A 288,358-nucleotide genomic window follows, 5' to 3' on the forward strand; every position below is an offset into this window, starting at 1 on the left:
GTGGAATTGTAACTGTGGAAATGGGGGATCCCCTGCCCCTGTGCTGTGGCATGCACAGAGTGCTGGTGCCCTCATGGAGGGCTTTACTGCTGCCGTCTGCCTTCCACCAGTTTAGAGGAGGGAAAAGAGAAGCTTGATGCTTTGAGGTTGGGGCTGCTTGTGTGGCACAAGTCAAGGCACTGTATCAGGCCAGGAGACATTTGTCCTAATTTGGAATTGCAATACAGGGCTATTCTGTCTCTCTTCATCCTTGCTCCATTATGACTTGCACAGAAATCCCAGTGTACCCATGGCAGTGAGTGGGCTAGGACATGGCCTGTTCTAAAATGTGCAGTGAAACATCATCACAAGGCCTGAATTGTCCTAAAATACTCAAGACTGGACAAGCTTTTGCCCAGGGCTTCTCCCATGTGGTGGCAAAAAGGGCACACAAAAATTTGCCTGCGCCTCTCTCACTGGGAATGCTACTTGTTGCTGTGAGCAAAACTGCCAGACTAGGGGTGAAATGTAGTCTTTGCTGCTTTTCATGACATGGTGGTTTCACTTAGAGCACTGGGACCTGGATGGCCTGGGCATACTGGGAATGTGCTGCACCATGAATGCCATGGGGCAGGTCATGAAGCAAATGAGGCCCTTTCTCTCCAAATGTCAAAGCCCAGACTCTGCCTGGAGCTGGTTCATGCTTGTGAAATTAATTTTACCAATCCGAGCTGACTCCGGAATATCCTCACTGCTTAGTTTCTGGTTACGGAGTTCAGGGAGAAGCGAATCAAGCCAGAAGGGTGACCCAGCCCTCTGCCTGCTAACTCTGAGCCTGGAAGATGATACTACCAAGTGGTGGCTATTTACAGGAGGTCATGACTTTGTGCAACACCTGTGAAGTCCCCTGAAGCTCGGGGGTGAGGATAGGGGGGTTTTGCTCTGTGAGTAGCTCCTTAGCTCAGCAGAATAGGCGAGGCAGTAAAATAATGCTAAATGAAAAATTACAGGGTGAATTTGGCCTCATAATCACACGCAGATAATTTGGTGCTTGAACGGAGTCAGCTGAATATAAACAAGTCTACAATGTGCCTCATTAATTGGAGCTATTTTTCTAGCAAACCCCATGGAAATATGAAGTGGCTTCACTCTGCAATTTGCAATGGAGTTTGCTATTAAACACGTTCAGTTTAATTGTGGCAATGTGTCTCATTTTGGAAGCTTTCACAGCCACCATGTAAAAATAGCAGAAGATGGCAGAAGCCAATTCCCTGGCACAGATGTCCTGCTCCATTTGCTGCGTGCTCTCAGAGCAGACAGGTGTGCTGGGTGAACCTGAGCTGTGAAGCACAATGATGCTGATGGCAGTGGGAGGCATTTCGGGACAAGCAGCTTTCCTCTACCAGTAGCACCACATAGGGTAGGATGTCAGAGGTTTTTGGCTGTCCAAGCAGCCTGACCTTCATCCAGCTTTGGCTTTCTATCTGTAAGCACAGTGACAGACCCCTACAGCTTCACACAGATATAGTACCTAACGTTGATTGTATCTGACTGTTTTATGCTCTGATCCCATGACTCGCCAAGGATGAGATCATGCTGGGCTGCCATATATCAAATGCTCACATCAGCCTCTTGTTGACTTTGGCCATATGTTGTCAGGGCAATGAAACAAGAACATTTCTAACCTTGACATGCCAGGGCTTAAGATACCAACATAAAACATTTCTCCCTAATTGGGGTTATAAAGCCTACTCTTTAAATGTGTAGTTTACTTTAATCTGTGTGCTTTAGGTTGAACAGAAACCTGTGAGTAAGTGAAGGCCAAAGCTGATTAGGAGCCAGGTGAGCATGCCAAGCCCAGAGCTCTTTGTTTCAATGGCAGAATACAGCCACCCCATCCACAGCCATAGAAGTCTATTGCCTGACACAACAAAAACAGACTATTCCACTGGTTTGGTTTGTCAATCACACTGCACAGAGCTGGGCTTTCATCAGTGTGAATATGACCAAGAAGGGATCATCCAATCTGTTCGAAGAGCTCTGGACTTGCTGCTGGTAGGTGACACATGGCCAAAAAGAATTAATGGTAACATGGTTTTGAGAGAATGAAAATAGCTGTCAAATATTTATCCAGCATCTCTTTCATCCTTGCAGCCACTGCTAGTGGTGCACAATCGCTGTGCTGTGCCTGATGCAGCTTCTGGTTATTATGCAGCCTGTGGCAGATGATGAAGTTGTGGCTTTACTCACTGCCATGAGGAGGACAGGTCTCGTGCATGGGGGAAGCAGCAGTACAGAGCTGTCTGAAGCAGAAGGTGCCCAGAAGCCTTATCTGTACAAGTAGAGGTCAGTGATGACCCATGAACTCAGTGCCAGGTGCAGCAGGAATCTTGCCCAGCCCACTGTTCAGTTTTGCCAGAATGGGACAGACTCTTCACCAAGACCTGACTCCTGTCCCTGCACATGTGAGCAGCCTGTCTTGGAGAATGTCAGAGCAATTTCACAGTGCCTCTTTCTCAGGGGCACGTACAGCGATGACACGTGTCACCCAGTGTAATCTGTGGCTGAAAAAATATAGCATTCAGGAGTAAACACTTGGCAGAAACAACAGCCCAGGCTCAAATTTAGACAGCAATAATTTATGCTGTGCAGACCCTGGCTTGCTGGAAGGGGGCATGCTCTCTGGAAGGCAGGCAGGAAAATGTGTTACTAATTTTACTAGACAACTTCTGCCCTCCCCTCCTTTTCCTTTTGTAGTTGCCAGCCTTCCTGGTTATTCTTAAAATAGAAACATCTGATGCCTTGTTTAACTTATTCTGGGGCCTGCAGGGAGGAGGAGGAGGGGATAAATCCCCTCTCCACACTGTGTCCGTCAGACTCTTCTCTGCTGGGAATTGCATCCCGGTTTGCCACCTGCTGCCAGTTTCACACTTCCTCCCCGCTCTCCTTTTCCTGCCCCAACTTTGTGATGGTTTGGGGACTCCTCTGCCATTTTCCCACTGTCTCACATCACTCTGTGACTCCTCTTGTGTGGCAGCGTGCCGTGTAGGCACGATGCAGGTGACAACTGGCTCGTAACAGGGGCACTGGTCTGTGCCATACAGGCAGGACACCACTCCTGCAGCAGGCAGAGAAGCTCCAAATAGAGAAGGAGTATTTCAGTGTGGTTCAAATGGAGCTCTCCTTGAATTTCAATGAGCCCATTATTTTTGCTTGCTTGCTTGCAGTTAATCCCTCCATGTGGTATTAGCTTCAAGAGGGCTGGCTCGGTCATGTTGTGCTACTGAACACACTGAGCTAGCTGTGAGAGGGGCAGATTGTGCCTCCAAACAGTCTGAGTGCTTCCCAACCCTCATATGATGATCCCTGTGTAAGATTGCAGTTCTCCTTGTTTCTCCCTCCCATGGGGGATTGCTTTTCTCCCAGCTACAGATGAGAAATCCAGTTTGAACTGTGGGCTTTTTTTCTGAAGGACATACATGGAGCAAACCTGCAGGAGGCTCCATGAAACATCCTCACAGGGCAGAATTTTTTGGCCCCTTTCTCTGAGGAAGATGTATACACTGCTCAGAGGCAATGGAGCCTTCAGTGGTGAAGAGCCTGTGTGCTCTTTATGGGCTCAGTGCAGCAGAGCCCCCCTCCCCGGAGGAGGCAGGAGTACAGCTGAGCACAGCCAAGGAGCTCCAGCCATATGACTGAGAGTCCATGCTCACCTCCCCTATAATCATGCTGTAGCTGCATCTGCCCCACACCATTTGTCCCAGGACAGCCACAGGACAGTTCTCCAGAGATGCCTTTTTTTTTTTTTTTTTTTTTTTTTTTAAAAAAGGGGTTGTAATGAAGCCAGGATGTCATTGGGCTAAATTCCATCTAAGCCATGTCTTATAAAATTATCTAGTCCTTGTTACCCTGCCAGCTCAAATGTTGTCCCATCCTTTATAAACCTCAATTACAAAGCAATAAGAAATGTAATGGAGCATGGAAAATATCAGTAAGAAATACATTCAGATAAAAAAATAAGAAAATTTTCCTGGGAGAAACCTTTATGAACCCTGGAGGCATGAGAATTTTCTCTCCTTGACTTCTCTCTCTTTTTGTTGTTTAAAGAGCAGTCCTCACCCTCATGGTTGGTCTCAAGCTGCTCAGAACTTGGAAATGTAGTGTCTTTTTGTATGCTGAGTGTCTGTTTGTTTTCTCATGGATTTGCAGTGGAACAAGATACAAATATTAGGGTGCAGTGCAATATACAAATTAATATTAATATAGAAATATTAATGGTATCTCCATTGGGCTAAGGACAACCTCAGTTTTTGCTAGAAGTAAGCAAGACCTCTACAATCTCAGGAATGTTTGTGCACTGTGATGGAGACCCATAAAGCATTTGTATGTGCTAAAGCTGAAATGACCAACAGGCTTCCAACAATTTAAAAACCAAAGTAACATTAGAAATTTCTGTTTAGATAGATGTGACAATGGCAGAGGCATGTGAGAGGCCCATCCTAGCTTTCCTCCAGGACTGCAAACATAGTTTGGCCATCTGGCACCTGAGACTAGGAAGTTTAAATTGGGTTTTAATAATACATTGCACTGTCTGATACCAAAGGAAACTCACTCTACTTAGGTCTTGAAAGCTGCAACGTGTGCTGCAGTTTTCCTCCAAAGCACGGAGGAAATCTGCTGTTTCTTTTCAAAAGGGTGTTGAGCACTTCGCTATGAAGAAAAAAACCAAACAACCCTACAGTAAAAGTAAATGACTTGAGCTTGTAATTTCTGTTTTCCAAAGGAAGTGGCAATTGGGTGACAGGTGTGTAAATTCCTCAGCAATACTGCTGAACACAAAGCACACACAGATTTGAGTCTGTTCTTGGAAATCCTTTAGCAACCTACCTCCTAGAGGGAAATGATCACACTAAACCCCAAATCACACTAAATCATTTCCTCGTGAGCTCTGAAAAGTTGGGGTTTCTTTCCTTGTTTGTTTCTCCAGAGAAACTGAAAGGTTTGGAGATTGAAAAGCTAATGATAGCTCTTCAAACAAACTGACTTTTAAAATTAGAGATTAACGCAAGAGACAGAAGAGATGAATGATGGTAGTTATCAAGGTTTGACACTCCTTCCAAACTTTAAACAGCTGTAAATCATTTCCCCCTCTGACCTAGGCAAGGCATTATTGGTGGGTCTCAGTGCAGCTTGCATAGCTCCCTTTCACTCCTTCCTGCTATCACCTGTGTCAAGGCTCCAGTTCCTAAATAGCTGGGGTAAATTATTAATCACATGTGCTCTTCAACTAGCTACCACATGGTTTTCACCTTCCAAAGTGGAACCAGCTCAATTTTTTTCCTTCAGGATGAAAAATATGTTGGGATGCCGGCATGTGGGTTTCCCTGGATCTTTCCTGATGTGTTTGCTAAAGAAGGCTAAAAAAAATGTTTCTGTCCATCTCTGCCCACCTGTGTTCTCTGCACTTATTACAGCTGCAATTGCAAAGACCATAATGCTGCACATTTTTTTAGGAAGTTTCACCAGAGCTCCCTGCAAGGAGCTCTGCCAGGGCCACCACCACCTCGTGTGACAAGTGATTCTCAAAGACTGTTTTGGAACAAGACTCTGAAATCTGAGTCAAAAAATGTATCTGCATAACAAGAGGGATGGAGGTGGATGGGCTCTGAGACAAGGGCCATGTTGTCTGAGCACAGAGGTGGCTGCAGGTGATCAGCCCCAATCCAAATGTAGAGCCAATCCCATCTTCACTGGCCTGCAGGCATTGCCCCTGGATGTGTGCTGAGGAATGGTGAAATGCAGTGATTAGCTGCACAATAAAAATTTGTAATGGCATAAATCATTGCCCAAAATGTCTACAGCTGAGTTGGAGACACATCAACCCTTGTTTTATCCGTGCCAGAGGAGCCTCAGTCCTACTCTGCACTGTCAGGTTTGACATCATCAAACTCTTGGTGCATCTGGTCTGTAGCTGAATCAGTCAGCCTTTGTGCTGCCAGGCAAGAACTTCAGACTCATTGTTGCCACAGCTCTGTGTGACATTACAATCCTCCCCAGCTTTACATTCCAGGAGAGGTGAACAAATTTTCTGCTTCCCTGGAGATTACCCACTGCTTTTCTTTGTCCTGTTAACATTCCTCTCCCTTCCTCTCCATCAGCAGTTATCTTCTGGAGGTGGTCCATCTGCTCTCTATCAAGCACGCAGCTGCAGCAAGCTGCATCTGCAGCACATCTGAAGGAAGGGATGGAGTGCTTCTACCACATTTCTTAGACTGGCATTCTGGTTCCCTTGAACCCAGACTGCGGCTTCATGCAGTGACCTCTCTGAAATGTGCCTTTCCCAGGACATGTGCCTGCTCTGCAGGGGAAGGGTCTCTGCTCCATCTTCTGCACAAGGGCGACATGATTCCTGACAGGTGTCTGCCCCTCTGTCATCAGTGGGGACCTTCAGTGATGGAGAAACCACAGCTTTCTTGGTCTTCTCCAGTGTTTCCTTATATTCACCTTTAAAAGCCTTCCATTCCCTTTGGTCTAATTTCTCACTTTTGCTATTAAATAATTTCCTACTAGACCTGACCACCCTTCTCTGACTGCCCTCTTGGTCCATCCATCTTACAGCTTGTCTTTGCAGTACTCTTGCCCACATTGTGCAGTTCAGCCCCTCTGATGGCTTTGAGAGAAGACCATCAAGTGGAGCAGTGCAGAACTACCTTGTGTTTCCATACTGGGACACTTGTACATACTTCCAGTACAAGGCTTAAGTTTTTTGCAGAAAGGAGATATTCTTGAGTTGTGTTCAGCCCGTAGCCCACTTCCCCAAAATGCCTGCTGACCTGATAATTCCCTGGAGTGATTGTGCAAAGGTGGTTTTTGCTGGGCAATGCAGAATTTTGTATTTGACCAGTGAAATGTGAGTCAGGATACTACTTAAATTGTTATTATTTTTAAATTCTTAGTCTATGCATTAACCTACACTCAACCTCTTCTAGGTTCACATGTCACTAGCAGAAGTCCCTTCTTCTCTATTTCCCAGATTGTTACTGAAAATGTGAAATGCCATCAGACTTGGCACAGACCACAGGCCACTGCCTGAGCATCCTTACAGCCTGTGAGATGAGACCATGGCACTGAGAACTGCTCTCCAGCTATGATTTCCCAGGCACCTTCACAACCATCCTAATGATTTAATCTACACAATACTTCCCCAAATGTGAAAAGTTAAGATATATGACATTTACTGATCCTCCCACTAACTTGTCATGAAAAACACATTTAGATTGGTCTGACAGAATTTGATACAATTAGCTCTGTTTGATGCATGCCGGCTGTTAATAATCTCCTTGTTTTCTCCCAAGCAGCTAAAAAATTGTGTGTGATTTGTTCCAGGAGGTCTTATGGAAATGACATTGAGCAGTTGTTAGCTACCAGAGTTAATGCTGGAGTCCTGAAGTCCACGGCACCCTGCCTCTGTCAGGGGTGCTATGGGCAAAGATGTGTTTTAGGTCCTGTTTGAATTTTCTGTGCATTGCAAAATTATAGGATCTTTGATATTTAATTAAATCAAGTATCTTTCCTATCCATGCAGAAATGTGTCAAAAGTATTTTGCAGGCAGAATAGGAGTGTTCAATAGGAAATGCTAGAGCAGCCCTGGAAGCTGTGGCAAAGCTGGACTCACCTCCTGCTTAGGTGGAATTAAGCCCTGACTTGCTCACAGCCCCAAGGATTGGGGCTCCTTGGAGTCACAAGCAAGAGGAAGAAGATGCCAGGCTTATTGGAAGGCAAACAGGAACATGTTGGGTGCTCTGGGGGTTAGACAGCAACTGGAAGTTTTTGTTCAGTCTGATGGATTCTGGGGGTCCAGGGCCACAGGTCTGGGGTCAGGCTCAGACCTTTTCTTGCCTACCTTGCACACAATTGTCATGTACTCTTAAGGGACTGCAGTTGTTCACAAAAAAGGAGGGCAGATATGGGCCTTGAGAGGGAAAAAACCCATTTATGTCTGAGTAATTATTGAAAATGGAGGATGCATGAGTTGTTTCAGGTGTGCTGAAAAGGAGGAATCTCATGGCTGCCTCCATCACAACTGGATGCCCTGAGAGGCATCCCAACTTTGCCCCAACAGCTTGGCCTGGGCAAAAAATTGTCCTCCTATAAGTACTACCTCCACTATTTCCCTTATTGCCGACCTAAGAATGTGTTTCAGGTCCTTAAATGTGGCAGGAAATACCCTGGATGAGTAAACTGCTCCCCAGCTCTGATGAACACGTTGCTCCTTCTACAGCACTCACAAACACTCAGTGTGGTTCAGCTTTCATTCCTGATGTTTTCCCACACCAAGCCTAGACACCCTTACTTTTTTTTAAATTTCACTTTATAGCATGGTGTGTTTGTTCCTATCTATTTTTCTCAGGGGATCACTGCATCAATACCATGAAAGAGCCTGTTCAATCCAGCCATGACAGGTGCCTTCAGCTGCTGCTGAAACTACATAAGGCATCCAAAAATAAGTCAAACTTCCAAGTTCCAGGGCAAATCTGGTTTATTGGGATTTATTAAAGCCATGAAAGAGGAGCAGGCTGGCTGGAGCTGAACCCCCAGCCGGCTGCTGTCTTGTGGCAGGAGGCACTGAGCTCTGCCCTTCCCACATGAGCACAAGAGGAGCTGCCTCCTGCAGTGGGAACCCTGTGGCTGGTGATTTCAGAGGAAGATCTGGTTTCTGCTGTGCCAGATGCCAGGTTGTGACAAGCCAGGCAAGGTCCTCAGCATATGCCTTATGCTTAGGATCTGGGGGACATGGAGAAGTCATGCCTGAACTATGAACACAGTTCTGTTCTCACCTCAGAAGTTCCAGTGCTCCAGCATGTAGGAGAGCTCATTCCCTTTAAACAGAGCAGGTCTTTATCAAAATTAAAAAATCAATAAAGAAAAAGAGGAAAAGAGGAGAAAAAAAGAATGGCAGTGAGCCACAATTTTGCTTCTATGATTGTTTAAACCTCTCAATCTGGAGCCAAGGTGCTGAATTTCCAAACACTCTTTATAGGTAATTCCCCAACACTCTTTATAGGTAATTTCCCTTCCCCTTCTCACATCCTCAAGAAAAATTTGATTTTCATAACCACTGTATTTTGGGGGTTTTCTTACTCTCTCTCTAACTTTTTTTTTATCATAGAAGATATTTTAGGTCAGACTTATAAAAAACATTAAGGAATATGACTGGGATCATCCAAAAGTTATTATTCTTATGGGATAATTTGACTAATGAAAGTTTAATTGCATTTCAGAGAACTGTATGCCATTGTGGTGCATTATTTTTGTACCTCATAGCTTATGCTATTAAAAAATTGCAGCTGATTCAGAGTGATATGAGAGGATGCCAGCTGGATGCAGATAGTTTAATCAGATTACTTTGGCTTTGAAATCTCTTCATTGGTTGGTTATAAAATTTCCTATTAATTTCAGGGCATTCCTGCTTACTTTTGAGGGCTCTAACAGCATTATCTTGAAACCTCAGTAGTTAAATGAGAGAGAAGGGATATTTTGTGTTCTCATTCTTACTCTGTTTTCCTCTAGTCATTTTTTTCTGACATTTCAGCTTGTCTAACTTTGGGATGGGTGTTGAACAGTTCCTAAATGTATGTGGATGCACTTTACTTTAAAGGCTGTTGTCCGCATATCCAAAATCTCCTGCCTTCACAGGTTTGAAAGTCTGAACTCCATTCTCATACACAGTGCTTTCTACAGTTTTGAAATTTGGAAGTTACTTATGTGAATAAAAGGCATGCATCTGCAAAAGCCTGTAAAACACCATTTACAAATTCAGTTTTCCCCCTCACATTTATACCCTGGGCTGGATCATAACAACTATTGGGTGGGCAACACTTGAGTGCAAGAAAAAGGCAACTTGTAATGCTGGACACCACAAGCAGAAAGAGGAATAAATAACTGATGCCCAACTGACTTCACATTGCATGGGACAAATGCCCACCAGAAGGACATCAGATAACAGAGCACTCTGCCCGGCGAGGTAATTATGATTCAAACAGGAGATGCCTTCAAGGCAAGATGAGACAAACTCTCCTGAAGTACAGGGTTGGCAGCAGGGTGGCACGGGAAGAAGGTGAGGGTCTGAGGGCCCCAGCGTGGTGTCTGGTGATCTGCTTCCCTTTCCAGCACTTCTGCTTTGCCTTCAGCCTCTCCTGTTCCCAGGGGACACACGGGCAGGAGGCTGGCAGGGCGCCCGCTGCATTTCACAGGAAGGAGCCAGGGCCAAGATAACCACCCAATAAACCCCAAATCAACCCTGGATTGGACATGGGACAGGCGGATGCGCCAAATAAGGACAACCAGGGTCTGATTTCCAGGGGTTTGAGCTTATCTGAGCCTGCTTGCTGGCTTCTTATCGAGAGGGGATGTATCTGGTGCCTGTGCTGGTGCCAGTCCTGGCTGGTTTTTTTTCAGCTTCTCACTTCAGAAAAAAGGGAACTTCTGCTGTGTTTAAAGAGCAGGGGTAGAAAGAAAACCCCAGTGACAGCATATGCCTTATGACAGGACTAGCACATTCATTGTGAAAGTGATGGGCAGCTAATGATGTCAGCATAGGAAAAAACCCAAAGCATGTTTGTTTACTTTTTTCTCTCAAAAGCTCTGGCCTGAGAAGGGGCTGCAGAAACAATCACTGCCTGGGAAATCAGGGCAGTATTCAAAAAAAAAAAAAAAAAAAGAAAAAGAAAAAAAATAGGTGGGGGAGGAAGGAGGATATATAAGTAGTGCCAGCTGGATGTGAAATCAATCTGGCATTTCAAAATAATGAAAATATTTCTTTCCCATTCATTTGGTCTGGCATGTAACATCAGCGCTGTTGCCACATCATTATTCAGAGTCAGCATGCCGGAAAGGAGACACCAGCAGAGACCCAGTTGCTGCTCAGCCCCCCCAGAACAGAACACTTGTGGGACAGGGAAGGATGCTCCATGCAGGAACATTCCTCAGATCCAGTGCAGCAGATGCAAAGGGGTCCTCAGAAAAACCAAAACCAAAATCAAACCAAAACCTTTGCAAATTGCAGGAGCAGCCACTGAAAAAAAGGGAGGGGCAGCTGTAGCTGAGATAGAAGAGGGCTAATGGCAATGGCACAAGCTTTTCTATGTAAAATCTTGCATTGTTAGAGTCAGGCCTCATTCATCTGGTAGGTATTTTGGGTCTGAGCTTCCCATACACAGAAGATGAGAAAAATCTCCCCAAAATGTATGGTACAGCCTTGTCTCAGGCTCTGTTGGCTGTTCTGAACAATCCAATTTGCAACAGGAGGATTCAACTTCTTCAGTCTTCTCTAGCTGACCCTTGTTCCTAGCCACTTCTCTCAGAGTTATGCTGCCACTGGTAAATGCTGTCAAAACAACAAGGAAAAGCAACTTCCACTTCTCTGTGCTGCGGACACACACACCTGCTCCCCTTTTCTTCAGCCAAGTCTGGGAACTGTGGGAACAAAGAGCCATTCCACTGAAGGTTGCACCTTATTGAGCAAGTAAACCTGGAAGAGTTGAGCAGGGAGATACACTTCACACTTTGCTTTAATGCCTGCTTGGGTGTTTCTCTGTGCTTCAGATGAGCCAGAGAGGCTGGAGAGCCAGAAAAGCCAGAAAATGGGAAGAGCACAGGGATGCAGGCTGTTGCCACGCAAGGAGAGGTGTCACAGAGCTGTTCAGGAGGAGGTGGCACCTCCCTGTCTGGGGAGAGGCCATGTGCTCAGCCTCTTGGACCCTCGCTCCACACCTGGTCTGGGGCTGATGTTGTCACTGCTTTTTGTAAGAGAAGACATGCCAAAAGCTGTGTGTCACACATTCCAGTTTTCAACTGGAATGGACTTTGCAAGGGAAGACTTCAGACCTACCTGGACAAGCGACAGAGGGACACTGACGAAGAAGGACCAAAACTAAATTGGGAAAAGCAAAGGAGTCACCATGGGTTGATTTAAATGGGAAGTTGCTATGAATCGAGCTGAGTTAGACCCCACAAGCAAAGCAAGAAACTGTGGTATAGCTGTGGCAAGAACTTCTTTCTGTGGTATAAACAGAAAGCAGACAAGAGGGTGAGCAATGAGGCAGTGAGGAAAAAGGCAGGAGATGTTCAGATAGTGCATCAAGTTAAGAACCCACCATCATTCATTTTCTATAAGTAGAGGTTAAATACTTGGAGTAAAACCAGGGAAGCTCTTAGGAATTAGGGCCTGAAAATTCAAGAAGTGACACTACGTGTAAAAACAAAGCCAGTCAGTGCACCTTACCACAGAGATAAGATCAGCTCCCTGCCAGAACTCCTAAAGCCTCATTCAATAGTTTGCACGAAATCTTTAATCAAACAACTTAGTTAACAACTTTTTCTTTTAACCTACTCAGTCAGAGGTGTTAACCCAGATTTGCAAAAATGGGAAATTATTCCTAGCTGGTTGGCCACTGTGGCCTGGATGTTAGGAAAAGCCCAGAACAAAATTTGACGGGCAAATAAAAATTAAGAGGGTGTTCAGGGTGAAAAATCCCTCCACCCATGAAATTCAGACTAGGTTTAGCAGGGGTAGCTCAAGCCAGACTAGTCTGAATGATAAACAAAAGATGGGTAGATAATTGATAGATAATTCATTTTCTACACAAGAGAGATTAAATAGATCCAATACAGCTGAATTTCAAGAGATTATTTTGATGTAGATGCCTGGAAAATTATCAGGGAAGCTAAAGAAGATGGGGATTAGTGTAAGAATGATGAGATAGGTAAAGCTATGGCTCACAGTGAGAAACAGCTTTCGTGTTTTAGAGGAGCATCAAGCTGGAGGGAACTTGCCAGTGGCGTTCCTTACACATTGGTCCTGGATTTGCTTTTCTGAAGTACTTACAGCACTGCTTCTGGCACAGACAGCTGGGAGCACTCTGGTGAACCCTTCTTTATTGTGCTGTCGTGACAGAGCAGGATCAGGGCAGTTTTAGTGAATAACTGTCTGAGTGTGCAGAGCAGGTTAGTATATGCAGGATGGGATAGGGTAAGAGAGAACTGCAAAGTGATGCACAAAGGAAATTTTGTCCATTGAAAGGCATGTGGCTTGGAGAGACCTGAGCACTGGACTTGACTACGGAGAACAAATGCAAGGTGGCTGTGAAAATGCAAAGCAGACCTAATAGGCACAAAAGCTAGCATGGAGGAAGGACAGAATGGGCCCTAACAAAGGTGCTGGCAAGCCTTGACTTACACAACTCACTTGCAGGAGAGATATTTACAGAAATCAAGTGCAGATAAGGGTATAAACCTGGGCTAATGGGAGAAAAATGACCTAATTGATGAAAGGTAAATAAAAAACTGGACCTGTGAATAGTTACTGTGGCTGTCTATTGAAATAATGTAGGTAACCCCACAGGAAGGACACAAATTATTTGAGCTGGGTAGATGGTCGACACAAAAGCAGATGTGTCTGAAGTGTCTGCTATTAGCTAAGGCTGGAAATAAGAGGATATCTCCAGCTTGAGAGCAGTGAGGCCCTGGGAGAGCCTCAGCCTTCAGAAAGAGGCAAATGCCCAGCGGTCCTGAAGACGGATTTTGAGGAGGGTGAGAAAGAACTGTAAGCAAGGGGGCAAGACTTGAAGTTACACATTTAATTCCCACCCTATCTTCTTCTATTTGAGTAGCAAGCAATCCCTTGATGAGCCTCACAGCAGACTGTTTGCTCTGCGCTATATCAATGTTTATCTCATTCGCAGCAGAAAATGCAAACCTGGGAAATGGGAATTTCAGTAGGAGTCAGAACGCTGCTGTGCCCTCACTCACAAGCTTTGAAGGGCAGAACTGCCTCTGGGTTTCAGCAGACTATTCTTCAGTCATCTTCCATTCATCTTTTGGAATGAGAGCTAAGTAACTCCTGGCCCTTTCCATAATGGAGAGACTAGCCTCTCTACGAGGTAAAAAACGTTTCCTTTCTTCGCTTGAAACATCATGAACTTTCAAACTTGGCAAGGCTCTTTTGTGTTCGATCTAATAATAAACCCAAACCATCCATTGCATGAAAGTAATGAGTCTGAACTTGCCTGAACTTGCCTCGGGCAGCTGAGATCCAAAGCTCTGTCATTCCCTCAAAAGGCTTTCTCTTTTTTGCAAGGACAGGATGTTGTTGTGACAAGGCATCCTTGCTGTTTGCTCAGCCTCTCTCCCTCGTGATGAAATCCCTCTATAGCGACTCTGGAGGTCCTACTTCAGCTCTGGTTTTTGGGCATACAAATTGCTGTCCAACTAATCTCTGTTCTTTTCTATGAGTGATTTATGGAGGCTTGAAGGACATTGAGACTCGGCACATTCTCTGTTTTCCAAATGTTGGTGCAATGAGAGGGGCACTTTTCCTGCCAGTGGGAACCTGAAAGACCTGATGGGCTTTTCTGGCAGGACTCGATGTCAGTGAAAGAGGGGCCAAGGCGCCTGCGGAGCAAGCGGAAGTACAAGTGTGTGTCAGCTTTGACTTCCACTGGGAATGACAGAAAAAAATATTTTTACTTGATTTTACAGTTCAGTTTCTTGTTAGCACTAAGTGAATGCCCAGCCAGTGATCAGAAATGCCCTTGCTTAATTTGCATCGGTTCCCGTCCAGTTATTAGGCACAATTGACATGAGAAGAACAAACAAACAACCTCCACATTGAAGAGCGAGTGAAATACTTCTTTTCTCATCAACTTTTTTGTTGTGGTACCAGTTCCTTTTTGAGAAGAGAATGGTTCTTGTGTCATTGTGAAGAGTTTGCTCTGGGAGGGGAGGAGGGGAGTCTGCAATGTTTGTTCTGGGTATCTAAATTTAAATTACTAACTTAAGCACATAATCTCCCTAGGCTGCCTCTAAAAACCAGTGGAGAGGGAAGGGCTTCTCTAATAAGCAGTTCAAAGGCTCTTGCTTTAGTGAGCAATATTTTATTACCATGCCATAGAGTGTTATAGGTGTTTTATTTTGCCTTCTTGTGTGCTTCTGTTCTCCAGAACAGGATGTGAAAAGCAAAACCAAGAAGTTCTTTATATATCTATATTTGCTACCATATCTTCCTAGGTTTCATTATGCAAATCAAAAAAATTACTGGAGCACAAGGGAATGAATTAGGTGACTTCCTTTCCCCTTGTATAAAAGAAACATTCCACTCTGATGGGGAGTTTGAAGCTCAGCAACTTTTACCTATGTGGGAATGGAGATCACTGGTGGAATCCCTTATACCTGATTCTGGAAAGTGAATTTGGACTCATGGAGGCCTGATCCAAATCTCATGGAAATTAGGAAGCCCATAGTTTTACAACTGTTAGACTAAATTATTCCTAAATCCATTTAGTCCATCATCCTATTTAGTGCAGAGGAGATAACCAGCAGATGCTTTTGGTGAATGCTGGGATGGGTTTGCAACTGGCAGGCTGGGACATTTGGTCACATCCTAATCCTCCAGAAGCCAGATGAATCAGCTCTGACACATGGATGTTAGTTTCCCTTCTACATGTTTTCTTAGATTTAACCATTAAAAAAATATTTTCTTACTGCCCATATAATAGAGAGAAGGTGTAGCTACAATATCTTGCTTTTAGAAATGCAGAATTCTTATGCAAAAATCAAAGAGAAAAGGTTTAGATGAAATCACTGAGAGTACTCAGAGAGAAGTTACCTGGTGAACATTGTCAAATGGGAAAGATTTACTGAGCTGGATCCCATGGGATATCCCTAGGCCTGGGTTCAGGCCTATTCAGTATTTTCATTAATAATTTGGATGAAGGGGTAAAGAGCCCTTTTGTCAGGGTTTCAGCTAAGAGTGAGAGACACCAGGGAGGAGGGGATTAGTGCTTGGGAGATCTCACTAATTAGAGGGATGGTCTGGAAAGAAACAGGATGCAATTTAGTGAAGACAAGTACAAATCTGCACCTATGTGGAAATAATCAGCTCCACAGGCACACGGTGGGCGAGGATAGCCAGATAAAGCTCTGCTGCAAAGGAGGTTCTGAAGGAACAATGACTCAGCTGTGGAAGGAAGGAACACTGGGCTGGGTTGGACAGATGGGGATGTCGCACGTTACACACGGGGGATAAGCCTTTCAGCTGGATCACTGGGACTGGTTCCTGGCATTACACCTTGGGAAAGGCGTGACTGCAAGCCCCAAGGAGAGCAAGGCTCCAGAGAGGAGAGTGAAAGGCTTCGTTCTTAGCCTAGGGTAAGCAAAGCTGAAAAGAGACACAATAACCGTCTTCGAGAGCAGTCGGTCTGCCAAAAAGAGGAAGGTGGTGAACTGTTCTGTGTCCAGAAATTATCCCCTGTGGTTTAACCATAGTTTTCTGTGGTTAGAAAAAAAGAGAGAGTGAGAGAGAAATTGAGATGGTAGATAAGTTGACTTTACTGCTTTACTTATGAAGCGCCTTGGGGCATAAAGCACATGATCAAACACAGTTGAGTTACTGTAGCTTAATGAGTTATTGCCTGCTGGCTGAACCATACCAATTAACCATGTGTGTGCTCAGCCTGCCTCAACTGCCAGATTAAATGGTCCCACTTAAATAGTTGGGTTTTATTTTGCAGGAGGCAGCCCAAATGCTTCTGTAGGGTCAATGACTACAGCTCAGCTGATGCAGGGATGACTTCTAGGGGACGGAAACTTATTATTTAGTATTCAACAATAACACTGCCACTGTTACATCAGGGAATAATAAAATGGGGCTGGCAAGGGAAGAGGGAGCAGAAAAGAGACCTAAATGCATAAATATGTTCATAGGCTTATGCTAATAGAAAGGGCCTCTATACAACTGTATTGAAAATGTAATAACACTGAATTTTATAAAAGTTCTCAGTGGGTTTTTGTTTGGGAAGGCTTGTAATATGGCGACTTTAAAAATATAGCATTACGAACTCTATAGGCCACTACACACTTACAGCAGCACACACACTTGCTTTAAGAGTATCCCTTTTTTTAGCATTTTACAGTAAATTATTCTTTTTGGCCCACATCCACACAGTCCTCTCCAATTGTTGCTCTTTTTCATCAGTAATGCCTGTTGTAGTTTTTGCATCCAATGAGCTGCCTTCTTCCTCTTATTCTGATAGTAGTTGCTGTTGGAGTGGAGCCTTCCTGGTTCTGCTAAGTGTGGGGTGTGCTCCACGCTCCTGCTTTCCCTGCCTTCTCTGACACCTTCTCCCTCCCTTCCTCTTTTTTCTCCTTTCTGGTTGCTTTTCCACTGTTACCACAGTTTTACGTGGCTGAGGATCAACGTTTGGATGTTGCAATCGTTGGGAAGTTTCTTGTTCACAGCAGTGCTCCTGTCTGTGTTGTCCTATTGAAGCAACTTCTCCCTTTGCTTCCAGCATGCCATCTAGGCAGGCGGCAGGCTCGGCAAGTTTGCTTCGCAGACAAGTTACGCTTGACGTGTACTGCCTGAAAAGGAAGCAGAGACTTCTACTTTGTTAGTTTATTGCTATTTTATGTCATCACACAAATTCTCCCGGAAGGGGACCTAAGGAATTTACCTGGTTCCTTTCTGTGCTCAGGGCAGGATCAAATACATCGCTGCCCTTTTTGGCTGATGTTTTGGAACGTGAAACCACTACATTTGTTTAAGTTGTTTTTAAAGTCCTGCATTGCTGCAAACTCCCAGCTCCCCAGACAACCTTTCTCTGTACTTTCCTGCATTTGACCACTCCATCTGATCCAAAATGCATAGCTGAGGACAAGTTAACACACAATTAAGCCTCAACCAGCCAAACGACATTCATTTGCTGCTGTGATCCTTTCAATTTTCTGTAGGAAAGAGAAATGCTAGAAATCTTCACAGAGATTATTTGATAACATAACTGTCCTGTAATATAATTTAATCTAAAGATGATTGTTTTCTCTTCAGGAAACAGATTTTTGCATTGAGAGAAAAACTACAACCAAGAGCTATTACAATAGTAATGCATACACTGCATTTCTTTAATGCCTGCAACAAGGAAACAACTTTTCATGGCTGTGTTTTATATGTGAATAAGGAGGGATATTATGTAGCTATTTGGTGTAAGGCTTTCTTCCTTTCCCAGATGAGGACGTGCGATTTGGTTGGAGATGAAACTGAGTCCAGGTCTGGGGAGCCTGTCCACTGTAGCACAGAAATAATTAGCATCTGCATGAAGTTCTTACCCACATGTGGAAAGCCTGATTCGAGCTGGGGTTTGTCTTATCTCTAGTTTTACTGCAAAGAAATTTTATCTTAAAACATTGCTTTTGCAGGGTCCCTTCAGTACTGCTAATCCCCCTTGGTATTACCAAGGAAGTATCAGACCATAACTCTTCATGGAGATCTGAAGTGAAATCGTCATGCAAGAAGAACGTGAGAACTGCTGAGCAGACTGTATTTCCTGTTATCTGAGAACAACTGTGCATCCAAAAGTAGCTGAAAATTGTGATGCTTCTATGATCCTGTCTCGTTCTTCAGCAGATATATTTTGCACAGATCCTTGTACAAAGATAGAGATAAAAGAACAAGTGAAACATTTTCTCCCCTCCCTGTAGAAGAAAATATATGCTGCTTAAAATGAGGGGTGATTCTGGAAAAGCAATGCTTGAACGAGGAGGTCATCTTAAAACAGATGAAAGAATGTCTACTTCTTACACAATGAACCATGGACTTCTGGGATTTATTAATGTAGAGGGTGGTGGTACAACCAGATGGTTCAAGAAGCTGTTGGATAAATTCATGGACAACAGGTCTGTAAAGGGAAAAAGCAGGGTTGTACACACTCAAGTCCCTATGCAGCATGCCCTGCCACTGTCAAGAGAGGCAGGGTGTGGGGTAAGGTGGGCCATGCATCTTGCTCTAGCAGCATGAGTTTGAGACTCATATGCCTCTCCTCCCCATCCCTTTTTACTGTCACGATGGTAAAAAGGCCCTTTGCTGGGCTTCCATTGTTCTACAAAACTGGGAAATGAATAATTTGGGTTCTTGGCATAAGGGATACTAGATCTGTATCCATGTTAGATACTAACCACCCTTGTCCAACAACAGTTCTAGAAGAAGGTTGGTGATAGCAAAACAGCCTACGAACACCTAGTTATTCCTCAAAATGTGCTGAGGTTTACATCTGGATTTCTCAAGCCCTCTGCTTCAGGAAAGGAGAGGAGGGGCAGCCTATTGGACATACAAATTGCCTATTTTTGCTTTCACTGCATTTGATGAGGGTTGGAGATGTGATGTATTTTCCACAGCATCAAATAATCTCAGTAGTGTCACAAATAGCAATGTCTCAGCTCTCTGAGGGATTTCGGACAAGAGTGAAAGACCCTTGAAATTGGTATCAATAATTCCGCTGCTCAGGCTGAAGGCTCCAGCAGCTGTCGGGGGTTTGTGTGGCTTTTTACACCCGGTCTAGCCTCAAGGAGGCAAGACCATCATAATTAGCTGCTAATTGAGAAGCACGCATCAGAAAAGCACAATTTCAGAGAACAAAGAGCCGGAGAGACCCATTTCCAGGGCTAATTAGAATTAATTCATTACTGCAAGTAGAAGGTCTCCCACAGTCCTGGGACTCTCTCTTGCCCTCTCCTGAAACACTAGTCTAAACACACGCATACCAATCATAGAAGGCTCAGCATGACTTGTGCAGCTCTTGTGCAACACAGAAATAGAACTGCTCGTTAAAAATTAGTCTATTTTTTTTCTTTAGCCCTGGGCTATGTCTCCCCTCTGCTTTGCTACCTGCCCTTCCTTCCGTTTTTGAATCTGCACACCAGCGAACAAAGTGACAATGTCAGCATTTTTTCCGCTGCTGCATGAACAGGGCTTTTATAGAAAGAAAAGTTGGCAAAGCTGGGCCTCACTGTTTTTGGCACCCTCCCGAAGATGCTCCCAAAGGACTATCTTCATGCACCTCCCTGAGCTGCTGGAGTCCTTTTGTTTCTCCCCCAACAAGTCCACAGCAGCTGGTTTTGCCCTTGATCTGGAGCTCCAGGAATAGCCCTTCAGGTGCTGTGGATATGGGCTGCAGTTTCCAGTCTTCATGTGATCTCTTAAAAGCCTTCAAGAGCTGATCTTTGTCTTTAGGTGCCGAAGGTTTTTTAAGAAAACACCTGCACAGTAAACATCTCATAGCAGGTCAGCCTACAATATTTCTATCTCACTTGAAATCATCTCTCTTATATGTACTTAGTGCCAGCATCTCATTGCTGAGGACTGAGTCACTGCAAGGGCACTCCAGTGAGAAAATGAACGAGGCCATTCCCTTATGGCAGCCAGTTTTGACTGTCCAATACAAGGTCCTTTTAAAATAAGTTTGGGGGTTTTTTTTAAGGTGTTGAACACCTCTCTTTAGAAGACAGAAATTACTTCAAATTGCTTCAAGTTATGGACACAAAAAAGAGCAAGAAAATAACTAGGAGAAATGCAAGGTAAGTCATTGTCATTAGTGATCTTGTTATAGAGGAGGTGGCCTGCTGAATTTTGCTATGCTGCCCTCCCTGTGTAAGAATGACTAACAAACCTTAGAAACCCCACAGTTTATTCATGGGTGTTGGGAGCTGATGCTCCTAAAGCAGACAAACAGCTTAATTTGCAGGAAAGAGGAGTTTGTACGACTTAGTAGGTGTGAGGTGCCTCATTTATGATCCAAATATAGATGCATTTCTATATCTTTACTTAGCCACAACTGAAAATCTGGTGTGGGATAGCTCAGCAAGCCTGTGCTGAGGCAAATGTGAACAGCTGACTGCTGAGATTGAGAGACTCTGAGCTCTTTGAATACCTTTAAATTTCCTATTGAACGAAACTGATCTAAAAAAAAAATTTGAAAGGATTTTCTTCCCACCAGTGTTCATCTGAACCACTACAGTGCAAGAACAACCTTTCAATTCTTTTTTCTGTGTAGTTTAGGGATGCTGTCCTTTCAGTGTGGTGTATCTTGTGTGTTATTACACATTTCCCACATGCTCATTTTGGTGAGGGGCAGTATCTACTGCTGTCATGATGAGGCCAGAAGCCTTACCTTGGCTTTGTATCCCACTGCTGAGAGGAGATGCAGCTGCTGCTGTCTGTGCCCTCATTGAGGCTCCACTGGAACCAAACCCAAACCATAATCCCTGTGCTCTCCTTCCCATGTCACCAGGGCCATGGGCATCTTCTGCACAGGAACATCAACCTAAGAGCTGGCACTTCAGGTTCCCATCTGAGCCAGAGGACCAGACCTGCCCCCTCAAACCCCCCCATGGCTCAGGGCCCTTCTTTGCCAGGAGCTCACCAGAAGTTTGTAGGTAGCTTGAGGTTTCTGGTGCCTTATGCTGGGTAAAAGTGACTTGGTAGGAAGAGAGTAGGTTTATAGAGGGTTGCCTCACACAGCAATGCTCCTCAAAAGACAAAATAACCCATTCACAGCTCCTGCCCTGCCACCCCACGCTGGCATGGGCAGTCTCCTCACACTTCTTTCGCTGCCACTAACCCAGATGCTCCTCACCACTGCAGCCTCCTCGCACTTTCTGGGAGCCTTGGAAGCTTTCACCAATTTCCTCTGGCAAACATCTGGATTTCCTATGGGGTCGTCAGCAACTTTACACTGCTCCAGTCCTGCAGGCAGACAGGATGCCTTGACAAGTGCCCAAGTATCTCACTTTTGCTGAAAACCAGAATTTCCTTCCCTTACACATCTGATTCCAGCTGCATTGCCTGCAATTGTACTTTCAGCTGCTGTTTGCAACACTAAGAAGCAGTGACAGCAGGACTAGTGGTTTTCCATTAGATCCCAGTGGCTCATATTTGCTGAATTTGTTTGTATCTGCAGTGGCTCACATTTCTTATGTCAGGTCAGCAGAGCTGGGGAAGGTTGTATAGAAGTCTAATTGTAAAGACTTCAAAGCTATTTTTATTTGACATCTCACTGATCTAGCCTGTAGCAGAGCAATCAGATGACTACAGAGCCAACTGCTTTTCGGGCACTGTTCTCCTCCTGACCTTAGGTCTCTTTCTCTTGCAGGCATGAGGCATGATATCAGATGAAAACACCTTTCATGGGTCATAAAAACTTCTTTAACACCTTGTCCCCCTGTTCCCCCTGATTTTGAGTTTAAATGGGCTGATTTGGCTTAGAAAAGGAACCAGAGATACTGAAACACCTTTACAATAGTGCTGGGAATGCTCTGTACCTAAATAATACCATATGTTGGCCTGCTTCTAGTGATGTTTATTGTGTAACCACATTGGCTCAGTAGGAATGTGCCTGGAAAAACAGTCAGGGTGTAAATGAATATCTGAAAAGAGCCTCTCTGAGTAAACTAAGGGGCAATGCTGAGACTTGTTTCATGACTTTGTTTCCAAACTATCTAACCTGCAGAATTGGTTATGACCAGTAAAGGAGGAAGATTGTCCCAAATTGTGCTCAAGAGATGTTTTTGCCCATCATTCTTTGGTCTCTGCACAAAAATGATTATTAATCCTGGGGACAGTGCCCACACAGAATTCCAGATAGCACTTTCCATGTATGACATTGTATGGAAGGGAACTACGAGCTGCAACCAGAGAGAAACTGAAATTTGGCAAATGGCTCTAAGCCTTGTATCTAAACTCCACCTGTGATATTTAGAAGTGCCCATAGATTTTAATGCTTGCATGATTGTACTTTCCTGTCAGACAGTCAAAGTCCTTACACCCAGTCTGGAAAGCTGAGGTGGCAATGACAAAACCCCTGTTGCCCATTTTGGATAGAAGCATAAATCCCATAAAGTCCTTATAGTCACACACATGGGAAGCATGGCTGGTACCCCGCTTATATTTTATCTCATAACTACTATCATTTTAAAATGTCTAAGTTTAAACAGAACTTTTCTTGTACTGTTCCTAAACATTTCTTCTTGAAGCCTCTCATTGTGAGGCTCAAAATGTCGCAGAATCTGAAAGATATTTGATTCAATCCCACAGCTGCCATCTCAACAAACATGTAAATAAAACAAAGATCCTGTGAATGGGGAACTCAAGCAATTGTGGAGAGGAATAGGGATTAGTGAAAGACGATTCTGCCATTGTTCACCTAATTGAGAAAAGACTGACCACTGCTATTTTGAATAATGTCATTACCACACAAGCCTCAAGCAACTTAACAGATCCTGTGTAATTGAGAAGAGCCACTTCTGGATGTTGAAAATATTTCTATGATGTTACTCCATTTCAAGTGCTTAAAAATAAGCACCAAAGTGAGTGAAGCAGTATCTCTCCTTCCTCTATTTAAATGGGAAAAAAAAAAAAAAAAAGCTTTCAGATGAATTAATTTTATTTGAATTCTGAAAATGTCCTTTCATCCAGGCATCTCTTATGTGCCTGAGCTCCTTCCCAGCTCTGGCACAGACCCATGGTGTGCTTTGATGCTACATCACTCCTGTCTGGTCAGTCACTCCTACCCTCCCAAGCTCAACAGAGCAGGAGAAAATGCAAAAGCAGCCCTGCTCTCCCTCCCACAGCAGATTTCCATCCAATGCTTGTTCATGACCTGAACCTGGCATCCAGGCTGATTCATGTTTGTAACAACAAAAGCAGCCAAGCAAATCGGTTGCGGTCACGAAAATCTCAAGATGGTTTTACGAGGTGTATTTAGAAATGTCCACGTATTTTACTCTGAAAACCAGCTCCTCTGTCGAGTATCACTGCATCTTCAGAAAGAATTCAAAAGGAAACACGTGAAAAGGAGTGGCACACTTGCACAATGTGTGAGTGTCCTCCTAATGCAGAGGTCGTATCTCAGAGGGTGAAAAGAAGGTGCCTGGTGACTCAAAACTATCCCCTGTAAATCCAAAGGGCATTTAAACTTGAGGTTTTAAAGCAGCTCATCTCTGTGGGATATCTGAACAAATCTTAACACAAACTTTACTAACTAGAATTTTCAGGAGTTCCTAAGCCCCAGCTGCAGAGCCCCAAAGCCTCTTGCAGGATTGTGTCAGGGTCATGTGTGCAGCACAGTCTGAGTAGGGCTGGTCCCACACGAGCTCTGACCAAACACTGCTGCAGAAGCCTCAAGGATGAACGTGCAGGGTGAGCACAGTCCATCCCTCTGAGGTGAGGTGGTGGCTCCTGGTTTAGAGCTGTAGCAGCCTCTGTCTGGGTGGTGGCCACTGATCTCAGGTGGGAGAGAAGGAAGAAACATATACTCAATTCAGCTGGAGCAATGAAGGGTGAGAGACAGCAAAGGGCTTATGAGGTTGTGCTGCACTGTGTACAACACCCTGGCAAGTTAGACATTGCACTGAGAGAGTTCTCATGAAGATGCCCCATCTCCTTCCCAGCTTCATCATGTGATTATGGCCTCCCAGGGCTGCTTTAAACATCAAATAGGCCTTTAAAACCATTGTGTGGACCCCATACCATGTCACACACAGTGTGAGTTGCCCTCTGGGGGAAAGACTCCAGGGAATTTTTAGGTCCATTCATGTCAGATGAAAAATGGTCATCTTCAGACATAATTTATTTTCCTTTTCTCCCTCCCAAAAAAGCAAGTGTTTAAGCAAGCCAGCCATAGGCAACGACTGTGATTTTCCTTGTGTTCTTCTATCTAGGACCTCCTGTCCTTTCCCTCATGTCATTCAGAAAAAAAAAAAAAAAAAGAAAACTGCTTCTGGTTGTTTGGCAGCTGCTCACAAGCTTACATGAGAAGTAAAGAGCGATGTGCTGGGGAAATCTGATTCCCAGCATGACAAGGACCTGAAAGCAAAAAAAGAACTGCTGAATATGTACAGAAGAGCTAAACAGTCACCAATGGTTCCCTAAAATACCAAGGAGAGCATTTGTTATCCTTTAAGTAGACAGTATGGGTAGTTGGGTGAAATTAAGGAAGGGAAGATACAGACTCAGAAATCAGGAAGCTTTTATTAGAATATACTTCCTAGTAGCACCTTGGGAGAAGAGCAAAAGCTGTGTAACTTCAAAAATTTAAAACTGGCTAAGAAAAAAACCATGAAGATGAAGCAGAGTTAATAAATAAAGCAAAGTCAATAATCTTGCTTGGGGATAGGGTGAACTGTTGGCCTCATGTCATGTGTGTTTTCCATTCCCCACTTCTGGGATACTAAAAAAAAGTCTGACCCAATCCAGGGATTACACAAAGAATGTGCTCCAACAAAGGGAAATGCATGGCCTTTCTACTCACCCTCCAGTGGCATTTGGGACCAGAAGAGGGCTTGGTCTGAATAGTCAGGATTACATTCCTTGCTGTGTCTAGCAAATGCTATGTGGATGGAGAGGGGAAAAAATTATATATATATATATATATATATATATGCTCTCTCACTGGAGTATTTCCTCTGTGTTCTCTTGTGAGGCAGATGTCAAAAAGAGAAAATGATGGCCACCGAAGCCATTCCTGCCTAACAGTGTGTCTGAGATGTTGTTTCTTCCTTTGTCTGCCTGAGAATGGGCTAGTCCCAAACTCAACTCAGCAATTAGGATATTAATAGTCCTATTACTCTGAGCCATCCAGTTTGCTTTAAAATTCATGGTGCAGTTAGCTGAGGTTTGTTCATAACAGGAAAAGTACAGAGATGCAGGAAGACTGAGTCAGAACAGAGCTTTGAAATGCATCAAGCAACCATTTAATTAAAGAGGGGAGCTCTAATATTGTGTTCCAAATGATTACTTATTTATGTACTCCTCAAATAGTGCTATTTTTAAACGAGGATTTTGAAGGGAAGACAATTTATATTTTTATATGCAGACAGTCTTAAAATTAAATGAGCTGCCAGTACAGCACTGCCCTGGAGGAGTAGGAGAAGAAAAAAAATCTCTGTGTCAGTCCTTCTGGTTCTCCTGCTGCCTCTCAGCACCATGACTGCTAGAGATCAAAACAGGCATCTCAAGATATACAGGCATGTCTGCCCCTCTCAACAGTTCTCCTGGGCAGGTCACTGCCTGGCATTGTTGAGACAAGGGTTTGGAGGTGCCTGGAGGCAGGAGCCAGTAATCCCAGGCAGAAATGTAGGGAGGACAGAGGACTGTGCCTGCTGGTGAGAAAGAAGGGTTCTAAACTTTTAAATTGTGAACTTCCTGGAGTGACACAGGACTTTCATTTTACAAAACTGGAATTAAATAGGCAAACCCTGGGTTCAGGCAATGACCTTCCTCCTTCACTAATCTGATATTTGCCTATTGCCCCAGAGTGGAGTGGGAAGTTCAGCAGGGCACTATTTTATGACCATTTTTCACTGATCTGAACAACCATGCAAAGTTGCAAGGAAAAAAAATGTTGGCTCCAACAGATGTTTGAAAACTTTAAGTTTTTCTTAGCACTGGAACTGAGAAAGGCCTGTGTGGGAAGGAATGAATGTTTGCTGAGTTCCTAAATAAATCTGAGCCCAGCTTGAGCGACTGAAAGCCCAGTGGCTTCTTTGAGTTCTGTAACAAAGGGTTGCACCCAAGTGCACTGAAGGCAGAGAGGGATTCTCACTGACATCAAAGGACATTGAATTGGACCCCATGAAGGACTGTCTCTGCTAGAGACCAGCAGAAATAATAGCATGTGATGTACGTGACCAACTGCCCCTGACCAACCGCTTGGATTCCAGGCATTAAACACTGCAAACAGTAAACTCCCAAACAATTCATGAAAAAGTGCCAAAAAATTCAAAGAAAAATATGTACGGAAACTGCAATGTGTTTGTGGGTATTTTGTGAGAAGAAAAATAATGTATTTGTGGAATAAATTAGTCTCTGAGAAGTGTTCTCTCAGCTCAGAGTTGTGTGCAGTCTAGTCAGCTAACCGAGCTCAAACTTCTTTTCTCTTGCCAAAGGAACTGGGCAAGTACAGAGATATGGATGAAATTAGTTTGGGTTTGCTTTCAAAATGTAAGGTGCTAATCACACCTTATTTTAATAGTTCTTATTGTTTGAAAGATCATTTTTTGCTCCTATCCAAATGCTTTAGCTTATTTTCTTGTGAATGCTGACAAGCTTTGGTCTGGTGTTTATCCATATCAGACACTGCAAAACTCATCCAGTCCTTTCTCTTCTTTTGATTAGATTTCTGTAATGTCCTGGCTTGAGATTCCTCTGGCAGGGGATGCCACCACCCCTGTGAGGGCATTAAACACAGGAGGAAATCCAGTGCTTTTTATTCCAACTGCATCGTGCCTATCACTGGCTATAATCAAATAGGATTAACTAAAAATGGGAATATCTGCAGCTGGGATCCAGATCAATTAGAAAATAGGGTTACACCAAGAGAAGGCAGGTCTCTGACGTGCTGAGAAATAGGTGTGCTGAGGCAGCACGATAAAGGAAGAAGGCTTGGGCTCAAACCTTTGGCTCACCTCTGGTTCTTTCCAAACAAAAGCATTTAAGCCGCTGGGGGACTGGCCTGTGCCTCACTTTTGGGCTGTCTCAGGGAATCAGAAGAACCCTGATTTATCTCTTCCCTGAGAGCATTTGCTCTTGGTGACAAGGAGGTGGGATTGTCCATGCCCTACAACGCAGGATGGTGGTTTCTGATGGTGACTGAAGAGTCTCTAAGGAGCTCTAGAGGTACTTAAAATTATCTGCACACCAGCAGTCCACACCTCCACTGAGTCATGCAGGATCAGAGACAAAGAGGCAAAGTGGTTTTGGCTACACAGTTCTGGAGAGATCCCTCGAGGTTTTTCAGATAAGGGATCAGACACTTAGACACAAGAAGCATTGAGAAAGACAGGATTCAAGGATAAATTCCTCAGTTGTCTGTGAATGTTGGCAACAGCTGCAGGTGCTTCGTTGCAGGCTCGGTATGAGGGTTACTTCTGTGTTCATTTAAAACTGAATTTTAGTTTGGCTTCTAAGGTGGGAGAGGAACAAGAGAGAGCCACACTATTCCCAGCATTGTTCCATGACAGACTGAGTTCTGAAAGCTGCAGCTTTCTTTTCTGGAGGGTGGTTATAAATACAGACGGTCATAAATACCCTCAGATGCCAACCAACCCTCAGTCCCAAGAAGCAAGAGCCTCTTTCTATCTGGGTATCACAAAGTGTTCTACAGACCTTCCCAGATATACTCTCATTAAAACTATTTTGTGTCAGGGCACTGAAACATGCTGAGTGACTTCTCCAAGGTCACACAGGACACCAGAGTGGCACCGACGGCAGGTTGTTTAAATCCCCAAAGATAACTCTTCTCCTTGCTTCCCCAGAGAGTCCCTGTCACTGAGCATCAGTCTTTGGCCCTCTTTGTCTTTCAGCTGCTCAACTGACTGCTGTTGCCCTCTGCAAGATCAAAATCCTGTTTGATATGTCTCTCTTGCTGCTGGTGTTTTTTATAGCTGTTCTTACCTTCCACCAAAGTGGGCATCTATTTTTTAGTTAAGCATCTTCAGCTCCCGATGTTGCTTCAAGTGCTGTGAGTGTCTTTTGTGCATCAGGTGCTGCTCAAAATTAATTGTTTGTCTTGATATTATATTATCACTCATCTATGGATTTTCAAGTGTGTCAGTTGTTCCATTAGGGCTGTCACTTCCAAAATCCTTTTGGTGAACACCATATTTTACTTTTACTTCTGTCACAGCCAGGGTTTCTTCACTCTTTGCTGCCCACAACACAAAATGTTTTCTGAATGTCTTACAGAGCAATACCTCACCTTTTTTTTTTTTTTTTTTTTTTTTTTTTTTTTTTTTTTTTTTTTTTTTTTTTTTTTTTTCTGTCACAGACAACAGGCTACTGAGTGGGGCTCTGAGGCTCATTAGAGTTCATAACATCACTTGTTTAAGTGTTTGGGGTTTTTTTAACTTACCATGTCAAATGTGCTTAGTGTGTGGAGCTGGCTTGCTACAGTGGTGGGTGTCTGCAAGCTTTGCCATGCTTCTGCTGATGACAGGCAAAAAACTGCCTGGAAGGGCCTCTGGAAGGGAATAGCTGGCCTGCCTGCAGTGCTGGTGGCTTTCACATCTCCACTGAGCCTGGGGATGGCCACTGCACAGCAAGGCGAGCACCCCTTTCCCACCTCTCTGGAGATGCTGCAGAGAAATGGGGAGGCAGCCCAGTCTGGCTGTGACCCCACTGAGGGTATTTCTGCACAAGGCAGAACTGCTGCAGCCAACATTTGGCCTGAGACCTTGGCTTGGCAGCATTACAGGAGCAGATTTACTGGTGGGGATTAAGTGAGCCTTTGTCATTCCTCTTCATTAACACCATCCAGCACATGGGTGGTGTCACAGGATGACATGTGAAGCTCTGCAGCTGCCCCTCTGCAGCTGTATCCAGCTTTGAAATCCTGCTCATGTAGTTCTCCAGAAGCCACCCTGGCCACTCAGTCATGAATTCAAGTTCTTTGATCCAGTCTGACTGGGAATGGTGTAGATACAGACAGAAGAAACTGCATGTCTTCTCAAAAGAGCTCTAAACCTGACAAAGGTTTGGTTAGTCTGCCCTGCAAGGACTGTCCTGTAAATCATGGTCTCCCACTTCCAGCTGACACTTGGTATAATGTTGTCTCAACTTTCTTCCCTCAGGTCCCTGATCTTCCAGTGCAGTGGGAAGCACTTTTAGTCCTGCATTGGTGACAAGGCCTGCTTTGTACACTTGCTAAGTCCTTTGCTGAGACAGAGTATTCTCTATCCTCTGCCAAACAGAGAACACTGCCCACTACCAAGGGTAGATTATCTAGTTCAGCAGTGTATTTACCATTTTCTTCCTGCCTTTCCTTTGTTTTACCTGAGGGAAAAAGGCTCATTAGCTTTCTAAGAGCCCAAACAAGACATGTCTCACACACAGGCAGCAGGTGAGAACTATTTGGTGAGCAGAGCTCTGGCCCTATGCTTAAAGACTGCAGCAGCACTTGCAGGTGGGTTCCTCAACTGTGCTGTCATCTCTGGCCCATGATGGACTTGTGAGAGAGGAGAAATAATTCAGTCCCAGTGACAAAAACCATCAAACAATGCATGTCAGGAGTACCTAATGCTGTTGTTCTGGAGGGCAGTCAGTTCTTCCCCTGAAGCCAACCGCTCTTCTCAACCTGTCACCTGCATAGGTGAGCTGGAAACTGAGAGGGCTGTGACCCTGCTCAGCAGCAGCATTTTCACACAGCTGTAACTGGGATGACCAGGTAGGAATTCTGGATTCTAGCTCTGTGAACAGAGAATCTGCTAATCTGCTCTACAGCAGGCGTGGGAGCTGGTTAGGTTTTGCGGGGGGCGGAAAGGGTGGTCTGGTTTTTTGTTGTTGTTGGGGTTTTTTTTAATCTCCATCAGAAGAAAATGCCTTGAGTTCTGGGAAGGCTTTTTGTGGGCTTTTTTATTAAATCCAGAGGTTTCTGGGCTGTTGGGTTTTTTTTGGGGGGGGGGGGGGTTTGGTCATTATAGGCCACAAAGTTGCGTTTTCTCCACTTTAATGAAGCAAGTAGGAAATCCAAAGGCAGCTACTGATGTGCAAATAGTGCAGCTAATGGCAGACAGGCAAACAAGCTGAGCTGGTGGAAAGTAAACACTGGGGAAAAAAAGGAAGGGAAAAAGCTAAATGAATGAGATAATGGTGACACACACAACAAACCCCCCCTCAAATTACAAAAACCTGAGAAGGAGAGCTTCCCCCTTTTTGTTGAGTTTTGGTACTAAGTATCTCCTCACTATCTGCTGAGGTAACAATATAATATAAAGTATATTTATTGTAGATACATTATATAGGTATATGAAGCATAAACCATTGGATTTTTTCTAATAACATTCACAGTTTTTGGTTTTATAGTGATTTAGCGGAGGGAAGCTGAAGTTAACAAGACTAAGACTTTAACTTACTCAGGTCACATCAGAAGCCAGAGAAGAGAGATTTCCCACGTCTTGGACTGGTTTAATAATCTCTCTCAGTTGCAGAGCTCCAAGTTTCAGAAATCTGGACAGAGAGTTTTCAGGTTTTGTATAAGAAAACACTTGTGCAAATTGTAAGTGCTCCGAGAGACTTTGAATCTTAGCTCCTATGTTAGTGACATTGGAGGAGAGAGAGGGGTGGCCAAAGAGCAAGTGGGATATTAAGAAGTCAAAGGTGTAGTTTTGGACTCTGCCAAGCTCTTGCCCTGAGCGTCTGGACAAACCTTGATCACCTTTTGGTTTAGTGTTTTTCATCTGCTAAAACACATGAAGCAACTTACCTTGTTCTTCTGGAGTGTTCAGAAAATTGATCAGTACCTATTTTAGTGTGCTTGGAACAGTTGATGCTGAGTTTTGTTAAAAGGCTACCAGAGATGAAAAATTGAGATAGGAATCGCATAAACTGTAGCCACACATTTGTATTTTTATCGATTTCATTTTTCATTTCTACAGTAATTTATTCTAAAAGGTCTTGGAACAGAAACAAACCTTTACATGGTTTTATCCCAGGAGATTACAGACCAGAATCCCTGCCTCTGGCTCCACAGTGGAGTTATATATAGAGATTGCACAGTATTACCTCTCCTGGTACCTATTACCTACCTTTGCCTGGCTCATGTCTTTAGACCTCCAGTGCTACAACCAATTCACTGCTGCTGCCTCTGCACAGAGCCAATTGTCTGCCATCATCCTGTCAGGCACTTACACTAATTTCTCCTAATATAATTTATATTAAGCCAATTTATATTACACAGTGAGTGCTTGATGGAGAAGGTACCCACAGGAGGCTTATGTGCTGCTTTCCCTCAATGATATTTAGCTGATCTACTGACAGGTATTATCTCTCCCCACAGGCTTTTCCTCATTTACCTCCTTAGGGCATCCAAGCTGCAAGAACACAGTTACTCCAAGGAAAAGCCCTGTTTTTCAGGCATTACCTTGCTGTCCCCTCTGTGGGATACAGGATCAGTGCCTCTCACCAGGCCCTCTGGGAGCCCCAGGTGGTGCACTTCGATTTTCTCATTCGGTCTCAGATCAGCCCCTGCCCAGATACATTTGTGTTTCTATTTACTTTAGATCCGGTTTGTTTGCTTCTCCTTGTTTATTGAAGTATTCTCCAGGAAACATGCAAATTGCCTTGCTTCTGAAAGTGCCCTCCTTCCACCACCTTCAATGGACTCAGCTTCAATCAGCATCTTTTCCTATGTGAGTTAGTTGCTCTTTGCATCACTGGAATTATACCAGTGGAAAATTAATCTGATGACAGCTTCACCAAATCCTGTTAAGTTACTTCTGCTGTAATTCAGCTTCCTCAGCTATTTTTCATGTCTTTTCATCTTACAGATCCGTATAGTGCTCTGCTTGTTGGGTGCTCTGGGAGTACCAGGAAATGAGCTAGCAGACAACCCAAAAATAGGTATCAGCAGCTTCAGCTCATCTGAAGGGGTTGGGAAGGAATATATAACATGTCCATTTCTTTTACTTGAGAGAGAAGCAGGGACAGGTGTTGATATCTGGTGTCTAACAGGGAGGGGCAGAGGAGGCATTAAACCCCTCTTTCTCTTTTTGTCCCCTGTTAAATCTATGCCAGGCTTTGATACAAACTCCCGTTCACAGAAATATTTCGCCAGGTAAACCTGCAATACCCGTATAGAGCGAAGGTGATGAATAATTGTTCCTTCTTTGCTGTTTGGGAGATGAACCCTCTTCTTCTGCCCTGCCCCTCTGCAGAGGGGTCAGTAAAAGTGTCCACTGAAAGGCACTACCCATCAAACTATCTGTGAGAAGTCTGAAGGCCAAAGACACCTGGATGGCATATCCTCACTTGCTGCAGGCAGCAGTGTGCATCAGGCAGCCCAGGCAGAAGGTTCACCCATTTCTCTCTCTTTTTACCTATTGTATGAGTAACATTTTGTGCTTCCCTTTATTGTTCTCTGCTTGGTCAGTAGCAGGACAGCCCCAGAGCGCTGTGCACTCAGATCACAGGCAGGCACAAGCCCACCAGTGCTGGACTCTGCTGGATCCCATGGCACTTCACTGGTTTCCACAGCCATCAGACTAAATCCTCCTGTTTGCAAATCTGCTTTCCAGAAGACAGCTTGCACTGCACAGTGAGGAGTAGAGAATGCCCTACGAGGTCTAGGGTAGCACTTAAGCCAGAGATGTGACCTTTATTTTTCTTTTTTTTTTTTTCGCCAGTGGCTTTGATTTTTCGCTCTGTAGAGTTTTCCAGGCTTTGGCTCCCATCCTTACTTAAGTAATTATGTGACTTTGTACGAACAATTTATTTTTCAGCACTTCCCCAGCACTGCCAACTTTTCGGTGGCTTTGTAGAAAATCTTGTGCTGTTTGGTGCTTTGCCTGAACTTTCATGTGCTTAATCAAAGAAGCTCATCCCTCGCTGTAGAATAAATCCCCAGCACCACCCCTCAGCCTGAAACTTTGTACACACGGAGCCCCGCCTGCGCCTCTCACCAGCTCCATCCCTGCAAGGTGTAGCCCCCACAACATGATCCAAGCCAGGGACGCAGCCTGAGCCGTGGCATTACACAACAATTTTCATTGTCGTTGTCCGCAGGACTCCCTCGAGTCAGCACAATGAGACATTTAGCAGCACAATGCGACATTTACTGGAGGGGCCGTGGGGTGTGAGCAGTCCCCCCTCCAAGCACGTTAGCTCCAGCTGGCAAGGCACGTGCTCCCCTATCACAAAACACGGTCTTGTAGCTGCTCATGCCACTTAGGAGCTTAAAAAAAATTAATACAATTTAAAAATAAAGGTTTAGCGAAGGAAAAATTAAGCCTTTTAAAAGGAAGCAAATAATTTGAATGAAAGTATTTCAAGGAAATTATTTTATCTCTCGGAAATTTTATCCATCCTTTAAAAAAAAATAAACAACAACCTCAGTAACTACTTTTTCAGGCTACGTTTTGCAGGCAGTTTTTATCTGCAGAAAGGATTAGCTTGTCTGTGGATGGAACGTGCTGCACACACCCTGTTCCCATGCAGATTCATGCGGCAGGGAGCTGTATTTCCAGCTCAGCTCTAGGACGTTTCTTCTGTTGCTAAATCAGATGACTGCAAAGACCATTAGAGCAGTTTATCATTGGAATCTGCAGGAACGTACTGTACCCAAAAGGAAAATGTTCATTGACAGGGAAAGTGCAAGATCTGTGATCCTTGTAATTATGCAGATGATCCTCTCCAGAGGTCTGTGGTATGTGAGCAGGTCCACAATGATGGCTTTCGGCTGCAGCACTTTAACAGCCCACCGAAATCCAGCTGTTCCTGCTCTCCAGTCCACTTGGCTGCAGCCCTGACTGGCACATCAGCACGAATGGTTTTGTCTCTCACTGGGGAACATGCAAAACACTGTCATCCAAGGGGTTCCTTGTAATTAAAGTGCTGCTTTTCCAGGCAGTTTGCGTTGTTGCTCTGCTGGGTCCTAGCAGAAGTTTGCACCTTGCAGTTCACTGGAAGTGGAGACACCGGACACACAGAGATGGGTGACTTTTTGAGTTAAATGCCAGCACAGGCTGGCAGTTTGCAAGTCAGTCACTTCCTCCAAAAATCTCCAGTCAAAGCCTGGTTTAAGGAAGGATCTCTTGAAATTATTGCCTTGGTAAAAAGAAAACCTCCTCATCCTATGGTAATGCTTCTCCTCGGTGTGCAACCTGGTGTAAGAGCTTCACGTTTCCCAGCATGGAGCCAAACGCATTCAGGTGCTGAAACCTCGGAAGGCAGCATGCAAGAAAGTCACTTGGTGGAATTTACATTTTTAATTTCTTGAAAGGCATTGCAGAAAGCAAAAAGATTTGGGAAACCAAAGAGGTTCCCCTCAAGGGTTTGAAATCTGTAGTGCTGACGAGCAAAACAGATTGTGCAAAATTGTGTGTGCAAAATTGTGAAAGCCATCCTCCTCCCAAAACACACTCTATTCCCATAAAACCATGGGCTCACCAGAGAAGGCAAAGCATCTTAAGGTTGGAGGGCTGTAAACTTGTGGTGACCCCAGGGAGGCTTTTCAGTGGGGAATATGATCCCTGTTGATCTTGAGGAAACTGTAGCTATTTCTAACCTCTGATGGTGTATCAAGGAGTTTAAAGAAACATCCAGCTGGGTTATGCCTCTCTGCATTCAGAAAATGATCCTGCCATCCCCCATTCCTCCCGGGGCAGGACCTGGTTGTGCTGGATCCATTTGAAGCAAGACTCAGCTCCTTCACTGTAAAACTTTACCCTTTGGTGGCCAGAACAGGTTGGGAGTAAGGAAATGCTGTTCCAGCTTTCCTGATAAGGACCCAGAGGAAGCAGAGAAGTGTTTTTGCACAAGGCCATAAAGGACAACTGTTTCCAGTCTGGGAAACAAGCCTGAATCTCTTGACTCTTAGTGCTCTCTCCTTTTTGGCAGTAACCTAACACAGTTTTTGGTCTCTGGGACTGCCTATCTCCAGGGCAGAGGACAGCCAAGCTGACGCAGAAGGAAGCTTTGGTGGCTGCATCTTGGAAGAGCTCATCAGATTTTTTATATGACTTACTGCAGCTGGCTGCAGTGCGGAAACTGCAATGACTCTTAGGCCTGAAGTTTTGATAGTGAAATGGCCTGAACTAACGTTTGGTAAAAAACTGTGTACCTAAAGCCTTTATTATTTTCGGTGCAGGTTGTCTGAGCCTGATGTGAGTTCACCTGTGCAGCTCACTCCAGAAAAAGAGATTATAGTGAATGAAAATGAGAATTTCAATAGTCAGGCGCAGACAAGGAATGGCACATCAAATGCTACTTGCCTACTGTCAGGTAGCATTAAAGGGAGTCGGAAAATAGCGAGAAAAAGCTTTCTACACTTCTGCGTTCCAGAGAAAGAGCTAGATATGTCCAATTCCCACAGAATTTTATAAAATTGCAACAGGCAGCTTTGAAGCGGGACTGAAGGCTGTTCTGCAAAAGCATGGCTGGAAGATGAATTGCTGAAGGGTTAGGTGAATATTCAGAGCAGAAACCAAGATTTATTGGCAGGACACAGCCTCTGCATATTTTATCTTCCAACAGTCTCTTGACACAGGGAAAGGCTTAGCTGAGCTAAATTGGTGCTGGAAGCCTATGAGATGAAGCGTTGTCCATCCAGGAGCATCCCAGAGAGAGGTAATCCTATAGAAATGCATTTTATGGGGATGATAGGTTTTCTCATATGGGAGCAAGTGGCAGGGAGTGCTTCCACAGGCACGCCATAAAACAGAGGATGTTGCAGCAGCACATCCTGGGTGAGTTGGCAGCACCCATGTTTCCCTGCTCACCCAACCCATCTGCAAAGCTGTGGGGCTGGGGAGAGTGCCTGGGGGAGCTGCATGCTGGAGCCAGTGGGGGCACCTCAGGTAAGGGAGAGGAATGTTCTCAGTGGTTACTACCATGCTTTGGGGAAGGGGGAACATGTCATTGTGAGGATCATCAGAAAAGCAGCTTTACATCTCTTGCCTGGTTGCCACCTTTAGTGGGAAACCAATGCTGGCTGCTATAAGCATTTAATATTTGTGAATTGGATTTTTGGCTGCTCCAAGCTCCCCTCCAAGTCCGGTGACAGCTGGTCATCCACCCTTCCAGCTGTCTCAGCTGGGGGCCAGGACACTCCTTGAATTTCTCTCCTACCTGTGCAATACCCACATTTTCCCTACTTTTGGAGCAGCAGCACAAGTGTCTCCTGAGCTGTGGCACATGGCAGAGGAAGTGTTGATCCTGCCAGGGAAATGGGGAGGTGCAGCCAGAGCTCCAGCTCCCACTCCCGGGGATTCCAGCCTAGCAAGAGTCAGTCGCTGCATCAGAGGACATTTTTCTGATGGATCTGCAGCCTCTCATCAACATGGGAGCTCCACTTTGCTTGTGGAGCAAGTGCACACAGTGGTGGAAGCACTGACACTCACGCATTTGTCTCTGCACGTATATATGCACAAACAGATTGGAAGTCAAACAAAGCATTATAAATGTGCAGCAAAGAAATAACAACCTGGCTTCTTTGGTTAAACAGTTTGATTTACTGGGCTAAACAATAGGTTTTTTCCTCTGTGCTATGTAATTGTTATTGGGAGGACACATCTGGTCTCTGAGTAGAAATGCACTTTCATGATGTCAAGGCATTCAAAACTGTGAGGGAACAGCAACTGTCAAACAGGATCTACATATAAAAAAAATCAGCCAGAAAGCTCAAATAAATTTTGAATGATATATACTTCAAAAGGTTGTGGGAGAGCATGGCTCTTTAGTATTATTGTGGCCAATCTATGACATTTATAGCTCTTCTCCTGTTTGGCCACCAGGAACTTGTCTGTTCCTGTTGAGAAATGATGCCTCAGAGACAGCAGGCACTTGAGATGGAGATCTCAGGTCATACTGGAGATCACATGGAAAAATAACAAATTAATCTAAATAAAGAGGTAACTGCACAGAGTAGAAAGCCAGCCTCCTACCAGGCAAACCTGGAGGGAGGAGCACCTCCTGCTCTTCAGTCCTTACTGCTGACTGCAAAGCCAGGGACTCAGGAATGTTGTCTCATGGCTGTCAGGACTTATCACCATCAGAAGCTGGGGGAAAAACCCAAACAAACTCACAACAGAGCTAAGGAGATTAGAAGGACTGAGCAGTGAGACCTCACTTGGGTCTCTTCCAGTTTTTTAATGAGGTATAAAAAGGGTCTTCAAAAGTAGACTTATTTTTGATTCCCTGCTTGTTTTGCTACACTAGAAATTTAAATTTCTTTTGCTTTCCCAGGAAGATTCAACTGAGGAAGGACTTCCTGCAGCACAGGGGCACTACCATGAACCTCCTTTCTTCAGCCACCCAGGGCAGGGCCTCAGCTTGCTGCCTTCCTGGTCATCCCCACACACAGACAATGCAGAAGAGCCATGCTTTCAAAGCTGACCAGCAATTTCCATTGAAATTGCCAGTGACATCCAAAAAGAAGGTGAGGTTTCTGAAAGCAGCAAGCAAGCTGTGGAAGAAGCCAAGTAATCTGAAATTTCTTCAGTGTGGCAGCCAGAAATGAACGCTTTCCAACAAAAAACCCTAAATAAAGTTCAGACTGAGTACAGAATTCACCTTTTCCTTTGAAAGAAATTATTCGTAACACACTTTCCATGGGAGAAATATGGGATCTACTTGAGCTGTAGGGCCATTGTATGTGTGGAAATTGATTAATTGGGGGAAGTTTGTGCTACCTTTAAAAATACACACTCACATACCCCACACATGTCCAGATACCTCATGCAGCAGCTGGCCACATCACAGAGATAAAAAACATCTGTTAGAACTGATTTTCTCTTACATGAACTGGAGTTCTCAAGCTGCCACACTTGTGTCTCTGTGCTACCATGCAGTATTGTGACACTCAAGCATGCAAGAAAGCATGAGTCACGACCCTCCGAAATTAGGAAATAAGCTTTAGAAAGTACCCATTTTCTCAAGAAAAAAGACCTCAAACCTGTTGAGAACTTGGTTTTCACTTCGTATACATAGGAGTCTCAGCATTAGAATCAAAACAAAAATTTAAAGTAAATTTTTAAATTTTTATTAAAAATGCCAAATGTAATACTTTCATGCAATCCAGTGATTCCAGACAATGATGCCTTGTGGGATCCATCAAGCAATACCTGCACTTAATTTGTGAGCCTTAGTGACTGGAAACTGGACACATGATTATCTTACAGAAATGCAAACAAATCACAAAGACCCTCAGCTTTTCTTCACAGCAGTGGAGAGCTTAATAAAGACAAGATGTTAATACTAAAAATTCTGTGGTTTTTTGTTTGGTTTTTTTTTGTTTGTTTGTTTTTTGGTTTTTTGTTTGTTTGTTTTTGCTTTGCTTCTTATACCAGACTCCATAGCCTTCTAGCTTCCCCTAATGAAATAAAAAAGCATAAGGGGCGCCTTTTTATCTTCCTTCCTGAAGTCCCCTTTTACTATGTAAAAAACTTTAAAACAACAACAACAACAAAATCAGTTCCTTGTGACAAAAGGTCTGGCCTTATTTTGAGCTCAGCCTGCCATATCAACAGCTTTTGTTGTGGCAGTAAAGGAAGGTGCTGTCACCTTGACATTTCCAGAGTTAGGGTGTCAACACTGCCCATGAAAGGGTGTCCAGCAAGGCTCCAAGGGGCAGTGTCCCAGAGCAAAGAGGCTGGGATTTTCAGGATTACAAAGGTGCCAAACACAGGAGATGAAGCTTTTATCTTCAGATTAGCAAACGGACCTCTCTCTGCATTTTCTTGTGAAGGTGCATCAGTTCAAGGAAATTGATACGTGCCTTCTTGTCATCTGGTTCTAGCAGATGGTGGGTATTAAGGGAAAAAGTGTGATTGTTTTAGTTTCCACTCTGTTAGAGTTTATCATTCATTACCTTTAGAATTACAAATGTATATGTAGTGCTATGCCAAAAATTTGTATGGAGAAATACACTGAGATACTCTAAAATATGCAAAATAAAGGAGAAGTAAACACTGAACTACTTTTTCTGAAGTGAACAGAGCTGCTTGCTCCCTGGTGCTGCATTCAGCATGGCCAAACTGCTCCCCAAAGACCTGAAAAGACAGAATATGAGGAAACCAGAGGGTGGAAATATAGAGACTGATTCTACAAACCTCACATTCCAGATTGCTTAACTTGGAGCATGAGAGAAGCCTACAGGAGCCAAGGGCATCACACAGGAGTTCCATGCAAAGCCCAGGGTGTGGCTCCATGGCTGTTTGAGCCCTGCTCCATCGGCAGTGCAGGAGTGGGACAAGCCACTGAGCCACTGAACCAGACTGGCAGAAAGCCATTACCCATCCCTTGCAGGGATGTTCCTTGGTGGTGGAAGGGCTGGAGGGGCACACCACGGGCCCAGGCACACACTGGTGCTGGCCTGTGGAGGAGATGGGATCCAGGGGATGGAGGGGGAAGCAGGACTGAGGCAGCCCTGGCTCAAACCAAGGGAAGTTTCACACAGTGGAAAGCAAAATTCATGGGGCTGGAGCTGCATCCCCACCTACATAATGGATTGCCCTGAGCACTGCACTAAATACATTAAGCAATGATGAATATACATACTTTAAGATTAAATCTACTTCCTAATGGAACTTTTCACTGGCAACCATTTCTTATTGGGCCTTTGAACTCCATGTATCTGAACAACTGCTGCTGGGTGAAAACGGATTCCCAAGTCAAAATAACAACATCAAAAGATTGAAGAAAATTCACAATGTCCAAAAATATTTTGAGGGTTTTTTTTTTTGTATGGTTAAAATCAATGAAACAATAAAACTGCCTCAGATTTTCTCTTGATCTGAGAAATTTGTTTTAAATGGATGAATTTTCACAGAATCACTGTATCGGTATGGTTGGAAGAGACCACTGGAGGTCATCTGATCCAAACTCCCTAATCAGCAGGGTCCCCTAGAGCACATTATTCAGGACTGTGTCCAACTGGCTTTTGAGCACTTCCAGAAAAGATTCTGCCACCTCCCTGGGCGATCTGCTCCAGTGCTCAGGCATCTTTGCAGTAAAGAAGTTCTTGCTCCTGTTCAGGTGGAAATTCCTGTGTTCCAATTACTGCCCATTACCTCTCATCCTATTGCTCAGCACCACTGAGAAGAGCCTGGCTCCATCCTCTTGGCAGCCTCCCTTCAGACACTTAGACACTGATAGGGTCCCTCTCAGTCATCTCTTCTTGAAGCTGAGCAGCCCCAGCTCCCTCAGCCTTTCCTCATAGGAAAGGTGCTCCAGTTCCTTATTCATCTCTGTAGCTCTCCACTGAACTTGCTCCAGGAGCTCCCTGAGGAGCCCAGAACTGGGCACAGCACTCCAGAGGTGGCCTCAGCAGGGCTGAGCAGGATCACCCCCCTCAACCAGCTGGCAATGCTCTTCCTAATGTATTTCATGATACCACTCATCTTCCTGGCTCAAATGGCACAATGCTGGCTCATGGACACCTTCACAGAACATCCTTAGTTGGTCCATCCATCCATCCAGCCATCCAGCCAGCCAGCCATCCGTTTATCCAGAGTCCAGGATGAGCTGTTATGTCACCTTTCCAGGAACTGATGTGAGTCTGACAGGCCAGTAGTTCCCGAGGTTTTCCTTCTTGCCCTTTTTGAATACTAGAGTGATGTTTGCTTTCCTCCAGTGGCCAGGCACTTCTCTTGATTGCCATTCCAAGGGTGACTGAGAGTGGCCTGGCAATGACATCTGCCAGCTCCCTCAGTGTTCATGGATGCATCATATCAGGACCCATGGACTTGGGGATATTGAGTTTGACTAAATGGTCTCTGATCCAATCCTTCTCAACCAAGGGGAAATCTTCCTTCGTCTGGACCTTCTCCCTGGTCTCCTGGGTCAGAGATTCCTGAGGGCTGGCCTTGGCAGTGAAGATTGAAGCAAGAAGACATGCAATACCTCAGTCTTTTCTACAGCCTGTGTTGCAATAGTCCCTTTTCCATTCAGTAGTGGGCCTACATTTTCCCTATTAATAATTCTTTTGTTGATGTGTTTGAAGAAACCCTTTTCATTATCCTTGACAACCTTAGCCAGATTTAATTCCAGATGGGTCTTGGCCTATTTCATTGAATTTCTGCATACTCTGACACTATTCCTATAATCTTCCCAGGTGGCCTGTCCCTGCTTTCACCTCATGTATCTCCTGCTTATGTCTTATTTTCTTTCCGGGAATCCTGTTACAAGTGGGGGACTTCATGGAGGGGAAAATAGCCACAGCAAAAGACTATCTCCTTTTCCTTGATGTTTCAAAATGCTTTTGAATTCTATTCTCAGTCTGACTAAAGACTTCAGAATTGGTCTTTAGCTGCTGCAGGGGCCAAATCCAGCACTTTTTTCCCAATCTGCTTTCAGATGTAAAATAAATTCTATTGACAAAAGGCAGCAGCTTCAAGATGTGGCGGTACAGAGGTATTTCCCCACCTCCAAATCTGACAGCATATTGAGGTCCCCATCTGAAGACAACCATCCTGGTGCCATCCAGCAGTGTGGTAGTGCAGGGTCACCAAAACAAGACTCTCCATACAGGCTGCAGCCCTCTGGTCCCCTCGGAGGTGTGGTGCCACCCCCACACTTCTCTCTAGCCCCAGGCAGGGCCAGAGTCAGTGGTGGGTCCTCGAAGAAGTCAAGCCTGGCTCCTGTTTCCAGTAGATGGCACTGACTGATGAAGGTGGGGTAAAGGGTGCAAGGACAACCATGCCATGGTCCCAGTGATGCAGGGTGGCTGCTCTGGCCTCCTGCCCCTGTGATGTAAAGCAGAGGGAAAACAGAGGAATTACATTCAGGGATAAAATAGAAGGTCTAAAGGCTGGGAAAAACGCCACTTTGGAACTCCACTGTGATGCTGGGCACAGTGAAGCTGGTTGGTCCATCCCTGTATGCAAGGGAGGATGTATTGCCACAACCATATCTAAGGATTTCACAATGAAGATCAGGAAAACCATCGAAAGGAACAATTCCTTTGGCAACTCTCTCATCTATATGGACTTTGTCTTTTTCCCTGGAACAGGGCTAGCAGAAAGGGATGGTCCTACAGCTTTTCCCAGGCCATTTCAGAGAGCATTAGCTGCATCTCACTGGACCTGTTGACCAGGGACTAATTCTATGGGTCCTTTGCAGTGCCTGCTTGGACATACATTCCACTGGAGACAGCAGTAGCTTTGCTGCAGAAAGCTGGAAACAAGGAAAACAGAACAGGATTTTTTCAGAGGCAGTAAAACTTTTTCTTAAAATATGTCAATAAATAAGAGAACTGTGGGGTTTTAAAAGCAGGAAGATGAGAGGCTGAGTCACACAGTGTTGCTGACCACAGCTCTGCCTGCAAACTGGGAAATGAAAAGTAAATAATTTCTGCGCTATAGAAATATCTAATTATCATCTGCCATCTCAAATGCCTCCAAAGAGAAACTCCTGCAGAGACCTTTAAAGCTCTTTTAGCACAGAAAGTAGGAAAATATTCTGTCAGACTGAACCAAGATGCAGAGTGTGATCATATAAATCCCATGTCTTGGAGCACAGCCCAGATGCTTCTGACTTTGTTGTTTTTTGCTGCAGTTTAGCAATTCAGCAGAATCATGTTTGAAGTCCTAAATCTACTGGTTTTGGTATAGTGGTGGTCCTTGAACTAATTGCTTGTGTAAATAAACATTTTAAAACATAGACGAGGAGGACTAAGACAGTTGCGAAGAAAAAAAAAAAAAAAGTGATTACTATCAACTTCCAGCAAGATATCTGGGGGTTAGAAATTATCATTCTTTATTGAATTCACAGAGGCTTTATTTTTAGAGAGGATAAAACCTGCTAAGCCTTCAGTTCCTGACACATCTCTTTGGGACAAGGAGAGAGTGATAGCAATTACCAGGGAGGTCTCTGGCAGTGCCGATGGACAGGGGATTTCTCTGAGTTTGAATCTTGGAGCCCCCCTAAGAGAGAAGAATCGGTGAGGTCGGCACAGCTCAGCAAAGGTAATTATTGGTAATGAAAACAAGCGCACAACCACCACTCCAGCGAAACGATCCCAGCCAGCGTGGGAGGCTCTGGGTTTGGTATCGACCTTGCAGAACCCCCGGGTGACGGTCACCAGGAGTGGGCAGCTGTGACTCCCACGGGACTGTCACCTGTCCCGCTGGCAGCAGCGCCAGGGAGGTGAGGCCAGAGGCGCGGATCAACCGCGCCGGGAACACCTCTGGTAGGCCAGACCTCCGATTTCCCCCCTTGGAACAGCTTTTAAATGAAGAAACTCCGGCGAAAAGAAGAGGGCGAGCAAACATCTAGAGCTGTTTATTGAACAAAACAAGGTTTTTAAAGCCGTATTATTGTCCCGGGACACAATGGCCCTTACTGTTTTTGTTGGTAAGAACCCGTGTGATTTAAAGCTGCTGACAGCACCAGACGCTCACAATGAAATCATCTCTCCCTCCCCTGCCCGCGGTTCAGGCAGACACTCATTTGTATGTATGGGTTCAGCCTGTCTGCTGCGGCTGGCCGAAGCGACAGATACTAATGGCATATGTTAATTACAACCCAACAACTTCCTTTCATTCGGGTGTTTATTAACATTCTCACTCCTGCCCGTGCGGGCAGCTGGCGGGAGATGCTGAGGCTGCCGGCGATCACACGCCATCTCCGACCTGGGACCGCGCTGGATTTCTCCTGGCAGCCTGACCGAGAGCCCGGCATCCCAGCGCAGATTTTTTTTTGCCCTCTCTGCTTATCAGGCTGCCGAGGGGTGGAAAGAAGATGGGAGCTCAGGAGCAAACTCCCAGCCACAGCTGCTGGACGGCTCCAGGCGCGGCTGCGCTCGGAACCCCGCATTTCGCTGGGAACGCCACTGTGTAACAGCCCCAAATAGCGGGAAAACAGCTCCGTGACTTGGAGTTTAGGGGGATCATAAAGTATCTGGTGTAAGCAGCGAATGCAGCCAAACGGGTTTTGCTGGAAATAAGGGGAATTGTTATCTCACGTGGAGGCAGAATCCATCTACTTTCCTGTCCAACAGCTGAGTGTAACTGGAGACAAATACTTCAAAGGCAAATGCGAGAAACGTTTAAAGGGACAATTCAGGTGATGCTCCCTTACCTCCCTCCTCACAACTGGTTTGTGACATTGGAAAAATGAGATAAAAGCTTACTTTGTAAGGAAGAAAGGATATCAGATTTTCATTTCTGAACCCCTTATCCTTATTAAGAGCCATCTTTCTCAGTGATTTCTTATGGGCATGGTGATGCAAGATGATCTGGTAATTCTGTAATATATTTTTTAAAATTCCTCAAATATAGTTTCAAGTTGTTGTGCTTCAATTTCATGCAACTTTATTCATAATCACTGTGCTGGCCTGGCATCATGGCCAGTGGAGCAGGACTGGATGCAGCCAAGTTTTGCAGTTGTATAGAGCAAACCCACCAGCTCACGGTATAAAACAAGCAGAGTGAGACACGGGACCATAAAGGAGAGCAGTGTGAGCAGGCTATTCTCTGGCACCTTTGAAAAAAATTGTGTTAATCAAAGGACATTTTCAGGAGCAGTTTCTAGGAGGCAGCTGTGTGGCTGATGGGAAGCTTTGAGGCAGCATGAAAGAAAAACAGGAGAGTTTCTTTGCTTTTGTTTTCAGACTGGGTTTGATGCACGTCAAACCCTGTGTGAGATAAGTCTGAGTATTCCTGGCATTCCTCTCAGCAGGAATCAGGCTGCATTTGGCATCTGGGGACTTCAGATGGCATTATGCTGCCCTGGTGACCATGAGTTGTTAAGTCCCCACATAATTCCCTACAGCCTTCACTCATCTGGAAGTAAAGCATAATTAGCAATTTTTGTTATCTCGCTATTTAACCCTTCTATGTAGTTTGTGTTTTGTACTCTTCGTTTACAAATATCCAAGCCAAGACGATACATCTGCTTTTATTTGTTGAGATGTGCAAAGAATTATAGTAGATTAGTAAGACGCAACTGTCCTTTACAGTTGGCTCTTTTCTTTCTGTATCCTGTTTATCTTCCTGAGGTTAATTACTTAAGTTAGTGGTTTGGCCAATTTTGCTGCACAACATAAATAAAAATGAATTAAATAAAATGAAATAAATAAATAAAATAAAATAAAATAAAATAAAATGCCTCACACCATGCAGGTCATAATGTAAAAGGCCACTTGAGGAAATTTGATTTTTGTGTGTAGTTCATGCTCAAATTCCTGCATTTGTTCCTAGAGGCTGTTCTTGAGCAATTCAGAGTGGTCATGTGGAGGATCTGTAGGGTGAAGTCGGGCAAGGGGGTGTCTGTGGCCTACAGCACTTTTTTGCCTACAGGAGGCAAAGAATAGTTCCTCTCCTTCCCTCCTTTGTGGGACACAAAGACATAAATACCTCTGCCTCCAAGGAGCTGCTTGTGTGGTTTTTCTTCTTTATGCTGACCCAGGGCAAGGCTCAGAGGCCTCTGAAGTCTCAACAGGACTGAAGAAGTCATATCTGGGATGAGTAAGCCAGAGCAGTGGAATGAACACCTTTTTTTTTTTTTTTTTTCCCACTGTTTACATGCAGCAAAATCCCCACACAATCAGTCGTCACAGAATACCAAGCACAGCCTCAAAATCATATCAGAAGAGCAAGGGCTCTTGGTTTAGCAGCCTCTATTGAAAACTACTTTCTTTCTTGTTTAAAGAGAAGACATTTAATTATCTGGCCGTACATTGTTCTCACTCTGGACTGATGGGACATTTCAGTTATTTATTGACATTAAGCAGAGCCAAAACCTTTGGATACTACAGCGAGGAGTTTGCATGCATTGTCCCAATCCTCTGTAGCAACTGTCCACCAGACAGAGAGAATTCAATTTCTTTCTTACAGTGAAAAACAATCCTGTACTGCAACAACCACATAACCAGGAGGTGTCCATGGGGCTGGGTTTTAATAACAGCTCACAAATGAAAGCTAAATTGTCCATCATTATCCCAGGGCAAGGGCAGTCATGCCACCTGCATACATCCATGGGCAATCTCACTGTGAAGGGATTATTTCAATGCTCTGTGTCTGACTTTTGTATTAACAGAAATGATAAAATTAGAGCAGGAATGTCCTTGGATGGCTTCTGCTGTGTTCTGTTTTCACAGGATCAACTGCCCTGCATGAGAATCTCTGGCTGGTAAATCCCAGCTACCATACAGAAGTTCTAGCTTGTTCTCTGGCTTGTGCCTCTTGCTCCCATGTACACAGCCCCAAACCACACTGAAGAGCCCCCTTCCTTGTGAAGTTGTGCCCTCAGTGTGCATCCACTGTGAAACCATGATGCAGGGTTTTTCCAGCCATGAGTTTTCCACTGTTTGTGGTGTATCCCGTATCCAGTTGAATATGTTCGAATTCGTCAGGAGAAACAGATAAAACTGGTAGGCTGATAAAAGCAGTACAAGAGGAATTGATAAGAGTTTGTCATTCACCATGGGGGATGGGATACATTGGGTGAAGCAATCTTTGCAGCTAAGCCTGGTGACACCTGCCAGTCCTTTTCTCACCTCTGTGTTGGCCCATGTCCTCACTGGTCCTAGGTGAAGTCAAGCACTCTGATCACCAGGAGCCTTCTGGGCAGCTGCTTCTTCCTCCAGATGCACTCTTCATCACAACCCCAAGCTCCCTGGGGATGACTTGTGAGGCAGGATCACAGATTTAACTTTCTAGCCTGAAAACCCAAACACTTTGGAGGATAAGGCCTCTTCTTTCCTCTTTCCGGCACCACATATCAGAGAACCAAGGACAGGAACCAATACAATATTGAGTTGCCAGTAAAAACATCCCCCCTAGATCCTAAGGGAATCTGAGATTTTTTTTTTCTGGACTGCTAAGGCCCTCCAAAGCACAGTAATTTCACCAGTCTGGAAAATAAAAGCTGTGGGTCTGAAGTCTTGAACAGGAACAGGAAGCACTGGCTGAACTGATAACTGGGACATTGCTTTAAAACAACCTGGTGAATCCAGCAGGCCAGCAAGGCTTCGGCAAGGGTGGGCTGTGCCTCTCCCATCATCTATTAGCTCCCCTGCACTAAAGAGTAGAACTGATTCAAAACCAGACTTACATTCTTAGTAGCATTTTAAAAATGGTCCTCAGAATACTGGACCAGCACGTGAGTGAAATTCAGTCATGGATAAAAATTGCCAGTGAGAGTGTAAAGCTGGAGCTCACTTGCAATGTGGCAAAGGCAGCACATGGCTACCTTTGGTCATCCTGATGGGCAAAGCAGGAGGAGGGGAAGAGAAAAGGAAATATGCTGAAGACATCAATTTGTCCAGGTTAATTGAAACTAGAAAAACCTGGGGAGCACTTCAGAGATGAGGTCAAAGTAGTCTGAGGAAGACTAGAAAGAGCAATAAAAAGGTTTGAGGAGCGGAAGAGACTGAAAGATGAAAAGGCTCAGGTGAGAGTGATGGTAGATATGAAGGAACCTGACAGAATGACTTGAGATAATATAGAATATGTCAGCTGAAGTAACACAGAGAATTTCAGCTGAACACAGTATTTCCTTTTATTTAACACAAGAGAAAAGTGACATCAGACAAAAATGAAAGATGACGGGTATAAATACCCAAAAAAGAAACACTGCTTTTCAGAACATGCACCTCCACTGCCATAACTAAACAGGTGGGCTTTTTTCATTCTGCCTAAATACAGGGCAATGCCCATAGGTGTGTGACTTCATTTTTCTCTCACAATCCTAACAGAAAATGCTTCAAGCATGGGAAAGGTCTTCATAAGGTAGTGTTAAAAGAGATAACTCATCTGAATTCCAGGAACAGCTTGCATTTACATGACTAATAGGCCCAGCAGGTATGTCAAGAGAAAAAGTCCTATAAAAGCCACCCTACTTTGAGGTGTTACATAACCAGTAATTGCCTAAGATTACAGGAAAATAAATCCCATGAATTGTGTACTCCAAATGTACCTGATTCTAGGATCCTTTCACTTTCTATTAGCATCAAATTTTTCTGGAAGCAAATACATCAACTGAGTTAGTTAGCAGGCTAGGACCTATGTCCTTAGCAACCTCTGAAGTCAAGTGGAATGCAGTGCATGTGCTAAATAAAATCCCATTTTATATGACTTCTGTTAGGACAGTGAAAATACATGCAAACCTGGTGGACGAGATCCCACTGAAAGCCTTCCCAAATATTTCCACAGGCCAACAGACCCAAACCCAGTGGAGCTCTGTTTCCCTCGGGAGAAATGAGAAACCCAGTGTCCAGAGTGGAAGAGTTGGGTCCCTCAACCCAGTCCAGCTCCACTACTTTCAGCATCTGAGCTGCAAAGGGAGGACACTGCAGCACCTTTGACCGAGCAGCCAGCAGCCACAGCCACAGGGCAGAGCACAGACTCCCAGCTGAGTAAGTCCTTGCTACCCTGCAAGGCTAACTCTGAAACCACCTGGGAAGGTTACACATGGGTGGGAAAGCTGCCAAGCAGTTATATCCCAGAGTAAGAGAAAGTGTCACAGTTTAGACATCTGTTCTTACAGTGCTGTTCATCTATCTCACTCAAATTTCCTCTTTTGCCGTTTAATAAGTGCATTGTTTGTTACCCACCTGACTCCCATTTGAGAAGGTTTCAAGAGTGACTGCCCCTCAGGCAGCATAACCTGGTATTTCCCAGGTTGCTGGTTCTGAGCTCAAGCTGGAGTGTTTGTAGTGACACCCTCACACTTGAATGCAGCCCTGGCTACTGCCCATCAAGTCCTGCGGAAGGGTTACGTCCACATGACTCTTATTCACTCCTTTGGAAAAGCTGAACAAGTTTTGTCTCCATGAGCGGATACAGTATCTCATTATGATCTGGAAGGATCATTCGCAGAGATTCAGCACTGGGATGACAAATCTGTAAACTCCTTAGGGATCTGTTTCTTTGTAAATTCACAGACATGACTCATTACACTAATGTAGTTATGTGTGAAAATTCGAGGGGAAAATATAACCCCAAACCACCTTCATAAGAAAATAAGCTGCAAAGCCAAACATTACTGCATGATTTTTTTTTTTTTTTTTTTTTTTTTTTTTTTTTTTTTTTTTTGCCTGGCTATCAGCAGTTTACAAGTTCTCTCTTGTTGGCGCTTGGGAAACAGCACATCCTGAGACTACGAGCACCAGGCAGTTCGAGCAATGCCAATGCCCTTCAGTGTGATTGATAAAGCAAGTTTACTGAAATTTGTTGGGATTGTCCACTGGTCTAGACAGTCCATGAATTCCTTCCTGTATGCCATGCTGTCTGATCCTCACAGGCCGAAGTGTTTATCCCCTGGGATGCCTGTGGCTCTTGGGCTTGCTAAGGGCTCCCAGGCCTCATCCTGCGCCCCAGTAAGCCTTTGGAGGTTTGATGTTGTAAGTCCTCTGCTAATGGGCTGTGCACTGGTGCTAATGAGGTTCAGAGCACTGACCACAGAGAGGATGGGCCACTTGTTATTTTTCTAATTAATTCAAGAACTAATCACACAGCAGCGTGCTCCAGAAGACAGCCCATCTAACAACCGCATTAAGAAGTCTGCACAAATCTGTCCCCTCTGTATTTGCCCCTGAGTTTTTTCCCTGCTTTTTGCAACTCATTTGAACAAAAGATGGCAAAAAAATCTTGTTCTACCTGCTGCTTGTGTTCTCCCCCATGGCAGCTTATCCTGTACATTAGCTCCTTCTGCTGTTTTAAATCATTTGGCATTCCTTTTTGGGCCCACCCATACTGCATACCCTGAGCTTAAATTCTTGACCCCTACTGGGAGATGACATTAGCTCTCCACTTCACTGCCTCTCCCATTTTACTCAAAGCTTATCTAAACCCACAGTTGCTCGTATCTCTGATTCCTCTTTTTCTTTTGGTCATAACACTCTAATTAGAGCCTTAAAGCATACGGAAATGTGATTTGCATGAAAGGCACTATTCAAAACGAAACTGGTTCCCAACCCATGGAGCTTTGCAGCAACATTTGAAGGTGATAAGTTATTTAGAGCCTTTGCTTCTCACCATTATTTTTTAAAGCACTCAAAACCCATTCATCTGCTCTTTTCTAAAGGATTGGAGCTAGTTTCTCTAGTTTTTCTGGATGGGTAGTACCCTCATAGCTCTGTACCGTGTTAAATAAACCCTAGAAGAGTTTCCACATTCCTCTTCAGTGTGTATATATTTACTTGAATGTGTATCACCTGTTCCCCAGCCCACACAGTGGAGTCTATCCTGTGTGTTACAACACAGAAAATAAGGCCATTATGATAAACATCTGGGCTCACCACTTTCTTGCTCCTCCAAAGCTGCTTATTTTTTAAAAAAAAAAGGCAGAAAAAGTCATATCAGGGTGGTAGGTAACTTTAAAGTGAAGTATTAACAGTAAAGATGAAGACATCTTATTATAGTTACTGGTTATTATTAAATATTAACTAAAATTAAATCTGGAAAGTTTGTAAACACCCTATTTACATACCCAAGTGGTTGTCTTATGCTTGAAGCCTCCCATCAGAAGAAAAGTAGCTCCCAGTGCCATTTGGCACGAAGGGGACATAAGTTACAGAAGACCTGACACAAGGAATTTGTGCTGTGGCTATTCATGGTGCCAATGCTTTCCACGTAACTCTCCATTCGTGGCCTGCTTGGGGAACGGGATGTGTCCCAGGCACTGGAGCAAAGCCAGAAAAGGGCCATTTATTGGTAGCATATTCAAAGCAACATTTGCAAAACAAATTCAGCACAAATGAAATCTGGCCCAAGCAATGTTGACAAATCCTTGCTTGTGCTGTCCACAGAGAGCAAGTCATGTCCTTGCTGGGGCACTCTGGCTGGGTGCTGCAAATGTCCCATTGCCTGTAAGGATGCTTTCCCCATCCTAAAACTGTGAGAACTCCCGGCACGCTGAATGCATGGCTAATCCCATGGGAAGCTTTCTGCACTGTGCTGTTTCAGCAGCCAGCCAGGCAACGGCAAATTGGTTGTGCAGACCCAAGCGTTTCCCCGTCCCCCTGCCTTTGAACAGGCAAGGATGAAGAACAAACTTCTAATGAATGGACTCGAGTGCACTGAATGTGCCCCTGGCTGGAGTGGTACAGCCCGGCTGACCTCGGGCAGAAATGCTGCAGGAACAATGCGAGGAGCAAAGCACTCAAGCACCAGAGCTGAATTTGGCCCTGTAATTTCATGTAAAACTGTGGCATTAGCTGCAGTATGCAGCACTACATGCAAAGTTGAATGTTGTTACTCCAAGGATCAGGGACAGAGGCCAGTCCAAGGCTGAATGCAGTGACAAGGTTTAAAAATCAATAAGAGGTGTAGTTGGAGAGCTGAGAGTGTTACATCTGCCTGTAGAGCATGAGTGCTGAGCACAGAAAATCCTGCTGCCGTGGGAGGCTGCACCCTTGCTCATTGCTACATCCCAACCCCTCCTCCAGCAACATCAGTAGCAGTGTCTTTGGTTTCCAGGGCTCTGACACAGACTAAATGAAGAGCAGGGTCCCAGACCTTGAGCTAGTCCCTTTCCTCCACCCTCTTCAAGACACCCCTCCCCTGCGGATATCCATCCACTTCATCTGTGCCTTCAGCTGGCCTTGCTCTGTGGGGCTGCATTTATTGTTTTATATAAAAGATAATTCTGAGAAGAGCAAGCCAGAGAATGTGTCAGAGAAGGGGGAGAAATGACTTTGTAACTCCAAATAAGTGCATGCAAACAGGGATGACTGCCAGTGATTACTCCCAGAGTTGTGCCTCCTGAACCCACCACATTCCCCTCCCATGATGTTTGTTCTCTCCAGGCTGACTGCAATCATTATCCAACAGATATTGTGGAATTTCACTGTCAACTAGTAAAACTAGGGCCTAGGAATGAGTTTCCTCTATAATTACTCCAGAGCACTCAGAGGACCAGATGTTGAGGCATGTGGGACACACCACAGCATAACAGGATGGTTGTGGTTGGGCAGGATCTCTGGGGATCATCTAGTTCAAGCCCCCTGCTGAAATAGGGCTGGTTGCCCAGGTCCATGTCCAGACTGCAGTCCCAAACTGCAGCAGCAGGAAAAGTTCCTGAGGCAAGCTGGTTTCTCAGAGCAAAGAAGAGAAATTCTCAGAAGATCCTCCATCCAGATGGCAAAAGATGCCTTCATGGCTTCTGCAGGATAAAGCAGAAAGCTTGAGGGGAGACTGGGGTTTAAGTGGAAATGGGTTTTGGCCACGAAGAAATATCAGATGGATACCAGAGAAGGGGGGCTGTCCCAAGTTAGAATAATGATAGTCCAAACTCCCCATCAGTGCAGTTTCATTCTTGTCTATGGAGCTGAGTTAAGAGCAGCGCTTTTAAAGAAAACAAACCAGTGTTGGGAAGACAGTACAGCTGTTATGGTTAGAGGGAGAGCCAGCACTCAGGGACCTGGTGGGTGGGAGAGCCAAGTTCGAGTTTCTTCATTGCATCAGGCTTCCTATGCCATCTTGGGCAAATCCTGCCTAACGGTGCCTCAGTTTCCCACAGGAACAAGAGGTAGTTAAGAGCTTTTCTCAGTCCCACAGCATTACACATGCTTGGATGGGATAAACCTTAAGTAGTGAGGTGCTGGTGCCAGGCAAAAGTGGTGGGTATTTAGGTAGACAGGCAGAACTTTAAGGAGGTGGTGCCAGGTCACCCTTTCTGAAGACGTCTCTAGTAGCCTCAGAAAAGAGGTGATTTTAAGACCTCCCTGAAGTGTTTCACCAAATAAATCCCGATTATTTGGGCTTTGTGAAGACAAAGTGATTGTTACTCTAACTTCTTAAGGCACATAAGCATTTAAGCTGCCTTAAATCTTTAAGGTAGCACAATGTAAGCATTAGAGCCAACTTAAATCCTTATTAAGTCTTCTAGGTGCTTAAAGCATTTAAGCCATTTTTAAGTCTTTTTAGAATGACTCCTGATTCCATGGGAGGGATGCAATGTTGAAAGACACTTTGTACATGATGTCGCATTAAAGTTCATGCTGTCAGGCAAGCTGGTCTGTCATATGCAGCCTTTTCAGGAAAGATGTGAAAAATATCTGGACTTTAATTTCCCTGGCATTTCAGGTTTGGTCCCAGGTTGACAATAATGCTTATAAATGTGACAGGGTTTTGAGAACATAATGATTGATCCATCAGCTCATCCTGGTGGTTCATGTTATCCCATATCAGGGCTTTATCACACTGGTCTGTGGTATGTGCTTCAAAGGACAGTAGAGGATGTTGAAAATGAGTGTGTTCCTTGCATGTGCAGAGCCAATCACAGCTTCCAACTAAGCAAATCCTTTTGCTCTGACTTTTCAGCAGCGACCTTTGGATTGCAATCAACCTTGGAACGCCCAATCTGAAAAGGCAACATTTCTGGCATGCTGTGAAAGCAAGACTTTATAATAGAAGCTACTTTTGCAACTTTTACTGTATGACTTGCACTCAAGAGGATGCCATAACAAACTGCTGAGCACAGCCTTTCTACAAGAAGAGATGCAATCCAGCTAGCCCTGTCCTGTGTGCAAAGAAACCACTTAACCCCTTGAATAAGGAGCTGCATATGTGGCAAAAGCTCTAAAGGACTGCGTTATCAGTGGACAGAGGGTTTTTCCAATAACTCCAGTGATAATTCTGACTTGTTATGGTTCTTAATTTGTCTTGCTGGATCATATCCCTTATACAATTATGACTCTGAATGGCTGATAAAGCTCTCCTTTTAGCTTGATTTTTCACTGGCAGTGGCTGGGAAGCAGCCTGCCTCCTTCAGACCCCTAGCTGGTGATGATACTGCAGGCATTCACTGAAGCAGCCCTCCAAAGTCAACAGAAGACGACTCACAGCAAGCACAAGTCAGAGAGACATCTCACCTGAGTGTACACCACTGTGCTGGGACGTGGGCTCTCCTTCTGAAACCCTTTAAGGACTGACAATACAGGATGGTCAAGGGACTATGATATGATTTGTCTCTCCTCATGTTCTAATAAAATCTGTTTTCTGGGTGGGTCATCTGGTCAGACCTAGTCACTTTCTTAGTCAAAGGGAAGGGACAGGCACTTTTAGGAAGCCATTCTCATTACCTGTTTAGCACAACTCTCTTAGTAAAGGACAGCCATACCTTAAAATAAGTTCATTGCTCTCCTCTATCAGTCCAGGTAATGTCAGACATAGGCAGCCACAGTGTGCATTTGAACAGACAAAACTGTGCATCTTACACCTAGGTACAAACTAAGTGCTTAAATTGGCCAGACTGGATCTTACCAAGTGTGCTCTGGTGTGTGTGCAAAAGTGAATGACTTTCTCACTCACCTCTTGAGGTCAGTTTTGAAGACCCCCTTTACTCCATAAAATGCCATTGCTATTGAATCATGGGGCCAGTCTAGATTCTTCTCCTTTTGCTTAATTGCAAACTGTTAGTGTGTACCATAAAAGGTTTATGCAAGCATACCCAAGCGGGTTTGAATGCTTTCCACTTCCCTGCTTTTGCACGTGAGAACTCGCTCACTCCCATTTGCAGATTCTCAGCAGATCCGGGGGTTATGACTGAATGCCTCCAAGCTGGGGGATGCAGGCAGACAGCAGTGTTTGGAATCAGTGACCACACTCATACCCACGATAATCATGAGCATGTACAAGCCACAGGGAATTGTTAACATTGAGACTGATTTGGCCACAACAAAAGTCTCAACTGGGTTTTGTTATAAAGTGCCTCATTAGTCTGATATTCCTTGTGACATCTCATTGGCAGTAGATATGAATAGAGAGGTTTTTCCTGTCTCACACATGAGCAATAGGCACAAATTCCCACGTCAGCCAAAACCAGGCCTGCTCTCCCCACCAGAGATGTGTAATCAGTGGAACAGATTGCCCAGGGATGCTGTCAAGTCTCCCTCACTGAAGATATTCAAGAACTGTTTGGACACAGTCCTGTGCCATGTGCTGTGGAATGACCCTGCTTGAGCAGGGAGCTTGGAGCAGATGACCCACTGTGGTCCCTTCCAACCCGACCCACTCTGTGAATCTGTGACTGTGTTTCTAAAGGACTGAGTCTGCAAGATGCTGAACATCCCCCACTGATGAAAGGAGCCAGGTAGTTACTTGCCTCAGTCTCTGGGATAATCTAGCCCAAAAAGGGAATGGAAAGTTCAAGAGCTTATTTAAGAGCTCTGTGCCCAAACTTAGCTCGTGCAAAAGGAATCTGCAGGCTGAGCGAGTGCAGCCTGCGGCACAGCTCTCTCTCCTCGTCAGCCCCTGCGATGAGCTGAGGAGAATCGCAACCCGAGCAGACACTGCACCTGCTGAAACTGAAAGGCATTGCCACGCACAGGGCAGCATCTGCTGGAATGTGTAAATATGCAACACGCTTGGGTATGCAGACCAGCCGTGGACAGCAGGACTACTAATCTGACATGGAGCACAAGGAGCAAAAGAGGGCTAGCTGTGCTCCTGCTCATGCAGGGTGAGGCTCATCTCCTCTGCTGCCATAAGCTGCAGCCGGCTCACGGTCACCTTGTTGGCCACCAGGACAGCCAGATCCTTCTTTGCAGATCTGCTTTCCACCTGGATGCTCCCAGCCTCCACTGGTGCACATGGTTATTCCCCTAGGGGCACAGCATTGCATTTCCCCAGCTTGACTTCATAATGTTCCTGTTGGACCACTTCTCCAGCCTCCTTACGCCCCTGTGCATGACTTAGTTCCACTGGTGACCTCACTGATGAGGCAAGCTGTCCTCATCAAATCCTGAATCAAAACCTGAATCAAACTCCTGCAGCTGGACTTTGAACCACTGCCCAGCACTCTGGCAATACAGCCAACTTTCCATTCACCTTATATCCAAACCACAATAATTAGGGCATACTCTATCAAGCATTAACTTTACAGATGAAGCCACCATGGTTAGGAATTGAAAATGTATCAGCTTTTCCTTTTGAATGCAACTATGCCTGTTTCAAAGAGAGTCATCCCTCTTCTCCACTGCTATCTAGACATGCAAAATGATTCAAACTGCTGATCCCATGAGAAACAGCAAATGTCATCACAAACATCACAGAAATAATCTATTTGGCTCTGTAACAATATTTCTCACTAGTGAGGAGGAATAAATTTTATTTAATGAATTACAGATCAAAGGCCCTGAACCAATCCTTGGTATCACCTCACTTACTACTTGGCCAGAGGAAAGACAATATCCCTGATACACTCAGACACCTCTGTTTATCTGAATGATCTGAAGGAGAGATTTGTAGTTGTTCCAATTAGATTCATAAAGAATATACTGCATGCTTGGCTGTCTCTGAGATGAAAACCATGTGCAATGCACTGTTGTTAAATTGCTGATCACCTGCAGAGACAACGACCTCGATTCCATAGCACCCTCTTAATAGCTAAGGCGAGAGATCCTCTGCAATTGCAGTCAAGAGTTCATTCTGTTTGCTAAGCCATTACAGTCATTATTCTAATTACCTATCAAGGCCTACTCTTGTGTGTGGTGCTGCACAAAGACAAAGGGAATATTGTTTTTGTCTCTGAAAGTTTGCACTCTTAATCAAAGCAGAAGAGCATTCAGGCACCTAACAAATTGAGTGAGTTAGGGAGGGGAAGGAATTACCCCATGAATTAGCTAGGAAATATTTGTGAGGAAAATGTCCGGGTGAAAAACTGATGTATTCCCGTCAAATGCCAGCCCCTATATTCTTGCAAAGTGGAGTGCAGGAAAGCTGAGTGTCTAATAGCCTGCTTCACAGGCAGTAATTCCTCTGGAATATGGTGACTGATTTGCTTGACATTTCCTCTGGCGTCAGTGGTATTAGAACCATCAGGCAATTTCTGGGAAGCTAATTTGTTCCTTTCTACTATATGTTGATAAGGAACAAAGAGATGTTAAGTGCTAAAATCTCTCAAAATTCCAGTATGATTTGGATGCAAATCTCAGGAATCTTTTCTTTAGTGTAGTCTAAGAATTTATACAATTCCCTTTTCTATTTCATTGAAGTTTCCTGCTGGCAGTATTCAAAATAAATATGAGGTCTGGCATAACCTATAGACATGACTGTAGAGCAAAATTATTTTGTTAATTTAATCAATAATATGCCCTTATATGGAAACCTTGTCAGAATGTAATTATGTATCCAAGCAAAGGTATTGCTACATTGCTCCTTAGTAAGACTACTGCAGAGCAAAACTGGAACTTAAAAGGAACAGAGAGGCTTCAAAAGCCCAAAATATTCTACAGTGTCTGTGCAGATGAAATTCCCAGTGCTAGTGTGTTAGGGTTAGGAGGGCACTATAACCCTCTTGTTTACCAAAACCAGCTATTTGGGATTTTTTTTTTTTTTACTCTTTTTTGGGGGTAGTGGCTGAGATTATGACGGTCCCTGCTGATAAATCAGGTTTGCTAGACAGAAAGTCCCTTGGCTTGGGTTCAGATGAGTTTGCACTGTATTACTCCCCAAACATCTAGGTCTTGGGAACAGAGAAAATATTTCCTGTTGTTTTATCCAAGGTGCAGGTTAGACACACAGAAGCATGAGCTCCTTCCCATGCAGGAGCCAGTTAGGCTAATTAGCTGATGTGAACACGAGCTGAATGACTTTCAAGGTCACCTCATATCTGAGAATTGCTTTTGTGCTACATAAAGCTAAAACCTCCCAGCAGAGTCTCTCGCTCTATCCTTATTTTCTGATTTTTTTTTTTTTTTTGTTTGGCAAACCCAACTCCCTTGTTACCCTGGATCATGGACAGTTGAATTCACACATTCTTCAAGCTCAATGGAATGAAACATTTGGGCCCGGAGTGCCGAGGTATCACCAAAACGCACGTAACAGGGGTGATGAGCATGTTGCCTGCTCTGCTGTTTGCTGCAGGCTGAAGATCAGTGTTCCCTGTGTGTGTGATCAGCTCCTGGAAGCTCAGACAAGAATTCAGGTCTAACAGCTTTTAAAAGCTACTTGCTATTTACCAGTACAAGCGTTTAACAGCATGCTGCTTCCTAAAACATGAATTTTTTCCCCCTCTTGATTAGTTTAAGAAGAGGAAATACCCTTATTTATTGGAATTAATCAGTAAGAAAAGACTGAGCCCCAGGTGTAGTCTTATCTCAGACTAGGACTTTGCATACACTTATGGAGGTGCAAACCACTGCACTCAAAGGAGTGTACTATCTCGGAGTGGCACAACCTGGAGGATGTTTAAAGGCAAGCACTGAGTGCTAACAAAATCAGCTGTTTACTGATGGTGGTTCTGCTAATATGTTTATGCAAAACTTGTCCTTTGATTCTCCCAAGGCATGGCTAAATGCATGCAAGCAGTGTAAATGATGAGCTACAGAAGGTGTCGATGACTCTGAGTTCTGATTTTACTGACAGTGCTGCACGCATAGGCAGGCACCAAGCTCAGCTATCTTTTTGGGGAAGGCCAAAGGGCTGGGATCCATACTTGTGTTTAGGTTCTTACATCCCACACAGGTGCTGGCAGCCAGACTCTCCCCACCTAACATTATGCCTGCTATAAATGTCCATGGAGTCAGTAAGAAAATTCAATGTTTTCGGGAGTGATTCAGACTTGAGGCACCTCTCAGAGTCACACATCTCCATGCAGGAAACCTACTTCAGATGGGCTCCCAGTTGCGCTGCCACAGGTGCCCGAGGGCAGCAAGTGCAGCTTTGGTGCTTCGTAAGACTGCAAGGGAAGATGACAGGTATGGTCTGTAAACAAGCCCAGAGAGGAGCCTTGTGTGAGAGATTGAAGAGCACTTCTGTTAGCAGCAGAAACATGAAAGAAAGATGGTGCTTTACCCCCCAGTAGTGGGGAATAGAGACATTGGTGTAACTGTTCTATGATTTCCAACCCAAACCTGCAAGCTGGATGGTTGTTGAACCTTAATTTCTGCCTTTCCGACTATTGCATTCCAGACTATTCTATTTCATTCCATCCCAAGGATGCTGGAGATTTTTATGCTGTGAAGAAGGTTATGCTTGTTTCTTAAAAGAGCACTGACTCCCATGTGTCGTGTGTTCAGTTTTCCTTTCTTCAAACCACCTAACATGGGAGAGGAGGGAAAAATGCAGAAAAAGAGTTACCTATAGGTAATATAAAGGAATCACTGCAAGGCTTAACCCTTAAGAGAGTGTGTTTGTCCTATATCCACAGTTTAATTAATTTATTTCTGGAACTGTGCTATCCTGTTTTACAGCAAACCAAAGCAAATATTTATCTGCAGCTGCCTGCAATAAGGTTACAAGTAAACTAATGATATAATATTTTCTCTTGGAATTTAGTCTATGATGATGACTCATACTGGACAGCTAAATGCCATCAGTGTTGTGTCAGCTTTTACTGACTAAAGTGTTTTTCCATATGTGATAGTGGACTGTTCTTATTAATGGCTGAGCTGTAAAATCTTGCTTTCCCTCTTATTTATGATACTGGAAAAAATCCAGTGTAGCACAGTACATATGTAAGTCATTACCCTCCCTCTAAGCTCCCCCCAAGTATGGAATGTTACTGTATTTTAATATATTACAGAAATAAACAAATGTTTTACATGTGGGGGATGAGTATAAATCAGAGATGACTCAAAGGGCAAAGGGGTTTAGCAGAGTTTGCTGTGCCTGAAAATCTCTGGAGCCCAAGCTGTACTGTGAGGGGGTGTGGCTGTGCTGCTGCACTCTGCTTCCCCTCACTGGTTTGGCCACATCCAGTTATACACAGTGCCAGGCTTAGAGTTCAAGCAAGTTTTCAGGGCTGGTCTTTAAAGGGTTCAGGATATCTGATGGGTTTTTGTATCATGTGGTCTGTGTTCCTTACTGCTGCATCCCAAAGCCCAGTGTGTGGGGGGGGAGGTTTTCCTTCCAGACAGGAGATGCTACAGCACCTCCTGAGAGAGCTCTCATCCTTGGAGCCTCCTGAGGGCCACATGCAGACCCTGAGTACTCCTGTTCCATCCTCAGTGGCTTCAGTCGGCCACTGCTGTGGTGTCCACATTTCTTCTCACTGAGACAAGTAAAGGACGGTGGAGTTTAAATACAGAGACACTCCTGAGAATAGGGACCTCCTGAGTCCTGAGGGACCTCCTAAATTTTAGCTCTCTTCCCTTCTGGCCCCCCATATTCCACATCCCCCTTTCCATTAGTGGCCCAGTTTGCAGAGGAGAATTGTAGAGATTTCCTCTCCTGAGGAGCTGTGACTCAAATGCCCTCACCCTGGGGAGTGAGCTGTCCCTCGGCTGTTGGCTCCCACCACTGGCAGTGTCACCACCAAAAGGTCTGGAGTCTTTTAGAGAGCTCTTTTAGCCCCACTAGGTGCAGGACCGTGGCCTGTGCATCAGTGGGTGCCATTTGTACAGGTGGGAAGGAGGGCTGCTGAAAACTGATGGCACACACGATTTCCGTCCTTCTGCCTGAACTCTTTCTCCACACCTTCCTCTACCTGTGGACAATCCCAAGGCTGTTTCCTGGGCTCATCAGCATAGCTGTAGGCACTGAATCCCTGCCTAAACATGCTGTGGGTAAGGCTAACTTGGGCCATCAGAGATAGCTGGTAGGTGGCCACTCAAGTGTTGGGTATCACATCTCCTGCCCAGGAGGTTCCCAAGTGCCCCTTTGCAATCAGGACTTGATTTTGCCACGCCAAACTCCTCAGCTAAAGCATTTATCCTTGGATCAATTCTCTGTCACACAGGGAGCGAGGAAAAGAAATCTTCCTCCTTCAAGAGCATTTTCTTCCCCCTGGATCAATGCATACAACTTCATTTGACATCCGTGGGAGCTCTGTCAGAGATCAAGAGCAGTAAAAGGCCTAATGGAACAAATAATAATGCTATCATGTGTACATACCCCTTCTCATCCATCTTGTGGGTTTAAAGATCTTCCTCTTGGTGAGCTCACTGGTCATAATGCTCACCCTCAGCTAATTCATACATTTTAATTATCTTTTCAAAGACACTATCCAAAATCAGGAGGAAAATGGAAAAGCACAGAATATGCCGATGGCAAACTGAAATGAGATGCTCTAGAAGTTGCGTCTTCCCTTCTTATAAATATAATAGGCCATATTATTTAAAAAAAAAACCCAGTAACTTTTATTAGAAGCTTCATAATATAAAAACTATGATCCTGAGATTTAATTTCATCCAGCTGTAAAGTAATACTTTATTGACCTCAAGCTGGTTTATACAGGTTTTTTTTTTCTACCTCTTAATTATAACAGGCACATCTTTATAAGCCACTGGATTATTTACTAATGCAACACTTTCATTGTATTTCCAGTGGGAAGAAAATCTATTTGTTGTGGGATTTTATTTTTCATAGTGCTTTTTTCCTCTGGATGTTGCATCTTTGTGGGCACCTTTATCTAATACAATATTAGCCTTCATGATGGGGCTGACTGCTTCCTTGATATTCACTTGAAGTCGGATATTAAAGTAGTGAAGAATAAGAGAAGGACAATAGAAATAGAAAAATCTGCATGTATGTGGCAGTTAATTTTCTAGCACCAGCATCATTATGTTCCCCCAAAACTGCTTCTCTGTTTGAGATTTCACTCTCATTTTGATGTGTTGTGGCTCAACGGACACTTAAAATAATTATTGTTCTTTTTTCCTTTTCCTTGAATAGCAAAAATATTCTGGCACTCTCACAGATTCCGTGGACTCTTTCACTTACAATTCACTCAGAAGGGATGCAAGGAAAGCTAAATTATTCTTTATATTTATTTTGGCATCCAGCAAAACAGAAAACATGATCTTGTTACTGTAATTGGTCTTTAAGAAGAAATTATGAGTTTCTTGATGGCATAATTTATAAATTCTTTAAAAAGAGGTTGTCAAAAGTGTGTGATTGTGCAAAAATTTTCAAAGAATATTCTGTCAATGTCAGGGATCACCATATACTCACATTGTGGAAGACCTCCTGCACAATGAATTAATCACACCCTGTATCAAGAAGTCACAATAAAAGTATTTGTGTCTTGTTTCAAAATATACTTACGAGTTAAAATTAAACATGTGCTTCCCCTCCCTCAGCTGATTCACCTCAGTCTTCAATGAGGAAACAGAAGCACTTCTGTACGTGACACAGTAAAACAGAAACTGAGACTATTGATAGAAAATTATTTTAGGGTAATTGCTGCTTGCATTCAGTCTGCTCCTTGGAGATGAATGAGTTGTTATTAACCATATGCTCAAATCTGTGATGAGTAAATCCGCCTTGTTTGCCTGGATGAAGAGATGAGTCTCAGACAATGTGAAGGGTTATGAAGAGGAAAGAGACATTTTAACATGAAACCTACATCAATGTGCTATGATCCTCAAATAGAAGAGATATTATCTTCTGTGATAGGGAGAGTTTCATGCAGAAATTTTGAAAAATTTTAAAGTAGTCCACTGAGGCTTAATCCATGTTATGAAGCACAGAACACACCACACCAGAAGATGTTGTTCCACCAGAACAGTTAGAAAAAACTTAGCTTGTCCAGCAAAGTCTCAAGACAAAGGAAAACATGTGAAAACGTTCAATATTTTCCCCATTGGAAAACATTTGGATGTTGGACAACACAGGACAAAAAGCTCAAATGCCTTGTGAGCAGCTGCCTGCTGTGGTGGGGGAATGTGTGGCTCCATCAGATTCTTCATTAAGGGCCAGAAAAGATGCATGTCAGGTAGCAGGCACCACTCCTTGGTAGTTTGGAATGATTCAGAAACCAGGAAGAATTATCGAGACCATAGGCCATTTTAACTCCTGCATTTTAACTTCTTTGGGCTCCCATTAATGAGCAAAACCAGCTCATTTCCAGTTTCCAGAGCACTCCTCCTTTTGCAGAGGTCAGGGTTGAATCTCACAGAGGTTAAGTGCCTTTCCCAGGACTGGAGTGTGACAGCAATAAGGGCTGTGAGGGCTGATGACAAAGATAGGTCACGCAGCAAAACAATTGCAAGTCAGGAAAGGAATCTGGGCCATGGGGATGGGATGTTCAGAGCCCCACACAGCCAGACAGACTGCTAACCATGGTGGGAATAAGAAAGAGAACATTGTTCCTTCAAACATCTTGGGACTGAATGCTTATCAACACGGAATTATCTTCAGATTTTTTCAAAACGTGGTTCAGCCCAAGGCTTTCCTGGATATCAGTGAAGGAGTTAATAAAAAGCAGTGAAGAGTAATGAGCCTTCAGTAGACTTGAACTCTTTATTTCAGAGTTACAGGATAGATGCCTGCAAATCAAAATAATTTGAAAAAAATAATGGATTCCATCTTTATCTGGAAAATAAAATCATATAAGAAAAAATTCAAAGATCTCAGAAAACATTCACCAGAAAGACATCCTTATCCAGACTCCTCTAGGAAAGTATGAAAAAAGATAAGATCAAAGGTAGATGCACCAACTGCCTTGAACCATGTTTATACATAACATCTTCCATGTGTTCTGCTTTTGAAAGTAGATTAGCATTGGAAATTATTAAAAAGCTTCCTCAAAATGAGCAATGCAGCTTCAGGAATACCAACATGAGGATGAGAAAATGCACAGAAAGAGGTTGAGATGTAGATTCAGGGCTGTAAGGGAAACTGTTGTAAAGTCCTTGCAAGTTAAAGATGTCGAGGAAGATGTCGAGGAAGATGTCCACACATCTGGACACAGGGAGTTGCTTGTGTCACATGAGAACCTCAGCTGTGAACAGAAGGAATTGATAAGGGCAGACCAAGCAGAAGGAGAATTATCCTGAACTCGTGGAAAAGAGAAATGAAAAGAATCCTAATCTAAAATCTCCTAATTATTTTATATTATGTTTTGGGTGTGTGAGAGGGATGGAATATGCATGTGACTTAGCTTTTAGTACAATTTTCCTTTTTTGTTCCTCTCATGTCACAAAAATGCCCTTGTTTAATGGGCTACGATAAGCCTGGTAAATGAGGGTACTTACCTTCTGTCTGGAACCCAGATGTAGTGATGGAAGCAAAGTGAACCTGCCAACAGCTCCTTGAGACCAGGATTCACTGGAGTTTTCTAACTTCTGCAGGTGTCACAGTGGTTCATCAGTGACCTAACTTCACTAGAAGATTCCAATGTGCTAGATTATGAAAAGGGAGTGTGTGAGAGCCTCTCTGCTGACCTCATGCACACAGTTTGGTTTCTTTGTAGAGCAGGAAAGAGAAGGAGGTGACAGAGGAAGATGTCAGCTTGCATGAGGCCAACACTTCCCCAGGTGATTTTGACCAGCAAAGTTGTCTTTGTTCCATTTGAGAAGGCTGGAGGGAACGTGTCCCTGCACAGAGCAGATCCTAAGGAATGGTAAATATGTTGGCATTCAAAATTCACTTGCAATACAACACGCCAGACCTACTCTTCAAAGAAGTTACATGTCCTCCCTCAGCCCACCCCAAGTACACACTTTGCTTTGAGTCCCACTGAAATCAATGCCCCTTTGAAGTGTACTTTCCAACACTTTCAAGGGAGATAGCAAAAGGTTAACCTAAAGTAATGGCACTGTGAGCTATATAATTTTTACTCTTGGATCTATAGCCTTTCCATCTGCAGCTGTACAGATGGGCAAATTTCTTTTAATGCCTGAAACAGTGTTGCAGCCCACCAACATTTAGAAATTGCACCTCCTGTTTATTGCTTGAGTGAATTTCTCTTGTTGCTACAGAAAGCACAAAGGAGCCTCTGTGGATCTGGCCAGTCTGAGGACTCGTCTGGTTGAACTTCTGCTGCTGTCAGTGCTGGGAGAGCTGCCAGTGACGGGAGGTGGGAAGACCCCAGGGTGAAGACAGAATTACTTGGACTTCTGTAGGTGTATAATGCTGAAACGCTTCAGGGGAAAGCAAATTGCAGCCTGGCTCGGGCATGGGGATGCCTCACCCTGCTGTGCCTTCAGCTGTATGGTCTGGCACCTTGTGCGAGTGACTGGGCAGCCGGCTCCAGCACGTTCCACCAACACTGGCCTGTCTGCCCAGGGTCATGTAACATTGGGTCAAAATCGTCCCCAGCATTTCCTTTCACGTGTCCCTGCAAAGATCATTCTTCGCATTCTGCCGGTCCCAGATCACCTCCAGAGCTCTGACTTTCTAGGTTTCTCATCCCCTCCAACATCTGCCTTTAATATGGTTTCCCCCTAGATGTATCATGTTTCATTTTCTCAGTGACTGTCACTTTGTTATTTTTCAGCTGGTATGTTACTACTCCATCTATCCCCACTGGTGTTTGCAACAGTAATGTCTGGGAATCTCGATAAACCAGAGTATCAAACACAACTACTTCGGCTCCTAGGAACCTCTGAGCTAAGGAAAAGGGAAGGCAAACACTCGGCCCGCAGACACAAAGGTGGGTTCAGACTCTGTTGGCACAGAGAGCATTTGAGCTGATACCTGATCTGTAAAGATAAAGTTTTTCATCTATTTGCAAAGAAAATAATGACAGTACAGCCCCCAGCCCTGATGGTTTGTGTAAATGTGCATCCGTAAAGATGAAAAGCAATACAGATAGAAGAAGAAAAAGCATCCTTGTGAAATACAATTGGCATTTCAGAGGCTGCTTTTGCTTTTAATCTGTGGTTTTTTGAGAAGAATGCACCACAGTTGATGTAACAAGAGATGACTTGTGCTGAGTGGGCAAGTTTGGTGGCGTGTGGAGGAGCTGAGCAAGAAACAAGCCCTGCCCAGAGGAGGTATACGTTTAACCTGACATCACTCTGGGCACCACAGGTGACCTTTAAACCAAACATGAGCCCTAGGCTCTCCCTGAGGTCACCAGAACTTTTCTAATGTGTGCTGGGATTTTTAGTGGGGACGCTCAGAAATTGGTTGAGGCATATTTATAGAGTACTGGTTCAAACTGCTCCACAATTAACTTGTCTGTCCACACATCAAGGAGTTGCCCACTGAAATAGCCTGGGTCTGCCATTTCCTCTGCATGGGAATCCTCTTTTCCTCTTGCAAAGGACCATTTTTCCCAACTCCATTCCAGGGTGCATCTTCATGTCCTCACCATTCCCCTAACCATTACAAACAGCGTGTAAAGGGTGGATTTTAAAACAGCACTGGTGTATCTCTTTTAAAAATACTTCTTCTCTTCTCTCTTCACCTTTCCCATCACTTTCTTTGCTGACATCATACTGAACGGTCAAGGGCAAACCAAATTTCACAGTCTTGGTATTATGCATGGTAGGCTGGAGAGCAACAGCTTTCTGAAGCAAGTCTAAATATGGAAGTTATCATGGGAAAGGAAGGGAGAATGCATCTGTAGCAAAAAGGAAAGCTAAGATGAATGAAAAATGAAACACCGTGATTTCGTTATGGCAAGTAAGTACTTGCTTCATTTAGGACAAAAGGAATTATTGTAAAATCCATTAGCTAGTGTGTTCTACCTGCTACCTCTTAACATTATTATGTGAAGAATATATTTTATTTTATATTTATATTAAATTTATATTATCACGTACTTGAAGGTACAGCTCAGACTGAAATGAAGGCTAATGAGGAGATAACTTTGCTCTAGCTGGCTAATCTGTACTAAAATAGTTTCCCTTGTCTAGATTAAGGTCACAGGTCCATGACTGCAAGCAGTTGTAGTAGCTGATTGAGTTTCCCTCATCAGCTGACCTGCAGTACTGGTTGCGTATCTGCTCTGAACTCACCATGACACCGGATTCACATAATTTCCCAAAGGGGACCCTTGTGCAAAATCTGAGTCACAGTTTATGCTAAGACGTACAAAACGAGTAGTTGCTGTGGCCTTGGTTGGCATTTTCAGCAGAAGATCTGCCTAAGTTTTGTGCCACAAGTATGTCTCTTGATGCCATGACGTCTGAGTTTTGGATCACTCATCGGTCCTTTGATCCTTTAAGAGTCACAGAATCTACGTGAGGCGCTGCTGATAGGCAGTCTGAATAAAGCCCCTTTCTCTATCTAATCTGACTGGGCTGATGTAATGCACGATAGGAGCCAGCATCTTCACAAGATAGGAATCTAGGAGCGGCTTATGTGGCTAAGCCTTATACCAGACACTGCCCGGTAATGCCAACTGGATGGGGGAATTAACTAGAGGAACAGTCAATGCTCTTTGATTAAGGGATTGCATCAATTGTTATAAGATATATTTGCAATAAAGATCTGTGGTTCCTGCTAGTAGGTCGGTATCAGCTGTGGCTAAGAACACTATCTTGCCATCTGTTCTTGGCAAGAATTGTACAATCCTTTCTTTCAAGTCGCAGATATTATTACACTTACTCAGCCTTTGTCAGCTCAGGACTTGACCATTATAATGCTCCCTGCAGGATGCTGCTCGCTGCGACCATCTGGGAAAAGAAGCTAGATAAGTATACAGCTGCTTGCTTATTCAGTAGCATTCCATACCACAAATGTCTAACACATCTGCCTTGTTGTCTGCCCCAGCTATTCATTTGAGGGTGTGGTGGGAGGTGCTGCTTTGAATCTATACAATGCTGTGCATGCAGACAGAGCTATGCTAAAGGAACACTAGAATGCAAAGTGGTGCAAAAATTTCTAGTTTGGGAGCTTTGCAAGAAGCCTTTGGACTTCATTAAATATGGGGTAAAGGAGTATTTACATCTCCTATCTTAGGCTGCACAGACACAACCCGTCCCTACCAACCAAATTTCTTAACCTCTTCCTCTAAATTGCCTTGATGTCAGATTACTGTGACATTCTCCAGTCACTGTGATGAGTGGCACAGAGAGGATGGTGTCCATTAGGTGAACAGCTGTTCTGTGTTTTGTTTCCCATTATCCAGTGCATGGCCCACTGACCACACACTATCCAAGCCTTTCTCAGACAGATTTGTTCTTTTCCTCATGGTCCCTTTTGTGTCACTCATCACTGCAATGAAGTTATTAATCAATTTATTCTCACAGACTCGTTTGTGGGGGAGATGGTGCTTATGTCTTCAACTTGCCTGAACGTGGTTGTTATATCCTCCTGGGGTCTCGCCTGCTTTGAGTATGTTTCACCTCTCATACCAAACCTTTTTTCTGTTGGTGGCAAGTGTGGCTCTCGGTGCACAAATTGAGGGCATGGTGCCTGTGTCTCCTGGATTTTTGATATTTTCCTGCCTGATGCCCAGGCTCAGATGGCAGCTCTTGTGAAAACATCTGAGAACTAGGAGCCTTGCAAGACGAGCAAGGGAAAGAGGAACAAAGACTATGAGTGAAGTAAGGCCACTGGCTCTGTCCCCTGTGGTGCTGCAGAGACTGAACCACAGACTAGGAGAGAAGGCTGAGTGAAGGATAAAGAGCTCAAAGGCTGGCAAACAGTTAGGGTCAGAATGGTTAGGAAACCAGGAGAAGGAGGCACGGATGAGAAAAGAAACAGCAGAGGCTGGGAGAGGCTGGAGCATGTTTTCAACCATGGTCTTGGACAAAAGCCACCTTGGCACTCCTCCTTTGGCAAGAAACAGCCTTGAAACTCACCCACAAACTGTGCTATCACCCTCATCTTCTCACTGGTCCAAAGATTGGATGGCAACCTATCGCTACTATCAATTACTCCCTCAGATCAAGTGTCTGAGTCACTTCAAGTCCCAGGGGATCAATCTACCACAGACCACATCTAACTTGCTGGCTTTCCAAGGCAGATCCTACCTGTGGAGGCAAGGTAGAAGTCAGAATTCAATTCACAGTTGAAAATCTTTGGAGCTGTTGCCATACTGTGAGTCGTGTTTTCCCGGGTAGCGTTCCTGTAAGGCACAGCTCCTCCATACGTAGCTACAACTGCACGAGGACACCACAGTCTATTTGCACAGCCCGTTAGCTGCATAACTGGTCTTTTGTACACAAAATCTCTGATTCAGCAAGTTCTTTAATCATGTGTTCCGCTTTAAGCACATCTCTGAAAATCAGGTCTTATGTCACGTACCTCTGAAAAATCAATTTTTGTCGCAATTTGTGGCTTTTTCTGTTATTTGAGCTCTCTTGCTGGATTTGTCTGGAATTCTGTGCTTGAAGCAGAACATCAAGGAAACATACAAGTTCTTATAAATGACTACATTTGTCAAACAGTTATTTTCCTACGGCTTAAAGTGATATTATCACCATTTTCCATTTTTTCTGGATTATTACCCCACAAGAAAGGATCACCTGTGTAAAGTATAAAAATCTGCTCCTAAAACTACTCACAGTCTGAGGGTTTTTTCTCTTTTTTGGTTAATGAGAATAAAACAGGACATAAGAAAAAGCCACATTTGACAGGATGTATTTACTCCTATGTCTTCCCTTAAACTTCATAAATTGTATGGGCACATAAATCAGCTTCACAAGTCTGTTTGCAAATCACAAACACCCTAAATTGGCATGATCCCACAAAGACTACCACGCACTACATCCAAACACATGGCAAGAAATTTGTCCAAATAACAATTTTATATCTAGTTTATATCTGGTTCTAGTATATACCCAAACTTCTACATGTGCCCAGATCAAGATTAGCGATTTAATAATGCCTGCTGAAAAAAGGGAAAAATTACCTGTATTATTAAAATCTAGAAGTTTTCCTATGCATTTAGGGACAATGTTTTTTGGCTGGAGTTATCTGAACTGCACCTTGCCCTTCTACTCCTAGTAATGTGCATGACAGATTTCACTGCTGGCTTTCACAGAGATGGTTGATTGCATCTGGATATCAGAGAGTGTGTTCCTGGGTCTCAGGAAGTTTGTGAAGGCAGAGAGCACACGGCTCCCCTGGTGACTTGCAAAGGTTGTATACACCAGTTGTGATGGAAAGAAACAATGACCTCTCTTTTAGTCTTCAGAAATTTTACAGATCTGTCCACAGAAAGCCAATTTGGGAATCAAGCAACCTTTGTGTTTTCTAGGTTGCAGTCTGAATAGGCAGAGAAGGAGGAAACCACTGTCAATAAATGCAAAGCTAAAAATAGGAAGACCAAAAGCCTCAGCAGGGCTCTGGAAAAAATCCTTAAGGTGGAAGTAAGAGTTATTTATAAGGTTGGGAGCTGAGAGGGGAGAGAGAGGTCAGTAGAAGACATTACATTACTTACATAGTCTGGGTTCCAGAAATTACTTTCTGGTGCACACAATATCATTAGGTTGTGTTTCTGCTCAAGTCCTGGGTCCTAGAGACTTTTTGTGCCAATGCCATGCCATGCCATGCCAGGAAGCAGGTTTCTGGGCATTCCCGGGATGTAAGAGGGACAGCACTCGTGAGCTGAGACTCCAATTTAGAGAGCAGAGATTCTTACTTGCAGATACATGTTTTGCAAAAGCACTTTTTGGAGCCTAAAAGCAGGTCAAGCTGCCTCCACAGGCACAGTCCTAACTGGTAGATAGTTTGACGGAACTGTAGACAGATGCAAGCCTGGGGTGGAGTCATCTTCTCCAAACTGAACAGCAAAGGACTGAGTTTCCTAAGTTTGTTACCTAGGATGTATCCTGACATCTCCACAATGGAAGGTGAGCTTTGAGGATGGGTACTGACTTAGGCCATGGACAATTAAGCAGATAGTTCAGTGCAATAGGATGAGATTCTGGAAACGTGACATTTACATGACATATATTGGTCTCAATCCAGTCTAATCCCATTAACACACCAGATGTGTCCCTAGGGAACAGTTTTTCATGGAGTTTTATCAGCAAGGGATCCAGCTGATGTCTCTGAGACTACTCCATGATGTGAACCCTAGCAGGAAAAGTGGACGTGCCTAGGGGATGCACTTCAGAAATACTTCCCTAGTCCAAACTCTGTTGTATACACATCCTTAGATTAATAATTTTTATACAGCTGAAATAGCTACCACAATGCTGATCCTTCAGTCTATTCAAAGTAGCCCACTGAAAATGTGAGGTATGAGACAAAACTAAGATGACTGACCTAATTTACTGTTCAAAATTTCAAAAAAATGTATAGGTTTTCACCTCACATTTTCAAAAAAAAAAAAAAAATAGAGGGAATATTTCTTTCACAAGAGATCACTTTTTTTTTTTAATCTTTACTCTTAAAGGTAATAAAATATTTAGCTATTAACCAACAAATTTTGCATTATAACAACTGTTACAATTTTATTTAATGAAAAGTCTTGGGCAAGCTAAATAGCAGATGGATATTCCAGCCTAATGTAATGTAACAGAATATAAATGACCAGTAAATGTGTATTTAAATATCTCCTCTTGGGCATATTTTAAACTGGCTATTTACATTAATTCTGAGTTAAATTGCTAGCGAATTTCATGAAGAATTTAATCTAGTTCGCCACATATGAGAAAAAACAGCAACAGTTATGCAGGAGGTGTGTCTTGCCTGGTGGTTCAAATGCACCTCCTTGGCTGTGGAAGGACACCTCTGAAAAGTTGCCTGTGCAGAGGAACACCAGAAGGAAATGTTGGGACAGTCAGCTCCCAGATGAAATAATTGACAGCATCCCATGGAGGAGCACTAGTACCTCAGAGGCCTGATTTACTTCTTGCCCACACAAAACAGCTCCACCGGCACAAGATGCGGGACAGTGAAATGCAGGGTGGAGGTGGAAGGCGCACCCGGAGCCGTAATCACATAAATGGGTTTTGCTGCATGAGGAAATGAGTGAGATAAGGAGCAATGAGCTGGAAATGTCTCTCGCTGAGGCTGAAGCTTGAAAAGCAGCGGCAGTCCTTCAGCAGCTAATTTAACAGTCATATTGCATATCAAAGGGACCCACTGACTTTTGGAGTGCACAGAATAAATAATTGATACCTCACCAGGGGGACTATCACGTCTCAGCCGTCAAGCTGATGGGAATTAGCCTCATTGGAAGGGATGTTTGCAAGGCCAGACCATAGGCAATACTGTTGATAAGCAATTTGACTGTGACATAATGCAGAAGTTAACGACATGTCACTATTTTGTTATACCATTTTACTCCCTGCTCCTCATTAAACCCTTCCAGTGTCTGAAAAGTAATTTCTTCCCAGTCACTACTGCAGGGTTGGAGCCCTCTGACCCCAGCAGCCTGGTCACAAGGGTGTCATGACATTCCTGCTTGAACAAAACAGCTCTCTAAAGAGCGTGTAAGCCAGAGAGAGAGATAGTGCACAGGCTATTTCCACTGCAAAGCTTCTTGGATGTTTCTGCATTTGGGAATGAAAATACTAAAATTATTTTTTAAAACAAAGGCTTAGGGTCAGGATCCTGCCAATGGCACCTCGGAAACAGGACAGTTCAGTGTCACCCACTAGTTTGTACATAAGGACATGACTTTGGATGGGAAAACTGGCTGTTCAGCCAGCAAGAAAGCCTGTAACCAGAGGTTTCATTTGTATTGGCCTGGAGACAAACACTTCACCAAGAGAAAATCCCGTGGCAAAGCATTTGGTCAGAGCCAGTGCCTTGCCATCGAGTTAATCTAGATGAGGAATGTGAAAATAATCAGGGAGTGCAACAAAAACTGCAGGGAATAGCTGTGGACCGGGAAGGCAGTGAGTGAGGCTACTCTATGACATGGCTACATATCTTGGTCTGATTCTACACTCCCATGCTCTGGATCTGTCTGCATGCACCTAAAATTTAGAAGAGATATTTTGGCAGACACCGGAGACAGCAGAAAAACAGACTCAGGTGGAAGTAAATCCACCCCACATCTTTATCAGCTATCTCTGCCACAGGAAGAGCAGACATAACAAAGCTTTTATATCTCAGGGACAGGCTGTTAGACCTGAAAACTCCCGAATATCACAGTGATGACTGCTGAGACCTTTTAGGGACACAGAGCAAAAGTACCCTCTATCACCATATCAGGGGGCTGAAAGATTGTAGCACGCCTTGCTCACATCTCAGCAGTGCAAGCCCGTGGAACACAGCGTGCTGCTGCAGCCGGCTCCAGCCCCAGCCTGCAGCTGTTCCTTGAAAAACCCAGCCCAGGTCCTTGGTTCCACCTGGGACCGGACAAGGGCATGCCCCCAGGCTGGCCCCGCATGCCATGCATGCCTCCAGCCCCCTGCCATCCACAGCGGGGGCAGCTGCGGGGGAAGCGGGGTCAAGCCTTTCCCATTAAGTGAATGAAGCTAATGAACAAGCTGGCAAGAGAGGTGATTGTTTTTTTGGCTTCCTCCTGAGAGGGAGCCTAACGTAACTAAATACGAAGACAAAAGTGAGCGGGTCATTCCTGCTTTTGGTGGCCCCAGGTCACAGCTCTATCCGCTGGCACCGGGTCACAGCCCTGTGCCGAGCAGGGAGCTGGGTGAAGCTGCTGCACTTGCCCAATGTCAATCAGGGATGGGGCAGGGAAAGGCCATGAACTCGTTCATGTTGAGAACATGAACGGCCAGAAGACTGGTTGTGCTGTGCTGCACATCACCTTCAGTAACATTGGAGCTGTGCCTTAAGCTTTCGAGGCCTTAAGCCTCCTTAAGGAGGTTGGTGTTTTAGAGGTCTACTTCAAAAATGGTATTATGGCTGGAATCTGGGTATATTCCATGATGATGGTCCATGGAAATCACCGCTTTGCAGTCTGTACTGCTTTCAGAATCCTGGAGCTGGGGTCAGAGGTAGTAGCAGTGATGCAGATTACCTGACATCATGTTGTAATAAAAAAAAAAAAAATTACTGGCAAATTATCAGCTTATTAATGAGCAAAATCATTTTACTAAAGTTTCCAGGAACCTAAATGCCATTACTGAATATATCCTCCCCAATCCTCTCTGTATTTACCTCTGTACAGGTGAAGAACTAAATAAAAATGGGCATTGGGAAATAAAATGACTTAGTCAAGGTCATGCAAAAGAACCTGCTGCCTTGCTTTCTGTATTCAAACCAGGTACACTGAGAGCAGTCTCACCCCACATTCCTTCTCTTTTCTGAGATTAATATCCCCAGAAGCTGGAGGTGCTCGTGTCTTCCCTTTTATGGCAGATGGAGCCTCATCTGGGTACATGGGAGGCACTAGAGACAACTCAGCCTTTTCTGAGAAACTGTCCAATACCTTTATAATGATATTAATTGCCATTCCCAACTGTGCTATTCTGTCTCAGATCAGGATTTAGCTTGCATTTCAGAATCTGCCTCTGAATTCTAAAATAATCCACCACAACCACTGTAGTAGACTCTTCAAATTAAAATGCTGTTTAACAGGAAAATGAAGTTCTAGAAATGTATTGCAAAATTAGAATTACCCATAAAATAAAATAATTTTGATGTGACATATCTGGCTGCAAATTTGCCTTGCAACAGAAATATTCATAATTACAGTAATTTGCAGCTCAGCCTCTTACTGTAGTTACATGATCCTGTAATTGCTGAGTTGTCTGCAAAGCGCTGGTTGTGCTAGCTAAACCAGTTTGCTGCTTTAAAGGAACAGACTCTGAGCCAGCTCCAGTGAGTCCTGAAGCCATGGAAAACTTCCTAGAGACTGCAGAGAGTGGTGGGCTGGACCTTCAGCTGGAAGGGAAGATATTCAGTCTCCTGCAGAATTGTGTCAGCAACATTTGTTCAGAAGTGTGGAATACTGGGATGGAGATAGATATTGGTTAAAATTGTGTAAAGCAACCTCTGTTGTAGATCACTACATCTTAACTGAGCAGTTCTGGGTTTATGCCAACACAAAATACTCTGGTCAACATTATGAATAAAACTTTGGCTTGTAGTTAGGATACCAAGCTGTTGATTTCCTCAAGTTCAGAAATGAATGTTCACTTTCTAGGAGGCACAATTAGGAGAGGTGTAATTTAATAAATACTTCTTCCAGATTACATAAGCATGCATCCCAAAAAACACTGAGTATTTGAGCTCGACTGCAATTAATGACCTTGAAAAGACAGTCTGTTTCTGCTGATTACACAAGAAATGGCATAACCCATGGAGGTGTCTTCTCAATAACAGCAGTAGGCAAAGAACTTGCATAGGAAAGGAGAGCCTGAGGTTCAGGTCCTTGATCCCAGTGTAGCATTTGCATTTAATTTTGGGTAAAGCAAAAAAAAGAGTCCTGAGGTTTTATGTTCCTAAATTCTGAGCCTTTCAAGTTGCTTTCAGCTAGTTCTACCATCTTGCTCCCACAAACCTGTGTTCTGGGGGAGCAAGAACAGAGACTGGACTACCTGTGAAACTGCGTTCTCTCTTGGGATGTGGACACTGTGGCTGTGGACTCCTCTAGATTGTGGTCCAAAGGGATTTTCCATCTCCTAAGAAAGCCTTCTTAGAACCCAGCTGTCAAAGGCAAGCTGTGCTGCATGGTCAGACAGTATGTAATGCTGTAATAAACAACAAATAGGTTTTGGTTTTTTAAAAGAATTAAAACAATTTAAAAAATAATGAAAACTACTATTTAGGCTATCTTTCTTCTGGTCTGTAAAATTAATGTTACACTCAATCTCATATTTCAGGACACTAGAAAAAGAGAAACTTGCAAGAGATAGATTTTTATACTTTGGCCAATGTTGTAGCCATGCCCGTTCAGTCAAATTTATTGAGCACAGTGTTTGAACGATAACTCCTCTATCATCTAATGCATGTCAGCAATGATCACCCACTTATGAAGCACTTATTGCAGCCAACAGCACGAGGTTTCTTCAAAAAAATTCTGTGACCGAGGCTGGCCAAGTACCAACCTAATTCAGCTAAGAGACATAACCACTAAGAACTTTCTGCTGTGCCTGGGGAAGAAGCAATTAAAAAGCTACTTTACCCAAAAGCTCAGGAGAGCCCCGTGACACAGTGCCTCTTAGCAGCCTCAATCTTGCTGCTGATGGGATGCCTGCTTGGAAATGCCCCATCCATCCAGGCTCACACATTACAGCATTTCATTATGCTCACTGCAACTTAATACCTCCTACAGCAAGTCGGTTCGTGGCACATAAAAATGCACTCAGCTTGCGTGGACACTCATTGCTGTGAGGAACCTTGAGTGGTGTGCCACAGGATTTTATACTACAGGTTCTGTGGCAGTTGGTTACAAATACTGGTATTATTAGGGAGATCAAATATGGTTATTCAGCTTGTGTAAATCCTTTCAAAACACTATTTCATTAAGTGACCCCTGGAAGGAGAGTTTAGATGTACATACTGCACTTTTTCCCTTTTCCCTGGGCCAAGCAGGGAAGCTGCTAGCCAGGTTTTGCCCAATAAGTTTAAGGAGTTTTTTCCTCCCTTCTGGCCTCATTCCACCAGGCTTTTCTCATCACTTCTATTTAACACGGTTTCTGTCATTGTAGTTTGAAAAATGCTGTGCATTGCTGACCTTTCTGAGTGGGAAGGAGTCTGACTTCAGAAGCCAACAGCTGGACCTGGGATTTGGGATTGTTCATCCCCACACTGCAGTGTGGGGATGAACAAACATCCTCTTCCTCTGCAATCTGGAGCTGGAGCTGCTTGTCCTTCTCCTCCCTCGTGCCTAGCAAGCCTTCACCTCCTCCTCATCAGTCCTGGGGGTCAAGTCTGGGATGCTGCAGGTGGGAAGGAGAAAGATGAGGTGAGATTGTGGCTGCTGCCATGCAAACAGCAATGGGAGTTGCAGGGACAGCTGCTGCTGCTGGGGGGCCAGCTCCATCCTGGCCAGTCTGTCCTCCGTAACCCAGTGGCAGCTGCAGCACTGCAGCTCGTGTGGCCAGGCTACAGCGGGCACTGTACTACTTTTCTTTTAACAAACAGGCCAAGGGGAAGGGACATGCAATCCCTCTTCAGCTTGCAAGTCCAAGACCAAATGATTGTCCAATATTTCTTCCGGAAGTAATGAATTGCAGTACAAGAATATCAAGACCCGGAGTGTCTGGGCAAGCCGCCGTGAGCAAAATCACCCCTCCCTCTTCCTTGCATGCACATCATCCCAAAATAAATGTTGATGCCATCAGTAACCACAGCAGTGTGCCAGCTAATGGACTAGCAGCAAGAGATGCACTGCTACCACCACAACAGAGAGTTCTGTTGGAGTAGAACTTGATTCAGCTCTGTTCCTATTCTCAATTGTTTTGTTTGTTACAGGAGGTCTTTGGGGCAGCAGAAATACTAGTATTTCTTTCTGGATGGTTCTTCCATCTCTCTTTTATTTTTTAACACATACCTCTCTGCTGTTTTTAATTGCAAGTACCTTTCTCCCTCCTAAAGAGCTGACAGTATTGATTCCTGGTGCTTAATATAGTGGTTCTTATACCAGGAGACACTGGTGCCTGCAGAGATGGAGCCAGAATCCACAGACCAGCTCTGCAATGGGTCCCATGCTGACCTTCAGCACATAATACCAAGGATCTGTCTTCTCAGCAGTTTTCTTGGCTGTATTCCAAATTTTGCATCAATTTTATGCTATCATCTTGTATCATCTATTTTTCCCTAAAAAAAAAAAAAAAAAAAAAAAAAAAAAAAAAAAGGCACACCATGACAAGAGGGTTGTTACATCAGTAAGAGAAGCAGTAAAAACATTGACTTTATGGAGTCTTCTGCCCTGGGCTGTATGTTTTGTAAAGCATTTTTTCAATCACTGCCAGGCTGGGATTATGAAGTGTGATAACCAGATGCAGATAATCTGCATGTACAAAGTTGAATAGCTGGACAGTGCAAATGGCACTGATTTTTGGCACTGATTTTTGTCGTACTTTATGAAAGTTATTATTCTGACCTTAATACTTCCTTATCTTTCAAAGTTGTATATGGTGTTTTATCACTATGGCTTCCTGGCCCCATACTGCTTCTGTTCAAGACAACAGAAATTTTATCAGTGATCTGAAAGGGGTGTCAATACCAACTGCATCATAAAGCTATTCTCTTGGAAAAATTACCTGAACAGGAAGAACCACAGTACATGTAATGGCACCAAATATTTGCCATATGACTTCACATGGATCCACGTCTGCCATAGTTTTCACAGCTACTGTGGCAGCAAGTAGATGCTCAGCAGGCCCATTTTCATGTGTCTGTTTCCTCTAGATTGAAGCCAAAGTCCAGATCTGCTGGCAGTGACTTTGTAATGTCAGTAAGAGCTTATGCTTCTGTGGACAAAGGTAAATTGCGTCATTCTTTTTAATGGATGTTCCTTAATTGCCTTTATTCCTTTGAATAGCATGTTTAATAAATAGAATATACATTTTATAAAGAGATTACAGAAATGGCAAGTTGCTAATACCATTATATAATCTTGCAAATGCTAAAGCTGAAATTGCCTTCTGCTTGCTGTTCCACAGCACATCTTTCCTTTGTGTCCTCTATAGCTGACAGAATAGTGTTTGTTTAAAAAAATATGTGACAGAAAACACCATGGGAAAAAATGTATTGTGAAATCTCAGCCAACCCGCAGGAAGGCTCAAGCCAGGACTGTCAACACACACAATCCCAATTCAACATCTGCTCTTTGCAGCAGAAGAAGGCAGTGCAGAACTAAGCAGAAATTAATTAAAAGACCAAAAAGAAAGAACAGAGATAATTTTATTTCTTTCTTATCCTAACCCAAACATGATTGGCAAATACCTGTCTACTGTATAAGGATATAGTTTCACTTTGTAGCTCCTACCTAGTGAAAGCCGTAAACTAGCTCACAGTGAAGTTATCATTTTTTTGAAAGCCCAAACAAAACTCCTACTGATTTCAGTGGAGCTAGGCTTTCATTTGATAAGCTTATCTTCTGCTATTTCAGCACTCTAAGAACCCAATATTAGTTTTCAGGTTTTTTTCAAATCCTGCATTTCTTGGTCTTTGTATTTCAAGTAATTCTTCATAAACACAGTGAACATCAAGTGTGATACTATATATTTCTCAGAGTTGTAGGATGTCATTTTATTGCTTGCCCCTCACAGAGGCACACTAGACAAAACAGAAAAAAAGCTTCCATGTACCTCTCCCCAGTGTAAAATAAGACCAGCTCTTAAATTGACTTTTCTGATTGAAGATGGATCTTGAGATTGATGAACTGCTCAGGGCTTGAAGGTGCCTACAGGCTTTGCCTAAAAATACCTCTTTTTTTGGCTTGGTTCAAACAGAGGGGAAAAAAAAAGGGTGCCATACCCCAACAGATTCACTCACATCCATTCCATATGCTTTGGACACTCTCCAAATAAAAGTAGTTTTGCTATTGCTAAGGAAAGGTTTTTACCTTTGATTATGAATTGGAAACATTGCTATGGAAGTAAAACATAAAAAAACCCAAAAAACAAACAAACAAACAAAAAAAAACCCACAAACAAAAGCTCACCCAGGAACTTTAAGTGGATTTGATATCTGCCTATGCCCAAGCTGTCACTTAAACTTTCTTTGAAGCATGATGTTAATCACAGGAGTCCAGGCCAGAACTGGTGAGCGGCTGGTTTCTAAGATGCTGTTCTGTTTGGTACCTTGATCTTCCCAGATTGCTATGGCACCCCAGAGTATCAGAGTTTCCCTGTGTGCCAACAAACTATAGAGTTCACAGGACTCTTCCTTCTACTAAGCTACTAAAGAACCCTGAACTATTTTTGCAAGCATTTAAGCATACCTTAAAAGTGGTGTGGATGTGGGATCTACAGCCAGTGCCAGGCTTACCTCCCAGAATGAGACTGCCCTTCCCAGGTGGCATGACTTGCACAATGGAACTTCCGATAGTGTCATAGCAATGTACACATTGCTTATCACACAGGGAATTACAGTCAGTGTTTTGACAGCCTCTGGGGTTGGAGTGACTAGCACTGGCTTTCCACAGGGACGTTACGGTGTTGGGGCAGGTGTGGGGCTTGGTGTGTCACCTACCTTACGTCAGTATTATAAAATCATCATCACATACGCTATTGCATTAGTAATGGCTACAGAACCACCCTCTGCAGCTGCTGCTGCTCAGGGTGGCAAGCTGGTCTGCAGCAGGGCTAGGAGAGACTGGCTCCCTGCAGCTCTGTGTACATGAAACTCAGGAGAGCTATGGCTATAGGGCTTTAATGCGATGTCTTCCGTGCACTAGAACCTCCCTCTCTTTCTTACACACTTCTCTCCATCCTCATGTCACATCAGAAGTTACACTACAACCTTTCTCCTCTGCTTCATCAAGCATGTGCAAACGAAAGGTGTTTGGGACCTCTGTCTTTTTATCAAATACCTTAAAATTTCTATACTTTTTGGAAATACGTGTAATTGCTGGACTTTGGAGAAAAAAAGATGGGAAAAATATGTACTCACAGATATTTCAAATCTTTTGGAAAGTAGGTTAAAAATATTACATGAGATGTAGGGCTTTCACTTTCTACCATGCTGCTCAACATGATGAATAAAATGGTCACAGCATATTATTTATAGAAATGGTGCTAGGGCAGTGCTCCTGGACATCCTGCTGGCAGGGGTCCTTCTGCTCTGTAGAAAAAGCCTTTCATGAGTATGATGCCAGTCACCATCACTGCCCTACAGTAATGTTCCTAGATATTGGGCACACCAGAAACCAGAGGCACAGGTTCAAGTGCTGTCCATGGCATATTGTGACCAAAATCTGCGTATAATTATAGTCACTTTTTTTAGTTCCCTGAATGTATTAAAGTGCTTTTATGAAAGATGGGGGTTTGCACAAGGCAGAATGGAGTACTGCTGGGATATGGTTTCACAGAACCATAGAATAGTTTGGGTTGGAAGGAACTTTTAAGATCATCTTGTTCCAACCTTGCTGCCATGGGCAGGGTTGGGACACCTTCCACTAGACAGGTTGTTCAAAGCCCCATCCAATCTGGCCTTGAACACCTCCAGGGATGAGGCATCCACAGCTTCTCTGGGCAACCTGTGCCAGTAGCTCACCACTCTCACAGTGAAGATATTCTTTCTAATATCCAATCCAAATCTACACTCCTTTTATTCAATCTCTTTCTGTTTCTTTAGATTAGCTGAGGCAGAGGCTCTAAGACTTCTGGTATTTCCACAAAACTGAATATTCTTGGATTTATTTTCCATACTTATTGCTTCTGCTGTCTTTTCCACTAACTTATCAGGTGAGCAGGTAGCCTGCATAGAGTCTGCTGCCTTTGAACAAGCAGAATCCCTTTCACAGTACAGAATAGGAGCTGGTTTGGGGTTTTTGAAATTTATTTATTTCATAAATAGGCATCTCTTTTTTTGTCCAGCAGCAATTTATGCTGCTGATTATGTGACTTTCTAACAAATCCCTTGCTTAAAGCATATAGAAAGAAATAATAATAGAACGGAGAGCTCTAAGTCCTGTAAGACTTGTGGAAATCTCTGCCAAAGTAGGTCAAATGTGTTTGCACATCAGTTTTAGCAGAACTGCTGGAAGATTCCTGAGAGAGGTAAAAATCTGAAACTGCTTTATTTGTTGCTGGCTTTGCAATCTGCTAAGAATTACTTTTAAAACTGGTTAAAAATATAGTGAAACAATTTTTATGGTAACTGAGACAAAAGCAGTCATGTTGAGAAAGGAAGCAACATGCTCGTATCATTATGCAAAACTCTAAATGATTCCTTCAGTAGGCTCCAAACATTTCTGATCTAGTCCCAGATGTTTCTCATATTTATTATAATGTTTAGCCTTAAGAATTAACAAATTATGAGAACTTTTAGAAACCTACGGCAAAACCCATAATCTTAGAAAAAACAGTTTACCTGGGATTTCCTCAAATAGCAGGAGAACAAATAGAAAATTTCTGAGAAGTTTAGTGAAATATCTGCCAATTCAAATCCTGGTTTGTATCTAGAAGCCATAGCACTTTGTGCATCCTAAATATGCATATGACTGGATGCACAGGTTTTGATAAAATGTTATTATACTTACACTAATATACCATGCAAATTATTTGGTACCCTTACATCTTTGTCTTAAACCAGAATGTTTTCTACAAAGATTCTCAAATTTTCTTCTCCTTTCCCAGTCTCTGGTAGCTAAATTTAATTCCTGTTTTTTCAACTTTGCTAAACAGCAACAACTGGTAGCCAATTATCATTTTTGAGGTGTGTTTTCAGCCAAAGAGCTGGATTTAAAGCTCTGAAATGTGAAAACACAACCAGGGCATTTGTATCACATGCAATTGCCAGCCTTTCCTATAAATAGCTGGGTCAGGGGAGCACCTGTGTTTTTTCCCTCCCAGCTTTTGATGGATAGCTTTGCTGGCATCTCTGCAATAGAGACTACACTAAATTCAAAAGAGAGGCTTAGTCAGTTCTAAGTAATGGAAAGTGTCCAAATTCTCTTTGGCTTTGACTCTAACAGGGAAAGACATCATTTTCTTGTCTCTTTCCAGATTAAACTCCATTTCATTTTCTGCTGTCCTCAATGGGCACTCCTGAAAATCCCACAGACACATTAACATTCAGTCAATGAAATATTTCTAGAAGCTAAACTACTACAATGTTTAGGTTCTTCTGCAGTTGTAAGGCCTTGATTTTAGCTTGCTCTTACAATGCATAAATTGCCTTTAATTTTGAGAGCCCTGAACAATACCTTCTTGACAGCCTGTAACATCTTGTACCCTACCTAGCTATACCACTCTGTCTTTAAGGCTTTCATTTTGATCTGTTGATTGCAGATAACAGAGAAAAAATTAATAATCACCATCCAAATCATGAAGAACCTGGATTTTCGCAAGTTCTTGTGGAAGTCCATGAGGAAACTTTTCTTTTTCAGCACAAAATTGTTTTGAAATTCCTCAGAAAGCGGGTGAAAAAACAACGTGCAAATGTCTTTCCCTTGTGCAGGATAAATAAATCACCCCCAGCTGGTTGAGTATCAAAATTTCCACATTCTGGGGAATTGCAGGATGAAGCAGGGATAGGGGGAAGCAGGATGAAGGGAGGAATAGGATATCAAGGGAAGTGTGAGCAGCAGGTTCGGGCTGTGAATGTAAACTATACCTAAGGAAAAGACGAGATGTAACCTGCTAACATCGACCTCTTAAACCCTTCCCTTGAAGATGGCATGCTACAGAAAGTACAAGCTATTTTCTTGCCACTTGAAACCTTTGGTTCAGCTGCTTGCAGGTTCAAGAGGATCCGCTACCCAAGTTTATAGCGGATCATGCTTTTAAATAAAGTCTTCTTTGCAACTTCAAAGGGCAGGAGGGTACCTCAGACTGGAAATCAACAGCAATACCACACAAGTTCTAGACTGTGCCAAGTGCTGGCACTGTCTGAGCGGTCCATTCTGGCACACTGCAATGTCCTTGACCCAACCTTCTATGGACCACTAACACATGCACTAGCTCAGGGCAAGCTCACCAGCCAAGAATACATCCCATTCCTCAAGTGGCTTCTACCACTTGTGTCAAGCTTCGGATTGCTACACTGATGGAGAGTCCAAGATGGCTTAATGGTAGCTCAGGCACATCTCTGCACACCCACAGCTGTAGATTGCTTGCTAAGCAATGTAGTCAAATGTGTTCAAAAAGTGTGTGTCAATTCTCAGCGGCCTTTTTCCACATAAAATTCGGTTCAACTGAAGTAATTTCAGGGGCTGAGCAAATGTAGGGTTCCAAAAGGGCAGGTTCACAGGTTACAGCTTACTTTATCTAAGCTCCACCAAAACTGCCGAGATTGGTGAGAGAGCACACTCCACCAGATTGACCAGTTTGTGTTTGGCCATGACATTTCTAGCCTGGTTTCCTTAGGAAAGGTTTGTGATTGCAGCCCTCATGCAAGGGCACATACATGCATAAATATGTGTGTACATTTGCATGGCTATGAATTCCTCTTCCCATCACTGTCTATCACCCACTAGTAACGCTGAAGCTCTCAGTCACTTCCAGCCAAATCTGACAGCAGAGCAAAGATTCCTAATACGCTTATTTTCTGTGGGTCTGTATAAATAGGCAGTTAGTTAATGGATAAAAGCTCTGGTCATACATCAATAGTCCAAAGGAAAAGGTGTAACCCCTATAGTGTATATCTATATACCTACATTAATTTTCCAGGACCATTTTCTGCTATTAAGGGCAGCAGGCTGTGAATAGCCCATGTCACAAAATGCTCTTGCCTTGCAAAACAGAGAGGCCAGCTACTTGATGGAAATGGTGTTGGCCAAAGCTCACTCCCACACTGCATTCCCGATCCATTTGGGACACTGTTACAGACACAGGTCTGCACCACACAAAGCACCAACTGGATAATTTGACAGTACAGAGCACTGAATTCAAGTGGCCAGAAGTGTTCCCTGGGACTGTTTGATGTAGTACAGCTACTGGCAGAGAAACTCGAAAGGGAAGTGTTTAAGGATGTCCCATCCAGACGAAAAGCTTGGATCAAGGTCACTACCATATTAGACAAGGGAGAATCCAAGTATGAAGCACAAACCTCCAGGAAATAGTCCTCATTAAATCTGTTTCTGACAGAATGACTTGTTTAGCTGATGGCACCTTATTTAGAATTCATTCCCACTTGCAACCCATTTCAGATATGATACAGAAACTCTCAGCCCTGGATGCCAGATGCATGATTATTCTTTTTTAGTATTCATTTAGCTGTTCAGATTTTGTTCTCTAGTTTGTTTGTAGTAGCTGCCACCATGATTGTTTTTTTTAAGACATTGTAATTATGTGCACCTTTATTGCTTAACATGTGAATCAGATGATTTATTTGCTATCAGTAGAGGCAACTAAGAATTCAGACCGTGAACTCCATGGCTAAAGCATGAAGATGTTAAAATCTTAGAGTATGAAGTCTGCTAACCAGCAGCTGCCAAGTCTCATCTTCCACAGCACAAAGAGACACAGAGGACAAATACCAAGTAGCTAGCTACACACTGGATATCTGAAGAACAGCCTCCTGCAAGGATAAACAGCTGGAAATTGTAGCAATGCTGAGAAGATTTAAGACTTGGAGGAGCAGGAAACTTGAATGCCCATGAGAACTTTGAAAATTGCAAGCTGTAGGCTCCATCTCTTGGGTACAAGAGAATGAAATCTTACATTCTGCTGCAATATTATTAACATCTGTTTGCATTTCAGTGGCACCTAGTGACCCAAATCCAAGACTAAGCCAACCAACTGAAAAATGAATACACATGCACCATGAGTCCGTGATGTGCACACACACAAAGAGATAAACTCTAGGGAAGGAAACTCTTTTTGCATGCATCTTTGTTTGTCATAAATGCACTTGTTCCATGAATAACAGCAATAACAACACTTACTTGCCTACAGACTTTTCCTGTGCTACAGAGCAGACCTCCATACTTCCCAATTCACCAACACCTCAACATTTTCTCCTCACCTCAACATTGCCCCTCTTCAAGCTTTTTTTGCCTCCAGAGAGGGCTATGTGGTGGCCAGACCTTGCCATGAACCGCAGTGCTCTGGCCACTGCCACCCCAAATAGCAGGGGGGTCACCTGTTGTTCCCCGGAGCCTGTGCTAGGACCTCATCTTTTCCTAGGCTGCACAAGTGAAGGATCTTCAGTGTCAGCATACCTTTGGGATCTCTGTTCCAGTCTGAAATCAACGAACAGGTTCAGAGTTATTAAAGAGGGGCTGACAGACAAGCAGACAGACAGTCAGGCAGAACAGTTGTGTAAGCTTTGTTTCCTTAGGAAAGCAGGCTAAAAAAAGAAACTAAATGCAGTATTCACTCATCATTGTCTACAAAAACACTGAAATCAGCTATTTAACACTTTGCAATGGGTGTAATGGCTCAGCAGAGTTATTTATTCTGCTTGAAAAACCTGTTTCTAGGCCTCAGAGGATTAGTTGAGAAGCAGCATAACCTCTGTGTGACCCTACCCGAGAAGAAGCTGGTCTAACTGGAAGCCTGAAAGCAGTATTTTGAAAATGGTAGCAGCTATATGTAGCTGTTCTTGGATTGAAACTAAGGGGAAGTTTTGCAGAGAACGAAAATACTTTAAGCATCAGAAAGGAGAGAGAGTTACAGAAAGTAAGTGAAAAGTAGGATAGAAGACAAATGAAGAAAAAAAAAAAAACAGAATCAGCACCTTAACAAATGCATTTAAGTGTGTTAAGGAACATGGTATATAATTTGTATATATAGGTTAAAGGTCTGTTCCGATAGTTGTTAGAAGCTGTACAGTGAAGAAATTTGTACAATACAGATTTGGCATTCTCAAACACTTTTTAAATCACCATGAAGCATCACTGCCTCCAAAAGCAGTGGATGCCAGAGCAGAGAAAAAACAACAATATCAGTAACATGAAGCTGAACGCACAAATCTGCTTTCATCTACCTGCCAGTATTAGGTTTGGGGGGTCATGTTCACATAAATTGTAGAGAGATGTCCAGTTTGGGAAGAAGGAAGACAAGAAACATGGTAAGGAGCTCTCAGCCACATGGGCCAGGCCAAACCAAGCCCAGAGCACCTTTGGCATGTCACAGCAGGAGGAGGCAGAAGTGTCAATTAGCAGACACTGAGAGCATCACCAAGCTTCAGTTAGGAAACATATATTAAGATTATACATATAATATGATGTATAATATTATATGTATAATCTTAATATATGTAGGATGTTTATATATATATATATATACACAACGTATATTTTCATATATAAAACCACAGATAAAAATATTCACATATGTATTCACATGTTCATATACATGCATAGATTCATCTATATAAAGAACATGATTTTATTCCCCAGCATAATGTTAAAGAATAAAATCACATTCTTTCCTGCTCTGGATAATCACTTGTCACTTTAATCCTGGTATCAGGTAGGGGCCTTCAATTATTGATTGATATCCTTTGCCAGATAAGAGTATTGTATATATTAATGGTAGGAATAATCTTACAGATTATATGAACCCTCTCTTGGTAAACAGAGGATTACTCTGTACAGTAATTTATCTTGGCTAAATTTGAGTGTCACTGGAATTGATTTTCTACCCTTTTCTCATGGCCTGTCTTTCACTGTTAGTGTCCAGGGTACCTTCCAAACTGTTTATTCTGATGTTCAGTCTAAATATTCTTTTTCTGATGCCATGGGCTCACATACCTCCCACTTTATCCAAGCTGCCTATTGATAGACACACGCTAGATATCTAATTACCCCGGATTCTCCTAGCAGTCAGTGGAGACAGCTCCAGAGGATGCAGAGTTTGTAGGTGAAGGTTCCTGCTCTGTATGAGCAATGTTACAGCAGCATTTCTAATTCAGGTACCTCACGGGGGGTGAGCTGAATTTGGATTTTGAAATACTACCCCTCCCCTTTAAATAGTCACAGATGATTATCTTGTGATTTAATGCCTCAACCTGAGGACACTCACAAACACACACATATTATAAGTGAAACTCCTGCTTTCTCCAACCTCACTTTTTTGCTGCATTTTTTCTGGGCTATTTCCTGTTCTTTAATATACTTCTAGTACCACAATGTTCTAAAATTATTACAATTCACACGGCATACCAGCAACACCATCTTCACAAATGTCACCAAACATTAAAAATGTTACTTTGCATCCATTTTATATTCCAAAAACAGATCTAATTTTGTGTTTACTAAGCACGCAAACTAAGCAAACATACTTCTGGAAATACTAAGTCTGCATGTTATTTCCTGGACCTGTGTGATTGACAAACCACCTCTCATTGTCACGTCTATGAATTTCATTTGTATCCCATTAACTCCCTCCTTTATGCACCAAGAAAAAAGTACCATATCCTGCAGCCCATGCCAAGAGGGAGTTGTTAGAAGTCCTCTCACCAAGGATTCCCCTTTGACCATCCCCACTAGGCTGCTGAGGAGGCACCTGTCAAACTGAGAGCAAGTGTTCTGCATGTTACTGAGCTCGATTCAGCATGTGTGCTGACCAGGATTTGTCTTTTGCTTCCCACAGATGGTTTAAGAGACAACTGGGAGACACTGAGCACGGGGTGTTTGCTGCAGGAAGCAATTCCCTCACTTATAATGCCACCATATTTTGTCTCACAGGACAGACACACTGACATACTGCCCTTTATTTAAGTAGGAGGGGCTCCATCAGCACAGTCTGAGATGTGTTTTGACACTATTTCTGCCTTTCCTCATGTGTCATCTAAGAATTCATTCAGCAGTGAGATGGGCCAAGTAACCCCAGTGGGTTTTAAACTCTCATCAGTGCTTCCATGCTGAAACTACTAATAATGGTATTAAGACTGAGCAGGAATAAAGCCCTTTCCAATCAATAGCAGCATGCATTTTTGTTTGATGACCTATTTAAAATAGGGAATTCTCTAATTTCTTATGAACAGCAGTTAAAATGCCTTAATAACTGGAGGTAAGGTAAAACTGGAAATGTGGCTTGATCCTAAAGCCAGGAAATATTGTAGGGCTGGCTTTTAAGTTAAGACACAAAGCTCCATCAGGCATAATGTCAGCATCTTTCAAAAAAATATTGGCAGCATAATGAGTAACCTTCTTCTTGGTAAGGACTCAACAGTGTTACCAACTAAAGGTAAACAAAATTCTAAGTCTCCATAAGGCCACACCTTAGCACATACCTCATCTTTTTGTCTTTTGAGCCTACAAATATTTACACATTTAATGTTAAGTTTTTAGGGGTTTGGTGACCAGAAGTTAATAGTCAAAGGCACTATTCACATGACTGAAGTTAAGCCTCTGACTGTGTGTTTGAACTGTCAGGACTTTGCATATCTTTTGTCCTACTGAAAGTGATAAAGGCAAATTTTTTCCTTGTGCTTGAGTTGGAAATCCTAAACCTGTTTCCCACTGAATTTTGTCACAAGGGCATTTTTAATATGACTTTCAAAGCTTGTCAATGTATGTGTGCAGAAGCAAAAGTGACACATACAGTATTTAAAATGCAGAGATAATCAGAGACAAGACGCCTGAAAAATCATAACGTAAGGAAACACACCAAAGACCTCGCAAATGTAGAAGAATTAAATTTACTGTTACTGTGAATGAGTTTCTAAGTCCTTTAGCAGAGAAATAGTGTAGTATACATAACTTTTATTATTGGAGTTATCAGGAAATATAGCAAGTGAGTATTGACAAAAATTGCGTGTACTTCTGCTATGCTCATGACCAGTCTGTGCTTGCTTTCAGTAAGCAGTTCAGCTACACTAAAACTAATGCATATAAAAAACAAAGCTGAAGTTTGCTCAAGCACTGTCCCATAGAAAATTCTGGATTTCTGCAAACAAATACTTGCTACCACAGAATGTGTTTTAAATGGCCAGAAATACTGTTGACACAGCCAAAAGGGAAATGAAAATTAGATACACAAGCTTCAGACCATTAAATAAGTTCAAGAAGAATTTCTCTGTACCCTCCACAATCAGAACATCCTATCTGCCTCCAGTTAACGTGTGATAATACGAAAAGAATTGTGTGGCTGTACTATATTCTAACTAACTATACACTCTACTTTTTTAAAGAATTCAGCATCAAAGAAACCCATTTCTTCAGGGGAAAACCAAAATTTAATTCTAGGCTGAGATTTTAAAGATTTGTGCTTTTTCATAACAGACACATTCACTCCTGACCATTCAAGAAAACCACATATAAATCACAAAACTTTAAGACATCACAAAATTCCCAGTGTAGTGAGGGAACACTAAGTACATTTCTAAACAAAGCATTTTCCTAAGTGCTCTCCTCTATCAGGGTTAGGATCAGTCAAAAGAAAACAATTCCACACAATCTTTGCAACTGAGAACTACAAACTAAGAGCTCACATTTTCAGCATTTTTAAGCAGTCCTATGCAAATGTTTATGATTAATTCATAAAAACTAAAACTAATCTAAAAAACATGGTTGACTCGCTAGTTTGCTCATTGATTTACCAGAAAAAAAAAAAAAAAAAAGAGCAAGCAGCGGGGGGGGGGGGGGGGGAGGGGAGGGGGGAGGGGAGGAAAGCTCTGTTTAACTGTTGGACCATTTTCCATTGATTTGATCATCTATTTTATTTAATCTTCAGCTAAATTATATATACCATTTGGCTGACTAATCAAAGATCAAACAGTTAGCAATCTAAGACCTGTAGTCTACAAACACTTAATTAAATAAATGATCTCACACTACAGTGGTACTGCATTCATTACAGTTGCATGTTGAGGTATCTGGGAAATACTTTCCATAACTTGGCACTTCTGTAAGATGCAATTTCATTAGTTGACTACAAATTTAAAAGAAAATGGAGGAATAAAGGAGAGCAAGATGAATACAGTGATAAAATCATAATGATCTTTTGGCTGTTAATTCCTTAGTTATAGGCTGATGGAGGATTTACTTTTAACCCTTGCTCCCACAATACAATCTATATCGTCTTGTATGTAGCCTACACACCTATAAAGCTTAAAGCAATGATAAAGCTCCTAAATATTTTTCATTAAATCTGAATTTGAATGCAATCCCCACTAAAAAAAGACTACCTACTTGGACACATTCCCCAAGTGCAGGTACAATGAGTATTTTAAAACAACTTTTCCAGGTGATCTAGAAAGATATGATTTTGTGTATACTGGCATTGGAATATACCTTACTAGTCTAAAGAGAACTAATTTTTTTCCCCAAGACTGCTAGAATTGTGGATTTCTGCAAGCATTTATTTAATAAAAACTTGTGAGAAAACCTCCCTTTCCCAAACGTTTAACACTATTTAATAAGAATTTAAATAAGGGATGGAAAATGTCTCAGTAGGCGTTTTGGAATCAGTAAACTCAATCAACCAACTAACCAGCCAACTAAAAACAAAACAAGAAAGGAAGATCAAGACTTGACTTGAACTTTCTAAGAAAATGCAGAAGCAGAATTACCACTTTTTTCAGGGCTGAAAGGTGAGAATTTTCTTATGACTTCTTCTCTTAGAAGGAAGAAAAAATTGAACACATTTTTGCAAATTAACTTAGAGACTACAGTCAGCAATATTAATGAACAGAGAAAAGTTTTCTGTCTAAACCAACAATGGCAGCTTCATGAGAAAAAAATTCTTTTCATTAAATTTAAAAAAAAATTATTTATGAAGCAGTCACACAGGATTTAAAGCACGCATCAGACTGATTTGTCAGGATTCTGACTGTTTTGAATAAAACCCCCATAGTATTCCTGCTTGTTGGCTTTATAATTACTTGGTATAAAGACATAAACTACTGCATATGCTAGGATGAATGCACACAACTGTGTCAAACAGCAAAGGAGCCGAAGAAAGAAAATATTAAAATACTGCTTCTTTTGGTATCCTTGGAGAATCTGTGGTGGTAACAAGGCTTGTTGTTTCCTGTCTGAAGAAACATTACATATACGGGAGACAGATCTCTAAATATTTACACTGTGAAGATCTTGTTCTTTTGCACTAGCCTGAATCAGAAGATTTTAAAGTTGAAATAAGTGTTATTACAGACACTCACTCTCCCTGCCTGGCAGTGAGGACTGCATTAAGCTCTTCTGTGCTTGTTCATTTGGGAAGCATGGTACGTGGGAGATGCAATCCAAAGGGATTCCTTTATCCTGGCAACCCTCCAGCAGTCTTCGGTCTGCAGCTGAGGTAATGAAGGGACTGCAGGACTGTCTGCCCTGTAGTCATGAGCTCTGACCATGGTCAACAAGCTGCTGAGTCCATCCAGTGATGACACAAGTAACTCTGGTTCCAGCTGGCTGATCAATACAGTTAATTAAAAAATAGCAGGTAGACCTGTTTGGAATAACTAGTGGGTAATTTCACTTACATTCTACACATGGTTAGTTGTGTGGTGACTAAATTTTTAAATATCTGACGTTTTGTAAATTAGGGATATGATGAAATTTCTTTTCCCACCTTGAAGAACACAATCCAAAACAATTATAAATTTCAGTGGTTTAATTTTAATTTCTTACAGTTTAACGGATATGAAAAGCAATTAAAATTGTTAATATGAGAATCCCATTTTTATGCTTAGACTAACACTTACAAAAAAAAAAAAAAGAAAGAGAAGTAAGCTTACACCTGAAAAAAATAGATAAGTAAAGAAAAAGGATGTAACATGAAAACGTTCATATTTACAAACAGCATCAAAAAAATTTCCAACATGCCACTTCCAATGTGTTTTGTCTAGTCTAGACCATTATTTTGATTGTTAACAGACAGATCAGTGACCACATTATGCAGATAAGTTAACACTGTTATCTAAATTTCTTTTTTTTCATCAGTTTCTCTTTATAAGAAGAGAACTATATGGACCCAATTAAAAAAAAAAATCCCCATTTCACACACTGCACTGTGAAGCAGCCCACCTACTCAAAATGAATATAAGCTAATTAGCATGAGCAAAGCAAACATTTAATCAATAATACTACTGCTCTTTTTATTCTTTTTCAGCCTCACTGATATTAAGTGCATACAAACTTTATAGTTCAATCCTTTTTAAGCTGTTTTTGCACTATTTTTTAAGTCTAAAAATCAACTCATCTGTATTCATAGCCTATGTACTTTAAAAGTAGTTGGACTTTGTTCAAACATTCAAAAAATCATCTTGGAGCTGCAACTCTTCCTAGAAGACTCGAGTCCTCAAAGGTAATTTTTCTGGGAAAGTTATAAGCAGACAGAACAGGGACTTTTAACGGCAGTTGACTCTCAGTGTTGAGCTCTCATCTCAAAAATGAGATGTGAGTGTCTCATTAAAGACAATCTAAGATTTCAGTGTTGCACCAGAGGTCAGGATGTAGACAGATTGTGGGGACCTTTGTGATGCTGTCCGAAAATCTGCAAAGGTTACATGGAGGCAGCTCACTTTCAGGTAGCATGGTCTTTAAGTATGGGCTTCTATCTGACTATCAGTTTAAAAAAATAATATTGTCTTGCCCTCAGGAAAGAAGAATCTTATTTCAGTATGTGTCGATTGTTCTTTAGTGTCTGTATAAAGGCAGTACAGCCATGGAAGGAGCAAGGGTTGCAAGTCTACCTTTCAGGTACCTGGAGACCTGCACTGAATTGCCTACATTCCAGATAAAAGGAATTAAACTGCAAAAGGCAGGGTTTTCTCAAAAGCCACCCCTATCCCCACAGCAAATGAGAGTTAGATAAGCCAGGTTAGCAGGACGAGGCAAGATGGAAGGGTGAAATCCAGGAACAGGCAACAAAAGCTCTCACTGTGTGTGACCTTGAATCCTTGCCCTTTTCACAAAACGGAGCAAGAAAAGCAGGATTTTAGTTCCTCGGTGATTAAATGCCACACACTAAACATGGAAGACTCAAATCACCTCTCTGCCTGAAGGAACTAACATTTACATCTCCCATAGGAACTCTCTAATGACTCAGCTATATGATATAATACCTTGGACTCTCACAACTTTTTTTCCCATTAAAGCTCTACTACTCTTCCTTATATGCTTAAATATTCACCATGGCAAGAGCCAAGGCCTGTTTTTTCTCCGTGCCCTGTTGATTGTACCAACCAGAGGGCTCCATAATCAGGTTACAATATCAGCCTGAGCCCTTCAAGTCCTGAACACTTCACCATTCCAGGCAAGCCAGACCAATTTCAAAGCAGTGTTTTGACCCACCTCCTGCCTGTTCATGGATGCTTCTGTTTGGAGGCAAGGCCATGCTGCCAGGAGTTGGGAATACAAGCAGCTCTCCAGGCATGGTGCACACCCTACATACCACCAGGCTCCTGGAGAAGCAGGGCAGAGGGTGTGAACCTGTCCCTGTGTCTGTAGGAATGCAGGACATCCCACCTATGGAGCTCAGAAAGTCCAGCTGGAAAGAGTTCTGCCAGGAGAGGTAGAGCAATGTCAGCGGTGGGGATCCATTGGCTGGATCCATTGATCATGGTGGGACCATGAGATACCTTCCAGGCAGCTGTGTGCCAGCCAACAGGCACAAGGTTGAGAAGGAAAATCTGGCAGATATGTGTGCATGGAGTGTCTCTGGAGATCAGGTGGGTTTTGCTCACCGAAGGGGAGAAGCCAGCTCCGTTTGGGATGGGATTGAACGGGATGGGATGGGAGTAGCCTCACTGTGGTGGGCGTGTTGAGCTTTGCCGCCTGGCTCCGACGATGCTGTCACTGGAACGGTGAAGGAAGGTCGGCTGATTTCACCTCGATCCCGTGTAGTAAGGTGTGGTGGGGGTTTTATCAATTTTTTAAAAAAATCTATCCATGTTTCGGTAGGGTTCGTTTGGAGCTTTCATGGGAAGCTCCTCCACGCACACAGACGCAGATGTGGATGCAGATGAACGATTGCACCCGAGCCCGGGCGCAGCGGCCACCCGGCCCGGGGATGGACGGAGCGGGGCCGCGGGGCGAGCCGCCCGCCCCGGGCACAAAGGGAAAGGCGGCCCCGAGCAAGCGGGATGCGCGCATACTCCGCTCTCCTCCCTGTGCGCGGGGGAAGGAGCGGGCAGGAATATTCTGGACCGAGGGAGGGGAGGAAAGAGAGAAGGTGATGAATAACTTGAATAAATCTGCAGCGGAGCTGAGGAGAGGGGGAGGGAGGCGGCGGCAGGTCATGTGAGGCACAGTCATGCTGCGGGCGGAGAGGGGGCACCTGGCGGGTGCACGACGCGGCCGGGGAGGGGGCGGCCGCCCGCCATGGCCGTAGCCTCGCCCCCTCCCCAAGCCGGGACGCCCCCGCCCGCCGCGGGCTCGGCGCCGCTCGGCCATTTCCGCCACGCGAGCCGAGCCCCATTTCCGCCGGCCCCGGCCAGACGGGCTTTATGTCTGCCGGCGGGGCGCGCGTGCGCGGCGGCCGCCGCCATCTTACGTTGTCTCTCGCCCGCCCTCCCCTTTGGCGAGCGCTCCCTCCTCCCCCCCGCGGCGCCTCCTCCAGCGCTCCGTGAGGAGACGGGGCAGGCACGGGGAGGGAGAGACCCGCGGCGGCGGGGAAGCCGGGAGTAGACCCTGAGGGAAGAAAGGACGGGGCGGACGCACACGCGGGAGGAGGAGGAGGACGGATTCCAGGCGCGGTTCTGCGGAGGACGAGCGGGTGCCGCCTGTTATAAAGGGGGAGGAGGCGGCGGAGGGGGAAGGAAGAGCGTGCGGAGCGGAGCCTCCTCCAGAGACAGCCAGACACAGGGAGGAGAGCGAGGCTGCCTGGCTGGCTCCCCCTTCCTCCCTTCCTCCCTCTCTCCTTTTCATGGACTCTCTTGTCGGGTTACTGCAGCTGCTTTTCTTCCGTCCTTATTCCGTCTCTCTGATACCCAAAATGATTCAGCTCCATGGCTGCCACTGACGGGGATGTCCCTGCCCGGCTCAGCCTGCCGCTGCCGCCCTGCTGTGCGCCAGTCCTGTACGTATCCGCGCCTTCCCCCTGCTCCTACCACTAAGAGCGGTGATGGCGAGGGGCGCCGGCCGCCCCTCCGGGCTGCCCTGCGGGCCCGCGGCTGCCCTCGCCGAGGCGGGGAGGGAGGGAGGGAGGGAGGGCGGTGCTGCCGGCTGCCGGCGAGCCGCGGCGCCCGGCGGAGCCTCCGCGGGGAGGAGGAAGGGGCTCGCCCCCGGCGCGGCCGGCTGGCTGCCCTCCCGAGAGAGGCGCAGGCGAGGGGCTGGGGAAGGGGGGGCGGCCGAACTGGGAGGTGGTGGTAGAAATCAAAGGGAGGCGGGGGGGAGGGTGGTAGGGAGAAAGAAAGTGAATGGCGGAGGATAGAAAGTGTCACATTCAGAGGCGGCGGAGGACCGGTGCTCGCCCCCTCCCTGTCTCGGAGGGGAGGAGGAGGGGAGGGGAGGGGGTTGGTGGTGAGCGGCGGTGCCGAGCCGCCTCAGCCCGTGCGCTGCGGGAGTCGGTGGGGGTTGTGCGTGGTGGTGTCTGCCCTGCCCTGAGCACACAGCTAACTGTGTGTGCGTGTGTCTGTCTGTCTCTTTCCATACCGGGGGATTGCACTCTTAAAATACACCCGATACAATGCACCAGCCTGACTCAGCCGCAGACATTAGTGCTAGGAAGATGGCGCACCCGGCGATGTTTCCTAGAAGGGGCAGCAGCAGTAGCAGCGGCAGCAGCTGCGTTACTGCTCCCACTGCACCAGGTACCGGCGTTGGGAGCGCTGCCCTCTCTGCCGAGGATTATCAGCCGCCTTTGCTGGTCCAGCCGCCGCCTCCATCTCCTGCAGCAGCTTCAACAGCGGGTCCACAGCCGACACCCCCTCATCCACAAAGCCTGAACCTCCTCTCGCAGTCTCAGCTCCAGCCACAGCCCCTTGCACAGACTGGAGCGCAAATGAAAAAGAAAAGTGGCTTTCAAATTACCAGTGTGACCCCTGCTCAAATATCAGCTAGTATGAGCTCTAACAACAGCATAGCTGAGGATACGGAAAGCTACGATGACCTGGATGAATCTCACACTGAAGACCTGTCGTCTTCAGAAATCTTGGATGTGTCTTTATCCAGAGCCACTGACTTGGGAGAACCTGAGAGGAGCTCTTCTGAAGAGACTCTAAATAACTTCCAAGAGGCAGAGACTCCTGGGGCTGTTTCTCCAAACCAGCCTCATCTTCCTCAACAGCATGCTCCTCTGCCTCATCACCCACAGCAGAGTGTTGTGATCAATGGAAGTGTTCATCCCCATCATGTTCATCATCACCACCATCTTCACCACCACCATCATGGACACCATCATCCATCGCATCCTGGGGTGGGTAGTGCCCCGGTTTCTGGAGGACCACCGCCCAGTCCATCGTTTAGAAAACTATCAACAACTGGAAGCTCTGACAATGTTGTATCAATTGCACCAGTTTCTGCTGCATCATCTACTGGGTCCCCGGCATCTGCCGTGTCTAATATCCGCACTACAAGTACTCCTGGCAATTTAGGTATAAGTCCTGCTGCTGGAACTAGTACCTTAAATAGTATTGGTGGTGGTAGTTCTAGTGTGGCAAGCAATGTGCTTGGTACTATAAATTTAAGCAACATCATGAGTACTGGTAATGTAAATGCTTTGTCTGGAACTAGCAGCAATGCTAATGTGAATATCTTGAGTGGTGTTGGCAATGGTACGAGCGCTTCCTCTAGTGTCATTAACAATGTTACTAATCCAGCTGCAGGAATGGCAGTGGGATCAAGCCAGCAGCAGCCTGCATCTGGCACGTCAAGGTTTAGGGTTGTAAAATTAGATTCTAGTTCTGAACCTTTCAAAAAAGGTAGATGGACATGCACTGAATTCTATGATAAAGAAAACACTGTTGCAGTTTCAGAGGGAGTAGCAGTAAACAAAGCAGTAGAGACGATAAAACAAAACCCGCTTGAAGTGACTTCTGAAAGGGAGAGCACCAGTGGGAGTTCTGTTAGCAGCAATGTAAGCACACTGAGTCACTATACAGAAAGTGTGGGAAGTGGAGAAATGGGAGCACCTACTGTGGTACAGCAGCAAGCATTTCAAGGTGTGGGTCCGCAGCAGATGGATTTTAGCAGTGCTGCTCCTCCAGCAATTCCAGCATCTAGTATACCACAGAGTGTTTCTCAATCACAGCTTGCACAAGTCCAGCTGCATTCTCAAGAAGTAAACTATCCACAGCAGAAGCCAGGGGTCCAACCTCCTGCACAGGCCAGTCTAACCACTGTTACTGGGGTTCAGCCAGCCCCAGTTAATATACTAGGTGTATCTCCATCTCTGGGCCACCAGCAGCCTGCCCTTCAGAGCATGGCTCAGCAGCAGCTGCCGTATTCGCAGCCGGCACAGCCTGTGCAGACTTTGCCAGTGGTGCAGCAGCAGCAGTTGCAGTACGGACAGCAGCAGCAACAGCAGCCGGTTCCTACACAGATGGCCGCAGGTCACGTTAAGCCAGTGAACCAAAACTCTGTCACAGGGGCTATGCCAGACTACATTCAACATCAGCAGATCCTTCAGACTCCAGCTGCTGCCATGCAGCCAAGTTCCACAGGAGTAGGAACTGGGCAACCGGTTCCTGTTGCCCAGGCACAGGGCATGCAGCCTTCAGTGCAAGCACATCCAGCTGCTGCCCCAGCTCAGCCTGTTGCACATGCTCCAGCAGCAATACCAGGTGTAGCTGCCAGTGGTCAAATGCTAAATGTTGGGCAGCAAGGAAGCGTAGCTGCTGTGGTGCAACCACCATCTGCTACAAACCAAATTCCACCTCCGGTTATGCCATCAACCGCTGCTCCTCCATCTTCCCAAGTAGTGCAGCCTGTGCAGACAGGAATAATGCAGCAGGGATTACAGGCTAGCGCTACAGGCCTTCCTCAACAAATGGTCATTGCTCAGCAAAACACCTTGTTACCTGTACAGCCACAGGCACAAGGAGTGGAATCTGTAGTCCAAGGGATGACTGGCCAGCAGCTGCCTGCGGTAAGCCCTATACCCTCTGCTAGTACTGTTCCTGCACCAAATCAAGCTGGTTCAGCTGTGCCTCCTGGCATACCTTCTGCTTCTGTAGGTTTGGGACAGCCACAGAATATAGCACAGGCTTCGGCTGTGCAGAACGGCAGTTTGGCTCAAAGTGTTAGCCAGCCTCCCTTGATATCAACAAGTATAGGTATGCCAGTGGCACAGAGTGTGCCACAGCAGATGCCACTAAGCTCTACCCAGTTCCCTGCACAATCACTAGCTCAGTCCATTGCAAGCCAAATGGAAGACGGCAGACGCCCTACAGAACCTTCCTTGGTGGGTTTACCTCAGGCTGCCGGCGTCGAGAGCGGTGGTGGAGCATCGGCCGCTTCAGATGGCGGTAGCAGCAGCATGGCTTCCTCGGCCTCCCTCTTCCCATTGAAGGTGCTGCCGTTGACAACGCCTCTTGTAGATGGTGAGGATGAGAGGTAAGACTGCCTGTAACTTTATTAAAAGATGGACTCTCTGATAGTTTGATTTGCACTAACTTGCAGGTCTTGTTACAATCCATTCTGTGAAATGAACCTGTGTGATGTTTCTGTCTAATTAAAATACTATTTCTCAGGTCTCAGCACATGCAGATATTGTATTAAAGAGGTTGTTTTTTCTCTTGATGGGGTGGGTTGTATTGATTATGCTTTGAAACTACTGTGTGGTTAAATTGTGCTTAACAGTCTGTTCAGTGTGTATATTCGCATTGTGTTGAGGAAGCCAAGAATACTGTAGAGTGTGGGTATACTAGTGGTGATTGCAGTTTAGACTATTTATTATATGGAAATAATTAATATTTATTCTTAGGTATTTTTTTTTCCACAAGCCTAGACTTCATCCTGCCTTAGATTCTCTTTTTCAAGTATTGACTTCACTAAGGGTGGACCAGTTGTGATTCAGTGCTGTATTTAAATCCTCTTTGACAGCCAAGAGATGCTTTAGGCAAATGAGTATGGTGGGATAAGGGATATTCAGCAACACTGTTGTGGCTCTTTGAATTGAACCTGGGGTACTTTTGGGCTTGATGGCTTTCCTTCAAAGCAGTAATGCATGGTGGGTCTGCTCAGGCCTACCAAAGGGTGGTCGACCTTTGAATCTGGTGCACCAATTCTCTGCAGTTAGAGTAAGAAAATTGCATATTTTTCCCCATTTTCAGCAATTCCAACTACATCTATTCTCTCACCTTCACCTTTTCAAGCAAATGACCACTGCCTGGTCTTAATAGTACGTGCATGTGAATATTCTCATTTCTTTGACAGTGTGTGCAGAGAAGTTGAAAGCATTGTGTGTGCAGGCTGAATTGATTGAAACATCAATTTTTAAGTGTGATGGTTTGATATTAATTATGTGTGAAAAGTCCTCAATGTGTTGAGGACCTCTTGTGATACAGGTTTGCCAGTGGTCAGGAAGACTGGTACTTCTTCCAGAGAATTTCCTGTCTAAGAAGCTATGTAACTATTAAGATAGATAACTTGCCTTGGGAATGTGGAGCAGTACAGAAAACACTAGAAAAACTGTGACTAGGTTGAGGAGACAAAATAAGGTACTGAACACAAGATGGGAAAAATGCTGTAGCAATGGGAGGTGAAGCACTTCTTAAATACCTTCGTGGTGCCATAACTTAAATCAGGAGTAATACCAGTGGCCAGACTTTATTAATTTTTTTTTTTTAATAAAATGGGTTGCTGGGAGAGGCTGGATTATTTTCTTAATATTGAAAATCCTAACTCTATCAGCAGTCTCTGATTATGTTGATCATAAGGTGTTGACTGCCATAGTGGCTTTCATCACATCTTTCTAAGATGCCAGAGAACTGTAATGAGTAGCAGCTTGTCTTTCAGGAGTGCTAGAAGACAAGTTCCAACACTGTTGCATTCTGATCATGTTTTTTTAGTCAATAAGTACATGAAGGTGGTAGAAGACAGACTGAAGTGTTAAACTCAACAGTGTCACCATTATGCTACTAGCAGTTTTTCAGAAATGTTTTTTGGTTTTCTGTCATTTGAATTTTGTAAACCAAGACACTTAATTCTTCTCTTCATGGGTCCCACTGTTTTCGGTGGTGTTATTTGTTTTTGTTGTTGTGTGGTTGTTGTTTTTTGGTTTTGTTTTCTTTTATCAACCAAAAAATCCCCCTAGGCCTTCTGGGGATCTTAGCCAAGTGGAAGAATCATAAGCTTTTTGATACTCAGTGTTTTGGAAAATGATGTCTCGAATATGTCTGTACCCTGATTTCAAGAGCATATGTTAACAGTTTGACATGATTGGTAGTTTTTCCAGAAAGTTTAAATCCCTCAGGGTAACAATAGCCAGAAATACCTTCTTCCTCTGTTATTTGGCTAGCCAAAGATCATATCCTTTCTTCTCCCATGCACGTTGCGTCTTTGTTCAGTCTGTCATCTCCAGGTAGACTACACTTTTGTTCAGCTGCAGTTGGAAAACCATTTATATTCTTTACACAAAGCAGGATGTGACTCCATTAAATGGAGACCAAAAATAATGTTTTTTTGTTTTCTTTGTATGGCAGTAGTGGCCATCACTTTTGTGTACAGTCAGACAATTTACAGCAACACGTGTCTGTCTCCCTGTATATTTGTATGTGACATTAAAAACCTAGTGAGATTGCTTCTGTTTCCGCTTCCTGGGGATCTCAGGGCATGGTACTTCTATCATGGTCTTCACTGGAATTTTGGGCTGGAGCTTAGAGTTTGTTACTTGCTAAAGGCAGTGCAAGATACGTTGTTATTCTCTTGGCTCCTCACTTTTCTGGCCTTGGCATCTCTCTAGTTAGTTTTTTTTGCTGGCTTGTTAGATTGTCCCCACTTTTACAGGAGGTAAGGGGTGGTGTATTGTAAAAGGACCGTAAGCATTTCAGAAGCAGGTGTATTGTAAATATGAGTGTTTGAAATCCCCATTTCTCTTGGTCTTATCTGCACATGCATATATCACTGAAGATTTCTATCAATACATCCCAAGTGATTCTAAACCTGGCAAAGGAAAAGGTAGGAGAAAAGAAGTGAGTGATGACATAATTGGGCCAGTGAAGAAGCTGTAAAATTCCATTTAGCGTGCCTTTGAAAAAAACATCTGACCCATGTAATACCTGGTATAGATTAACTCCCAGCTTTCCTTAAACCTGTATATAACTGCGTTTAAGGCCGTGCCAGTATCTTTTAAGTCTGTTCAGTTTTTAGAACACCATTTGCAGCTCTTTCTATGCCTGTTATCAGGGCATGGCCTTTTAAATATAGACAGTGTGGAGTGTATCTGCTTTGAGAACCTTTATTTCTCCAGTATGAATGACTTTTATTTCAAGTCATAGTGAAGATTACATATTGAAGATGAGCTGCTTGGCAGAGTGCCATATGGAAAACTAATTTGCAAATGTTAATAACTAAAGAGAGGATACAAATAATACTCACTGTACTTTCTGTATTAAAAAAAAATAACAATCAAACTGCTGAACAAAAACCCCAAAACCCCAGCAAAATCACCAAACACCCATAGTTGTTCTGACTAGTCTTTCTTAAGCGTGTTGGGTGTGCCATAGATATTTGTGTTTTGGTAGATTCATCATCTCTTAATTTTTTGGTCTACAAAAATGCAGGCCAGTTTTTTGATTGTTAAATACTTTTTTTTCCTTCTCCTTAGCTTGAGTCATGGTATGGACTCAGTGCATCGTTCTTACGTAGTTTCTTGGTTTACCTTGATTTATTCACTATGGTTATTAAATCTTGCTAATTTTATACCTGGTCTTTTGAGTTTAGTATTTCATCTTTAGAACTGTAGGGCAGGATTGCTTTTGTTTTCATGTGTTTGATATTTAAGCATGGAAGAAAGCATGTTTATATCACAGTGAATCTTTTTGTGTATTTATACTTAGTGTGGCAAAATCAGTTTTACATCTTCATAGACAATGCTTTGCTGTACGTGCTTGCAGTAAGATTTTATATGGACTTAAATTATTTTTAAGTGAAGACTTAAAAACTTCACTGTAAAGTGAGGACTTTAAAAGTTAACGTATTTTACAGCATTTATAAAGGCTGCCATAAGTGAATTTAAAAATAACTTAATCTGAAGTGTTGTTTGCCGTTACTCAAAAGCAGATTTTGTGAATGAAGGATAAGAGAACTAATAACTGCCTCCTTGTCCTTGGAAACATTTCCTGTAGAATTGTTCACATTCTTTAGGCTGGTGCAAGTTGTGTTCACCTGTTTGTGCATGTTAGCCAACAAAGCTGAAGAGAAAGGAGAAAAAGATGATGGTAAACACAAAAACAGTATAGAGATTTAAAATATTTTCTATTATCTGACAATCTCATTATTTTTAAGAGAAATTTTTACTAAAAGGTCCCTTTACAAATGTCTTTTGTGTCGGATATGTGTTTTGGCTTGTTGCTAAGTTTATAGAGGGGCAGGAAGATAAAAGCTGATCATGAGAATCAAAAGACTTGTGAGCAGGCTTTGAGAAATCTCTAGCAGTAGTAACTAGTACTAGATTGTAAAGTGAAGTACAGTCAGGAAGCTGAGTTAATGTTCATCATGTATGCAGCTGTGTAGTGGAAAGGTTGACCAGGTACAAGTGAGATTTTTACAGATGTAATTCAATATTTTTTGAAGATTTTTGTAAGCAGTAGTGAATGAAGTAAGTAAGGTAGAACTGGAAGTTTCAATGATATTTTTGGTGCAGTAACTATTTTGCATACTTTGATTTTGTAAGTGGTTTTAGAGTTCATATGGGCTTGTTTGCTTGCTGGAAGTTTTGCTGCTCTATATTTGGTGAGAAAGGGAAAAAATACTTTACAACAAAAGATTTCTGGTGGATTAGCATAGATTTATAGTGATTTTTTTTTGGTTGCATCTTGGGGGCACTGGTGTTATTTTCTGTCTTGTGGATTTTAAACTTGCTTCACAGTCTTACCACCATTTTGAAAACCGTGTGATTTGAATTCTAGGAGATGAACTGGTTAAAAAATCTGTTCATGTCTACAGTTGAGCTTTCTGTGGAACTTGGAAAAAATTATTTACCTTGCTAATGGCAAGCCAAGTGAGTAAAAGGAGAGAACTTTGCTGAAGAAAATGTACTTGCTGTTGGGTTGTGCTGACAAGTCCAGTTTCTCACTTTGTCTGATAAAGTAAAATATCTTTTTTTTTTTTGTCGATGGAATTGACTTGGTTAGTTCTGCTCTAAATAAAGAACAACGAAGAATTTAGGGTCTGCACCTTGCATGTCTGCTGACCAGCTGTAGGTGGCAATGTCTTTTTTGATGGAGCTTTTCCTGGTGTCTTTTAGAGGTGCATTTTTCGCATGCCATGATACACTTTGAAGTAAGGGTTGCTACAGTGCTTGGTATTGCATTGTCTTTCAAGACAGGAAGAACCAACAGATACCAAGGGGCTATAAAAGCAGTAATTTAGCACTTAAGGCAGATGCTGAGAAATTAATCTTTTCAGCTGATTTCCAGAAACCATTCCTTAGCACTGCAGTTTTGGTTGCTCACTGGAGCAGTGCATGAATATGAAACCATCTATGCATGTGTATGTGAAAATGAGCAAGCAAGATTTTAAAGTATTTACTGTCGAAAAACAATCTGTGTTACTGTCTCAGGATTTGCATTCTTTACAGGCTAATCTGAAAATTAGAATTAAACCCACTGATAAATGGATTGGTAGTGAAGCGTTTCAGCCTTTACAAGTTACTGTGATCTAGATAATGAGGAACAGAGTAATGACTGTGTCAGTCAGTGGTAAGCTAGTGAAGTTAGCAGAGTGGGAGGGGAAATAATTAAAAAACAAACACTGCCATCCCCTCCAAAAAATCCCTAAACAAACAAACAACCCCAGCCCAACCTAGCAACCCCCAGTATGTTAATGTATCTTGCTTAGGCATAAATAAAAATGGTTAGCACACCTTTGCTACAAAAAGACCCCCTGTAACCTATTTATCTTACAGATGGTAATAAAGTAAAATAAGCCTTTTCAGAGCTGTCTCTTAACAGCTTAGGAAGTACATCAGATTGTAAACAGTAGTATTGCTAGTGTGGTCATTTAAACAAAAAACTGCACACGCCTGAATATCAGTGCAGTTATAGCAACTGTATTCTTGGTATGACCTTTCTGGGAATAATTTGTGATCTGGCTTTGCCGTGTGATGTAGGTGAAACATAAAAATGACTAGAAAAGAATAATGTGTCTTTGTTCTCTTCGATTTAATGCACTGATTCTTTTTCTATTCTTTTGATTAATTTATGAGACTAAAATGTACTGTGTGTAATACATATTATGCCTTAATAAACAACTGAAAACTTCTTAAGGTGGGCCTATACCTTTCCTTCACTGCATTTATGCCATCAAATGCAGTGCTATTAAGATGGACTAAGGGTGAGATTATTCAGTAAATTATTTCATGGTAATGATCACTGTAAATAAGAAGCTAGTTTATTCTCAGCATGGTTGTACAGGAAACCATAGCCTAAAGCTAAAATGGAAAGAGTTCCTGAGTGACTGGAGATACAGCACTTTATTTATTTTAGCCTGTTCTAAAGCATTCAGACTTAGGAATTGCATGATGGATGTGCAGCATAATTATGGTATCAAATTGGAGCACCTGATCATCCTTCTGGCTTTAATGTCTGGGAACACTTTAACTCTTTGTCTGCCTTTGGAATTTGCTAACAAAGATAGTAATTGTGCTACAGTCAGTGGTGTAGAAATCCTTATCAGCTCATTTTGTGCAAGCCTCCAAACACCTATTGTGCATTGTCAGTGTTGGAAGCAGGATTTGGTTTGTGGTTGCAGTTATATGCAGAAATTTCCATCTTCCACTGAAGCTGAATCGACTTTGCTGAGAGAGATATTTAGAGGTTATAAATGTTTGGCTGGCAGGGATTGTAAAGATGCCATACATGCTGGTGGTAGAGCCTGTGGCAGTTCAGGTGTTCTGTCATTGTTGGTTACCTTATGGATGGACTAAGTGGCTTGCTGGTACCTACTGAGGGAGGACTTCTGATTTTGGTGCTGTGCAGAGATGAAGAATGATACCCATGTTCCAACACATTATTGTGCTTTAATAATGGGAACTTGCTCAATTCTACAAATTTTTTTATACTTCGAAAAGTAAGATCTTTAATGTCTTTTGGTAAAACAGAAAATTCACAGTGAGCTTTTTCACTGTTTTCTTTGAGCAAACAATTACTTTAATTATGTTTCCTATAAATTATTTTGGCATTATTGTGTACCAGAAATGAGTCCTGAGGTTTTTTTCTACTCTTCTCCACTGGGTTTTGTTAGATGCTTTTTTACATGATGATGTAAATTTAAGAATCGTAGGCATTCAGGCTTGAAGTTCTTGTCCGAATTTCTGTTTCTTCTTGCAGTGCAGGGGTTAGTGATGGTTCAGAACAGTAAAAGTAACTTTTCTTTGTTCGACAGAGAATGGCTACTGAAGCAAACTGCTCTTTGTAATTAGCCCTCCTTGCTGGGGCTTGTAGGTGTTGTACAGAGTGAAATGGGCATAGAATTTTGAAGATACACTAGAACAGAGTAAGAAGTAAAGTAGTTGGAGGGTTTTGTTTATCACTGTGGCTTGGAAATTTAACACAGTTTTGGAGCTTACTGTAGTCCTCAAAAAGCAACAAATGCACCTACCATTGATGCTTTTTTTTTTCTCAAGAAGATTCTCAGAAAATGGCTTTGTAGTTGTTTTAATCACATTTAAGGGACATCTTGTTCATCTGTTTACATAGTTTAGAGTAATCCATTCTTTAGAACGGTAGCTGAGAAGTACCATTTTAAAAATTGCTATAAAAGGCAACAGAGGATCTTGTCTAAGTTTGGACTTGGAGATGAACTTATTACTAGGTGAACGGGACCACAGTCTGTTAAAAACTACAGGTGGCACTTTTAGTCAGGTATAGATTTGATTGCAGCTGGAAATTGGTTGTGGAGTGTTTTACCTTCTGCTCGAGTTTGTTAAATGATTCGGCCACGCATATTGTTTGAGCTTCTGTGTGGTTTAGGTATTTTTCCAGCCTTCTTGTTTGTGTGTCTCATCTTTCCTTTTTTTGGTCTTATTTTGTTTCTGCTTGTGTGTGTTTGGTTGTTTTAATTAGCATGGATATCAGCAGGAAGTTTTCAGGACTCTGATTTCTTGGTGTGTTACTGAGTTTTGAACTTTTCCAGCAGTTGTTTAAGCAACAGTGTCAAAGTACTGTGCTAAGTGCTGGGGATAGTACTGAAAACTGCTGAAAATGTGGACACACATTCAACAATAGTCTTAGCATCTTAATGCATTTAATAACAGGGTTCCTTTTTCCTGTGGTACTGCACTGTAGCTCTTAATGATGAGTTACATAGGTAACATAATTTCAGCATGCAGTGCTATTACTGTATGGTTGATCCTTTATCCTCAGTGTTACACTTGGTTCGTCCCCCCTGTAAGATCACAAGGTGTGGGTCAAATGTAAGTTACACCATCTTTTTCTAGATGTTGTCAGTCTTTTATTTGTAATCCATTGTCTTGTGGGTCGCAGTTATTGATAACTGAGTGTTAATTGTATTTGGTGCTTGTATATCTAGTCAGTAGTCCTTTTAGTTGCATAAATTGCTAAGTTTTGAATTTGATATCCTTCTAGTGTTGCTTATGCTGGTTTATAAATGGTATTTTCCTTTAAATCCTTGTAAACAAATACAAGCTATAGAGATAGCTCTTAATGTTTCTCCAGTGACTTTGAAGTCTGTGCGATGTAGGGAGATGAAATCCCTGTCAAGATGAGAGAAAACTTAAATGCCTCTTAAGCTTCCTCTGACCTTCATTTTGCCCAATTCCATCACAGTCATGATAGATGACAGACATGATGGCTGGCAGTCAACTTATATATAAGAAACTGTAGAAATCAAAAAGTCAGAATGTAACTATACTAATTTCATGTTTTTATGTATTTAGTGCTCTTATAGCTGTAAAGGAAGATTGCGATTAAAAATTAACCTAGTAATTCATGTATGATTGCTTTGATGTCTGTTGTGACTGCAATTTTGAAATACTTTTCTTTTTAAAGAAAAGCAAGCAAAATTTTCTCAGACAGAATCTGAATAATGAGTGACTTGTTTGGCATATATTGCCACTGAGCTGGGATAAGCAAAGGGAAAAAAAAGGCTTCTGTAGATTTCCTGGAAAATTATTTTAAGCTTCATAATTTTACTGGATGTATATGTTGAAATATCATAATGTGTTTTTGTACCATATGAAAGATTCCATATTTTTCTGAGGAAGTCTGTCTGTGGACTATAAACAGCATTTTAATTTGTACTTCCAGATTGAGCCTGACAGAAGTGGAATGCTTTTCTTTCCCTTTAGGATTTCGTGAGGGTTTGTGCTGTAATGCCTGCCATATAGAAAGAACAACAACTTAGGATTTTTTGTAATTACTGTGTGTGTCTCAACATGTGCATGGTATTAATTGTCATTCTTCCTTGATGTCACACTCAGTAGAGGATTCTCAGACTAAAAGCATACCTCAAATCTGTCAAGGAAGGATTTTATAGTAATAATTAATGTTTATAGTTTATAATGCATAATATAATGCTTATATTTAGCATTATGGCTTGTTTATGTTATGAGCTGTTTGGTGAAGAACCTTGACCTGGCCTTAACTTGAAATATCTCCTGAACATCTTGATTAATTTGTTTTTGAAGTCCTTTAATTTGAAATGCTTCATGTTCCTTATCTGTATGTACACAGATGAGAATATAGAAAGCTTTTTTTTAAAATAAAACAACATGAAACACACCTACTGGTGAAAGAATGAGCAGTTTCTGCTTTTACAGTCTCATTTCTTGGAGTCTCACAAAATAAGACCAAGTGAAAATAAAATAAAAGGAACCATGAGTTAATGACTACGTACTTTAAGTACTTGTTAAATAATTTACTGTAGCACCCAAATGAATTCAAGGTATAAATGTACCTCTTTAATCTGCTGAATGAGGTTATTATGTTAAGAATGGATCAACATATTGCACTGCCAAGTGTTTCTTTAGTAGGCCTAATATTCCAAATTGGGTGAAATGTCGAATTGCTCATAAATGTTCAGGGATTGGTGTAGGATGTGCCTCCATGTTATTTTTTTTCTTTCCAAGTGTATGAGACTCCTTCCAGTTCTGTAATTGCCTGTGGAAAAAGAGGAGTTTCTGAGCCTGTATTTGATTGGAGAGAGAGGAGGGAGGGTAGAAGGTGTGAAAGAAATGTTCACGATGCTGGTTTTGTTCTTTCTTTCTGGTGGGGAAAGGGGTTTTAATTTTTGAAATACTGTCAGGCATGCAGTGTGTCAGTCAAGTATATGCAGTTGTTGGCAATACAGCCTCTTCCTATTTATGGGATAGTAGCTGAAAGGCCTTGTTGTGAATTGGTGCTCTGTTTTGCTGGCTGCTTTATAACAAAGAGCAGAGAAGATAATGTTGAAGGGCTTGGTGTCCGATGTCCATACAGCTTCGGAAGTGATTTTAAGACAGTGATGCTTTAAAGCAGGCAAAATCCTAAATGTTTTTAGTGGTTTAGGGATAAACAGAGCAGCAAAGCAGGATTAGTAATTTCTGTGTTCTTGTGGAGTTGTACCCTGTTAATAATGAAGTGCATCATATCCTGGAGAGCACTGCAGTGAAAATTGTTGGAGCTGCTATTTCGCCAGGAAGGCCCAGGTCAGCCTCTTCAGGAGGTCTTGCTCACTGCCCTTGGGGAGTGGAGATCTGTAGTGCTGGAGGTGGAGAGGAAACTGAGCAGTCCTGTTATTTCACTGGAATTTAACATGTAAATGGAAGGTAATGATTTGCATCAAGATACCTTCAGCTTCTAGAGCACTGTCATCTGTGAAAGGGGAAAGAGAAATACTACCATGTTATAGCAGACAGATGCAGTTTTCTTCAGGCTCTGTATTTGTCTGACCATCAGAATCCAATGCAGAATCTTTATTATGTATGTTTACTGTCCCGATTCTTAAAATATTTAGAAAAGCTTTTTGGTTTTTTTTATTTCTATGAAGTTGTTGAATAAAAATATTTCCTCTGAAAAAGTTCACTGAAGAATCTTGTAAAGAACATTGAATTGTATGATGTGTTCATATGCATTTTCAAATAGAGGCTTGTCTTGATATTTAGCTATTTTAAGTATTTAAGCAAGCCATATAATCTTCCCTCTTAATACTTTTTATCTGGGGAGTTGTGTAAGGAAACCTGTTCAGGGTAGTTTTTTTTAAAAAAGTTTTATTTTTAAAATGTTTCATCTTATTCCAATCTCTGAACATGATAGACTAAACCATTCTTAATGTTTTAGAACAAAAATGCACCCAAACCCTGGGATATCTTTTTGTTAAATGATGACTTTTATGCAATATGTTACCCAGAAGATAAGTCAGATCAATAGAAGACCCATGCAGTTACCTAAATTCCAGACATCCATCCTTCTAGTTTGGCTTTAAAATCCTATGATTTCATGAAATTACAGGTCCTCTTTAAAAATCCTTTCTCAAAGTTGCTGTCAGGTTGCTCTGGATTAGGTCTGTACCCGTTTGAATGCAGACAAACCTCATGTTTTTTGTTACTGTGATCACAAGCTCTACAGCATCACATTTACTGTATTCATCAAATGATATTGCCATGTAGCTGTGCACAGCTTGAGGTCTGTGCTCACAATTAATCAAGTATAAGTTTTGGTTGTCTGTAGCAGATTGTAATATGTATATGTAGATTTTCTGTTAATTATATGCTAGAAGTTCTTAAACAATGTGTTTTCTACTAAAAACAATTTTCTTGGGTACCATTCTTAAAAAAATGGATTATAATATGAAAAATCGTATGAAGTGAAACATATTTTCTGTACCATTTTATATCCTAAATTATATACTCTAACCCAAGGTATGCATTTAAAATTATGTTATTAAAATCGTTTGTTCCATTGCAGAATTGCTCAAGCATGTGGTAAACTCTTATTTTAATTTTTTTTCTCATCTGTTGCAAGTTTTTCTCCACTGATTTATGTTGTCTGCTTCTGATAAAGAGGCAAGATTTAGAAACAGCCATTTCAGAAATCATGAGATTGCTGGAATGATTTGCATTTTGTTTCAGAAATAAGAGTTAAAAGAAATAACTATCTTTGGTAGTCTCATCTTCCTAATGTGACCACAAGAAAATGTACCAAAAATAATTGCTGGGAAAAGTAGGCTTTTTTCCTCATGAAAGGAGATCCAGCCATGTCTGAATCCTATTTAATTACAGTGTCTGTGACTAGTTTCTGTGAGTGCGTTCTTAAGTGGTAAACAAGGGTTGTTTTTAATCTCAAACTGGTAAGAAATGGTTTGAAATACTGTGTCTGAAGAGATGTGCATTTTTTTCTGGTGAAGTAAGCAATTTTTTCTCTAAATATTGATGTGGTGGATTTTATGAAGATGGCACAGATAAGAAACATGAAAATTAGAACTTTGTGCCTCTGGCTGTTCTGAAAATTAAAACTGTATGGAAGGTGCGTTTGAAACATGGCAATGAACACCTGAAATGTCAGTGTGGCTGCTGTTGATGTGGCACATGGATTTTCTTGAAGGGTGATCAAGTTAATTCACCTAACTAAGCAACTGATAAGAGTAATAGAAGGAGACACTGAAGAGAAGGCTCAATAAGAGCCCCATGAGGTGAAGAACTTGGAAATCCTGGATTGAGGTTTGCCTTTTGGAGCACTCTGCTGATTCCAAACTTTACCTGCTAGAACCTTTCGAACCTTTACCTAGAAGAAAGTAATCTAGTAGCGTATGTATGTCTGTTACCTTCAGTATAATTTCTTGGGAGGTGGTGCAAGTTTATTTTCTTAATGGTTCAGGGCTGGAGGCCCACTGCCATAGGGAGAAGTGGCTAGTGGAGAAGCATTTGGCTAGCTGGAGTGGGTTTTGTGGTGTCTGGCTGGTATGACTGAGTGTTGTGGGGATGTGTCCTTGAAAGTGGCTGTTTTAGTCGATGCTTAACTGTTGAGGCCAAGACCATCCAGATTTATAAGCAACAGAAGCATTTGTTTGATGTTAATTGTAGGTTTCCTAGGTTAGCATTTTTTATGTGTGTACAAGTTGCCCTTCAAGATTTCATAGTGTATTTTCTTTGCTTGGTTTGAACTGTTTGTATTTTAGCTTCATTATAATGTTCTGCTCACATGCTGAAGTACAGGCTTCAGAACTTTGTTCTGCTTCTTTCCTGATAATGTTGAAAAAATGCAGCACTTACTGAGCTGGGTTATGCTGTATGAACTAATGCATCCCGTTTCTAAGCCTGGAATGATGTCTTTGAGTTCTTTTGCTTCAGCTTTGTTTTCTGTGCTTTTTCCATTTGTCCACTTTGGTTCAGCATATGCTGTCCTTTGCTTGAGGACTCCTGATGAATGGTAAATACTTGGGTTCAGGAAAGCCACCCTTGTGTCGGTGAGTCTGAAGAGTAGAAGCAATAAAAGGGAGTAAGGAAAAGAATGGTATGAGCAGTTAGCTAGAGTTGGTGTGCTGCTAATTCCTTGTCAGATTGGGAGAAGACCTCCATTTGTATTTTCCCTTCTTTACATTCTCAGAAGGTCGTTCTTACTGGACCAGAAGGCCTTTGTATTGTCCTTGTAGACTATGTTTGCTTGCTCCAAACATTTGTCTGTAGGAAGCAGAGCTGATGTCAGGGCTTTCCTTTCCTCTTACATCACTCATATATTTCTCCAAGTAAAATGGAGTGTCTTACCCAGTCATTTTTGCTTTTCTGAGGATTTTTCACTCTCACCCACTATTACTATGGTGAATGAATATGTTTGAGAGTTCAAATCTCTTGCCAAATGTACCACAAGGGCCATTTGGTTTTGGTGTGGACAGATATAAAGCATAGAGTGTCCATCTTGTAAATTAAGAAGGTAATTCAACTTGGTTCTTTGAAAGCAAAAAGCTGCTATTGCTGAGGCTTGTCCTGCAACATCTCAGAATTGAGTTCTGGTGTATTTTTCTTAAATGACAAAAGATAATCTACAGGGATTAGAAGGAATTCAAAATGAAACAACCAAGTAATACCTAAACCAAGAAGTAAATCTCTAAAGCTGACTGATAAACTTACATCAGACTTCTGACTGAGACATTGACTCATAAAGAGCCTTAAAGCTATGATAGAATGTTCACTTTTTTGTGCTTTAAATTATAAATGATGGCTAGCTTAGATCATGATCTAGACTGTATGTGCCTGTGTGCCCTCAAACAATTTGGCAACAAGAGGCCACAGGTAAAATTGCCTTGGCTAATATTAAGCTTTTGTCTGTGAAGCTCATTGCCCCAAGATCCTGTGGAGACCTATGAGGGGGGGAAGAAAAGATTCAGAGGTTGTTGCACTATAAAGTAGGGAAAAGTGTAACAACCGCCCTACTCTGTCAAAGCATAGACCAGAAATCAAGATGCTGTGTAAGTAGAAGCAAAATACTTGAGGTTTCATTAAGAACAAAATCACTTATTCACAATTATTATTTTTCAGGAAGCTGTTCTTGTGCTTGAAAAATGTAATGATCAGCAGTGGCTCAAAATAGCATTTTGGATGCTATAGCACTGGTATTAGAGCCTCATTGGCAAACATTCAAGTGGCCTGTAAAAGAAGAAAATATGCCTTAAATGTCAAAGCTTCAAAAGCTTCTGTTTAAATTTAATTTAAATTTTCATTTCTATTGAAGTTTAAATTTTCTAAAATTTTCCAATGATATGCCTATTTAGTCAAATATTTGAGAGTGAGCTAAAAATCCTGTGAAAACACAGTAGATGGCAAAAATTCATATTTGCAGCACAAAATAATAATGTTGATTATAGGAGTGCATGTAGGTAAGTCGCTCCAAAGAATTGCTCCAACTGTAAGAGTCAAGTGATCACTGTACCAGTGAGATAAAAATAAACAATTCCAGTAGCTGGATTTTTGTTTCCTTGTGTATTTTTCAAATTCTTAGTTGCACGTCAGGTTACAGTTGTCGGCCCTTTGAGGTCAGTTCTTTCTAAACATACAGGAAGTTTGGTGGTTCCCTGATGCAGTTGAGGTGTGTTTGTCCTTTTGCAGGACGCTGCTGGTAGCAGAGGGAGGGGTGGCCTTCAGCAGCCTCCTCTGCTTTCCCTACTCTTGGTAGTTACATCCTGCCTCAGGGTAAGAAAGATGCTTCCTGTCATAAAACCCCTCTTAGAGTGTCTGTGGATAACTCCTAGCTGTTGCTAATGAATAAATAGGCAAAAAGCAAGCATTTAATATTATCAGGTTCTCAATTTTACTGCTGTGTGGAAAGGACTTGGAATAAGAGATGGTAAATGCTTCCTGTGCTTCCATGTGCAATTGTATTGGGTAAAAGCTGTTTCCAAAGTTGCTGTGAACTGTCTTCACAGTAAAAAACCCCAAACCGACCAACTGACCAAAAAAAAAAAAAATCCCATAAAAAAAGAGAATCAGACATTTTAGGTTGATTAATCTCTTAGTGGTCATGTTTGCAACCAGGACACTAGGAATTCCTTTTTAAAAATTAGTTAGCAAGGCTCTGAGATCTGGCATAAGTTTTTAAAAAAATGCCCTCATCACAGTGCTCCTTTTTCAGATGTTTTAAATTATTAACATAGAGGAGAAATTTGACTTTATACTACTAATAAATACTGGAGCATGTTTTCCAGGACTTCAGAGTTGCTGGTGTATCTGATTCCCTGCAGATCAGGAAGCACGTCAGAGGTCACTAAACCCTAAAGGAGACAAGTAATCTACTTAGACGTTTGGGTTTTGGTTTTGTTTTTTTTTTCCACTTTATTTATAACTTCTGGTTTGAAATATATTGAAAATAGCTTTCTTTTCATTGTGCCGTATTTTTGTTTTAATCTGTCCAACAGCAGAGGGGAATGTTTGTATGTAGTGTGTGGAAACGAGTGCTTAGACAAGAATTGAATATGATCCCCCAAAGCGGGGGGTACCATTGTGGGAAGGACTTGGGTCAAAACTTGGCTTAAGGCCAAGCCCAGGTACCAGGTCTGCCATTTCTCTCTGGTTAAGTGTTAGTATTGTGTTTGACCTATACCACCTGTTCCAGACCCCTGCTTCAGAGCCTGGAGGCATCTGCAGGCTTTCCAGGGGTTATACTTGGTGTTTGGAGAGGATGTTTGATTAGGTCGTAAAGTGAAGTGTACTGTGGATTACATAGAAATAATGCATGATGTTGCAAGTTAACAGTAAAAAGAGTAATAAATTTAGAAATGCAGGAAGCCTGTTGATCTTGTTTTAAATATAAAAAGTTTGGCAAAACTTAAGTTTTTTTTGTAAAAATTAATTGCAGTTATTAAAGTCGATAACCCCAGTATGTATTTAGTTAACAGAAAATGTTACTTCAAATATTGTTTGCTGCCACATGAGGTAGCATTGGAGGGAATTACTCTGAAAATACAAAATTGAAAACGAAACGCAGTGTAATATACTCCAAGTTTTTGCATGGCATATGTATGAGTCCAGTTAGCAAATGTAGTTTTGCTTTTAGTTTAAGTGTCTTGGCATGGGTTTCTAGTCTTCATCCTTTCTGTCTATAACCTATTTTATGTAGTAAATTGATCTATAGTATCTTTCTATAGCTTTAGTGAAGCATCTTGCATATGAAATTAGAATATGCTAAATAATACATGTCTAAAATAGGATTAGCCAAGTGTTTTATTTATATTTTACCTACTATTCAGGAAATTTTTCTTCCTCATGTTGGGTAGTCATTTACATCAGTTGATTGTTTGGGTGATACTGTAGTATGCTGTGTTTGTTGGGAACACTAAGATGATGGATTATTTGTTCAGTATGTTTTGAATATGTTAAAATTTTCAGAAAATAGGTGCAGAATTATTGAAAATGGAATAAAATATCCATAGAGGAATAATGACCAAAATTCTTATTACGTTAGTCCTTACTGTGTGCTACATCTTGCTCATGTCTACTGGAAGAGGCACAGACTGAGCTTTTTACATTCTTGTCAGAAAAACTGGTAAAGACTGAGGAGGGTGATGCAATTACATACGTAAACCACTTGTGTAGCTTTAATCTTAAGAAAATGTACCTGATCCTCTCTAATAGAGCTTTGTTGATATCTCTGTAAAGCATCCTAAGAGAAAGGGAGGGCTCTGAGGAAGTTGCATCTTGACTGATCTGTGATTTTTGGACTTGTTCTGTATCACAATAGAGACAGCAGTTTGTATATGGCTGAGCAATGCATGGCCTCCAAAGATCGGGAGTAGAAGTTTGACTGCAGGGGAAGACTGTGCTCATGAAGGTGGTTAAGTACCCAACATAGAGGGTAAAGAAGGGGGGCTGATAATAAAGGCTAAAAGGAGTAAGTTCTTCATGTGGGGAGTGTTTATAAACACTGGCGGGTGAGAAGGGGCAGGTAGGAAGACAAAGCCAAAGAGGATGAGTATATCCTCTTCCTCCAGATGTTGCTCTCTAACAGTATGTGCTGTTTTAGCCTGTTATTTTAAGCTGCTGTACTGAGTATGTTTAGGTACATGTAATCAGACTGGCTAGCATATTTCAGAAACATTTTCCATACTGTCATTGACTAGAGCATTGTGCAGGACTTGCAAGTGCTAATCTTGTCTTTTTGTCTTCCATAATTATGGTACTGTATGATGTTTAAGAGGTGCATGTAAGAAGTGTCCATGTGCTGCTGCCTGGATGCAACAGGATATGCTTGTGATGAACAGTTCAACAGTGTAAGAGACTAAACTGCTCTGAACTAGCCATGTAATTCTGTAGAACAGTGGCTGCTGGGTTGGATAAGTTTATAAATCTAATTAGTCTTATAATTTAGTGCCAGAAATTTTATTAGGTACCTTTTGCAAAAACCTTCTATTATGCAATCAGTTTGGATTTCAGCATAAGTGCTTGAAGTATGCAGTGTTGGTTAATAGGCTTTGGAGATGGATGGAATTTTATTTCTGCTGGATGAGGACTTTAAACTAAGGTGCTCCTGATACTCTTTTTTAAATTACATAGAACCAAGAATTGTAGTGACTCTGTTTTGCCTTTGAAAAGAATTGTCACTGCTATTTGAGCTTTGGAAACATTTATGCTCTTGTTTTAGGGGTTTGAGACTAATGGAAGAAAATGATGGAAGGGATTGCTGAGTTTCTGGTACTGCCAAGATTAGATAGTTAGGTTTGATTAATTGATGTGGATTAAATAGTTTTAAAAACTGTGTAACAAGACAGTACTGAAGTTTTTTTAGCTAAAAAAAAAGGAATCATGTAAGTAGAGTAAGGATGAACACAGAAAAACTCAGAGGAAAAAATAAGCCAGAACAGCTCAGTGCATAATTTATGCTATGTAAATTGCTTTGAGTTTGGTGACCTCTGATGTCACTGCCCTTAAAAAATGCAGAAAGGAATAGAAAAACTTGCATGTTATGTAGATCTTGACTGTAAAGCTTGTTATTCATTCTAGGATGTCTCTTGAAAAAAATACAAACTGCTAAAATCCAGCAGCTTAAGGAGTTATCAGATGGAATAGAATAGATGCAAAAATTCAGTTACTGTGTTTATTAGTAAATGTATTATTTGTATATTTGAAATATGACACTGAAAAGCAGATATTTTTGCATTGTTTGAAAATCATATGGAATATGTGACCAGTTGTAAGGGCTGTGGGACCTGATTCAGATTATTTGTGTAATGCTGATTGTGGTTTGGATGATCCCCTGTGTAATTAAAGTTTTCAGATACTGCACAAATAAACCTTACGTTGCATTCCAGCATCAAAGCAAACTGTTAAATTATTTTATTTGTACTAATAGTTTTTGTCCTTTAAATGTTAATGTAATCAGTACAAATAATCAGCTATGCAATGGAAAGCATACTTAGAAATTAATAAAATCCCATTAAACCACAGGTTTAATGCATGGAAGTCCAGCTGAAGGAAGATGAACAAATACTTTCTTTAACTTTTTAATTGATACTTAATAATTCTTGCAGTCCTAGATAGAGCCAGGAAAAGCATTCTTAAGATATTTGTATGTGATTAGTTATTTCCATGCTGTATCTAGGCAGCATGAATTTTAAAGCCTTTGACAAATGCCTATTATTTCTAGATATTTGGAGCCCATTTTTCCCTGGAGGAAGAGTGATGTATCCAAGGAAGAATTTACTACTGGAATTCACTCCTAGCTGTCTAAAAATTCATTGAGATTTTGTATTACAACTGCTTATCAATGTGGGGGTTTTTTTTTGTGGGTTTTTTTTTCTGTTTTTTTGGTCAGAATGGCTCTCTAAGGAACATTAGCAAGACAGAGGGAAATGTGAATTGCCGTGGTTTTGACACAGAGCTGATTATATTAGTTCTTTGAACTTCATCTATCTCTTGTAACAATGAAAGTCAAAAATAGGAATCTGGGTATATTCCTTGAAGATTTTTATTTCTCATAACTTCGACATTTGAGTAGTTTTTGAAGCTATTTATGTATTTTAAGATTTTTATTAATGTAGCTTCAGTTGAAAACATGTATGTACTTCAAGAGATTTTATTGAAGTCACTTAGATTGCTGTGTTACCTCTCTCTTGGTGTGTTTGCAGTATGGTGGGTTCTTTATCATTAATGTGGCCATTAGTTTATGAAAACTTTAAAACTTTATTTTATAATACATAATACAGAAGTGTAATATGGAATGCCAATGACAGTCCTGGTCTTTGGTCCAATTTAAATAAATCATTGTCTTTAGTGGGTCCCAGGTAACTGTCAGTGTTTACTTGACAACTAGAGAGGAGCAATTTTGTCTCCTTAATTCTTCTTATGGATTTAATACAACTCAAAATGCAAATGCTGCAATAACAAATTCAACCAACCAAAAAGATCCCTTGCTTCATATTCATGCTTCCAGAGTGGTTATGTTACTTGCTTTCTTCCTTTTTTAGTAGTCTTGCCATGTATTCTCTTCAAACCTGTGTGTCCCAAAGCATCCTGATGAAAATCTCTTGAAGTCAATCAAAATAGTGTCCCTGAACATAACTTGCTGTCTTTGCACTTTTTAGAACTTGCTCTTTGAAGCTTCTGTGTCTGATCACACTTCGTTTTTTCATGTCTTTGGTGTTTCCTAGGTCTTGCAGATAGATAGAAGAAAATTCACACATTTCCTGTGGCTATCTCTTAGCTCTTGAGTTTCAAAACAAGTAGTTATAAATAAAAAATCTCTTAGCTCTTGAGTTTCAAAACAAGTAGTTATAAATAAAAGTACAGTTATTGGACAATATCAGTTGGAAAATAATTTAAAATCTTCCCTAAATGTTTTACACTCTTGAAATTAAGACTTTAAGATGGCAAGCTTTGTATGTGATACCCTTATTCTTCTGTATATAAGTCTTCAGTAACAAATCAATTATAGACAGTTCCTGACAGTGCAGGCATGGTATATGGCCTGGAAGAAATTGTTGACAAATAGAGAAAAGCTTCCTCTAAATTGGGAAATGCCAATTGTGACACATGTAAACAAGAAAGTTTACTGATTTGATAATCAGGTGTCAGAATGATATGTTAAATATAGTTACCTCGTGGGCTGGTGGCACATTGTGCATCACTGAATATTTGATAGTTCCTGTAAAGAAAAAGCCTGTTTTTCCAAAAAATAGTGCACAGGACTCTAAAATGAAGCTTTTGTTTCTTAAAAGGAAGTATCATTATTGCATGCTCTTTTAAAAAAATGGGTGGGAAGAGAGGAAGGTGGGCTGTTAGCTGCTACCCCTGTTTGCTCCTGCATGCCAGAAGTTGGCACACTGGGTGGGACATCTTGCATTGTATTCTTCTTTTGTAGGTTCTTACTGCTTTCTGCTAGCTCACCCTGCTGTGAGGTTTGGACTGCGTGGTCCCCAAAGATCCCTTCTAGCCTCAGCTAGTTGGTGATCCTGTGAGAAATTCAGTATACTTCCATAATTTTTTCTTTTAAGCTCTATCACTTGCAAAGCAAGGAGATAAGATACTTGCTTGGTGATTCTATTTTTAAAGAAAATTAACATCGAAACTGGGACCAATGATTGTAAAACCAGAACTGAAGGTGGTGCTTCACTAAAAGAGATAATGTTCTTTCTCAATCACAGAACTGAAACCAGAAACCTTAAGTATCTTAGGGTGATGTATGGGCTGCAAGTCGGACTTTTATTAATCCTCTTAAGTTGCAATTATTGGTTCTCTAGAACCTGTATTTTATTTTGGGTTTTTTTCCCCCCGCCAGGAATATTTTTCATGAAGCTTTATATAGATACTGCTGTAAATTTCAGTGGCTGCCTTGTTTGAAACAGATTGCTTCCTTCCTAAGGTCCTGTTACCTTTCTCTGTTCCCTGTCTTGTAGCTTTGCCTTTCTCCCCAACCCGTTAGTTTGTTTTATTTAAAGGCTTCAGATGGGATTTTTTGGGAAGATGAAAGACTATGTGGTGAATTCATTGTAGTATTTTGTCTCTCTTAAGCCTATGGTTGTGGCATTGTTTATTATCCATATTTAGTTTATTCTAATACATGATACAACTGTAAATTTAACTCAAAAGTAGCAAGTTTTAGGAAGTTTAGGATTTTAAATTTTGATACACATTTTTAGGGAGATACCTAAGGAATGAGAGTCTTTGTTTTGTTGCTGTGTTTGAATTCCTTTTCACTGGTGTTTGTAGAAGAGAACAGAAACCTGAAGTAAAGAATTGTAAAGTTTGACAGAGTATGGCAGAGAATTTGCTGCTGTCTGTCAGCAGTTCCACTTCTTCTGGTACACCGTTAACCCATTGCTTTGGGCAGCAGCCTACAAATTTATGGACAGCTGACAACCTGAGCAGGTGCAATACTTCTTCCAGAGGAAGCAGCAGCTGGATAGGCAGGATTGTCACACAAGGGAAGAGACATCTATTGTACTTGCTGTATGCATCTTTAACTCTCAAGGGTTCACTAGGCCTAATGAGATTCTTCAGACTTACTATTTCTGGATATTCTAGAACTGGAAAGTTTCTGTTTATCACGTTTACATTTTGTGTCTTTTGATCTGGTAGAGAATGTGGTATAAATGCATGATGGAGTGAAAATAACATGCTCATGCTGTCGTTAGACCAGTAATTCAGAACTTGTTAGGTCTTCGTGTGGGTTTGCTTTGGCCAGTAAGCAGACCAGACTGCCTTGGAGCCAAGGAAATGGAATATGCTTTTGAACCCTTGTTCAGGTTTATTCCAGCTATTCTTCTTCCTGTTTGCTGAATTGCTAAATGGCTTTGGTAGATAAATTGAGGGGAAACAAAAGTGGAGGAACTGGCAGCTTCATGTCTCTCTTCAAACACTCTGCTGTGAGCCTGTTGATTATCTTTTCATGAAGTTCCATGAAACCTTTTCAAAAAGCTTGGCTGTTGAGAATTAAAAGAAACAGGAGAGGAGGTATCTAGAAGTCTGTCTTCCCTTTGCCACGTTCTGTGTTTTGGATTTCATCATGACAGCAGTAATTTTACAAATGCTGAACGTGTTTTCCCATGGTGTGTTTTTAAGACATTTGGGTTATGGATGACAAACTGCTAGTTGCAAATGTGATCCTGAACGTGCCTTGATAAAAAGGGAAGCGAATCTAAAGATAAGTCAGCATGAGAAACAAACCAATGATTCTGGCTTACTAAGTTAGTAAATTGCCTGACCAGTCAGGCTCTGAAATGTTTTCCGAGGTCATAAACTATCTAAAAATTGTAGGAAGGCACTTCTTTAGGTACACAGCGTAGGGACTGGAGAAGGCTCAACAAACCTGACTAAAGGATTCTGTTGCCTTTCTGTTACAGTCTTAGACAGAGAATGCTCAAATTCTTCAACTGGCCTTTTAGGTGAGCATTTTTTAATGCTGAGTTCTTTCTGAGAGGGTATCATAAATGTTTCATAAGTGTGATTTTTCTTTAGAAATACTTTGAAATTTGCTTTGTGTTAGGTAAAACAAAAATACGGTCATGTGTAGTTCTGTTGTACTTTTGACTTAACTATTGCATTCCTTCTTTTTTTTACAGGTTTGTTTTTCTAATAAAACTACTTGAGTTATAGTTGATTCTCAATTTCATGCTGTCTCTTGGATGATACTTATTCTAGTGCAGACTAGTCTCACTTAATATTTTTCTAAAGTGCACTTGTACTGTTGGCTTCAAAAGAAGAATGCTCCTGAAACTGGGACATGGATTCTTCACTCAAAACCATTTGCAGTTGGAGAAGACATTCAAAATATTTGTCCCTGCTTTGGTTGGTGGAGGAAGAGATTTCTAAAATGTTGGGTACATAAAAACTGGGAACTTAATGTTCTTCCCTCCCAATGTGAGCAATTAAAACAGGTGTGGGAAAAAGCAATTATATCTATTTCAAAATATTCTTGACAGGGCCCCATTTCTTCAAGTACTTGATTACCAACTCTGGTAAGTGCTAAAATGTTCATTGATCGTCCAAAAAAGTGTGTGTAGACATTCAGAGTTAAAATACACTAAATTATGAGCTGTAAATTCAACTGATCAGGCTCTTTGAAGTACAACACAAATAGATGTGTACTGATTGGAAATTTTAAAGGCTGAAAGCTGTCTTCCGGAGAATCCCCCTGCTTGGCTTGTTTAAACCTTGATACAGTCTGATTTTTCAAGTGTCCACTGTAAATTCTTGGGCCTTTTTTTATATGTTATATTGTGTGCCTATTAGAAAAGTTTTGGTTGCAGGATACCTGTGATGCTTTTTAAACTTTTTTGCACAGTGATGCCAGATGTTTTTATACTATCCTTCATTCGCCCTAATGTAGTAACATGGAAGTAATAAAAAAAGTTTTCCCAGCTTTGTGTTACTTAGAAGGGTAGATTTTAATATTAGCTCTCTTGTCAAGCATAGCAGTCCTATTAATAAATATTCTCACCAGTAGATAGTTATGTGATACTAGAGTGGTTCTTAAATACTTGGCAAATAAGATGGCATTGAGCAACTTGCATTGGAACAGTGTTTTAAAACAAAAGAAAAACCATACAGACTTGCATCACATCATGAAAGAAGCTGAATTGTACTTAAAAGTGGTGTGGCTGATGCAGTAGTCAGGCTAATGTTGAAGCCTAGGTGTTATACCCATAACACTGGCTCTAGAGCTGCCAGTGGCTTCATAAATTAATTTAATGCTTGAAGAGCATTGAATTCAGTGGAGTCGAATCCAATCAATGGTTCTGCTACAGGGTTAGTGTGGGATGTAGGAACCAGCCTTGAAAGATTTTATTTTTGAATAAGTTAGCCCCTCTGGGTATTTTTGTTTATTGATATTTGGTAAACAAACAAAAAGATCCATGACTACTGGAGTTAAAAAAAAAAATGTGTGCATGACTTTCAGGGATTTCTCTCCAAAGTCTTGTTGACTGTGGTGCTGCAGTTACACTTTTTCTATTGCCATGCTGCAGTTCCCTTTGCCCTCAGTATTTCAGCTCTTCTCGTATCTCCTTCCCGTGTTCCCATTGTAGTTTCCCTTTTGTTCTGTGTATTTTGGCTTGCTGGCTGTCTGAAAAGAAACCCTGGCTGGGCTGCAGCTGCTCTCTCCACTTGGGGTGTACTACCGGGATAGCTGGTGGTTGACCACCAGAATCAGTACTGTTGGGGATGCCTCTTGATGTTCCTTGCCTTGTAGTGGTGGAGGCAAAAATAGGGCCATGTTCATCTACTCCATTTATCCATTCCTCTACTCTTTGAGGTGAGACACTGGATAGAAAATTAACAGTGGCCTCAAAAGTGGTTTTGTGGGAATGTGCAGCAGAAATACTTGTTTTCTTTTGTTATTTTGGGTTTGTTTTGCTTTTGAAGACCCAGTCAGAACTGTGATTGAGCTGTGTGTAGTGGGCAGTAATCTTGTTGAGTATGAGAGGTTTATGATTGCAAACTATTTAAATGAAATAACTAGAAATTTGCAAGTCCATGGAATTACAAACTGTGTGTATAAACTAAATAAATTTCTATTAACTTTGTCAAATTCTGAACAAAATTAATGATTCTAATCAAACATGGAGATGAGTTAGTTGTTACACTGTCTATGAGCCCCCTTTTCCTATAACTTATACATTTCTGTTTAATCCTAACTCCAATTCTGAAAGAGATTGTTAAGTTTGTTTGAATTTGGCTTCCTCAGAGTAACTCTGGTTCCTCCCTTTGAATTGTGTACTTTGCCTGGGCCACGGGGAGGTGGATTACTGATGTCCTTGTCCATAGTATCATGTTTTTTCATCAGAGTAACTTTTGATTCACTACATATGCTGCAAATGAATGTGTAGTGGTAGTTTGAATCTGCCTTATGATAATTGGAGAACAGGGTAATCAGATGATACTGGCTTTTCTAATTGCCAGCTGCTGCACAGACTTTTTTTACATTATTTAGGACACTGCTCAGGATAGCTGTTTGCTTGGATGTAAGTGATGAAGAGAGAAGGAAGATGTGTTAATACATACCTGGGGAATGGAGTGGGGGAAAAAAGATGGATTGGTAGTGTGTAAGAAGAATGTTAATGCTTACATTTTGCCTCTTAACTTTCCCTTTAAAATACTTAAGCTTTGTCAATAATGTCTTTTACCACTGTTACTAAGTTGCAGTTAGATTCATAGAACTGTAGAATGGTTTGTGTTGTAAGGACCTTGAAGATAATATAGTTCCAATGCCTGTCATATATTTGCATATGGCTTTTTTTAGTCTGTACTCAGTATTGTTTTGCTGCAGTTAAAGAACTCTAGATATAGTGGAGTTCAAAAATCTGTGTTACCCAGTTAATGATTCATTTCCTTAAAGGCCAAGGTCATCATGGTGAAATTATTAGCTCTTCGAGAACATTCTGCCACGTGCTCCTAGCAGGTGATCAAGTGATTACACTGGAGTTGTGGAATTACACCCTTCCCTGTGTCCTCTCCTGCCCCAGTGCTCTATGTCCCAGTTTTGGAGATGGGAAGCATCTTCCAAGTAACTTTTTTAATGCAGGATATATTTTTTTGCACATTATTGTAATGAGCTAGTAAGTATGAAAGCAAATTATTACTTGATTGTGGTTGTGAGTGACTTGGTATTTTTTTTGGCTTTTTTCTGTCTCTGTATTTTACATGTGCAAGAGAGAAAATAATGAAAATACGGAGTCTGATATTATGATACATTGCTGGAAAAGCAGACTTTTAGCATAGGGTGAATATACCATATTTCTGAAACCTGCCTTCAGTTCATCTGGGGAAAGTTCATCTGATGCTGTATTGCAGTTGTGACAGTTGTGAGCTTGCCCAAATACTTCCTATGGCTTCTCTTTAACAAAGTTGTGCAGTTGCCTGTGCAAATACTGTTCTGTTAGAATGCATATTTTTGGGTAGCATATATGGTTCTTCTGTCAGGTAGGATGCTGATACACATATATATGTATGAAGTTGGCAGTTGTGTTCCTGTTGGACTGAAGTCTACAATAAAAACAGTTAAGAAATAAAAGAATAGAAATTCCTTGATGTTCATGTGTAAAATGTGTGAAGTAATAATATAATGCTTGGCCTTGGAAAAAAAGGAGGAGGAAGAAAGCAGTTATGCAGTATTAAATTCTGGTCTAGTTTGCAAAATGCTTACAGGGATTTCAGTTATGCAGATACAAAACTATGAATTAAGAATAATTTAAAACTTGGGGAAATAGCTGTTTGGGAGAATAACTACACTTAAAAAATACAGCCTCATTCTCAGTTGTGTTTTGTAGAATGTGATGCTTAACTGCATGCTCTAGAGAATGGCTTTTGAACACATGCCAACAGTTAGGGATTTCCATGTTCTTAGGGATCTCTGCAGTTTTCTTTATGTTGGCTGTGCCAAGCTTTGTCGCATGCACTATGCTTTGCTGTTGGTACATATTGGTAAACTAGAAGATGGACTTTGAATTAATTTAAGAATATGTAGAAGTAACAGCAGCACGGAACGCTTGGGAGGCTTTTTTAGGTGGCTAAAAAGCTATTGAGTAGAATATGCTATACTTTGCATATAGTATGCAGCTAAAACCTGGCAACTTTAAATGCAGATTGCTTTTCAGTCCTGCTGCAAACCTATCTTAGAATCTTGCCTTAAAAAGAAAATGGAAGGGAAGGAGGTATGTTGGACTTCCATAGAATTGTTCTTAGGATTTGCCCTAATCTTAGGATTAGGCAGAAGCATTTTATTAAATATAACAACTCTTTTCTGAGAAAACAGTGACCTTTCCATATATTTGGTACAGAAATCAGAGATCAGGCAACTAATTTCATGCTAAAAGTGTCATGTCAAGAATATCTTTGTTGTATGTTATTGTCAGACTTGCTTCAAAATAAACTATGTGTGTTGTAGATACTAATCATACAAAGAAATGTTAGTAATGATTCAAAACTTACGAACCCTCTTGAAAACCCCTTGTTTTCAAGAGGGTTCATAAGTTTTCCAACTGTAATGATTCTGTGATACCGTCTTGTGTGTTTGCCTGAGCGCGTGGGAAGCTCTTTTTTATCTGCCCTGGATTGTGGTTATTTTTATCAATGAAATCTCGACTCAAATGAAGGAAAGAGGGTCCTGTGAGATTCAGTGTATGGTTAAACACACTACAGCCCAGATCAGTCAGTGGGGTAAGTTGCTATTTTGGTACAGTTGTTTGATGTCTGTCTTTTTCCCTGTTCTGAATAATTTCTGTGAAGATAGTATGCCTAGCCTAGAAATAGATCTCAGTGTTTTCTATATGTATTCTTTTATGTGTGACTTGATATTTTTTTTTCTTGTATACAACCTAAACCAAGTGCTAATATTTCAACAGATACAGAATGACAGTCAAACACTACACACTGGTATGCCTGTGAAGAGGCACTGCCAAAGTTAATTGTGTCTAGTGCAAAAGCTTGGAGTTCTGGCTGATCAAAGCAGGTAGGTGTGAAGGTGCTTGCGTGGAGAGAAGATAAGGGGACAGCTCAATGCAAATAGTTTTACATAAGCAGAACAAAATTATACATTTCAAATGGCCTTTACCTCAGCTGACTGAAGCATTTTTATAATAAAACTTGTGATGGTCTTATTCCAAGTGGTTTGGAAAAAATGACACAATTTTAATTTAGTACTGAGATGTGGGTGAACTGAGGAACTAGTCCAATGAGGAAAGTTAAGTCAGCAAATCTAAACATTTATTTAGCTAATTAAAGGCAGCATATTTTCTGCGGTGGTAGCAATACAGGACAATTTATAATGCTTTTTTCATGTACTGTTAACACATATTAGGTAGAAATATAAAAATGTAATTCTGATCTAAAACATCACTGACTGCACATGAGACTTTTAAACTTGTATCTTGAACATGATCGTGAGACTATTACAGAGGTATCATGGTGTGCTTGAACATCATTTGCAAGTCATGACTGAATCAGTTCGTCTCCACTGTCAGCTACTCATGTTAAACAATAATAAGCGTGTTGCATCACAGACCTATTAATGTTGAAGAACTAAGACAGCTTACAATAGCATTTGACATCACTTTGTGTCTGAGCAGTAACAGTTACTAGAAAATTCAGTCTGGTTTTGGCTGTTGAGTTCTTACCACTTCTGAAAATGAAGAAGGGATCAAACCTGTTGCTCTGAGTGCATGCTAAATTTATAAACTCTAAAAGTAAGGAAATCCTTTCTAGAAATCAGGATTTGATATGGAAAGTAACATAAGTGCTCAGATATGAAGTACAGGTTCTGAGTGTTTTGCACACTAAAACTTTGTGAAACTGGTGACTTATAAACACCCAAGTAACTTGTTACGCTTTTATTTATCAGTGTGTCCATATTGCCCTTTCCTAACATTAATCTATTAAATATTTACATTGGAGTAAATATTGCATGAAAGGGGCATTTCTCTGCTGTGTTTGACTTCTCCAGACATCCCAGATACCAGAGAGAAGTGATGAAGTGTCAAAATTTACAGAGAAAAGTCTTGAGGTATTCTCATCTGTAAATTCATATGGTACCTCACCCTACCTCCAAAAATCCCACCAGAAAACCTACCCAAATCCCTACAAAATCAAAGCATCCAGTCTGATATGGCTGTTGGAACAGCACTGAAATCACTCCTCCTAACATTCCTTGTGTGTGGTATTTCAGGTTTCAGATTCTACAGATAGCCAGTCTAGAAGATTCTGACCAAAGTGTAGAAATTATGTGAAGATTGAAAACTCAGTAAGAGAAATGATGCTTTATAAAAATGGTGTAAGAAATTTGTTACCTAATTATATGTAAATAGAATCAAATTATTTAAACAAGTGTTGAGAGCTGCCAAGCGCAAAGTACAAAAACCACTGTTAACACTAAGAAGCTACAGATTTTATGTCATTTTTTCAAGTATACAGAAATACTGTAACCTTTATTTCTGTAGTTGGCTTTCTTAAGAAGAAAAAAAGCAAATAGTCATCATATGATATCTTTAAAAACCTAGTGTTTTTGGTGTTTTTTTGGTTTGTTTTTTTTTAATATTGGCTCATGCACTCTGCCCAGAAGCATAGAATTTCCCTAAGACTGAAAGGTCTGCTTTTATGACAGAAATGTATGTTAGTGCCAATAAAGTCTGTTAATCTGATTAAAATGTGGTTTCGTTAGGCCAAAAAAACATTTGCTCTCAACTGTACTTGGCATAAAAGCTGACAAGAAATGAAAAGCATGTTAATGAAGACATTTAAAAATATTCTTGCAATGTAAACTGTTTTTAAAAGGAAAAAATAATTGTATCATTGTTTAGCAAATACCCATTTTTTAATTGTATAAAATTGATGCATCTATTAATGGGAGTTGTTTGTACAAGGTAGTATTTTCTATTATCAACCAGTCATTCAATTTTGTACCTCTAGTGTTTTCCTGTTGCTCTATATGTGCCAAGAAATATTGGCTGTGTTTCTCAAATGTGTGGTGTTGTGATAGCTATATATAATTTTGGAATTCTGTGTTATGTTGAGTTCAGAAAAGCCAAGGCGCTTTGCCACTCGCAAACTAGGAGTGCATGGAGAGTGTTTCAGGGATTGGTACCTATGCCAGTCTTAAGTAGTTATTGTCTTATAGTCTAGACAATGCTGTGACCCTCTGGGTTTTAGTAGGCCTTTAAAGAAGTTGAGCACAAAACATTTCTGGGGAGAGGCCAAATGCTTTTAAAACACTTCTGAAATTTAGAGTTTCAAGATTGTTGCCATTCCATTTGTTGGCATATTTATCTTTTAATGACAAGTTGCATGATAATCTTAAAATAACACATTGACCAAGGTTTTTGCTGCCTTTTCTCTCTATCTTGGGACTAAATAAAATAATTTGATGTGCGATTATAATATTCAATGACTTCTACCATTCTCTCCAATCAAGTCTCCTCCTCTTGTTCCCTCCAAAAAAGGCCTAAACCAGAAGGTTTTGGAAATTTTTTTTATAGCTTGGAATTTACACAGTTTATACCACTCCTGTTGATACTTTAACGCACATGCCACACTGGTGCTAGTTTTGTGAAAAGTGATGTTTTACTAAAATTTGCTGTTCTTGTAATGTTTATTTTGAATAACAGTTCAACTGGGTGCTGGTGTGTAGATCCCATGGTGGGTTTTCAGCCTGCACATACTTCTAGATGTGTAATTAATGGCAGCAGGACAACAACTATAGGAGCTGCAAATGCTCTGCAGGGGTAGTTGCACCCTGCATCTAAAATAATTGCATCATGCTTTAAAAATTTCAGTTTGGGAGTTGAGAAGTACTTGACCTGACTGCAGGTAGCTTGAATCAGATATGGCAATTTATCCGGTTTTCTGTGTTCTTGCACTTGGATCCTGCAGTTGTTGGAGCTGCAGAAATATTAGAGATATAAAAAGTATTGTTGCTTATATTCTATACCATTAACTAAATATGGAGATTCAATTTTTTGCTTATTTTGCAGATGGTATCCTGTACAATTTACTCACAGTTGTTTAAATTTTCAATTTCTTGGCTATTGAGCTTCTGCTCACTGATGCAGAAAAATGGAGACCAGTCCTCACTGACTCACGAATATGCTGTGGAACATGCCCTATAGAGAAGAAAGAAAGCACTAAAGGGAGTTTTCCTCCTGGTGTATTCATCAACAGGCAGGGCACTATGGAAAGGCATTGCAGAGATTCCTCTTTGCCCAAAGAAGATGAGGGGGTTGATTATAGGATCCCTTTAACATCTTCCATGTGCTCAGAAACAGAGCTACTGGTGCTTACCTGACTGACTTCATCTGGATCTGTAGATCACCAGCGTGTTTTTCTTGTGTCATCATGGCCATAATTTCTTTCTGCTTCAGCCCAAAGGATCCCATCAGAGCCTGCCCTTGAGGTAAAGCAACAAACTACAGTACAGTGACTGAGAAGAGCTGTTGGATATTCAGCTGCTTAAGCTGACTAACATCCCATCTAGGGAGTACAGATCACTTCTGGTGATGGATGTGAGGCAACAAAAGAACTTTTCCCAACATTCCTCTAAGAGGGATTAAGATAGTTGGTATTGTCTTTTTTAGACTTCTTTTTCATTCTTTTGAATCTTCATAAGGGCAATGGAGTTTTCAATAAGATTTCTCATCTCAAAATGCAGAAAGATTTCATTGTTTGAACCTGAAATACCTGTCTCTGTGTAGGAATCGAATCAGGCTATGGTTTTTGATAGCTAGAACACAAAAAAATTACCAACCTCATTTATTTCTTATAGTTCAAGACAAATCTGCTCAAGGGAAGATTTATGTATGAAAGCATAAAAATGAGAGTTCTTCCTTGGTTGTAAAAGGAGAGAGATACCATGATCTTGATGTAAGAAAGAGAATTTAAAACCAAATCATTCCTAACAGCTTGTTTCAGATTCATCTTCCAGAAACTGTTCAGCTGTTTCTGTGAGAACACCAATGGACAAAATCCTCATAACGCCTTTTATTTTCCCCTTAAATTTCACTTTGGATCTTTGTCTCTTCTGCTGAAGAAGAGACACAAATGAGACCAGGTATTTCTCTCTCCTACGGTCCTGAAGCTGCGATAGGTGATGTCAGACTGTTTAGTGTATTGAAAGCGATTTGGAGGTTTTTCCATTGAATAGGGTCTTTCATGTGAAAGACGATTTCTTACAGAAGCCCTAGACAGATTCCTGCTTGAAAGAAACCTGCAATGAGCTGGGTCATGCTGCTTCATCTGGGCTGATCTGCTCTGACACCTTCTGTTGTTTTGAATCTCTGGATACCTTCTATTGCTGGAAAAGAGTATTGACTTTGGAAGTCAGTAGTGTTTTTAGGCTTCAATGCATCACCTGAAATGAAGCCTGTAGTACTGTGTATGGCATTGTAGTTATGAGTGGTAACTAGTATGAGAGCAAATTGCAATGCCTTGAATCTCAGGAACTTATCAAATTATCTGGTTTTAAAGAACTTTCTATAAAAGTTCTTTAAAAATAAATAATGCTTTCAAGTGCTACTGTCCTATAATATTTTTCTCAGCCAGCAGATACAGAGCATTAGTAACTTGTATTGAACACATTCTGTTTATTGTATTTTATCTTCTTTTGTTTTTCATCTGTCTTCTTTACTGGAAGAGTAGAGTACAAACATCAGCCTGGAGACAGCTCTTGGCTAAGTGCATTTATATTTGTGTCCATCACTTATTCTTTCTGAATAGGAAGGCCTCCTTTCACAAGAACATGCATGTGGGATGAAAAGTCTGAGCCTCACTCTCTAGTCTTTGAAAGTTGGTCAGAAATAATGAGAAAGACAATGTTTTGTCCAGTTGAAAGGCATAGGAACATATCTTGATCTTAAGTTGACGAAAAGTCATGAAATTACAATAAAAAATAACCCTATTTTTGTGAACCACTCTTTCTGTAACCGTACTGTAACCATATTCAGGAACAAAGAAGCAGAGTATCCTTCTGCACGCTCCTGCAGTCTCTCTGGGAAGAACTTGCTGATTTTTCTGTTTTAATTACTTCAGATTATCAGGGTTTGTCCTTGATGACTTTATCTGTCACTTGTTTAAAGAACAAAAATGTTTCCTGTATGCTACTCTAACTGCAAAATTGCTGTGGTTTTAATGACAAAACTTTCCCCACCCCCCAATTTTCTTGTATTATTTTGAGCACAATGAAAGAAAGCTTTTTTTGAGCAGGAGAAAGCTTGTAATTTAAGAACATGTGAGGTATCTAACCATATGAAGCTATTTTGTTTAGGTGTATGCTCTAGAGGAGAGGATGAAGAAACACCACCAATTGCCCCAAAAGGAATTAAGTGAAATTCTTCATACATAATGAGTAATGTACATTCTTAGTTAACTGTTGGATCATGCTCTACCTGATGCCTTAAGAGCAAAGAAGAGCTCTCCTGGTAAAATGATGGTGCCTTGCGTGCCTCAGCACCATGACTGCCCCACATGCCAATGCCTGATGCTGTTGTTGTGCAGAAGGTACTGCCGTAAATGCATATGTGAGCAGCTATCCCTGTAGCTGTTGGCAGTCCAGTGACTTCTGGTTCTGTTTTGTTCTATGTGGGCTCCACTCTACTGAGAAAATTTCATAGGAGTCTTAACCAGCTTTCAGGATTTGTGAAGAAGAAAATTTCAGCTCTCCTACACATTATTTTTGTTTGTTGTTCGTGTAATGACAAGTCCTAGGGCATTTGGGTTTTCAGGAATAAAAAGAGGAGTATTTTAGAAATCCAGAAACCTGATGCAGGAATTTGAGTAGGTTCTTAGCTTCCATAGCAATCTTAATCTGCCTAGGTTAAATCAAGGGTTGTCACAACAGCATTAAACTGCTGTTAGTATTCAATCAGTTTGATTTTGGCAAATAGAGTAGAAGACTTGAGATTGGACTAAGTCCTTTTCAGAGGAGTTGGGAGTGGTGTTAGGAAGTCATTGGTGAGGGAAACCTTCAGGTAAGTATGACCATTTCTTCTTAAAAGAGATTCTGGGGAGATGTTCACTGCATTGCAATAGGTGCCATTTTTAATTCACTTGAGAAAAAGTGAACAGAGGAGATATTTAGATTATTTTTCTGAGAAACGAGTGCTTAAATTTCCCCCTCCCCTACCTACATCTACTTGTAACAAATTGAGAGAACTTTCTGGACAAAACATCTTATGATTGATCTCATCTGTTGCTAGATGTCTTAACAGTCTTGAAAGTTCACAGTTCAGCACCTTGGGGTTGGTTTTTTTGTGGCATCAGAGCATGAAAAAACTGCATGTCTAGTACTCATCTCTTGTCATCCTCCCCTATTGCAGTGACTACGTGTATGTCTCTGTGTGGCAGAAAATGAGGGAATACAGATCATTATTCAAGAAGTTACCAACTAGCACTTTTCCTTCCCCTCCAGTCTTTCTGCCTCCCTATCCTGGAAGTATGGAGTCCCTGCCTCAGCCTACGGCTTCATTCTTTTTCCAGCTGCCCACAAAAGTAAAGAACCAGTGTGAGAGTTTGAAGAAAGAATCCGCTCAGAGGACTGAGTCTCAAGCAAAAGCTCCAGGTTGCAGACTCAGAAAGAAACTTCCTTTGGGGAAGGATCTGCTTCCAGGATTTGCTCGTCTCTTTTTCCTTGGGCAAACAGTTCTTGAAGCAAACAACAGGGTTGCAGGTAGGTAGGGCCCCTTTGAACTGCCATGCGCTCAGGTGTGAAGGATGACTTTATGCTGTTTTTCTATGCACTTTTTTTTGTTGATGTTGTCTTCCACTTCTCTACGCTGAGAGAGGGAAAGAGTGTGAACATTGTAAAGAAAAAGTGTTGGGGAGAGAGAGAGGAGAAAAATGTTCTGGGCACTTGGAAAGAATGCCTCTGTGTAAGCTTCCTGTCCATGGGTCATACTTGTACTTCAGTTCTGTGAAGCCCTAATGACATTCTTGGTGTGACCCTTCTCTCGACAGGAAACTAAGTCAAGAGCAGAAACTGGTGGCTGGAGCCAAGATAAGGCCAGTGATTGTGTATGGTCCATAGCCACACAGTTTTCATCTCCTCCCTGTCTCTTTTACACTAGTGCTAGGTTTATGTGCAGTAAGGTGGAGATCATCAAATGGGTTTGAAATCTGACTTGATTCCCAGCACTGAAAAAGTTCCCCAGTTCTAAACGTGTAAATACATTTCTTCCTTTAGAGGAGCCTGTGGCTGCTGGGTTTGTAAAGTTCTGTTCTTTTGTCCACATGAAGGAAATAGACTGGAATACTCTGATTAAGGGGATGTGCTGCTAACCCACACGATCAGCAATCCCTCAGGCCCAGAGAAAGAGAATCAGCTCAGGTAAATTCTGCCTTTCTCGCTTCATGCTGTGCAGAGCAACAGCCTCTTCCTTGCAAACATCGGTAGCCCACAGTCAGACCTTTCTTTTTCCAGCTATGTCATTGCTGGCACAGGCAGTTTATTCTAAATTCCTTTTTGATTTTTAGCAAAAGAAATCACTTGAAAACTGGCAATGAAATTCTAAGGAGATTTTACGAGTTCCTCTTTTGTGCTGAGTTGAAGTCATTTGGAACTATGTTACATGCATTATTATTTTGGTGCATCTTGTGACTTTCTCTCCCTCTTCATTCCCTCCAAATTGCTTCAGGACACCTTCTAACCTTTATACTGCATCACAAGCCTTCAGCAGAAGATCTTATGTTGCTGGAAGATGACTGGGTTTGGATCTTGGCCTTCCCTAAGCAGGATCTCCTGGCAAAAAAATGGGATTGGGAAAGAAATGGCTCCTTTTTCCATCACACAGAACCACCCTAGAAATGGAGGCCTAGGCAAAAAATTACTTCTAATGCACCGTTCTTTAGGAAATGTGTTTGGCCTCCCATGGTCCTTTTGTTACTATGTTATATAGATAAATAATTATCCTTTATAAAATCTAAACCTGGCATCTTCCTATCTGAAGATCAAGTCAATAAATCCAAGATTAAGAGTTTACAGGTCTAATAATATGATTGGATCTTCCTGTTCCTTGCATAGGAGATGCCACCTGAATCTGTGAAACAGGGTTCTACTGTGGTTCATTCTGTTATATTTGTGAAGCCTTTCCTACTTATATAAAAATAATTAGAAATTATATTAATAAAGGTTCCTGTGAAAATGGTGTTTAGACATCTACCTTGCTGGGTTTACTTCAAAATAAATTTGAGACAAAATGTCATAATGGGCAATATGGGAAGTACTGCATCTTTTGAGGTTTCCTGTGGCTTTGTGTCACAAAGAAGTGTGTTGGAACTTTTGAGAGCTGTAAAAGTGAAAATCTTAGATTTTTCTTTAAGAGTGGGAAGTTTGTTAGAAAGCAGAAAGCTTTTGATTGTTTTCCCCCTAAGGGATTCTGTAGTCAAACTTAATTAAATGTCTTGCAAGATCTCAAATGAAAACCTTATGTTTGGCGGTAGTGAACAACACACGCATGCCTGTGTGTACTTGTGTTGTTCTCACTATAGGAAGTTAGTTTTGAAGAACGGGACTTAATTCTAATGTCCAGATTAGTTAAAGGGAAAGTTTTGTTCTGAAGCTGCGTGTGAGAGCAGGAGGCAGGAGGGTATATACCAGACCCTCTGGCAGTAGGTGAAGAGCACTTTGGTTTTTCTGTTTTCTGCTTCTGGCAGTTGAAGTAAACTAGCCAGATGCTTGCACTTGAATCCAATTAATTTCTTAAATCAGTTACCACAAAACATTGTTTTTTAGCTAATGCCTAGATCTTTTGTTAAATTCACCAGCTTATTTAAATTATTCAACAGTCTTAACATAGCCCTGAGGCTACTGCTTCATGGCAGTTGTGACTTCTTACTATTCTGGAATGCATTGCAGTCCCAGTACATTCTAAAAATAATTGTTCAGATGGTGCTGTTCAAGTACATACTTATGTAGTGGGCCATTTTCACTGAACTTTCTGAAATTGGCTTTTTGTTGGATGGCTTTTTAATATCTTGTTTTGCTGGGATTATCAAACTTGTTTGTCTTGCTGCTTCTGTGGTCATTGAGTAAAGTGCTGAATTTATAACTTGGTATTTTTAGAGAACTGATAGTCACATGCCTGTGTTAAACTATGCAAGCACAGTAACACTTGTTAACTTTGAAGTTTAAAAAGAAATCAGTTTAATGTATCAAATTCAATCCTATGATAATATGTGAAAATATGTATGTGATTAACTGAAAATTGACTAGTTCTTACAGGTATAGATATGAATTGTGTACTGAACAGAAGTAATCTAGACATTAATACCTGAAGATCTGTGGGTCTCAGAAGTGAATTTGAACATCTGTGACTAGAGTTTTGTGCCAGCAGTGCTTTTAGTTGAAAATACCTGTTCTTCAAATTTCTAGTCCATTTAAGGTCTGGTATCCTTTGTGCCTTAATAGGTATACTTACACTTGACTCAGCCGCAGTTTTTGCTAATTTTCTTCGGAAGTAGGTAAATTTAGGACGGTCAAATGCTTATGAAACAGGCACTGAGAACTGTTTATGTTACTGTCTCAGTTCCTAAAATGGCTTTACTGCTCCCCATCATAATTAAGAAAGAAACCCACCAAAACAAAAGCAAAAATCAAACTAAAAAGCCTGTTGCAATTCTACGGTCAGTGTTTTGATACTTGTCTATCACCGTTGCGTTGGCGTGTTTCTGTCGTGCTCTGAGTTTTGCAGCTGGAATCCTGGGTTCTTGATACATCCTTAGAACAATAACTCCTGCCTTTGTGTTATTAAATAATAAAGATATCTAAAACTATTTTCTTCTTGTTTATATTGTACTTGCCATAAGTGTATGTATCGAGTGACTCTTCTGACAAATTCCAGAATGCCACGAAACATGGAAAAACACTGTATGACTTCAGAGGTTTTTAATGCCTGGTCCTAACAGAATTTTGAAAAACAGGCATGTAATGTTCCTGTTTTTCCTCTTTCTATTCTCCTAAAGATTTCTTTGAGCATTTGAGCTACCTAACTCATTTCACGTAATCCTTAATGTCTTCTTAACCAGATACCAGCTCCTCCTAATTGTTTCATAGCCAGTCAAAGGAATCCTGCCTTTTGACACTGTTTTTCCTGCCCCAGAAGAGCTATCTTGTTTAACTTGAAAATTTTGCTTTCTTCGTTTCACCTTCTGTCCACCCTCTGTGGCTTATACTGCAGCTCTTTCTCTATTACAGGATGCTTTGAGGAAATACCCTGTAAAGATCAGGAAATTTGGGGGAAATTCTTGCTGATGTTGCTACTTCAGCCAGAGCTAAACTTGTCATTTGTGTGAGAGATGCTTTGTCAGTTTACTTTCAGGAAAGGAGATGTATCAAAAAGTGCTATTTTTGTAAACCAGAAAATTATTTTGATTTTATAAACAAGAAAGTGAGACTAAAGAGCATAGGTTCTGGGGTGTGCTTATCCCTTGCTTCACACTGAGGAGGTGGGCAACAAAACATGAACAATTTTCTCTGGTTTTCTGAAAGCCAGACTTGTTCCTTAAGTTAAAGTATGCTTTAAGTTGGATTTCATTCTTTCAGTCCTGTTTGCAGGACAGGGGAATTTGAGCAGGTAACAGTGTCAAAAATGTTTTTTCAGATCTTTTTTTAATTGAGGAAAGTCAGCTCATACCTTGGTTTATCAGCCATGAAAGCATCCCTGGGTCTTGAAAGAATGGATGTGATTTAGGGATGAGTTTAGAAAAAGTCGTTTTAACTGAAAGCTGGAAAAAGGCATTTTCTGAAAGCAGTGGTGATAAATGGTTGAACCATTCCAGTTTTGGTTTGTGGCATGGACTTTGCGAAGAATTGGCGGCTGCACGGCTCCTAAGACAGGTCCGTAAGCTGATGTCAGCAACATGAGGTGAGTTGGTGGGTTATTGCAGGAATTGCTCTGTTTTGCTATTTAAGTTGGGTTGTCAGTTTAAAGACTGTATTAAGTTTGTGATTCTTTTGCTGATGACAGTGACACTTCCCTTGATAACTTGCTAATTTTTTCTAAGAATATAAATTTACTGTTCTCATGAACTGCTGTTCTGTATTGTATTGTTTCATTTCCTTGGTTGCTCTCACGTGAGTGGCTTTGCGTGCTGCCTGGTAGAAACTAACGTTTCTTGTTTCTCCTGTGTACTGAAGAAGTGGAGGTTAGGGAATTGTGGGTTTTAGCCTTGTGTTAAAGAACATTAAGTGAAGAAATTGTACCTTGCACAAATAGGTGTCACTTTTATAGGGGCGAGGTAATATTTAATCTTGAGAGAGGGTTGTAGGAGGTTGGACAGTTAAGGAGGCATATGGCTTTTGGTGGTTTTCTTCTGGATAACTACTTCAACATTTGTAACCATACCAGTATTTGACCTCCTTTTGCCAGATTCAGGTTAAGAGATCACCTGTAATTCTGAAGAAAATAACTTTTGAATAAATAACAACTTGTATGGTTATAAATGGATTTAATGAGATCATAATTGGCCTTTGAAGAGGGAAATGTGATTTATATAGATTTTCCCAAACTGTGACTTTGTCCTGACTTGAACGGAGGTTTCTTCATTGGATGGAATTACTTTAGAGCTCAAATTAAAGTGTCATTATCCATTTGAATGTTTCAGAGGAATTTCCACGTACCTGCTGCTGATGTGTTTAGAATTTTTCAATAGTGAAATGTGAACTCTTTTCTAAAATGGCTTCCTGGTGTATGGTTGTACTTTGTATTAGATGAGAAAGCATGAAAAATTGATTTGCAGAATCTTTGTGTGCATATATAAACAATGGAGAGATTAAATCAGACTGAAGTATGTAAGAGTAAATGAAGAACAGCTGACATCAGCACAGCTGCTGTGTACAGATGGAATGTTCCTGGGTGACTTCAGGATTACACTGAAATTGCAGCTTAGTTGGATAGTGGAACAGCACAGGAACTGAACTACCAAGCAGCCAGCTAATGTAGGAACTCTCCCTTAACAGGCAGTAGATGTGACATAAAATCACTTGAAGCAGCTAAGCCTTTTTTCCCCCCTATAAAGAATGATAGAAAAGTCTGGACTCATAGATGTATAGCTTCTGTGGCTAGGTTCTCTGGTGTATAATAGAGGATAAATGCTGATTTGAAACTTTAGTATGCTTTGGGCACTAGTGTTTATCACCTAGTGGTACCTTGTATATCTTTGGCAGCTGCAACACTTGCAGCTGTTTGAAATTAGAAAAAGGTTAAAAATTGATAACATATGAGTGAGGATATTCAAAGAAAGAACTTACGCTAGTTTCTTTCCTAATAAATTGAGTGGTGATAAAAAACAAGAAAATGCTACACATCAAGAGTGTTGATGTTTGTGCTACAAACATTTTTTGTAGCACATTCTCATCAAACTTTTTAGCTTTTTGTGTGCTAATCTCGGCTCAGTTTTAGCTTTAAAGTATCCTAGAGTACAACTAATGTTTTTCATAAATTGCTTAACTGGTTTCTGAACTTTGTAAGCAGTATTGTAAGCACACAAAGTAACTAATTTCTTAGAGGTTAGGGAACAATAGTGCTTTCCTCTGTTACATATCTGAGGATGTTCCAAGAAATGATTTTTGTACAGATATCTTTTTTTTTTCTCTTTATACTTGTACATGCGATAGCTTGCAAGTATCTGTTTCCTTGTTTTAGTGCTAAATTTTATAAAAAAAATTTAGCTACTCTTCCCTTTACTTGCATCTGCTCTGGAGATTTCTCCCATTTAGCCCTTTTGAATGAGTACACTAATCAGGTCTTTGATACTTCCTTTTTAACTAGCTCAGAACTGTTGGGTTCTTTAATAAAGCAGCTTTGCAAATGAGGATGATGAACAGCAATGCAACATTAGTTCAGAGAATAAAAACTGTTCACATGTCAGTCCTCACATTGTTCTCCAAAAATACATGCTGCTTGGAAGACCTGATTTTATCTCCACTGCTAGCAGTCAAACCAGTGCTTCCAGTGTGGCAGTACTGAAGCTACAGGACATTTTGCTTGTCTCTCCAGGCAAATTACTGCTTGTAATTGAACTCAAACTGTTTCAGATTAAATTTCTGCCTTCTTCAAAGACTTTTTAAAAAACTATAATTTTGATGACAAATATTTGATGTAATAATGATACAAAAAGCTATCTGTGCTCCTTCCCCATTCTATACAAATTTGCCAGTTCACCATTTTTCTTTGGGCTTTAGCAGCAGATATGAATGGATGAGATAAATATTGGATCTTCACTTGCCATTTCACTTAAGCAGTAAATGGTTTGTATTGCCACATTTTGTCACCCTGAACTGCCATCTGTTTTGTGTCCCTCCTTAAGCGCCTGCTGTTTCAAAATCTGGCTTGCTTTTTGATTCTGATTACTTTTTTCTAAAGAAATTCCCCTTTCTGCCTTTCTGTAAATACCAAAGTATATGCAAGGCTTATGTGGTGGCTTGACTAGCTGTTCCTATTTGGTTTTCAGCACAGGATGCAGAATTAGATTGGAGATGTTTGAGAACAACATTGTGTAATCCTTTGGTTTAGGAACTAGTCTCATCACTTTGATTGATGTGTGGCATTCACTTATTCTCAGGTTGCTACTTTTTGGAACTTTGTTTTTATGTGGACTTCACTGGAATAAATGATGTAGTGACTAGCTTTCTGTGAGGCAGGTGTTCTTGTTGCCTGAAGGAATTTTTTTCTATAGTATCTGAAAGAAAATAAAATAAAACTGCTAAAGCCCTGTATTTGTTTCCCCCCTTCTTTGCTCCTGTGTTTGCTCATTAATTTCTAGTACAATTAAGAGGTTTATTTACTTAACAAACTCCATTCACCATTTGGAGAATCTGTGCAGGTTAGATAAGCCTGGAAAATTCATTGCTTTCAATATGATCACTTACTTAATTTACAAAATACATTAATATCAGTAAAGCTTCCCCCTGTATCAAAATATAGTAATTTACCTTTCAACCTAAAATTACGGAGACTGTAATGTACTGTAAATGCTGTTTCCACATGCCCCCTCAAATCTGAACTTCAGGTTAGACTGTATAAAATGCAGGATGCAATTATTTTCACCTCTTTCTCTCTATGCCAAGAAGGAGACTTTCCTTATTACATGAGACCATTGGATGGTGTTTCAGTACAAACGTAACTAATTTGTTTTATAAGGCAAGAGATTTTATTTACACCCCAAGTGAATGTCAGTTCCTCATTTGCACCTAAAGTTGGTGACTGCTCCCTCAAAATTCTGACTTAAACATAGTCTGTCAGACAAGGATTTTGCTGTGACAGAAATCTCCCTAAGGTAGAGGTTTGGGACCTGTAGTATAAAGTATGGTGCAATATGTGATACAGCATCTTTTTAACATGACACGAAAATAATTACCTTCAGAAACTGGGGATTGTACCCTCTTGGGCTTTTTTCCTCACAGCTTGAGGTGTTTTAGAAAGGAATAATTTGTACCTGTGAATGGTGGGATGCTTTGGTAGTGAAGACCACAAATTTTTAACAAGCCCTCTGCCCTTGTTGCCTAGTTCCTATCTTACTTAACACACTGACCTTATTTTTTTTTTTGTCAACTCCAAGCTCCTGCAGTTTGTAAGAGTAAGTTGGAGCACTGGATCTATTTTGTCTGTGGAAATGGGATTATTTATCTGTAGATAAACAGATCTATAATTATGTCTATCAATTGCTACCGCTAGATAGAGCAAGTTGATGTGGAGTGTAATTTTTGTAAACAGTTTTGAGAATTCAGAACTTCTATTTTTTTCATTTGAATTTAAAGACTGTCAAAACTACCCTCTAATAATTAAGTAGTAAGGGCTTTAAAATAACTTTCCCCAGCTTTTCAAAACAGTACTATTATACTACAGTGATCTAGTTCTTCATGATTCTGCACTAATATATAATTGAAGGAGTTTGTCCTCACAAGGAGCAGTGATCAGCCTCTGCAGCAGTGGTGTCCCTCTGTCACTAGATAGGGCTGTCAAAGCTTTTTTTGCCATCTGTTACTCGTATGTGCTGCTTTTTTGACTTGACCTGAATGCTCTTGTCCTGTAAGGGTAGCGAGGTTTAAATGCTGAGCACAGACTGATTAACAAGGCATTAAGTCAGTTAATTCTTTCATTTTTAAATAAAGCATTAATGTGGTTTTGGTGGTCACTGATGTGCATTACAAGTTAGAGATGGCTTATGTAAGCATTCTAAACCATTTGGAGCTTTTGTTGGTTTTAGTCCTCAGTCTTAAACTGTGGAGTTCACAGGAATTAAGTTGCTGAATCTGCCTTGCTCCTGGCAGTAATGAACAACAGGTATGTTACTAGCTTGTTTAAAGATGAAGATTTTTAATGAGCTTGAGTGTGTAAGTCTTGTTCTGTAAATGTGGTTTTTAGAAGGGATTTTCTGTTTCATAAAACAACGCTAGACTTACTAGGCAAGAGGTAGCTTTGTCACTCCTATGGCTTAGTACCTGTGTGCTAGTTCAGTGAAACTTGAAATAAACTGGGCTAGGCCTTTGAGGAAGGTGGGAATCATGTCCTCTAGATGATACTGAAATAACATGACCGTCAACCTAATTTTTCCATGCTTTCTAAACTTTAGATATAGTGGACTTTGAACATTTCTCAGTTACAACCGTAACAGTGTATAAGATTAAGACCAAAAGTTCCACTGCAGGGGAAATAATTTTATATCCTTATGCTTTAGAAGTAGATTCAAATGCTGAAGAGCATGAACTAAAGATTTCTGTTTTGAGAAGGTGCTTTTTTTGTCCTGAGGCCATCTCTAAAAAGATTTTCCATAAAAAGATCTTACATCATTAGAATGCGTCTTGGATCTAAGAATTCAAGAGGATTCATTAATACAACTCTTTATTTCTGTATAGAATTGTAGAATATTCCAAGTTGAAAGTGGCCCACGAGGATCATTGAGTGCTCTGTGGGGAAGACATAAGAATTCTGTATGGCTTTAACAGAGGATGTTTTACTGCAGGGCAGCTTCCTTGAGCAGTGGCTGCTGAATTTTTGTGGAGATGTGGTGGTGCTTATGGATAGACAGGTACTGTCCAACACTGTTACCAGCTTGTAGCATCTTGACCTCTTAGGACTCCTTGTTTTAGTTTATGCTGTTGTAAGTTGACGTACCCATGAAGGACATTTCTGGTAGACATAGTTGCCTGTTGTATGTCTTGCAAATTATGGGGTACCTTCTGACTCTGAACATGTGCCTAAATAGAGTCGCTGTTGCTTGGAAGGATGACAATGCATAGGGCAACGCTTTTCCCCCAAATGCTGTGTTGAGCAGTCCTGCTTGTGCTGTTAATTGGGTCTGTTCTAACATCTCACCTGGAGATCTGGGGCATACTAACAGGTTTTGAATTATACTAAACCTATTTGTTACAGCATGTTAGAATAGATGTTGTGGTTGGGGCATGTGTAGGGAGAAGGAAGACACAGACTTCAGGAGAGGCTAAGAGTTCCTGGGAATTCTTAACAGTTGTGTAAGCCTTGGTACAATAAACACAAGTACTCCAGGTTTATCTTGGCACTCTCTCCAGCTGTGTATCTTTTATGTGAAAGGCCATTACTCATGGTTTTGGATGCCAGAATAAGATAGAGAAGTTTATTGCATGCAGATGGTGCTTCACATGCAGAAATAAATGATTTCTTCTTATGCAGATATCAGACAATGTTACACAGCTTGGTTGTAACTTTTGGATTGTGCTAGCACATATCTGGGGCTGGAGTTTTTGGGTTCGACCAGTCCACTTCGTAAAGCTTATTTTGCTGTTATGTAGACTAACTAAAGCTTCTTAACAGGTTAGTTGATACATGAAGGAATCACAGTTTACTGAAGAAATCCACTGCTGTCTTGCTGACTGCCTTTTAAAGTAGGATTGAAAGTGTAAGTCAGTATAGGAAATGATCTGTGAGCCATAAAGACTTTTTTTCCTTCCATCATACATGTACTTTGAACCAAGTACCACACTCATGATTTTGCATGAAAGGAGAGTCTACACAAAGAATAATTAAAATAATGTTCATATAACAGACTCTTGGTGGTCAGTCATTTTCTCTGTAATCTGAGTGCTGAAATCTCAACAGTTTAAATTTTAAAGTTTGTGTTTCTCTGATCATCATGATCACAGAAATTGATAGCATTCTCTTTTTTCAGTAATATTTCCCTCTGAGGATTTTAGGCCATGTATAGCTACTGCATGCAACTAAAGATAATTTCTTGAAAGGCCTCTTTTTATGCCTTCATGTTATAATGGTGATATCCAAGTTCTAGCATAATTGGATGTGTCAGGACTTTGCATTAATTTTGGCCCGACTTGTTATTTTGATATTGGCATTAAACTGGTACAAATTTGATGCTGTCACATTCAAATTCTAAAGTTATCCTAGTCTATCACTATGTGAGGTAGTTCTCCATTGACACTCATGGTGGGAGCTTTGTTTCCATTCTCTTTATTGTTATATTGAAATATAATGTAAGTTTATGATAGGATTTAAAACCAATGACTGTTAATCTGATTAAGCATATATCATGTACTTAAAAGCTTCTGTCTGTCTTGTATCATTTCCTTCTCTCTGGAAAAATTCAAAGATGTAGTCTCTAGAATATCTTACCTTTTTACCTGGAGACAGAATTGATGTATATTATCCACAGATACTTTAGGCCTGTATGATGCCAGGCAATGCCATTATATACGTACTAAATGTGTATTGTTTTATAAAACTGTTTAGCCTAAAGAAGCTATTGTTCTGCATGGAATGTGTTTTTGCTAATGTGCAGTGCATGTTAGACATTGTAGGGCTGGAGAGGTAGGGAGTTGTCCTTTCTCTTCAGCTTCACTCTTTCTACTTCTGATTCTTGCTGATGGCCAAAATTTTAAGAGCATTGCCCTGGAAGTTCTTTCCTTTTTAAAAGGCTAGCAGTGTTCTTCTCTTTTGGCCGCCCACTTCCACTTGGTGGGTAGGACATTGTTCTTGCCACTTCTTCTTCCTCTGCCCCAGCTGCTGTAATGTTGACTTTGCAAGCAAACTGAAACTTCCTCCCTCATGTTTAATATAGAAAAGAGATTCTCTGTCCTAGGACTTTTCCCAAACTATACTAAGAGGTCAGTGTTTTTGCAAAAGCAGCTTAAATCCATTATCTTATCCTCTTGTGTGAGTTTTTTTGTGTTTAGGTCTGTGTTGAGCTTTAGGCTGCAAACAGTGATGCCACAGTTTACCTGGTAATAGTACATGTGGGAAATAAATAATCATGAGAGAAAGATCAAACCAAAAAATAAGGCAGTTTGTTAGGAATGTCTGGTATAACCTAAGCATATGGCTGTGTGGGTGGCCATAGACTTTTTGGAGTTCCATGTTTAGAAAACCTGCCTAACTAATATTTGGATGATTCTCTAGCTAGTAGAACATTCAATTCCAGACACTTAGTAATCAGAATTTTTGTAGTCACGCCCACTGCTCCAAATTCCTGTCATTCATCTGTCTATTTTAATGTGTCTCTTGTGGAGTAGTTCTAAAATTATCCACTGGTTTGACCTGACAAATGGGAATATGTGAATTCCTCCTGCTGCTGTTCAGCTGGTGTATGGCTTCTTACACCACTGAAGTGAGGTGATGCTCCCACATGGAAGGATGGGGCATTTAAAACTATATGCTCACTCTTGCTGTATGTTTGGCCTTTCCATAGCAGTGACAGATAGGGTTTCAGCTCATCACTGCGGTGTTGAGAGTGTGTTTTGTTGATCAAGTCAGATTTTCAGAGCTCCTCACTGAAGTTCAGCCCTTACAAATTTGCTTCCGTACAAAAGCCTGTTTTGCTTGTCCTTACCAGGCTTGCTCAGCCATGCTTCTTCCCTCAGCTTGTCTAGCCAAGCTCATTGCTCCCTCAGAATATGAATTTCTGTAGAATGTTTTGCACAAGGCAGTGAGCCATTTAACAGTGAGACTTGGGAAGGGGGTTGTTAAAAGTAATTCAGTAACAGTAGCTCTTTTGCCAGGTTGTATATTATGTCATTGGGATCAAATAGTTTGGAAATAGTGAGGGTTTGATTCAAATAAAACCTCTGCTTTTCAGAGAAAATAGAAAGGAAGAAGGATCTGAAAGAGTTATCACCCCATGTACTGGTGAAGGAGAACACAGACTTACTGGAGAAAGCAATATGTAGGAGCCACTGGATGAGGACAGCTTTTTACTCATAACATAAAACCCCAGCCCTACTTCCTCTTTGTCTGTTCCTCTTCCATTTTCTAATTAATTCTTTCTCTTTTGACTAACTTTTTTATTTTGTACATGAACAGATTTGCATTTTTCAGCTACTGTAGCCACTAAGTAAGGAGTGATGAAATCTCTCACCTTCTAAGCATAAAATGGTGTTTCATGAATTCCAGATAATGTCTGCAGTTCTAGTTCTGCCTTGCTGAGTTGCTGTCTAATTAAAACTTCAGCTTTCCTCTTATCTCCTATACAACCCAAGCCTCCCACATTTTTTATCTCTTTACAGTTCGAATTTCTTAAATACTAGTGGTGAATGAGTTTTTGTCATCCAGTGATTTGGATTATTTTTCAAAAGTGTTAAAAAACCTGTTCAGTGTTAGTTGTGTAATTCTGTGACTTGTGAACTAAGAAAGTTCTAAGTCATTTTTTTGCTGATAGACAGTGCTATGCAAATACTGTATGGTAGATCATCTAGTTGCTTAGCAATAACATTAGCAGTCATGAGTGTTTATAAAGCAAATATAATGTGATATGGTCAACAAGGTATGTGGTGCTTTTTGTATTACTTAAGTGTCCTGATAACTGTTGGAAAACGTTTATTACGATTGCACATGAGCCAGCACCTGACACTTAAAAGCAACAACTTGAATAAGTAAATCTGATAAGTTATATGCCTATGTTTTTTAATCTAAACCCCCACAACTTGAAACAAGTGGTGAACATGATGGTTTTCCAAATACACTAGCTTTGAACTTTGAAATGTTATTTTCATGGCTTTGATAAATACTCTTGTAATGGTTTTGGATGTTCATTCTGGAAATATTAAGGGTGGTAGGTTACGTGATTAAAAGGCTTGTCTCCAGGCTCACAGCAAAGCTCTGAGGAACAGCAGTGGACAGGGGAACACAGTAACCTCATCAGAGAAATGAGCCCCATGACCTGTCTCCTGCCAGGACTGTCACTGGAGGTTATCAGCCCTTGGGGACCTGGGTGACAGACACTTGAGTTAACAGAGGTCAGCTTGCAGACTGGGAAGGGGGTAGATGCAGATAGGAACATTTTGGAATTGTACACAGCTCAGAATGAGATGTTGGGGAAAGGAGCAATTGATGACGCTGTGGGGAATGAATCGTGGGTAGAAGAGAGGAGCAAAGGGAGCTGCCTGTGTCTAAGCAGGTGGCCATTATGGTCAGTATGTTTGTGAGACCATGTCCTTGCCTCGTCAGTGCAGTGTCATTAAACTCTCATTGTTTTATTGTGTAAGAGGCTCAATACTGTGTGTGCCTATAGGGGTCTCAGTGCCAGCAGGATGAGTCTGACCACGGGTCACAAGGGCCCACGTGGTGGGGTCAGGTGAGGGTGTGTGTGTGGAGTGCGATGACTGAGGACAGTGAAGCAGGAGAAGAGACTTGGGAGTGGCCATGAAGTCTGGAAAAACCCCTCTGTGCATCTGTATGATAGAGCTGGAGGAGCTGGGAGCCAGGCCAAGTGCTGCAGAGACTCTGGGGACTGGCTGAGCCCCCTGTTAGTGTGCAGATTTGTGCATGGAGTAACGGGAGGCTCTGGAGACCAGCTGCTGGGTAGAGGGTCCAAGGCCACATCCCAGAGGGCTCTGTAATGAGTGTCTGCATGTTTGTGAGGGAGTCTGAGTAGCAGCACCTGGAGTGGGGCCACAGGGGTTGGTGTTCCCTGTGCTGCTGGCTGGGCAGACCCCAGCTGCTGAGCAAACCACGAGCGAGCCCAGGGGCAGTTGGAGGGCTGGTTACACTCGGTGTGAGCGCCTGTGCACACATGTACATTCTCTCCTAATGGACTTTCACCCCGAGCAGCGGGAAGAGGATGTCGGTGCCGGCTGTATTTACCAAAGTGCTGAGTTTGCAGTGACCTGTACTGCCAGATGTGTGTGTGCTGAGCACGTGTTTTGTGTGTGCCTGTGGGGAACTGTGCTCGGCTTGCACTACCAGGCTGGACCTTGGTGGGGAATTGGGGCTGTGGCGCCTCTGTTGGGCTGCTGGATTTGGCAGCTACCACTAAAGGGCTGTGGGTCTGAGAAAAGGTGCCGAGGCTCTGGGAAGAACATCTCCTTATCAAAACTCAAAATGATTGTCTGACATAATTTACTTCAGGAGATACTGATTCCATTTTCAGATGTACTGTGCTGGTGAAACATGTAAGAGGAATTGTAGTCTAATGGGAAATAATTTCAGTGTAAAGACTTACAGATGTTGGGGCTTACAGAAAGTCAGAAGTCTGAGTGTACACCATTTATAATTAATTTTGAACAGATATATATAATTTAGAATACAAAATCTGGTTTAAAATACAGCTATTAAGTACGGCATATGGTGTTGGACAGCATTGTTCCTCTGCTAGACCTCTACTAAGTCCATTTTTAGACTGTTAGTGAAATGTTTTTGGTAGTACATTGTCATTTATTTATTACTTTTGCGCTTCGTTTTAAGGCAGCTTAGGCAAATTCAGGGTCCTAGATCTAACCTTGCGACCTTTTCCATGCATGTGTACCCTAAAGCAAAATCCATACAAGCAGCATATATTGAAGTGTCTCTATTTTCTGGGATAGTTCTCTATTTTGATTTAGCAGAGGCTGCAAATCGTATTAAGTCTGTAATAAGTTTCTCTGGAATGATATAAGAAACTTCATCTGAAAAAAAGCCATCATTCATAAAACCTGCTAGTTACTTAGTAATATTCTCTAAACTTACCTAAGTTGACATGTTTTTAAAACATATTTGGTGAATTTTCTCAGCCACCTGTTTGGCTAAAGGAAATAGCTATCAGTAAAAAAAATAAAATAAAATCTCAGCAACCTCAATACAGAAAACCAGGAAAATTGAAAAGCTACTTGAAGTAATCATGTGAATAAATGTTTGATGCTGTTGTGCTCTGTTAAGCTTCAGATACTCTGATAACTTCAGATACTACCATGCAAGGCTGTTTCAAGATGTCATAGGCACTGTGTAAATAGGTTACTAGTATATTCAGCCATATTCTTGTACCCAGTACAAATACACCTGTCCCCTTTTTTATTTATTTTGTTTTTAAAATGAGGTTAGACCTCTGAAGAAGCTCATATTAGGCATTTGGCATCATTTTAATGTCTCATCTAAAAGCAACTGATGTAGGGGGAAAATGAGGAATGGTCTGCTTCATAAAAAGTACCTACTGGTAAAAAATCAGAATGGCTTGTGCTGTTTGGGGAACAATATGTAGCCCAGTGGCTGAAGACTGATGTAACACAGTAGAAAAGAGAGTTAAAGGTCTCTGATATCTTAATGTGGACTAAGTTTATGCAATATGTAAAAGCTGAGGGGGTTACTGAATCTGGAAAGAATGTGTTCATTTAAAATATGTAGGTTGGAATGACTGCATCATGAAGATGGCAGGAAGGGTCCTCTGCTGAACTTCAAATAAAAGAATTTAGATGAGTTTTTGAAACTAGAAGTGCCTTATATTTAAGTAAAAAAGCCAAACAAACAGATACTAATTTCAGCAGAGGAATTCTTTGGAAAGAACATGTTATGCAAACTGAGTTTCTAAGGGGTCTGTAGGCAAAACAAAGTTTAAGACTTGATTCTGCAAAATAATTCATTTTCTAGTGCTATTAATTATTGGTGGTGTGTGTGTTATCGGTTATCTAATGTAAAGGATTATATTTATCCTTGTACAGATCCTTGCATGAGACTTTAGAAAGACTGACACTCAGCCTTGTGTGACAGCAGTGTCTTGGAAACAAGGTTTTGGAGTTCAGACAACCTGTAATGTTTTGGCTCTGGCTGTTAAATATGGGTCAGATCTTTGAGAGCTGTGGGAAGGTCTGAGTTCTGGACAATGAACAGATGAAATAATTGTGATGCCTGATTTTGGTTTCTGTTTGTTTGCTGAGGATCATAATGGGCACGTGTTCTTTCAGCCTTTGTGCATTCTTCCACTACGGATACATGGTACTTTTAATTTGTTTCGTTTCCTGCTCACTTAGCAGGTGACTTCCTGAGAAGTCTCCTGCTCATCACTGGCAACTGAATACTATGGTTCTCTTATAGGATTAAAACTTTGATTCAGAAGTGATTAGCTTCATCCTCTTTGACCACTAAGTACTGAAATAAATGTTTTCCATTTTATGTTCTGTGAGTTTCTACAAGATACAGCTTGACTTGTAACGTGTGTTAGTATTTAATCATAATTAAAAAAGGGTAGGTCACCTGAATACTTAGATAAGGACTTTTTTCTTGTCTATGTAGTGTCTGCTTTCTGATTAGTCACTTTAAAATGCAAAACACTGGGGTATGGGAACAAATGTCTGCAGTGATTCTGGATTCAGTTTCACGATAATATTTTCCCTTCTACTTGTTAACATAGTTGCATGTCTATTCCTGCCTTCACTGATCTTATAAAGCCATTGGTTCTTTCCTATTCTTGTTTGCCAAAAGGTCTTAGGCTAAATTAGTTGATGAAAATGTCTCTATTTTGCTGATGCTGAGTCAGAAGTGTTTATTTAAAGATGATGAATTTAGTAATCATCAAACCATGTTTAAATCATAAGGAATGCTAATTATAGATCATCCAATCTATATTTCTGAAATCCTTAATGACTTGAAGTCCAAATCCTCCTTGCTTAAGTTAATAATAAATGCATTGATTTCAGTTGGAAATAGGTGAATGTAGTTTGCAAAAGATAAAAGTAGTAATTATGAAGATAAAACCATAAAACTTCTTTCCCAGGTTATGGAGGGAAGAGAAGCTGAAGTTCTCCTGTTCCATTTCCTTTAGGATAAGGAAGGAATAAAAAAGATTTGAGGTTCTTTTAAGCTATATATAAAATTTTGAATATTTTGTGTTTGATGCTTGCTTGTGTTTTGGTATATTTTGAATATTTATTCTGCCTTTCTGATTGGTAAATTTTTTTCTTAATTCTCATGGCTTCTGTTAGCATTTTTATTACCTAATATTTGATGATCATACTGTTGATTATGGCTAGTTTGAGAGTCAATCTGAGGAAGAAAACAAGTCTTTCATTAAGCCTTTACAATTTATTTAACACTTTATTTCCAGTAAGTATTTATAGGGGTAGTATCCTTTAATAGATAGGGAAACATTCCACTGAAAGCTAATTCTGGGACAGAGCTATTTTAGAAAAGAATGAGAAGCTGTCTTCTGTGTGCAGGCAAGGGGACAGTTTCTGCTGTAAAGTTTGAGTCTAAATTATTATCATATAATTTTTGTCTGTTATATGTGATGAGGAAATATCCAGATTGTTGTGTCTGCCCTTCTTTTAATCTAGAAATTCCATTTTCTTAACGATTGTGAAATGTAATGACATTACAATGGTCCTGCATTTTGTTGTGAAGCAGTGCTGTTTTACTGAATGTAGAATGTCTTACATTTTCAGAGACCAAAATACCATTGTTTCTGGTTTTGCTTTTAAAATTAATGGAAACCTGGGTACTTCCTAGTTGAAATCTATGATGAAAAGGAAAAATATGAAATATTTTAATGTCAGGCTAATTTAGATGAAGGATCTTCATAATTGTGCCTTATCTGCTTTTAGAAACTGATCACCAGTTCCGGGGAAGAGTTTTGTTCAGTTAAAATTGGCTGAAAAATTATTCAGTGCAGCTTCCTAGTAGGGAATTATTTGAACTTAGTGGACCTTCCTTACATGTTATGCTAACTGGTGTTAAATAAAATTAATCCAGAGCAGGCAAGTACAATTACTCCTAAGTTACTGTTAAAGCGTCTGAATTAAGGGTGTTTGTGAGTGTTATTTTATCAAATTTTAAATAGAAATAATAAGTCTGGTGGGCTCTATTGTTATAAAACAAGGCATTCAGTATTCTTTATTTTCAAAAGTGGAATGTTAAAAAAGCCTCCCAAAACTAAAAACGTGTTTGACAGTAGACAAGATGGATGTGTTTTAGGGGCTGGGAGAATTACTGCTGCTATGACTTTATTTTTTCAGTATAAGACAGTGGCTTCAGGAAAAATGGTACAGAATGCATGTGAGATCAAATAATGCTAAATTTGCAGAATTTATATTTCTGACAAATATGGGAAATTCTATGCTGTTAATGAAGGCAGATTTAATATGGCAGTATTGCTGATGAAAGGCAGACATAATTGCCATGGATAACGTTACGTGCTTTACTAAACCTCTCCTTTCTGGACTAGCCTACTCCTTCAAGTTTGGTTTTACGTGGATGCATATAAATGCAAGTCTACCTTAAGATGTTTCAGGTTTCTGAAAGCTTTGGGAAAGAAATGACTGTGACTCCCCTGAAAAGAATGTATTTTATCAGAGGCTTTCTTTAGATTCTACCCAAGATTCAGAGATCAAATATACACACGTTTTCTGATACCAAGTGTGAGCTTCTCATTTAGTGTTGAGAAGAAAATAAGATTTTTATCTTGATGATGGGAAAAACCCAAGTCCCAGCACCTATTATCTAATCCTCTTCAGTGAGTTCCTGTTGTGTCAAATTACCCATGGTACTTTTTTTTTTTTTCTGTGACCTGAATCTCTCAAAACTTTGTGACAGCAGGGGATTGTCACCTCATTAAACTTTTGTATGGCTTTGGAGCCAGGACAGTCACTGTTTGAGAACAAATGAGTCTGAGCATCAGAAGAATGTTTTGTGCCTGTGTAGAGTCCCAGTTCATAACTGCCAAGTTTAGGCAACTGCTTATCTTTGGGCTATTCTTAACCTCAGCAAACATGTATTGCAAACATTTCCTGCATGTCTAACCTTGCTGTTAGAGCTCAGTCTAGAGTACAACTTATTAAAAAAAAAAAAAAGAAAAAAAAGGAAAATTCCATCATAACTTTGTGGCCATCAAGTTTTTGGAACGTTAGAAATATCAGTGTTTAAGTGTTAGAAGCTATAGTATAGAAAGGTGTGTTTAGTATTGGCAGTGAGTACAGAAAATGTATCTGATCTTAATAGACTTCAAAACCACTTAGTATTGTACTTATGTAACACAGACATTTTGAGAATAATGTTAAATGGCATGACGTACGGTTGAGATACATCTCCAGTTCACTTAGTGTCTTCATGCAATCTGCTTGTTTTTTTTCCTCTTATAGTAATAACAGTGTTGATTTCTACATAGCTGATGTTTCTCTTTCCTTTTTCTGCTGTATTTTGCTTTTGACTTGTGACTGTACAGAGCTGTGCCCACTGAGTTACTAATTAAATATGTATCTTTAATAAACTGCTAATAGTGGTTTAATTCAGGCAGCATTCATCTAAACACTTGGACTGAACAGTGGTTCAGAGTGATAAATTAGAAAGCAGTCCCAAGCTACACAGGTGATGAGCTTTGTGAAAGTGGTCATTTGAGTACTACAGAATAGCTCCAAAGCATATAAAACTTGACTTGTGCAGATTCATAAGTGTGTTTTTAACTTAAGACCAAAGTATCTAATTCTTGCCTGCATTTTAAGGTGTGGGTTGTTTTTTTTTTGTTTGTTTGTTTTGTTTTTTGTTTTTGTGTGTGTGTGTGTGAGATATTATGTATACGTATGTATTACAGATGTGACATTTTTAAAATGAATTCTACTTGGCATGAATGTTTTGGATCAGTCTCTGGGGTTCTTTTTTAGATAGCATCACTCTTGTCAGTTTGGGTATGGCCTTCTTTCAATGCTGTCTGCACCCTGGATCATGATATCATACCTAATTACAATGTAATTGTTTGTGACTGTTGTTTTTGAATATGTAATTGGATCAAATTAGCACAATAGTGATACAGTTACTATGTTGAATTCTTGAGGTTTCAGGGTGCTTCGGAGCTAGGACCTAGTCCTGTTTACATTTGCAAGGCAAGAGAGCAGGGTTTCATCTGGGAGTACTACAAAACCTGTTGACTTCTGTATGACTGATATATTTGGTGGTGTTTTCACTGTCATTTCTCCCTTTGATACCCCTCCTGCCCTAGTTCAAATGCAGTTTGGGCACTGATGAAAAGCTTTCGTGCACTGAGTTTCTTGCTGTCTTTGGCTGTTGCCTTGATCACTTTTACCTGCAGAAGTCAGAGGGCACAAGACCTTCCTCATTATTAAAAACATCCATGAGGGAGGACAGTTATACTTCTTATTTTACAGGCTAGTGTGATCTCTTACCTTAAACTGTCACAAGAAAATGAGTATGATGTACTAAAGGCTACTGCTTGTGGAGAGCTGAGATTCTGGTTTGCTCTCCAACCAGGAGTGCAGAATAGCTGAAGTAATTTTTCAAACACAGCTTAATATAAGGTATGTTCTGACGAGCTGCCTGCTGTACTTTTGTAACTGTACTTTTGATGAACTGTACAGTTTTTCCTGGTTCTCATATCCTAGAGATGTAATATTTTGGGAGTTGATCGCGGGTTCTTTGGATACTCTATTCTATTTTCCTTTGTACTGTTCAAGTGCTGTTTTAGTTGAGGGTGGGGGCTCACAAATGTGTGGATTTCACAAGGTCCTTATGAAGTTTGCACCGTCATTGTTCACTGCTCTTCAGCATTCCTAAAGCTGAGTCTTTTGGATGGCACCTTTCAACTTGTGGTCTGTCAGGGTAGTAGTGCTCATGAGGTTTGGGCTTGGTCTATTCTTGTATCACTGCTTCAGAAGGCAGCCTCATATAATTTTGAAGCTCACCTTCATTTCAGCAGGAGACTGGATTAGATGGAAGCCAAAGGACCCTTCCAGTCTAAATTTTTTCTGTTATTTTGTAGTTGGTAACACCTGTATTATACTTAACTAAGTGGTTTTGAAGTTGTATATTTTACCTAATTCTTTTCATTCCTTTTTTCTTTTTATTGGACTTGCTGTGTTGTTATTTGTTCCCATGTGTTGAAGACAGACACTTTTAATTCTCTAACTTGTAAGACCTATAGCAAGGGACATTTGGTCAATTAAGAATTGCCCATCGGTGTTCTTCCTTGTGCATCCTGGCAAAGGTCCATTTTCAGAGATTTTTCTCATGAAGAAAATGCACTGCCTGCTTCACTTTTTTGTGAAGTAGAGAGTAGAAAGAACTCGACTACTTCAGGAAAGCTAAGATGATTCAGTGAAAATAATTGAATAAAGTATTGCTTTGATAATTTAAAAGTATACATTTGGATTTGATCAGATAGCTTGTGGAGTCTACGTGCTGTATTGAAACTAACATAGTAGACGAAACTGCAGGTTGGCACAGTAACAAAAGATTCAGACTCTTGTATTAAATCCTGTTGTGACAGTTGATTCAATACTAAATTTGGAAGAGTAGGTTGCATAAAGTACCTGGTTTTCATTGAGTTCGCAATCCTGAAGGCACACCTTTTTCCACAAAATACTGTGTTCCAGTGCAGGTGTAGGTAAGTCAATGAGGGGGAAGGTGAGGTGAAGGAGGGCAGAAAAACCTCAAGGCTTGATCCCTTCTTTTTGTGATTACTTTTGCCGTTTCTTCAGTCACTTGAGTTTCTGAACACATGGATCTTCATGTGAGTGAGAGTGATTGTTTGAGGTGAATCTAGATATTTTTTGGTGATGTTTTGTCTTACAAGCTTTCACGCTGCTGGGCTAAGAAAACTAACAATAGTTTCCATTAATGCTTGACCTGGCAATGTGTATGTTCTGCCTGTTCAGAGGGAAGGCCAGTGTTACTAACAAAACAGTGCTGACATCACTTTTATACTAGTGATGCTTTTGGCAGTTGAAGAACAAGTCTGTGCCATGTTGGCTGATGCTCTGTTAAAACAAACAAACAGAAAAAAAACAAGGAAAGAAAAAACCAAACAACAATACCTTTAAGTGTTTGTGTATTCATAAAAAGGAAAAACACTGAGCTGCATGTTCACCAACACTGAAAATGGTTTCACAGGGGAGAACACTCTCTTTAGCTTCATGTCTTTCATAAAGAAGTGCTAAAAAAACACATAAAACCTGATTTTTAAGAGTGTATTCTACCAGTAAAAAGTCTTGAAAGTTAAGACTCTAAAATTAAGACTCTGTATTCTGATATAAAACCTCACTTGTGTGTGCTGTGTACATACCCACACTTGTGTGTATTTTCTTAAGCTAGGTTCAGCAAGGGCTTGTTTCTTGTGGTATCCCTGGGAACAGTGGCAGGACTGAAGTGCACAGCATCTCACTGATTTGGTATTTGCTCACAGGTAGCCATCGAAGCTACCAGAGTTGGACTGGATTGGAGGTGAGAGTGCAATGAGCCTTTGGCAGCTTCTGCTAAAACAATTCTTTGGGTTGTTTTTATTTCTTGTCATATGCTGTGAGGCTGGCCCAAAGGATAAGAATCCTCTCTCAATAAAGCTGTAATGTTGTGGACTGACTAATGACCTCCTAGCTATAGAAAGGACTACATTTAGGGGAGTTTTAAGGAAAATATAAGAGGGAATCTGGTAATCCAATTGATAGAAAGATTGCCTCAGTCTGAGAAATGGCAATGGCTTTACAGTGGAAGAGAAGGTTTCTTAAATATATTATCAATTCAGTGTGTTTGGAAAGGAAAGAAAAAAAAAAAACCACAAAACAAAAACAAAACAATAACAACAACAAACAAACAAAAAAACCCCCACAACACTCTTACACATTATGCCTCCATAAATTGAAAGGGTTTTTTTCCCCTTTCTCATGAAGTGTGGATTTTCTGGTGTGACACCAGTGTCTTGCTACCCTTGCCTGTGGCTTTTTTGCTGATGAGGACTGAGGGGAGGGGGAGCACGTTGCTTTAGCTTGATTTGAATTGGCAAGCGTGATGTACTGCAGCCTGTCTGCTGTGGCGTTCTGCGGGTTACTCTCCCAAGGAAAACGTGGTGTGCTCAGTCTGATTCAGATCACTGTCTTTTGCCATTGACTAGCAGGCTCCAGCAATCAAAGCTGTGCTGGCTTCCTTGTATGTGCTGCACCAGGGAGATTTTTCTGGGCTTCTCTTCCATACACACGGCCTTAAATATTTGGTTAGAGGGAAAAACCAACAGAGGTTTTGGCCCCAAGGTATTTTTAGACCTCAAAGTGTAGTGAGCGACTGGTGGGTGCCCTGGGAAGCTGGAAATGGTAGTGGGGTTGGTACGGCATCCTGGAGGCTCCCCCTTTTTCAGGGCAGTCAGTGAAATGAGTTGCTGGTGGGAACATGTCCCAGGGTGAAGGTTCCCTTTCTCAGAATTTTGCTAGGGCTCTGTCCGTGTGAGCTTTCCCTTGGCACTGTCTTTATGCAGTGGCACTGTAGCAGCAGAAGGCTGCTGGGTGGGGATGTACAACCCGGTGGGAGGTGTGTGGCCCAGGCCTGGGGTGATGCACAGTAGCCGGGGACAGACGTGCGCAGCAAGCCGTGGTTTCCCATATCCGGCTGTGCTGCACCGGCGTCCACAAAACGGCTTTTCATTGTCAGTCGAGTTTTGTCTGCTCTGATGCTCTTATTTTTATACCCAGTCTCTGTGTAAACCCGAGATATTCCTGTGCCAGCGCGCTTAGCCGTTATCGCTGTGGGTGAAGGCCAGATAGCTGAATCGTCGTGCCTCCGTTCTCCGGCTGTTTTCAGGGAGATAAAGGCGGTTTCTGTAGGGAGGAAGGAGGGGCAGCCTGGACCGCTGCGTGCCGTTCTGTGTGCGCGTCTCGCGGTTTATGCGCGTAGTACTTTTATCTGCGGCAGGTGCGCGGTGGCGCCGAGCGCGGCCGGGGCCCGCACGGGGAGGGGCCTTGTGCCGGGGCCCTGCGGCGGCGGCGCCCGGGCCCGCAGCGCTCCCTGGCGGCCGCGGCGGGGCGGTGCCGCCTTCCCGGCGGCCGTGCGGGCCCTGCCCGCGGCTCCGGGAGGGACGGGATGTTTCCCTGCCCAGCCCCGTCCCTGTGCGCAGCGGGCGGGAGGGCCGCCCCGCGGGGCGCGGCCGAGCGAGGCGCTGACAGCGCGGGTGCCGCGGCGTGTCCCGCCCGGAGCGGCGGCGGGCGCGGCCGGCAGGTGGCGCGGCTGAGCCGCCGGCGCCTCCTCTCCGCCCCTGCGCAGCGCCGGCCGCCGTGTCCTGAAATGACCGATCCCAGCTGCGGGGAGCAGGCTCTGTGCTCCGGACTGTGTCCCGCTAGTGGAACAGGGGGAACGACCCGTGTCTGCGAGCCGCAAGTGAAGCTAAATCCATCGCTGCCTAAACTAGCCGTAGTTAAGATCAGTGGGGAGTGGTCAGGCTAAGGGGCAGCCATGCCCCACAAGGAATGCCGATTCTGTTTGTACGTGGCAGCTGTGAAAGGCACTCAGTAAGCTTAGGCAGAGCTTTCCACTGACCTTATATATGGGTTTCTTGGGAGGACGGGGTTGACGGAAAGAGTTGGGTTTTTTGCATTTATGTATCATGGTGATTATTCCACTTTCTTACAGATTGATTCTGCAGAGACTTACATATTAAATATTTCCTATTTAAATTTCACCTCGATTCAGCTTTTAACTTAAAAGATGTGTAGAGCTAAACTTCTGGGGCAAAGTTGTCAGTAGGGGTTTGCCTGACCTCTGCAAGATAGCTGTATGTCCGACCAGACAAGTGTCTGCCTCTCCAAGCCCACGGACCCCAAAGGGAGGGAAGCATCGAGGGAAGGAAAGACAAAAAAAGCTTTAAAGTTGTGGTGGGGTGGTTTTCAGCTGAGTTTGCAGTGTCAGCAGTATGGTGCATTTGAATAAATTTTGCTCAGGTATAGTATTTTCAAGGTATCCTTAATTATTGCAGTTGGTTGAATAACTCCCAAACTGGATGAAGCTTGGGAGAAAAATAGTGAATGATCTAGACCTGTATTTACACTTTATATCTTTCTTGTTTGAGCTCCCAGTAATAAACAAGGGAGGCTTGTCTGTCTTAGCATGACTGTTACAGATAATTCCACATATAAGGAGCCCTCTGGGGAGAAGGTTGGTGGTGATAACATTGAGCCTTTCTGCACTGATAGTGAGGAAATTCTGGTTATGCAAGCAAGCATTATGCACTTTTAATTCCTCTTTTTGGGCACAGTGTGCTATATGGGAAGCTTAAGAATCTATGTGACTTCTTTGCTTTTCTCTAAGCATTAAATTGTGCACATGGTCACAGGATGGCTTCTCTTTTTGGGGGATTTAGTTTGGGGGGTTCTATTTTTTGGTTTTGGTTTTTTTTTTCTGAATCTGCATTTGTATTTTAGATATCTGCTTGCAGCACTGATATTAGTGGCAGCTTCATCTTGCTCTCGGTTGGTGCATAAGTAAAATAAAACTAAACAGAGGAGTGTTTGTTGTAAAAATTGATTGTCTTTTATGCTTGTTGTATGGAAATGAATGCTTTAATAAGCAGTTGAATTATTATACAGTAGGAGCTTTGAAGAACGAAGTAGGCACCTAACTGGTGAAGGGAATTTCAAATCAGCCTGGGTAACCACTTGCTTTAAAAAGAAAATCTGGAATACCTTTTGATACTAGTAAAAACTTTTTTATGTACAAGTGGATATTTGAGACTGAAAATTGTCTATTTTCTCTTAATTCAGGGTGGCAAGAAAACAGTTGGGGTAAATGCTAAAACAGCAATAAAATGATAATGTTACAGTTTCTTAAGGTACCTTTTGCTGTGTAATTGAGGAAAGGTTCAAATCTTTAAAAAAACCCTTTTTTTTCATCTTCATTGGGAGTTGCTAGATAATGAGCACTCTTTTTGAATTGTTGAAATAAATGTAAAAACATTTAAAGCTAAAATTATTTCAAGGTTAGTCTGTGTAGCTTAGGATAATATATAATGATTTTTCCTTGGTGTTTTCTTTTTGGTTGGTTTTTTTCCCTAGTCTTGTTATCTCTGGCTTTCTTAATGGTACCAAATTGACCTTTATGTGTGTGCTGCAGATCTCAGCTTTCCTTACAGTATGGGGTGCTACAAGACTTTTTCTGCATTCTGTGCAGGGACATCTGCAGCTCAGATTAATTATGTATGCTTGGTATCCATTGCTCTCACCTTCTACCCATCTTCTTACTCTTCTCTCATGCTTGGAACTTCATTGGCAACTGTGTCTTCTGGGATTAGGGGAAAGGAGAACACTTGGAAGGTTTTCTAAGTGCCAGTTTGGTAAACCAAAGGGGAAAGTACCTGAAAGAATAGAGAAAAGAATACAGGAGAGGTAGGAACGGAGAAATGGATGGGCTCAGAAGCCAGCACAAAGCACAGGAACACAAAAAGATGCTCCTAAAATCCTTTCCAGTAAGGGTCTCTGTTTGAATAGCCTTGTAAAGTCATAGTACCAGTAGTTGCTCTACATAGTAGATTTTAGCTACCAGACTTCTTCTATGATTTTGGGGGTTTTGTGTGCTTGTGCTTTGGTGGGTTTTGTTGTTGGTTTTTTTTTTTTTTTGTTTTTTTTGGTTTTTTTTGTGGTGGTGTTTGTTTGTTTGTTTTTTAATTGATCTTTCCTTTTGGCTTATGTTGGCCACTGAAAAGTCTGCTTCATAGGAGGGAAAGGTATTTATAAATGCTTACCTTAGTCTAAGATATTCACTTTACTGATTCTGTAATTAGTGAGAAAAGGCAGTGACCCTGGATGCTGTCCTCTAGACATCTAACCTTGTCTGTGTCAAAGTGAGCTTTAGAAATACCACTTGATATCCAATATGTGAATTACTTTTACTAAGATTGTGAGCAGACCTTTTTTTAACCCTGCACTTACCTTGCGGGGTGTCTTTGAATGGTCCACAAAGACTCACACGTGACAAATCCATGACTCTAATAATACTTTTGATTGAAATAATTGGATAATGTTGTATCTGTGTCAATACCACTCTCTTCCTAGGCAAAAGTGATTCAATTGCTTCTTGAGTGACCCTGAAATAACAGGTTCAATGTTAATTGTACCTGTGTATCTCTTAACATGACAACTTGCATTATAACTGAGATTTTTTTTCTCTCTTTTCTGCTGTCATTTCTGCCTGCCTGTTTATCTTCGTTGGAATGTGGTTCTTCAATTGTTCTGATAAACTTCTGACACAGGTAAATACCAGCCTGTTTGTATCTGTATTTACTGAGCATGCTGTTTGCTCGGCAGTGTGCAATGAATCTTGAATCAGACATGCCACACAGCTGTAGACTGGGAAAGGGAAATGCTGCCAAAATGTGCATCTTTAGAAAAGATAATTAACCAGGAGTATTTGTTTCTTTATCTGCTCTTTCTTATTCCTTCCCCACCTTTAACAAGAGTAAAATATCCAGGTAGACAGTAACAAAATTTCATTTTTGCTTTTTGGTCGTAGTATATCCTGCCTGGTGTTTCCTGGGAGACCTTATCCTTGTAATGGAGCTGGCATGTGTGTAAGGAGGGGAAAAGCAGCCTAGAAAAACGAATGTTTATACAGTCTCACTCTTCCCACTCTGCCAGTCACTCATTTCTGCCTTCACTTTTATATTATTCACATGGAGTAGCAGGTGGTAATTTTTGGTTTTCCTTTGAATCCAATGAAAAGGAGAAGGCAAAAACACGTGGGCAGGATGAAGTAGGCGAACCTTTCATGGCAGTTAGCTGGAGCCCGTTGTGAAATACAGTAGTGGAATATGTGTAATGGAGTGAGAGTAAAGGCATGTTATTCAACTCATCTTGTTAGCTGCATTTGTGCCTTTTATTAAAACACATGAAGTTCAGCCTTTGTCAGTGGAAGGCCTGTTGCCATGAATGCTGAGCAGGTTACTTACATCTTCGGGCTTAGCTCAGTATGTATGTACTGATCAGGATCACTGCAAAGGTTTAATGGGATATTGAACTGTTCACCAAAGGGGGAAGTAATAAACTTTGACTGGTGGGGGTTTTTTTCTCCTCTCCCTAGCTGGCTTGGAAACAAAACTCTTGCTTGTTTTTAACTTGATAAATTGATATTTAGAAGCCAGAAGTACAGAAAGTTTTTGGAATATATTTAGAATCCATCATCCTTGCCACTTCTGGTGTATTTTTCAGTAAACAATATGAAGTGTTAGCCATTATTAACTAGAGCTGAAATGCACATAGGTCAATAAACTGGTGTTGCATCCATCCATCTGTCCTTCCCACTCAAAATGGGTGTGCTCCAAAGGGGAGTGAAAATAGCATATTGTTCAGAGCTCATATGGGAATGCTGCTCTCCTAAAAAAAAATCCTCACCTGCGTGGTGACCAAATCAGTTGTGATTGTGGAAAGATGGATGTAGGCTGGGTTTTTGCTTTGAATGGTGCTTAACCAACGTGCACTGAAGGGCAGCTGCTGTGCTGGCTACACCAGGGGCTGCTGGTGCATGGCCGAGCTGCAGTGCCCCTGGCAGGACATCCTGTGTGCTGGAGGCAGCGTCAGGATCATCGGGGCTGGACGCATCATCTTGGGAGGAGCTACACTGGCATTGTCACCTCAGCCCTTTCCAGAGGGGTCAGATGAGCCATGTAGGAGCCTTGGCTAATGTAACTGGTTTATTTCTGGTACTTTAGCTTAAAGTATTTCTCTAGTGCGCTGTATTTGGAGCATGAACTAAGGAGAATCTTCACAGTCTGGATGCTTTTGCTCATGTACGTGGAAAAGGGAGCTTGAGAGCCTGAAATGTCTAAATTTTTTTCCCTTTTGCTTTCTCTTTTTTAAAAATTGTCTTCATAAGACAGTAATCTCATATCATTGGTTTATCAGTAGAAGTGCCAAGAGAAACTTCAGGGCTTTGGCAGCTGCCTGTTGTAGATTTAGTTTATTGATTCTTCTCTTCCTATATTTCTTTTTTTTTTTTCCTTGAAAAATATGGCATTTCCAGAAATGCTCTTTTTATTTTTCAGATGTTGTATTAAATATTTAAAAAAAAAAAAAAAGAAAAAGTGTTGTTACCTTTCCCTTAGGTATTTTTAGCCAATAATTCCTTTATCCTCTTCGCTCCCTCATGCAGTTCCTGATCCTTCTCTCTTTAGTGCTTTGCTCTCCTGTTTGGCCTCCCCTGATTACTTTTTCTCCTTTTTTCTTCCCTGCTTCCACTTGCCTTTTTATTTCTAATCTTTACTTACTGTTACATCTCTCTTTAGTTCACTGACATATTTTTCTAGTTTCCAAATCTGTAGTTTGATGGTTTTCCTGTGGTTCTATTATTTAATATTTAATTTAATTATAAATATATTTTTCAGTCTCAATTGTAGTGTATATAAAAATAATCTCTTGTCCTCTGAGATGCAGTGATACTCTTCCAAGTCTTATTTTGGTCTCCCAAATAACCTTTATAGCTTTTTGCTCACCTGATTACAGCAATTCAGTTCAAGAAAATCACTGATAATTGCTGGCTATGGAACTGAAGTCCCAGTTTCTGGCTTGAGGGCCATTTCAGTGCTTCTGAAATGTTGTTACATACTGTGCTTCTGACTGATAAGGGAAGAACTGAAAATATTGTCAGGTCTCTGAAGAAAATGCTTCGTCAGAAGCAGCTAATTTCAGAATTGCTGGCTGTTGTTGCATAGCCAGATAAGAAAATTGAAGGTGATGACTTTCACTCTTTTCTGAAATAAACAATTGGCAAAGGCAGTCAGTCTAGAAGTTTGCCGAAACAGACACAGGGTAAGAGTTAAATGTTCACAGGAAGAATAATGAAGTATAGGACTAGTGCTGTCTTCCAATGCCTGCTAAAGGAGCTAATGCTTAATGTTAGGGTGTTGTGGACACTTGAACTAATGTAGCTTAATTATTCCTGGTGGCCATTGATGGGATTCATTACCGGAAAAGAACTGAGTAGTATCAGTGTCTCAAAATTGCCACCTGCGGTGTTCCTTCATTGATGCTGTTTTCCTGTCAAATCTTTCGGCATTTCAGTAGGTTTCACAGCATGATGGAAGTCATTTGCACAAGAACAGGTAACACACAGAACACTTGTCAGACCCTGAAGTTTCAGTTTCAGCAGCAAGCTACGGCCTTCTTTCTTCTGCCTGCACAGCACTTGCCTTGTGCTGCTCTTGAGAGGTCCTGGGGTGGTTCAGTAGCCAAATGTTTGGGCCTGATGGAATGGCCTTCTCTTGGGAAGCGATGGAGGGCTTTGTTCTGGTTTAAACATCAGAGAATCACTTTTTAGCTGGGTCTTGCCTTGCAGAATTTCTGGCCTAACTGAAGAAGAGAGGCAGGATAACAAAGCGAAACGTTCCTTCTGTAGAAAAATACTTGGCATGGCAGAGAGAACCCCAGTCCGTCTGGTCTCTGCAGCTTGCTTAGAGCATTGAGGGTCGTGTTAAAACTGCTGTTGTGCTCATGATACCAAAGGGGCTTGGCTACTCCTGTATGAGTTGGTGCTTTTGTAGTGTCTCAGAGGTGATGTTCTACTCTCCTCCTTTTTTAAACAGGCTGACTTGTTAAAAATAAGGCGGTAGCCTTTGAGAGTCAATTTAAGACTCCCAAAACTTACTGGGCATGAACTGCCGCTTGAGTACAGGCTGCTCTCTGAAATCTGAAATAAAGGAAGAATTTTTAACTCTACAACTGTCTTCCTTCCCCCAGATTTTCCTATCTTGATAATGGTTAGGACTACATTATTCTGAATCTTTAATTTACTCCTTTAATATGGATGTCACCAGATGCTCAAAAAATGTCTGCTATAATTTAGTTTCATAAAACTCCAGTATTACTGAGGAAGAATATCATAAGCATAGCTTTAACTGGTTCCTGTAAGCTCACATCTAGTAATGAGTCTCAGTTGGGTGGTTTGGGCAGGACAGAGATTTAGTTTGCAATTTTCCTGTGGAGGTTTTGGGTTGCCCTTCTCAATAGGAAGCTCTGAGTCTTTCTTCATGGTGCATTTGTCTGTTGCAACTGTGAGGCTCAATTTCATGGATTGTATGACTGGCAACTACAACTTCATAGTATTCTCAAGTTCTCTTGTATGTTTAAGTTAAATGCCGACTTAAATGTTTGGAGGGGCAGGGTTCCTTCCCCTCCAGTCTGTCTGAATGTCTGAAAATCCTTCATTTTTAATTCTGTATTCAGCTGATGTAACATGCAAGATAAATTGTCAATCCCTTGCAGCAAAAAAATGCTGAGCTGCTGTTGGGTGCTGTGCCAGTTCATGTTCATCAGGCTTCTTTTTAATCAGAGATTCTGCTGGTTTGTGTTTCACGGGTGCTACAGCAAAGGAAAGGAGCACTCACTTTAGACTAGAATAACAAAACATAGCCGGGGTAGAGAGATGCCTTACTTATAGAAGTGGAAGAGATCCTGGGCTTGTAGGCTTAATCTGAGTTTACTCATCTCCACAGTACAAAAAGCAGTAACCAGTAACTATTGGCTGTGTGTGTTCAGTATCAATGCTAACAGTTCCACAGTTTGAATATGCTTTGATGACATTTGCTCTTCTGTATGATTAAATATCAGAAGTTCAGTGACTTTCAGTTAATGGAATGTAAAGCTCTTACTTGCAGATGGCTCACTGTGGTTCCTGGAGAAGAATGACTGCTGCAGTTCCTCCTTCAAGCTTGTGCAGGCTTCCAGGTGTTTCTAATGCGTGTTCTTAAATCAGGACTGCTCTTGAGCTTCAAAATCATATCTCTTTAGAAGCCAGGGTGATGTGTCATATTTGATAATTTTAAAAATGTCTCTTCCCTGGGTAATTAACTCCAAATTAACCAGCTAGAATTTTATGATAACTTCAGAACTATGTGATGTAAGTAATTTATTGAGAGGAAAAGAAATGGACCAGTTCTTGGAAAAAATTCTCTTGCATCATTAAACACTAAGTTATTTCTTCTTGTGCAGGATCTGCTCAAGCTGCTGGTTGCTGGCAGGTTGGAGGATACTGTAGGAAAGTTGCATTTGCTTGCCTTTTTGGGTTCTCACCTAAATACCTGGCCATGTCTAGAAGTGGCTCTCAGGCTAAATGGATGTTTCAGTCCAGTGAGATCTTCTCTTATGTGTTTCTTGCTCTTGCACAGGGAGGATTTGCTTTTCAGCAGTATATGTAGGAGTAGCAAGAAGAAAATAGAAATTGAGTGTAAACTAACAGGTTAAATGTGTGCAATTGTATTGCTTATCTCTGTGTAACTGAAAGCCTTACCTTTGGTTTGCTTGGTGATGACTATGAGGGATGCATAAGAAAATTCCTCAGATGTTCAATTAGGATGTTAATAGCTAAAGATGTTTTTAAATAGCTTTCAGTCCACCATTAAGCAATCTTATCTAACCGCACTTCATTATAGTAATTCAAAATATGGAGATAGCAAAAGTACAGCAGTGATTTTTGCTGCTAGCATTTGGGAATGAGATACTACCCAGTTTATTGTCCATGTTCTTGTCTTTCACTTCAGTGCTTTGGTTTTCACTACAGCGCAGATGTCTTTTTAGAGGTGTGGTTTGTTTTGTTTGTTTGTTTGACCTTTGCTTGTCATCAGAACTATTTCCTTTGATAATCTGGCATGCATAGCTTTACTCATGGTACTAGGTAACAGGGCACTAAAAATCCTGTAGATTGGGATGCAAATGACGTATGGGATATCTCCCTAACAGTAAGCACTGTAACTTCATATAAAGGTTTCTTTTCTGTATTTGTAAAGTATTTTTTAACCCCTAAACATCTTAAGGATTGCATGTTTGTAACTTTAAAGTTACCAGAAGAGCTTGAATATCTGGTATATTTTGTGCTTTTTCAAGCACTCATAGGCACATCTGAATCTTCTATTATTCTTAGTTTGTTGCATCACATCAAATTGATGCTTGTTACTGTAAGGTGCTTTATATCTGTAGTCTAAAGGCCAGCTTTATCTTCTGCTTCTTCTTATGGTGAAGTCTGCATTATTCAAACAGTGTCTGAAGAATGTGGAAGGTGAACCTACAAAATGTTTACTCCGTGAAGGTAAACAGGGTCCTCAGCTCAATGTGGTACATGCTGAGGAATTTGGGCTGAAATGCTACACTTCATTCAGATTGACATTAGCAGTAAATTCTGCTGCATGAATGCCAGATTCACTCACAGGTTAGATTTAAACTTGGGCTGATGTATTTTTTAATATTTTTTTTTAAAGCAAAACTGCCAAGGAGTACCACAAATCAAGAATCTTGAAATAGACTCCCTCCTCCCCTTTGGATGAATGAGCTATGGGTGGGAGAGAACCTAAGTACCCTGATGCTCTCATGCATGAAATCTTGTTTTTTGTTTCATTAAATGTTAAAATTTGCCTGTATCTGACATTCTTATGTACCCAGAGTGATAATTCATCTGTGCGCAATCTGTCACTTTATATAAGAGCCAGGATAGTTCAGGACAAAGAAGGAAAACATAGCTTGATGCTGAATTCTTGAATGTGACAGGAGAAGAGCTGAGATCCTTGCACTTCAGGCATTTTTCAGTTGCAGCTAGAGGCTATTTTTTGAAGCAATAAAAATACTCAATCTCTTAATTAATCCAGTTGGTTTAAAATTTCTTTGTGGTATCTATTACCTGTAAGTTGTTGACTTACACACGACTGAGTAATGTTTTTAATTACTTGAATGCACTGGAACCGACTTTGTCAAATTTATGGGAAATGCTTATGAGAAAAATGACGTAGTTGTCAGAATACCTGCCTCTGAAGCAGTTGTGTTTTCACTTTAATTTGTTTTCAGTCTGGTAACTGACAAAGCATATCCTTTGCTGTCTTTTGTGAAGGTGAGAAATGGAATTGATAAAGATTCCTCTGGGGCACAACCATCCCCAAATAAAAAGTTGATTAATTTGGGTCGGGTGCTTTTATATCAGTGGTATAGAAACTATTTTCCTTGATGTAGCTGAAGAAGTAGCATCAAATTAAGTCTGTGGTGTTGCCTTACTGTAAAGTCATGAGCAGAACTGGGGCTGAAGTGTGAGGAAAGGTGATTGGTGTTACCAGAGATGGAGCTACCTGTGGCTTTTCTTTGTGGGCCCAGCAGTGAACTTGCTGCTTTGCAGAATGAAGCAGCTGCATTTATGCTGTAGTCCTGCATCATACATGCTTGGGTGTGTATATATTTGCTTTTCACTTTCAAACTGACTCTGATGTGGCTTCTTCTAATAAGCAGAGCAAATCACAAGAATTTTAGCAGAAATTCATGAGAACGATGCTGCAAAGATGACTATTAGCAGTATCTTTGTGTGTGGATGTGAATTGATGTACAGTTTTTAATCTTTCATAGATTTTATTCCGTGCTTAGGCTCATGTCTCTTAAGAAATTCCTTTCTCTCCATTTAATTCAACATTTAGTGGTCTTTCTGGCTATATGGGAAACCCAGATTTGAGTCAGGACAGCTTTGGAGCTGAGTGGTGTTAGTCAGATGTGCACAACTTACTGGACCCTGTTTTTAACTCTCATGACACAGCTGCTAGTGTGATTGAGCTCCTGTTCAGAGGGCATCTCAGGATAGGAAAGGAGAAAGTAAAGACTGGAAAGGTTTATGTTACTGCTTTCATCCCTTTCCCACTCCAACAAATGTCAGTGTGTATTCACAGTTTCAGGCACCTGTGACCGGTGCATGGTATTGTATGCACAGTAGGTATGGAGAAAGATTGTTCTACTACCTGGTGTTGACTCTGCAGCTTTACAAGCAACAGAGATAGCAAGAAGGATGTTAAACATTGTTAGGGGAATGGCAGCTTAAAATCTATCAGCTCTCCTGGTGCAGTTCTGTGGGACACAGACTTAGCTGAGCCTGACTGCCATGGCTTAGCTGTGCAGAATGTCCAACTGAGGTTGTAGCATATCTGATATATGAGATTGTGTAACCAGCAGGATTCATTAGGCGTTATTGTTGTACCAAGTCTCCAACTCTGGAAGGATATATAAGAATGCCAAAGGAAAATTTCTGGTATAGATCAGCTTTTGGAATCGATTTGAGCATTCTTCTAGTCAGCTTGATGCTTCAGCTCTTTGAAAAAGTAAGATTTCATGCTATAAGTAATATTTCATTTTGAATACTGAAATTACTCAATAATACGGGGTCAGACTTTCTCAATAGTTGTTTATTGGTGTGATTGCTGTTTCCTTTGTTCCTTGTTTATTTTCCATTGAAACCTGTTGACTTTGATTCACCTCCCTCTTACAAGTGGTTGTATCCACTTGAAGCTTTCAAAACTAGCTCTGCTTTCAGTGTAAACATCCCTCTTTTAGGGCTGTTATATCAGTCTGCCTCTTCTCCAAGGACCAAGATCCAGGAATACAACTGCTCCACCATCTGAGTGCTCCCACCTCTGTGCCTTTTCAGTGGGAGTGAGAGTAGGATGCTAAACTCAGCCTTGACTCTTACCCATTCCCATGCTGTGCTGAGAGAGATGGGCACTTGATGTAATAGGAGAAACATTTATTGTAAAGTGTAACTTGTCAGCTTCAACTCCTTGGTGTGCCTTAAAAGGAACATTATGCTCTGTCCTTGTAAGACAGGCGTAGAAGGATCTGGGAAGACTGTTTAGAAATATTCTGCCCTCCTTTGCAGTACATCTGAAGCTCCATTTAAATTATCTGAATTCCCTCTAGACTTTGGGAATGGGGAACTAATTCCACTGCACCTCTCATTTCCAAGGGAAAACAATTTGCATTTTTTCTTTTCTTTGTTTCCTCATTACCTCCTAAAGAAAAATTTCCTTGTGTGTGATGGCAGACTTCTTGGTTCTAAGCAGAGTTGGTTTGAACTCTCCCTTCCTCACCCAAGCCAGACCCCTATCTTTTTTTATTGTGTAATGCCTACTTTCCTTACCATCAATCACCTCCTTGGCAAGGTACAGCAGAAGTGTGGGTAAATAATATATGGCCATGCTCTGAGCCAGCTGACAAGGGCAGGTTTAGAGTAGATAACAGGAGGAAATTCTTTACTGTGAGGATGGTGAGACACTGGCACAGGAGATGCAGAGACTCCGTGAATTCCCCATCCCTGGCAGTGCTCAAGGTCAGGTTGGATGGGGCTTTGAGCAACCTGGTGTAGTGGAAGGTGTCCCTGCCCATAGCAGGGGTTTGGAACCAGATGATCTTTAAGGTCTCTTCCAACCTAAATCATTCCATGATTATAAGCACTTGTTCAACCCTTCCATTTGGTTTCTTTTCAATGTATTCTTGCAAGGCAAATCTAGGAGACACACGTGACATCACTTTAGCAGTCAGCAGTAAGCCCAAGTAACATTTGCTAGATTGAGTTTCTGGTTTTGTCTCTGCATTTGTGTGGTCTTGTCTGATGGAAGAGTGTAACTATTGTGATCAATGCCCATGTTTTCTGGTGTGGTGGGAGTTCCTGCACACATATTACAGTGGCTGGCTGTTTCCGTGATGAGGGGTTCTCTCTCCACTCTTCCTGTGGAGTAAGGAAATGAATCTTCTTTGCTTCTCTACAGTGTACTGTGGGCAGTCAACTTCTCTCCCCACTGAAAAGCATTCAACGGGGTCAAGAAAGGAGCATGCTTACATTGAAGAAATGTTGCATAGCGGTGTCTATGCATATAGGGTCATAGTTACATGGCAAAGAGTTACAACAATGCACCAGAACCTCTTTATGGCAATCTGTGGTTCTGTGAGGAAGAATATGCAGTATTGATTGACTGATTTTTGGCTTGATACATGATGAGTTGCTATCTTTATCTGACTAACTAGTTACATGTCTCCAACTCTCATCACTGGTTCTTTTTAAAGTAGCAGTGACGGACGGGATTTGTCTGCGTAAAATATTTTCTGGCAAACAGGCTACTGTCAGTTTTGTGTCTAATTAGAATTGCCATTTAGCCTTAGAACTTCGATTTGAGAAACAGTACAACTTGAGCTGCCTTTCTCTAAGCAGAATTAGCTACCTGTAGTGATTAACATGTGCTTCACGAAAAGTGGGAGCAGGCTGAATCAGCTTCAGAGTTGGCACATTTGGCACTGCTGAGAGAAGATGCATTTGTTTGAGATTTGAAAACGTAATCACGAAGATTTTAATCTCTTTTGATGCTTTATGTAACAGAACACCATGTGACCTGAAGATCTGTGGTGTCACTGTTCGCCCTTCTTGTTTTTCTTGATCGTGACCAACCAGTATTAAACTCAGCAAACTTTGAATTGAAGCAAGTAGATAATCTTTAACGGGCAAGGTTTGGCGATTCTTTAAAGTGCTGAAGAATTCAGGACCTGCAGTTAATAGTGGAATACTAATGCTAATCTTACAGCCACCAAGGACTGGGAGGTATTTCTTCCCACCCTCCATCTGGGAGAAACTAATCAGCAGGTACTAAACAGATACATCAATGAAAGTGGCACTTCTCCAGAAACAAGTGCCTGACCAAATAATCATGAAAGTGTTATTCTTGGAACTGGAACAGCATCTGAAGAGGTATTTGTAAAATTTTAATATGTAGATGCTTGGTTATTTGTTTTACTTTTTGGGGGAGGTTTCTTTATTTTGTTTGAGCAAGTACTTAGTACTTCTAAGTCAATGTGCTTGGCACTCGTTAAAACTATTTCAAGCTGGTTGAGAGTACTGTCATGCAGAGTTGATTACTTATTCAGTGAAAATTTACATGCCTTGAACTATCTTTACTGCAGTATTTAAAATAATCCATATTATAAAGCATTTGCTCTTACAGTGCTTTTATTTCTTCTTTTCAAATTTTTTTATTCCAGTTATTACAAATCTTAAGTAATGTAATATTAAACAAAAAAAGAGAATTTGAAAAAACAAGATTTGAAACTCATTATCAAATTAATTTGTATTTATTAAAATAGTGCACATTATATATGAAAAGTATCTTCTGTACTGTCACATGATTAAAGAAAAGCTTAGTTAATCAGTCTTGTTAAATGTTTGGAGAGCATTGAAATACAACTTAGTCTTTTGCAACTTCCTTTTCCATATTAACAGTGAAATATGAATTGCATGGTTTTGATATAGGTCTTTCTAGTGTTTAAAATAAACATCAAGTAACTTGGTGAAGTGGAAGAATTATTTGACTGAGTTAAAAATGCATGACAGGGAAAATGCCCTGACTCTTCATGTTGCAGAGTTGTTTTTCTGTGTGCAGAAGGAAAATACTCATCTGTGGGAGGGAGCATGGAATTTGTTCCTAACTTTTGATCTCTGAACTGGTGCTTTTGTTATGCCATGCCTTTAAAATCTAAACCCCTTGATCTTATATAAATGTTTACATATATCAACTAATACATTTAACTTCCTATTTTTGTCACGTTATGTTTGTGGTATTGCCTATGGAGAACAGCTTTCCTCTGTGAATGGTGTCACTTTAAAGAATATAAAATTATGCATTGGAAAACTTTCTTTTAAAAGCTCAATTTATTTTTTTCAATAATTGACAGTTTCTGAAAACATGCTGAATTTTCAAATGAACAGTAAAATTGTAGTAAATTAATCTGAGTGCTTAAGGATAAGTATAATGGAAATATTCTATAATAGCAATTGATATATAATGGCAACAGGTATGTTATGTGTGAGCAGCACATGTATAAAGCAGTGACTGGTATAATATATTACTGAATAAGGATAGTAGCATTTGAGGAGGTTGTTTCCTTCCATCAACCAAGCCATTCCACAGAATATGTAATGAAAAAGGTATGGTGGAGTAGACATGTAATTTTCTTTAACCTTTCTGCATCTGCAAATATAAAAGGTTTCTTTATGATTGACTTTCACTGATACACACAAGAGCACCTCTAGTCATAAACCAGTCTGCATCTGTTAGCATTATACAGAAAACATGGACAGTTTCTCCTGTAGTCTTACTCTGCGAGCTACTTTCTATTTAATTTTAATTTACTTTTCTTTCCTGTAGTTTCTCTTGCAGAGATGCTGGTTCTCTCCTGGTTGTTGTTCTGTGAATTCAGGTTGGCTGGTTGTCATGTCACCATAAATAGCAAATGGTAAATGGTGATTGCAAATGGCAGCCTTTCTTGGCTACTATTGCATGTGACTCTGTTTTTTTCCCAAAACTGACCCTGCTGGATACACAGGTCAAATACAAAGAAGCATTTAGCTATTTTTTGGTGTAGATAAAGAATTTGAGAGTGAGTGCAGTTGCATGTGCCTTTCTGGAGGGAAGAGAAGCAATTCTGGGGTCAGGCATCTAATTTAAAACTTAGAGGATATGGATGCAGTTGGTGAACCTTCCTAGATACAGTCTTCGGTCAAGGGCAGTTGACCAAATGACTGCATGCTGAGAATGACTTGTACTCCTAATAAAATCAAATACTTCATGCATATTTTTAATTTTAAGTTTGGCTGCCAGAATGAAGTCCAAGATTCGGAGTTTATGCTCTGGAGCTCCACCAAGTTGTTTTGGAATAACAGTCCTAATGTCTATGTGCTGTTGGGGAGCTGTCTAGCAGTAGACAGCTGGAAATGGTGATTGTATGAGTGTGCAGGAGCTGCAGCCTCTTGTGTAGTGCAGACTGCAGACGGGTGACTGTGTCAACTTTGGATGTACACCACTGTCATTCCATATTCATACTGAATGAATGGCAGTGTGACGTCCTCCGTATTTCTTTTGAAACGTGGTTGGAAGTGCAGAAGACGTGAGTGGGGAGCATGGGGGGAAATAAACATAGGTCAGAAGATGCTTCAGCCTTTGGTTATGGCATAAATTGGAAGGAGGGAGTACTGGGTACACCTACTAGCTCTTAGGATGGATAAAGTGGGCTGTAGTTGGTTAAAAAACATGAATATTGAAGGCTGTCTTGCTGTTATATTTAGGTCATCTCTATCAGAACATCAGTGATTTAAATTTATTTAAAGTGTACCTGAGTGATGGGCATCTCATCTCTGACAGGTGGACTTGGCAGTGTTAGGTTTTAAAATTGGACTCAAGATCTTAAAGTTCTTTCCAATCTAAATGATCCTATGATTCTCTGAAATCAAGGAATAGAAAACCCACTGTATTTATTTATGAGCTAATGTTCTTGCTCTTTTTAAAAAGAGGCTTTAATTTGTCATTAGGCAAATACTAGGCAGTTGTACTCTAATACGAGGAAATAAAACAAAAGTCTGATGGCCCCTTAAACCTAGTGTTTTCTCTATTTAAGGCTGATTTTTCACTCAAGTGACATCTCAATCCTCCCAAGGATTTAAAGGATCCTTTCAAGTACCTTGACATCTTTCATTCTATCAGTATAAGTAAATTCCCCCAGCCTCAAAATCAGTTTAATGTTTCTTTTCCACCTGCTTCAGTTTATTGACAGCTTGTTTTAAAATGCAGAGTTCTTCAGAAATGGGGCTGAAAACCAGATTTGGTCAAACTAATTCAAGTCAGAAGCCTATCTGAGTGGCGGCAGTGCTACCCTCTGACTCAAACATTCACTTACAAATATTTTTGTTTATAGTTGTCATGATTGCTTGTACCTGAGCTGCTGATTGATGTTACTGTCCACCTGGTGAGTGCCTCTATCATTTAATAGTAGCTGGGAAGAGTCAGAGAGGAATTCCCCAGTTCTGTAACTTGTGTGGGAGGAGGCATGCCTGTATGGATGGGAGGGTGCCTAGTGTGGGTTTTAGAAGAGATCCTTCTGTCCCCTATGCTTGGTGGGCAGCAGTTGCTCCTTGGCACTGTCAATGGAGCTGGAGGAAGGGATTTAAATTCTGTGTTGCAGTAGGGATTTTCTCTTCTTCCTGTATATTGAGAGCAGTGTGGCCGCTCTTCGTGTTGATGCTGTAGAAGAGTGCCTGCCTTCTGGGCTAACACCCTGTGTAAGAATGAGGAAACATTCCTGGGAGCTGTTTTGGACTCCTATGCATTGTTAAGTGGGTTACTCAGACTTCTGATACTGCAGTTGCTTTGGTTTTGGTTTTGTGGGGATTTGGTTTTGGTTTGAATTGTTTTAAGCCACAGAGGTATAGGGTGTCATTATAATGATAGTGGTTTCTGGAGGATGAAGTAATTGTTTTTCAGAAGTGTTTGGTGCCTGACATGGTATATACATGAGCTTTGGACCTTTATATACAGAAGGCCCATGGACATCTAATTAAATGGTTTAAGCAGATATCTACCAAAAAACATGATCAGCAGTTTTAGGGAGAGGACAAGAATGCTTCAATAAACAGGGTTTCACTTGTAAATTTAGGCATCACTGCATAAAGACGATTACCCAGATACTGATTAGGTATTAAATGATATGCTGTAATCTTTCCTTTGCAAGTTGTGTATTAAAAGATAAAGAGAACGTGTTTCTGCTGTTTGCAGAATGTCTGGCTCAAGGGCAGCTAAATGTCAGTGGTGTGTGCCCTGCACGGCACCACCGATCCAACAGTCTCGAGGTGCTTGATGCTTTTAATCTAGAAGATGCTGTCCTGTGGAAAATTAGAGCTTCTTACTGCCTGAGGTTCCTTTACAGGATCAGTAGGGTACTGAGGGAGGCTGGATTCCATTTGAAGGAGAACCAGGACTTCTGGCTATACAGCCTTTTGTAGATGACCTGGACCCATGCCAGCTGTTTGCAGTCTCCGACCTGGAAGATGCTCCAGGGACATGTTCAAAATATGCTGAGCCAGTACATCTGTGTTCTGTTCTCTTTGGTTTGCAGTGTGGCAGGCTTTCAAGAGCCAAGTGTTGTGCTAAAGTAGGTAATACATACCTAAAGCCACAAGGCAGTCAGGTGAAATGAAAATTTTGATCAATCTGTTCTTTAGGTAATTTTTAAGTTTTGAAGCATACCTCATTTCATAGTCTTGCATACTTCCCCAGGTATCTTGTTTCAAATCAGTATTGCTTTACAATTTATTCCTTCGGCAAGGAGAATGCAAATGGAGATACTCCGTTGGGATTTCTGCGATTGTGAGTCAGCAGGATTTGTGTCTCTTAAATCACTGAAGCTGTGCCTGGACTAGGAAGCCTGGGAGTGCTTTCCCACTCCAGAGTTGAGCTGTACCTGTTTCTCAATGCACTACTGAGTTGAAGCATGGGCATTCATCAACTTCCTCACATATGCTTGTTTTCACAGATGGGGGGAAGGTACATGTTAGGCAGGAAAATATCCCACAAATGCCCAATTCAGTGGCTGTTAAGGAAAGTAAGCTTTTGGGGTGCACTGCATTGTGCAGTAAATCAGGTCACATTCTTGTTTGTTTGTGGAATTCCCGCTATGCTTCCTGACTGGTTGGAAGTACTTGGGGGTTGATTTCTATTAATGAAAGTCTCCATTCAGGTAGAAAAATACCTTTAAATAGGGACAGCAAATTCACCCTGTTAAGGTACAATTCTTCTTGCATGGTACAGAAGGTCTTGAATTTTCCCTGTATTTTCTTAGGAAGTCACCAAATTATGATAAACTGTGGATTGTGCCATTATTAGATTATTTTGACCACTCAGAGACTGGGAAATACGGTATTTCAAATCTGTCTAGAATGCATTGGAGTCAGGGGAGTTGATCTGAAAGTCATTTACCTACTTGTCTGTCCATTGATACTGCTGATACATGTGAAGACATTTGCTAGTGATGGCAGAGACTGAAACTGGGAGTGTAAATGGGCAACTGGATAGAGGTATGTTGTCTTAACATACTTGCTGAGAAGTGGCATTGAGCTCTGAGCTTTATTGTCTTCATTCTTCTGTACGTGTGAACAAGTATCAGTGTTGGGAGTTTATTATTATTTAACAGAACGACCTTAAAATGGTTCTGCACAGCAGGGTGGTAACGAGGGATCTGCCATCACAAAAGCTGAGAAGTGGACGATTTTCATCCTCGTTCACGCCAGATCGGATTCCTCATCCCGGGTGCTCCTTTCCCACACTGAGGACTTTACATTTTGTTTCTGTACTTTTCATCAGCTGTTCTTAATAATTGCTGTAAAAGCTGGTGTAGTGAACTTCATTCCCAGCTTCTTGAAGACGTAGGACAACTCCAGTTAATTGGCAGAGGTTTTGGCTTTGTTCCTAGTAAGCCTGAGTTGGGTTCTAATGTGATAGGCTTCTGTGGGAAATACAGGCTTAATTCAAGTGTTGCACCAAAAAATGGCCATCAAGGGCATATGATGTTCAGTGGAAGTGCAGACCAGCTGTTAAAGCTATATAAATACTTCTTATTAAGAATGATTAAATTATTGGCTGATTCAAGATTTCAATATAATTTCAAGGGTAACAATTAGAAACAGCTGAGAAGGTGGGGAAAATTAAGGGAAAAGAGGAAGGAATGGATTAGGGAGTTTTAAAAAAAAAGGCATAATGGGTTGTAAACTTTACAAGAGGCTGAGGACAGGGGAAATGAAGGCTTTTAAGATCTTCCATCTTCCCCTTACACAGTTAGCAGTAGTCAGTAAGATACAGTTTTTCCCATTTTATGAGACCTGGTGTGACTTTTCTGCAGCCTTAAGGAAACAGAAATAGTACAAGCTGAAAAATAATAAAGATGACCCTTCTTAGTTACAAGTTAATTTGGCTGGTTTTTGATTTGATTACTGAACTCAGTGTGTTACTGTGAAGGTATCCTGGGGTGGGTGGGTGTCAGCCATTGTTCCTCCTGGGCTGTTTGTCCTCTGGGTCAGAGATGCCTTTTAATACAGAGGATTTCATCTTTCCAAATGCTTGTCATGTCAGTGTGCCAAAACACTCCTACACGTGCCATGTTTGTTAAGTGTAACTCAAAATGCTGCAGTGACTCTTTCCTTCCCTCTTCATTTAATTTGGAGTATCTGGTTGAAAATCTGTTGTACAGTTAGAATAAGTGTGGATTAAATGTTTTGCAAGTGTTTTTCTACATCAGGGTGTTCTTCGAGAAAAGTACACAGAAGACCAGGAATTGGACACTCTTTCTATGCATTAAATCTAGAATTATTTAAGCCAAGTTTCACATAAAGGAAAAATAAATTTGAGTTAGTGAAAATTAAAGATTGTAACATTTTATCACTCTTCTATATATACTGCTTTAGGACACTAAACTTCTTTCCCACATCCATCCTGGGGACAATGTCACCATGCAGTGTGATGTTCTGTGCAGCTTTCTGGAGGAAAAGAAATCAATTCCTGGCTCAGATGTCTCACTTAAAACTTCCAGGGTGCTACCATGTTGGTGGATTCTTTCCTTTGCAGTCTTGGTCAAGGGCGCTTTATGGGATGCTGAGGAGGAGGGCTTTCACCTGTAGTAAAGTTAATATTTCACAACTACTTTTTAAAGGTTTCGGAAACCAGGAAATCCTGTGACTCCCAAGCTGCCTGTTACTGCAAATGTATAACTTCTTTAAAGTGGAGTAGCATCTGGATGTAATTTCAGGTCTTGAGCTGATGGACCTCAGCTGGCTCTGTGAGGGGACTTTGAAACTCATTGGATATGTATAGACAACAGAGACCTTCATCTCAACTGCATTGCTAGATGGTTATCTATGGATGATCTCGGGAAATGGGATGCCATACATCCCTCTCCAAGCATCAAAATTGCTTTAAGATGGCTCACATTTCCCTGCAGAGTTTTCTCTGATGGCTAACAAGTGGGTCATCTCTCTGGATATATGCAGGTACTTGATTATAGACAGTATGTTTTGTTTTGTCAGCATTAAAATTGGTAGAATCATTATAATTCTCATTAAAAATAACTGAGATTGACTTGGCAATTAGTTGCCTGTCAAAGAGAAAGAGGATATTCTCAGAGGAACCAGTGAGAACTTCTCCTTGTTTTTCTTTTGATCTTACATGGTTATCTTCTTGCTTTGAATGCAGCCTTCTGTCTCTTGTGCAGAGCTCACAGCATGATATTTCTGTGTATGCACTGTGATCAGAGATACTGGTTATTTCCAGAGCCCCAGTAGGGTGTGCATATTCTTTCCACTAAATATTTATTTAGTTATGCTTGCACATCTGGGGAAAAAACAACACAAACAAACAAAAAAAAAAAAAAAAACAAAAAAAAACCACCAAATACAGCACTTCATTTCACTAGCATCTTGCATAGTTTTCCCTTTTATCTTTTTTCATGGACTAAACCCCAATTTCTAGCAAACTAATAAACTAAATTATAGATGCAAATAACATTACTGTGGGGGAGGAAAAACTCACATTTAGGAAAACTGAGAGAGCACTGTCTTGTACAAAAAGCTTTTTCAATTTAGCAGAAGTACATAAATTGAAATAGCAGAATTCAATCTAGAAATAAAATATATGTGTTTTGGAGCTGAGCAGTAAGTTCTTAGTGGCTTCGTTTCTTAAATCAAGATCTTAGCTAAAGGTTTGGAGCTGGAAAAGGAAGTCGGCTGAGATTTTGTGATCTTTATTTAGGCTATCTGAAGATGGGGCTTGTGTGGGTGGGTTTATTTTGTTTGGTTTTTTGGTCCTTAGTCTGCTAAAAATATTTATGATTTACTGTGGGAAAGAAAGTTCATTGGACAGCTTCTCCAATTATGTACCTTCGCTGAGATGAAGAAAGAAATCATGGCCTGTTGAAATAAATAAACCTTTAGTCCTTGATGTCAAGTACAGCCAGAGCTTTCTCTCTCAGATATTAGCTTGGTGCAATTTTGCAGGAGTTGTATGGTGGGGGGGTTGCTGTCTGTACACAAAGAATTTTGAATCTATGAATTTTAAGTCAGAATAGTACTCTGCCATTTATTCACCATTTTTAGATGCCAAGTGGAATGCACAGTCAGATGTCAGGTAGAATCTAATTACTGTAGCCTTTTCTTGAGTAAATAGCAGTTTTTATTTTTAACCTCTTCAGTACTTGCATTCTGCAGTTCAAACCCGTAGTTGAAGTTCACAAGATGTGAGCCTGTCTGAGCATAAGATGAAAGTGTGTGGTGATTGCAATTGCTGTTTTTCTCATGTGGTTTCTGGTGTTGTATCTTTGTAATATCATCAAAGAGAGATTTGTTTTATGTTCAGAAGATGCTTTATAGAGGTCTTTTAATGTTTTCATCTGAGGGAGCATACACTGACAAGGTACTTAAAAGGTGAATGTGTTAAGTTAAAGAAGTTTTTAACACACATGGAGAAATATGACAAACCAGACTTGCATAGAGACAAAATGATTCTGTGATGTAGTTTACCTCATTATGTGCTTAAGATGAAAAGCACTTTCTTCAAGTGCTTAGCATGAATAAATTGAGACAAGAGGAAATTATTTAGTGGGAGGAACAGTGTTTAAAAGCTGAAAAAGCTGAAATGTTACAAAAGGTGACACGTGCTAAAAAGTCTTTGACTACTGTATATATTCAATTTAAGAAGTCAGTTTATTTTATCAAAGATGCTGGTGAGCTACTTGTTTGCTTGTTTGTACTCTACCCTGCTGATTTCTCAGGAACCTATCTCGAGTCTTTTTCTGTTACTTTATGCAGTTTATGAACGCCTGGGGTATTCTGTAGATACCCAGGCTTCCAAAGCGTGTCCTAATTAGGGGCATGATGAATTTGTCCAACCTAGAGTGCCTTAACCAAACTGAACAATTCTGCAGCCTTTCTCACCTCTACTCCCAGGAATGTAAGCTTTTTCAGGTGCCTCATATCTTGTATTATCGGTTAATCAGGTGTTAAAAGAGGTGGTTATAAGCTTTTGAGTAGTAATCTTGACACCCTTCTACAGGAAAACTGATTTTGGAGAACTATTTTCCTTAAATCTTCCATGTACTTTTATTTTTTTATTTCATAAATGAGATATTTGTTAAAAGCAACAGCAAAAACCCAGTCCTTAGAGCTCAGTGTCTTTCCTTGTCAGGCAGATGATGGGTGTTGAAATGAGAGCATCGGAGATATGATGCTGTCCCCCCCTCCCCAAAAATTTCACCCCAATTTTGGAAGTTGAAGTAATTTATATCATGGGGTTTTTTATTTCCTAGATGATTTGCTTTCTCTGCCATAAAGGGACACTTATGGTTTGCTTTTTATAGAGTGGGCAAAGCAGAACATGCATATTAATATGCAGTCCTACACACGCAGCTGACAGCTTTCTGTTGAATCACAACTCTGCTTGTAGGCATCTAAAAATAATGATAGATTTTGTTAAAAGCCCACTGAAGTTAATGGAAGACGGTTAATGAGTTTAGTGGGAATTTGATTTAGGATCATATGTGTTCTCTTCTTTGTGAAGATTAATATAGATTAAAGATGGCAGTGTTGTTAATTTAGTTTGAGAATGGTATAATTTTTCTGTTGCAAATAGAATAATGGCATTTAATAATTATCAGTCGTTATTGCAGAACCAATGACCATCTTGGAATGCAGCCATTACTTTATTTCTACGTGTATGAATGAAACTATATACAGCTGTCGGCTGCATGTCCTGCAACAGCAAAGCAGGAATTGTGAACATGTCTGTCCGAGCCAGTGAGTTTGCTATCTTCAAGTTCTTTTACATGAGCCTGATTAGCAGCGATAGGGTTTACCTGGTTTTGCACCTACTCCACTCTTTTTCTGATAAAGGACTGCAAGGGACAGAGCTCCCGTTTGTCCCAGAGCTTTTGTTCAACTGCAATTTTGTTAATTGTGCTGAGTAACTGCCATGGGGAGGAGTCATTTGAGCCATTACAGATTTCGAAGCCCAGCCTGTCATAAAACATTAATTAAGTCAAGGACAGGAGTTGATAGAGATTCAGTAGAGCTGATGTGCTGCTGGCACTGTCTGTTAAAGGGCTCACAGGACCACGGAAGGCGATGAGCAGCAGCTGCAGGGAGTAGGCTCTGCAGGGGAAGCGCGCTGGGAAGTGTAGGGACAGCACGTGGTTCCCGGTGCTTGTCCCTCCGCAGGGGGGAAGCTGCGGCCTCACGCACACGTTCCAGTGCGTCGCTTCAGTTTACTTGCTGTCACAAGTTTGCAAGTACAGGAAAGGGTTTTTCTAAAACACTTCCTTTAATTTTCAGCCTGTTAAGTGCTATCCCCTGGAAATTCCCCACATGTCCAAAGGGTGGGATGAGAGCTGTGCCCTTGTGGGATGTGAGCCCTCTCTGGTAACGGGAAAGTGGCTCTGAGGAATTCTTATTCTCAAATGTGACCTCCCTGTGAACAGGATTAGTTTGTACTACTCTGCTGGCGTTATTGAATGAAAGAATAGTAGTCGAGGACAATATAAATAAACTAAGAAGGATGATGCAGATACGCAAATGCTAAATTTAGCTTTAAGATGATTATTTCGTGCCTCCTGGCTTTCCTGCTTCTCTGGGAGCAGCACCTGTGATGTATGTGACTTGTAGCTCTTGGAGAAGTTTTCTACAGAGGATGGAAGAGGTTTTTGACTTTATTTTTTTGCACCTTTAAGTAATGTAATGCCTGCTGAAAGTGCAGGTCTGGATAAGAGTGGTTGTAGAGGCTGGCTGTTTCTTGTGGCTGTTCCATGGTGGTCTAGTTCACCCTCTGCTCTCTTTCAAAGCTGTTACTGGTAAAGAAGATCACTTGGATGGGCATGGAATGTAGTTGCTGTGTTCCGTGACACATGAGAGCATAACATTTGTTTAGAAAAACACCAAAGTTAGGTGGGAGAAGGATTTTTTCCTAAATTACTAATTCATGTGCTGCCACCTTTAAACTTATGGAGCAACCTACAAATAAGTGAATTTTTAGGCATTTTCCGTGTGACTGTAGAATAGTATCAGCTGGCTTGCTAGAACTCCACAGGTTTATGCCATATGTGCTTTGTAGACGATCAGTGGCTGAATATATTTTTCATAAATGGCTTTATAGGCTTGTAAAGGTGTGTGTAAAGATAAAGTGGGAGCGTAAGTGTCTGGAAGAGTTTAATCTGCAGTGTGTGGGTATCCTACTTTTCCTGCTTGGCATGGGCGAAGCGAGCAGAGCTGCGGGGTACGGGCTGCGCTTCGCGGGGCTAAAATGTGCGGATTTTGGGCCGACGGAGGTGCGGCTGGCTGGATCGGCCGTGGGAGCCGGCGCCGTCACTTTCCCTCCGCGGCGCGCCGATAGGTGGCGGTGTCGGCGCGGCCACGGGCGGCCCCTCGGCGCGTCCCGCGCTCCCGCCGGGCCGTGCGGGGTTTCCCCGCCGCTCCCCGCGCCCCGTAATTATTATTTTTATTTTCTTTCTTTTTTTTGGTTTTTCCCTTTTTTTTTTTTTTTTTTTAATTTTTTTAAATCCCTCTCCGTCCCCGCGGGTGCGGGCCGGCAGCGCGAGTGGCGCTGCGGCACCGCGCGTGCCGGGGCTCGCGGCGGGACCGAGCCTGCCCCGCCCCGCCCCTTCCCCCGCGCGTGCGGGCCCGTCCCGCGTGGGCGCCGCCGGCCCGGGCCGCGCGCGGCGGGGGGGCGCTAATGAGATGCGCGCCGCGGGGCGGGGCCCGGGCAGCGCAGCCAATGGGAGGCGGCGCCGGCGCATAAATGATGGGGGGGGCCGGGATGCCCGGGTTTTGTGCTGCGCGGCGGAGCGCTCGCCCCGCTCGGAGCCGGCCGAGCGCAGCCCCGCAGGGTCCCGCAGGGTCCCGGCCCCGCCTCGCCCGGCGGAGCGGCCCCGCACGCACACGCGCCTCCGGGAGGAGCGAGACCTGATTTTTTATTTTTTTCCGGGGAGCGTTTCTGGCCGCGGTTGCATGAATGCCCAATGTTGTAGACCGGTGGCAATGGATCTAGGAGTTTATCAACTAAGACACTTCTCGATTTCGTTCTTATCGTCCTTGCTGGGCACCGACAACTCGTCTCTGAGGCTCGACAGTAGGTAAATAAGTGTTGTGTCCGAGCGGCTGTGCTGGCGCGGCGGTAGCGGGGCAGGTGAGCGCCGGGCTGGCTCCTTTGTCCGGGGGAGCCGCAGCGGCGGCACCGGCGCCCGCCTCTCCCCCCGGAGGTGCTGCCTTCCCCGGCGCCCAGCGCTTCTGCCGCAGCCTGCGATTCAGCTCCATCTTTGTGGTCCGTCGCGGGGCAAGATGTCGGGATATTTAGTCGGGCTGCGGGCGGGGGGCTCGGTGCGGCTTTACAGGTTGCTTTGCTGCATTAGAGCATCCTGGTGAGGCGGCGGCAGGGCAGCGTGAGGATGACTTTCTCAGCCAACTGGCTACCAATGCTCGCGTTTCTAGTCTCTTAAATAATTCAGCCGCTGCTAATGTATGGTTTTTATGCTCTTTCTTTCCTCTTGCAGCTCTTCTGGTGCAAGCGTAGTAGCTATCGACAACAAAATCGAGCAAGCGATGGTACGTACCGATGGGGCATAAAACCTCGTTCGTGTTTGAAGCAGTAAACAATATGGGGATGCAGCGGCGATGGTTAACCCGTGCGGGGACGCGTTTCGGTGGCGGAGCCTAGGACGGAAGGGGGGAGGAACGGGGGTCGGTTTCGGGAGCTTTTTCTATTTGTTATTTTTAATTGATTTTTAATTGATCAAAGGCTTCCCGCGGGGAGGAATGCGCACATTTGTGTATTGATGCTGGGGAGGGAATGACGGCACAGCTCTTGGCTCCTGCCTCCCCAAACGATTGATCCCGGCTCCATGCGGCGGCGGAGGGGCGCTGCTGGGCAGTAAGCGGAGCGTATCTGTGGGGTTTTAGAGTCCAAGAGAGGGGGCGTTTTGGGGTACTTTCCATTTAATTTTTTAAACTCTCCACCAAGCGCAGGCGAGCGCAAGCCTAGCCAGCGCATCCCCCGCGGGCTGCAGCCGGGGCATCCGCCGCCGCTGCGCCCTTTCTCCGCACGGGCGCCGCGGTGCCCGGAGCCAGCGGCTTCACCTCGGGGCCGCTGCCCCGGCCCCCGCCCGGCGCGGAGCCGGGGGCCCGGCCGCCCTTTGTTACTGGAGCGGTGCCTGGAGCCGCTCTCCCGGGAGCCTCTCCGGCTGTTGCTAGGCAAACTCGGAGCCTTTAACTCACGGCTATAAATAACTCGGCCGCCCATTGGCCGCGCCGCGCTCTGACGTCACCCGCGGCCGCGCGCGGACGGCGGGAGGGAGGGAAATGCGGCAACCTGCGCCCAGAACTGGCTGCAGCCGGCGCGCGCGGGGCGGGGCCTGGCGCGGGGCGGGGCCACAGGGCAGCCCGCGCCGCACGTGAGCAGCGGCCCTGACAGCCCGGGGCCGGGACAGCGGCCCTGACAGCCCGGCCCGGGGCCGGGACAGCGGCCCTGACAGCCCGGCCCGGGGCCGGGACAGCGGCCCTGCCATAGCGGGGGAGAGCCCGGCGGCCCCGGCCGGCCGCTGCGCTGCCTTCCTAACGCACGCACTCTCTTCTGCATTTCAGGATCTGGTAAAGAGTCACTTGATGTACGCGGTGAGGGAGGAAGTGGAGGTCCTCAAAGAGCAAATCAAAGAGCTGATAGAGAAGAACTCGCAGCTGGAGCAAGAAAATACTCTACTAAAAACACTTGCCAGCCCAGAGCAGCTTGCCCAGTTCCAAGCACAGCTGCAGACTGGTTCTCCGCCTTCCTCTTCCCAGTCACAAGGGACAACACAGCAGCCTGCTCAGCCGGCATCACAGGGCTCAGGGCCTTCAGCATAGCTCAAGATGTCATCGCCATCATGATTGCTGGCTTCTGGACTGCCCAGAGTGAGGAGGACTAGCGGGAATCCGCCACAGCCACCCTTCATCCATTTCAATGCACATTGCAACCCAGACTGAGGACTCCATGCCTTGCACACATCAGGAGAGTCTTCTCCCCCTTGTATTACACACTCATCTGTCTCTCTCTTATCTCCCTTACCCTTTTGGCTTGAAGGAGTCTATGTTCTTAGGTTGGTTGAATAAAATAAACTTCTTCCAGAGAATTAGCACAAGTACACTGGGGACTCGAGCAGCTTCTGCAAATGGCTGAGAATCGAAGCTGCATGCCTGAATTTTTTTGGTTTGTTTTTAGATCTTCCACTCATCCAGTGCTACAGCTCATACAAGTGCTTTTCAAGCTTGGAAACATGAAGAAATAGACTGGAGTAAAAAGTGATGGCTCAACCCCCTGTAGTGCATTGGGGTTCCAAAGTGTGGACTGGTGCATAGGATCTAAGAGGAAGAGGGAGAAAGGTAATCTCAGTGTTTAACACTTAATTGTCACCTGAAACCTTAAGTGCAAATATTTGCACCGTTTTCTGAAGCAGTGGACAGGTGCATAAAGCTGTATTATATAGAAAACAGGTAGGTGACAATACAGTTGTTGGCGCATAGGATAATTACAATGAAGGTTATTTGCCTACTGTATATTTGTGTATTTAGTGTAATTACTTTGTAAAATAGAAAACTGTAACTATTTAGGTTGTACAGATTGAAGTTTAGTTGTTTTATTGGCTGATCTGAAGAAGTTTGAAAAGTTTTTTTTATGCTACATAAATAAGAATGCACCTACGCAACTGTTCAGAATTTGGCAAATTAATGCTGTTTGTGTAACTTCTGAAGTTCCCTGGCTGCTGATTATCTTGAAGTAAATCATTGTTCATTGTAGTTTGGTTCAAGATGGGAAAAACCACTCCAAAAATTATCAAGCCCTGCTAGCAAAGAATTAAAGAAAAAAAATTGGATTTCCCAGTATGGATTTTTTGCATATGATCTGTATAGTAGTATGCATATGTTTTTGTGCATGTTCTCTACAGTTGTAACACGTCAATGTATTTAACTGTTGCACTTGTCAACTTTCAATAAAGCATACAATGTTGATAAATCACTGTTTGTACACTGTACTGGTGTTAACCACAGCCACTTTTAGGATGTTGCAGTGCAGTTCTACATGGGTGGTGAGGTCAGAAAGCCTAAGTCTTGGTGCAAGATGTTGCCTGTTGGCTTTAGATCTTTAGTTTCAGCTTAAAATGCAGCTCCTGCTTTCCATAGCTCTTTAAAACAGGCAGATACTGAAGTTAATGGTGAAGGGAGTAGGGTACCTGACTAAACAAAATGTTAGGTTTAGTCCAGTCCTATATGGTCAGGACTGTAAAGCCACGGATATCTGTTGTATATGAATATATAAAGTTGTTTTGTAGCGCCAAACTGTGCCCTTGTCTGTGCACTGGTCAGCCCATGCTGGCACAGTTCCCACCCTTAACATGGGGTGACAAAGGCAGTAAGCACTTAAGCCATCCCACCAGGTCAGCCTGTATTACAGTATTAATTCTGCCTTCTGAAAAATGTTATGAATCATTTCCACTTTTGTGTGTGTAAGTTTGGAAAAATGCTTCTTTAGTGATACTGCTTAAAACTGAGTCTAAGCTTATGAATTTCTAGACAAATGAGTAGTGAAGGTGTGATTGATACAACTGCAACCTGGGGAGCAAAGGAATTTGCTGTTTTACAGCAACGACTTAAAATGTGAATACAAGAAATTATGTTGTCTTTAAATACAAGGGTTAATTACAAAGGGCTTTTTCTAGGGTCATATGACTGTTTACTCCATGTAATGAAAATCAGGAGATACTATTTTTGTGGAGCTTCTTGTTACTGAAGTAATCAAGTGTAGCAGAGGAAACTAGAAAGCTGAGGGTTCAAAGGTCAGATGGGTCACTCTTGTGTCATTTATAGCCAAATTTTTGCTTTTGGTGGATACTTACCATGTAGCAGTTCAGGCACTGCTTAGCTGAATCGCAGGTAGTTGAATTGCCTTTATTGGGATTGCCATATTAAAGTGCTTTCGTGAGTGTCCTCATGGGAGTGTGAACTTGAAGTCATAGCTGGTGTTCTTGAGATTTTAGTGTACAGTTTAGGAGTGTTCTTAGCAAGGAGACACCAGAGGAAAACACGGGATTTTTCTTTTTAGTGGATTATGCTAAAATTAGAAATTGTTGATGCCCTTCGTGGCAGAACAACACTTGAATTATTTGAATCTGACAAAAGGAATGCTAATTGGTGCTTTTTAAAGGGCTTAATTGTTTCCAGTTGCATTTATATTCTGACTGTCTCGAGCACTTCCAGGCCATAACATTGAGAAAATTGACTTTTTAATATACTTACACAGGTCAGCATTTTCACCCGCTTCAGTTATCAAAATTTGCGAAGAATTTTTTTGGGATTTTTTGTTTAAAAATGAAATTGACCTCTGGGTTTATTTCTTTGAAGAACAACATCAACATATTCTAAATTTAAGTTTGCGGGTTTTTAGCCTGTTCTTTAATAAAGGATTTGGAAGGCTTCAGGATTTTGGTTAGGTAATGCATTATTAATTTTAGTACACTGTACTAAACAGTGGCAAATCAATGCTGGCAAATCTGATCATTTATGTACTGATTAGTTCTAAACTGTGGAGTTGGTTCTTGGAGCTGTTTATTAATTGCTAAAATGAGTCCAAGCAATGTTTTGTTGCTCAGATGATTTTAGCAATGGCTCTATCAAAGCTGCAGCCTTTTCATGCAACAGATTCAATTTGACTAAAATTGTGCTTGAAATCCAGACAAAGAGTAGATGTTTGTCAGTTATGTCGTAATACTTCTGGAATGAATTGTTTTGATTTTTGCTTTTGTTCTAGAACAAATAATTTTTCAGAGAACTTTAAATCAAGTGTTATCAGTGGTCAAGAGTGTTGTCTCTTTGCACTAAAATTTTTCTTTTGACAAAGTCTGAGATGCACATGTTTTCATCCGCACTGAAAGTCATATTAAATGTAACCTATCTTTTATATGTCAAGCTTTTTATTCTCTGCATATCTCCAGTTCAGTAACTCTTCACGCTATATTCAAGCTGTTTGTAATTTAATTTCTTGTTGTCAATTAGCTGCACACTGGCTTTCTTTTTAACAGCAATATGATAAACTGATCAAAGCAAATTATCACTGAGACCAGGTTGCTGGCCTTTTTTCTTCTTACAGCTTTTTTTTTTTTTTTCACCAATACTTTCTTGGCATATAATTCTGAGGCAAATCTAGGCAGTTCAGATTCTGAGGTCTCTGTAAATACTTGAGAGCTGTAGCTGGAGTAGAGATAATTTTCCTCAGAGTAGCTGGTCATAGGCTGGATTTGTGACCAAAACAGTGTTGGTAACACAGGGATGTATTTGTTATATCTGAGTCAGGGCCCTTTCTGCCTCTCACCCCACTCCACCAGAGAGGGCTGGGGGTGCATAAGGAGCTGGGAGGGGACACAGCCCGGACAGCTGACCCATAGGGGTATCCTATAGCATACAGTGTTGTGCTCAGTGTATAGAGCTGGGATAAGAAGAGGCGGAGGTTCAGAATGATGGTGTTTGTCTTCCCCAATCACTGCTACATGTGGTGAAGCCCTGCTTTCCTGGCGATGGCTGAACACCTGTCTGCCCAGAGGGAATGGTGAATGGATTCCTTGTTTTGCTTCTCTGTTAAACTGTCTTTATCTCAACACATGAGTTTTCTCACTTTTCTGGTTCTCTCCCCTGTCCCACTCTGAGGCCGTAAGGAAGTGACTGTTGTGGAAGGAAAGAGAAATAAGAGCAAGTGGCTGTTGTGGCACTTTAGCAGCTGCCTGGTTAAACCACATCAGTCCTTTTTGTCCCCTGCTGTGGGATTTGAAGTACCACCAGATGTGATTGGAATGTGTTCAATCGATTTTCTAGCTATTATTGCTGTTTTGCTATTAATTGACAAGCTCCTGTTTGCCACAGGGTTTGCTTGCCTGAGTCTAGTGCTCATTAGCGGCTGCTCACTGCACTGCTGTGCTGCTTATCACCTTACTCTGTGGTGCCTGGGAACATTTTGATAACAGCCACGGCAATGTGTCGGGCTGGCAGATGGCCAGAGCTGCTGCTGTGCTGCTGTTCCAGGCAGGCTGGAACTCCAGTGTGAACTCGAGTGGAAGGGCCTGTGATCTGTGGGTGAGCCCAGCTGGACACACTGAGGCATCTGTGGCCCTGGATAAGGCCATGCCAGAGCAGGTACATCTCACAGCATCTGTGCCTGTGGTTATGGCTGTGCCACTGCAGCTGGACTTCTGAAGGGATTGTGGCCCAGTGGTAAGTCCATGCTGGAGAAGGCACACCTTGGAACATCAGTGGTTGTGCTTGAGGTCATGCAAGAGTGCTCCAAAATGTGTGGCTGTGGATAGGCCCAGGAGAGAGCAAGTAACACCCCTGAGGGACTGCAGTCATGGGTAAAGCCGTGCTGGAGCAGGTTTACTTTCAAAGGCACTGGCTGTGGGTGAGGCTGTGCTGGGGCAGGAACATCTCTGAAGGCATCGTGGCCCATGGAAAAGCCCATGCTGAAACCCATACCTCAAAGCAACTGTGGCTATGGATAAGTCTGTGCCACAGCAGGTAGACCCCCAAAGAGTCTGTGGTTTGTAGATAAGGCTTCACTTGGAGCAGGGACACTCCTAAGGGACTGCAGTCTGGAAAGGTCCAAGCCAGAGCAGGGCAAGCAGAAGAGTTAACTGCAATTTTAAACCCCATGGTCTGCTCTAAATGAACCAAAGGTGGAAGTTGTAATGGAAACATCTTGAAATTGTTATGTGGAATTTGAGTTGTGTGTTATAGGAATTGCTACAGCAGGAATGACCCAAGCAAGTGGAGGACAAACCTTACAGGAAGTAGTGCAAGTGCAGCAGTGGCCTGACCTGACCTGCCTTTGGTGCCCAGTAACTCCACACAGCACACCAGGTCTTCTGTCCTGACCAAAGTCATGGACTAAATGAACTCAGGACATCTTGTGGATGCTTGACAGACATTTCACAAGGGTGATCCATAGAGTGAGGAAATTATACCTGTGTATTGTATCAAAGGATGATGACAATGGGGCTGGATAATGAGGATAGACTGGATAGTGTGGGACCTGAGCATGATGTAAATGGTATGGAAGCAGGAATGGAGAATATCCTGGTTGGGCTGGGATAGAGCTAGGATTCATCATAGGAGCTAGTGTGGAGCTATTGTTTGTTTTTGTGCAGAGAACAGTGTTGGTAACACAGGGATGTGTTTGTCACAGCTGAGCAGGGCTGACGCAGAGTCAGGGCCCTTTCTGCCTCCCACCCCACCCTAACAGTGAGAGGGCTGGGAGTGTGCAAGGAGCTGGGAGGGGACACAGCTGGAATAGCTGGCCCCAGAGGGATATCAGAGACCATATGTCGTCATACTCGGCATATAAAGCTGGGGGAAGAAGAAGGAAGGGATGTTTGGAATTAAGGAATTCATCTTCCCAAGTCACCGTTACATGTGATGGAGCCCTGCTTTTGTGGGGATGGCTGAACACCTGTCTGCCTGTGGGAAGTGGTGAATGGATTCCCTGTTGTGCTTCACTTGTGTGCTCAGCCTTTGCTTCACCTGTTAAACTGTCTTGATACCCACTGTAAGTCTTCTCACTTCTCCCAATCTCCACCCCATCCCAGTGGGGGAAATGAACAAGTGACTGTTGTGGAAGGAAAGAGAAATACTCTTCAGTAACATCTCTGGAAACTGTCCAGAGAGCACCTAGACAAAACCTCCCAGCAGCAGGGGAATAAATGCAGTGCCTCAGAGAAGCCTCTCCCTATTTCTTACAGAATAAATCAATGCCTGGGAGGCAGTTTCCTGTGGTTCAGCTGCAGAAAGAGCCCCACAAGGCTATTTGGGAATTACCACCCATGATTTTTTGTAGCTACAAATCTCAGTACAAAGAGTTTTTATTTTGATTTATTCCTTGGAGGGAGAAATAGCAGCTTGCTGGCTGAACGGTTTTATTTAATATGTGCCATTTGCAAAACCTCTCGTTAAGCATCCTGAGCATGTTAGTAACAGGTCGCATCTTATAGATGATGCACTATTTCTCACTTTTCTCCTCTCTCTTTAGGATTATGTTTTTTAACTTCCTGGTGAATTTTCTGCTGGAGTAAACCTGAAGGAAGTTAGAAATTCAAGGAAATCAGCCCAATCGCAGCCTTTGCTGTTCAGTGTTACTTCAGATGTGTGAAATTAAATGGAGGATGGTTGCTGGAGGAACCTCCTGAGAAGTCTGGAGTGAACTTAGGCATTTTAAATGTTTGGGGATATTCTGAAAAACTCCTTCCCTGGGCCAGTCCTTTTCCTGTGATGAGTAAGCAGACTCTTCTGACTGCATTTATTTAGTATGTGCTGAGCTAGGTCAACAAAGGGCCTGCTTGAAAATCCCAGGCAAGGAGTTTCCAGCAGACCCTGGCAACTGCCCTCCTAAAATTGGGTCCAATTTCCAACAGGAGCAAAGCCAAGCTCAACAACGAAGTTAAAAGCCAAACCATGAATAAACTGACTTCCTTACATTGTAAATATATCGGAAAAGGGCAGCAGTTCAAAAGGGAAAATTAGCAAAACTCTGATTATTTTCCTTGAACCTGAATCCCAGGGGGTGATTGTCCATTGAGATGCCCCCAGGAGAGTTGTGCTGCGCCAAGAGCGAGAGAGTTTGGGTAGGACATGGCCAAGAGGCCTCTAAACTGTTGCACAACAGGAATTTGGGTAACAGCATAACAATCGCTAGGGAAAGGGAAAACAGTTCTCAAAACCATTTTCCTGAGCTAAACCAGATTCTCAGGCCATCTTGAAGTTTAATTTCAATTCTTCAGCTGTGTTGGGTGGGTGTGGTTTTTCAGCAATGTGTATGTGGTATAAACACTGAATGTGGTTCAAGGCATCATGAGAAAGTAGCTACAGGGCAAAAAAATAAAAATAAAGGTCACAACACTCCAATTAATAGTCTTGTAGTTTGGATTTACTGAGAGCTCTGTTAAATTCTCCTTCTTGGATCTCTAAAGGCACTGTAAAATGATGAGAGGTTTTGATCTGGCAAGTGCAGGCTCAGGACAAATCCACCTTAATCTTGGAAGTAACAAAACGGCAGTGGATAAAAGTTTCCAGCCTTTAAAACCAAAGTCAAGAAGAACAAACCTCAATGGCCTTCAGAATGGAAAGCAGATGAAGTTGTTCATCAGGGAGTACTGGAAGCAATAGAGATGAGCTTATCTGTGTATTATTAAATTACTGCTTGCTGCTAGTAAGTCCAACATACACTCAGGATCTCTAGGATTTGGAAGCTGGGTGTCTGTGTTGAGGTTTCAGCTCTCCTCCCCCTACACCCCCCAAAAAAATTCTTGGTTTAAAAGAATCTACCTGCACTATGCTCTCTATTGAGGCTGCTGTAAATGACCGCACTTCCTTCCATTAGTTTTATTACTGAGAACCTCCCCGTTCTGCCTCTTTGCTCCTGCTTTAATTGGAGAGTTGCTAGCAGATAGCCATCAGAAAAGACATCTGCAATTCAATTAGATCTGTGCTTAAACTCATGATCTCTGTGAAACCAGCTGCTGCCAGAACAGCGTGCCCTCCATGGGCTCACTGGGGCTGCAGCCTGCGGTGCTTCGCACTTCATCCCCCCTCCTGCTCTGCTAGCCCCCCGCTTACAGGTGCTTGAAATGAAGACTCATTCCCCTCAGGAGGCTTGTCGGAGCTCATTTCCTCCTCCTTGAAAAGCCGGAGAGAAGCTGGGAACTTGGCACCGCTGAGGAACTACGAAACCTGCTTTATAATGTACTGAAGGTGGTTGCTGCAGAGTAGAATCTTTTTGCCATGGGAGGTAGGATATTAAGGAGGTACAAAGGTGCTCTAGGGGTAACTTACTGCATCTTTTGCATAGACATGAAAGCATGATGAATGTATAGGGATGTCCATACCAAAAGAAGTGTGACTTTTTCTCTGACTTAATTCAGTTTCTGGTGCTGTAAGTAGCACGTTCCCCAGTGCCAGCTGCTCCAGGGCCACCATTCCTGCTTGCAGTGACCCTATGAGGTGACTGAGGTGAGAACCAAACATCTGAGCAGGCCAGACCACTGAACTGCCCTCTGGAAATGCTTCCATGACCCTAGAGGTAGATGTCGGTCCCTAAGTGATGTAAGGCTAGTCCCTGACACGAACCACAGCCTTGTTTAAAAATGCTCCAGAAGCACGTTACAAAGTGCTTCAGTGGTCTTGCTTAAAGCATTTGTAAGAACTGATTATAAAGACTTGCAAAATCACAAGTGGAAGAAGCCAGAAGGGTTTCTTTGTAGAAAAGATATAGTTGATGAAAACCCCAGATCTGAGGAGAAATGAGGAGTGAAGGTGAGCATGAAGAGTGGATTTGGTTTGCAGCTCACTGTAAGCTCCCCTGCCTTCAGGGGGAAGTGGCCCCCAGTTGATAGAGGGGAAAACTGAATATTTAACTGGGATGACAGAAAATTGAATACGGATCAGAACAATGCAGCTGAGTGTAGCAGATTGGTCAGAGTCTTGTACGTGTCTGTCCCCCTGAGTATAGGGCTCAGCAAAGTCTTGGTGAGAAGCCTGCAACCCTGGGCTTTCTCCATCTGTCTTTTACAATATTGTTCTTAGTTTATTTTTAATAAAACAAGTGAAATCTTACCGGGGAAGGAATTAGTCAAGCAGGGGTCCCTTTCTGTTCTAAAGAGATGACAGTGAGGAGGTTTGGGGCTGCCTTTCTACTGGAGCATCCTCAAAGCCTGCAGTGTTCCTGGACATCCTGGATTTTGGCAGAACACATGCACATGCCTAGACCCCCCAGGCCATCCATGCTAAGCCTGTTGGATCAGGAGGTGGAAGGCCTATAAGACAGGTGACACAGGACCTTTCAGCTGGCCACTGCCCACAAACCCTTCCCTCAAGGAGCTCCTCGTGAGGGTTATGCCCCCAGCCACTGGTGAGGCATGTGTTGCAAGGAGAGGGCTGCACCTCTGCACCTGTAGCCCAGGGGAAAACACTTCCACTTTCCATGGATTTCTAATTGCATCTCAGCATGGCTGCTCGTAAGCAATCTAGAGGTAAAATTAACTTGTACCACAATTCTCTTTGCATTTCACCACACTGCTTCAGTGGCAAGCACCCCTTTATTTGAAAAAAAATTCCTTTTGGGGATGTGAAAGTTACAGGTATGAGTTAGTAATTTAGAGAGGAAAAAATTCTTGTATCAATGCTAAAAAACTAATGAACATAAAACTAGTAATATAAAACACTCTGTAGAAGGCTACAGTAGTTCTGCAGACAGGGATGTACATCCCAGGGGGAAGAAAGAATCCTTCCAGCAAAGCCTGGCATTCGTGGCTGTTCCTGGAAGACCAGCCAATCTAGGGAAAGGTTGAAAATGAAAACCTTTACATCCTTTTGAGATGTTGTATATGAAAACTCACAGATATTAATTTTCTTTCCAGAAAAAGAGAAAAGAAAAGCAAACTTTATTTTTGGTCTAAATTTTCACAAAACTCCATTTCTATATATACTTCAAAGTTTGCCAATGAAGCTAACTTGGCAACATCAGTACACAGAAAGGATATATCACCTATCATCTGCGTTAGAAGCTAACCCAGGATAAACCTTCAGTATTGCTAATTTCTGATGACCTTATTGTAATGCCATTTGATGTTCCCATTAAATGTGAGTTCCTGAAATAATGCTGCTCCTGTGAGGCTTGTACCTTCTATTAAGAATGAGTCAGCTTCTAGCCTTGGGTTTCTGGGTAAAAGAGCTGAAAATATCAACGAGCTGCAGTACACCAAGCTAGAAATCAGAAAAGAAATAAGAGAAAAAAAATCCATAATTGTTTTTTTAAGATTAAATTACATTTTTGGCCCGAAATTTTGGCTAGTTTGACAATTCTGAAATCATGTTGGACCAAACTTGTTCTTGTTCTGTGACAGTGACACAATCTGCCTTTGGTGTCATGGTGCCCTGATCCTGCAACAAATTAATTAAGAAATGGTTTGGGGTTAAGCAAACACAGGATCAATCTTTGTTTCACACAGTGAGACTGATTTTTTTTTTTTCTTGATGCGTGACAGTTTTGTGATATTTAAGCATATGCTGGATTTTTAACCTTAAATACCATTTATCTCTTTCCCTCCCAAGGAGCATTTTGTATTCAGTGTGTTTTATCTGGTGACTCATATTATCTGCAAATAATCAAGCTGAAATACTAATTGCTTTTGAAGAGAGAATAAAGGATGACATTGTTCTGGATCATCAAAAGCAATTCAATCTGTTCCTCAAGGCAGGAATAAAGGTTGCAACCTTGTTTACAAAAATGGGGAAGGCAAGGGGCCGCTCTCTTTCAGCTGTGCAGATGGGTGAGGAGAAACAGTGTTCGGATTGGGGTTACAGAATGCTACAGCTCTACGGAGCCTTTTCAAAGTAGCATTTAGTTCAGAGCCAGTGGTGTTCATTCACTTACCCCGAAAGAATCTAGAGGGCTTTTATTATAGCTCTACAGCCTGGGCAGTGTTTGGCACCAACTGCTTTGTAGAAGATTGCTCCCCTGCATCTCTTGCAGGGCTAATGTCCCTCAGTGCCCAGGGGCATGGCCACTCTACAGCCAGCGGTGCTTTCTTTCTTAGTGTCCCAACAGTGGGGGCAGGTCTGTGGATCCAGAACTCTCCAGCAACAGGTTTCCTAAAGCTTAGGTTGTGTTTCGAAAGGTCAAGAGAAAGCACTGACTTTTCTTTTTCCAGAAACTGCTGGCTAAGTCAATGAGACTGAAAACCTCCCAGGTTCTGGATTTAAGGGCCTGGAGAAGAAGCTCTAGGAGGAGCAGCTGAAGTCACTTGGTCTGTTTCACCTGGAGGAGACTGTGGGGTGACCGTGCAGTCTCCAAGTTCCTCGTGAGAGGAAAGAGGAGGGGCAGGCACTGATCTCTTCTCTGTGGTGACAGTGACAGGACCCCAGGGAATGGCCTGAAGCTGTGTCAGGGGAGGTTCAGGTTGGATATCAGGAAAAGGTTCTTCACCCAGAGAGAGTGGCTGGGCACTGGAACAGGTTCCCCAGGGAAGTGGTCACAGCACCAGCCTGACAGAGCTCAAGGAGCTTTGGACATGCTCATTTTTGGACAATGCTCTCAGGCACATGGTGTGATTTTTGGAGATAGTGCTGTGCAGGGCCAGGAGCTGGACTTGATGATCCTTGGGGGTCCCTTCCAACTCAGCATATTCTGTGATTATGTGAATAATGATTTATCGCACATTAAAACACTCACTGCTGTGTTGGAATGACAAATGTACACAATCCTATGGCTTTTGGTTTCAAACAACTTGCTTTTAAAAGATGAGAGGCTGATCTAAGGCTTCATTGTTTCTTGAGCAGTCTTTGTTTCATTGATGCTGGAAAGTCATTTCCCAGGCTTTGGCACCTGCTGACCCAAAGCATCAGGGGATGAGAGCAGACCCAAACATGAAGTGACCTGTGCTTGGTGCCTGCCTGTGCTGCACATACTGACACAGAACCCCCGTGTGCAGTGCCTGGGCTGTGCTCAGACACGTTTTGTGTGTTGACGCCGCACCAGCACGTGGTTGTGTTAGACAGACAACTCGCTGTGCCAAAGTGCCCCCAGACTGATGCTGCCTTGGGTCTCTGCCTGACCTTCGGTGGTGTGATATGAGTTCTTCAACCCCAGACTGGTTCAAGTGCAGGCTTGAAATGCAGTTTTTTGGGAAGCCAAGGACCTTCTCCTAGACGGGTCGGGTGCTGTGCCTCTGATGGCACATGCCTGGAATGGGAGATGATGACCTGCACCACCAGCACAGCAAATGCCATTGCTGCTGTAGGCAAGGATATAGGATCATGCTTGGGCAAACCTGAGACTTGTTATCTCCTGGCCTGGGATTCATCACGTGATTGCAGAGACATAGTAGCATAGATGTAGAATAAGTGAACCTTTAAGGGACCTGGGAAGGCCAGGTGCTCCAACTTCTCACTCAAAGCAGGACTAATTTCAGCATGAGGGCTGGATCATCCAAGACTGTGTCCACCTGAGTTTTGGAAATCTCCAAGGGCAAAAACCCCACAGCCCTTCTGGGGACATTCTGCCAATGTTTGGATTTTTTTCCCAATACCCAAACAGACTTTTCTTTGATTCAACTTTTATCTTGGCCCATGAAGTTTCTCACCTCATTTGGGGTGAAATAATTTGCAAGTTGCAGATGAGGAGGAGTGCCCATCTTTTCCCCCTGGTGAGACCTTGTGCATGCTGCTTTCCCTTCTATTACCAGTTATCCTGGGCTGCAGACACCTCCTCCAGCTGTCCATCAGAGATAACCAAGCCTTTCTCAGCTGTGACTGTCCACATAGAAAGCTGGAATAGCTTCTGCTGATAAAGCAGGAAAAAACCTGCCTTTAGGGAGAGGAAGAGGGGCTGGTTGACTTTACCTGCTCCACCTGCAGCTCCTGTGTTCAGGGACCCAGCCTGTCTGTGGTGTCCATGTGCTTGGCCTAGGTGACTATGGAAGAGCTCATCTTCTTTTCAGGATGCAAATAAAGACAGAAATTACAATGTGCATGGTTTTGTTTGTTAGTTTTTCCACAACGTGTAGCTGAAGTATTTATGTTATTGGAAAGCCTTGGGCTCTCTGTGGAGTCATCTTGCATCCCAGGATGAAAGGCAAACATGTATGGGGGGGGGCTGGTTGGAGCAGTGCACATAGATGAAATAATCCTCAAGCAATTAATTTATTTAGGAATGACGAAAGAGCTGGCAGGTGATTCCTTCGTTCTCTGATCGGGACAATAATAACTTGTCTATAAAAAGGCTTTTTAAGTTGAATCCACCAGAATTTTTTCAATGAAGTGTTTTTGACAGAAGATACTGATCAAAATCAAAATAATTACAAAAAAAAAAAAAAAGGCCAAAAATGCTACAAAATGGTCATAAATCTGTAGAGGAAAAATGTAACAGAAATGCTTTCAATTCATAAGTTGTTCATTTGAAAAAACCTGCAATTTCACAGTGATATTTTTAAAGTTATATGTTCTGTAGGGTTTTTTAACATCATGGCTGACATGTCATGAAATCATCACGGCGCATAATAACATCATTTCTAGCTCAGAGTGTTGCCTGTTTGTTGTAGTGAAACAGTTTGGCACCTGATCAAAGTCTCTCCTGCCTGTCTTGTAAAAAAAATAATGTCAAACTTCCATTACAACACAGACAGGAGACACTTTGATCTAGAAAAGAAAGTATGTTAGTGTTTACTAACTGGCAGATGGTTTTAATAGCTTTAAAATGAAACAGAATAAAAAAATAGTAAGGTTTGCCTATATAATATGCAGGACAAATGAAATGCCACGAAATCATATGAAGAAAACTCTTAACCACAGATAAAAAGCAGGAAAGAGCATTTCTTAAGAGAAAGTGACCTTTTTTTGGTAGGGGTATTTTCCTTTGTCATTTGCTTTTGACTAGGCTGGATTTGCCAGGCACTGAATCTGCCCTGCACTCCGCTGCTGGGATGGGGGAATGGAGCTGGCAGGGCTGTGGGGCTGGAGATGCCTCACTTGTTTAAAAAGTGAGATGAGGTTGACCCATGTGACAAGGATGACTCCTGCGTTGTTGCCATTGGCTTGTTTAATGTCCAAGAAAAAAATCCAGATCAGCAAATATGCCTATTCTTGGCAAATGTGTTTCTTAAACAAAAATAAACCCCAAAGGAGCTGCCTGATCTGGAGCCTAAACTTGAGACGGTTGTCTGTGGTACTTGGGGATCTGTTCCAGGAAACAGTGTGCTGAGCTCCACGTCTGGCTCCAGCTCTTTGGGAACTGGGTGCCAGCATCACATCCTATATGTAAGCATATAACAATATCCACCACTACTACTACTATTATTACTATTATTACTATTATTAATAATAATTTTATTATTTATTATTATTCCTCCAGCATCAAACAGAATCATATGATGGTGTGCACACAGTGAACAGCATCCAGAAATAAACACACACAGTCATCACACAAATGCTCCCTGGCAAGAGAGAGTAAAATCATACCAGCTCCAGGCTGGCTTACCAATATGGTTAAAATCAGTATAAAACAAAAATATCCTTTTGTGTTGCAGGTCCTTGGTTAGGGAGGTTGGTAGAATCCCAGTGAAGGTTCCCATTCCCCTCTGATAACTTATCCTGCCCTGCTTTAACTGTTACCCAATAATGTGAACATCACTGCTGATCCTAGGATCATTTAGGTTGGAAAAGATCATCTTGTCCATCTCTAGAGCAACAGCTGAGCTTGCAGCTGCCAGCAGCACGGCTGGCTGCTGGTGGGACATCCCACTGGTGTCCTACCACGGGCTTCCAGCTGCACAGGCATCTGCCCGATGGAAGAGCAGCTGACTGCTGGCCTTCCTGCATCAGACTGGGGCAAGTCCTCAGAAGACAGGAGATGGCCAGAAACGTGTTTGCATTTGTGCCATCAAAACTGGGCGTGCCCACGCCCGAGGCACAGCTGTGCTGGCAGGAGAGGCAGCTGTGACATGGAATGGCTCTGCTTCCTGACTGCCCCTGAGGGCCTGCCTCAGCCTGCAGTCCTCCTGTGTGCTAAGGAGCTGGGCATCTACCCACCTTACCTGTCTCAGGATGGAGCCAGCACAGCTTGTGGTGCGCCCTGAAATCTTTTCACCTTGAAATTCCTTGTATGTGGCTCTGTTGGGGCCAGCAGCTTTCCACTCTGTATTCACACCAGACCTCCACATGCCTGTGGAAAGCAAGGCCACAGCACATGAAAGGTTACTGTGGGAGCAAGCACAGGGAAGAGGAAAGACAGATTTCAAGCCTCGAGTCAGCCAAAAAGCTGGAATTGTAGGAAGCTGCACTGAAAAGAAAAAAAAAATAAAGAAAAGAAAGGGACATTTGAATGGATCCAAGCCTGCTGAGTGGTATAAAGGAGAAAAACAGTGCTGGCATGAAACTCTTCCAGCTGCTTTCCACAGACCAGGAACAGCAAATTTGTCACAGGAAGTAAAGCAGAGAAAGGGAGTGAAATGGGTCAAGGCAAAGAGGACATGTGGAAGGATGCTTTCTACCTCTGGCAAGGCCGGAGCACTGGGCTCACCTCTGCATGTGGGCCTATGAGCAGCACTGGATTTGGGGTGCCCTTGGAGAGGTACGGCAGGGATGTGGATGGGGCTGGATGGGGAAACGTCCCCTGGGACTGGCAAAAGCAATTCTGTCAGCTCTGCCCCCACCACTCAGGGTGAAGCAGGGAGAAGAGTGAGCTTGGTCTGTCTCCGGCAAGACCTGTCAATCCCTCCCCTCACACAACAGGTGGATCGGGGGAACACACGCACAAATGTAAAGAGAGAAGCCACTCAGTGTAGGAGATGAAGTAGTTATGAAGAAGATGCTTTTCAGGCTGTGTCAGGAGTGTCCACGGGGGAAGGTTACCACTCATGTCTGGTGGGAAGGCAATGCCATCAGGTCCTGCCATCACCCAGCCCTTGAGAGACTGAAATGTTAATGGTTAATGACTCAAAACAATGGCCCTTTGGTGGAGGCGGCAGGGTGCTTTGCAGCCCCCGAGGGCAAGGAGGGGAGGTTTTGGGTTGTTAATAGCAAACCTCTGATCTGCATAAAACAGAGGCTACAAGCCGGGCTTTGAGGCCGATAAGAGGTGGGATGATGTTTTTCATCATGCCAATTGCCCTCCTTTACATAAGCACTCCACTGTAAAACTCTCCCCACCTTCTCCTGGGAAAGGTCCTGAGGGTTTTCATCCCTCCTGATGGGGCATTCCTGGCTCAACTGCGCTGATGTGAGAGGCAGCTGTCATGTCTTAGAAGATGTCACAAACCATCAAAGATCCCCAAAGAGCCCTCAGACTCATTTCTGAGGCCTTCCCCCAGAGGACTGAAAGGTCTCCACCACGAGAGGTACCTGGGGGTTCCCACTGAGCCTGAGTGTATCTGAACCCATCGGACTTGGTGGTTTATGGGTTTCTTCTCCTACCCTCAACAGATCAAGAATGTTGATCTGATCAGTGGATCAAGATCCAATGTCCTTTCACTCGACTCCACCCTAAGAGAACAAGAACCTGGGTTACCCTCACCTTTTGGGGCTGGGAGTAACAAACCCCTGCCTGATGAGGCCTTGGGGCTGCGAACCCAGCTCCAGAGGGATGAGGAGCAGTTACCAGCGAAGAGGATGTTAGGTGAAATGCTCTGGTGTTGTGGAAAAAGCGCTGGGAAGAGAACGGATGGCTAGTCCCATAAAAAAAGAAAGCGACAAGAATGTTAGAGAGGATTTTTTTTAGAAGGATATGTGATAGAACAAGTGGCGAAGGCTTTAAACTGAAAGAGGATGGATTTGTTTTAGATATTAGGAAGAAATTATTTTCTGTGAGGGTGGTGTGGCACTGGCACGGAGTGCTCAGAGGAACTGTGGATACCCCATCCCTGGAAGTGTTCAAGGCCAGGTTGGATGGGGCTCTGAAGAGCCTGATCTAATGAAAAGTGTCCCTGCCCATGGCAAGGAGGTTGGAAGAAGGTGATCTTTAAAAGCCCCTTCCAACCCAAACCATGCTATCATTCTATGAAAAAGGGTTTATGGGTAAAAGCCACAAAGTTCATGAATCTCTAGCAGCCTACCTGAGATGCAGTGTGTGTTTTTCACCTTTGGTATTTAGAAAAGGCCTGTAAGAACCAGCTCTAATACATAAAAGATACAGGCCTGTGCATATAACCTCTGGGATCACTTAGGGTCCTCCCTGGGAAGAAGTGAACAGGAAGAGGATGGGAAATAGCTTTCAGTGACATATACCAACAGAAACAAAAGCAAGCTGCTGCTCTACTCTTGAAGGTGGCAGGTTAGGAGAAATGGCTTGAAGCTGAAGGAAGAGCAGGGCTCAGGTTAGACTTTGAGATAAGCGCTAAGCAGCGAAAAGTCACCCACTGGGGTGAAGCCTCTTGGACTTACATGGAGCTTGGCAAGTGATTCAGAAATGGCTTCTGCCAGCAGGAAATGTTTGTCTAAACCCAGCTCCCCCAGCCATCTTATTCAAGAAGAAAGTTGGAGTTTCCAAGAGACAGCACTAAACCTCTGTCATTATCAGTGCTGTGTTTTCAAGATGGGTCTCTAGATAACGACACTAATTCTGTTTGTCAAGCAAAATTTCCCAGTTCTTTGCTGGAGGCTGTGCGCAAATAATGAGTGTCCCTCAGAGCTCGATACTACAAATGTTTTTGCACAGAAATCAATCTGTTGATTGAGGAGGTCATTTTCTGCTAGAAAAATTGTGTTGTCTCCCAAATCCAGCCATGAGCTTAGGAGAGGAGGCTACCTAGTCAGATGTGCACTGTTGATTTGGTCTCAGTCAGAACACGCTTGAGCTCCTGTGCTCACTGCTTCCTCCATTGCCTCCTCCTCCTCCTCCTTGGCATCCCAGCACTCCAGGTGCTCTGGGGAAGACTTTGTTTTCCTACAGGGCTAGTTCAGTGTGTTGAACATGTGGGGAGAGAGCACAGGAGGCAGCTTTGTGCTGTGTGCCCGAGGATCCTTGAAGTGGCTGGGGACCTCATTGTGACACAGAGCAATAGTTTAGAGATAATGATAACTTAAGACATGTCTAAGAAGCTGTTTGTAACAGGTTTTTTTAATCATTTCCCTCTTAGTTACATGTCAGAGGATCAAAAAGCCACAGCAGTCCAAGCAAGTTTGGCTGTTCTTAAACCTCAGGACTAAGCACCAACCCCAGCTCGGTCAGACTTTGCTGAACCCTTGCAAGGAGATAGCCTTACACAGTGATTTGTACCAGCACACTTGTATAGAAGTGTTTTGTTGGGATACATCCAGTGTGATAACTGGAACGTGTAAAACATGCCTTTGAAAGCAAATCGAGGTTTGTGGAAGTTTGAGTGGGTTGGAAAGGCCTCTAGCTACCAGCAGAGCACAGCACAGCTCAGGGACCAGATGCTCCAGACATCTGAACCCCACATCCCTGCCTGAAAAGGTGGCCCAGTTCATCTCTGCTGGAAGTCTCTGATGAGCTTGTAACCTAAAACTGTAAATACAGGAGCAGATTTTGTCACCGGGGCTCACCCAAAAGTCTTCCCTTGAGAGTGATTAAAGCTATTCCAGATGGCAGCAGTGACAGTGGCTGCCCTCCCAACACCAGATAACAACCTGCAGAACAGCCCACCAACCCTCCTGCGCTGCTGCCAGGATCCCAAGTATTGGGCAAAACCCCCACTAGCTTTCATGTCCAGACATGTTTTCTGTCAAGACTTAGTGGCCATTCAATATTGAACGCTGAAGGTTTGGGGAGGAAAGGTAGCAAAACAAACTTTTATTGCTATTTCCAGAGCTGTTTCCTAAGGCACAAACCCAAGTTTCAGGAGAAACCATGCCCGGCTGGTGACTGCTTTCCACCTTCCTGCTTTCCCTCACTGCCCACCCTTCAGAAGCATGTTCATACGTTGGTCTGCAGACAAAAAAACCCCAAAGAGAGCCAGCAGCTGGATCCTACAGGGGACTTCTCCCGTGGCTTCAAAAATATGGGTGGGGAGAGGGGAAAAAGGAGTTTTCGGTTGTTACTGCTTTGCTCTTTTGCTCTGCTAGCTCATGTAAAAACAGATGCAGAAAGACAAGATAAGGAACTCTGTGGTTTCATCTTGTAACCTCAACCAGCAAACACTCCTCAAAAACAGTTTACTATGTGGTCACATTGCTTCGAAGAAAGGATAAGAAGCTCAACTGAAAAAAACATAATATAGTAATTTAAAAATAATATTTAGTCACAGAGGAGCTATAAATAAAATAGAAGATGCCCTGAGATCTGAAAGCCTCAAAAACTCAATAGCATCTCTCTCAGGAGGTTTCTTCTTTTTTTTTCTCTGGTAGAGATGCTTCAGTTGCTACTGATACAGGCACCTCCTCCCAACAACGGCCTAAATGGTTTGCCCACCCCCCTCAAGTCCCATTAAAATAGATGCTTTTCAGCATGTGCCAGGAATAGCCGTATGTGAAATGTGCTAAGATGTTGCAACTTCTTTTGGGTTTATTTTGAGTGACTACAATGAAGCAGCATGAGGCAGGGCTCTGAGGCTGGGGAAAAACGTGGAAAGGAGAAATTAAATCATTTACAGTAATTTTGAACTGCTTAGTTTCATTTTCATGTGTACTGATAGCATGGCACTACAGAACAGGTTGAAGATTAAAAAAAAAAAAAAAAAAACAACCACCAAACCAAAACCATTAAATACCAGTATGTTACCTATAGCACTTGCAGCTTCACAGAAAAAACAGATGTTCTCTAAATGCAGATGTTGCCAGGACTGAAATAACAGCTGGCATATACTGATAATTGCTAATTAGACTCATTCAGTGGGCAGAGCTTAACAGCAGCAGAGTAAAGGCTGAGTAGCAGACTGACTCCTTCCCCCAGCTCCAGAGAGTTTCTACTTTGACTTCCCTTTCTTCTTCCTTTTCCTTGCCATTTTTAATTTCAGCCTCATTGATGCCTTCCAAGAGCCTCTGTTTCCTCTCCCTGTGCCCTGGGTACCCACCCCACGGGGACAGGTCCTGGGGCAGGTCCCTGCTGGCAGCTGCCAAAGCAAAGCCACCTCCTCCCCAAGGCAGCTGCTGAGCAGGGAAGGAGGTTCAGAGCAATACACCTGGGGGTCGTTACCCACATTGGTCCCCCTCCCACCGAGGACAAGGCGTCTGCTTGATGCCAAGCATGGAAATTGAGCTTCAAACACAATCTTGGCTCAGGGAGTGCAAAGCCCCACTAGCCAGCGCAAGGCAACTCAGCAGGAACATCACCTGAACCCCAAGGGGTGACACCTGGAGCTGCGAGGGGCTGTGGGGGCAGCAATGGAGAGTCCCGGGTTGTTTGTGCTGTAAGTGGTAGCTCCTGCTGTGAGTCATGGGCACTTCGAGCAAAAACGCTGCCTCACACATCAGCAAGTGGCAGAAGCGAAAGAGAAAAACAGACTGACTTGATTTAAAGTAAACACGAGAAAAACAAATCCACCCAAACCCTCACGCCGTGTTATCAGAAAGGTACCAGGCCGTAGGAATGCTGTGGGTTAAATTAGCTTGTAACAGGTGGTTTTGAGTTGCATTTTTTTTTTTGTAAGAAAAGCAAATCAACAAGTTTTTCCTAAGGACTGGAGAACGCTGAGAGCTGCAATATATTTCTTGTAAAGATTACCTTCAGAGATGTGAGGATGATCCAACAGTAAAGCCGGATTGTGGCCAAACACATCTGAGGAAGAGTCTCACTTACCATGGTGACTTACCAGGTCATTCTGCCTGGCCACACAAAAATTCTGGCTGTGGGTCTCCCTCCACCCCCTTGGGACACCAGAAAATCTCCTTTCCTCCCTTCCTGGGGAAAACTTCACTGCTGGGACGGAGGGAAGGAAGAGGAATGCATCCGTGCACTTCCCACCTATCTCCTTTTTTTGCTGGATTTTGACCAAGGAAGAACTGTAAATGAGTTTTGAGTCAAGGCACACTAGCCTGGAATTAAAAGCCCTCCTTCATAAGCCAGCTTTTGGCTATTGCCAGCCTTGACATCCCAAGTGCTGGTGAGCTGGCGGGGTTTTGTGGCTGGGTAGGCTCTCAGCCCATGGAGCAGGGCCAGAGCCTGGGTCTGGGCACAACCACCACAGAGGAGATTTTGGATCCCTTCAGCCACAAAGCCTCCATTCCCCTGAGCCATCTGTCTATAGATACAGACGTACACAGTCACAGGGGTTTGTTTGTTTTGCAGGGTGTGGTTTGACACTTCCTCTACTGGTTTCACTGGGTCAGAGATACACTTTGCAATGAACAGGCAGGAGTTTTTCCTCCCTTTTGAAGAGGATGTCTGGGAAAAAGAAGCCCTGCCTCCTCCAGGCTGCAGGGGAGCATACTTGAGTGACCCTCAGAGTTTCCCCTAATGTCCCCACCACCCTCCACACCACCTCAGCATTGCCTTACCAGGGCTGGGCTATCTTTCCTCTCTGGTGCAAGGCAGGGGTTCACTGTGCTTCACACTTGCCTTCCAGATCCACTGTTTGGCCATCACTGCTTTCTTATTTCATATCTATTAATTAATTGTAAATATCTATACACAAATAATTACATATATATGTGTTATCTATATTTTTGGGTATAATTCTATCACACCCACCTTTTCTATGGAGGGCTGGTGCAGAAGGGGCTGGTGGTGCTTGTTCCTCTGGCCCTCAAAGCGTGCACATCCCCCTGAGTCCCCTTGCCCACCACAGGCAAGGGTGACACATGGGGGGCCCCATGGGAGGTGAGAACACTTGCCTAGAGAAGCCTTGGGAGTCTCCTCCACCACCAGTGTGTCCCCACTGTGTGACCCCCAGTCCTCCTACCACCTGTGTCACGCCTGGTCCCTACATCTCCCCCTTGTTTCCACATGCTCTCCCCTGTGGCCCCATCTCTCATTACTTCTCCATGTGTGTCCTGCTGTCCTCCCACACCTGTCCTTCCATGTTTTCCTACGTGTCCTGCCATGCTCCCATGTGCCCCACCACATGCCCCTGGGTCTCCTGTGCCCCCACATGCACCTCACCTGTATCCCACCTGTCCCTTTGCACCTTCTTAAGTATCTCTGTGTGTCATGCATGCTTCCCACACCCTTCACACATCCCACCAAACCCCCTGCATGTCCCCAGCGCTTGTCCCACTATGGCTGCATGCCTGTCCCTTGCACTCTCCTTGTGTGTTCCCCACCAGCTCTCCCAGCTGCCCCATTCCTTACTGTCCCTGGGGAGTAGAGTCTGCTGACAGCTTGGTACAATGTGCTACCAAACCCTGAGGTGTCACTTTCTGATTTTGGGATAAGAAGGAAGGTTGTCATCTAAGATGAAAGCAAAACCCCTCTTCCTCTTGTGACAAGCCCTACTTATTTCAAGCCCATGTGAGCACAATCTTGAGTGTTTTGGTGTAAATTGCCTGCTTGTGACACACAAACCAGTTCCTGAAATGAGAGTGCAGCCGGCTCACTGGCTGCTTTGGTCTGGGGCTGTCTCAGCTTTCAGGATATAACACGTCCCCAGGAATTATTTCAAGCTGTAGCAAGAAAACACATGGCAAACTGTCCAGCTGCTTGCAGTAGCCCTGCAATAAGATCTGTATCGTAAAAGTATGACTAAAGATGGCAGGAGAGAGAGGGTGTCCCATGCCATGGCTCCATGACCAGGTGACTTCTACTGTAACTAATGTAGATTGTTATTGACAACCAAAAAGAAATAAACCTATTGCTACATGCTTTTCAGGCCAAATTTTGGCTGGCAAACAAGGAATTTGATGGACCTTCCCAAGGCTGGTATTCTGGTGTTTGCTTTGGGTATTGACATTTCATATCCCATTGTTAAGAGCTGGGGAAAAAAAATCATTTATTGATTGGGACAGAGCTATCTTTGTAGAAAGGCGTAGGGGCCTCCTTTTCATATTATTTGCACGCCTTCTCATTTTACTGGGTGTGGAGAGAGAAAGGCTGTGTCTGTGACACTGTGTGGTGCAGAGAGCTCCCACCCTGGCTGTGCTCTGAGGAGACAGTGTGGCTGATGGGGAAGGCCAGGTCGTGTGGGTTAGACTGGTTTTGCATTCAGCCCAGCAGCCCTCTCCAGATGTGGCCAGCTGTTTTGGGAGGAGGGAGAACAGGGTTTGTAATGCTTCCCCTGCCAGGCTCTGAGACCTTTGTTCACTTCCTGCAGATTCCTAGTGCTTGACCTGCTTTCTTGACTGCTGCTGAGGGCTGAGCTCGTGCTTTGGTGGACACTAAACACAGGACCGAGCTCTGGACCAGCAGTGGTCTGTGCTGGGCCCATGTGAGCCCAGGACAGTTTTTTGCTCCTCAAAATATCTAGTTTTGCAGTTGCATGCGTTGAATTTCATCTGCCCTTTGACCCCTCGCCGTCTGCAGTTGTCACAGCCTGTCCTTGTCCTCAGACAGCTCCTTATCAGTGGCCAACCCTCTCCCCTCCCTCCTCACCCCTTTTCCAGGCCATTTGTGAAGGGCTGAGCAGCCGAGGTCACTGCACAGACCCAGACCCCGCTGGAAGGTCACTGCTATCACGCTGCCATATGAGAACTGGCTGTCTTCTCCTGACCTCCGTTTCCTGTTTTGCAGCCCATTATTTGTAGATAGCAGGGCACGCTTTCTTACGCCTGAGTGGCTGCATTTCCTGAGGAGCTTTCTCTGCAGCCTCATTTAATCCCAAGCAGCTTCCTGGGCTAATGGAGCTGTTGTGCCCACAGGAGTGATGGAGTGGTCCCAGCTTGCCTGAGCCTTGGGATGGTGATATCTGTGCCAGCAGGTCCAGAGCCCCCCCCACCACCCTGGCGTCTTTGGTAGAAAAGTACGTGTTCTGGGTCTCCCCTACAGTCAATGCAGGGCAACAAGTCCAGACCCTCCAAGAGGCTGGTCTCTGCCCATCATCCAGAGCAGATGCCATCATCTGGGGGTCCTGCAGCCATCAACTGAGGGCTGAACAGCAAATAGCAACAGTCTCAGCTCAGCAGAAGTCTGTAAGAACATGTAGCTAATTTAGTGTCTGCACACGTGCTACCAGGATCAGTGTGGTTTCTGAACAAGCCCAGGTGATTTTGCAGCTGGGATGGGGCTCAGGGCACATGTTTTTAACACTCTTGTTTATCTCCTGTGGTGGTGAGGCACATCTAAGACCTTTGTTAACTCTGCTCTCTCCATTTCTCCTAGTTGCCATCAAGCACTCAAGGTTTATTACCAGCAGTCACATTGGGATGTCCTTCACCAGCAGCACCTGAGGAGTCTGTGCAGTAGCTGTAGCAGCACCAGGGTGGAACACGCTGGATAGGCATGGCTTGGTTCTCTTCCCACAGCTCCAGATGATAAAAATAACACAAAATGGTGGCAATTCTCCGATTGCTTTATTTCATGATAATTTTCTTCTCCCTCCTTTCTCTGCCCCACTGAGGGACGTTTTGGCAGTTTGCAAACAGCCCCCTGTTCACATTCACTGAATGTTACTACAGGCATGTCTTTCATGTGACAGCTTGAAAAAGGGATGTGAAAGCTTTCCTTTTTGTCTTCCTGGCCTTTCCCTCCATCATCTGACCCTCATGAATGCTCTCCAGCAAACAGTTTGCCTTTCTTGCATGATAGAATCTGGAAATAATTGCCTGCCACAGCACTTACTTCTATCAGTGAATAAGCTTGTGTAATTGCGCTGTGGTCTTTGCTCCACAGTTCATTTTCTGAGCTCAGAAATGTGTTTTTATTTTTTTTTTTAATCATTGCATATATTCTGTTTATCCCCACAATTCATTGTTGTCAGTAAAGTAGGAAAATAAGGGATAATCACCATTTAAATGCTTTAAGACCAATGCCATGTGTGGGGGAAAAAAAACCCAACCAAACAAGGAAGAAGTCCTACCATCCTCAAAGGAATGTGCATCAAACGTGCTCTAGCCAAAATACTGGGGTTTTCTGATCATATAAAAACTCAAGGTCCTGATAATCTGACAAGCTGCAGTTTGGTTCTTTGAATCCCCAGCCACAGCTCGAAAGTTGGCTGACTTGTATCAGAGGCTCTGTAGTTCTGGTTGTTGCTGATCATTTGTTTGTAATTGGTGTAGTGAGCTCTGGGAGCAGCGAATGTCATAATCCTGTGTCACTGTGCAGCTTCAAGGAGATTGCTGATAAATAACAATAATATACGCACACATAATGGATACAGGCAGCAGCCAAACAACAACAATAATTGCTGTCTTGGTGGAGCTTATTAACTTAAATCAGGCAGAAAGAGATTTTGTGAATGGATGCCACCTTTGTAATTTCCTGGGGATAAAAAAAAAAAAAAAAAGGCCAATATACAGCTTTCAAAATATGTGCCCTGAGAGAGGTGCTGCATGTGACCACGGAGGAGCTATGGATATATGTGTCTTTTTTTCTTTTTGGTGGTGTCTAGTATTTGCCCCAGGACTGCCCACAGAGACTAAACTGGCCCTGTTTGATCTGATTGTGACTGTGACCCAGCCCCCATCAGAGTATGTTTCCTCACCTGGCATTGGTCCTGCACTCACCCTTCTGAAGTGACCCAAGTCCAGCTGACCTGAAAGCCCTCCATAAATTGAGTGATATTTCAGTGTCTTGGGTTGGCTCCTCCATTTTCAAAATGCAGGAGTGTCTGCTGTGCCCTGGTGCAGCTGCCTAACTTTCACACCTACTTCAAGTTTTGCTAAAAACTAAGGATGTCCACAATACAATTTTCTAGCTCCAGTGTTAGCCAAAAGCCCAGCTACTTGGTTGCCCATCCGTGGTCTGTCTATATAGGAACATATATATTCCAACAGAAAATTCTGGGCAACCTTTGGCCAGATTCAACTACACATCCAAGCTGCTTTTTGCCATTTCATTTACGCAAAGCAGTGGGAAACACAAGTAAAGTAGCTAACTAATAATAATAAATGTGTTGTTTAACACATTTATCTCTATTTTACAGCTTGGGATTGATCTAAAGCAGTTGCATAGCATATCTATCCTGAATGCATACATTTTTAAGACATAAAGGGGCAATCTTGGTTACAGTGAAATTTTATGACTGTTTGCATTCAACTTCTCTGTGAGACCTGAGATTCACCATCAACCCAACATCTTTAGGTCCATCTCTACAGCTGAACCTCACAGCTGAAGTTGATCATGCTGACAGCTCCCAAGGAGGAGTCTCCACAACTCCCCACAATCCCCACAGAGGATTTTCATCCTCTGTTGGCTGGCATTGGTGTGGAGTCAGAGGAGTTATCCTCAGTACATATTGGTTTAATTAAAATTAGTCGTATCCTCAGTCAGTGGAAATTATCAAAGAGGGAAATGCTAGGGAATTCTCTGCTGCTGAATGGTGGAGAAATGTATGCTGAAACAGGATTCCCAGGTCCCCTGCTCAGCTAATGAGGTGCACAGCATGGGCTGGGTCCCCTTGGTGCAAATGTGGGATAATCAGTGCAGTCTGGAATTGCACTCTCGGGAGGACCAGTCCATCATGCTCCCGTGCTGCGGCTCGAGTCTTCTTCCATTCTCAGTTAATAATAAACACAACCCAGCTAAGTGATATACGTGACACGTTTATTACCATGTCCTTTAGAAGCAATTTCCTTTCTGCTCTGTTTTCTCACAGACAGTGTAATTACCAAGTTAAAGAGAACAGAGGAAAAAAAAAAAAAGTTTCCAGACTTGATGTTTCCCAGATGAAATGACAAAATTACTGAAGCGGTGTATACTCTTCAGTTCTGTAAGGAGATATACCTTAGGGTTAACAGCTGCATTTCAGCAAGTCTTCAAGTGAAGGGACACAGTGAAATCGACTCTATAAAGGTACAGCTTAGCAGCAGGAGACTTTTATATGATTATACTGAAGCTGTTTGTGCTCACATGGAAGGCAGGTATTGTGAATTTCCTAGCTGTGTTTTGCAAAACAAACCCAGCCACCATTCCTGGCATAACAGATTGCTCAGTTCCACACAGGAGAAGAAGAAGAAAAAAAAAAAAAAAAAAAGAGGAAAAATCCTAATGCAGTAGAAGCAGGTACCCACTGACTTTGTCAGAGTTAGGATTTCCCTTGTGTGCTGCCTCATCTTGGGTTGCACAGGGTGAATGCCATGAGTTTTGCATTTATCTTCCTGTTCACTCTGTAGCCCTGCCACCAAGGAACGTGTTCAACTGAGGACCAGAAAATAATCCCTAAACTGCAAATTGCTCAGCAGCAAGTGCCCTAAGCTGTCCTATGCATAATAGTTGCATATTGAGCACAGTGGTGCTGGTTAATGCTTGGATTGGATGACCTCAGACATCTCCAACCTTAATGATTCTGTGATTCATAAACCAGAAGGCTGAGAGGAGTGTGAGTGAGGGTGTACAGGCTGAGAAGCACAGGGAAAAAAGGCCTTTGGATTTCTCTGCACCAGTGTGCCCAGTGAGAAATAGTTTCCATACATGCTTTCAGCTCCTTCTGCTTGGAAAGAAAGGACACAGCCCCAAGGCATGATCATTACAATGGGTTCTATGTAAGTTGCTCCTTATAAGCATTTGTCAAACTGCAGTGAGTACAGGACAGTGGGGCAATGTGTCCTCATTCAGCAGTGGCTCCCATGGGAGATGGATCATGCTGGGAACCAGGCAGACTGCTGCTGGGCTCTGGCACAGCGAAACAAGCTAAGGTGCTTGTGTTTTAACCTCTAAAATCCCAAATCATTTGGCTTCTGATATCCTCAGAGGGTCTGCATTGACTGTCTTGGTCAAAGCAGCAGGGGCACTGTCTGGGTGGCAGTTAAATCATCCTCTGCAAAGCGCTCTCTGCTTCCCTTTTGGTCAGAGGTTTGGAAACTTTCAGAGCATTCAGCAAAGCTAGCAGTTGTGTGAGTCTGCCCACTTCATATTGGCTTTCAAGAAGGATAATTTAGCAGTAGAAAAACAAGGAGGCAGAGTCAGCCAGCAGGAGGGTGATGTGATGGAGCAGCACAACACGTGTGCCATGGTGTGAGGCAGACAACGACCCCGCACTCGCCTTTCTCCAGCACCCCCAGACCAAGCGCACATCCAAACCAAGCACGAGGAGGATCTCTTGGAAGGGTCAAACCCCTCTTCCTTGTAGAGAAAGTCTCAGGAGCTGGTTTTAGGGGGCTGCTGTCCTATAGGGCTGCTCTTGAAAGCTGCCTCTGTCAGGGCAGGAATTGGGACCCCCATGGAGCCCTCCCACCTCCAAAAAACCTGTTGTGTGACCCCCTATGGCCATCCCCACCAGTCAGTGGGCCTGGTGTCCCACCAGAGTTTCTGCTTCTTCCCAGGCAGCTGTCATGAGGTTGGCTGGAATGGGGATGTTTGCTACAGCTGAGGGCAGAGATGGACAGCCTCGTGTCTGTGATGCTGGGATATCCCCACACTGTGGGTCAAACATAAAGAACCAATTAAGTTTAATCCTTCTGAGGCAGGAATCATGGGCCAGATTTCAGCTGGTGTAAATCAGCATGGCTCTGCTGGGGTCAATGGAACAAACCCAGCCTGTGCCAGTACAGCCTCTGGATTGGTGCCTGCCATTGTGCACAGTCACAAACACTGCTGAGTGCCATGAAATTAGAATGAAAGATTAATAAAATCATATTTTGCATTGTCCTCAGCACAGACAGGCCATTTGAAATAGCACAGCAGCCACGTATTGTTGGTGGCTCTGAACCATGTTGCTTTCAAAATACACTGTTGTGTATAGAAATTAATATGGTTACATGGTGAAAAGTATTATCCTCTGCATTATTTGTTAATTAGCCTTATGGCTAAACAATTCACTTCATTTAACCTTATAGTTTTTATTTGAAATTGCACACAGCACTTCCAAATGCTTTATAAGCTCAGCTGTTCTCTAGACTCTTTTCCTGGGAATTTAGGAGGTGGTGCCCCTCAGGGTTTTGCTCACAGAATGTCCTCAATACCAGTTAGAACCAGGTGTGCTGGAGGAAACATCTCTTCACTTTCTCTCCTCCTGCAGTCTCTGCAGAATTCCTCTTTACTGACAAACTCCCTGAGAGAAGGTTTCATTGCAATTTACGATAACCATGGTCATTTAGCATGTTGAAGTCCACTCCTTTCCTTTGACAATATGTGTGATACTGAGTGAAAGAATTAATATGCAGATTTTTTGGTTTGAAGCAGCATCTCAGGACTATGTACTAACCTAACACCCAGCCCCTTTCCCCCTAAATAAGAAAATAAGTTTTCCTAAAGTCAAGCCATTTGCTCCCTATGGCTTAGACCCTGTTCCAGAAATTGTAATTGAATTTTGCAGCTTCTATCTCAAGCTTACTTGCTTAGGATATCAAAAGCTAGTATTGCCTTAAAAGCAGTAATAGTCGATTTGATGTTTAATCATATCACACTTCTGATTTGCAACAGAAGCAACTTTGTGGTCCAGCTGAAGCTGAAATAAAAAGCAGATCAAATTTAATTTCTTGGAGATGTAATAGCCTTTATTCTTGCAATTACCCACCTATGTCTTCTCAGAGTAGAGTTAATTACTGGGAAAGATAAGCTGCTCTTTCTTTCATTGTTACAGCTGGGGTGATACTGGATCAATGTGACTTGGTACATGCTCATTGCATTTTGAGAGACACATTCTCCAGTGAAAATTGACAGAACAATTTCAGCAGACAGAAAACCTTCCCCTGAATTTGCACAAGGCCTGCAGATGCTCCTGCCACAGAATAAGTTTCCTTACAAACAGATCAGGAGAATGGTGATGTGATGTTCTCATAGGGGCTATGAATTCATCAGTCCTCAAATGTGTCACTGCTTTGATTTCATGCCCCTGGCACACCCACGGTGGTTTCCTGTGCACTTCCTCATAGAGAAGGAGCCTTGCTGGGCCAGTTGGATGACAACAGAAACCTTTTGGATATGCTAAAGGGCTGTCAAGCCTCTGCAGATCCCTGTTTGATTTCCTCTAAACTGGGAAAAATTTCCCAAAGTAAGGGGTTTCCAAACAGCTGTTGCTGGGACAGCTTTGGTTCCTGGGCTCAGGTTTTGTCCCTGCATTTCAGAAAAAATCTTCATAGCTCACACTGGCAAAGCTTGGGATCTTGTGGTACAATCTCACCGGCGGCACCTGTATCGGACATATCTCAAAGGTAGCTCAGATTTCTCCTGGAGCTCCTGTTCCATGTCTGGCCAGTTAAAACAGGTATTTTGGGCCACCAGATCTGTATTGTATGAATTGCCGTGGCAGATGTGTGACGGTAAAACTTAGCTCCTTTGGTAGCATTAATGCCTGGAGTTGAAGGAGGTATTCCCTTGATCTTAAAGATCCCAATGTATCTCTGCTGACCCAAGAAAAGTGGAAGGGAAAAAGGATTGTCTAAAGAGGAGTCAGAGCTGCTGCTGCTCTGATCTGTCCCTCTCCTCTTTCTCTCTTCTTTGACTGTTATGAAAGCACTTTGGTATTGGCCTGATCCATTAAGAGCCTGTTTCTACTCCTCATGGCCTCCCAACTCAGCTCTGCCTGTGTCTGTCAGCTCTCTGATTTTGCACAACATCTCCCCTCTGGTCACCACCCGTTCAGCTTCATTTTCTCATTACACCTGGGAAACTTTTGCTGTCAGAGGGGTTCCATTCCCTGCTGCAGCTCCAGGTTTAGCTGTGAGATGACAGTAGTCAAAGCCAGTGTTGCTCAGCCCATGTACACCAGCAGGGCACTGGGCTGGGTGAGGGAGGCAGGCAGCCTGAAGCCCCTCTGCAGTGTGGCCTTGCTGCCTGACCTGGGGGTCATTTCCTCTTAGCATTCCCTGCTTCAGCCCAGTTTGGTGAACTCCTCTGCTATTACAGATGGGCTGTGCTTTCCAAACATTTCTAACTAGTTGTGCACCTTCATGCTTGACTTCCCACTTGTCTTCATTCAAATCCCCCTTGAACACTCAGTCCTTCCAAGAGGCCTATAAACGCTAACCTAAGTCAAGATAATGTCATTATCACTGCTTTCGATGAAGTAACCCATCAAGTGCTGAAATAAATAATTTTCCCCGGGGATTACTGCCTGAAGGCCAAATGTAATCAGTAAAGCTTGGGTTTGACAAGGCTGTTACAGATAGAATTCATTTAGTAATGAGTTCCAGCCTGAAAGTCCACATTGGTAATGTGTCTGTGGTTTTAATGAAACATTACCGAGACCTTTATTTCAGCATCTTTTGTTTGTTAGATATGTTGTTTGTCAGATAAATCTTCCCACTTGATAAGCACGTTTTTTTCTCCCTCTTCCCCCACCTGAACAATAGGTCTCTAAGCTTTTTGTTGCCAAATGCTGTTTTCCAAAAATCTTATTTGATCCTCTGGAATAAGTGGCCAAAACCAACACGCCAGCTATGCTATTGCCTGTCCATGGAGGGATTACTGCCTTTGGCAATGGTTTTTATGAAACAGTTCCTCCTGATGACCACTGAGGGAAAAAGAAAAGTTCTATCTGTTCACCACACTATCAGGAGAGAACCTGAATCATCGATAAGGGTGGTTTCTAAGCAACCAAATGCAGTCTACAACCATAATAACAGCACTTGGAGAGTAAATCACTTAGTCTGGTACATGCCCCACTCTCCAATTAATGGCAAATTCTTATCAGCTGTATTGTCTGGCAGACACATTTAAAGGGCTGAAGTAGTTCTAAAACAACACTTCAAGTGGTAAAACAAAACTCAGAGTCATTCAGCTCTCCCAAAGACTAATAGCTTTATAGAGTTATTACAGAAAATGCCCTAAAGATTTTAATGGAAAATAACAATTCTTACCTTTTCTACTCTATAGGATATTCCAGCGAACTGTGTCTCTGTTCAAGGCTGACTTCCCAAAGCTACAGAAAAGACACTGTCATAGGTTTTTGAATATTTTTCCTGATTTTGCCCATAGAAAAATGACTCAGGTACCATCAATGGTAGTGTTTATTACAGTGCAGAAAACTCAGTCTTCATAAGAGAATCATATACTGCATCATTGTCTGCTCTACTGAAGTGTAAAACCCAGCTAAAGTAGGACCAAAACGATCTTTTTCAGTAGGTAATATTGCAGGAAGTAATACAGAAACCTGTAAAAAGTACCTTTCCCTGCCACAGTCCACTTCCTAAGTCTGTCACTAGCCAGCTTGACTCGCTGCCATGCATATTCCTTTATTGTCTGCTTCTCCTTGCCATCTTACTGCAGAGAGAAGGTGATGCTCCCCCGTGAGCTGGTCCTAGAAAAGGTCTCCTTGTCTGTCCGTGGTAGCCCTTCTCCTCTTCCCATGGGCAGAGAAACACAGGGAGCAGGCAGCCCTCTGTTTCTCTTAGCTGAGAAGTAAGCCAAGAGGACTCACATCTTCATCTTCATCTTCATCTTCATCTTCATCTTCATCTTCATGGTACATTTTAACAAGCAGGGAGGGATTTAGGAGACCTGATGGGCCATGAAAAGGGATGTTTTAAAATGCACTGCAGAAGAGAGCAGGCAGCAGGTGGTTGTTGTTCTGCATGGCTTTTGTGAGGAGGGAAATGACAGCAACACTTTCTCGGGTGGCCCCATCAAGGACGCTGCGTGGAGCAGGCTGCTGCTGACACAGAGCGCTGGGAAATGGGAGACTGGGGAAACAGGCATCCTTTCTGGTTAGGGAGCAGCTGAGAGGGATGGCAGGGAGTCTGAGGACACCTGCTTCTTGATGTGCATGGTGTTGAAAGGGCCACAAACCCTGTGGTCCATGAGGGAACAAGGACCAGAACTTCAAAAAAGCAAATGTTTGCTGGGGGAAACACAGGCACTGCGGCCACCCAGGAGCCTGAGCAGCACAGAACTTTTCATGCTCCAGTTTGGGTCCTTTTAAGTGGCATGCTAAGATCTTCCCATGATTTCTCTTGACCTAGGTATAAATGGGAGGTAGATTTTATATCTGCCCTTGCTTTATCTGATTTGTCTAGTTTGACAGTGTCTGGCACGGTGGTAGTGCTGAACATAGCTGAAATATAAGCAATACCAAATAACTTCCCAGAGGAGTTGTAGAAGCTCAAGAATGCAGCAAACAAGGATGGGAATCTGGGTCTAGGGCATGGGGCAGGGAAATACTGTGACTGCCTTAGTTGCAGACCTCTATGCTAACATATATTTGACAAATATTTAAAAAAAAATTGATGGCATCCTAGAATCTGTCCACATGTTAAATGCTCCTGGCAAGATTGATATATTTAGTTTTGGGAATGTAATCTCCATTTCTTCAAATGCATGCAAGAACCAATCGGCTCTCCAGGATCAGAAACCTCAACACAGGGCAGTCTTTGGGGAGCAAAAGGCCCTTGAGTCCATGGCAAACCAGCACATGACAGTGATGTATCTGCTCAGTGGAGGATGCACAATGAAATTTAGGAAATGATGCGAGAGGAGGCATGAAGGGAGGAACCCGTTTCACAGCAAGTATGAGGATGTCTTAGGCTTAGTCAGATTTGGAGATGCGATGAACAAGCCAGATGTTTCCAAAATAGAATTCTGGATACTTGCAGAGACTCTCACCTAATGCTAAAGAGTTCTCCAGGATGATGAGAAAAGTACAACAAAGAAATGTAATGATGTACGTTTTACTCCCCCCCAGATCTATGTATTTCTCATGCTACCTGATTAAAGATCATATTTTTGCTTAGAAACCAAAGTGAATCCTGGGAGTGCTTCAAGGTCTGAAAGGAAGAAGTCCAAGGAATGTTTTAGTGGAGAGATGATGTCATTTTAAAAAAAATTCAAGATATATTTCACACGTATGTGTGAAAAAGGGCAGCTATTTAATGTTGCAGTGAGCAGCAGGGTGTTATGACACACTACAGATGACAAGGGTAGCCAGGTTCTTGTTAATAGATTGCTTAGGGTGGATTAGAGCGAAACAACACTGGATCATCAGTGTTAGTAAATACACACATGTAGGGTTTATTACAGAGCACTTTGGTTGCAAAAGAAAACAGGTATGTGGTCATCTTGGTTATTATTGTCTATAGCAGTAGAAAACCATGAAATTATTGCAGTATGAATGTGCAACAACATCACCCAAGGACATGCAGGAGGGAAAAGAAAGAAAGAAAGGACAAGAGTGTGAAGATCTCACGACCTGTAGGCCCCGTGATGAGACTGGACTGCCGCACAGTCTTGACTGAAGTGGTGGTCGCAGACCTGATCCATCAGGTGATGGGGCATGTCCGAAAGAGTGGTGGGGGAAAAGCCTTGGGAAAACCCACAGAACACAACATCTGTTGGGTTTCTATTCACTCAGGTCCAGGTGGGAAGGCCCACATACCTCCCCTGGGGTGGGAGCATCACAATGGATGATGTGCTGTTGTGGTTCAGCACACTTCAGAGGCTCTTGACACCTTCTAAATCAGACAGCTGCCCATCACACCATCGCAGTTGAGTCCATTATGTCCCATTATGGCCCATCAGCAGAGATTAAAACCCAACCCTCACACCAATGTCCCGGTAAGTTCCCGGTGGAGGAGGGGGAGCCCCACAACCCCGAGGTTTGTGCGAGGGCAACTCAGCGTAAGGAGAGGCACCACAGCCTCTCCACAGGATCTGCCTCCTGTCACACCCACAGCCCATCATTCCCCCTCTGAAATACCAGAGCAGAGGTTGGCCATTACACACCCAAAAGGTCACCTCCTCCGTTTCAACAAAGCACCCCAGGCATCTCCACAAAAGGGGCAATATTTTGGGTCATTATCACTTAACAGTTGTCTCTGACACCGGGAGCAAAGGACACAGACAAATCCATCTACATGAATCTATGGGCAGTGAATTTCTCAGCTGAAACTAAGAAGGAGCTTGTGAGCATGTATTCCTTGTTGACAGCAGGGCACTGCCATGCCTCTTCTGCAGGGGAAGACACATTCTGGAGAGGGGTTTGGTTCTGGCTGACCTGGTGGTCTACGCCAGGAGGAACTCTTGAGGCAAAAGGAGATTGATGCATTAGGCAGTGTTGGGTACCCTAGACTGGTGACAGTGGAGGGCCTGTAGGAGAGGCTGGGATAGGACACCAATCACACACCTACCTCTGCTACCTGCGACCCATCACAGCCATCCAAACGTGGGTGAAGTAGTGGGTTACTATCACTAAGACAGCCTCTGCCTGTGCCGTGTCAGCTGTAGATGAGTTCTCACAGCACAAGACCAAAACATTGAATAGCAGCTGCCTGCAGAGAGGGCAAAGAGTGGAAAGTTCTCACCCCTACACCCACATCACAGTCACCCGTGTTAATAATTACCTCCAAGGAGGGAGTTAGAAAGTACAGAGGTAAGAGATCTCTGCGGTCTTCACAGCTCTTGGAAAAGCAGAGCTAAGATGCCCTGAACCTCCTTCTCAGGGCAGTTTCAGATATTTCTCTCCTTTTTAAAAAATTTCCAAGTCAGCTTCTCAGCTGTACTTGCATATGGGGTGCATATGGAGGAGAGAAAAAAAAAAGCAGTGACTGGCGCCAAACAGGGCCTGCTGCAGCCTTTAACAGTCCTCTCCTCTTACTATTAAAATGCAGCTTTGCCCAGTGAAAATGCTGTGTTATTGCTGCAAAAATACTTCCCAAAGACATGGCCCTTGGAGCACAGCAGGGAAATGGGATGTGAAGCAGGCGGCTTCGGAGCAGCAGACACAGGGGCTGAGTGCAGCAGCCAGGTGAAGTCCCAGAGACTCCCAGCCCTGCTGACCTGGCTGGCAGGGCCTCAGCAACATGGGAGCTGCTTGTGGGTGGGCTGAGCAGTACATGGGCTGGGGTTTTTATGGGGAGAAGCAGCAATGATGCCTGCTTCAGGCTGCCTTGAATCACAGCTCCTGGATCACAACAGGAGGATGGGACCATGCTGAGCCTTCATCTATCCATCATGTTTTGCTCCCCAGATGGGCAACTTTTCTCCATCTTGCCTGGACATTAGTGGGGACATCTCTCCATCTCCAATTGACTGCTTTCATGTGGGACATGGCTCTCTCCTCTTCACATCCCCACAGTCCTGCCTTCCTTTCCATGCTCCCCAGTCTGTGTACATCAAAGAGCAATTGCACATAGGAGGATGCCTTCCCTTCTGCATCCCACTGCCATGTCCCAGTCTGGGGCCAGCTGGTTCTTCTGCTGTCCTGTGTTTTGCATGACACTGCCCAGAGGAATGAGCCCTGGTGGGGGCTCTTCTTCCTATTTGCCCTGGTGGGGGGCAGGAAGAGAAGTGGACCTGGAGGAGGGTTGCTGATGAGGCCAGAGAAGCCATCATTTTTTGATGCTTTTGGTGAGCTGTGGCTGTGCTGCTGTACCCGGGAAGTGGCTGGCAGCTCCTTTGAAGCCTCCTGCCCCGTCTGCCTGCCAGCTGCTCTCCATGCTGTGCTGCCCACAAAGGCACTGTGGGTGGGAGATGGAATGGGAGCAATGCTGAGGCTCAGGTTTGGTGGGATGGGGAGCTGCCTGCAGCGGGGATGGGCGATGTGCCACCCATGCAGCCTCGGAGGGCAGATTTCTGGAGCCGTGGCTGTGAGCTTTGGTCCTTGGGGTCTTCCTCCCCTCTTCCACAGCACTTAGTAGTCTCTGAGCAGCAAGTCAAAATTTATTTCTGATCAAGACAAATAGCCCTTCAGTGGGATGCCAAATATTTTTGCAGGCATTTGGCTTGAAGCTGTAGGAGGACAGTGCTGTTTACAGTATGAACCTACATCAGGACAGTGCTGGTGACTGCATAAACCAAAGTCTCGCTTTAAGAGATGCCCAAAAGAGGGAAGAAAATATGAGCTTTCCGAGGTCAGTGGGGTCTTAACCCTTTCTCCTGGTTCTTGCCAAAGCCCCTAGGAAAAGAGCTTGTTTGTCAAGAGTTGTTTTCTTGCCTGCACTATCTGTGCCTGTTCTCATGCACTGTATGCATCTCACCCACCTGGCTGCATCCTCAGCAAACTGTGAGGGCTGCACACCCTCTTTAAATGCAACAGCAGGCTGTGAAATACTTTGTTATCAAAGCTCTGTCTTTTGGCTATACTGCACCTGTCATCAGTACCCATTTGAAGGCTTCTTGCATGACACTGCACAGTTTTCTTCACCAAACAGGGTGCAGAGTAGATGGGAAATCAGTGCATTGTTTTGGTTTCTTTTATCCTTGTCTTGTCTTTCCTCTAGTTCCAGTGTGTAAAGCTGAAAGATGTAGTTAGGGACATGGTTTAGTGGTGGACCTGGCAGTGCTGGGTTAATGATTTGACTTGATGATCTTGGAGGTCTTTTCCAAGGTGAATGAGTCTATGATTCTCTATTTTTGGTTTCACAAATACACACCCACACTTATGCACTACTACTAATGTACCCAGTCACATTATCTCTTCATGATTCTTCATGATCTCTTCCTGTAGCCCATTGGTGAAGAGCTGACCATTTTAGCAGCTATAATCAGCTAAGACCAATTTTAATGAGTTACTTCCAAAAGGGAAAATGAAACTAGAAGTTAGATTTCATTGTGAAAGAACTGGTTGCATTAAGAGGTGGTGGAATTAGTCCAGAAATATGGAGTAAAAATAATAAATTGTAAAAACAATGAGCTTCAGGAAAACACTTGGTTGTTGTTTTTTGTGGGGTTTTTTGTGTTTTTGGTTTTTTCCCCAAGTATTGGTGAGTTTTCAGAATACTTTGCCCACATCCAAAGTTACCCTTCTGTGAAAAAGAAAAGGATCCCATTTTTTCAGAATAGTCTCTGGGAAGCTGTGATAAATCATGTATATTGTTGTCACCTCACCTCAAACATTCTGAAATTTCTGTGGTGACCACAGCCAGAGACAGACGTGAAAAATATTGGGTTGGATTGGAAAGGAATGAGCAGCTATAAGAAAAAACACAGGTGTTAAAGTGTCCTCCAGTGCCAACCCAAACAAAGGGTGGTCTGTGCTTAATTTTCCTTGGAGTGACAAGGGTGTAGTTTCCAAATACAACAAGATTTCTTTCCATAAAATTTAGTTTATGAATAAAGATTACGTTTTCAAACTGAGAAATTAACAAGTCTATGGATTTCTGGATTCATATGCTTTGACAAATGAGGTCGATTTTAATGGCATTAGCACTGAGTGGACAAATGGGACTAATTTGCAGGATAGTGGATTCCAGATATAAGAAAAATCGTTGGTGATAAAGATTTATGAATACCATGTTCACGCTGATGAAGTGCTTGGTTGTTGCTACTTAAAATTTAATAGTAGTTCCCCATGGCTTTTTTTTTTTTTTTTTTTTTTTTCTTTTTTTTTTTTTTTCTTTTTTTTCATCCCGTGGCCTTTTTGACAACAGGAAAAGAAGAAGACAGCAAAAGGGTTTAGAGGATGTGAATGGGGTCAGGCTCCGCACGCGCTAAAGAAACAACAAATTGTCTGAGGTCATAGACATTGTTAAATTGCACTCAAAATGTCCAGTGCTTTTGTTCCAGCTGATATCCTAAAGCAGATATTTGGTTGTTTATTCAGTATGGAGATAAAGCTGAACTGGCTGTGCTGGGGACTGTCGTTTGCCGACGCAGCCTGCCTGGGGCACGGTGCCAGCAGGAGAGGCTTCAGACCCCAGTGCTGTGCTTTCCTTCCCAGCAAGAGGAATGATGCCTGCAGAAGTGCTCAGGAAAAGGTGCCTGAGACCCAGAGGGTGGTGGGAACATCCCGGCTCAGCTCCCTCCTGCTGCTTTGCAGGAAAAGAAGAGGAAAAGGTGTGGGGATTTCTAAGGCATGGCATAACTTCTGCTCCTGGATCTTTGGTGGCATTTCCAGGCTGTTCCAGGAGGGAAACAGGTGGAAAGGGAGCAGCCTTTGTTGCCTCCTTGAGCTATGCATGCCCCTACTGGACATGTGGGTTTTCCCTCTCCCAAGCAGGAGGAGGGCAGAACAGCTGTTTGAGAGCCTTGGGCAGTGTTGAGCTCCTCATAAAGGCCACTGATTTCAGAGGCGGTTTTGCATCAAAATGTTTTTAAGAGCTTGGGGGGTTTTTGCATACTGAAGTGGTGGTACTCTGGGAAAGCTTTGATGGGTTCTCAGCTCCTCTAAACACATTTCCATCAACAGCTGATGCCACGGAATAGCATCAGGCCCTGTGTTGCTTCAAGCATCATAAACCTGGTGGCAGCAAAATGCTTCTCCGGGCCTCTTGAACCTTCTCTGCCTCCAGAACCTCTTGTCATGCACCATTGGATGGGATGCTGAGTAGTTTAGGCAGAATTCCTGTAGCTACTGAAATATTTTGACCTTTAAAGTCACCTTGTTCCTCTATCAATGACTAACATCAATGATTAATATTCTTTCTTTTCTGACTGACCTTTTTTAAAAATAATAATTCTTGGGGTGTGGTGTAAGGTAGCAATTGCAAATAGACAACATTTCTTTTAACTTATCAAAATACACAGACAAAAAACAATCCCAAGAAATGTCAGAAGGAGGACTGACTGGGCAAGTAAAGTTCTATTGCTCTATATAATATTCCCTTTGCAATGTAGGCTTGCAGTTGTATATCATACCATTAAGAGTAGGTAGCTCATGTGCTCTTCTGAAGGGTACCTGAAGTCTTCTAATTCACTCCTGTAACTGTCTGATACATGCCTTCTATTCAGCTATTATTAAAAAAATTAAAATGTGATCTGAATTATTTTCTATCTCCTGAATTTTTTATTTTTCTTCTCACTTATTTTTGCCCTAAGATATTCTTGGCATTGCTTTTTCTTGGAGATGTTACATAAAAGACTTTAACCTGTAGCAGTTGTTTAAAATTAACTCTGGCAAAATGAATGTAAAATCATCATATTGTTCTAATAGGAGGTGGTTTCCCTGCTTCAGAGACCAGAATATCCATGTATAGAATCTGGTGAAATAAAGTCCATGAGGGAAGAAGGTGGCAAAGAAGACAGGGACACAGATGAAGACACAGAAAGCCACTATCTTTTTTCTTTTAGCACACCCGCTTCATGATCCCAATGTATGATGAGCTGATTTGACGAATCTGTCCTGTTAGGCTTATTTTCATATTTTGAGGTTACATGTCTGAGGTGGAGGGCTGCATTCATCCTGTACCTGGAGCATCAGAAGTAAACATGCAGCTGACTGATTTCCCATGTCTTTCAAAAAAGAGCATCTCTAGAGAGGGGTTCACATGTTGGGTGGGACATGTCGACATCTTTTTTAAACAGACTAAGGTCACTTTTGTAAAATGTTGTTCCAAAATCATGCGCCTATATTGACAATTCAGGCAATTCAGGAAGTCTTGCCAAGGAAATGGATTTCCAAGTCACTACACCTAAAGAAACCAGGCAGAGAAAACATTTCTGCCCTTTGCCCAGCAAATAATATTTGAAGATAGTTAGAAAAGCATCTTTCAATCACTTTGCAGAGGTGTTTTGTACCAATGAAGATGAAGGTAGGGGGCTCAGTGACATTGTCAGATGCCAACCACTACTGCATTTCTGTCAAGAACAGTAGGAGTTGGCAAGGTAACACTTGTCACATGCTGTGAAGCAGAAGCTTCTCTTTCTAAGCTGGCCATGAAATGGTCAAGAATCTAAATCTCCCTGAAAATCCCATTTCTTGGGAGTTAAGTTGCTTCTCAAAATGGTGTATTTGGGATCCCAAGCCATTTTTCAGAATGCCTTTTTGAAATATGTCATTGTAGATGCTCTTAGATGCTGCTTGACTCCACAATATGTTGGGCTTGTGAGAGCCAAGAAAATTTGATTACCTATTTGTTGAGCATGTTCTTAGGCAGAACAAGAGCAAAGAGTAATTTTATTTAGCTTGAAGTATCTGGTAAACATAAAGAGGAAAAGAGCTCTGCAGCTGGACAGGTCTTATCTCAGTATCTTTATTTACATTTTCAAAGAACACTGACGCAATCAAGCTACCAAAAGAACTGCTTTCCATCAGTCTGGGAACAGAAACAAATTAGTCTTTAATAGTGTTGTGTGAAAACTCTGGTGAATGTTATGTAAAACTGTGCAAACAGAATTCTTGTGCTCTAGTTCCAGGTCATTTAGTGGGCAAAAAGAGAGACATTTTGTGTGAAATAGCCATGAAGTGGTTTGCTATTATATAAGGAGAGGAACTGCCAGATCAAACTAATGCCGAGAACCAGATGCTTCAAAGCAAAATGCAAGACATCCCAGTGTGGATAATTATGAAATAGTCTGACCATAGGGGAAATTTCTGCATAAATGACTTTAGTCCTAAAAGGCTACATGTTTGTATTGCTTCTGAAAAGATTTTAGTCTGATTTCCCAGAGACACAGGGCTTATGCAACCCGTGTGCTGCCTGGCTGTTCAAATCTCCAACTCCCTCCCTCTCTGCCTACTCCCCTGTCTCTGGCAACCTCTGAACACGTCCAAACTCTGCCACATGGACCAGAGAGGAGCAGGTCTCACAAACAGTTAATTTCCTACAGGTTTCCGAAATACAAGTTGCTCCCTAGTGAGCAAAGACAGGTAATCATGCCAGCTCAAGGTGAGCTTATGCCTCATTAGAAACCAGAGAAAGCACACAGGAGAGCACCTTATAAGTGTTCCATCTGTGGGAAAAGCTTCAATCATGGCTCTCCATCAACACGAGATGCAAATCCTAGGCAGCCACTGGCACTAATGGTGCTATCTCTTTCTCCTTTTGATTACAACTGTGGATATCCCCAGGATTTAATATAAATGCTTAACTCTTTGTGACTGAACATGTTCTCAGCTTTTACAACCTCTGGGAGCAATGAGTGCTAGTTGAATAAACTGCAGATAGGACATTTCCTTTAGGTACCTGAAATCTACAGATTTCCTTGTAGCTCTTCCCATAAAGCAGCTGGGCTTAATTAGTGCATGATGCTCTTTATGGTCCAGTAGGCTAATTTGTAAATTAATTAGAAGTAAGTTGAAGGCAGTCTCCTGCCCCTTGGGAATGCGACAATTAATTGCTTCAAGGTGTTGAAACCTTGTCTCTGCCACACTGGGCTGGTTGACCCTTCTGTGGAGTCAAAACCTTGTTAGAAAATTTATGTTCTCTCTCTACTCAGACCAGAACAAGGCCACTCCATGACATGATCCTTTTCACACTGGAATTTTGTGGAGTCCCCAGGATGAAAACAGTGTCTTCAAAGCTTGGTCATCTTCTCAAGGACCTGGGCCACAGTGAGCTGCCCCATGCCAATCTTGCAGTGCCCCCTACACTGTCAAATGCCACTTCTTGTACCTCTTCTTCATCACCTTAACATCGGCATGAGCTAAATTAAGCTTCCTAGGAGTAGATCTGTGGTCCTTGCCATCATGCTCATATTGATCCCCGTGGTGTTTAACACTGAACAAAAGTCACAATAGGAAGTTCTAAGGTGGGAAAATGGGTCCTCTAAACTAGAAGGAGATAGGTATATGTGTTTCCCACAAAATTCAGCAGCTGGTACAACATTGCTAATGGAGGTTATGTATTCATGGATTCTTTGACAACTTCTCAAGGCGGTCTGATTTCAATTGCACAATTCGCCTTTTACTTTCCACTCATGTTTGTGCGAGGGCTTTATTGTTCCTAGGAGCAGTATTGTGAAGGAACTCCGACACACCCACCTCTGGGCTGCTTGCTTCTAAAATGAAGCAAGCAAAACAAAATCAATCTATATTTCATCTGGAAGCCCCAAATGATTTATAAGATGAACCAACTTGTCACAGACAGTGAGAACTGGCAAGTAATATGTCATGTTTGAGATGGTGTATTACACGATTCAGCTGCTTGACTAAAACCCTCAAATATGCAGGAAAACACAGCTCTGGAGCCTGTTTAGGCAAGACATTAATTGAATAAGTCCAGAAATTCACACTGTATATATATCTGTCCCCACAGTGAGCAGAGCCATGTGTTCATTCAGTGTTCTTGGAGATGTGGCTTTGATTCATACAGAAGCACTGAAATAACCCAGCAGCCTGAGAGAGGAGCAGCTAAGCCCTGCAGGTCAGAAGGGGCAGAGACCCTGGTAAGTCCAAAGGACTGACGAGAGTCCTTGTCAGTTTATTTCTGAAACAAGGCTCTGAAGAATTTTGCTTGGTCTTTTTGTGAAGTAGCTGAGTGTCATGTGTTTTTGACAAGGTGACCTATTTGATGTAACACTGTGCTTCTCTGGGAAGCCATATCAAGATGTTATTTTTCATACCTTCTCTTTGGCCCTTGTACATTTGTGTCCATGCGTGCAATATACTTTATGTTCCAGTCTTCTCTTGCATGTCTACCACACATCCTTGTTTCTACACTCTCACATAATCTATTTAAAGGGTGATATTTTTGGCTTTTAAGAGCAGCGTTAACAAGGATCAAATGCTGCCATCACTTAGGAAAGAGCTGGGTTTCCTTTGCCAGTTGTACTATGCACCGGTTTAAAAAAAAAAAAAAAAAAAAAAAAAAAATCCATCAGTGTGGACATTACAGTGAAGTTCTTGTATTTTAGCAGGTGAAAAGCCTACACTCGACCTGTAGTGGGATTTGCTCATGGAAAACCCCTGGAAGCTGTTTTTAGCAGCAAGGCATTAGTCACCCTTGGAAGGCTGCTGGCTGCTGTGTGCCTCTGGCTCACGCCGTGCCACGCCACGCCACGTGCGAGGAGCGCTTTGGATGCTGCGCTGCGCTACCAGCCACTCCCGCCTCGCCCCAGGTGTTGAGTTTAAGTGCACGGCTCCTGCTTATTTTAGGAAAACATGAGCTCACGTTCCAGACAGCCTTCTTGCCAGCCAGAAGGTGTGGGCTGTGGTCCTGTGGTCCTCCCCTGTTCTGGGGGGCCAGGAGGGGTAAGGCTCCACATATGCAAGGAGTCTGTGGTGGCATTTCTGTCAAACATGTCTGGGGACATGAGGTGGTCAGGAGACAAGGCAAGGGTGAGGAAGGGCTGAGGAAGGGCTGAGCAATGGATGTTTTCCATATCAGATGGAGATCAGGCAAAGAGGAGACAGCAGAGCAGTGAAATCATGGAGAGAGGTCTGAGGATTGGAATCTATTAGATCATCAGAAGTGGTAGATTAAGTCGTGCTGCACAAAGGCTAAGGCGACTCCTAAAAAAACTTAGGGAAAATACAGGTGATGAAGGAAGCAGTCAGTTTAATAGACTGGAAATCTGGCTTGCCTGTAGGGATGCCACCTCAGAGCAATGACTCTTCCCGGGAAGAAGAAAGGCAGCTGCTGCCTGCCTGATGGTTACTCATCCTCTCCAATCCTCATCCCCCCCTGCCCCCATCCCCATCTCCAGCACAGCTGGGCCAGCCAGGGAGGGGACTCTGGCTCTGTGCCCCAAGGGCAGTGCCAGATTTGTCTGGCCAGTGGAGGGGAGGGAGGAAAGCCTCAGTGAGGATGGCACTGTGCTGGCTGTGCAGGCATGGGGATGTGCTTTGGCACGAACTAGCAGAGGCTCAGCCAGGTCCCTTCTCCTGGACCAGCCAGCCCTTTCCTTCCTCTGCAGCTGAGACAGGGATTTGCAGAGAATAAAGGCTGCTAATACACAGTGTTATTGCTTTATAAGGAAATGTCTTGAAATAATACAGCTTTTGTTGATGTCTTTCTTTTATGACAGCATAAGAGTGTGTTGACCTTGAACTGGATAAACAGTGTGGGGAACACTTTTTCTGATGCATGGTATTAAACAAATATGAAAGTGTTAGAAAAGATACAGCATTTCATTTGGACATGTTGCAACACTGTGCTGTTTCATTTGATGAATTTTCAGGGTCTGGATACCCTGCATTCAAAATACCTAGAAAGTAAAACATGAAAAGTATAGTAGAAAAAAAGGGTTGAACAGAGGGTCTTGTTTGATACAAGGTTGTTGGGAGAGGAACACTGGCTCTCTCAGCTGCTAAATTATCCCTTCAGTTTTTCTGCTAAGGCTCTCCTGGAGCAATGGAAGAGTGGGGGTCTTAAATCTTGACAGAGAATCCTCCTGGTGCAGGGAAAACTCCTGGGTGGCCCCAAGATGAGCGGGTTGCTAAGAGAGGCTTCAACTGTGTTTTAACCAGGCAGGTCTCTCTGTGTAGGGCCAAAAGCACGTGGGAAGGAACAATGCAGCTGAGAAACTCTCCTCTGTTTCCATTTTGTGGCTTCTGCAATAACCTTTCCAAGGAACCTTATAAACCTCTAAGTAGTGGGGTTTTTAAAACACTGCTGTAAGGGTAATAGTTCAGTTCTGCCTCCTTTGTTATGTGTTAATGGTACCCTTCTTTTAGGTCTACTAATAAATGAAACTTAAACCTCAGTGTGAAAGTCCTTGTAAAGTTACAAATCAAACACATTTGTGCTGGTTCTCCCCGATATACAGGACACTGGGTGGCTGCTGCATCGCGGGGGCGAGTGTCAGACCTTAGGCAGGGAGCTTGCCAGGTCAGCTGCAAGGCCTGTCGCTCTGCATTGGGGATCACTGCCTCTACCTACAGGGCAGAGCTGGAAAGGAGTGTGTTTTACACAGCAAAAGGTCTCTTAAACGAGAGGGGAAATGGTGGGGAAACTTCAGACAAAATAGAGATAATGAAGAATATGATATCTGGAATCTGGACAGAATGATTCATAACTTTGATCATCTTTTTAATATAACTTTTGAATAAACCTAGTGGAATAAATTAAAGTAGAATTTATCTCCCTGCGAGTGAATTATGCAGGTTTTTTCACAGGTCTGTGGAAAACTTTCCTTTCAGTTACAGCCTTTAATTCTCTATACAGCCATTTTAAAAAGTAGGAAAAGAGGGATGTATCTGATTTTCCCAAACTGTCCAGGGTGTCACCTACATACTGTGCAGACAGCCCAGTCCTCAAGGCACTAGAGTCCTGTTATCTTTGTATGGAGGTGATGAGTGCATGTAGACTGGTAGAGTCTGGGCATTTTTGGAGAAAGCTACTGTTCACATGACATTTTGAGAAGTCTCCTAGCTTTATATTTCCTATACTTTGTGTGAGCACTTGCCTACTGGGAAAATTAATGAAAGAAAAATCTATAGGTGAGTGGGAAGTGTGGGCTGATTTCTGGAGAGAAATACAGTGGAAAAAACAGTAAGCCTGAATTCAGACAGATTCAGAAAATATAAAAATGATGCCAACTCTTCTTTTCCTATTGCCAAGACAGTGTGAATTTATAAATAGAAGGAGTGAGGGTTTCTGTAAGTCGTTAAGAGGTGGTAGTTTGTCTAATCTTGTCTTTATGTGCTCTTGTGCAAAAGCAAGGACTGTTCCCTGTGAACACCATGAAGGTCAAGTCTGGTTGTGACTAAGTGCCCTCAGAAAAGATGAAGTCTCAAGATAACTTTTTAAGGCAGACAGGATCTTGCTGTGGAGATCCTTGGAGCTTCTGAGAGCTGACAGGTTTCCATATGGTGTCCCCTTGGGAGCAGATAAAATAGGTGTGGTCTCAGTTTTTGTATTAATGGATGGAAGATCAGTTTTGAGCCCTGATGATGTTCCAAACCCTCAGGAAAAGTTAAAGTAGAGGTGCTCATGCTGAGATGATGGGGCTTGAGTCTGGTATCAAGCCCTTCTTTGTGCATCACACAATGTGGCAGCCCTGGAGAACCTGCTGTTTTATGTGTTCGGGTATGATGACGTATATGTTCCCAAGCCAGGCAAAAGCAGGTGGCCACTTGGGACTGGCTTTAGGGCCAAATCCAGCCCATAAGTCCCTATTTGAGCCATGCTGGTGAAGCTGGTGTGAGGTCATAGACCTTGTTCCTCTCTGAGATGGAAAGGCTGTGCCCATCTGGACAATGAAATGAGCTGCTGGAAGCAGAACCCAGTTCCCACACATGCTGTGCTTTTCTTAGGGTGGCAGAAGGAAATAAAACTTTCAAAAATGGGACAGAAAGATTAAAAAAAATACTTCTGTAGTTGAGAAAATGCAGAGAAATGAAAGAGAGACCTTGAATGGATCTTTATTTTTGCTGCACGTGGTCCCAGGATGAAGGCAGGATCCTTATTTATACACCCATCTGGTTTCTACCACAGGATACAGCAGCTGACAGGTTTCCACCAGGAGGGTTAGATTCTGTTAAAGCAGCATTTTCTCATGGAAAATATTTTCTGCCGGAACATTTCTGGCTAACTTTCGGCAGGAGCACGACAGGCTCTGACAGCCGTGCTACAGTTACTCCATCCACGAAGAGCACAGAGGCTCCGGAGGGGCAGGAGGGGCTGGAGGCACAGCCAGACCTCTCCGTGGTGCTCTGGCCGCCCCAAATCTGTCCCCGGGCGCTGGCAGCCAGCAGGGGCCCTGTTGGCATCTGCCCACGCAGAGCCGCTCCCCGGGGACCAGCCGGCCCTGAGATGACTTTCAGCCCTGCTCTAATCCGATTGATGGAGTGGCCAGAGATGCTGATGGGATTAGAGCTCAGCAGAATGACGAAGCACTTGGGATTTGCCTCGGTGCAGATGCCTGCAGCGCGCCAAAGGGAAATGGCGGCTTCCGATTTGCGAGAACTGAGGTGCGGTGTTTTCCCCGCAGTCTGTAGGCACAGCTTGGCCTGACGTGTTTTTGACGGTGCCTCACATGCTGTGCGTGGTCTCGGGCCCCGGGATGTCACTGTGGAGCCGCAGGGTGTCGGGCCCTGCTTCCCCTGTCCCCCGGCGGCTCTGGGCGCAGCCCTCTCCTCTGCCCCGGCCCGGTGAACGCTGACAAGGCTGCTCCTGGGCTGCCCAGCTCCCGGGGGATGACACTCCTGCCTCCTTGGCACGTACAAACCACCCAAGGTGCATTTGCACCATTTATCAATTTCATCCATTATACATAAAAAGACTCCTTTTATTTCCCCCACGTGAAAAAAAAAAGAGAAAAAAATCAAAGCAAAGCATTTTTGCACATCCCGATTGCTTTGTTTACAGCAACCGCGTCTCTAAAATGCTCCAGGCCGAAGCACCGGTGCTGCTGATAGAGTAAATTGCAAGTACATCGCAGCAATTATCCCGGCCGCTTTAACAGGAACCGAGCGCTCTCTCTTGAGCGAGCCTCCGATTTTAAGCCCTGAAAGAGCAGCTTGACACCCTGTGACCTGCCTGGTAATGTTCCTAATCCACCTCTTTATAAACCCACGTTCCCGAGGGGGGCGGTGGGCAGCGGGGGAGGCCGGCGAGCAGCATCCCGCAGCCTCGCCTTGTGCTGGGCTTGCGGGAAGCTGAGGAAGGTGGTCACAGGCTAAGTGGATTAAGCCCGGGGGAACGTCAGTCCAAAAATAGGAGCTGCAGCCTGACATAAAGATCTTGAGAAGTGAGAGGATTTGCTGGTGACCGGCGCCAGGCCTCCAGAGGAAGCGAGGGAGGGTCCGGTCTCGCCGGAATTTCCTATGTTGGCTGTGGACGTGGTCTGGAGATGCCCGGGGGATTGTCGGGGTATGGCTCTGCCTGGCTCCAAGCCCTGCAGCTTACACGCATCCCTGCGAGATGCAGCTGGTGAGGCAAAATCACAACAAGGTCCTCCGGGGCACTGGCTGCCAGGATCGGGCGCTCCTTCCCCTCGCCCTGTGCTGGTTTGAGCCCACCAGGTGTCTGAGCTTGGTTGTGCTTGGTAATGCCTGACACCAAACCCTCTTCCAGAAGGATAACAACACCTGGAGTTAAAAATCAGATGGAGGCACATTAATTAAAAAAACCAAAAGAATATATATATATATATATATATATATATATATATATATATATATATATATATGTATGTATATAATAAAATAACCAATAGAGTAAGGAAGACTTAAAAGTAGGATTTAAAACCACAAATAAAGTAATAAGAATCAATCTCCCCAAACTTTTTATTCTTTCTTTTCTTCATGCAGAGAATGATGTTCTTCATGATAGTGGTTGGGTTTACTTTCTGTCTTGTGCACCGAGAGAGCATCTCCAGGCTTTGCTAATTGTAGCACTACCCAAGCTAATGACAGTTCTTGGTCCTCTGTAATAGATGACATTTTTTGGCTGCTCCTTTTGCACTTCATTCCATTTCTTTGCTTCAGAGTGGTGTTAAATCTGTCTTTAAAAAGTAGTTGCCCTTGTAATCTGAAATGTGTGTGGATTGACTGTTGGATAACCCAAATGCAGCTCCATGGTCTTTTGACCAAATAGAAAAAAACCCTAAACTTCAAAAAAAAAACCAAAACCCAACTCTTTGACCTAATATAATCATATTAATGATTTTAAGCTTCAAGCTACTAAATAGGGAAGATGAACAAATTAAAGCATGGTGTGTCTTTCAAGCTCAATATTATTATGATAATAAGCATATCTTGCTTTTTATAATTTTCCTAGATTTAAGTATGTAAAGGAAGCCCTCTCAGGTTTCACACACATAGCTTCTGAGCTAAAAAATGGCAGCTCTGATCCCCTATCTGTCTTTTGTCCCTTTTGTAAGGTTAGTTTCTTCCTTTTGTCCTAATACTGCAGGAGTTAACAGCTTAGGGGATGGAAACATGTCTGAAAGACTCCAGGAAGATAATACTTGGGAAGACAGGTTTAAGCTAAATAAGAAAGCAGATTTCGTTGGCCTTCTTGGAAACAACCTGTCCAGAGACTTGTGATCCGTTTCTAAATTTGGCCTTTGCATTTTCCGCGTACAGGAAGTGATGAAAACGGCAGCAGTAATCCCTGGTGAGTTTGGACACGCACATCAGAGGCTGAATGCCTTTGTTTGTTTAGGACTGCAGTAAGTTGGGTGTTGTAAACATGACTCATGACAAGTTTAATTAAGACAAAAAACATGGGAAATGTAGCAGAAGGTCACGCATCTTTCTTCGCAGTTTTGGCAGTTGAAAATTTTTCTGAGAGACTCGAATGTGCTGCACCAGCACAAATATAAATACAGGTTTTATACTGATTTTCTCTTTCCTAAAATTATTTTTACCCTTGGTTTTTTGGATGGTGCTAAAACAGTCTGAATAGAAGAAACCTGACCTAATGCATAAGCACATTAACTTGTGGCAAGCCAAACTGTAGCAGATGAAAATAAAAGATGTGGTGAACATATGATAAAACTCCTAGTCAGTTTGGTCCTGCCCCAACAATGAAAAATTTACTCCTGGATGAATCTGACTAAGTGTATTGGACCCTCAAATACACACTTGTCAATGCAGAACCTGCCTGTTTCTCAGATTTTCAAATATGCATTTGGTGTTCAGATGAGCACACTTGCTGATGGAGCAAGAATATGTTCCAGACTAAGCTTCACGTTTCTGCAGATGTTTTGTGGAGCCTAGATGTTGGTTCAGACAAGTTTCTTCCTGAAACAGTTTATATGGAGAACAAAACTGTCCTTATGAGTTGGGAGCTGCAGGCACAGTGTTCTTGAAAAGATGGTGTTGATACCCTTTTTTTGCGGAGTGGATAACAAATTCAGATGGTGGGAATTGATCTAAAGTTTTGTTCATGGGAGTACTGCTGGGAACTTCTGACCTATTCAAAAATGTCAGTGATGCCCAGTCACAGGATAGTGCTTAATGCCTTACAAATAACAATATATGTTGGGATGATCTGCCTGAATGTTGGCTGCTTGAAAGCTCAGCATCCAGTTAAGATAGTCAGTTGGACTCTTCCTATTATGAAAGTAAGAAGAAGAAGCAGGTAGGAATATCTGAAAGGAATTGATCCTGTCTCTGCAGTAGGTGCCTGTTTCTAACCAGTGAAGCCAGACAAGGGAGCCCTGGTGATTAGCTGAGACTGCCAACCTAACTAACTTCATTAAATTAAATTAATCCCAGCCTCAGAGACAGGAGTACTTCTGCCAAAACACTTCTTCACTCGCAGGACTTGTAAAAGCATGCTTCTTCAGGACTTTAGACAAGTTTATACCAAATTTCAAAAGTCTATTATCAAATAAAATTCTCCTGAGGGTTTTGAGGTCCAAGAAGAGCAGATTTGTACTGGTGTGGGCAAAACCCTCTAGGCATGTGCAATAGATTAGCTGGGAAAGGTTTAAAAATGTAGAGATTTTTAAGTTAACACAGTCTCTTGATTTTCCTTAGAACTTATGCTCTTAGATCCTCCAGAAGCATTTGAAAATTCCCTGACCAAATTAAAAATATTAAGTTTATGAAACTGGGAAAGTGAAATTTGGATTCTGAAGAAAGTTAAAGTCACAGGACTTGCAGACCCTATGCCAGGATTCAGAAGTATTTTAAAAGGCATCTAGATGAAAATTTCAAAGTAATTACACAAATAATGCCAATATACCTTTGGAAATCTACCTCCCAATATCTGTCTTCTCATTCCCTTTAATACAAACAGCAAAAAAACAAGTAATTTCAGATTGTCTGCTGGCCTCTGTGATTAAAACATCCCAATTGCATAAAGCAAATATTTACATTTGAGTGAAGGTTTTGCATAGCTTACTGTCTAAAATGTATGTTGTGGATCATTATGGTTATGTGTATGGATGGATTTATCAAAGGTCTCTCAAATCGCTTCCTCTCTCCTCTCCTCTCTCCTCTCTCCTCTCTCCTCTCTCCTTCTTTTGCATGAAATGCTTTCCATCCATATTAAGTGTGTTTGCAGACCAGAAATGCATGCACAGTGTGAATTTCTGAAGGAACTAATGGTGGGCAATTTTACCATCATTTCAAAATCCCAAGTGCTCTGTTTTCCGAGGATGAGCCTGGAAAGGCCAGTCATTTACAGGGACAGAAAAACATTGCAAACATGGAAAATGAAGCCCCACTCCATTGTGCAAAACTCCTGTACATGCATAAGGGCTCCGAAAATCAGCAATGGGGAAAGGTCTTTCCTCTGGGAGCAACCCAGGCAGCAAGAGTGAATGCTCCCAGGCATTGCAAAATGAGGGTACATGTCAGTAATATCCTCCAGTCACCCCTGTTGCAAGCTGTTGCACTGGGAACACTGCAGTGGGATTAAACAATACTCGGGAATGGATTAACCATGGTGTGGCTGCAGCCCTGTGCAGATCCCTCAGCTGGGTTGATGTTCCTGTCCTCTGTGCACCACGGCTCCACTGCAGCTCTTGCCAGCCTGGCTTTGCTCCCTGGGCACGGCATTTTGGCACCAAGGAAGATTTGGAGATCTGGGTGGTTTTGTCAAAGTCCTGTGTCCCTGCCTGGCTTGGGATGTGCTGGGTCCTGTCCGAGCAGCCTGGCCACAGCGAGTGAGCTGACCAGCACTGATTCATTGGTCTAATCAGCTGGAGTGTCCTCTGCATTCCTCTCAAAGCTCCTTCAAAACCCAGAGCTAAAGGACAGATGAGGTCTGTAATGAAAGAGGAAGTATCATATTTTACTACCAGATTTGAGAAAAATCCTATTCATAGCTCTTCTGGGACCATAATGGTTTCTGAAACATATTTTGTCTTGAAAGCTGAATCAAGGATGCAAGTCAGGATGACACGACTTCTGTGAAATCTGCATTTGCAAGAGGCAGAAGGGGGAAATGTGTATAATCAAAAAAAAAAAAAAACCCCACCACATTATTTTTTCGATGCTCAACAAGGCAAGAATGCATAAGTAGGATTTGGCTTCACTCCTTAATTTTTATTTTTTTAGGTGACTTTTTTGGGTTTGGTTTGTTTGTTTGTTTGTTTTTTTCAGTAGGATAGGCCTTTGAAGAATAAGGAGAAATCCTGGATGATTGAAAGCAGCAGTTCTCAGATCAGAATGGTACCGCCAGTAGCTCTGGTCAGGTTGGTGTGCTCTCCTGTGCATTTCATTCAAGTGGAATGGTACTAACTAATGAAGAAGGGACTCTGAGGCTCCTACTGAGTCAGCTGAGGCAAAACTCCACTTTTAGATAAGGAAATTTTATCTGAGTAAGAGCTCAACATAGAGTGTAAAATCTGGTAATGAAATCCCCAGCTAAGTAGTAAGAAACCAAAATCCTTCAGACAGACAAGTAAAAGAAGATTTTCAACCTCCATAGTTATTCACATCCTACTAATGAGTTCTGGCATCTGTGGCAGAATTGTTAAAGGGGTATTGATCTTCTGCAAAATTTGGTGTGTAATAGTGATTTGCAGATGCATAGAGAATATTGAATACTCCTCCCTTGTTATTTCCCAGTGGGCTGATCAGTTGGGTAGTCCTGGAAATGCAGATGGCATTCCCATTTCTCCTTTTCATCCATCAGGTGGTTATTTGATGGTCATTCTGATCAGTATAACTGGGGTTTTTTTCTCCCTTTCCACAAGAAACGTTATTGAATGTTGGTATTTGACACAGTCATATATTATAAAGCACAGGTTTAATGAAGAGAGCTAGTTATAAACAGGCCCTTAATCCTGAGTAGAATGAAAACAACCCTTTTTTTTTTTGTAGTTTTAAAAATAGCCAGTGCTGTTAAACATATTTGTATTTCAATATTTCTTTCTCTTTTAAATGTCACTGCCTCCTCTACTGAGAGTGTTACAGCCTGCATCTGCAGGCAGGATTGTGTAGCAGTTTTCCAAGAAGAACAGTCATGAGCATACCTGTACCACATTTCCCAGTGGGAATTACATGTGATCTTACCAGCTGATGGCAGGTCCAGCCAGAGCAGGGAGCAAGCCCCAGGATACCATTTCAGATCCCGCATTTCTACCTGACCCATCAGGGTCAGGTCCTCCCAGGAGACTCCCTTGGGATGATCTCACACACATCTTAGAAGAAAAGTAAGTTGTGTTGTCCTCAGGGAAAACCACTGCTGTCTTTTCCTGAGGACTGCTCGTGCCGTTGCAATCTGGAACAGGGAACTGGATTCAGCAAGCTTGTGTCATATGCCTGACCTCTTCCCCTTCTTTGGATAAGCTACCCAAATTCGGCCAAGCAATAAATGTCTATTAAAAAAATCCACCCTTATATGATTCATGGAGACTTCTGACTCCAGAGCAGGAGTAGAGCAGTAAAGATGAAGCACGAGACCTCGTGCTGGGGACAAAAGCAGGGTTTTGAATGGCTGCTCATTAATCAAGTGCTGGGAACAGAGTGAGAAAGGTACAGCAGTAAAACCTAGCAGGCAATTCTTACAATTAAAGGCTGTTTCAGGATGCAAACGTAGAGAGGGAGGTGAGGGAGTGAAGTGATATTACACCAGCAACCTTAATTTACACATGCCTTACTTCTAGAGTGCTCAACTTGATAATTCTGCTTCTGCTCTGTGGGCACAAAAGTGGGGGTTTTTTCTATTGTATAGGGTGTTTTGCTGCCTTTCAGTTCCCTGTACTTCTCTGGCTTTCAAAGATGTGGAATATTTGTGACTGCCTTGTGCTGCGATGATGTGATTGCAGAGCTCTTTTCAGCTCAGTGGAAGAAATGAAAGGTTGGGCTCACTGCGAGCAGTTGCTAAGCAAGCAAGCAAGCAAGCCTATTTTAAGCTGTTCCACAGAAGCACATACTGCCTTGATTGGTTATTGATTCCAGTTTCATTATGGAGAAAGCACATTTTTAGCCACAAACATGGGCAGCCACATGTTGCACTGCAAGTATGAAAACTATAAGGCTCTGCTGCAGGCTGCACTGAGCCAAATCATCCGAAAAAGCTGAGGACCCACATTTCCCACTCTAGCAAATGGCACCAGTCTCTTGAGAAAAGTTTTCTTGGCTCCTTCAGCTATGTTGAGCTTTGGATTGAATTCAGTTAGGAGTCGGTTGTGACTTGGATCTTGCAGGCTGTCCCTAGACTGGCAGATGAAACAAAGCCTGGGACTGTTTTGAACATTGGAGCGTGACTGTCTATTCTGCAAAACTCTTGGACTACCAGGGAGCGGTGGAGGCTGCATGAATTACTGCCCTCCCCAACAGTGCTGAGCCTTCAGGAAGGTGCTACGGGCCCTTCTGTACAGGATGGCTTTGGTGTCAGACAACATGCACGGGCATGATCAGTGCTCTAGGAAGTGGTAGGTGCAGATGAAGAAAGGGCTCCGTGTATAAACATGGGCAGCCATACTTCCCAGAAATATACAGCGAGGTGATGCCTTACAAATCTGTGTGTGTTCCAGTAGGTGTATGAAGGGAGCAAACCTGTACATGCTGCCTCGGAGTGCGTTGAAAGAAGAGATGTTGGGGCTGTTTTTACCACAGCTAAGCCAAAATGGAGGTTTGTGGCAATTCAGCATTAGCCAAGGGCAGGAAGAATTCAGGCATGGAACAGGAACAAGCCTGCGGACACTGGGCTTTTGACATATCCTTTCTTCAGAGCTGTGCCAGTTCAGTCATTAGTTGAGAATAAATAACAACAAAGTACCTCCCTGAATCAATGTTTGTAGGAAGAGAGCCCAAGGTCAGGCACATTTAAAAAGGACACTTTTCCCCCTAAAGAAAGCCAGAGTCTGTGAAAATGAAAGACTTGGAAACTGTTAGCTATTTCCTGAAGGCTTTTCTCATTCCTTCTCATGCAAGTTAATGTGTACTTTGCTGGATAGAAGTGGTGTTGGTTTTTTTTTTTTTTTTTTTTTTTTTTTTTTTTTTTTTTTTTCAGAAGTATTGGAGATATCTTATTTTCCTTTTGAGGGAAAGTTCCAGACCCTGCAAACTTTCTTGGTTTCATGGCCTGAAAGAACTGAAATGTGGTCACTTGTATGGGCTGCAAAAGTCATCTGTTTGGGCCTGTTTTCAGAGGATATGTGAGACAACACCCCACAACGATGAGAGAAGAGAAAGGAGTCCTCTCAGTGCCTGTTGGCACTGGACTACTACTGAGACAGTTGTTTCTGAAATTCCTATGCTGACTTGTGGATCTAAGCAATTATCCATCCAAATTCTGATAATCCATTTGTCATCAAGAAGGCTCTGGCCAAAGTCTGCAGTGACAATTCTCTGGCCTGAAGACCCAGGTTTTCCTTTTAAGATTGGCAGGGAAAAGAGCAGGTTACTGCTAGAAATTTTTCCTGTTTAGTACTGGGTAAGGGTCTAAATACACATCTTGATTAATATTTCATCAGTGTAAAGTAACTCCATCTCTCATTAATGTTTCCTTAATATTTGATCGGTTGATCAATCTTCCTCTTTGGTTCATTGACTATTTAATCATGTATATAAAACCAAACAACTTCAAAATGAGAGATTTGGAGCCATTCTCCCCAGCCACAGCACACAGCTCTGTAATGACCAATGGAGACTTCAGAGACAGGTTAAGCCTCTGCTCTGACTCAACTCCCAAGTCTGAGCCTGGACTTCTCCCATGCTCTTTGTAGGGTCCCAAGCAAAAGAAGATCTTTGCTCGGTCTAGCCTTGTGGTTTCAGTCCAACCAGCTGTGTTTTGATGTCTGTCTCTATGTTTCTCAGACAGGACCTCAACCTGGCCTCCCAGGTGTCAGGCTGGCTTGGAGCCCTGTTGTTCAGTGCTGTTCTCCAGGTTGGTTTGGAGGGAGTTGGTTGGAGTGACTGAAGCAGAGCTAGGAGCCGAGTATTGCTGGATTCCAGGACCTCTGGTCTTTCCTAGTCCTCGGAAGGGCAAGGAATGTACCTGGCATGCTCAGGTCCCCTCAGGCCTTGTATAGGGGTAGCCTGCCTTCTGGTCTGAGGACAGAATTCACTAGGCAGCAGTGGGATGAGGAAGAGCAGGGGATTGCAGTGCTCGCATGGACACGAGGGCTTGTTTCTTGGTGTCTGGCCTTGGTACTATGCTCATTAATTCTACACCCATCTGTGTTCTGGGGTTCTCTTTCCCTTGAAAAAGTAGGAGGATAGATTTTATGTCAGGAATATGATGCTATTTAGTAGTGAGATGGAACAACTTGCTTGCACCATGCTGATCACCATAAGTAAAGGAAATCAGACCACTGTTTTTGTTTTGAATGTACCATAACTGACTTCTGGAAATGCTTCATTTTTTGATACACTTTGAGCAGGGTGCTCAAAAGGAGGAAAACAGGATCAAATTTAACATCTCATGTTTCTCAATACTTCTCTAGCAGAAAATAAATTTCTGAAAGTAAGCCAAGACCACATCAAAATCATATCAAACCATGTCCATTTCTGTTTAATGAGGCATCTTCGTATAGATCAGTTAGCACAAACACTTATTCATTCATCCTTTCACTAACCACTCAACCAGAAAAATATAACTGACATTTAAATGGTGCAGTAGGAGGGACAGGCAGGTTAGCCAGGCTGGAGATAGGGCCAGTAATTTCACAGTGTAACAGGAAGGCTCTCAAACACTCTGAGAATGAATTAATTGAGGCTGAGCTAGAAGACATGGGTTTTGCTAAGGTTAATAACAGCTGACAGCTTGACCCATTCCTGCAGTTTACTGTACCAGCATCAGTCCCAGGATCTGCCTGTCTTCTGTCTCTGTCTAAAGATGGTGATGAGAGAGTTGAGTGCCCATGAGTAAGAATCAGCAGAGAATGCCAACAAGACAGGTATCCTGGTGAGAGTCTCTTACAGACCACCCGACAAGGGTGAAGAGGCAGGTGAAATATTCTGTAAGCAGAGAGGAGAAGTCTCACAATCTCTGGCTTTTGTTCTTGTGGAGGACTTCAACTTATCAGACATCAGCTGGAAAGACAGCACAGCAGACAGAAAACAATCCAGGAGGTTCCTGGAATATGTAGAAGATAACTTGGTGACAGAGCTGGTGATGGAGCCAGCAAGGAGAGGTGTCCCACTGGACCTGCTCTTTGTGAACAGAGAAGGGCTGGCAGGTGATGTGACGGTCACTGTGAGGCAGCTTTGGAAACAGCGACTGTGAAATGATACAGGTTTCGGTTCTTATAACGAAAGTAAGGAAGGTGGTCCTTACTTTCTTACTGCAGCAGAACTGCAAGCCCTGGACTTCTGGAGGGATGTGTTTGGCCTGTTTAGGACACTGGTTGAGAGAGTCCCTTGGGAGGCAGTCCTGAAGGGAGGAGGGGTCCCAGAAGGCTGGACATACTTCAAGAAGGAAAAGTTGTAAGTGCAGAAGCAGGTTGTCCCTGTATGCTGAAAGATGAGTCAGTGAGGAAGAAGAAGTGTGGATGAACAGAGAGCTTTGGCTGAAACTCAGGAAAAAATAGGGAGGTTATGGCCTTTGGAAGAAGGGGCAGGCAGTTCAGGAGGAGTACAAGGCTGTTGTGAGGTTATGCAGGGAGAAAATTAGAAGGGCTAAAGCCAAGCTAGAGCTTAATCTGGCTGCTGACATAAAAGCAGTAAAAATGTTTCTATCAATTAATCAGCAACACAAGGAGGGCTAAGGAGAATCTCCATCCTCATGGAGGATGGCTCATAGCTTGGATGGGTGCACTGTTTGCTGGCTAAAAAACTGGTTGGATGACTGGACCCAGAGAGTGGTGGATAGAGTTAAATCCAGCTGGTGACTCTTCACAAGTGGTGTGCCCAGGGCTCAGTTTTGGACCCAGTCCTGTTTAATTTCTTTATCAACAATCTGGGTGAGGGGATTGAGTACACCCTTAGTCAATTTGCTCAGGACACCCAGTTGTGTGAGTGTGTTGGTCTGCTGGAGAGTAGGAAGGCTCTGCAGAGGAATCTGGGTGAGCTGGATCAATGGGCCAAGGCCAGTTGTATGAGGTACAGCAAGGCCAAGTGCTGGGTCCTGCCCTTGGGTCACAACAACCCCAGGCAGCACTACAGGCTGGGACAGAGTGGCTGGAAACCTGGCTGTGGAAAAGGACCTGGGGGTGCTGGTCAACAGCAGCTGAACATGAGCCAGCTGTGCCCAGGGGGCCAAGAGGGCCGATGGCATCCTGGCCTGGATCAGCAATAGTGTGGCCAGCAGGACCAGGGTGGGGATTGTACCCCTGTACCCAGCACTGGTGAGGCCACACCTCAAATCCTCTGTCCAGTTCTGGGCCCCTCACTACAAGAAAGACATTGAGGGGCTGGAGTGAGTCCAGAGAAGGGTTGGAGCATGTCTTATGAGAAGTAGTTGAGGGATCTGGGATTGTTTAGCTTAGAGAAAAGGAGGGTTATAGGGACCTTATCACTATCTATGACTATCTGAGGTTGTAGGAAAAAAAAGGATTTGGTCTCTTCCCTCAAGTAACAAGTGGTAGAAAAGGTAACATCCTCAAGATGTGTCAGGCAAGATTGAGATTGGATATTAGGAAAAATGATTCACTGAAAGGGTTACAAAACTTTGGAAAAGCTGTGCAAGGGAGTGGTGGAGTCTCCATGTCTGGATGTATTTAAAGGACATGTAGGATGTGGCACTTAGGGACATGGTTATTGGTGGCCTTGGGAATGTTGGGTTAATGGTTGAGCTCAATGGTATTTTCCAACCTAAATGATTCTATGACTCTAAATATCCATTGCTTGATTTAGCCTCTGTACAGAGGTGGGAAGTACCATCAATTTGAATGTTGTCCAGCCCTGGTCCCCACTGCTGGGTGTACTCAGGCACACAGCTGGGACATCTCCTCCTGGCTCCCCAGGGTGTCTCACCCATGCTATTGGAAGCACAGGGCTCATGCTGATGGTGGAGCTAATGGGGCGTGAGTGAATATCAAGGTTTGTCATGTGGACATTATAGCTTATGAGTATGTTTGCCAGCTGCTTCTATGACCTGGAGTTAGACTCTGTCTACAGGGGTCCATTAGGAAACTTTTCATGCTGTATTTATTCTTGGGGAAAAGACATTGAAACAACATGACCCGAAACACACTAGCAAATCTGAAAACTGTAGAGTAAATTACTGCAGGGAAAAGGCACTCTCTGCTCAGTGCCTGCCTGGTAATGATGCTTTCTTACTCTTCTCTTTGTTCTAACCTAGTGTTTCTTTGCAGGCAGCATAAGGCCAGTGGCAAAAGTACATCTCACAAGAACCAATTGGCTTCAGATGTGGACTTCACAGTTTTTATCACTGGCTATTATCACTGTGCAGCTCAATGAGGCACAGCCAGAGCAGCTTGAAGTCTCAGGTGATGTGTGTTCCAAATGCATTTTGAAGGCCACATCTTGATCTCTAGGCAAGAGTTGAAGGCACACACCAACTGTGCCAGGTGAAACCTGAGAAGGGATCCTTACGATTGCTGTCTCTATAGGGGCCACCAGACTGTCACAGTGGAGAGGAAAGGATAGGAAGGTACAGGCTGAGAGCAACACTTGTGTGGACACTATTCCTCTTCAATGCCAGGGTTGAGCCTCTTTATCTTGGACAGCACATGCACCAGGATAGCCAAACAGAGGAGTCAGACCTCCAAAGCTGAGGCAGAAATAAGGATTTTGTCATGAAAGAGACATAAGCAAAGTCATGTGTGGCTGGTAATATATGGAAGATGCTGATGTTGGGATTCTTGTCTATTTGGGTTGTAGTTTCAAACCACAATTGAAGTTGAAATGTTCAGCAGTGGTGTTGCAAAGGTGTGGAAGGCTTAGGTACAATGTGTAGGATTCATTGTGCCACTCATTGGCAATCCAGTGAGTCTGAGGTTCTCCTTACCATCCATGGAAAGCAAGGTTCATTTAGCTGAGCTTACCTTAGGATGTGATGGCTTTCTCTATGGAAGTACCTCTTTCTCAATTAGAAAAATATCCTGGAAACCACTTGCACCGACCTGGACATGTTTCCTATAAATGTCTAAGTGGGACCAGATGGTCCCTACCACCCATGTACAAAGGAGACCACCAGTTTGAGTTACAAATAGGAGCAATGGATGCTGGTCCTTGGCTTGTTCTGTTGACCCTGCCATGGAGCGGGTCTTGGCTTTCCAAACTGTAGCAGAAGTGCAACTGGCAGCAACTCAGTGATTTTTCTTTATTACTTTACACCAGGTTGTGCTAAGCAAAAACTGCTGATGTTAAGGGATATTCTGGGTGCTTTGTGCAGGTTTTTTTCACTCTTGAAGACTGGTAGGCAGACATTTAATCCCTCTCCTATAATTACTTGCTTCCTCTGTTGTATACAAAATTGAGTTGGCTTGCTTCTGTTTGAGTTTGCACAATGTTAGAATACAAGGGCAGCAGTACAGATCTCTGTGCTTTTGCTGTCCTGCCTCCTTTCCTATTAGTTTCAGCACTATTTCAGCTTCATGTTTGTGCCTGCATGCTCACTCTAATCTGGGATCCGTGCCAGCTGCTACAGCCATGTCCTAATGCCAGCTGGGATGTGTAGGTGCTGCAGTGATAGGATGACGCTCATAGCGCTGGACATTTATTTTTGACATTTTGCAGAAGATGACTTCTCTGTGAGCTCTCACCCTCTTCAGGAGCATGCTGTTAATGGGCTTACTCCCAAAGGCAAATCCCATTTTCTTGGATTTTGGGATTCATGGATTTCTGAGAGATGTGTGGGCATTTGACACTTCAGATTACCAAGCTCTGTTCCTGCCAAAGCAGATATTTGCTGGCACTCACTGTGCCCACATGGGAAGAACTGCTTCCAGAAATCATTCTCTTAGAAGCCTCAACCCTGTGCTGGGAGTTCCTGCAACTGGATCAGGCTTTGCATTTATTTACGGGCTTGAAGAATAGTTGATTTTAGTCAGACTCCCTATGAGCATGAAGAAAAACAAAGCTGAACATGTCCTCCCAATGTTACCAACTGGTCCTATTGTACTGTGGTTTTGTCAACAAGTTATTTAAGATCTTAATCCCTTTTAGCTATTAGGGGGACCCCTGAGGTAGAGTGAGACTGGAAAGAGAAGTGATTTTCATTTGGATTTTTTTTTTCTCTAGTGCTGTAACCTGATGAAGAGGCTATGGCATTTTACAATGCATACTCCATTCATGGCTACCTGCTTAAAATGAGGAAGGTGGAGGAGTAAGAAGAAAAGACTCCTTCAAATCTGTAGACGAACTCTGGTGCCTGTGAGGGCTATTTAAAGAAGAAGTAAAACCACTTTATCTTGTTAATCTATTTCTGCATTGTAACTTATGCTGCCATTCACGCAGTGTCAGAAAGCTATTGTAAACCCTTGTATAAACCCACCCTGCAGACTTGAGGGGCTCGAGTCCATGGCTCTGCCAGCCCTAGAATATTTGTGATAGGATAATAGCAGGTTTCACTCTTAAAAGTTTTCTTGAAGAGGTTAATGCCAAAGAGGAAGAATGTTAATGATTCCCAACAGACCACCTACTTAGCTGCTAGTAATAGGCAATCTCTAGTGTGTGCATCGTGGTAGAGGTGAGTTCTGAAATGAGATGTGAAATATAAGCTAGGAGCTTTTGCAAATGATATTTGCAAGTCACTCCATGAAATATTACATCACTGAGATATAGGAGAAGAAAGCCCAGGCTGGCAAATTGCTTCAGACTAGCAGCTGGAGGAAAGTTACTATTTCTTTGGGCATTGCTGCTCACGAGAAGGAAAGCCAGATGGACAGTTCAGGAGGATAACGTGCTGGGAGCAACAAGGGAATAGACAGAATAATGACTTAAAGGAAAGATGCTTGAGGACAGGCTTTCTCTCAGCTAACTCTAAACATTTAGTCATCTAGGCTCTCTTTGTGGTCAGCAGAGCATGGCACTTTGAAGCCATGATTCATCTGACCTATTCTGGGCACTACCCTACCTAGGATGAGGTAAATTACACTTTATCCATGCTTGTTTCTTCCTCTTGGTACTGAGAGAGCTTCAGGCACATAGCCTAGATACAGACATCTGTATTTTAGACACGTCAGGGGAGGTGAGACAAATCCTCCTTTGCACATGGAGTGGGACTGTGAGAGAGGACATGGATGGCCACATGGCACCCTGTGAATCTGGGACAGCATCCAGTCACCCTCTGCCCTTGTCTTCAGGAAAGATGAGGAACCAGAACGAGAGAGGATGGAAACCAAAATAAGAAGAAAGAGGAAAGAGAACAGGGAGCTCCATTTCAGCCATGTTGTTTTTAGCTCTTGTTAAATCCTCCTGCAAGGAATACGAGAGATGTAGGCTGAGGAGAATAACACAATAAATTGGAAATGGAAAAATATGTGTTACAAGTTTCGCTAAGATGGGAGCTTCTTCACGAACAGCCACCATTATTATAACGATCAACTGAAAAAGGAACAGTGACATTCTATTATTATAATTTTGATCTAAAATTGCATTCCATAATCTTTATGGACTATCTTGAACTAGCTGAAATATATATTTTGCACTGAAAAACAGGTTTTGCATGAGTGGAAAAAAAGAAAGCTTTTGTGATGACTGCAGCACAAATTTCTGTGAATTGTTCTTTAAGCTGCATTGCCAGAAATGTCATGAATCTGCTCAGAACTCCAAGGAAGGGAAGTGGTTTGAAATTCCTAACACTGCTCTTTCAGCCAGAATAGCCATTTTGGGTGTACTTCACATGAAGCATGGCTTCAGGGCATGATATGTCTTCATGCTGGGCCCTGTATTGTGCCAAGGAACTTCTCAGTGTTTAACAAATAATAATAGATATAAGCTGTGTAAGCATATGTGAATCTTCATGTTATAATTTCACATGTAGGAAAATGATCTCATAGGCACATAGGAAACAGAGCAGATGGTAAAATGTGTGCTGGACTAAACTCAGTCTGGAGAGTGAGTCTCCTAGACAATAAAAGCACAAATGCTGGATGGTCCCCTCCAGCCATGAACACAAAGTACTGCCTCATGAACTGAGATGGGGGAGCACAGATCAAAACAAATTAAGAAGCCACCTTTGATCTGTTGTTTTCTCCTATTACTGCAAGTTGCAGCACTGTGATCTGTCATTCCCTGTATGGGTATTCAAAGGTGAGTGTGCATGGACAGCCCTCAGCTGTGTTACTGGGAGATTAGTACCCAGCTGTATTATTCCAGTTTTGAACGTGCAATTCCACCCATTTCAGAGGTATTTCACCTGCAGTGAAACTGCCTCAGTAAGGTAGTTCATGATGAAGTCTTATAACTTAACCCTGCTTTTTTCCTCCAGAGATCATCCTTGCTGGAGATAGGTGAATCCTAGCCCACATTCCTGTTTCAAGGCATGAGTTTCTCTCAGAGACTAGGGCTAAGCTGCAGCCCTGAGCAATAACACGGTAAGCTGGGAAAATCAGTAATAACCATAAACTGGCTGAGTTCAAGATTCTTGCTGGAAGAGGAAAACTGAGAAATGGGTCCATGCCAGATAACAAGGAAGTTTTCCTCTGTATACTAGCAAAACAGATACCAGCAGAGCACTGCAAAAGCAAACCACAGCAAACAAAGCCTCTTCCCAACATATTTCTCACCAGAAAGTTTGCAGGTAAACAAAAGCTGCACATGCCAGGTCTATTATAATAGTAAGCTGAGCTGGAAGATTCCTTCAATTATATCAGTGTAAACAGTCTGAGTGCAGATCTGGCCAGTTAGTAGCCCCTGATTGATGTACAATATTAGATTCAGGAGAAAAATTATCTTTTGTTGTCATGCCAGTTTTTATTCTCCTTTCTCTTTGCTATAGGTTGCTTGATGGGCTATTCTGGCATGTTAAATACAAATCATCACAGTGCTCTATTGGATAAGCTTCTCTACATTGGTCAGATCACGTGCTTCAGAGACCGAATCAGCTCACATCTATGCACTGGCAGCTTCCATTCAATGGCACTGGCTTTGGCACAGCTATCTGTGATTTCATGGCAGAATTCAGAAAAATTTTGCCACAAAATCAGAGGAAATATGATTTGAAAATGGAAGAGCAGGCAGTGAAAATTTTGTATTGGGTTGCTGAGATATCAACGCTGAGATGCATTGGAGTAATAAGATCTATGATTTGGGTTTGGGGTTTTTTTGTTTGTTTCTTTGTGTTTGTTTGCTGGGTTTCTTTTGTTTGTACCTTTTTTTGTAGTCTAGATCCTGTCTTTTCCATTCACCTTAGTGTATATCTTAGGGAAATACCTTTGCACCTCTTTTTCTCAAAAGTAATCCAGCACTAACTGTGTCTGCTTACATAATTTATTCATTCAGACCATAACCAGTATCCATGGTTATGTCCATGGAAGAGCAGTGGAGTTAGAAATTGCAACCTGCTTTGAAGTAAACAACCCAGAGGTTTTAACTGGTGGAGGTCAGTGGGAGATGGGGACAGAGGGAGGAGGTGGAAGGTGCTGTCTTGAGAAGAAACTGTGTTTGTGATCTCTATAACTTGCCTTCTTGGCAACTGGAGAGGGATTTTCCTAATAGAAAACCTGTGAGCTATATGAGGAGGGTAATCCACTTGACCCTTGCCCTCTCCTAAGCCTTTAAGTCATCATAACATTTCATTTCTTACCAGCTGCAGGACCACTTCTTGGGATTCATTTTGATTGCAATGCAAAACCAGCGTTGTTCAGCCAGGAGGAAGACCAGAGTAGGAGTGTCAGAGCAGGGTACGTGAGTGGGGACACAGCAATCATTTGAAGAGGGTGAGAGCTGGTGGCAGCGAGGAAGACAAACAGGGCGTGTTTGTGCAAGTGACCTTATTTATTTCAGCATCCTGAGGAGGGACCAAATGTACTGCACCGAAGGAAGTCAGTCCACACACACACGGGAGTGGGTCCAGCACTACGTGGCTGGCACAAGCCCAGGCGCTGCTGTGCAGGGTGACAGCTTGGGGCTCTCAGGGCAGCTGCTGTCCTCAGCGTTGGCTTTTGAGAGCTCTTTGCCTTGCAGGCTGTGCTGAAATGGGCAGAGTGGTTATTAAGAGCTGGCAGGAAGGGCGTTCTGCTCCGGCAGCCCCCAGCCCTGTGGCACCAGCAGCGGGGAGGACCCACAGCCCCACGGCACTGAGCAGACCCCCATCAGCGAGCGACTGATTCAAAATCACAATTTGTTACTGCAGCATTTGGCCGCTGACTGGCTCATGGACCAGTCCTGACATTATTCCTTTTAATACTGTATTTGTTATCCTCTGAATATTTTGGGTGGGTAATTATCCAGTGTGTACTGTGTATTGCAGAGCCCCGGGAATATTTGCTTTGGCTTTACTTCCTGGTTAGTTAGGGTGTGCGGTTGCTGGCCTAGATCTCATGGCATTGTTTCTGACTACGTAAATGAAATTTCTATACAAGAGAATAATGAATACAGACCAGAGAATAAGGCACATCCTGTGGCAATTTCACAAAGGCAATTTTTCTTGCTAAAACCCATAAGGGCTTGGCAGTTGTGATTATTTACACATGTACTTAATGGCTGTCCACATATGACTGATACAGGGTAACAGACACCTTGTAACCAGAGACAGCTGTGTTTGGTGGGTGTCTTGAATCATCCCTGGCTCTGTCTGTTTTCTTTCCCTCTCCTCTTTCCTGTTTGACTATAGAGGCGCTTCTAAGGATGAGGAAGAAAACCTTCATTTAAAACTGCATGAAACCAAAGGCTGGGTGTAACCAGCTTCAAATCTGGACAAGAGTCAGCATGTAACTTTATGTGTTACTGCTTTCACTGTTCAGCGTATCACATGGATGGGGTAGCATTTTAAAACACACAGAGGATTGCTGCCACACATGCAGTAATGTGTGCACACACATGCACACCCCTCCGTGTACGCATACATTACACTGCACCCAGTTTGGCTGTGGTGCCAGCAGCAGCCCTGCTGTGGTGAAGAAAACAGCCTGAATATTCTCTCAGCTCTCTGTGCCGAGACCCACTTTGCCACAGCTGAAATGGCTATTTTAAAGGGTTTATCTGAGCTAGGTGTCAGTCAGAGCGATTCTTCTACTCCTTGCAAAAACCAAAGAGTTTGCTTTTTCCAAATCTTTGAATATGATCTTGTGGCTGTGTTAATGCACACATGACTTCAAGACATTGAAACTTCAGTATCAAGTGTCACAAATGTATGTCCAAGCCCCAAGTGTGATCATGGTACTCAGACAGCAGCTGTGGCTAAAGAGTTCAATCTATCACTTCTCATCCCATAAACAAATGGCAAATGTTCCTGAGGGTCTTTTAAAAGTAAAAGAGATCAGATATAAGAAAAAAAAAATTGAACTCATCTAGAAAATAATGTTGGTAAAACACTAGAAATCACAAATTCCACTGACATGGGATTTTATAATTTGCAGGCGCTTTTGTTTACTGCCTGTGCAGGTCCAGACCTTGCCTTGGGTACAGTGGGGATCTGCTGCAAGAGGACATGAGTGGAGATGAGGGGTAGGGATGGATGTTATTTGCAAGTTACCAAACCCACTGCTTATAAGAGAATGGAAAATGTTTGCCTGACAAGGAGAGGGTTTGAAGGCAATGCTCACCTGTCATCCACACACCAAGGGAGCTTTGAGAGGAGAATACCTTGTGCCATGATGCCATCTAAACTTGGGAAGCAATACAAGCCAGCAAGGGTGATGCCTTCACTAGCTGCCTTGTCAGCCACAATGATCCCTTTCCGTCACTGCACCCCATTCCTGAGATTAGGATCCATGCTGGTGTGAGCCCTCCATATCATAGGCTGCCGGTTGCTCAGAAATCCTTGCTCTGAATGGGTGAACGGATAGTTTCATAGTGGGTTGAAAATACAGCCCCGTCCTCAATGTAACCTTTAATCTTGATTAAAAAGCTTCCGGGGCCAGGCAGCCTGGGCTGCATCCTTTGTTCAGTTCTGGCAGTGGCTCTTGCATTCCCTAATCCCTCTTAATATCACTGCTTGTCAAAGAAGATTTGTGCCTTTCCTGGAAGATGGACGCCTATTTTGTACCAGCCGGGGGAGAGGGAGACGCCTCATCAGCTGCTGCTGGGAACAGCGAGGAGCAGACAAGAGAAGCATCCTGTTTTCTGGGGAGAAGGAGTGGGAGGTGGGTGAGCATCTGGCTCTGACTATTAACTCTGGCTGCTAGCACTGCTCCTGTGTTTTCAGCATGCAACACAGTCTTCTATTTTACCTATGCACAATCCATGAACCTCTCCTGGCAGCATTTGTGGCCAAGGTACCAACAGAGTATTCTGGCCAAACTGCAGAACAGATTATGCTCTGCTGACCTTTATTCCCCTAAAGTAATTTTCAATTAGTGTAGTAGTTAGTCCCTCTTTGTGCACCAATACATTTCTTCCTGCCATAATGTTGAGCTGAGACTCCAGTGCTCATGCTCTCTTGGGGGCAGTCTCTGCTGCTAAGCCTGAGCCCAAACCATAGCTCTTAGACTGGTCAACTCATGTCTCACCTCCCTATTAGGGGGTCCCTCCTGGGATGTGAAGGACCTTCTCTAGCTCAGTTATGGCAGGAACTTGGTACTACATCCTGGGAAAGGGTATCAGGTCCTCTGTTGTCAGGATGCCTTTGATGTGGCGCTTTTTTTCTCTCTCCTGCCATTAGCTGCTTTATTTTCTGCAGGCATGGGGAGAGGCAGGGGCACTGCAACCTGATGCCAAGCACTGGTACAAGTAATCACACCATGGCTCTGGCTGGTTGCCTGCCAGGGTGACTGAGCTGGCACACGTGGGTTCCCTGGAGGGTTGGGGTTTCTGCTGGCCCAGAGGAAGCCTGGTCACCCGGTCTGTTGCTGTGTAGTGCATCCTGTGTCAGCAGGCCAGCTTCAGGATAATCACACATTGCTCTGCCCCGACCCAGCCTTGCCAGCAAACCCCAGCAGGTCAAATGCAAAGACAGCTGTGGCTTACAATGGCACTAAGGAGAAGGATGCCCTGGGTACCCCTGGGGATATGTGTACCAAGTGCTCCCAGGGCGCCGTGTCTCTGGCTCAGCACAGGCAGGTTCCTGCTGTCGGCTGCTGACAGCTCAGCAAGGTGGTTTTTGCCATCTGGAACTGGCAGCAACTTCTGCTGCAATCTCCATTAGGTGGCTCAGGGAGTCTGGCCAGGGCTGCAAAATGTGAGAAAAGGACCCCAAAGGCCACTTGGTCTGTTCCCCTTGGCAAGGCAGGATTAACATGTGTCAGTGCGTTTAGACAGTCCTCCTCGGGAATCGCTTCTGTCACTATCCCTTTCCTGGCTACTGCCCACGCAACAGCTGAGAGGCTGCTAATATAATTAGCAAGACTTAATGAGGGACAGCGCTGTTGGCCAGTGCCTTCGGTGGAGCTGCTGAGCTCTGTCTGCATCAGGGCAGAGCCCATTCTGTTATCAAACAGCTGCCTCGAAAACTGGATGAGATTTTATCCTTTGCTTTCAGGTTTAATACGGAAAGCTGTGATTCAGCTTGTGCAGAAAGCTGTTCATCAGGCTCCCAGAAAAGCTGACCCAGCTGGGATCTCCCCTACACAAGCAAAGTCCTGGGCATGCATGGTGCCTTGGGCAGTAGTGTGACATGGGGACTATGATGGGAGAATTTCTAAATCATTACTATTGTTTATTCATAGACATGGAATATTTTTATGTTCAACAATTTCTTTGGATCTCTGATGCTAATGAACTGTATAATATATATATATCATCCTCCTTCCTTTTCCATGAAAATGTGACATTTTCTTGCCTACAGATTTTGAATTTTGTCTTCTTGGTTGCACAATGCGAAAAAAATATGGCCTGCATAATGAAAACCAGAAACCTCATGGCTTGAGATGTTCTTCAGTATGATGAATGGACATGAAAATTCATTTGAGTTGGAGCCATGGCATTGGATGACTGGAATTGTGCCTTATTATTGGTACACAAGCAGGCCAGCTGAGGACACAGCTTAAACTACATTTCAGGTAGAAAAAAAAAAAACTGAAACAGTGCCATCAAAGATAGTTGATAGTATAAAGCAAAACTTTCTGATCTTTACGTTTTTTCACTTAGTACTTGCTAGGATCTCATTGTGGTTTAACTCTAGTTGGAAACTAAGCCCCACACAGCCAGTCATTCACTCTCTCCCCAGTGGTATAGGGAAGGGAATCAGGAGAGTCAAAGTGAGAGAGGTTATGTGTTGAAATAAAGACAGTTTAACAGGCAAAGCAAAACCACACACAAGCAAAGAGGAACAAGGAATCTATTCACCACTTCTCATGATCAGGCAGGTGTTCAGCCATCCCCAAGAAAGCAGGGCTCCACCATGTGTAATGGTGACTTGGGAAGACAAACACCATTAGTCCAAATGTCCCTCCCTCTCTCTTTCCCCCAGCTATAGATGCTGAGCATGATGCCATATGGTCTAGGATATTCCTTTGGTCAGTTGGGGTCAGCTGTCCCTGCTGTGCCCTCTCACAGCTTCCTGTGGACTCCCAGCCCTCTTGTTTGTGTGGTGGGAGGCAGAAAAGACCCTGACTCAGTGTCAGCACTGCTCACCTGTAACAGAAACATCTCTGTGTTATCAATATTGTTTTGGTCACAAATCCAAATCACAGCCCCACAGCAGCTACTAGAAGAAAATTAACTCTATCCCATCCAAAACCAACACAGACCTTTCTACAGGTTATTTTCCTAGAAGTGCTGTTTTTAAGATTTTGCCCCTAAAGAAACAAGGCTGGAGAAAAGCATCTGCAGCCTGCTACCTCAGCATGCCTGCAATGCAGCTGGTACTTCTCAAATCTCTTCCACTACTTTTAGTTTTTCTTCAAGGTGGCTTTAAATTACCTGTTTCAAACTACATTGTTTAAATCTAATTTATGGCAGCCAAAGGCATCTCTAAGCAATCACTGTCACTTCTCCTTCCTGGTACCTAAATACATAATGCCACTTCATGAGATAAAGTCTCCAGTATCCCTGCTGACCCAAGGTGTTCCTGACACATAATACCTGTCCTTGCCCCTGTCCCCATGAGTCATTGCAGTCCATCCCCACTGCAGTCCCCCTGCTCCCTGGCACACTTTGCACAACACTGAATTGAATTGAGGAACTGATCTGGCTTAAGGAACATCTGCCAAAACCCTTCCCCCTCATCCTGTTTTTTAATCTGTATCAATTCTCCAGTCTGGCCCTGGTGTTAGGGCTTGGTGTTAGAGCTGACAGGGAAAACACCCTGGAGGATGAGGGGTGAAAAGGTGAGACAGTAAGAAAAATCTTCATTTCATCCTGTTGCTGTGGTCTCTGTCCCATGAGCTGTCTGCTGTCAGACACCACACTGGGAGAGGTCACCCCAAATTTTATTGAGTCTCTGCTTCAACAGAAGGGATCTCAGGAGAATCTCTATCAAGCTGTGACTACTGGGGGGGATGTCAGGCAGTGGTAAGGAGGATGTGGTGAGTGCTCGGGAAAGAATGAAGGAAGCGTTGGAAGAAATGGTATTTTAAAAGAGAAAACCAGTGGGAACCATCTAAACACCCACCTTTTTAGAAGAGGCACCTGTGTGATGAAGAAAGTGCAAGCCATTCAGAGAAGGGTGATCAGTGCAGGTTCTGTTGTGCTGTCAGGCAGAGTCACAGGTACATCAGCTGATGGGAAGAAGAGTTGCTTGAGGTTTTTTTCCTTCAACAAACTATACTTTTATGTATATAGGTATGTATTAATGCAGGGCAAACCAAATGAGGCCAAAACCACCCTTTTCACAAGTTTTCTGCCAAGAAATCTACCCTGAGCTGCACATGAATCCTTTACCCTTGGAATTCTCTCTGTACAGACAAGCAGTTTACAGCCTATGACCCCAAACCATCACCAGATGCCATTGTTATTGCCCTCAGCGTTTGTCTGGATCCCAAGGGTATGTAAACGTTACTTTCCATCCCCACCCCTGTTTTAAATAGTAATAAGTCATCCCAGAAGCATATTTACTTCCTTGTCATTTTTGGACTTAAATATAGAGCAGCCTAAATTGCTTGAGACTTAAAATTTTCTAATTAACCAGTGGGAAACAGTGGAAGAACTTTGCAAAGTACAATGCACAGCCAAATTGAATGATCACCCTTCAGTTTAAGCACGGGAATGTGGATACTCAGCATTGCCACCCACAAGATTTCTTTTTTTCCCCTTTCTTTCTCCATTTGTGCAGAGTTTAAGAACTTCTGGTAAGTAAGATTTCTTGTAGAAGTTCAGATGTTTTCCTTTACATAAGTATAACTTCATTGCACTGTGATAGTAGTTACTGGGATAACATCTAGAAGGGGAGTGAGGAGAGAGAGGGCTTTGCTTGTCTTAGGCAAAAGTCAGAACATTATTAAAGTCAGACAGAGAAATAGAAGGCTACTAATTAATTGGAGCAACTTATCCTACTTAGAGAAACTAGCAAAAATACAGCTCAGGGCTTTATCTCAGCCTTGGATTCTTCTCTGCATTTTGTCCAAGTCTCATTTAGTCATTCACGACTCTTCGGTAATTTCAAACCCTTTAAAAATGTTAATTTAAAATGGTTTTGCCCGTCTGATTATCCTGGACATCATTCCTCTATAAAGATGTCACCACATTGCTTCTGGTCAGTGAAGAGCTAAGACACCTGTGGCAAAGTGAGAACAGCATCCTATGCAAGAGCCTCCAGCTGTTGCTCTTTGAGCAGAGTGGAGAGGGAAACCTCCTGGACATGCATCCAGGACCCATGCAGAGAGAAACTTCCCAGTCACTGGTGGAATCCAATTTCTCCAGCTCACCAGCTGCTGAACAGGTACAGTGGGAAAGCTTGTCTTTGTCGGCAAGAATGACAGTGTGTCCCCGAAGCCCCACCTACAGCACACAGAGCCTGCTCCTGCTGCTTCAGAGATGGCTTGTCAGAGCCCCTGGGGCTGTCCTGAGTGCATGGCTGGGACACTGTAGGTGTTACTGTGCTGCAAGAGGAGGCAGGTTTCTGACATATAACCTTTTATTTAGAGGCACCTGGAGGTTATGACATGCAAGGAACTGACCAGACTGTGTTCCTTGTATTACCTTGGCTGTTATATTATGTAAGGAAGGCAGAGTGGCCTCACGTTATTACTATTATTATTATTATTATTATTGTTGTTGTAATTAAAGAATATTGTGCTTTTAATTTGTACTGTTCCTTCCTCAGCATTGTTTGATACGAATAGATGATAACAGACTGGTTATTGTGAGTTATTAATAACATATTGTTTACTCACCATAAGCCTAGGAGACAGAGCAGTGAGCAGGGCTGCTATGTCCTAGGTGTCCCTCTCTGCACTCACAACTGAGTGGATCATCTTTGATCTCTTTTTGCCTCCTGACATCTCTCTTCAGTTTGGACTTACTGCCTACCATTCCCTTTGCCCCCAGCCGTGGTTACCTTTGTTTGAGAGATTCTGGAGAAAGCAAGAACAGTTTGTTCTGCCTTCTCCCATACCTCTTGCATTTGCATGGTGTGGATGCTCTGGTCTGTTTTTAATTTCCATGATTCTACAGTGCTTTTGAGTCCAATGTGCTAAATATAGATCTAACCCATAATAGCCAGTCTCTTTTTCATTTCTGTCTTACAATTTTTTTTCTGTTTTTATCATTTAAGTCTAATGGATTTACATTATTAGGAACTCTCCAGTGTGTACAATGTGGTTACGACCAAGACAAATGCCTCCAAAGTTTCCAGGAAGATTTGTCTGAATAATAGCAAGAAAAAAGTGGCTTGGCTCTGCAGGAAGAGGATTGGTGCAATGTAGGCACCTTCTGTCTCCCCTTTATACTGCAAACCTGTGTGTGCCCTCTGGGTAGGGGAAGCACTTCCAGCACACTGCCTAGAAAAATGACTCTCTGGAGAAAAATCAGCAGACACCATGAAAAGTGCTGGCTCGAACACCTTGTGTTGGCAGACTCCTACCAAAATTAGTTCTGGATAAGCCAGTACATCTGTAGTCAGAACAAACTATTCCTTTTTCTTCCTATTCCTAACACAGCCATGTCCCAAAAAAATACAAGTCAGGAAAACGTTTGGGGAAACTATTAAGGAGCACAAAGGGAAAAGAATATCCAGACAAATATGGACCCATTTGAGACAAATATGAAGTCATGTGTAATAAACAGCTTGAATTTATAGGGACTATAGCAAGCCAAATGCAAGTGATGGCTTTTTGAGGCTGAGCTGCCCTAGCAAGCCAAGAAAGGAATGTGGTGGATAGAAGATGGTGGATAGAAAGGAATGTGGTGGATAGAAGAGGCCAGGCCCACAGAGAGAGACATGAAGAGCACTCAGGACAAATCTAGAGCCACACCTGTGCCTTTACAAACCTAGCTGATACTGGTGGTCTAAGCCAGTAGCTGGAGAAGAGTGGGGTATAGAGGAGAATTGGTCATTTAACTTCATCTCTGTTTAAGTATTTTCCCCACTGGCTGTACAAGAGGCATATGAGAGAGGACTTCTGTGTGATCAGGGGTTCCATCCTTGATGAGCTTGGTTGGAGTTAGGGTCTCTTTGTGCAAGAGTCCAAGCAGCAGCTCTCAAGACTCACCACAACATGGATGGACATGGAATGGAAAACTGACCTGTCCAGGAAAAATAAAAGCTGGAATGTGCATGAACAGCTACCCTGGGCACAGTGAATTTCTCTTTACTTGGAGAAGCTTACCATGTTTAGCTTGAATATTGAAGTGCTATCTGAAAAGGGGATAAGAAGCACAGTAGTATGTCACAGACCTCAGTGTGTGAAAACTTTCTTGTTTTCAGGTGCTTCTCAAGAGAAACATGTACTGGTTTGGGGAAAGCTGAGTCTTCAGCGCCACTCTTGCTCAGAGTCCCTCCAGTCATTCACTTTGTGCTACTAACAGTTCAGCTGGGGTTGTCTTTGCAAAGGGAGTTGATTTCCTTTGAAATAAACTTCAGATATAGCTATGAGCATAGTTCAGGCTTTGCTCCTAGTAGGCACTAGGATGAGAGACCAAGCCTGGCTAAGCTCTCCAGCACTAAACCAGCACTCTGTGCATCTTGAAATGTGACATTATGTCCATAAGGCATGATCAGCTGTGGCCAAGGAAGACTGCAAGGAGGCGATTTGGCATATTCACACGCTAGTTTGTTGCTGGAAGCATTGCTTTTCGTGGTGTTGTCCAAAAGACCAGAGGAGATACCTGTTGCTGTTGGAAATGGCAGTAGTGCTGTAGGTCTTGGTTGCTGCTGGCAGAACAGATGGCCCAGGAGTGGTGCAGGGCTGACTGCTGCACCCATCCAGAGAGTATGTTATACAAAGCAGGACCAAGCTGGTACCCAGTGTAGCCTGGCAAAGGAAGAAAGGTATGCTGTGTAGGAAGGGAGCAGGTGTTTGCTTAGAGTGCCCCAGTGACCATGTACCTCAGTAGGTGGGGAAGTTCAAATATGACCATTCCAGTTAGACTTTTTTTTTCCTAGCAAGAAATGCCAGAGCATTGATGCACATTGCCAAAGCATTGCTGGAACCTGGTGAAATAGATTCTTCTACATTGCTCCAGACATTGCTGGAACCAGTTAATGGTGCTGTTCGGGCTGGAAATAACCGCACACACACACACACACACACACACACACAAATAGTGAGAACGTGGACAAGACTCCAGTCCCCAGAGCCTGCAGGGGCTTGTGTTCCCAAGAGCTGACACAACTGAATGTTGTGTCCACAACAGTTCTTTTATGAGCCCTCCACTCAGCCAGGCCTTAAACCAGGCAGAGGCTGTGTGTATACTGGTAAAGTGAAAAAGGTCAGGGCATGAGCCTGGACAGTGTCTTCCATTCGTTCATACTGTGTCCACTCAATTGTGGATGCATTCTTCAAAGCATCACCATGGTGTGCAGATGGTTAACCCACTCCCAACACTGGTCTGAGCTAGAGAGGACTCAGCTTTGAGGAATACTTGAATCTGTCCTGTATCATCCCAGCCACTAAAACTGGACTGACAAAGCCCTAAATCAGATCATCATTTAGCTCCTCTTGACTTGCCCTCCTCCTGGCTAGTAATGCCTCTTTTGAGGCCAGCTGTGAATTACCTGCCAGAGGGAAGTTCTTAAAAAGCTTTATGCTGAAGTAGCCTGGCTTATGTTCTCCATTAGGCAGGCTTTATTCCTCCCATGTTCAGCGTTACACCAGCAGAAGTTGGATTAGACTTGTATTTCTTGGCTAAACAATGACTAAAGGAAAGGCGATAACTATCTACAAGTATTTGATGGGTGTAAACTCCAGTGAGGAAGAGGAATTGTTTAGTGTGGTTAAAGGACTTTCATGGCTAAGAGCAATTAGATTAAATTGAACAAAGCAAAACATAAACTGAATAGCCTTTGTAATGCTAGCAGGCTGCAAGGGCAGCTCCCAGGGGACGTGGTGGAAGCAGCGATGTCTGGGTCAGTGGAAACGTCACAGGGAGCAGAGCAGCATTCGCGTTGTGGAGCTGGGAACACCATCCCATGAAGAGCGTGCCGACTTTCCCCGCGCGGCCACACCCGCCCCGCCCTGCGGCTGCGGGAGAACACGCCCAGATGAATAAGGAGGGGAGAAGAGTGTCGGCGTGGTTCAGCCTCTGCCTGCACCTCATTTGTCCCCTTCTTTCGATGTAATATGTTGCCCTAAACAATAAGTTTTCTTTCTGCTGACAGTGATTCTGATCTTGTGGCTGTTAAGGGAGAGCTCATGCTTCCACTTTCCATATTGAGTCATGAGTAAGCTTTCCTTAGTGCTTCAGCAGGATGGGGCTCGAGCTCCAGTTATCTTAAGCTTGCTAAATAACCTTGGGTTATTACATACCTACAGGGATGCCATCAGAATTCCCTTCAGGTTACACCTCTCTCAGCTGGCAGGACATGGTATAGGATGATCAACTCTGTACAAGCAGGGAACAAACAGCAATGCACAGTTCCTCTGAAACTGCTGGGGAAAATGAGCTCATTCTCTTACATGTGAGAAGTGGTATGTCATAATCCCATCTTGCCTCTTTTCTCTGGAAACCAAACACAGAACAGGCAATCCCATCCATTAGGAGTTTCTGACGGAGATCATGAACTGACCTGAACACTGAAAATGAATGACAGTGACTCAAGCACTGCTGTGTCTTTCAAAATCCTGCAGACTCTCAGGGTAAAAGAAATAAGGGGATATGTGATGTTAGATGAGTTAGGATGCTTTCCTATAGCATGATTGTTTCTCTGCCTAATTACACAAACACAATAGCAAAGAAATTAGATAAGCCAGGTAAGGTTTGTTGTGGATGTCCTGGTCTTCTAGGAGACAAGAACCTTATTTACCTTACATGACTTGTTAACAAACTACCCTGTTTTTAACATGGCATATTGCTTCCAAATTGCAGGTTGTCTGCTCTGAAACAGCACCACGTAATGGGTTATCTTCTCCTTTAATCGGGCACACTTGTTGACATATCATTAAATCCCACTTAGCGCAAGTGTGAGGAGCCTGCTGTTAAAAGCTGCAAGCAGAAGCCCGAGGAGGACACACGCATCCTCCCATGGCGCTTGCAAAGAAGGCCCTCATCTGTTCATAAAAGGTCAGGAAGGGAGCAAGGAATTCAAAAGCCTTAAAAAACAGCCTGGACTGGAGTCTTGACTAGTGCGTCATTACAAGTTTTCTTCTCCCGAGGGAGTAATTCTTCAGATGTTTTACGTGCCCCTTGCTGGTGTCTTTCCATGTTTTTCTTCAGCAGCAATTTGTCTATTTCTGCATTTATTGAGCCTTCTTTTTTTAAACAGAGGCAGAGCTAATAGACATCCATGCATATGGTAGAGACTGAAAGGGTTAACACCACCTCCCTTGTATGTCCACTGCCCAAATGCTAACACTGCCTGGTTAGGCGTGCACATTATGGACCATGCAACAGAATAAGCATGGCACTATTTCAGAGTCCCCACTGTGCTGATATATTCTTCTTCCCAAATCTGGCTGGCTGCAAAGGGATCAGATAATAACATGTTTTCTGGGTTATTTTCACATAGGCATGGAGTACCAATCCTGGTGTCTTCATTAAAAGTGGCATGCATGAGGAGGGTTTCCCATCCTGGCCAAGATTTTTTTTTTTTTTTTCATAAAAGAGGCTGGCACGTGTCATACTTGTGGTGATGTTCACAAAAGATGAATTCCCCTTCTCGTGTACCTGTTGTGTTTTCAGTTTCAAATAAAAACATGTACATTGTATGGGAAGAGGAAGGGAGGAAGAGAGAGGGGTTGCAGGGTTTCTGTCACCTTGCATGACATTATCAGTGGGTGATCTTAAAGCTCCTGATGAATGCATGTTTAACCTGCACTACAAGAAGCTGCAACTCCTGTGCAGTCTCTGCTGGCTTGGAAACTAGCAAGGCCCATTCTCCTGGGATTTGCAGCCTTGGCTTCACAAACTCAGGAGATTCAGAGCTCATGAACTGGGTTTAAAGACAAGTGAGGATGAACCTGAACAACTCTAAGTAAGCAGTGACCCCATCAGAGGGAACTCGATGTTCCTTCATAACCCAATGCAGGTTTCAAAAATCTCTTTAACAACAGCACTCAATTTAAATTGTATGTTACCATGTCCTCTTTCCTCTGTGTTGAGGAGTACAGTCCTGGGAATCTGACACGTACTAACATGTGAATTCTGAGAAAATAAAACACTGAGAAAAGATAACAGCAGTGTAGTCTTCCAAGTCTTGTTGTGTGTGATATGGACCTTAAATGTTACAGATGGTGTCCATAGTATTGAAAGTAGCTTGACAAATACATTCTATGTAAATTACAGTGTTTTCTCAAAGATAGTCATGGCAGGTTAGTCCATGCATCAGCTTCTTCTCACACTCACCCTCACAGGATTGCCTTCTCTTTTCCTTGCTTTTGTGTCTTTCAGTAGAAAATCAGTATGAAGCCAAAGAAATAATTTTGCTAGGCCAAAAGACCAAACAGGTGGTTTTAACATTTAATTAGACTTTCTTTTCAAGAGTACATCATCCATAAGGTATCTGAGGATATGACTATCAGAAATGTCACCTGGTCATTTGCCAGTTAAGGAACACATCTTATAGTGGTTACCTGGAATGATCTTTCTGGGCAGAATTGCTCATCCTGCCTGAGCAAATGCCAGAAGTTCAGCAGACTCATGGAACAGACAAGGATGGAAGGGACCAGACTTTCTTTCTGGTGCACTGGGTCAGAGATTCTTGAGGGCTTGCCTTGGCAGTGGAGACTGAAGCGAAAAAGACCTGCAGTATCTCAGCCTTCCCTGCAACCTATGTTTCAAGAGTCCCTGTTCCTTTCAGCAGACAACACATATTTTCTTAAAATTCCTCTTGTTATTTATGTATTTGAAGAAGACCTTCTCATCCAGACATGCTTAGCAAGATTCAATTCCAAATAAGCCTTGGGCTTCCTATTTGCATTTCTGCATACTCTTAACAACATCCTGATCATCGTGCCAGGTGAGTGGTCCCTGCTTCCAGCTCACACATCTCCTGCACATGGCTGGGTTTTGACAGCAATTCCTTGTTCATCTGTGCAGGTGTCCTCCCCCTTTTGTTTGATTTCTTCCCACTGGGAATGTCTTGTAGGCACTTCCTGGGCCACATGCACTTCGTGAAAGTATTCCCACTTGAGCCTTGTTTGCTACATACAAGAAAAGTACCTTGTCCCCATTTTAAGGGTAAGAAGAGGCTCAGGTTCAAAATTGCCCTGCAGCGTATCCACAAAACCTGAGGCAGAATGCCAGTGCTTGAGTCCAACCAACTCCCCTCCTTACTTTAAACACTATTTATTTGTTTTACCTAATGATGCAACATGTATGAGTCGGCTCTGGCACTCCTCTTTTCCCAGGGCAGGGACTCCTGTGCTATGGCATCGTCACTCCCTGGCTTGTCTGCTGTCTCTCTTGGCAGCTCTGTGAGCCTTGCCTTTTTGCACAGAGGTCAGTGAGCATGTCAGAAAGACATCAACCCCAAATTCAGACTGTGGTGCTTAGGATTGCACTGAAGACTGTGGAAATGCTCCTGAGATGATGGGGAACTAGAACTCAGTTTCCTCCACATGGGTGGCAGAGGTCATTGCATACCCTGTTTGAAGGAGACAGGTTGGCTATGAGGTACCTCTTCTTTGAGAGCAACCTCAAGGAGAAAGCCTTGGGGACTGAAAATCTGGGCATGACCTGGCAATGTGCACTTGCTGCCCAGAAGGCCAACCATGTCCTGGGCTGCATCCATAGCAGTGTGAGAGATGGTTTACATTATATATTAGGAAACAATTCTTTACTGTGAGCATGGTGAGACATTGAAACAGGCTGCACAGAAAAGTTGTGGATGCCCAATGCCGGGAAGTGTTCCAGGCCAGGCTGGATGGGGCCCTGAGCAACCTGGTCTAGTGGAAGGTGTCCCTGCCCATGGCAGGGGGGCTGGAGCCAAATGGTCTTTAAGGTCCCTTCCAACCCAAACCATTCTATTATTGTAGGATGTTTTCTGGCTGTTGGAGGCTTCACAGTTCTCAGTGTCACACATCCTATTCTTTGACTTTCCTTTTTCCTGCATCAGGAATTGAAAACTGTTATGCTGCACAGCAACTACCTCGTTACTGGTTTTCCTTCCATGGCTGTTGGACAAAGGGGTGCCTCAGTACAAAAAGACATCAGTAAACTGGAGGAGATTCAGAAAACAACAATAAAAAGCACAATGTTCTTGGAAATCCCTGTAAGGCAGAAATTTAGAGCCCAGCTACTAGCATGCTAGGACAGACCTCAAGTGAAATAAAAAGAAATTAACTTGTTAAATATCTCTAAAGCAGGCATGTAAAAAGCATTATTTTCTGTATGCTGTGTGTGCTTGTGTAAACAGCCTTTTCCACTTGGGGCTAGATCTCCGTAATTATGTATTATTTCCAAGAAGAATGCAGAGTGTGATGAGTGAATATGTTCCAAATGTGTCCAAACCCTGACCAGGCAAAGGCTGTGATTTTAGCTCACTTTAGGGAGAGGAGAACAATCCCATGTCTTTTGTTAATTCTTCTTGAGCTCTTTGTAATAATTGTACTTTTCACTGGAAGTGACTCACCTGGCAAAGAAGATAAGAAACCCAGAAGAACCATTCAAGAAAAATATAGTGTTGGAAACTGTCCTCCAAATTTAAGGCTTACAGTCCATCTGAAACTGTACTCATGTTCAGGCCCTTCAGGCTTCCCTAATTACCAAGAAGAGCTATCATTCTTTTCTAAATGTGGTGTCAGCATTTGTTACAAGCAATCAGCACAAAATTATCCAAAAACCTTCCTGTGACCTATAAACCTGTAATTTGATATGCCTCACCCAATTTTTATTCTGTAACAAGTGATTTTTTTGCATAGATTTTTATTGCAGAGACTCTTTAATCTACCAGGCAACACATAACAAGATCCCATGGCTGGAGGCTGAAGATAGCTACGTTTCAGCTAGCAATAAGGTGCACATCTTAAGAGCAATTAATTAAGCATTGAAATAAGTCCTGAGGGGGTATGACGAATTCGTCACTTCTTGAAGTCTCTGAACTTCATCTTTCCAGACATCGTGCTATACCTGAAATACAAAGTGTAGTCTTGGTACAGGAATTACAGGGAGGGGCAGTGTTACAGTATTTCTTAATATCAGGGAGAAGACATTTCCCACATCAAAACTGCCAGGGTTTTTTTTTTTTTCTTCTTCTTTTTTTCTTTTTAATACGCATAGTGAAGTTAATTCCTTCTTCCAGTATCAACCTGTTTACTTCAGTGGAAATCAAGAGGCCACTGCCAACTTATTCCAGTAAATAAAGCCAAACTTTTAAAAACAGATATACAGCTAAATTTCAAGATGCCTACTGGGCTGTAGGCACTTGTGTGTCTGAAGCCACTCGCTTCTAATTTTTAGTGAAGTCTCTCTTTCACTGTCAAGCCTTCCATCTCTGGAACAATACATTGCTATTGAAATATTTAATGAGTCACTTTTAAATATCCCACAAGAACAACAGGACATTTAGCTCATGCTGCAGAGCTGTATTTTGAAAATAATTATCTTAAACAGAAAGCCCCATGCAATAACTGAAAAAAGCCCAAAATCTTCCCCTTTCTACTTCACAGAACTTTCTCTCTCTTTGCCTTTCTCTTTTCATTTCTCATCCACTCTTCACCCATGGGGTTGTGCTGAGGTGACTACGAGGGCGCCCAGGCTGAGACACTCTGTTTGCATGCTTCTGTTGATTTGGTTTGGCTATTCTCCCCTGTGTAGGCTTGGCAATGTGAAAAAGTGACCTTGTGGCAAACTTGGGCGTGACCTTCTAGAACAGCAGCAGCTCCCAGCATGACTGCCTGGTCTCTGAAATCATACTCCATGGAAAATGTGAGGCAGCTAGCTTATCCCATGTGCACTGACAAACTTACGTTTATCTTAGAGGAGGAACATGCGTCTCTGGAGTTATCACAGCAGGGCTAACTCACAGTGTTGCCACATCCTGGCTTCCCAGCCAGGAATTTGCCACAGAGCTCTTCTCTGTGCCTTCTTGCTTTGTTAATTGTGGCATGCCAGAGCCAGATGCTTGCTGTGACACTTTGTGCTTCTGCTGCTGCAGGACCTCAGCAGCACCAGCCATTTCTGCTGGTGCTGTGGCTCCCATGACTCTCTTGCTCTAACTACTCCTTCAGCTCTGAAAAGGCAAAAGGAGCTTGGAGCTGTTCTTCAAAATGTCACCTTAACCTGATGCTGTGATGCTATTGAATACATGTAAGGTGTGGTTAAGAAGGTAACTACTGGATCTTGCACCTCTTCAGCTTTTTGCACCACAGGTGCTGCTGTCAGAAGACTCCAGGTGTATATGGATTCAAATATATCCATTTTGGGACCAAGCGAAACCTTTGTTTTCCTAAGGATAACATGCCGTGCAAGGATTTTGACAGTAAGGTTCATAGCTGAGTCAGAGGTTCTTGCAAAAGTGTTCTGACGCACTGAAGAAAGTTACAGATCCTGCACTGCCAAACATGAGCCAGACACAGCTCCCAGAGCATCACTCTCTGTGACCCTGGGTGGTCCTCTGGACTGGGACATATTCCCAGTTCAGGGTATTAGATCTCTGTATTCACCATTCCCTTAAGAGTTGGACTCAATGATCCTTTTGGGTCCCTTCCAACTCGGGCTATTCTGTGATTCTGTGATTCTGATTTCTTAGCTCTGCCCACGCAGGGAGTGGACCCAAAAAAGCACAAAGCATTGGCCTACAGTGGCCTACCTTGCCAGTGAATTGTGTGCCCAACACTGCTTACAAGACCGGATTTACCCTCTATTTTTATCACCAACAACCAAGCCACCTCAGCCTGATCTCCACAGCCCCAACATGATGACACTGGGGTTTTCAACTCTATGTGGACTGGGCAAGGCTGATCTTTGCAAGCATAGAGAGATTTTCCAAGCTTGGAAAGTTGGTTTGGAGGTGAGGGAGGACAGCATATATATTTCTGACAAATCAGGATAATGAGGATCTTCCTTGTTGTGCTGTATTTTGGACTAGTAACCACACTGGTCCAGTTTCATCCATGATCAGAGAGGAACCTTTTCTCTGCTGAAGTGTTGCTGGTGTTCACACATGCATGCCCTACTAAAGCAGACATTGTTACGTTTTGGGGTTTTTTTTCAGGCTCTGGTGCTTCTGACAGACCGAGGCTGACATGCAGGTGCAAGAGTTGACTGACTGTCATTGGTATGTCACACAAACAGTGCTTTGACCTGCTCCTTCCCACTCCCCAACCCACCCACATACACTGGTTTGCTCCTCATCAGAGCAAAACAACAGAGATGAAGCTGCCATGAAATACACCTGCCCTCTGTTTGCAGCCCTGCTCGATTACACACCTTTAACTTGACAGTATAGACTAGTTATGCTGTAACATAAATACATTTCTTTCCTCTACCCACAGCTTGGGATCAATCAGCAGCACGAAACAGCAGGAGGGAAATGAAGTAGTAACATGGGGGTAAAAAAAAGAGCTGGTGTTGTAATGAGCCAACTAAACACCATTAGAACATGCTGTCCTGCTCAGTGGGCGTACAGCTGCACTGGGCCGTGACCAAATCTATTAATAGGCCCTGCAGAGCTCTTTGTAGTTCTAAGAGCAATGCTCCTCAAACACTGAGCCTTGAGTTCCTTCTCTGTAATTTCAATAACCCCCTTGTGGTGTATAGCTACTGTAGTCAACTCTTCAGGAAGGATGAAAGTCTGACTCTAGTCTTTTCAGACTAGAGGCAGAAATCCTGCTCTTCATCTTTTGCCCAGACCAGAAGGGGGAAATAGTGCTTGAACCATAAACTTAGCCCTAATGTGGACAAGAGATTGCCTATAGATTATCTGAGTTGTTCTAGACTTGATGGCAGACATAAAGAGTAAAGGTTGGGGTGGAAAGTACATAGTTTGGTTTGTTGTTACTCTGGAAAGGACGTGTTGCATCCCAGGTTGAGGGGACTGGGCTGTCACACGCCTGCAGTATCCTACACCCTGTGTGGAAGAACACTTACCACTTCACTCCACAAACCAGCTGGCATTTTAGGATTGTATGCCTAAAGCATACAATGGTATGCCTAAGCATGCACACCTACACAAGAAACCCCTTAGTCCCTGTCTGTAACTTTACAGTAACAAGCAGAGACTTCCAGCCTAGAGTTATTTCCTTTTAGAGACATTTAAAGTTAAGGAAAATAATTTCTACCTCACACGCAAAAGACACAGGATGGGGCAACAGTGCAGATCAGATGTTTAGCAGGCTTAGAGAAGGTAACTCCATGTATCAAAGTGCTGGGGAGCCATTACTCCTGAAAATATCTGTAACGCCCTTGGGCTGCTCCAGTCTCTTTCTCCTACCATAGACTTCTTTGTGGCTGGAGCCAAAAGCCAGTGCTGCAGCTCTGTGATTTATTCTCATCTTCCCCATGACTGAGGAAGGGACTTAAGGTCCCTGGAGACAGTGGATGCTTTCTCCAGGACATGACCCCAAAAATTGGAGTCTGGTGAATGTCTGGAGGGCTGTCTGAAACTCAGGGGTGAAATAGTGCTTGGTGGGAAAGAGCACCAGCAATGCAGGAGAGAAATGCTCAAGGGAGAGGGTGTACCCAGAGAACACTGGAGGAAGCATGTGTGAGGCAGCAGCTGAGGAAACAGGCAGCAGGGAGGTGGTAAACACTTGGGAGTGAACCCTGGAAACAAGCAAAGGCAAAGCGCTGTGATGGAAGGAGAGGTGAAATGAGGGCTATCTCTGGAAACAGCCTGGGGAGAGCCCTGCATGGCGTCAGGGGCTGTGTGACTTGCACTGACTGTGCAAGTTCAGCCACTGCAGGCTGGGAAAGCCTGACTGCAGCTTCCAGGACTTGGTGGGGCACCTCTCCAACTCAGAGTGGGGCTGCCACCTAAGTCATCTTGGGCTTGGTTGTGTAAATTTATTTATTTAACTGAATTGCCCAAGCCAGCGGTTGAGTCACTCCCGACAAGCGTCAGTAAGGCTTTCACACCTTCCAAGGTCTCCTCTCAGCCCACCGGCAGCAGCAGGGAGGGCTGGTTGGGGCAGGAACACAGCAGGCTTGCCAGCCCTGCCTGGGGCTCCTTCCCCAGTCAATGGAGCAACAGGGAGGGGGTGCAGCCTTCCAGCAATGATTCAGCCCACCAAGGAGCAGAACCGCCTCCATGAGGTGCATGTTTCCCTGCTCTGGCTATAGAAAGAGCCTAGAGCAAAGACAGGCTATAATTAAAGGATCCCAGCAAAAAAGCTCAGAAAGGATGAGCCTGGATATCCATGCTGATAGACGATATATGTAAAAGTTAACATGGCGTAGCAGAGTGAGAGAAGGTGAATCATCTCAGAGAGCACCAGAGATGACTGTACAATAAGCACCACTTCTTGTGCAATTATAAATGCACATGAAGTGGGAACTGGTGTGTTGGCTGTGTCTCCCAGTATTGCACATTTCAGTTATGCTCTCTGGAACAACTGGCTGTTGGTATTAGTTTTAAGATAATGCCAGTGGGAAGTTGTGAATGACAAAGCATTGCTGGCAAGCTATCAAGCTGTTAAACAACCTCTGAGAAACACAAGTTATAAATTCCTTTACTGTATTAATTTGACATTACAATTTAGAGATAAGGTTTTCCAGGAACCCAAGTGAACCAGCATCCAGTTTTATTCATAAGCCACATCTGAAAAGAAGTCAGTAATACTTAATATTTGTGTACTATTCTCCAGCTTCTTAGTTGATGAAAAGCTAGGTTGTTTCTGTTTCCAGGGCTAGACGTACTATTTAGGCACATGCTGTTTTGTTTATATGATAAATCCAACACAGATACTCTCTAGTCATTTGGACTGTAAAAATATTCTGAAGGCAGCAGCAAGGCTGCCTACAACAAAGACGGGATGAGACTTTAAGGGCAGTTTTTTGTCCTCTCTTCTCCTCACTGCTGTTTGTACTACCGAACAGCACATTCCGAGTATGGTGGTTTCTTTCTGCCCTTTCTCCCATGTTTCCTAACACAGGTGCATTGCCAAGGCAGAAGTGTAGAAGCCACATCATGCAGCAGCCAAGGAGCCTGTGCCTCTCTAAGCCAGAGCCCCATAAGAGCATTCACCCCTCTCACCCGGGAGCAGGGACCTCTGCCACCCTAGTGGGCTGTGAGGGGTCTTTCAGACCCAGAGCTGATGCAGAGGGGTGTGCATAGCCCAAAACATGCTTCCTCCTACCACGTGACCTATTACTGTGGTTGGTACCTCAGCTGCCTTGGAAAAGTTTTCAGTGCAGGGGGGGTAGAAATGCTTAAACCCATGTGGGCAATCAATGGAAATGTGTCAGGAGGTGGTTGAGGGAACTTACATAATGGAGTAAGCAGCAAGCATTGCAGGCACTGGATACCATGGACAAAACACAGGTGGTATAGCGAGGCAGAGGATTTGAGTTTGTCACACATTTCGTCTCTGTTCCACCTTCCTTTCCCTCCTTTTTTTCATCTTTCATTTGCTGGGATAATGCAAGTAGAAAAGAACATCCAGACCCATCCATTCTGCCATTCAGGACACTGTTTTTAAAATAGAACACACAATACTAGTGTTTATATGGAGAACATAATGGATAAATATTTAATGCCATGGATCCGGTTTCTTATCAGGACCTGTATTAATAATAGCTATATAGGTCCAATTGTTGGTCAGCTCCTCTTCCAATGAATGCTTTGTTTAATGTGTATTGAGGACTTGTTTTTACAATGGCTTTCTTCTCTTTAATAGGATTTGACATCTTGGCTGTGGCATAGCATGCAAGTGGTTTGTATAAAGATTTTAAATATGTTTCTGAATGGTGCTATATAAATACTGCATGCATCGAGTTGTATTATTTTATTGTGAAACTGAAAGGTTTCCTGTTCTATACCATAATACAATTTGTTATTTTTCCAGCACACACATTAGCCTGCATTCAACTTCTGCACAAGGTAGAAGAACTCAAATTAAATTTACAAGCGCACCTGAGCAAAGCTAGTTAGCAGTGGCCAGATCATGTTTCTGTGATTAAATAATGCTGGCTATTATAACACACTGCAAGAAAATGCAGCTATAAATCCCTGTCTCGGTTTACTTCCAATGCTTCATTGTGCTATAGAAACTGCTATACTTTCTAGTTAGCAAAAGGCTAGATGTGGGACTGAGTTACCCTAAGCAGATGTGTTAGATACTAGCTTGGAGGAGATAAGACCAACAATGCTGTTCTCCCCTGAGTGTTCCCCTCAAGGACATTCCCATGCTACATAAACATTAATAAATCGATCTTCATTGCATCCAACCACAGATGTTATTAACTGAGGAAATTGGTTCCCAGAAAAATTTAACATTATGCTCAAGGCCAGAGAGTAGGTCCACAGTAAGGAGAAAGAGCTGGAAACCTTCACTTCTTTCCAGTTAATGTTTAATGTTATGTTAGCTCGTAATATGGTGTGCTGAAGGCATGACACTACTGCGTGTTCACTTTGTTCACAGAAATGGATGGGCACTGGTTTCACACCCTACAGCAGGACCTTGCTGAGCATGTTGGTCACCACCATGTAGCCCCAGGGCCTTGTTAGGGTTGCAGGTCCCTAGGGGTTGAGGTACTGACTCCTGCCTGCCTCTGTGGATGAAAAGTCCATGGCTCCGCCACTATCTTCACTGGGACATGTCAGTAGGTCTCTCAAGCGTTCAGGAGCGACTCTTGGGGTTCACATCTACCCAACTCAGGGAACAGAACCAAGGGGGTCCTGGCCCTACTGTCATCCAGCTCACTGCAGCTTTCCTTTAGATGGAAACAAGGGTGACAGAGCTGAATGGGTGGCTGGTGCATACCCAGCTCTGAGCTGAAGATACACAACACATGACCAGGACATACATTTGAGGCTGGGGGCACTAAAGCAGCTCAGCTCTGTCTAGAGTTGAAGGTTTTTACAGGTGGCTCTGAGAGTTTTGCATTTTATTAAGATTTCTCATTTACCAGTCATTTACATTGTTGCCAAAATTTGACCACTGGGAGTAAAGTTTTCCAGTCCAGGTGTTTGCCTAAGGCTGAATTACTTCAGATAGGGTGGAGAGGAAAACTTACTTTAGTTGTTCCTCATGGCCAAGATTTAGATTGAGGGAAAAGATTGGTTTTTAAAAAAATTATATGACTTACCCTTTGAAACTCTCCAGTGCTCTGTGAATGAAAAGAGATGAAAAAATTGTATGAGAGAAAGGAAAACACAGCAGACAAGGAATTGGACTCTATGGGCACAACTCAAGTTGATGGTTACTGTGGAAGAGGGATGGAGGGTCTGGGTGAGGTGGAGTGACACAGGCAGTATATCATGACTAAAACCAGGAGAATGAGCCAAACAAACACCAGACTTTACAGAACTGGACTGAATTGTTGAGACTGGGGAAAGTTTGTAGTGAGCCAAGTCCTAGGGCATGAGGCAGAAGGTACAAGGGTAACCATTTAAAGTTTTGCACCCAAGAGAAGGCACTAGTCCATAGCCTGGACTGTGCTAGTTCCCAAATTTCACCAGTCCACTGCCATCAGTGTTTATGTGTGAAACCAATGATGACAGCATGTTTTATCTGCCACATACTGCAAGAGCCAGCTCTCACCCCACAGGTGTGGTCTTTTAGCTGCCTTGGCAAATCTCAACATCATGGTGTTTACCCTGCTGATAAGTCATGTGGATGTCATGCAACAGTACTTAACTCCCTTTAATTTCATCTTTAATTGCACACACGTACTTGGGGTTTCTTCATGTATTCAAACTCCTTCAGCCTCATACTCTGCACTAGAAAAACATGTCTCAGCTGGCAAGCACTATTTCAATCTGTTGTTTTCCAGTATATTCCTGATTTATACCATGCTCTTTGAATCCTGAAATGTTTTCTTCATGGGATTTTCTGTAGTGCTTGCCACTGCAGAACAAGAGCTCCCCAGCCATTAGCTGGTTCATTTTAGCAGAACTTTTCTGTGATGAGATATCATGATACTGTCATTTGGCAAGTGGGCATCTAAGTCAGCACTGCAGCTGCCAAGTCTGAACCCACCGGGACTTGATTTCTCAGAGCACTTGCTGTATGACACGAGGGTGTGAATCACTGAAGCATCTCTCTGCCTGTCTCAGCTGAGACTGGGAGCTCAGCATTTCTGCACATCAAACCACTGGGCTTGGAAGTCAGGCACCTAGAAAGTAAAAGGACACAATTAGAATCCATCTATGAGAAGCCTGGATTAACAGTATTTCCCAGCTCTTTGGAACAAAGGATCATATCCAAGGATGTAATTTTGTACTTTCTGTGTCCTGTTCCTTATTCCCTTCCAGCTTTTGGAATAACATGAAGTAGAGATGCTGTCATAGCCGCAAAGTGGGTCTAATTTGTGTACTGAAGAAAGGAGCTGTGTGGGAAAACACTACCTGATCAGGCAATCCAACCCATATCTGCATAATTCTTGTATGTATGGGAGATATGTTAGCGTATCAAAGATAATTTTAAATTAGTGTTTTCTAACATTTGTGTCTCTTCTGCCAAGCTTATTAGTATTCCTTCAAAGACGGGTTTTGCTTTGTTTTGGAATAAAGCTTTTTTATTCTAATTATGCATAGGAAATAGCTAGCTCTATCTTCTTACAAAATATTTTTGCAAATAATAGAGTGCCCTTCTCTTGACATTCCTCTCCAACTCGGGTTCAGCATTTGAAGATGATAAATGGGCATAAAGCTCAGCATTTCTACCACCTCCTACCTGCTTTGACTCTTGTTTCATTAGAATTTCAGCAATGTGCTGGTTCATGGCAGATAACCTCCTCTCCCTCTCCAGAGTGCCTTTGAGTGTGTAGGGGGTGAGGGAATGGGTGCATTTCTCATCTCCTCAGCATTTATTACATTCCTCTTTCTCTACCTCCTCTGCAGCAATAAATCAATGCTACTTGTTATTGTCTACTCCTTGGGCAGCATCTCAGGGGGAGAGGCAGGCTCTCCTGACTATAATGCCGTGTGTTTTATCAAATGCTAAACCAGAACTAAAGCTCCAAACTAAACCAGTCTTGTTTTTGCAGTTTTTGAGGGGAAGGATCCTATCCAAGTCCTGCCAGCTGCATCACCCATCAAGATGCTTTGTCACACAGGCTGCAGTTCCCAGCCCTAGCCTTGTTGCCTGCACAAGCAGAAGAGGACAGCATGTCAGTGGAGCAATGCTTCTGATTTTGCTCTGGGAAAGAAAATGTCAAGTTTCTGGTACTGATGACTATTTCCTGCCAGCAGACAGCTCCAAGACTGGGATGCTGGATGAACCTTTCCTGTATGTGTGCTGAGATGTGTGCACACTCCACTCACTTCTGCACTTGTTAATGGCAAGTAAAGCCCTAGAAATACATTGTGGGTGAAGTAAAATACAGCCTGATTATTGTTTACTCTATCAAGAGCAGAAGCACACACACTGGTACCTGGAGAAACAGTAGATGTGGCACTTGGGGACATGGTTTATTGGTGGATTTGGCAAACTGAATGACTCTATGATTGTAAATGAAAAGCATCTTTATGTTGGGACTGTATCTTGCAGCAATTCCCTGGAGAAGCTTTGCCCAGAAAGCCTCTGCCTTCTTGTTTTGTTGCCTGCTTTCTAATCACAGAAAATTGTTTTGCTTCACACAGGCTTCCTGATTTTCTCCTGCAAAAGAAGGCCTTCCCACAAACCTGGTCCAACAACCAGGGATTACATGTTCACTCCCCTCTCTCTACTGAGAACACCCTGGAGAGATGGGCTGAAGAAATGATCATGAAAGAAATCAGTGTGGTGGAGGAGTGGGTGAGAAAGGCAGGCACATGACTTCTAGAACAGAGGTGTTTGGCTGATCCAAGCCCAGAAGCACAAAAAAATACCTGACACACCTGCACAGGAATCCAGGACCAATTTTCACAGGCAGGTTTAAGCTGGGGTTGCAGCTTGGATTTTTTCCTCCTTAACCCCTTCCAATGTTAACTGGGGTAACTCATATGGGAACCTTCAATGCAGAAGTTACTGAAGGGGTTTGCAGGCAGATTCTCAGGGTTTAAGTGCCAAAAAAAGGCCCCTTTACACATTAGCATGTTTTTATTGTGGCTTTGTAAACATGTTTTGCATTTTCTTTCTGCAGTGGCAAAAGGTACAGTCAGATCCCCCCGCAAGCAAGAAATGTACTTTATCAAACCTCTGTTTGTCAGCCATGGCATTGGTAAGAGCATGCACACACATGCACCTCTTTCGCTATGTCTTCCCTAAACTTTGACTAGCTTTTTATTAAAGTGGCTGCCTCAAGCGACTGACAAACTAACAAAATGTGCTGGATACGAAAAATCCCACTAACTCCAACTCAGATTCCTTCTCCTGCTCTGATTTCACCATTTCTTCCTGCCCCTAGCCTGGTTTTCAGGGGGACGTGCGGGGGTCAGGATGTTTTTTTCAGACCTTTCAGGGAAGATGATGTCCTTGCATCAGACTTCACTCGGGCATAGCCCCTCTGCCAGGGGGACTGTGAGAGCAGACTCACAGCTTGTGCTGCAGAGAGGCAGAACTGACATGCAGAAAGGACCTGTCTCTTTCATGCTGCTTTTCGAGGCTCCAAAATCTATTGATGATAAGCAGGCAAAAAAGTATTACTCACAGAAAGAAGAGGGGTTCCTTTCTGTTTGCTTCTTTGTTCCCCTTTCCTGAAAAATATATTGTCAGAGTGTGGACTCACATGATGATAGCCCTCAGAGGGTTTGCAAATATAGCACAGACTTTGAGGGAGATCTCTGCTTCAAGAGCTCTTCTTTCCCCATGGCATGGTGGGAGACGGTAGAAAAAGGGACAACTTCATTTAGTTTTTAATCATTAGTTTACTTCAAATACATGTGATACTTCCATACATGTGATTGCCATAGTCCTGAGAGAGCAGTGAGTTTTGTTCAACAGGTGGACTTTCTCTGTATACTCTCTGCTTACATTGGACACTAGTTTGCCAGTTTCTCCTCTAGAGATTATTATTTAGACCTTGTAGTGCTGACCAAACATCCTTAGTGTGGACAAAAGGATTTCAGGGTTTATGCAATCAAATACTGTAGGGATATCCAGCAGTGTGAATGCAGGCAGCAGCCAAGAACAGACCATTCATCATTGTCACTAGGCACTGTTTCTATTTCACATGCCAGTTAGATGCTGGACTGGAAGAAGTCCAGGATCTTGCAGGATTGAGATGGAGATAGGACCAGCCCTTCTCAAGATCTTTTATCATGTTCAAGGTAGAGCAAGATCAGATACTGGGCTATATTGAGAGAATTTGCTTGCATAAAGCAACAATTCAATAATGATAAGCTTCAGGTGGAGGTTAAATGTTTCTTCTGGAGGAAACCATGGATGACCTCACGCTTTGGCTTTTTTTCTCCTGGAAAATACAGAAAGCAAGAATAACAATGGAGATTTCTATTTAACACTTTCCTCTATTTCTGTTATGTAGAAGGGGTTGAATTGGGAGGTAGAGAGTATTGACTTGCTGGTCAATAAGGACCCTATATGCACCCTTCTTTCCTGAAATGTCACATTGGATGGAGAGAGTTTCCTGCAAGAAGTAGGTTGAGAAGGACGGGTAAATAAATAAAGATCTTCAAGACTGACAAGACTATTCATGGTTCAGAAAAAGGCAGGAAGTGTAATTAAAGAATTCTTTGACTGAACCTCTATGGATAGATTTCAGAATGAAAAGTGAGCATGTTTTAAACCATCAAGCAAGGAACCTTGGTCTATAAAAGCTATTTTAATCTTGTTTTGAATTCATGATTGTTTGTTCTCTTTAAGAAGAATAAATTCTTATTTCTTGGTAAATACAAAATTGCATCTCTTAAATAAGGTATGGCGGCTTTAAACTACATTCTGTTCTTTTTGTTAATGCTGGGCAGGAGTAGAAGAGATCTTTTTTTTTTTTTTTTTTTCCTGGTGGTGGTGGTGGTATTATTATACTTTTTAAGTTGGATTCTACTCCCACAGAAAGTGGAATTAAATGAAAAGCAAAATACACTTTTTTTACAAGGATGCATTTGCAAAAATGATGCAATTGACTTGATCTGATCACTTTGGTTCTCAGGATTTTAGATGAGCTCAGCTGATCTTCTTACCACAGAGTCTAGAGGTGGGACAAAAGTCCTCCTGGTTCTCCAGCTCTCTGATATATTCTCAGCCTGAAGTGAATAAGATGGCAGCTGAGCTTTATCCATGTGTCTGATGCCCCCGGTGAGTTAATGTGGATGAGATTAGCCATGCCGTGGGCGCAGACCCGAGCTGGCTGAGAGCAGTGCAGCTGATCCTTCAGGTGCGGCCTCATGCGGAGGCAGCAGTAGGATTGGAAGGTCAGGGAAGGTTCAGGAGGTGGATGGTCCTGTTTGCACAGAAGTGAGCTTAAGCTCATAAACTCTGTGGGGCCCAGCCTGTTTTCCTGCACAGCTGCCCAAGGGGCCAGTGCCATATGTTTTGGGATGTGCCTTCTTCCAGGGAACCCACACTGACTAGAGCTTTTACTGCTATTATTTTTTAAGTCCTAATTGCAATACCACATATACTACGGTGGGCACCTGAGCTGAATAAACGAACAGTTTTGTTTCAAAAACCACTTGAGCAGACCCATAGATTCTGCTTGGTCCATGCCTTTCACAAATTCAGACTTTTTTACCTATCCTCAAAATTCACAGGTGAACTTAGAGTGCTTAGTAAAAGATAAATTTCTTTCAGTTTAACACAAATTGTATGATGAAGTGTAGTAAATTTAGACTTTCATTTGTGTTCATCACAACTTTCGATAGGCTCATTTTTAAAATAAGTCAAATTCTAATTGAAAGAAAAAAAAAACCCAAATTGTGCTCTTCCACACCCCCCCCCTTTTTTTTTTTTCCTTGCCACAGGCAGATTATGCATTTGCATAAAATTCATGCTATGTCTGCCCATGTTTTATGTCACTGGCAACTTTAATTTTTCTGGCTTCTTTGGTTTTTGGTTATCATGAAAAGCATGGAGTTCTGTAAGACGGGATCTGTGGGGAAATTAGGGAAAATGAAAGGGAAGTAAAACAAAAATGACAGGAGCAATAAAAAAAAATAAAGGTCCAGAATGTTCTGTGCTTGCTTCCTATAACACCATGCGACCATTAGAATCCAGTTGTCTTTTACTAATGATCCTTCAGTAGAGGGAATGTCTGATTATCTGACTTCTCAGACATGTCCTTTCTCTTCTTCTTTCCCTTCACTGTCTAGAGGGATTGGTGATGGTCAGAAATACTGCAAACATCAATTACTCCAGCTTCCCTCAGGAAATGGAAACAAAGCACACCCTTTCAAATATTTTGAACTCTCTTTAAAGTCCTGCAGAAGTAGTGGAAGGCTTGAGGTGGAGTCTCTTAACCTGTCTAAATAAGGACTCTCTTCCTTGACATAAATCAGGAAAGAAAAAGTTCAACATTTTATTAATTTGTGTAGGACTTTGATGATAATTTGCCTAGAGACATTTAAGTGGTACAACATGAAATAACAGAAACTAAAATTAATGGAGTTGGAATGGGATTGCATTGTGCAAGGCCCCCACATATGGTTACAATTCAGTGTTTCCTCTGTATCTGACAGGATCCTTACAGAAAGAATTCTTCTGAGGAACTGCTACTGCACCCACCCTGAAAGCATGGAGAAGAAAACCTCACCCCACAGTGTCTGTTCACCATTCTTTCTCCTCCCGGGATTTATTTGCGCTCAAAATTAAACACAAGTCTGAGTTTGCTCTCTTAAGCAGGCTGATCCTTTGTTCATGGTTTAAATCTCAAGGGCAGCACTGGAAGCTCTCTCTGTTTGGAAAGAGTTGATAGAAACTCTGTGAGGTTGGTTAAGTTGCTCACACACAGCCACCTGAGATGCAGTGAGAGAGCTGAGGTGCTCAGGCTGATCTGGCAGACATGGCACAGTATCCACAGGAGACACATGTCCACCTGAAGAGGCAGCCAGAGGCCAACAACAATATTGCAGGACAACTCCAGCAGCGAGTGTTTCAGAAGACACAGCACACACCTGGAGTCTACACGTAAGCCAGGTGCCTGAGCTCCCAGTGTGGTCAGCTGAAACCCAGTCAGTGCAGTCAGCAGCATCTAAAACTACCCATGGAACCAAATGCTGGGGTACAAACCAGTTGCCTAAACACAGGTATCAAATTTTCTTTTGGGGTGTTCTCTCATATTTCAAGTATTCACATGGTCTGGCAAACATGATTTAAAACCACTGGTTATTAGGAGTATCTAGGAGGAGCAGTTAGACACCAGGTAGGATACTCAAGCCAGCCAGAACTTCTTCTTTTGGTAAGCAAATTTGCAGGTCTAAAGAGAGGCTCATGCTCTGTGGAATGAACAACAGATGATTCAAGTTTAGAACCAACAGCAAAAAGCTCCAACTTGGCTCTTCCTGTGTTAAGCTATGACGGTGCCTCAGCACACAGCGTGAATGAAGAGCTTGTGCGTCACAAGGCTCACGAGTGAAACTTTTCCAAGTTCTCTCTTCACCTTATAGACAAAGCTACACCCCCAGTTAGCCTGTGGCAACCACTGACCAGCAGGCTGGCCTTGCTAGAATACCAGGTAAGCAGAGTGTGTCATGTTAACACAAACCTGGCCAGATACAAACCTCACTGAAATGGTGAACTTGTGCCCAAGTATTAATCTGTCTTTCATTTCACTATTTCCATTGCTCATAATTATTACCACTGGCACAAACAGTGAGCTTTCCCCCTTGCTCAAGCTTGCAGTACTTTTTCCTAGTTATGCTTAATTTTTGCCAGGGTTCCCTGTAGGAGAATTAGCCTGCTTAATATTATATGGCTTGAGAAAATTAAATGATCAATATCAGGTTAACAGTACTCAGTTGTTCTTTCTTGGCTTTTGTAATTGCTTGTGTGATGGGAAAATAATTACTATGTTGTGTTTATTGTTATTCTCATTGTCCTCAGTTGGTGATTTTGCTGTTCAGTTAGGGACACGTCCGATTTAAATTGTCTATAAAATTGCTGTCTTAGAAGGAAATAGAAAGGAAAGGGGAAGGGAAAGGAAGTAGGAAAATTAAAGGCTGATCTAAGATTAACATAGTGTTTACTCTGGCTCCTGGCAAGGTTTGTTTGTAAAGGGAGACTCCCAAAGCAAAAATCATCTAGAGCGAATTTGTTTAAAGTGACACTGTCAACTTCAATATCACACTTCAGGATTTTTGGTTTTTGCTCCACGTTGTTATAAGTAACACCCAAACCAATTATATCCCTCTAATCCCATTGGGACACCTCAGATTACAGTTGTGAGAATAGAGAAAAAGCATTAATCTCTATTTTTGGGTTGTTTTTACTGCAATTCCTAGCACACTAATTTCATATTCTGAGTTGGAAGGGATTTACAAGGATCATCGTGTCCAGCTCCTAAGTGAGTGGTCTGATACAGGGACTGAACCCTTAATCTTGGCATTATTAGCACTAGGTTCTAATAGAACAGTTCTAACCAACTGAGCTAATCCTTGATCACCAACTTGTATGGAAAGCTTACACACAAAAAGGATCATGTGGATTTGGGCCATGCCCAAATCTTCTGTAATTTCCTAATAGGTCTCCTTCCTGTTGTTTATGTAGTTTTGTGATACAGTAAGAGGAGAGAAAAAACCACCACCCGTGATTTTTGAAAAACAGGATTTTTAAAACCAGCAGGGCGAGTAGAAAAACAGAAATCCTCATGAGTCCTCTGCTGGGAGAGGTCAGGGTCCTCGCTTTCAGCCATGCAGAGACAAGCCAGTCCTTAGTGAAAAGATGCCTACTGTCTTCAGAAGCCGGTGGGAGTGGGCTGATAAAGAGATCCCTTTACCCGTGGTGCTTATGAGTCACTGGTGTCAGCGTTAAGACATCCTGGGAGAAAGAAGGAAACAAAACTGGTTATTCACTGCCTTTGTTTAGCTGCCTTCAGAGGTTTCAAGAGACCTGAATAGAGAGACACTGTGGCATATGCCAACTGTTGACTCCATCAAATAATAAAGCAATCCCAGTGGGTATTAAGAAGCGTGGAATCATTCTAATGAGTCTGGCAAAATCTCATTAGGATGAACAGCAGGTGATGACAAAATATTTGCTCTGTATGCAAATGACTTGTTTCCTTCTCTGTCTGCACGCAGTTGCATGAGTGCTCAGAACAGGAGCTCTCACATAATTACTTACTGAAGAAAAGCACTGCATATGTGATGGTTGCATTTCAAATATATCAGTGGAAAAATGGGGAAAATGACAGAAAGGAGAGCCCCCTGTATCACCAAACTCTTGCACAATAGAGGCCTTCACTGGGAATCCAGACAGTCCAGCTGTTTTTCCAGAATCACTTTCAAAGCAAGGACATATGGACTGCAAGTTGTCAAAACTTCTCCAAGAGCTGTGAGTATAGAAAACATGATGTAAGCAGGGTAGGGGTATGCTGAATATTGAGAACAAGGCAAAACATGGCAGTTCCTGTTGACAGAAGTAGGTTACCTGCACAGACCCAAGTCTGACCTGACCTACTAGTTCAAAAACGAACTCCACTAATCAACCCTGAACCATCCAGCTGCAGGCTCAGATGTTGCACAGTAAATCACTGCTTTGTCCCCTTCTGCTGCTTAACATCAGGCTGTGTAGCCCTTGATATCTGTTCTGTTCCTGATGGTGTTTCTGGCATAGTATGCTTCCATTCTCTCCAGTGTATCATTAATAATGTTTCACACATTTGTTTTTAATCACTTTGGTATTTATTTATTGCTGCAGTCCTGTTCCTACTCCTCATACATGTCAGAGGCAAAATTCTTGTGTAAGGGAAGTGGAAGTCCCCCAAGAGCCCCATTCTTCTATGCACACTGGTGGAGAGAGGACAGGGCAGTTGAGTCAAAGGACATTCCAGATTAAATAACCCAAGCTACACAAACACAAGTGCTCCTGCAGATCTTCTCTCCAGTGCCTGGCAGTCAAAAACCTTCACTATATACTTTGCCCATGTAATTGTGGTTTTCTCTCATAAAGGAGGAGTCGAGAATGCATTTGAAGCCTTTCTTCTGAAAACACCTTTAAGATGCCCAGGGCCATGAAAAACTTCCAGGCTGGAAAGGCAAAGGACTGTGTGTATGATGACCCTGTGCTCTCACCATGCCTGGAGACAGTTTGCTACAGACTGTCCATCACAGAGGGAATTAAGTAAGCTGATTATGAGAAAGAGCCATTTGCTTTCCTGCTGAAGTCCTATATAGATGGAGTAAAAACAATACACTAAAGAGCAGAAATTTGCCTCCCTCGCCATCCAGCAACTTGCAGCCAAAATCTTACAGAAGCCAGGGAAAGGGGACCAGTCACCTAAAATTCCCTCTCCACAAAATAAAAGAAAAAAAAAAATTAAAAAATAGTTAGCTGAGGCTGTGTATTCCAAGGATATTAAAATGAGTTATTATGTGATTTTAATAATAGTGACTATTTAAAGTTGTTAACACTATTAGATGCTAATAATTTTAGGAATTTTTTAGTCTGTGGATCTTTATCAAAAATGCTTTTTATACAAGTGATTTGTCATGGTAAAGTCAATGTCATCATTTCTTCTTTCCTAAGTTTGAGAAGTCTGTAAGGGTCACCAGCTCGATCATCAAGGGAATTGGGAAGCAATGCCTAGTCCTCCTGATTCCCAGAGCATCAGCTTGTGAGCACATGGGCACTGTGGCTCACTGTGTCATTGCTGTGGGTCTGGGACCTACAGAGCTATCAGAGCTTCTTCTGAGGCAGGAGGTTTTAGGAATAAGTAGGATTAACATCATTTGTGTTAGCACGGGATATGTGTGACTCTCCGGGCATGGGGACTGGCAACACCATCTCTTGAGATCCAGACCTGTAGCCTAGGATTTGATGACAGTATCCTACACAGTATTCGTCTTAGATCTAATAATTGCTTTAAATTGAGGTCTGCAGTGGAAGTGCTGCCAAAATGACAGCAGGCCAAGAACTACATTAAGCAGAGAGAAGCGGGCTCGGCGGGGTTTGCAGGGCGGCCAGCCTTGTTCTCACGGCTGGGTTATGGATGCCGAGGGAACACGTTCCAACCCAAACCGACAGCAGTGCACGGGGAGGTGGGACACAGCTGCCTGCTTCTGCTTAGCAGCTTTTGCTGACCAGAAAAAGCAATGGAAATCCCAAGCCCTCAGAAAGCAGTAGTTCTGAAGCAACCACTTTTTCTTTTCTTTTTCATTTTTATGCTCTCCGATTAGCCAAACAACCGAGTGTTTGTTCAGTGAGACTGGCAGTAAGAAAACTGGACAGCAATGGCAGTGATTCATTTCAAACCCAAAATATCATCTGATGTTAGGGGTGGTCTGTATCAGCTGACCAAAGGTCATGCACATTCTGGTCCCATATACGTATTGCTCTGAAAAATAATCCTGTGGAGCCCTCCCAAATGCCAGATAGCTCAGAATGCTCCAGGTTTGGCTCCCTCTACCCAAAACAATCCTCCACTATACCCAAGAGGCTTTGTGTTGTCACACTCATGCTCTAATAGCATGCCCTTAGACTGTGATGTGTCTTGGTGGGCATTCTGGAAAAACATCCCTTAAGTGAGTGAGGCACAGCTGTCAGGGTATTTCACACACTTACCACTGAAAAAGACAAAAAGCAGAAAGAAGCATTTCTCTCTCAGAATCACAGGAGGACTACATGTTGTTCCGATGAGATCCAAGACCAAGCAGCCTAGACAGGAGAGCACAAGCCCTAAGCAGTAGGGGCAGGAGTCAGTTTATGCTGCTTGGCCTCGGCAGTGGTCCTTGCCTTCTTTTCTTCAGTGGTAGAGATGGAATTTTACAGAAACTATGAGGACAACTTACTTATGCAGAGGCATCTAGTGCTATCTGAGATGCCAAAGCACATCCTGTATGGCTTTCACCTCTTTCTTCCGAAGGGATATGTTGCATTTAAGGCCTCTGTGGTATTTGTCAGGCTGACCAGGCTTCTTGTGTATCCCAGGGATCTGAAACAGCACTACAATTCCCTGTTCAAAGAATGAGACTCCCTGTGTCTCTGTGCTGCAAAGTGTTCCTGTTGCTCAAGCTCTCATTTGAGTTTTTGCAGCCTGAACTGAGCTCTGTGCTTTCTCTTCTCAGTGAGTTTGCAGTTAACAGCAGCAAGCACTATATATTCCCTGCAGTCTCTGTGGTGTCTGTAGAGCAGGCCCGCCCTGAAGAACTGATAGATACCTCTAGTCATCTAAGTTCCCATAGGCCAATGGTAGAACTGCTCTCCTAAAAGTCCTTTGAAAATTAAAGTACTTTGATTAAAAGTAATTAAATTAACGGAATGGTCAAAGTAAAAATAGACTATAGGTGAGTATCTTTTATCATGGTTTGAAGTGGATAGAGAGATCCTATGCATTCATGTCCTCCTTGTAGGAATAATTCCTATTAAAGGTAAGGGAGGAGAAAACTGTGATTTCTTTGTCCTCAGCCTATTCCCTCTGAGAGACCACAGCACTTTGCTTTTCTCTCTTATCCTTCAGTCCCAGCCACAGCCTGCAACTTCCTGACTTGCCGTTCTCATCTCCCCCTTCCCTTCCTAATGTGTCTTCTGCATTTATCCCAGGGTTTGCTCCATCCTGCCTCTGCTGTATCACTGCCTGCCAAACCACTGCAACTTTGAGGGTCTGGCACAGCCAAGGTTAGAGGGGCAGTAGAAAGAGTAGGAAGTGAGTGGAAGAACAAAGTCAGCCTGCATATATTCTGCAGCTCCCCGAGGTCCATCTCCCTGTGAGGTCCACCCTGAACCTATCCTTGAAGGACTTCACTGCTGCTCTTCCCTTGGCTAAAGTAGATAAGCACACATTTCCCCTTAATTTTTTCCCCTACCCAGGGATAGAAATCCACCCATCCACACCTAGACAATATTAGAATGTGTCTGGGTACAAAACTGTGACCCTAATCTGGGGACAAGAAGTGCTACATCAAGATATAGTTGTTTGTTTAGATAAGCTTCCAGGAACTCTGGACCGTGTTGGAGCATACCCACAGCCATTTCTGTGGACAAACTGTGCTGCTACCACTCAGTTGGTGTTTATTGGTAGCAAACTGTAAGTCACAAGTTTCTCCAGAGCAGGCAAGAAAAGGTTCTTAAGAAGAGAACAGCAGCTAAATTCACGAACACAACTTCCTAACTTTTTTTGTCTCTCGGTTTTCAACATTGCGCTGAGTTTGCTCTCCAAATGCCTGATTGACAAATGTTCTTTCACTTTCACTTGAAGTAGATCACAAGGCAGATTATTATTCTGTCCTGTTTTTCCCCTTTTTCTTCATCTTTGCATAATAAATCAAAGGGGTAACCACTGGCGTACCTAGGTATTTTTGTGAACTCTGGAAACAAGACTCATCCTGTCTTTCAGCACATGCTGAGGCATTTAAACCAGAAGTCTAATTGCCCTTTGATACCCTCACTAATCACTTTGCCTTAGGCTGAAACACCCCATACTTGCGTTTCACCCCTCCCATACCCAAAGAGCCCAAACATACTGGGTGCATTTTGTTCACCCTCTAAGCTTCTTCTCCTCAGCAGATCCAGAGCTCTCCATGAGGCTGGCCCACAATGGCCTTTATTCCTTAAAATGGCAGTCCTTTTTGGCACCTCTGCTTTGCAGGTGCTCGGGATTTTCAGAAGCAGATATATCTCTCCAGCTGCGTTGGTTATCAGGGACAAACCGAGAGGAAACCAGGAACCTGAAGGCATTGTTATCCTTGCTAAGGTTGTTCTGTACCTCCTAATGTGTGTACAAGGTTTTTCCCTGAGCTGCGCATGCCCACACTTCCTGACAAACAACACACTTACAACAAACTTTGCTGGGCAGTCATAGCATGATCTTTATTCCCTGAATGAAACAGCCACAGACAAACCTTTGAAGCATTTTTTTTTTTCTATTTAACTTGAAGAAAATTTGAGCCTTCACCTTGGTGTAGAGTTAAAATGTTCCCACTCAAGCTATGATGTTACCTTCTGGGTTTTTTTTATCCACTGATTCCTCTTGTCTCCAGAGAAGACAGAAAATCAAACACTTTGCTCTGTACTTGCTAACCTTGCACTACAACACAATTTTTAGTAACATTGTTCCCAATAACTTACCAGGTGGTGTCCTGTAAGGCAGCAGTATAACTTCAAATCTTGCGTAACTGAAACTTATGCAAACTTCAGCAAGACATTTTTTCCATCAATTATGGAAGAACAAAGCATCTACTCTTTCATATTTAAAAAATCACCTCTTCCTGGAATCTCAAGTCTAAGGTGTTTTTACTGTGAAAAAAAACTTCATGGTAATGATAGCAGAATATCAGATTACTGACTCTGTACAAGAGTCCTCTGTTTGGCTTCTGTCTACTTCTTAACAACATTTAGGAAAAAACTGAATGCCTTCCAGGGGCACCTTTAATTCACATACTAAGAATGTTTATGCCTCTCAAGTGGTCAAATTAAATTGTATCAAATGAACTGTATGGGCTTGACACAGATCCTAAGGCCCTGTTTAAACTGTTGTGTGTTCATGAAACAATTAAAGCTGAATAAACAGTACCAAAAGAATTTCAGAGAGGATTAGTTCAAATGTTTAACTAAATTAATTTCTGCCACGGTCGGTTTCCATGGGTGTTCATTTGATCTGGCAGAAATGCTCTTTCCTAAGTGTTTAACCGAAGTCTGATTGTAAGTCACATCTGTTCTGTTGGGGAAGGTAAACAACAATTTTGCCTTCTATGATCACATGAAACTGAGCAGCTCTGTATCATACTTCTTGGATAGCAGGTGTCCAGCAGCCAAGGGACTCAAGAAATCTTTGGGTTTTTTACTGAAGGTACATTATTTGGCTGGGTCTTAAAAATAGTAATTCTGTGTGCATTTACTGTTTTTACAGACCACAGTATCTGGGGCCCAAACCCCTCAATTTCAGACTTTGCAAACTAGGCATGACTGGAGTCATGGTATCTCTAGGTGAACACTTTGACATTTCAACAGGTTTTGATGTCAACAGGGATAAACAAGTCTTCCAACATGGTCTGCTGAACTGATTCATCTCTCCACACAGACCCTATCTTCACCCTCCAAGTCTTTGGAAAATCCTTGAGGATATGAGGTAGGAGTATGGTATTATTTAAATGAAGAGGGAAAAGAATGTTTACGATGGTGTTACCCAGACCCTTCAGAGAAAATAATCCTCATCCTATACTCACTGAAATTGTAAACCTGAAATACAAAATTAAGTTGTAGAGAGCTTAGAATATTTTGTTTACCCCTGCTTCAAATAACAACATCTTTGCAATGGTTACTACTGATGTTGTAATTAGCAACCAGTAGCCCAAGCTGCCTAGAGAGGTGCTCTCTAGATATGATCTCCAGAGGACCTCAGCTGGAAACATCTTTTTTTATTACCTGGTATGAAGGATGCTCACACAAATATTCAGTTCTAACATTTGCTCATCAGTTTTGTCTATGATCTTAGCAGTCTAAAACAGTGCCCTTGCAAACGTGGACAGAAATTCTAGGTAAAGCCAAATAATTTATTAACATTTAATGCTTTTGTTTGTGCAACAAAATAGATCTTCTCTTCATGCTTTTGATAAGGTAATACCACAGGGCAACTGGCTGGACTACTATAGTCATGGGATGACTTTGTAACCTCAATAGCACTACTTAGGGTTATTATCTTTATTTATCTGTTTAATAATGTTTTAACAGATGTTGCTAGAGCATGTCTGGAGGGGCACCTGCTAAGCATAAACAGTAAATATTGATTCTCCTGTCTCTTCTCTGAGCACACCTGTCAATGCATCCCTAGTTTTCAGACTTGAGATCCGATACTCCTCTTTGGCACTGCACTTAAATATCACAAAAAGAAACTACTACAACTGGTGATCTTTGTGCTGTACTTACCAACGTTGGGAAGTAATCATGGCTAATTGCTATGGCTGTAATTCCAAACCTGACAGCTGGCAGAGAATCAGAGGCCTCAGTCACATTTGCTGAATGTCTCTCTAACACG

The 288,358-nt window shown here is 42.7% G+C and overlaps 1 protein-coding gene and 7 long non-coding RNA genes across 18 annotated transcripts; 6 read left to right on the top strand and 2 right to left on the bottom strand.

Annotated features, from left to right (window-relative positions):
• Positions 1 to 94,681: 94,681 nt before the first annotated feature.
• On the top strand, positions 94,682 to 185,826 carry TSC22D1 (TSC22 domain family member 1). 9 transcript variants are annotated; one of them, XR_010742941.1, is made up of 5 exons: positions 94,682 to 95,256; positions 95,875 to 98,732; positions 132,650 to 132,907; positions 133,421 to 133,564; positions 133,872 to 136,008. XR_010742941.1 is itself a non-coding variant. In XM_066313316.1 (4 exons), exons 2-4 carry the CDS (start codon positions 95,908 to 95,910, stop codon positions 184,677 to 184,679), a joined length of 3,135 nt encoding a protein of 1,044 aa, XP_066169413.1. In that variant the 5' UTR covers positions 94,769 to 95,256; positions 95,875 to 95,907; the 3' UTR covers positions 184,680 to 185,826. The 9 variants fall into 9 exon arrangements, 4 of the variants coding, with proteins under 4 accessions (XP_066169413.1, XP_066169414.1, XP_066169415.1 ...); XR_010742942.1 differs by lacking the exon at positions 133,421 to 133,564 and adding an exon at positions 126,102 to 126,208 and having other exon boundaries at positions 94,683 to 95,256; XR_010742943.1 differs by lacking the exon at positions 133,421 to 133,564 and adding an exon at positions 126,102 to 126,208 and having other exon boundaries at positions 94,683 to 95,256; positions 132,718 to 132,907.
• Positions 185,827 to 188,805: 2,979 nt separating this feature from the next.
• LOC136357768 (uncharacterized) lies at positions 188,806 to 197,371 on the top strand. Its single transcript, XR_010742946.1, has 2 exons — positions 188,806 to 188,993; positions 196,182 to 197,371. It is a non-coding gene; the product is annotated as an uncharacterized lncRNA (long non-coding RNA).
• LOC136357770 (uncharacterized) lies at positions 188,991 to 191,754 on the top strand. Of its 2 annotated transcripts, none has more exons than XR_010742949.1 (2): positions 188,991 to 189,071; positions 190,879 to 191,754. It is a non-coding gene; the product is annotated as an uncharacterized lncRNA (long non-coding RNA). The 2 variants fall into 2 exon arrangements; XR_010742948.1 differs by lacking the exon at positions 188,991 to 189,071 and adding an exon at positions 190,296 to 190,398.
• Positions 194,249 to 197,793, bottom strand: LOC136357767 (uncharacterized). The gene is made up of 2 exons (XR_010742945.1): positions 197,244 to 197,793; positions 194,249 to 197,153 (listed from the first exon to the last, which is right to left on the bottom strand). It is a non-coding gene; the product is annotated as an uncharacterized lncRNA (long non-coding RNA).
• Positions 197,794 to 198,692: 899 nt separating this feature from the next.
• On the bottom strand, positions 198,693 to 204,929 carry LOC136357769 (uncharacterized). The gene is made up of 2 exons (XR_010742947.1): positions 204,624 to 204,929; positions 198,693 to 199,560 (listed from the first exon to the last, which is right to left on the bottom strand). It is a non-coding gene; the product is annotated as an uncharacterized lncRNA (long non-coding RNA).
• On the top strand, positions 203,213 to 208,720 carry LOC136357771 (uncharacterized). 2 transcript variants are annotated; one of them, XR_010742951.1, is made up of 2 exons: positions 203,213 to 203,357; positions 208,543 to 208,720. It is a non-coding gene; the product is annotated as an uncharacterized lncRNA (long non-coding RNA). The 2 variants fall into 2 exon arrangements; XR_010742950.1 differs by lacking the exon at positions 203,213 to 203,357 and adding an exon at positions 208,207 to 208,424.
• A 23,468-nt stretch (positions 208,721 to 232,188) lies between these two features.
• LOC136357772 (uncharacterized) lies at positions 232,189 to 246,031 on the top strand. Its single transcript, XR_010742952.1, has 2 exons — positions 232,189 to 232,337; positions 245,855 to 246,031. It is a non-coding gene; the product is annotated as an uncharacterized lncRNA (long non-coding RNA).
• A 21,408-nt stretch (positions 246,032 to 267,439) lies between these two features.
• LOC136357773 (uncharacterized) lies at positions 267,440 to 274,676 on the top strand. The gene is made up of 2 exons (XR_010742953.1): positions 267,440 to 267,470; positions 274,343 to 274,676. It is a non-coding gene; the product is annotated as an uncharacterized lncRNA (long non-coding RNA).
• The last annotated feature ends 13,682 nt before the right edge of the window (positions 274,677 to 288,358 follow it).

This window comes from Sylvia atricapilla, chromosome 2 (assembly GCF_009819655.1).
Source record: "Sylvia atricapilla isolate bSylAtr1 chromosome 2, bSylAtr1.pri, whole genome shotgun sequence".
Classification (NCBI taxonomy): domain Eukaryota; kingdom Metazoa; phylum Chordata; class Aves; order Passeriformes; family Sylviidae; genus Sylvia; species Sylvia atricapilla.

What these genes read in the sequence shown, in the direction of transcription:
- TSC22D1 (XM_066313316.1), top strand. Translation starts at nt 95,908, where the DNA reads ATGGCGCACCCGGCGATGTTTCCTAGAAGGGGCAGCAGCAGTAGCAGC. An exon ending in GTAGATGGTGAGGATGAGAG is followed by an intron (nt 98,733 to 183,334) that starts GTAAGACTGCCT and finishes TTCCTCTTGCAG; the next exon opens with CTCTTCTGGTGCAAGCGTAG. An exon ending in ACAAAATCGAGCAAGCGATG is followed by an intron (nt 183,387 to 184,421) that starts GTACGTACCGAT and finishes TCTGCATTTCAG; the next exon opens with GATCTGGTAAAGAGTCACTT.